The following is a 288,358-nucleotide window of genomic DNA, read 5'->3' as shown; positions in this document are numbered from 1 at the left end:
TAGTTATCTCTTTAGAGTCTTGATCCTGCTTAATTGCAAGGTATGAGGCTGCAGCCAGGACAGCTTAGTGTATATTTGAGTTATAGTCCCCATATATTCCGGTTCATGAGTAGGAAACCGTGCAAGCGTAAGAGACGCAATTAAGTTAAAAGTTCAGCAGTTTTCCATTTCAGTGAACTACCAGGCATCAAATGATTATAGTATTATTACATTTTCTTACACAAGAAAAACTGCACAGCCTCTTTTTCTTTCTAAAGCATGCCCAAGCGGCGGTACCATGCCTATCTGATCCGGGTGTGAAATCCTGGCACTCCCGAAGGCTGGAGCTCCCCAGCAGTCGCACAAACCGAAATCAGACATGCAGTGCCACGGCGGGGGGAAGTTTTACAGTGCAGGATCACAGATGGGATCAGCTTGCACGTAAATATGTTTCTGTTGCTAGAGAAAAGCGCAGAAAGCAACAAGGAATAAAGATGAAAAATAAGATGCTGACAGAAGGGCAGAAAAAAAGTGCCAAAGGGGTACAAAGAGAAGAGGATATGGTAGAAAGGACCAAAAAGCTGGATAGGTAGTTTGAGCAGCTGGCTTTTCACTAATGAGAATCCTTCCATCTTACATCAATAATACCATTATGTGGCATTTAACCTCTCAGTTGTGACTCCATAACTGGGCATTCAAGTATTTCATAGCAATTTTCACTATTCACTCACATACATAAAAGCTCTTCCCATGAAAGGCAAAGCCTTGTGTTCCTTTTGCAGTGCTCTGAATGCAGCCAGGCGCTCTGCCCGTGTAATGAATGCATGCAGGTCATACCTTTTACTTTTTCTTTCATAACATTAACTCAGTTTTAACATGAAAAGATGGTCATCTTCTTGGAGGAAGGCGACCAAGAGTTGGAGAGGTGATTATAGAGACAAAAATTTGTAAAAATCAGCCTGTACCTAAAAAATGACAATGAGGAAAATATCGTGGTTCATGATTCCAGCTTCTTAACAGTGTTCAGATTTTAATATTTGATTAAGACAAGTAAGAACGATGGTATTTTTAGATCTATTACTTTACTACTACAGCATAGCACAAATGCACACAATAGAAAATGTTACTGTCTAAATGCTTCATAGATCTGCAAGCTTGAGGTAGAGGACAAGATTCAGCACACGTTTTAAACTGTTACAGTCCTGATAACAGATCAAATATCTGAATAATTATAACAGTCACCTGAACATGGTGTAAGCATGTCAGGTGGTGGCAGAGCAAAGTACTACTATCCATAACTGGCAAAAATGAGTTAGAAATTCTCTGACTATGAAAGTCTTGATACTAAAATGCAGATATTTCTATAATAGAAAGCAAGCTTTTGATCATATTCAACTTCTTTTTAAGTATTTAGACCATTTTTGTGTAACAAGTCCTTACCTACAAATCATGCCATCCTAAGATTAAAATTTCTTAATTCAGCTCTGTTGTGGATATGCATAAGGGGCGTTTTCAATTATCTTTTTATATACACATCTTCTGGAAACCACTGAACTCAATTCCATGCAGAGGAAAGCAGTAATATTAATTGCCTCAATGTTTTTTGTATGGGGCTTTCACTGTAGTTTTAATGCTCAATAAACATCAAAGATTTATCTTTACTATCCAACTGTGACAGAAGATGCTCTTACATTCACTTGGTAGATGGAGAACAGGCCATAAAACTTAGAGCTGAAATCATTAAGCATGCAATTATTTTAGATGTACAACATGAGTGCTCCAATTCCTCATTTTTCAGAGCACCTGTCATTTTAGGAACATCTCATTTTCAGAGCAGTGATCCCACCAAACTCAATCGCCACAGAAGCTCTCTCGCAGTCCAGATCCCTGTCTCTCCACCTGGATATTGAAACCGTAGACCATAATTAAGCTCTGCCCTCCTATTTGGAGTCCCTCTTCTCCTTCTAGTTACTCCCTTCTTTCCCCCCAACATCTTCCCTGCTTTGCCATAACTCTGCTCCCCTCCCCTGCTTCAAGCTGTGGAGGATGGACTTGTCTTTTACTACAAAGAATTTAGAAATCAAACAAGCCTCTACTGTACAACCGTATACAGATATTTCAAAAGAGCATAGCTTCACCAAATTTGGCAGTTTAAACAAAGCAAAAAGTACCATAGCTCAGCCACAAAGGCAAGTGTCTACCACAAGTTTCACATCCCTTTGTCAGTGCACGGAGGCAACAGGACCTCAAACCAGCTGTAAGTGCAGGTAAGATGAGGCAAGAAGCGCTCCCCAGGTCCTCCCAGGCACGGTCGCCAGCTTCTGCCTTGGATACGTGCATGGAGAGGGGAGATGATGGGTGCTAAGACTGTTTAAACTACTTACAGCAAATATTTCTGGCTCTGGGTGTAATGTCAGAAAGGTTGTATGACATTCACCTTCCTTTTGTGGGACAAGTGGTTGTGTGTCGCAAGCAAGGTCTGGCCCAACCGAAGCCTTCATGCCACAGCACAAAATGGTATTTTTGTTTTAGGGCTTATGAATGCTCAGAGTATGGTAAATTTAACATCGTATTTTAAAAAGTGACTAATTTCTTCTCTAATCTGATTAACAGCAGTACCATCACAAACTCAGGACAACTGCACTCCATGCAACACAGCAGCTCCTGAGCCGTATGGAAACTCTCATGAGCAGGTAAAAGATAAATGGGAAGGGCTCTCTTTTGATTGATGAATCTGTGACCTTGAGCAACAAGAGCACTTGCACGAAGTATATCTGCCATACGAGACAGACAAAATGATACAGGCTCATATTACACTCTCAGATCTCATTAGGCACCCAGACCAGAAACACCCATACTGGCACTGGCCATCTGCTGCAGAGTTTGCCTGGTTACAGGTCTGATAACACTTGCAGGGAGCAAAAGTTAATCATACGTGCAGATGAGCAACAGCACTCCTGCACAGGAAATTCAGTGAAGCATAACAGTTTCTAAAAAAAAACCCCACATACCTGTTTTTCCTTCATTCTGTTGTTTCAAACCACACAGGCAAGCTAGCAGTTCAAAGAAAAATTGTTGACATGAAAGGCCATAACTTTATATTCTTCAAATATATCTATGTAGGTTGTTTTTTTTTTTTTTTATAAATAACCTCTAAAATTATCAGAAAGTTAACTTGAAATCTGCCAAATGCTGTGATCTCCTGTTAGTCTCTATATTGGGCAATAATAGAGAATTGTTTTTTAATTGCTTTTAAATTATTTCCTCTAATGCTTTTTTTTGCTTATCTCAGTTATTTGAGAATTATTAGTATTTTCTGCCATTTGGTCTCCACCTGCAGCAATGAAGGCCCTCGCCAATAAACCTTTCCAGCTCTGCTGTAATAGTATCCCAGCATCCATCCCCCAGGAATGAAGATTCCCTGCAAACATTTTTCAAGAGACTTATGATCAGCTGAATTTTATTCGCTGAGCAGCAATTCCTGGAAAATCCTGCAACGTATTCAAAGAGTTTCCTACTGCTTTTGGAGAATTATCTCCGGGCAAAATGATACAGTCTATTGAGGCCATATCTGACCTAGAAAGTATTAACTGAAGAATGTGCGGGACAGCTGGTTATCGGAAAGAAAAGACACGGAGAGCAGGAGACTGACATGTATTGCTACTCGAGTCAGGTCTGAGTGACTGTCAGCTCTCCGGAGCCAGCCAAGCCAGGGAAGCAGATACGGCGCTTGTGCCAGAGCCTGTGCTGCATCCCGTAACAGAGCTAGCTCAGATATCTCCAGCGCAGGACTGCGCCATGCGGCGAGGAGATAGTTTATCATCCGAGAGCATTTCAGATACGTGATATGATAAGGCTGAACAGAAATCTTAAGTATAGCAGGATTATTTCCAACAAAGTGCTAAAGGGCTCGGCCTTTCAACGGAGGGTGTTCTGTGATGGGGTTTGGCATGCAGTGTGCCAGGGTCATCTTTTTCTAAGTGCTGCTCTCCATGGTTGGTGGTGTTGTTCAGAAGCACAACCAGGTACCATCCTCCTTTTAAATTATGTTAAAAGAGAATGCCTTATTGCACAATAGTGTGAGTACCATTTATTTCCAGCTACATATCCAGTTACATCTAAACAGATGAAGCTTCAATTCCTTTTTAGCTTTCCCAGTTCAGACATAGGGATGCGTATCTGGGGTAATGTTTTTCTTCTTTACTATTCTTGTCGATGAGGTAGTGCATACCAAGCGCACGTTTCCTGCCACATCACCAATGCCTGAACGTTTTAAATCTGAAAAGGAAATTCTTCATTTGGAAATCATTATTTATGAGTTTGGCCAGTACCACACCATGGATGGCACTTCCCCACCATCACTTAACCTTAGCATCTCTCATCTTACTGCAAAGTCTTGTTGCACAGGAGCAGTAATAACAACACTTAACAACATCCTTTATTTTTCTAAATACCTTTGTACACATCCATTAATCGGTTCAAAGGAGAAAACTACGTGAGCCATAACCCGAGTTTCACAAAGGTGCTGACGCCAGTTCTGGTGGCCATAAATGTCACAGGGAAGGAGCTGGGGGGCCAGTTCGCTGTTAAGGACACACGAGTGAGATCCCGCTTCCCACGCAGCGCTCGCTGCACCGTCCACGTTCTACCTGAGCACATCCACCGCAACTTTGAGTTCCTGACTTTTGCAGGAGGATCTAAAGTTCTCTTTCAAATAAATTACTATTTTAATTAGGCTTCCTGGACTCCTGCTAGAGACCGTTTCCCTGCGATATTCCATTTATACCGGTTCTGTGTTTTACCATACAGCTGACACCTTACTTTCACCCGCTTTTCTGCCCCCCCCCCCATTCCTCCGGCGGTGCCCTGAACACCCCTCCGAACGCCTTCATCACCCCGCGTTCCCCTCCACCCCTTCCCCGCAGCCCCCCGGCCCCCCTGTCCCCGCACCCCCGGGTACTCCCGGGCCACCCCGCCCTGCGCTCCCCTCCGCGACCGCGGAGCGTGCGCGGCCTGGACAGGCGGGGCGGAGGGAGAGGAGGAGGAGGAGGAGCAGGGACGACGGAGGAGGAGGGCCGGCCCGCCCGCAGCCGCCGCCGCCAGCGCCGCCATGATGCTTGTTTGCTTTCAATGAGTGTGAGGAGGAGGAGGAGGGGGGGAGCTGCTCTCCCGTCCGGCCCGCGGCAGGAAACAAAGAGCCAGGCAGGCGGCGGAGCGAGGGCGGCGGGGGGACGGGGATGCTGCAGCCACAGGTAGGGGCGCTCCCGCCGCGGGGGGCAGCGGCGGTGCCTCGCCTGGAGGGGGGGCTGTGGCTCCGGGGGGGCCGTGCTTGGAGGGCGGGGGGTGCCGTGGGGGAGGGGAGCGGCGTTGTTACGGCGAAAGGGGGAGCGACTCCTTCAGAGTTTGACGGGGGGGGCGCCCCCCGCGCGGTTCGTTTTGGGGGTGTCATGGGGGGCGAGGCCCCTCTGGGCGTGAGGGGGCTCCGGGGAGGAGCGGGGGGGTGGGGGCGGCGCTGGAGGAAGCGCTGGGCCCCGGGCGGTTGTTGCTGCGGGGACGCCCGGGGGAGGCCCCGTGCTCCGGGGGCGCGGGTGGGAAATGGCCGGTGTCGGAGCGGGGAGCGGCGGAGAAGGGGGCTCGGCCGCCGGGAACTTGCCCGGCCACGCACCGCGGGCCGGAGGCCGGTGAACACCCACCGGCGTGCGGGAGGGAGCCGGGCCGGGCGGCGCCTCGCAGGGAGCCCGGCTTTATTTGCATCGAGAAGGCGATTAGGAGAAATTAGTATAATGGCATCTGCAAGCCGTATGGGTTTTTTTGTTTGTTTGGGGTTTTTTTTTCCTCTTTTTTATTTTTTTTTCTCACTGTGCAATTGAGTTTAAAATAATTAAACAAAGGCAGAGGGGAATGACATCAATCTGGTAATTGCCCGTCCGCCTTCAGCGCACGGCTTCCCCGTCTCTCTGCCTCCCCGGAGGCTGATCCGCCAGCCCGAGGGCCGGCCGCGCTGCCTGTCAGCCGAGCGCCTCTCCTGCTCCGGAAGGAGCCGCTGGCAGCCGCCCGCCCCGCCGGCAGCGGGAGCCGAGGCCTCGCTGGCGCCGGGGCCCGGAGCGGCCCTCGCTCGTTCCGGCGGAGGGAAACGGCGAGGCTGGCGTGGGGTGTGATTGGCAGCCTCGGCGGCCAATGGGGGAGCGCGGGAGGCGGGCCGGGCGCGGGCACGTGAGGCGGCGGGGCAGACGCATGCAGGGATAAACAGAGGGGAGCGGGGCCGGGGGAGCAGCCCCGGCGGGGTCCGGCGGATGAGCGGCGGCTGCTGCTCTTACACTGCGCTAATTGGGGGGATATTTATTGCGTTTATTCGACGCTGGGACAGGTGTACGGGACTGAGAACCTGAACGGGGCGCAGAGCTCCTGTATCGGAGAGTAGGGGTCGCGGCTCCGGAGCTGCCGTCGCAGGCAGCTTTGCTCATCTAGAGTTTTTGTAGAGAATTTTAAGCCGAGGATCAGTCAGGGCTTTGGAAGAGTATGTATCTATGCACCTGTCTCTGTCTCGAAATGCGTGTATGTTGCAAACATGTATTTTATCATCAGTTTTTCCACAAACATTAAAAATTCTTATGAAACCTACTTTATATAAGATAAGAAATACATTCAAAACAAATACAGTAAAAAGAGGGAGTTTTTGTTTTATTTGTGGGTTTTTATTTTTGGGTTTTTTTTTAATACAGATACTGGTATTTCCACAAATGCATAGAAAATTTTATTACAGAAAATACAACTTCGCAGACAGGTATTTGCTTTGTAACTAGAGTTACAGATCATCTGGGTTTTCATTTGATTTCTGGGGCTTATTTTCTTAATCTAGATTTCACCACAATGGGTAAAAAATTGAAAATTCAAGGGATTAAGAAATACCTGTCGTATTTGTCTGGATTAAATACAAAGATATGCAAGTGTTGACTGGTAATTGTATTGTATCTCGCTTTTTTTTTTTTCATTCTAGAGCAGGTCTCGTAATTGGGAATTTATCAGCATTTCCAGTGGGGTAATTTTACAGGATTATCCGCCCTCTGTTCTTCCTCCTGGTTCATCTGGACTCTGGAGTTTTGCTGCTAGCAATGAAGCTTTCCGTGGGGGTTTATTCATGCTATTACTGAAATGGAGCTCTTTGCATTTGGATTAACTCTATTCAATTTTCACCCGAATCACTTGGATCAGTCCATTTATGAAAAGGATACTACATGCATCTATTTTCTGTTTGCATTTTGAAGCTGAACTCTGAATACAGTCTTGATGTGTTCAGGCTCTTTGCTTGAATTTTAGAGGAAGAACTGAAATATAAAGATAGATGAGACTGTAATATTGCATGGGCAGGTAAATACTTTTAACATTTTACGTATGAAGACTTGAATATGTGTTACAAAGGGTCACAAATTGAATGAGGTAAAATTAAAGTAAAAATCATTGGAATCAGGCTGTACTAGATATTAGGAAGACATCCTTGTAAGCAAGTGCAATATTTATGATGGAAACCACTGTCTTTAAAATGGGATCAAATGTTCCCAAGTTTGAGCAAACTAAAAATCATTTCCCAGGTGATGAACGAAAGCATCTAATTAAAAGAAAACCAAAACATGGTGGTGTAAGTAAAAATGGTCCTGTTAATCGATCACCAAAAAGCTAAGTATTTTTGCTTGCAGTGCAGTGTATCTTATTATTTGCATTATCACCATGGCCAAGAGGCTGGGTGGTGAACCACAATTCCTCCTTCACTTGTGCAGCACATGCTACAACAGGCAGTCCCTGTTGCAGAGGCCCTGGCTCTGTTTGCTAACAGAATATTGGTGTTTAGAATTACTCTTTGTTTTTGTCGTGTAGTTTTGGCCATACACATGTATACGTGCAGGTTGTAACATTCCATCCCAGGCCCAAATGGGGCCGGATTAAGTGGAGGCTGTGCACAGACCGTATCTTTGTGAATGCAGATGCCGTTCAGTCTTCAGGACTGAAAGAATATGCAAGAGTTGTCACTTATTTGCATAGGTTTTTTTTTTCTAGGATAAATGTGTAGTACTCAAAGCTTACAATTGCATACAGTGAGCTTGAAAAACAACCACTGACCTTAAAACCCCACAAGAATATTCTCAGCAGATTTGTAGATTTTAGTCCTAGTTTCATGTAACAGGTTGACCCCTTCCCCTGTTGCATACAATATATCTGTTATTGATTTTTCCATCTGTATATTGAGATTTTGCACTGCTTTCGGTGTCAAAATACTTCACTGACGTTACTGAACCCGGTCTAAATTTAGATTTCTTCACGGTGTAATTTTGAAAGCTTTATACATGAATTGCTCAAACTGAGTCACTGCAGGGTTTCATCTGTTTTGTATTCCTCTTCAGTGTTGGTGCTTCATACTTGGATTATTGTACAATATCCTGCAAGATTATTAGTATTGTATTAAGAGACATAAATTATGCTCCTACATTGAAATTGGGTTGTACAACTCCACTCAACAGGGAAGCTTGGCATAAGTTTGGGGACTGCACTCACGATTTCTGCAGTTGGAGTCTTAAAGAGTTTACAAATGCTTCTGCAGGTCCCGTAGAAAAAACTGTTTAAATGCTTAACATGTACTTTTGAGCTACTAATTACACTTCCAAGATGGTGCTTATTTAAAAAAAAAATTGGCAACAGCTCCATTTTCGCTTTTGTAAAACTGCGACGTTAATCCTTTTGTTAATGCCTCAGAGGGCTTTTTTAAGTGAAGGAATCAAGGAGGGACCAGGAGCAGAAAAGATATACATAGGTGTTTGCTTTAGAGCTAAACCACTTGCTGTTAGTATTCCAATTTATGCTAAGATGCAGCATTGCAGGAAGATTTTTGTTGTCGTTGATTTTTGTGGGTTTGGTTTTGTTTGTGTGTTTTTTGTTTCGTTTTTTTGATGTATTTGGGGGGAGGGGTGTGGTTTTTTGTTGTTTTGGGGTTTTTTTTTACTGGGAAAGCCGTTGGGTGTGTTGTGGAGGCTGCCATCTAGATGTTGTGATCGCAGCCTGGATATTGTGATGGCTCTTTTGTGTGTCTTCATTCATGTTCCTGACATGCAAACTCTATTTTGCAAGTCAAGCAATGTCCTACCTTAAGCCTCTCCTAAAGATGTTGTACCATTTTATAAGACCAGTATCTCCAAGGCCTCCTTCAGCTCTTTGAGCTTCGCCCATTTCCTTTGCAAGGCAGCAGTTTGTCTGAAGACTTGGGGGTTTCTAGAACATAGTTCACATCACTAGGTTAACCATCTTGCCATAGTTAGGAGAACATGAAGTATACCATAATGTAGTATACTGCGTATTACAGATAATCTGCAGCTTTACTGCTTGAGCTGTTTTGAAGTCTGTTGATGAGTGAGGTGTGGATCCTGCAAGTTGATCTGACTTAGATGGTGCTTCACAGAAGTGTCTCTCTGCATAGATCTCTCTGTAGATCAGGAAAAAGAACTTAAGCACAGGGTGTGCTTCAAAGACAGATCCTTTCATGTGCTTTTTGGAACAAAAACAACACATTGCACCAACACCTACAAAGACAGGAAGGCTTGAAACTAAACTAAAACACAGCTAGGTTTGAGTGTGCGCCGTCTGATCTGTATCACCTGTCAGCACAAGGAGACAGCGTTGTGATGGCTAAATAATTAAAAGTGTTAAGATATTTTATGCAAATGGCTGACCATTAACACTTTTAGATATTCTTTTAAAGAAGTTTTAACAGTTGTGCACCCAGCAGCAGAGCTTTGTTTGACAAAGCAAGGGTTCTGTGGCCTCAGATGGAGTTTTCAGTGCCGCCTTAATCCCAGTTCATCTGTAAGTAGACAAGTGCTTGCAGGGACCAGCGTTTTTTAGGAACAAGTGATCTGTGGTGAAGAGTAACTAGAACTAGGAAGGAGTCTTTGCTTTGCTGAGGAATATTGTGAAAGATCCACCTCTGGAGGCTTGAGAACTGATTTTACAATAGTTGTTCATGTTGTAGGTACTTTCTGTGCCTACATCACCCCGGGGTGTATGTCAGGACCTTTCTCTGGTGGCAGAGCTTGGAAAGCTGCTACATTGGTTGTTCATTAACTCCACATTATCTACATCGGTACAACCATCATTGGAGTAATACTGAAAACCAACCAGTGACATGGCTGGAATGGTGATACTTTTTTAAAAAAAACCAACAACAACCGCCATGTTCTTACCTGGGTTTGTTGTTGGTTTTCAGCGTTGTCTCACAACAGCTGCACCAGCACAACGGAAGAGGGTGATGACGTGGGACAGGAAAGAAATCTCGAGGTGGCTTTGCTGCGCAAGAGCGTGGTTGTGGAGCAACGTTCTCAGGCTTGTTAGTTGGATTTGAAATAACAACAATCTATGAATAGTCTGGTTGCTTTTATGAGGCTGTGGCTAGATGGGGAGAGCATGAACTGCGTGAATGAGTTCTGTAATATCCTGAACTTAGTTTAACAACTCTAATATTAACAAGCATTTAAATATCTATAAATTGGTTTTTAAGAAGGCAAAGATTTTTGGATCTGGATACTGAAATCTCTTGTCAAGCTCTTTTTCAGATCTATAGCAGGAATGCTGAAAATGAGCTCATGTCCAAATTCATTTGAAATAGCTAGGTTGTCTCTTATTCATAAGTTCTATTGGAAGGCTAAGAGAATAATGTTTTGTGCAATGACTTTGTTTTTACCCACAGAATAACAGAAATGTAATTTTTCTGCAGATGCATAGAGGAAAATGTGGTAAGGAATGTTGTGGTATTCATGCCAGTACTTAAAATAGTTTACTGAGTTGGACAAAGATAAGGAATTGTGCAGTAGTTACTCTAAACAAGGATTAATATTCCATGTATCATGAAGAGTCATAATTAATTGTCAAATATGGTTGTCTGGACACAGCCACTGGAGTAAGAGTTGTTATTGGGTTAATGTTTTGGGGTGTAAGACCGTTCTCGTTAGCTTTCTGGAGACATTTGTGGGTGAAACCTCTAAGCCTTGGCCTTACTGTGTATTTGCATTTTTAAAACTTGAAGCTAAGTGTTTTAAGACAGAACTCTCTTAAAGTTGATGTTTTAGGTTTCACCTTATTTGTACAATGTATAATTATGTAATGCAAGTAAATTATCGAAGTGATTAGTGGATCTGCCTGATCTTTTACTGTATTGGCATTTCAGAATACACTAACGTAGAAAATGCAAAAAACTGTTGTATAGTTCTCATTAAGTAGCCAAAGTGTTTCTAGGGATACCAGTTAAAAGTCAACCTTGGCTTTGCAATTTGGTTTTGCATTAATGTTTGTTTTGTATACAGTGGCCTTTTCCTAGAGGCATAATTACATACAATTGCTGATAATTAAGAACTATTCTAGTCATCTGGACTATGTCTGTGCTGCACTGAGAACATTTGGATATAGTATTTCTAATCTTTAGATGTTGTGCAGGTTAAGAGGTGTGAATTTGAGTTCTTCATGAGTTAGTTAAAGTGTTATCTCATAGTCCTGTCTAGAAGATGGAGCAGTGAAGGATCAGAGTGCTGAAATGTGCCTTTTGCACTCTGAGCGTTTCAAAGCGTTCTTTTGGAGTCCAACTGGTCTTATAGCAACTGAATATAGGAGTTAAAACAAACAAACAAACAAACCCAAAATGTGAACAGCCATTTTTAAATAAAATGCCAAGAGTGTTGGTGCCAGTCAACAAATAGATGTTTACACAACAGACTTGATATTTACCTAAAAGTAGCATACTAGCAGAAAAAAAAAGAATCTGTGTTTTCTTGCAACACTGATGTTTTCTTTGTGTATATTTTGATAGTGCAATCTTGTTCACTCCTACAAAGTTAAATGTAGGGTTGCATTTCGATAGATAGGCAAGTTCTCCAATTTCTGTTTATGCAGCATCAAAATATTTGTAATGTTAGTTCTAATATGCTTTAGCATGGATTTATCTAATTTGAGGAAGCTTTAGTTCTTTCATTTTTTATTTTCTTTTAGGTGGTGGCTTACATCTGCATTTCTGAACTTGTGTTTATCTACTTGCACACTTGTGTATTGTAGCAAAATATAATCAGAAGCTATATTTCATAGCAGGATGCAGATGTTCTTCCATATTATGGTGTATACCTGCTAGTAGTTGGGAAATCACAAACTGTAGGTGTATGTTGAAATCTGTTTTAAAAAAAAAGTAGTTCTTTTTGGTATGTTTTAAATAAGACATTGATAGAAATAAGACTGACAGGAAATTTAGACGACTTTGTAGGAGCAGTGTCAGGCATACCGCAAAACACTGAATTCTCTAGTTGAAGTTGTATGCCTGGGGGAGGGTGGTCCAAATAATTTTATATAAGAGTTTATCTGAAGTACGTTAAATTTACTTCACATGACACTTGAGGTTTAGCTGGGATGTGTTGGATATTCGCTTGCTCCCCTTCCTCATTGTGGTTTCCTGCCTATGAATATTTTTTCCATCATTTTTCACTGTTAAGATCACTTTCTAGTTTGCTGGCCATGCATGGTGTAGACTGGGGATAAATAGAGTCATTGACTCAGCTCATGAATTCAAGTGTGTAAATTCTGTAGGGACTTGACCATTATCATAAACCTGTTGAAGCTTCTGTTTTCAGGTGTGCACCTTGTCATCCTGGCCTGGGTCTTTATGCAGGGTTGTTGCCTCCTTTGCTCATACTTCAGGTGAAAGGTAATTAAGTTCCCATAGAAATTCCTAATTTGCTGGGTGAAGTGCCGCCAGTGACAGGAACGTGAAACCAGTAAGCTTGATTCATTTGGAAAAGCAGTGTTTAAAAAACAGGTAGTGGTCTTTGAGTGGGAATGAGCAAATCTTAAATTTTATGGTAAAAACTGGAATCCAACACTATGAAATTACCTTAGAGGTGGGTTTTTTTTTGTTCCAAAGCACGGTAGTTATTTTTTAGATGTACTCCTTTTGAAGAGAGTCACTGTTTGGGATTAAAAGCAGTGATTTCTGTTCATTCTAATGAAACTCAACAGTAGAGATTAACCCTTTAAATACAGGTTAACATTTCTGCCTAGCCTATACATTGCTAGAACTCCTGCAGCTTTACGTTATCTAAAAAGCAGTGTACTTTGCCTTCAGGTAGGATTTCAGACTTTGTTCAGTGTTACTATTTAACTGATGCATAAGTGAGGGTTGTTGGAAACCAGATTTTCTTCCTGCTGTGTGAGAAGATTTTGGGTAGGTGTGGCCAGAAGAACAATTATGTCATTGTTCTGATTTCAGTCCCATAAACAGCTGTGCTGCAAATCCACACATACATTACACATACAGGAATAATAATACAGGAAGCTAGGCTCCCTCAAATGTTTTTTTTTCCTCTTCCACCTTAGCTTTTGGGGCAGTTTAATTATCTTAACCAGCTCCTTTTGTTGTCAGACAAAAGTCAGTGTTGATGCAAGAGCCAAATGAAAATACACAGTCTTGGGGAGGAACCGCAGCAGGACCAGCTTAGTTCTGCTTCATGTGTTGTAAAACCTCAGTGCAAGCGGCTGGAGAGGGGGTTGAGGAGGTTCTAAATTAGCTTTGTATTCAAGACATATCAGTCAGTTTAAGAAATGCTTATGGGGAAAGTCATTGGAAACCATTTTCAAATGAAACTTTGGATTGCACGGAAGAGAGTTTGAAGGCTAAAGGCACAAGGTTACAAATGAGTGGTCTGGGATGAGCTTCCAATGTTAGGGTTTGGAGAAAGGACGGACTGCCATATGTGCTATCATTTTATTACAAGATCTTTGAGCAACTTAATAGTTTAATAGAAAGAACTGTAGGTTGCATTCTATCCTGCTATTTTTCTGCAGTGCAAAAATCATTCATTTGGTAAGTAATGCTGTACTGCATCGATAAATGGAAAATTACTTAATTTATCCTGTTACTTCTAATTTTGTTGGGTGTAGATTTGTATGGTTTATTCACTGTTTTTAATTAAAGTAGCAGGAAGTTTGAGTAATTCTGCTCTTGATCAGGTGTGGTGCTGCTTTGTTTACTTCTCCTGGTTGCCTTCTAATCTACATCAGCTTATTAATGATAAATAAATTAAATAAAGGGTGGGGTGGAGTCAAAAGAAGTCATCAGGTGTCAAGAAGCTTCAGAAGCAGGGTTGAAATGCTTCAGCATAGGGATCTTGAGGCATTTCTAAAGTGGCTCACATTTATTAATGGGATTTGTAGATGTTACTTAGTAAGTATTGAAATAGTTATTTCAAAATAGTTGATTAAATCAGATAAAGTTGTATCTGGCGTTAACTGTCCTGCTCTCTCTTGTTCCTTGTTTTCTATGAAGTTTTAGAATTCAAGGTTTTTTTTCTTATTTTAAATTTCAATATGAAAGAAGCTGCTGTTTTTTCAGAGAGTTTTTGTAGCAAACCTGAAATCTGCCTTTATAGTAAAGCTAATACTATAAAGGATTGATGGTAGTTGGCCTGCAGGAGTTGTCTAATAGATTTAGTTTTGAAATAGAAGTAGTTTATCCGTGGTGTTATAGAAAGCATTTCAGGAAATGAAGAACTGCTGTAGTATTTTCTGTTGGTGTGGGGGGTTTGTGTTGTTGGTTTGTTGGGTGGATTTTGTTGTTGTTGTTTTTGTTGGGTTTTGGTTTTTTTTCTTTTTCTTAAACCCTTAATGCCTGCTCATGTACCTATTTTGACTAAACGCTTTACTGAACCTTTTTGCAATTTCATTAAAATGGCAGAAGGGAAGGACAGGAAAAATGTCACCGTCTTTCCTACCTTGTCATTCAATGCAGTTTCCCTAGACTATCAAATCTCCATTTTAGAGGCATTATTTATTGGCAGTTTATGGGGTCATCTGGAGCATTAACTATTTCCTAGTCCACCTGCTGCCTTACACACGCCTATAGCCTGGGAGACTTAACGTTTCCAAAGTCCTGTTGGACACCGCTCTGACGTCGCTGCCCAGCCAGCAGTGTCTCCGAAAGGCTTGGCCTTGTTTTCCAGGCCACCAGCTCCTCGTGGCCCGCCCCGCGGTGGCACCGGCGCTGCGGCGGGCAGAGGTCCTCGGGACGTCCGCTCGCGGTGCTGCTGGTGATCTCGCCGTCTCTTGTCCAGGACAGTTCTCTGAAACAACACTGAGGCTGAGTGTTCATCACTCGTAGTTTCGTTGGAGAGACGGGCAGCCAGCAGCACAGGGGCACTTCAACCCGTAGTGTTTGTCTTGTCTTGGGTGGTCTGGTCCTGAGTGAAGGCAGAGCCGGTGCTCTGTCATCTACCAGCTGCATTAGCCAACTTTGTCAGCTCTTCTTCCAACAGGTTACCCTCTCTTGGCTTTACAATCTTCAGGCTTTTTCTTCTTTCTGATCTCATCACCCTCACCCTGCACCTTTCCCTGATGGGCAGTGTTTCCACTGCTCTCCCTTGCCCTGTTCTTTTCTCTCTGTACTGTCTGTGCAAGCAAGGACTTAAAACTGTGTCTGTTCTGAAGACTCGAGATCTAATTCTCTACATCAGACCATTCGCCCCATTGATGACATGAGCTTGGCTTAGCTTGGTTTCTTTGGGGTAAGGAGTGTTAATTATGTGTTGGAACTAAGTGACCTGGGGTAGGAATGGTCAGCCACGCTCCTTGAACTCTCAATCTCTTTTTGCATCTATTTAAATAGTAGTTCTAATAACCTGGTACAAGATAGTAAACAATTTAATTTGCATTCAAACATATTTAAATGTCATCTTCATTAAATTTATATAGTCTGCGGTAGTGTTCTGGGCATCCATGTCATATCTTTGTTTATAAAGCTTTTATTCTTTATGCACTAACTTGCATGTGATAACAGCCTAATACTCAGTGGTGCTTTCCACCATCTGCGTTGGTGCAACTGAAAACTACAGGTGGTGTATGCTTTTTTCTAAATGATCGCCATCGTAGTTGAAAGCTGCTGTTATCAGTGGCTTTCAGGTTGTTCAACACTATTTTATGGCTCTTAATTAAAATTGCTTTCGTCTGACAAAACTGTATCACTTAATCTGAGGGTTACCTCAGCTTTTACGGGGAACTGTAGCAGCTCAGCGGGTTCTAAATTTGGATTTGGGGGGGTGGAGAGACAATGATTTGCAAGAGAGACTGATTTTTTTCTTGAACTACTCCGTGCTGTGAAACTTTGAAATGCAATTCAAGGTATTGCACTTGTGGTTTTTTTATGTCCTGTGAAATATAACCCAAATTTAGCCTTGCTGTCAGATCCTGAGAAATCTTGAGCTCCGTGTGATGGATAATGATGCTTTAATGCTTGGTGTGACAAGATCCTTGGTGTTCTGGGGTGGCTGATGTCAATGATGCTATTGGTCATCAGCAGCTGCTTCAGCCAGGAGACTCTTAAGTATTTGCTGCATTTTTGCTCCTGAAAATCCTAAACAGGGTGGAATCATCGCTGTGAAATGCAGCACTGAGACAGGGAGAACCATCAAGAACAGGAGCTTTACTGAGAGGGAGAATAGTACCGTGGATAGACCAGGAGTGCAAGGTCAGCAAGGTCCACTGTTAAAACTTTTCGAATTCTTAAATCTCTAGTTGTTTTAGCACACATTAACAAAACCCACTGGAAAAGTGTGTCATCCTGTCCTGGTAGCAGGGAGCGATACTCTGCTGGTACCAGCAAGGCTGTTAATTAGTGCATGTGATGGAGTGTGCTCTGGGGATCCTTCGTTTCTGTACTGAATGAAATTTCTGTCTCCAGTATACCTGCTTCATTTCTTGAAAAATTGGAACATATTTATTAATTCAGGGAGATGCAGGAAGAGAAAGCATCAAATGACTGACGAAGGTAAATGTTTCCTGACAAACTGGAGCATTCCTATGTGACATCAGTCTTTGTGAATTATAGATATTTCTATATAGCAATTTCAGAAGAGGTGCTCTATACGTTATTTTGCTAATAATTATTGCACTAGTTGCATAGTTATTGCAGGGAGAAGTTTTGCCTTCACCTTTCTGGTGGTTATAATCCAGTCTTATCTCCTTTAATTAGCTTGGTTTGAAGAAGAAAGTGTTACACTTGGTGGCTCCAGTACCCTGGGTACTCAAGTGCCTTCATTAATTAAGGTGCTCCACCCAGCTGCTATTTATAATCTCATCCTTTTACCCACAATTCACTTTTTAAAGGGGAATTTCTTTTCACTGCAGAAATCTCTTTTTGACCAGTGGTGGGAGTGGGGAAGGGAAGGAGGAGTGTGAATTAGTGAAAGAGCTGTTGTGTTAAAGTAAGCGTGTGGTGCCTAAAAGCTTTATTTTAATTAAAATGCATAATTAGCTGAAAGTTTGGGAAGGGGTTCTGTTAATTGTTTGGGTTTTTTTTTTTAACATGCAGAGTAAACATTTTCCAGTAAATTCAATAAACAGATAATAAGTCTGGTTGGTAGGCTAATTTACCAATAGTTATTCCCCGTTTATTCTCTATAATTACAACACTTTTCTGATGTATTTGCTTTGTTCAAGGATGTGAAAAAAAATAGAAAGCCTTGAAAATTTTGGTAGGTAGGTGTGCTCATAATTTTGGCCAGGATAGCTTCTTCTTTGAGTGTTTTGGGGTAGTATTATAATATTAATGTGATGTATTTTGCTTCATAACTGCATAATATTGCTTGTAGTCTATTTGTAAATGTGATTTGAGCAAGTATCGTTTAATTTCTGTGTTTCATAAACGTAATTTTATAGCTTGTTGCTTACGCCTTTCAGTATGTACTTTGGATGTGGCGGCTTAAGATGGTAAAATCTTTGCTGTAAAAGCCGTTAAATATATGTAGGGCCATGCAGAAACATTATTCTTATTTGTGAATAATGTGATTTTTATTGAAAGTCCTATGTAACTTGAAAACACGGAGCTAATTTGTAAATTAATATAATATTGATTGATTTATTTAGAATATTTGTAAGCTGTTTTTCCTCTTAAACTGACTAAAGCCTGGATGTTTTTTTCCTGGAACAGAGAATACAGCCTGTGGTGCTGGGAGGGCTGTGGCACAGGCTTTGTTATGGAGCCAGAAATGTCTTTTTTGGTGTTTTTCCTTCCTATCTGTAGTGAAACAGTACAACTATGTTGATGTACAGGAAAGAGGCTTTTTTTTGGAGAAGAGTTTTTTTTCTACTTCTCTCTCACAGTCCATGATTGAGCATGATAAAAAGAGATAAGAAATTAAACAATGTTTCTTGTAGAGTTATCAGGAATGCCATGAAAGAGAGCGAGAAGAATGGAGTTAAATGTCAGTGTTAAACACCTGGCTGAAGAAAGTGATAGAAATGTCTAAATCAAGTACAATATTTTCGGATTGAAAAGAGCAGGATGAGGGTTGGATTAAAAGCTGTCATTTTACAGCCTTGAGAATCTTTTTGAGACCTTAATTGTTTCCTTGGTGTGCTGAATTGTGCGAAAAGTTAAGATTTGCAGTAAACTTGGAACTGATAGATAGTCAAGGTTATAAGCAGATGTTTTCTTTATAGTTTTTATGAGGGACAGTCCGTCGATGGTGATCATTCTCTTTTGGAAGTTCATTGCAGTAGGATGGATTGATCCTGAAGGACACAGTGACATCCCACAAGAGGTGGCAGGACACAGTGTTTATGTCGGTTTACCAGTTTTGTTAAATTATTGACTGGGGGGTTAGGCTGCATCTGCCATTGCAGGAGTATCAGAAATCCGTGGTCTTCTGTTTCTTAGCAGTCTTTTCCACTCAGTGATGTTTGTAAATGGGCACAGGTTATCCTTATCTGGAGTTTTGAGAAGTGTTTGGATCAAATGTCTGGTACGAAGTTTAACTGAAATGGAAATCGCCTTTTAATAATTCTCAATATATAGTATCTTAATTAATTGTCTTTTTGGCTCAACAGGAATGCCCAAGGAAAAGTACGATCCACCTGATCCACGGAGGATGTACACAATTATGTCCTCAGAGGAAGCAGCCAACGGAAAGAAATCACACTGGGCAGAGTTGGAAATAAGTGGTAGGAAACTGAGGAACGGTCCTGAGTTATGAATTAATTGCAAGTTAAGAGTAACCTACATAGTACAGCTTGAATAAAAAGTCTAGAGTGGAGTTACCTACCCTAAAGTGAGTGGGGGCACCAACACAGCCGCTGCTGGGCTTTGAGTGTGTGAGGGGAAGTGTTGGGTTGGGATCACATAGGGAGCTGTAGGAGGGGTGAGTTGAGGCAGGTGGGGAATCCCAACATGTAGGAGAGTTGGGAAGATGAGGATGTGGATGTGAACTCTTCGTGTCTTAAGATGATGAGGTGGGTGAGAGCCTGGATTTAAGATCTCATTTGTCAAAGAAAGGATGGTGAAGTTGGGGATGATATATAGACATATGCTGTTACTCTAAGTAATGTGACAACAAATGAAAATAAAATAAAATAATGCTCACAGCTCATAAACATGAAATCCAGCTAGTGTGGGATGTCAGTCTCTTGATTTGCAGAGTAAATTCTGATTTTGCTACATAAAGTGTGTTTACAAGGAAATTCAAGCAAATATTTTAAGAATTTTAAAACTGTGATGTTGGAAATTAAAGCTGAAATTTTTCTTAAATATAGAGGTTCTTTAAGAGATGGCAAAAATTGCTATGTGGTGTTTCTAAATGACTGTGCAACAGAGAAATTTAAGGAAGGAAGAATACAAATAGAGTTCTTTGAATTGTGAAGAGTCTTTCCATGCAGATCACTGAATCTGTGTCTTGCTTCAAGTGCCATGTGCCTCAACATGTGAATAGCATTCTTTGCTTGAAGGTTACAGATGCAGAAACCTAGTTAAATGCTGCTTCAGGAATCAGCATTATATATCAGCATTAGGCTTGGATATCCACTTGGACATCTGCTGCCTCTGCACAGGGAGTGCATTAAGTGATGGCTTTTCCCTTTCCTGCCTGGTAATCTCAGTACAGGCTGATTCCAGCTGGAGAGATGCAGGTAGCGAGGAGGATGGATGGGTGATGTCGATTGGAAATCCTTTCAGCTACAAGGGTTTCTTTGACCACAGTCACCTGTTTGCATTGGGGTTGGAAAGAGGTGTTAATTCCATTTAAAAAATGCAAAGAACTGTTGATTTGTATTTAAAACCTCTTGAAAGATTTCTCTAATGAGCATTACAGTGCCATGAATCCTTTAAGAACTCTGTGCATTTGCCTTGCAAAAGAACATGTGAATATGTTTTTGTTTTATTAATGTTCACGCTGTCTTTTCCTTGCCAAATGCTTGGTCATCTAATACAGAAGGCCACAAATGTTTTAACAGTGTTCATTTAAATACCGAGTTTTTTCACTACTGTCTTTTTTGTGCCGCTCATTTTGTTATAGCTCACTGGAAATCATACCTGTGTTAAACCTTCTGTTACCAGGGACTGAGTCCCAGGTACACGCATATTAGTGTAGCTTTCCCCAGGTACTAAATATGAATTCTTTTATTTCAAGAAAATCATTTAAGGAAAATAATTATAATGTGTGTATGTTGGTATAATATTAACCACATCGTTCTTAATGTTGTTGAGTAATGGTGGGGTTGGAAGTAACGTTTTGCCTTGGAGAAACTGGTGTTGCTACTCTTTTTAATGCTTTTGGTACAGTGACATGACTTCTGTAAATGAAAAAGGATCCAATCCTGAGAGAACAAAATGCTTTGAGACCTCCTGATGATATCTCACATTCCTTGCATGTGGCAACGTAAAAACCTGATTCTGTCACACAAATCCGTGTTTCAGTTTATACAAAAATCATACAGTTTTTTAAAATATCTGGCAATAGTTTATGCCTCTTTCAGTTGAGTGCCAGATGGAAATCCATGTTCTCAACTAAGCATTTTAGTCACCCTAAATATAGTGCTTCTATCTGCTCTTGGCTGGATTAACGCCATAGAATAAAGAGTTTTGGTTTGAAAGATGTTGCGCAGAAATAAGGGGCAAAACAAAGCAGCGTCTTTCATCCCAAACATAAACTATAATAGAAAAAACATCTGTTTCTTACACTCTGTTCATCATTGCATTCATGGTCAGTTAGTAAATGTGTCTTGTTTTGTGTGGAACTTGAGAAATATTTTTAAACCTTAAATATGGATTGGAAAAAAACAGCATATGCATCCCTGGCAGCACTTTACATTCTCTTACGTGTTGGCAAAATTTTTGATCTATAGAATTGATAATAAATAGGATTCTAATGGAATAAAAAAATAATAAAACCCAAACAAAACTCCTCCTCAAGCCTCCACTCTCCGTACGTACTTACAAAATTTGTAATTATTGCTAAACCGATATATTTGAAATGTATTCTTTTGTACCTTCCTTCCACAGGGAAAGTGAGAAGCTTGAGTTCATCATTGTGGACACTGACCCATTTGACAGCTTTGTATCTCAGTGACAATTCCTTATCCCGTATTCCTTCAGACATTGCCAAGCTTCACAATCTGGTATATCTGGACCTGTCCTCTAATAAAATTCGCAGTTTACCAGCAGAGCTCGGAAACATGGTGTCACTCAGGTATGTCAATTTTAACAAGAGTTTGAACTCTTCTCTGATTATCTTTGTAGCAACAGTTTCAATTTCAGCATAATTTTTACGTTATAGTGAAGGAAAAGCATAAATAAATTCCCTGTTCCTCACTTCTTTTTCTCTGTTTCCCTGAATACTTGGTATGGTCTGTGCAGCTGTAGCAATGCTGGTTTTCGGGGATCTCCTGTTCCACGTATGACAGTGTGGAATGAGCTTCAGAAGCGCTCGGTTTGGCAGGCACTGATTTTGTTTTTCCAAGTCGGGTTTCCTGTCACACGCGTCTCTTTCCAGACTCTGCTACAAATCTTTATGTGGTGTTTTTCTCTAAGAAATACTGATGCACAGGAAAAGTTGCTTTTAACTGGTAAAGCAGGAAAAAGGTCAGATTAAATGTTCATACTCATGCTAACTACAATTTTTTCCTCTTAGTTTATCTTTAGTAATTATTCTTAACAATAGTTCTTCTTCTGTTTATTTTATAACAAGTGCTACTTGACTAATATCATCTCCTTGTCTCATTTGCTATCATGTAACTCCATTCCTGTGCAAACTGGGAATTAGAAAAATAATGTTCTAAATACACCTTTTTTTTCCTCAATTTTACAATGTCAAGTTGTGTGAAGTTTGCATGGAATGAATACCCCCTTTTGGAAGTGAAATGTCAATAGTGATGCCTATTAGGTTATAGTTAAGGCTGTAGCATTTCACTTTGTAAAAACACTATTATGATAGTATATAAATGATTTATATAAGAAGAAGTATTTACAGACAACATTCTTTGGCCCTTGACCCAAAGGAATATCCCTATTTTCGGTATATTACCAGTAATTGCTGTCATTGCTTTTGATCTTGAAGACATTTACAGACAGCTTTCTGAAAGCCAGAAAACACTGAGTCTAAAAGTAATGAGAATGTTATTAAAAGTGAAGAAGAAGACAAGAGACAAATGGACTGCCAGCACAGCTTCGGTGAAACTGGAAGCAAAGCAAGTTTGCTTGTAGAAATATCAGTCATTGCATTGCTTTAGAAAAGCCCACTCTGTTGGGAGGATTAAACTAGCTGATTAAATTAGTGCTAAAAGCTCAAATTCCACAGCAGTTGAAGTCTCAACCTTGGAGGCTGAGCAAAGGAACCTTTAAAGCATCGCGGGCAGCTCTGTTTCATAGTGGTGTTTTCAGCTGTGAAGTAGTCTGTTCGAAAGAAAGCTTTGTGTTACTATTTCAATTAAAAGCAGTTATTAGTAACAGGTTTCTTCCCTTCTTTATCCATTTCTCAGGTATTTTGAGTTAGCAATCGTAAATTTACAGGAACATTCTCAAGTTTATCTTTGTACTTCATTAGCATCCTTTTATTCTCATCACTCTTTTTTGTTTTAGAATATTGCTGTGAACTTAATACTCATTATATGCAGTTAGCTGAGCGCTGTGCAGTTATCAGTAGTGCCTAAAGATGATATGCCTTCTTCCCAACACTTTTCCCAATTTACTTTGGCTAATTCTATGAAGCTTCAGCTCTTCCAAGTCCTAAGTCTCTTCTGAGTAGAGAAGGCTAAATCTTGTGAATGTGAAATGTGTGGCTAAGGTCCGGCATCCCACTAGTTTTCTATTTGTGACCTAAACCTAACCCTTGAACCCAGATCTCTAGACATGAAAAGCCCATGCATTAACCCACTGCGCTCCCTGTCCTCAGGGATTGTGGCTGACCCGCGATTTCTTTTCATGGGGGTGAAAGTGGAGACAGACACAAGCGCATCCTGCGTGGCAGCGCTCTGCAGGTGCTGGAGTTCGGTGTTTCAGGCTGGCTCTTAACTGCAGACGCTTCCCATTGCTTCTGGGAAGTTGTTCAAACTGACAGTAACTCAACACTGGGCATTGCTGATGCCCCGAGCCGTGGAAATTGTTTGTGCGCTCGCACTTGAGAACTTGTGTCCCAGCTCCCACGCCTGGAGCTCTGGGTTTGGTCCATATGGCAAAGGTCGCCTGAGGCTCTTCGCTGCTCGTTTTCTGCTGTAGGTACTCGAATAAAGAGATATTGGAGAGAGCAGTAAGATTCCTGATTTTTATGGCAAGAGTAGGAAAAATAAACACTGTAACATGTTATCTGGAAAGGCTCAGCTGTAAAACAGATTCTGTCGATATCCTTGGAAGAACCAGCGGGATTTGCTGTAATCCCCTTTGCTGTGTAGAGAGGGCAGGTTCTGCAGAGGCAAAGATCATTAGAGAAAATAATTCTTTCATCCAAGAGAGGAACTGTAATGATAACCTACTACTGTGCCGTTCTTCCAGCTATGTGGTTTTCCTCTAGAACAGCTAAGTATATATATTTTTTTTAATTCACACATAACTTTTTTTAGACTTCAGCTGTGCTTTGAAAAACTCTTAGAGGGAAAAGTAGCTTCTTAAAGATTAAACTAGTAGCTTTATAATGTCATATAGAATAGCATCCCTAAAAATAATAGGCATTTAGATTTCAAATGTCTATGGAAGTTGCTGAGAACTGGTAGAAATGTTCATGTATTTATTTATTTATTTTAACTCCCCCATCCTCTTTTCTACCTGCCATGTGCCCCATTCGTGCTTAGAAACCCTAGAATGTCACAGTGAGTTTCTGAGTTTCTCTCTGAAATATATGCTTTTGTCTATGAGATTTGGTTTTGTTTTGGTCTGTGGGATTTGGAAAAAAACGAAACAACAACAACAAAAACCCACAGACAAAACAGACATGAACCAATCGGCTAGGTGTACTGCAGTCCTGCGATCAGCTGAGCAATGACTTGACATTTCTAGATCACAGAATGTCAGGGATTGGAAGGGACCTCAAAAGCTCATCCAGTGCAATCCCCCCATGGAGCAGGAACACCCAGATGAGGTTACACAGGAAGGTGTCCAGGCGGGTTGGAATGTCTGCAGAGAAGGCGACTCCACAACCCCCCTGGGCAGCCTGGGCCAGGCTCTGCCACCCTCACTGAGAAGTTTCTTCTCAAATTTAAGTGGAACCTTTTGTGTTCCAGTTTGAACCCATTACCCCTTGTCCTATCATTGGTTGTCACTGAGAAGAGCCTGGCTCCATCCTCCTGACACTCACCCTTTAGGTATGTCTAAACATTAATGAGGTCACCCCTCAGTCTCCTCCTCCAAGCTAAAGAGCCCAAGCTCCCTCAGCCTTTCCTCATATGACCCAGTGAAATAAAAATGAAGTCCTCTCCTGTATCTTCTTCCACTATTCCACACAGCGGTGTCTCTAAAACAAGCCAGTTCTACCAAGGTTTCTAAATACACAGTGAAACAGAGAATTTCTCAGGAAGACCCTCTTAGGGAAGAACAGGCAGAGTTTACTTCTGAAATGCAAGGCTAGAAGAAGAGATGGGTCTTTTTGCTTCAAATGTGGTCTTGTAGAAATCTAAAAGAGCTCAGGTAACTCTCAGCATCCAGGTTTCCTTTCCTTTATTTTATTTTATTTTTGTCCCAAAATACTCTTCAAGTCTCTAGGCACCAAGTTGTAAACACTCCGGAGTAGCAACTTTATACTGAATACGATCAGGAAAGTCATCGCTATTTTGATCAGAATGTGTTTAAGAGAGTGAAAAATTCCTACAAAGTCCATTTTTTTCTAACCAGTTCATTGGGATGTCAGAATTCAGGACATAAGTTCTGTTCCTTTCTGCATGTTGTTTTTTGTGAGTTTAAAAGTGTGCATTTTGTCTTAACACTGAAATTATGAAAACAACAGAAAATTACTGTTGTAAAATTACTATTATATGGTAATGTCATACTTCTAACTGTACTGTCCTGATCCTGGATTTTTTGCTTGTTTTCCTGGATATTTCTCTTTATTTGGCCTTTAATTATAGCCAAACTGGTTTATGATCTGGTTTGCCAGAGCTGTTGTTGCTTCATCACTTGTAGTTATCGAAGTATTTAATTGTCGCTAATGTTAACAAAATCTGTGACTATTTAAGATGAACTCATCAAACATCTGCTTTGCTCGGTCCTTCAACCTGATATGTATTTTGTCTGTGCGTGTGTTTGCGTACAGCAGGATTTCCCTAACTATTGCTGTTTTGTCTTTGAGGTTTTTCAATATTCTGGTTTGCTGGTATATTGTTTGTCTTTTAGTTAGACTTGTACTCTGCTGCTGAAGACAAAAGGTTGATCTGTTTTCAGCCCTGTGTGATTCTTGCTCTGTCTACAGGGAACTACATTTAAATAACAACCTGTTACGAGTTTTACCTTTTGAGCTGGGAAAACTGTTCCAGTTACAGACTTTGGGTCTGAAAGGTATTACTACTTTTTCTTGGTATCCTTGCTTGTTTAATGATATTGCTCCTGCAATATGATGGCTGTAGACGGCTAGTTCATAAAATGTTACTGAATAGTGATCCCATATGTAGTTACTTATTCCACGTTCATAAGTATCATTATTCAGCGATTATTTTATAAAAAGAGAAAGAAGTTTGGTGAAGGGCTTCACGTACAAAGGGCTTTGCTTCTCTTCATGCAGTGAGGGGCAGCTTTCTGTTGCTTGCATAGTCCTGCTTTAACTAAGGAATAGGCTGTATGTATTCAACCAAAAAGGGAATATGCTTTGCACTGCTGTGGGATGCTGTGCTGCTTATGCAAGCAGCAGTTTAAAGATTTTTAATTTTTTTTTTTTTTGTTTCTCTGAACTGAATGGATTCTAGCTATAAAATTGCCAACCTTGGGGTAACACGTATCACAAAATCAGGAGCGCTGGAGTGATGTGTTACCTCTGAACACTGTTAAGTCTCAAAAGTCTGGTTTTCTCCCCCTTAAAACTGGATAACTGCACTGTGCATTGTCCATGAAAACATCTACAATCTGCTTATGCGTTTGGCAGATGGTGGGTGTTTCACTCGTGTTGAGCAAATTGACCGCCCTTGGTTCTGTCTGTCAGAAGATGAGAGAGGATGGAATGTCGTTAACATCACTAGATCTATTCATACATCTTGTGGCATTGAAGACCCGAGATTTGAAACCTCTAAGTAGTCCATAGTTGATGCGGTATCTTTTCTCAGAGATGCCAGCTTTAAACGCTAATATGTAAGTTCCTAATGTTTATTTTATTCAATGTTTCTGTAAATGCGTTTGCAGGAAATCCACTTACGCAGGATATTCTGAACCTTTATCAGGAACCAGACGGGACACGAAGGCTACTGAACTATTTGCTTGATAATTTGGCAGGTACTGCAAAAAGAAGTAAGTGATCATTCTCAAAACATTTATTTCTGCTGTGTAAAATAAATGTGATGATCACTTGGTGTATCTCTACTTTACAATGTTCCCATAGTTTCAACAGAACAACCGCCTCCAAGATCTTGGATCATGTTGCAAGAACCAGACCGTACAAGACCAACAGGTACTGTAACACTTCTTTTTTAATCTGCTGTAAAGGTGTGGATCTGTACTATCTGTTGAAAATTTTGATGCTTAGATTAACCAATCTCCTGTTCAGTGTTGAAGTAGTTCTGTCTCAATTGGAACACCTGTTTCGATTTACCTATCTTTTACTATAAAGTCATTTATTTTTAATGGACATCCTTATCACAGGAATTGAAAATGTTGTCCACAGTTAGTTAAATAGTTGAAATATAGCAGGCTTAACTGGACATTTATTGAAGAATAAAAAAATGGAAGAACATGTGCATGATATCCCAAAAATGTGGAGCTTTTTCTTCTAAGTAAGCAATGTATCATCTTGGACTCAGCACTTTTCTTGTTGTTGGGATTCAGGTCATGTTTAATTGTTTGTTAATTTTTCTGCATGAATTCTCTGAAATACAACCTTTTTTATTTACTCGCACATCAAAAATCATAGTGTATTTCTCCGTTATTGCAGCGTCCTCTCTTTCAGGACCGAGGCACATTACTTTCCCCTATGCTTCAAAGAACGTGATGTTAATCCAGTTTGTCTTTTGCTGTCATCTATTTGTTTTCAGAACGCTGGGCTTTGTCCCCTCCATCAGCCCAAGATTGTAGTCCTAATTTGCTCATTCTTCAAACAACTGTCTTGTTTCTTTTTCTCATGTTGTGCTGCGTGTTTGAGTTGAGCTCTCAATAAGCTTCCAAGCGTCTCATTATTGTACTGCAAATTCCTTTGTGCTTTTTAAAAACAAGCACAATAACCCAGCAAAACAAAACCAGAAATCTGTGCTGCTGGATTACCTGTCAGGGTGCCCCACACTGTCTCATTATCACTCCTCTTCCAGATGAATACGGAGAGTAGATGTTTCTTGTCTTTACACCCGAATTGTAAGGTTTTTGAGCTGCAAACAGTCGAGGGTTAATTTTGCCTATACGTTTTGGTTGTGTGATCCCACCTGTGGTTTTGTTATAGTTTGTGGTCATAATAATTAAGGTAGATCTTAATCAGTTTGAAGAGTTTGCAAACCTTTGTATAGGTAGCAAATATAAGTATTCAAATACACTTACCTTGTTTTAGGCTTTTTGCAGTAGAGCACCGCTTGGCATGAAGCGCATTTGTCTGCTATTTACTACATTAACCATATGAAGAGGGAGTTTGGATTTTGTTTTCTAACGAAATGCTAGAAGACAGTTGCCATCAGTCCAAACTTGGAATATATCTTCTTAAGGCTAACAGGGGTTTTTTTAGTATAGATAAATAACCTGTGTTTTTATTGAATGAAATGAAGCGTGAATTGATAAATTTGCAGAAGACAAAAGTGAGCAACATGATTGTGTATTTATATATAGTTAAATATATCAATATGTAAATAAAATTATTGTTCTGCAGCCTTGTTTTCTGTCATGTGTTACAACGTACTCTGTGATAAATACGCTACCCGGCAGCTGTATGGCTATTGTCCGTCTTGGGCATTGAACTGGGAATACAGAAAAAAAGCCATTATGCAGGAAATCCTGAGCTGCAATGCTGACATCATAAGTCTTCAGGTAAGAGATATACTATTATTTCTTTTCCTTTTCTATTCCTGTGTACTGGTTTCCCTGTATTAAATATATGTAGGGTAAACAGTCTGTTTTCAAAACCATTTGAAAACAAAAGAAAAAAGTGGTGTTCAGAACATTGTTTGTTGCTTGACATCAAAAGAATGCTTTTTAGCCCACACAGTTGGAATGTGAACCAGCAGCTGCTGATCAAAGAGATGTGTGTGGGGGTGTCTTTGGGCCTGTGTGTGTATGTGGGGCTATAATTGACACGCTTTCAAATAAAAGGCTTGAGATAATCATAACTCTGGGGATTACAGAAATTCATTTATATTTTCTTAAAATAGGGACACTGCTCTCAAATTTGCATTCTCCGAGGTACTTGATTCTTACAGTTTTTTTTCCCTTTAATTTGAAAGTGATTTACACTTCTGAAAAGTCTAAATAATATCATCAGTCTTCTGTATTTCGCTAATAGTGCTTTTGTGCTGTGCTGTCCTGTAACTTTATAGGAGGTTGAAACAGAGCAGTACTACAGTTTTTTCCTGGTAGAACTGAAAGAACGTGGCTACAATGGATTCTTCAGTCCAAAATCTAGAGCTAGGACAATGTCAGAACAGGAAAGAAAACACGTTGATGGTTGTGCAATATTTTTCAAAACAGAAAAGTAAGTGATGTGTTTTGCAAAACCTTCTCTTGTGTCTTACTCTCTTTCACATGATTTCCCTGGTCCATCTGTAGCTCTAACAGTTCAGCATTAATTGCCCTTTTTGTACTCGTTCAGTGTTTCCTATAGACTATTCCTGTCTTTAGAAAGAGTGTTCTGTACAAGAAAAAACACTCTCTGTATAACCAACAATAGAAAATTTTGCGTTGAATGTTTCTTTGAGTTGATACTGTGTTCTGATGGAGCAATGCAGGTTAGGAGTCCACAGAATCACACAGGGTCACACAATGTTAGGGATTGGAAGGGACATCAAAAGCTCATCCAGTGCAATCCCCCCGTGGAGCAGGAACACCCAGATGAGGTTACACAGGAAGGTGTCCAGGCGGGTTGGAATGTCTGCACAGAAGGAGACTCCACAACCCCCCTGGGCAGCCTGGGCCAGGCTCTGCCACCCTCACTGAGAAGAAGTTTCTTCTCAAATATAAGTGGAACCTTTTGTGTTCCAGTTTGAACCCATTGCCCCTTGTCCTATCATTGGTTGTCACTGAGAAGAGCCTGGCTCCGTCCTCCTGACACTCACCCTTCCTGTAAACATTAATGAGGTCACCCTTCAGTCTCCTCTTCTCCAATTTAAAGAGCCCCAGCTCCCTCAGCCTTTCCTCACCCAGGAGATGCTCCACTCCCTTAATCATCTTTGTTGCCCTGCGCTGGACTCTCTCCAGCAGTTCCCTGTCCTTCTGGAACTGAGGGGCCCAGAACTGGACACAATATTCCAGATGTGGTCTCACCAGGGCAGAGTAGAGGGGAAGGAGAACGTCTCTCGATCTACTAACCACCCCTCTTCTAATACACCCCAGGTACCATTGGCCTTCCTGGCCACAAGGGCCCAGTGCTGGCTCATGGTCATCCTGCTGTCTCCAGAACCCCCAGGTCCCTTTCCCCTACACTGCTCTCTAATAGGTCATTCCCCAACTTACACTGAACCTGGGGTTGTTCCTACCCAGATACAAGACTCTACACTTTCCCTTGTTATATTTTGTTAAATTTTTTCCCTGCCCAGCTCTCCAGCCTGTCCAGGTCTCTGGATGGCAGCACAGCCTCCAATGTCAGCCACTCCTCCAGCTTGGTGTCATCAGCAAACCTGCTGATAGTACACTCTATTCCCTCATCCAAATCGCTGATGAATATATTGAATAATACCGGTCCCAGCACTGCCCCTGAGGCACTGCACTGGATCCAGGCCTCCGACTGGACTCTGCCCCATTGACCACGACTCTCTGGCTTCTTCCCTTCAGCCAGTTCGCAGTCCACCTCACTACCCGATCATTAAATTCTACTTCAAGTCTTGTGTGTGCGTCCCAACCATTAGGTGTTCATAATGAAAAATAAAGCAAACGTCTCTTTTCTTGCTTTTTCTGAGTAAAGGAATCAATAACCTCCAAAGCTGCTGAAATGAGACTTCAGATGACATTGACTTTTTGATACATTAGCCTTCTGATAAAGCAGAAGACAAGGCACTTAGTACTGCTGCTCACTTCTGAAAGAAGCAGTTATTTAAGAGCTACAGCACTTAACTCATTGTGTCCTATTGTACTTGTATAACTGCTTAGATACGAGGGAAATAATTGCCTTTGTGTCCACAAGTAAATGTATAGGCTACATTTGATACCTTTCGGCTTAGAGAAATGATTTACTCCTGCTCTATTAAACCTGCATCTTTGAACTTGCCGCTGGTGCCAAATTAGAAACAAGCACTCTTTTTCTGTAGTTTCTCAATCTCTCTCTTTCTCTCTCTGGAAATAAAGTATTTTAATTGAAACTAAATATAAAATAGCTAAAAATTGCTGGGAAAAATGTATCCTTTGATTTCAGTTTAGGATTTTATGAAATTACATGAATGGCTGAGATCTTTACATAATAAATGTTTGAACTTTAATTGAAAGGAGAATTATCTATACCATTTCTGTATATCTGACTGATGAAAAAAACTGTATATGATGTTTGTATTTCAGATTTACTTTGGTTCAAAAACATACTGTTGAGTTCAATCAACTGGCTATGGCGAACTCGGAAGGTTCGGAAGCCATGCTGAACAGAGTTATGACAAAAGATAACATTGGAGTGGCTGTATTGTTGGAACTGCGAAAGGAATTGATAGAAATGTCATGTAAGTCCTATTTAGTTTGTATTTTTTCAACAGATTGTAATTTGTAAATGAAAAAATTGACTTTTGCTATAGTAAACCTGAGAAACTAGGTTCTGCAGATGAGCGTGACTTTGCACATTATGTGTTCAAACTTATTTTCAAAGACGATTTGGGGAAAAGTCGTAGTTCTTGAATGATGAAGATTTTTTTTCTGCTTATACCTTTTTGTTTAAAAAATACAAATACTCAAGTTGGAGTGATTTTGGGTATCAAAGAGTCAGTGTTAGTCGCGTGTTTCTGGGTCATGTATTTGCATCATTTTAGTTTCTTGTCTTCACTGTCATGTTTATACAACCTGCTTGTTCTGCCCTGTCATTCTTAATTTAGGAAATGTAAATTGGCTTTCTAAGTATCACAGTGGGTGATACCCCACCTGTGTGTGTTTATCCAAATGATATTTTATTAATTCAGATTCTAACAAACAAGACTTTTAAGAAGCACTTATAGCAAGAGAGAACTTATAATATAGATAACTTCAAATTCAGAGATCATTGCATAATAAGATATGAACAATGCATGTTTACCATCACAACCTGAGGAAAGCTGTTCTGATTTTTTTAGAACTACACTATTTGCCTGTCATTAGAATTATCTGTTATTTATGGTAATTTACAGTATTCTTAAATATGTAAATGTTACCCATCACAGGATAGTCTGTCTGTTAATGGTCTTGAATGTGAAACACATTTATTCCCAAAGCTTTATGTTGACTAAAACACTTAGTAGATGTAAGAGGAGTTGTGTGACCCTCTTAAACTAAACGATATTAACCGTCTTCAGGTTATACTGGTATTTTATTTAATTTTTTGCTCCCCCTCAAACATCTTGTTTAAAATTCAATAATAGTGATTGTTGTTGCTGACCATGTAAGGTAAATAATTGATTTTAAATTTTAGCTGGAAAGCCACATCTTGGGATGGAAAAGCAGCTAGTTCTTGTAGCTAATGCACATATGCATTGGGACCCAGAGTATTCTGATGTGAAGCTGGTTCAGACTATGATGTTCCTGTCCGAGGTAAAGAACATTATTGATAAAGCTTCTCGTAGTCTCAAACCTGGTGTTTCGGGAGAACTTGGAACCATTCCACTTGTACTGTGTGCAGATCTCAATTCTCTACCAGACTCTGGTAAGAGTTCTATTTCTTACTTTATTTTAGATTGTTTCAAGTGTGTAACAATTTAAATTTTCAGGTCTCACTTTTTTAAAGGAGTTTTTAGCTTAGGGAAGACGTCGTTTGCTATTACAAGCTTTAAAGGTTCTAAGCAAATAGATGGAAGAGTGACAAGATAGAACTGTTTCTTTTGTGAGTGACCTTATTGCCTGTGCAGTAGTAGAGCTACGTCTGGTCTTTCAAAAGCATTTTCAGTGTTCCCTTAGAATATGGGAATGGAAAGGAAGAAAATAACTTCCAAAAATAACATGTCGATTTGGCTTTGCAGCCTCTTTAAAGTGAACTTTATCTGAAAGAGTGTTTCAAAAGCTGGGTTTTTTGCAGTGTTTTAGCTGAAGAACGTTGAAAGCCAAGACTTGAGCACAGAGAGACAAGGAGAGGAGGAAGCTGCCTACCTGGCACCTATAGAATTTTATTTCTGCTTTTTTCATCTTCCCCCAGTCAGCCTGTTCCTAATTAGCCTGTTAATTTTTTCTAATCAAAACATGTCTCTTTGGGGGTTTTTTGTGTGACATTTGCTCTTGACCAACATACACATTGCCTTGAAGTATTTTACAGGAACCACCGCTGACTGTATTTTATATGTGTTAAAGTTTTGCTTTTATAATGCATGTGGTTGCACGTATGACTCAAAGTAACCTACACGTGCTAATTTGGTGAATGCTCCTTAATACCTTCTTGTGTGTATGTGTCCCTGCTAATAGGTGTTGTTGAGTACTTGAGCACTGGTGGAGTGGAAACAAACCACAAAGATTTTAAGGAACTGAGATACAACGAAAGTCTTACTAACTTCAGCTGTAATGGGAAAAACGGAACAACAAATGGAAGAATTACACACGGTTTCAAGTTGAAGAGTGCCTATGAGAACGGTCTAATGCCTTATACGAATTACACATTTGACTTCAAGGTAAGGACTTAGCTGATATTTTGGAAGGGTTTTCATTTCAAAGTTTAACTAATGCGATTTGCTGTATGAAATTGTTTAACAAAGAAATTTGGGTAGCTAAGAGTAAATTCACCCAGTTTATATTGGAAACATAGTGAGATAGAGTGCCCAACACTTCAGTGTCCTAGAAACTAAGTTTTATCTTTTCTTGTTAGTCACTTGTCACAGATTTACAAGAGCTGAGTGCGATTAACCTTCCATGTAAATGGGAAGGTTTTGTATTTTAATACTCCAAGCTAAATGAAATAGAACAACAGGGGCACTTCAGATGTCAACTGCAAGGAGATAATCCATGTTGCTACTGGAAAACTCTGAGTGCTCCGTGGCCCAGGTAAAGCAAAGGTGGTTCTTTTCAAAATCAGAGGAACATGATTTGAAGCTTTGTTGGAAGCTGGAAAATTGCAATCCACAAAAGCAGAGCAGAAGTGATACTCTTTCTTTTGTTTTCCTAATCCAAATTGTGCAACCTGTGGGATATAGGAAGCAGAAATCTGTCCATGATGTGCTGTGGAGAGGGAATGGTGACATCTCAGTTACTCATAATGCTGAGCTCACCTTTTGTTTGGAACAATACCTTGAGTCAAGAATATATGCTAATAATCGATTTTATTTCTTGTTTTAGGGTATTATTGACTACATCTTCTACTCTAAACCTCAGCTAAACATCCTTGGCATTCTTGGACCTTTGGATCATCATTGGTTAATAGAGAACAATATAAGTGGTTGTCCACATCCACTCATCCCTTCTGACCACTTCTCACTTTTTGCACAACTGGAGCTTTTGCTGCCTTTCCTGCCTCCTGTAAATGGAATGCATCTCCCTGGCAGGAGGTAGTCAAGTACATTGGAGAGGGCAACCTCAATCTAATTTGTACAATTGTAAAATCTGAATATAGAGGAGTGAGGTATGGCCAACAGGGATTTTTTTTTTTTCTTAATAATCTTAATCTTAAATCTAATTATTCGCTAAAGACATAGTAAAAGCCAGGTGCTATCAACAGACACAATTCTGAGCCCAATATACTTTGTATACTGTTCAGCAGCGATTGGTGTGTTTGCACCTTTCTTTAATATGTTACAGTTAACCTTCCTGTTTCTTTTATCCAACGTGACATTTTCATGCCTTGAAATAGGGAATTGTTATACAGTATATTCTCTTTGCACAGTTATCTGTAGCACTAGTTTTTGAGGCCAGTAGGAACATCCACAGAACATTCTTCCGTACTTCACTCCCTCCTTTTTCAGACTTGTTTGTAAAATATAGAATTTGAATTTAGCCTTTATTGATTGTATATGAACAACAGAAAACCTGATTTATGAGATTTTGTACTTTAAAAAAAAAAAAAAAGAAAAATCAGATTTGGAAAATGATTGTATTGTAAACTAAGGCTAAATTTGTATCTGTTTTCATGTGTTATAAAGGCCAGCTTGTAAAAGAGGTTGTCACAGGTTTTCTCTGCTAATGATTTGCACTGTTAGGGTTTCGTTAGCCCTTTTGTACTACTTTTTATGTTCAATTGAGAACGTTGCTTTTGAAATCCAAACCTATAAAATCTCAATATCTTACAGAGGGAACTAAATACGTTCTATTTCTGGTGTAATAAAACCTAAAAACTTGCAGAAAAGCATAGAGTTCTCACAGAACAGATAAGCTAAGCAGTGAGTATAAGTAGACCTGTATGGATTGAAAGTGAATTGCTGATGTGTATACACTCAGATATTTTTCTCATCTCTATTTAGGGATACTTGTGTACAGCTTCTTCATTTCTGTTTTAAATACTTGTCCTATCTCCACTGTGCCTGCTTCAATTCTCAACTAGCACTGCCTGTGCATGCAGAGAGATCCTGTGCATCCTCTTTTATTTTTTTAAATAATGTTAACACTTGTGAAAATTTTATGAAGATACTTTTGTATAAGCTGTGGCATCTTTTTTTCCTTTATGAAGCATTGAATATCACACTTTTGGAACATGTTCAGGTTAAGGGTACACAGTTTCTAGCTTCTAATACCCGTGCACTGCTTCTTTCAGTGTCATTGCACAGTGCCGTTTTCCCACTAAGAATTACTATCATGTGAATTCTCTTTTAAGTGTGTTCCTCGGTTTCAGAAGGTATAATTCCTTAAATCCCGACGCTACATTTTCTATTGATGAAGCAGTGTAAAATAAATGCATTTTCAGTACAGGTCCCAAAGACAATTCTTCAGATCAGTTTTTTTAAAGTGACCAAGTCTTCTTTTAAAGTGTCAAGCAAGTCTAAAGTCGTGGTGTACCCTCAGTGCCATTTGTGTCATGGAGCCAAGTATGTAACAGCTTACAAATTTAACTTGTCTATTTGTATCCTAAAAGGGAGAATTGATCATCTCCTTCAACTAATACAACTTGAATAATCAATGTAAAAAATAAAATTGAGATAGAGAGCTTGGTCTTAAACAGCTTTTGTTTCAGCTGCGGGCAGGGAAGCAAAAGGACACTGAGCATTAAGAGAAAACTTTCTAAATATTGTAATTTTTATATATAAGAGAGTGGATTGGTAATAATGATACAAAATTTTATTGCAAAGTAGTCAGCACAGACGTGCTCCAAACCGTTCTGTTTTAAGCCGAAAGTAAAAATTACAAACAGCTCGGTTATGTAAAATGTACATTTTAAAATTTCAGTAGCAGAAACTTTGATCTTGAATCCTTGTCTGGGACCTGATCTCTTGGGGTTAGTTTGGTTTTGGTTTAGTTGTGAAAACACCAAACATGTCCAGTTTATAATCAGTACATTGAAATGCTGGTAGTATTGCCGTAGTAGACTTAATGCGTAGTGTTCTTTTTTTTCTGTTTGTTTGGTTTGGTTTTATGGGTTTTTTTTGTAAAGTGTGAATAAAAGGTGTTTTACTCATGTTTCCTTAATGATGTCTTGGTAATGTACATCATGACAATTTCCAGTGGTGATGAGCCAAGTTAGCTTGTCAAACTGAGCAAACTGTTTTTCTTTTCTGATTATCTGGATTGTGTAAAGAGTCCAGAAAGCTTTACAGAGGGGAAGGGAAGCACTTACTCATTTTGTATTTCTTAGAGGGGGATAATTTACTTTAATAGATGCTGGAGCTTGAGTGCACTTGTTAGATTCTAAAGGTTTGAGCTTTATCCAATATGTGTTCTCCTGTATTGCTTAGTCTTAAAAAAAGCATTTGAATTGGTGACAGCACGTTAGAATGCGGCCCCATGTGCTTTTGGAGACACAACTGTTCCTGCTTAGTCACCTTATGGTCTAAGGGTCCATTTAACTGTTTCCTCCAGCTCTTATATGAGTCCATCAGGTCGCAACTGAAAACCCACTGAATACATTGAAGACCCTCCTTTGACTTCACTGGGTTTTAACTGCAGCTATAATGTGGGGGCTGAAGGAGGGAGAGGTATCTATAATAATAGGGAAAGACCAGATGGCACCAAGACAGAGCTGAGATAAACTTTGTCAAACAATCTTTCAGAGAAAATAGAGTCCCGTGTTAAATCTAACTCAAAGGTCTCAGTTTCCAGCTATAAGGTAGAATAAGGCAATAAACCATGTCTTCACAAAATCAAAATGTTTGCTTCATAGTTTTTGACATCGAAATGGTTATTTGCAATATTTTTGTTTGAGGTGGTTTTGGGTGTTGCCATAATGTACCTTCAGTGTTCTAGTTGTACAAGCACATATAGCAAAAGTCACAGAACATCCTTGCAGTTGAAAGGATTTATTTAGGTTAGACCAGGCTCTTTTCCGCAGTCAGCCACATCTTGTCTAGTTTTAGTTACATTTACCAAGAATTCTGGGTGTCAAAGTGTAAATTGAAATATACCTTTAACTAAAAGAATTGATTAGAGTACAAGACTAATACCACAAGTTACTGCTTTTAACATAATACAAGTTGGGGAGGGGGGGAGCTTATAATTCAGTGTGTGTTGTAATTACTTTGTCCTTTCAGCAGCTTTAAAAAAACAAAAGGAAAATTTGGCTAGTATTTCACAAATTGGCTGTAAGAACATTGTCTGGATCTTTGATGTAACTTCAGCAAATCTCTCAAGGTCTTATTTTAGAGCAGACTTAGAAAATAGCTTATGGTTTGCTTTTTCAACCACATAAAACCTGCTTGAAAGACAAAATAACTACAATACTATTGGGGGGGGGAAACTAATTACACTGTAAAACTTAAAAAAAAAAATCAGTTAACCGCTTTAGTAGCAAGCCTTTCTCATCCAGCCAGACACAGTATTTTTTAGTATGTTAACTGCTATTCTTTTCTTTTGGTTGCATAAATTTGTAATACTTAAGTGTCTTGGTATGTTTAAGTAGTGTCTAAAATAGAGTATCTTAGTCTTTATTCACAGTACTTCTGTATAATGTGTAATGCACTGGACTAACTCTTGTTTACCATTCATGTAACAAAAACCAGCACATTATCTGCACTAAGCTCAAAGAATGTTGCATTTGTCTATAGGCAGCTCTTCAATAAGATAAATGGGAAAGTGAATATGGTCTGATGGTAAACAAGGGCTTTTACTGTTCTCTTCAGTGGAACTTCCTTCTTGGTCAAATTTTAACTAGTTAGTATTATATTTATATACAGGGTCTTCTTTTTCTTTACCAATGTATTTTCCTACTCATAGCTGACCAATAAATCCAATATCTGTTTCAAACCTTCTTGAAGTCTAATTCATATTTTAACTTAATTCCTAAAGCTTTTCCTGGAGAGTTGCACGTACAGCCAGACTGAGCAAAGTGTATTGAGGGTAAAATGGAAACATGTCAGAAACTCTGTAATCCCAGGGAGACTTTCTTGTACTTTCTGTAAGTTTGTAGGTCTGCAGACCAGAAAGCTCCTTGAAGCAGTTGGGTCTGGATTGCAAAGTGAAGACTTGGTTAGTAATGCAGAGTTTGTGGAAAACCTGTGTGCAGTCCTGCTCGGATCTCAAGCCCTTGTCTTCATACCTGGCCATCTTCTGACCTGCCCAGGTCGGGAAGGCCAGCTGTGCAGGGTCCGTAGGTTTTGTCTGCATCCTGCACACCCTGCTTCTTCCTCCTCCTCCTTTTTGCACCCCAGAAAGCCCAAAGTAGACTTGGGGTCTGGCAGTGGGAAGGGATTAAAAAAGTCAATTTATCATAGAATGGGAATGAATCTTTTTTCAGTAATGAAGTTCAGCTAACTCTTGTCCTTAGTTAATTTTAATATAATGTTCTTTCTGGTTTGTTTTGCCTTCTTTTTTCCCTTCTGCGTCAGAGCGTACGTGTAACGGTGCGCACACTTGCTGTGTGAAGCACTGCAGTGCACAACACATCTCACTGGCACACCTGCACCGCTTCACAACTCACGTTTAGTGCGTTCCACTGCTTTGCTGTGAAATAAATGATGTATTTCAGGGTTTCTGCTTGTTTGCAGTTTTAAAATGTGCTGTCTGGAAGCAGCTGTGAGGCCCCAGCGGAGGGACGAGTCCATTCCAGGCTTCTGCAATGATTTCAGTTCTGTCTCGGGTGAGATTTCGGTTCCTACCATCACCTTTGCAGTGTTGCCACTAGATGGTGCGGGTAGCGCAGGCTTCGTGTGCTCGGACTGAGCAGATCCGAGCGCGCCTGCCGGAAAGAGTGGCTGTGGAATTATTTTTTAGAGTATTTGTGGGAATTCAGGCACAGGAATGAACCTTCCACAGTGGCAGCAGTTGGTTTGGTGACATCCATGTCAGTTAAATATTGGCTTTATCAATCCAGCTGTCATGAGGGGAATAAAAACTACCTACTTGCTTCTCAGTGGTAAAATCATTCTAGGGCCCTTGCTTGCTGTATTTAATCTACTTAATGTTATGTTTTCAGTACAGTTGTTACACAGTTCCAAGTTGGAGTTTATGAGCTAAATAATATCTGCTAATCTGACTTTAAGTATTGGGAGATCTGTCTGTGGGGAAACTCTGTGCCCAAATTTGCGGAGGGCCTGGAGTCCTGTCCAGAGACAGTATATGGGGAACAGCATCTCTCAGAGACAAAGGATTGAATTGAGCTTGTGTTCTGTGGGCCTAAGCCACGTAGGAGAAAATTTGTCTTTCTTACTTAGGGTAAAATAGCTACAGCTATTTTAATATATATAAATATATAAATATATATATATTTTAATAATAGCTACAGCTATTTTAATCTAATTGAATACAAAATGACTCTGGCAAGACTCCTGCTAGTTACTGTTCCCTCACCCCCCGTGTCCGCTGGCTCTTCAGTGATAGCACGAAGTTGAGTTTGTGCCTTATAGGGTGGGAATGTCCCAAACGGACTGTGTGGCATTTCTGTTCTACTGACACGGGTAGAACAGAGGAGCCTTAAAACATCTGGAATTGAGCCTGGAGAGAGAGAGGGAAGGAGAAAAAACTGAGAAGGTGGTAAGTGAAAAGGACAAGAAGATGCCAGGTACACGAGCTGACCTTTGGGAAGAAGCTGTGTCTCGTTACAGGTGAGTGTTCTGGTGCCTTTCGTGCTTTTCATCTTCCCCTCCTAACCCAGAGGCACTAATTGTTCACTCTCTAAATGCTCACTTGGTTTGCGTGGAAAGCAGTAAAGCTAATGAAGCTATGGGGAACTTTGATGCATTTGAATATTTTCTTACTTCAGTCTAAGGCTAGAGTTCTCACAGTTTGTTAGTTTTTAGAAGATGGTAATATATGTTCTGGTTAAAGCTTCCCAGTGTGTCAGTGGACAGAACTAATTTCTTTTAAAACGTTAGATGTTTATTGTAAAGAAACCAAACCAAACCCCATAGCTATGCTCTTGCTGGGTTTTAGTGAGCACAAAGATTTAAACTTCAGTTCAGTGTGTATAGCATGCGTGTTTTTGTTTTTTTTTTTCTAGTAAGTTTATTCTAATATTTTCTAGTTCAAGGTACAGGTTGTTCCCTTTGGGTACCAATGGTGAACTGACAGTGGTGTCTCCGCTGTGGCTAACAGCAGTGGTAACTTTAGACAGGCTGGGTTTATTGATTATTTCACTTCTAGCTTTTCCAAAGTTAGCATACCAGTTGAGTCTGCTTTTTGGCCAAGAGAGCTAAGACCTGTTTGATGTCAAGCCCTGAACTAAGCGATGTGCTGGTGTTGCTGGCCCTGGCAGCAAGACCCCACCAAGATGCAGATCTTGGGAAAGCCTGGAGATGCACAAGGGTTTCTGTTACCCACATCCTCCCACCTCTCCCACATCAAGCAGTGGGAGAGCGTGAGGAGTTACGTCCCAGTTGCTCTCGTGAGCAGCACGGGCTGAACTGGAACATGGTCTCTGGCAATGTGGATCCCCATGGCAGGGCTGCTGCTTCTAATGCATCAGTCAGTTGATGAGGCAACGCATTTTCTATTCTTGTTTCACAGTTCATTGCAGTTTTCTGGGCTCTGGGGGGATGTGAGAGTGGAGATATTTAACGTTTGTCTTGGTTAACACCTCTGAACTCCCTTTGTCTTGGCATGGTCATAAGCTTTTCAGTAAATGGCAACTATATTCAGTAAAAAGTCCATGTGCACGGCCCAGTGATAGAAGAGCACGTCAAACGTGCTTTGCATTTTTATTTTCAGTTTCTCGGTTCATGAGTTTCTGTAGTTTCATTTCCTTTGCAGTGTTTTAAGACAGCATGTGGAACAGCTTGATGTTTGCGCTGCCTTAGCTGCTCTCTGAGAGGCTGTACCTCTGCACTAGTGTGGACTGTTCCCACAAACACCTGCACGTGTTCAACTGGAAATGTTTCTGATGTAAGCTTAGGTAACAGAGTACAGGAAGGGCTGGGATTATGCTGTGTCACATTTTTCTCGCTTAGGTGGAATCCTTCACCCAGGGACTAGTGAGGGAGGAAGATGAACAGAAGGTAGAAGTTGGGCTCTTGGCCCAAGACAGCCAACAGGAAATTTTCCATTAACTCCACTGGCCTTTCACTGGGAAAACAAATACTCCAGGAGTACAAACAGTGAAGTTACCATGTGTGTGCACAGAACAGGCTGTCTTCCCTGAGATCTGTCACAACCCATTGGATCACTGCAGCGGGGAGGGCAAGTGTCTGACCTGCAGCGCCGAACACAGGAATTCACATTCCACTGAGCCGGCTCTACATTGCTGCGTCCAGTCCTGAGTCTTTGGTATGGCTGTACAGTTTAATTAAGCTTTCATATTTGATGGTGTGAAAGCTGCAGTTTCATCTGGTTACATGATCTTCGGAAGACAGCCAGCCTTGTCGTTACATTATCTCTGCATTACTCGTGTCCCATAGGAACTATTGATGTGAACAAAGAGAATGAACCCACCCAGCGCTGCAGCCCGTGCTTGTCTTTACCACTGTGATTCTTTGCTGACTGTGAAAATTCTGGTTCTATATAATTATTTTGTTCTTATAGGTTTGGCTGGTCTTACCAATCCTTTTTCTTCCCCTAAGTAAGAATTATTTCCGTTCTACAGAAAGCAAAACTAACTGCTGAAGGTCCCGGGTGCCAGGAGTGCGGAGCAGATCACTCCTGCGCTCCCCAGCTCCAGCTCCTGGCTGTTCCTGCTCTCTAGTGTTCCGGAGCGCAGAACGAGCATGGTGAGGGTGCAATTGCTCTGCATTCAGGTAGATCAAATGGTGTGAGAAGGGAACAGAGCTGTGGCCGCATCCTGCCCGGAGGATTTCTCCAGAGTAGGCAGAGGAATTGTCAGGTGGGTTCGTTCCCTCCTCTGTCCCCAGTAAAAGAAGTGCGTGCAGTGCAGTACTTTGTTTTCATACTAATTTTATAAATACTCTATTGCTGGTGTGGAATACGCTTTGTACAAGGTTCTGAAAGCAGTGGCTGCTTAAATATGTCTGCAAAGGCCATGGTCCATAAAGACACCTAAGTCTGTGTTGTCTGCTGAAGTACAGCTTGGGAGTACCAGCTTGGGAGCTGGTGCGGATGCGGATGTATGTGCTTGTGCCCAGAGGAGGAAAATCTTATAGTCCCACTGTTTCATCATGATCCAAGCAAGAAATGCTTCTCTAGAAAAAAAAATATACATGTGACAAACTGCTGTGTAAATGTAGCCCTTGATACTGTTAATGAGAAAGGAAAGAAGTCTAATAGAGCCCAATTAGTGTTCTGTCTGATAGCTGGGTCCTGGTGCCCCGCCGGCCTCGGAGTCTGACAGAGTTGTGGCAGACTGGGTCGGGGCTGCTGTTCTGAGCAGCCGGCAGTGAGGAAAATGGAAAGCACAATACAATTTTGCAAAACCGTTTGAACTTCATTTTGAAATGGAATCACTTGAATTGACCAAACAGTATTGGATGCAACAGAGTTTGGTGAGGAGGTTTGGGGAGGGTTTGTTTTCTTGGCAATTTTGGCAGCAGTTGTTTTCATTCTTATTTTCAAATACGAAAATTTCAAAGGCAAAAATTTTTGCCCAGCCTAGTGGGATGATATTTAAATGTTGATGTGTTTTCCTTTCTACCTCATATTGTTTGCAACAGACTGTAGGAAGAAGGTTTTGTCTTTGGGCAGAGAATCCAAAGATTTCCACTGCTGGACTGAGATCAGCAGGTAATTCTGGTTGCCAGCATTAGGCTTAGGGAGACATTTCTCTCAGAAGCCCTTTTTTGAAGACAGTGAAATGTAATGAAATGAACTGATGAGCCTGGAGCAGGTTGTACTACCCTTGCTGTCACATGCACTGTACCGTGCCTTTGGGCATATTGCGCCACAGACATTTTTATGGTGTCAGAAAAATGTGCAAAAGACTATAGATTGTTTTGTCTGCATTAAAACTTGGGAAAAGATTATATTGGGTACCCCAGCTGCCAGCTACTGCCTCCATGGAGCAGCTCGTGCGTATCAGCCCACCCGAAGAGCGACGTCTGCGTTCCACTGGACATTTGGCTTCTTTGCTGATTTGCAGCAAGACCCAATTTATTCTCTCTCTAATGATAGAAACCACCGCTCCCATTAGCCTTCCAGCACTCCCTATGATGCCCCTAGTGTTGACTTTTGGGTTAGGCTTCTACCCCTGCATGTGTTTCTGGTTGATGCTATCATGTAGTTAAATAATTAATTTGGTTAATTATGCTCAGAAAAAAGTTTCAGGGTGGAGACCCAACCGGCTCATCTGCAGCCAGCTTGTTACACAGCTTGTTGTCTCCTTGAGAAATGATTTGATCTGAAGCGTAGAGGCAGCAGAGAAGATAAAACTTCCATTTCGTCTTTAAAATTGTGAGGGGAGGGTTTTACCACATGCTGTATCATGGACAAGACTGTAGGCTTTGGACTTCCTAGAGCAGGTGATGCTTTGTTATTCTAAGGAGAGAGAAGAGACTTTGCAAGAGATGCTGCTCCTTGCTTGTTGCTGTAAAAGGGTTGGGAAGGGGAGGTGGGGAGGAATCTGTTTTAAATCCAGCTCGTACTGGCTCAGCCCTTCAGGGAAGCACAACGCTTAATTTCTCTCGTATTTCTTTGACCCAGTTAGCATTGCACAAATGTTCCTGATCACAGGACTGTCTAATCCTCTCTTGACTCCTGCTAAATTTTATCTTGTTGACATCCTGCAGCAATTAATTCCAGGAGCTGACCCTGCACAGCCAGAAGGCCTGATGCTTTCTCTCTGAATTGTCTCCTTTTCATTTTCCATCCCTCTATCCCTGTTCCAACAGACGGGTTTGGGGCAGAGGCAGCGCTGTGTGTACACAGCAACCAGCATGCGAGCCCGGAGGGGCAGGTTGTGCTGCTGTCCCCAAGGGTCCCCCTTGTACCCAGGGGAAGAAAGCTGCACATCTCCCGGGCAGCTGGAACGTGGCGGTGCCTTGGCCACGCTGTGTGTCATCTCGTGGCACCTTGCTGAGGCAGCGCTGCAGATGTTCTGGGGAGTGCTGGGGTGGGAACAGCAGCAGAGCCCCTGCTGCGGCTTCTCCAGCTCATCTGCACCTGCTCTTCCTGAGCAGGACTGGGAACTTGTTTGGCCATCGCTACCAAATTGCTGCAAGCTGCAGTGTCAGCTGCTCAGACATCCAGCTGTGCTTAAATTCGGGTCCTGAGTAGACCTGGATGTTTCTGGATTCAAAACTGGGCATGATCACGCCTTACTTTTGCTTCCCCTAAAGACCAGGGATGTTTTTCACTAACAGCGCTGAGCAAGGACCATGCGCAGGTTCTTCTGCTCTTTGTGCAGATCAACCTGGACCTGCAGCACACAGCTCATCTCACCGATGGGTTTGGGTGTCTTGTAGGCTCAGCAAGTCAGGGACAGCTGCTCTCCCTGCATTTGTACAGCACCCGGCTGAACAGGGCCCGGTGGGCAGCTGGCATCGCTCACCCACGAAGGGCGTCTGTGTCAGAGTTCTTTCTGTGCGGTTTGGTGCTTCTGTAGCACAAGCCGAGGGGAACATGAAGAGCATCTTGAGGTAAGTTGGTATTTCTTGTTTAATTCCTTTGGAGCCTGGACACTTGAAATATGACATCTCCCTTTTTGTGAAGCTGAGCCACAAGTCACGTTAGCTCTACTTGATGCTCCATCAAGTGAACTGGAAATACATAAAACCTGCAGCCCAGCATCTCTGGGATAAAACAGAAGCTATTTTCTCTACTATATACTTCTGCTTCCACCCTGTGTGACCACCGCTCTGCGGAGCAGAGACTGGCTCATCGCATACGGGAAAAGCCACGGCAAGCTGGGTGAAGGGCGGGCACATAAAATGTGGTTAACACACAGTTCTGGCTGCTCTCGCAGCAGGCTGATGGGCTTTCAGCTAGTTTCATTGGAAAGCAAAGACAAGAAATGGTTGACAAAAAAATAAATGAATAAATTAATAATTGGATTTCCTTCATCAGCTGCTATTAGAAATCTGTACTTTAAATGCCACAGAAACTTATTCCCATTACAAACCCATGGCACTTACAGGCTCCCTTTGATCTTAAATGGCATTTGGTCAAACATTATGTAGCAACTAGATGGTATTCCAAAAATGCCCAGCTTTTCTACAGCTCCTCACAACAATCCTCGGAAGTGTTGCCTCCAGGAGCATTAATTCTAGGAAGGCTGCAATTGCCAGGAACATTATATCTGTATTTACACAACATGTACTTTGCATCAGCTTGAGCTCACGCTAGGCAAACTGAATTATAATTGAGAATCCAGAGCATGGGAAAAGGCCATGAGCCCAAGATGTGGTGCTTCAGGGGGCATCACTGCTGTCAACTGTGGCCCATATAAGTGGTGCCAGCCACAAAAACACAGCGAGCAGGGCAGACAGTTGTGCTTCAGTGATGTGACTCTTCAAACACAACCAGAAAAGCTTTCAGCCATCATTTTGGATCTCTCTTCTGTCCATGGTTACAGCTGCAAATGCAAACCACTTAGCCATTAATCGTGTTGCTGATGGGACATAGGAGGTTTTCATTCAAAGCTAAGGGGTTTCTGCTTAGTCACTAAATGCAGTTTAACTTCATTATGCACCATTTATCATTGCATTCCACTTAGGAAAGCTCCAAAGTTAATTAAAATATGACCACAACAAGCAATTAGACCCAATTGCAGGCACTCCATGGCACGGGGAAAGCCCCATGCACCATCCGCAATGCCCCTGCTTTATGCACAGGGACCCTGTGTTCTGCTTCGGCCTTGGGCCTGATCCCCTTAAATCAGCCCCTGTGTTTTGTCTTGGAGCTTTAAGATTTGGATTTATTTTTTTACTTAAAACAAAAATAGCTGCTTTTGTCCCAGCTTCACAGTTCAAGTCCTTTTTAGAAACCGGTTTTGCTGACCTCACTCACACACCTCCTGCTTCTCCCTGCTTGTGTGCAGCCCTTAAACCTGCTCCAGCTTGTCTCTGGTCATTATGGTCCCTTGCTGAGAGAAACCCGTTAGTGACTCGTCCCTGTCTGTAATCACATTGCACTGTCTTGTATTTCAGTTTCTGACCAACGTCTGTCCTCCTGGCTGTCTGTCTTGGCAGACCCCAGTAGGGCTTGCAGAGCCATTGCTTTGTCGTCTTTGGTTCAAGCTGATCAGTATCTTTGTAATTTAAAAGACAAGCATTTGAGGAAAGAGTGGGACAGTTTTGTTTCTGCCTCTCTGTCTCTGGTTTGTAAATTCTGGTTGTGATTTTCTGTGTCCAAAGGCATTTACTGTTTGCAGCAGTAAAAGGCACAATTGCACATTAGACCATAGATTGCAGAGACTGAAAACTGCTGGTGGGATTTGGATACCAATTCCCCATTCAAATTAATCTAAACCCCTTTGGCAGTTTTGATGATCTTAATAAATGAGGTTTTTCTACCAGTGACTTCAAATGCAGAGACTGCCATGAGATTGATTTGCCGTGGAAGCAGCATGACTTTTATCTCTACTCCATGACCTAAATTCCTAGATAAGGTTTTCTCTCTTGTCTGGGAGCGCTTGTGAACAGGCTTTGACTTTTGCAGGTTAATTCCAACTGGTGATGCCTCAATAATTCTTTTCTATAGAGGAGCAGAGGGGGAGCATTGCCCAATGGCCCCAGATGTACATCCATGGGGCAGTACAGTCACCAAATGGGGTAACAGGCAGCAAAGTGGTGTAGAATACAGGCCATGTCACCCCATCCAAATGCACCCCCATTTATTTCCCGCTGGTAGGACTGCAGGCTCCCTCGGCAGCTCTTGGTCACCTGGAGAGCCCTCGGTGGCAGAGGAGCAGCAGGGCTGTGCCAGCAGCGGGGCAAAGGGGCTGCCCCACACTCCGACCCCTCGCTGAGCCAGCCCAGCACGTTCCCCTCCTCTCCCCTTGCTGCCTTGTCCCCCCTGTGACATTAGCGTGTCTCTGCCTTTGCTTGCCCCCCTCTTTGCTGCACCCCAGCCGCTTCAGCTCCAAACAAAACCTGGTTGCTTGAGGAGAACCTCAGTTTTCACTAAAGCAAATGTATGCTGCAGAAAAAGCCAGCCTCTAAAGCTTAATTCCTCCAGGCCTTGCTGCACCGAACCCCGCACACCTCGTGCTCCACAGGCACGTAGCAGCTGCTGCTGAGCGAACTGGAACCGCTGCCGTGTTCACCAATGACCCCCGGCACCCAGCCCAGCCCTGCTGTTCGCTCCAGCCCACAGACCACGGTGCTGCTCCCTCTTGGAGGCTTTTCCCAGGGTGTCTTGAGCTGCAGCTCTAACGCTGCTCCTGCGCCTCTTTGCTCTGGGTATTACAGTGTTTGCAGGGCCAGGAGCAGTGGGAATGGCTGAGCTGTGGGCCCTATGACTGGGCTCTCCAGACACAGCACATGGGTGCTCCGGTCTCTGCTCGCAGGTTTTGGATCTCCAGGGAGCTCTGCTGGAAAAGCTGCTGGGTTTCGGGGTTTTAGAGACTCATGAGGTTACGTGGCAGCTGAAAAGGAATCACAGTGTCAGGCATCAGCTGCCAAAGGGCTGAGGTGTGAAGGTCCCTCTGTGTCTCTGCCATGAGGATGAATAGTTCAACCACACCAGTTGTCCAGGGGGACCAGCTGATGCACAGCTTGGCTGGCCTTGAGGGGAAGAATTGCCTGGGCCCTGGGCACAGAGGGACTGACCCTGGCAAGGCAGAAAAGCTTTGCAAGGCACTGGATGTGTGGAGAAAAAGCCCCAGAGGTGGCTCTGTAGGTGGCCTGGTGTGGAGTGAGAAGGTGTTGGGGTGGCAAGTCAGAAGCCAATGTGCTGTGGACCAGCCCTGCACTGAAAATAGTCACCTGTGGTTCTGCAGTGACGGAAACAACAGCTCCATGTAACGGTTTTATTTGTTTTCTCTGTCAAAAGCAGTGATACAGGCAATTGGCACGAGACTTGCTAAGCATTAGTGTCACAAATATTCACACAGAGAGAAAATGTCAGCAGAGCAATGAGGAAAAACATCACTGAAACCCCAGTGTTAACCTGAGAAGGAAGGCAAAGACATGGAGGAGGTGGAGCAGACTGGCACCTCCAGATTCAGCTCTCTCCATCGGCTCTAATAAATGCTGGAGCCACCTTCAGTTTTGTTCTTGCTGTGTGGTTAGTTCAGAACTGAAGATGAGACACAGTTCGGCTCCATAGCGCTAATGAGATTTAACAGGAGAAAAAATATTTGAGATAAGAGATGTGATGAGAAGCTCAAATATGCATACCTTTTGATCCTTGAGAGCGTTTACGCTCAGGTTGGTACAGAGCAGAAGTTACCTTCTGATTCAATGTGCTTGAGGGCAGTTTAGAAATCGCTTGTGAGTATTTTTATAATTGCAGCTTTCTAATGGTATTTCCCACCTTAACTGCAGTTGAACGAGCAGCCCGGTCCCTCTGCTCTCCTCTGTGCCAAAAGATTTATTCCTAGTAGTAGTAATAATGATAGTATTGCTTTGCAGTGTTCTCACCTGCTTCTCTCGGCTGGCTACGGTGGGCACGGTACCAAGCGCAGGTGTGTGAGGTTGCTCTGCCCGCAGCAGAAAGCGTCGGTGAGACGCTTGTGCGGTAGCAAGGGGTGGCCTGGCCATGTGCTCCCCACGCCACGCCATCATCTCACAGCAGTGCAGCAACGCTCTGCCCACCGACACCCTATACAGCACTAACATCAGCTGGGTGGTTCTATGCACATTACACGCTGGGTGGTTGTACCATGTGCGCACACTGTGGGTTTTTTCCATGTTTCAGTCTCACAGCACCAGGCAAAGCACAGTCAGCATCATTAGTATGGTCAGGTAGGTGAGAATGCAGAAGCACAGATACGAAGGGAAGTCCAGAAATGGCTCTTTCACATCTGGGTCCTGTGAATGCCAGCCCAGCATCCCACCAGCCCAGCGTACCCGGGCTGCCCCTTGGCCAAAACTTCTGCTCCTGTTGTGCCGCCAAGCTGGCTGCTCCCCAGCAGCGAACTCTGTGTGAGGATGCAGAGACCAGTGTGATAGTTGTTGTTTCTTACAGCTGGCGACTGTTACAGCTCCCAGATAACTGCAGCATTGGCACAGCAATGCCCACCCAGGGCTCCCAGCCCTCCTCCTGCCAAGGGAAAACCAAGGAGTAAAGGTAACAGCGTCATGCCAGGGTAAGCAACGGAAAAACCCCACCTCGAGGAGCTGCAATGTTTTCCACATTGCTGTCTAGCAAATTGTCATAAAAGACTTCTTATGTTTTCAAAATAATATTTCTTTATGCTACTGCACTAACAGGTGACCTATCCAGCGTTATCCTGGTGTTGGCGCAGTGATCTATACTGGGTCTCCTAGTAAATGTGTATGTCACAGAGAGCACGTTTAGTGCTGTTCAAAGGTCAGTCAAAATGTTCCTTTCAGAATAACTGTACCCAAGTGTGAGCAACTTCTGGCTATCTGGCATTTGCTGGAAAACCCCAGTATTTTGGTGTTCCCGCAGATCACTTCTTCTCCAGAACAGGAGGGGTTTGTATTCTCTCCAGCTTTTCTTCGTGCTCAGGGCAGTTCTAGGAAAATGGTGGGGGGAGATGCTTTATGAACTGTTGCCTTTCCAAAATGAGAACTAATCACTGTTTCTTTAGTGGATGAGACTCCGAATTGTCCCTTTGCCCACCAAAGAGGGATACGATGGGTCACAAAGGTCTGCCTGACTTGCATGCACATTCAAGCCATGTTTTCTGTGTAAGGACTCCAGGGAGAGCTTCTAGAGCACAGGGTGGTTATATCTTGTGAATAAAATCATTCTGAGCAGCTACTTCCTCACACTTCAGCAATGGCAGGGAGCAAACAAGCTTTTATTTTTGCTTCTTTCCAGATGCATCTGTGCTCTGAAATCCAGTTATGGATCATGGCTTTTTTAGGTACCTGGGAACACTCAGAGTATCTCTGCTTAGTGAGGACATCACCCATTACCTTTCTGTCACCATGAGAAGTTTCTCTCCCTTCTTTTCCATCGGTGCCTGCTGTATTGAACAAACAGCTCTGCCTTCTTACAGAGCAGCGCAGAGCTGGGTTTCCCACCGGCTTCCCCCTGGCTGAGCATGGCAATAGCTCTTCACCATTAATGAACACGGGGCTGTTCTCTTTCTGACTGTGACTGCTCCCTAAAACTGCTCTTTCATCTCTTCTGAGACACCTCAGCTCTGAGTAGATTGTTTCTTTCTGTGCTGGCCTTGGGGAGGGAAGCCTTGGAAAACTGAACACTTGTGGAAAATTTGGTTTCCCTGTGGCTTTTTCTTTCATGGTTGAGGGATGGAGTTCACCATTTAGAGTAGAAGAGTTGCACTGTGAGTAACAAGTGCTGGAGCTTTTACCATATGAAGCAGCCTTGGAGGAGCAGAGCTTTCCTGCATGGGTGTAAATCTGTGCCAGGGGGTCCTCTCTGGACCAGAAGTTGGCTTCTGCAGGTGTAACTTTCCCCAGTGGCACCATGTTTGAAATTAAATCGGTCAATTTACATTTTGCTGTTTCCTGCTGTGTCCCACCAAGGGCTGGAGGCCATGACATGTCTTCAAGGGTCTTCAGGGTCTTCCTGTCCTGAACCTTACAACTGCTTTCAGGAAGGCCCGGGAAGGTGGGTCTGGCAAGGTGGCAGATAGATTGAATATAATCGTCGCTGGAGTACAATTCTGGGCTGACTGCGGTGCTCCCACTGCGCTTCGGGTTGCTGGTTGAATCCTCCACCGCTTCCTCGTGGGTTTCGCATATGGTTGGGAGAGGCTTTGAAAGGCTCAATCTTATCCGGGGTGCCATGGCTGCAAAGAACAGACCAGACATGACCAGCACGTGAAAACCAGCTGCAGTAAAGAAATTCTGGGCTCGTTTCTGTAAAGTTGGTGCTACCTGAGCCACCCCATGTTTTCTTGTGGCCAACAGTGGTGTTTACAGAAACTGCCTTTTAAAAGGTTGCTGGTGGTACTTTTATACCCATGGCTTCATAAAGAACCCATATATGCAAAATAAGCCAATTAAGTGCTGTGGAAAATAAAAGGTTCGTTAAAGAGATCAGCAATGGTGCTCCCTTCTGAAGCGACGCGAGGGCTCGGCAGCTGGAGCGGTGTGGTGCTGGTGCACTTGCTCGTCCCACCGTCCAGGTTGTAGCAGCAAGGGACAAACTGCTCTCCCTATTGAACAGTCCACTGGTCTGTTCACTGTTACAGGGCTGTGACTCCACGTTGTGCCTGAACAGGCAAGAGCTGATCTCAGCAGGAGAGGAGCTGATCCAGCCCCACAAGCAGCATCGCACAGACACAGTGACACCACAGCTGATCTCTTCGAGAAACTGTAGGTGCTAAGGTACAAACATGTTTGTTTTTGTCTCTGCCAGTGGTTCATAAATGGCATCATGAAGTGGCAGCTCCTTCTTTGGATGCTTACATAGAGTCTAAGGGATTTAATTAATGTCCTTGATATTCAATAGTTATTCTCAACTCTTTAGGATGGATTTTCATCAAACAGCTCCCACAAGTCAGGTAAACCTTTTTACAAATGTTTCGTGTTGCAGTTTGCTAACTGTAATGTTATATTATATACTCTCCCCTGTGCTTTGCTTATTTCCCCTTTTGGCAGAAATGACCACATAGCCTGGATCGTTTTTTTTAATATCCCCACCCTCAGTGGAATTTGTGTGGGAATAATCTATCGACACAATACAGCTTTGTTGTGTGACTAAACACAAAAGTGCTTCGCTAGCTATTTTAATGCCTTGCTTATCATTGTTGGAAACAAATCTGGCTTTGTTGAACCTCTCTGCAAAGCAGCAGATCATACACAGAGTGCAAGTGAGCAGCTCACACCGAGCCCAGGGCATCCATCACGCAGGGTGTCCATCCTGCTGGCTTTTACTGGTTTTTGTCTTAGGTGCTACTGGTAAAGTCAACCAAGGTGGGATTTGCTGCACTGAGAGCAGGAGATGATTGTTTTAAACCTTATTGCCTTTTAATTTCCCTTTATTCTATCTGCTCCTTTCTTCTGGTGTCTTCAAGCAGGCAGAAGGCGGCTCGCTGCTCCGCCTTCCCTCCCACCCCAGCTCGGCAGTGCGGGATCAGGCCTGCTCTGACCCTGGGGTCCAGGAGGGCAGGTGGATGCTGCAGGTAACGGGCGCGGGGATGGCGTGTTAGCTTATGGCCAGGCTAATCACTAACCTAGTCCTGCTAGCGTGCCCTTCCCGGCAAGAAATAAAATCACCTATTTACAGTAAAACTCTCCTGATGAGATGGATCGGTTCCAGCCTGGATAGGATCCCCTTCGCCCTGGACACTGCGCTGGCTCGTCCCTGCTCCATGGCGAGGTCACCTTCCCACTGGCACCAGCACCCGGAGACACGAACCCGTTCTGCACCTCCCCTCCCCGCCACGCCTGGAGCATCCCCAGCGCGGCCGTCCTGGGTCCTTTCGGCAACGTTCAGGGCATCCGGACCCCAGCTTTGTGACCCCCTCCCCTTACCTGTGCGGCTGTCGGCTCCCCCGGCTCGCGCGTCTCTCCCCTCCCTGTTTTCAGTGCAGGATCTGTGCTAAACCCAAGCGGCGCACCAGGCTCCCTGCCTCCAGTCAGCTGATTCCGCTGCCTGTTTGGTTGCTGTTGCTAAATATAGCCCTGGCTGCCTGCCCTGCCGAGCCCGCGGCTCACAAACTGTGAGCATGGAGACGGGCATCAGGGAGGCAGGGCCATCCCGTCCCAAAGGGACAGGCCATGGCAAACCCTGCTGCTCCGCTGCCTTACCCGGTTTCCCCCTGTGAAACGCGGGTGCGGTGCCCTGGTCGTGCCGCAGGAGGGGCTGCCTGTGCTCGGGGTTGGGGAATGTGAAAAGAGGAGCCATAGTAACATCATATTTCATTGCTGAAAGGTAGGTCCTTAGATGGTGAGCTGCTTTTGCTCCTTCTCTGCCTTATTTCATGAACAAATTCATGCCACTTTGCCAGCTTTGCCCAAGAGAGCCGGGGGTGCTTGCAGCATCCTGATGGCTGCTCTCCTCCCTCCTGCTCCCAGTGCTCAGCTCTCCTTTGGGCATATTTGAACAAACAAACCAATTAATCTTTGAGAGCCTTAAACAGATACCAAAGTCAATTCCCATTTTGGATATCTTCAGGAAAAATACTCTTAATGCTAACCAGGGGCTCTGGGATGGAGCCAGCACCACTGGCTAAAGCTACCTGATGTGACACCTGCGCTGCCAAGCTTGCTTCATAAATAACTTTTGCTTTGGAATATTGCAAGGAATATTTATTTGGGGTGAAAAAAATCACCGTATGCTTTCTGAAGTAACGAATCTGTACAGCAAAGGTAAGAGCTCCTCCAGCCTGGTTTGGCAAACCGGTACCTCCGCGGGTGCCGGGGGAGCCGGGCAGCTGGGTTGTGCTCACTGGCTGGATGCAGGTCAGACCCGGTGGCACCGATGTGACAGCTCAGTGGTGCCACATTGCCGCCCTGCTTGTGCCTTTGGTGACATAGCTGGGCCCTGGGGATCACTGCCCTGGGCTGCAGTAGCAAAATCCCAGTTTGAAAGAAATCCCAGTTGTCGAGCTCCTGCACTGGGAGGCTGTGCCTGCTGCCAAAATTGGGTCAAAAAGGCATTAAACTGAAGGTCCGTTCCCTTCACTTTCTAATTACAAGGTCTCCAAGGACATTTAGGGTGCCAGTTTCAAGCTTTCCCAGTAAGTGGTAGGACTGTAAATTCACTTTTTTTTAAAAAAAAAGTAACTGTGTGGTCGCTTGGTTGGTTTTACTTTTTACTAAGCAGTTTTCACCCTGCTGGCACCTCTCTGCTCACCTCTGCCCTCTCCTCCTCCTGGAGCAGCTGCAGCACCCAAAGGCACCGGCATCGCAAAGGGACATCCATTGGTCCTGCTTTACTCCTGCAGAAACGAGGATTTTCGGTAAACTAGAAAATATTGTGGCTGATGCATGACTGGGCAACGCTGCCGCCCCACTCCCATGCTGCGATCCGGTATCCAAAAACATGTCAGAGGGTGTTGGGAAGGGAGCAGCATCAGCACTGGGCCTGGCTGTAGCTTTAGCTCTTGCCAGGGACAAGGGACGAGGTCAGTGTGACCCCGAGCATCTCCAATCCCTGGTGCAGTGAGTTGCTTCTCTTTTGCATGTTTGTCATTAAAAGCTCAGAAAAGGAAAACAGTTTGACCCAGTTTGTGCCAGATTCCAGATGATTTGTGTTCTCTAATTATATCCCCCAGCCCATTAACCCTCTGTGCGTTACACCAAGCAGTAGCTACGTTACACAGTGAAAATATTCCCCTGAAACATTAATGAGCTGTTTTCATATTAACTAGATGGAGCTGGGTTAGAAATGTCGCACCCACAGCTGTTGCCTTGACTGCAGCTCACGTGGTAACTGGTTTTTTGCAAGCAAGGAGCCGGTTGCAGTGCAGACCAGGTCACTGCAGCCCGACGTCACTTCGCACCAGGCTGGTTTGTGGGAGCCGAGCTCCCCATCCAGCTGCAAACGCGGTGGATTCCAGTGGAGAGGTTTTTAAAAAGGCTCAGAGTGATAAAAGCACTCGGAATTCTTGGGATTTCAATTAAGCTCGCAAAATGATTCCAGGCAGCCTGTGCTGGGAGTTTGTAGGAGATGCTGGAGGTGGGTTTGCTGGCTCTCCCCCGCGCTGGCTGTCCGCGGCCAGCAGAGAGCTCGGCGCCGCTGAGGACTCTTTCTAAAGTGCTCAGAAGCCTCGGAAGGTGCAAACCATTGTGGTTGTTTGCTGGTGACCTCCCCTGGGAGTCCAGCCCAGGATATTTATTTAAAATAACATAAATTTTTTAACGCTTATGTTACTGTTCTGCATAAAGTTACATCATGACTTTGTATGCATGCATTTTTCCATATGTCATTTTGGATTATAGGAATGCACATCCAACAAAACACCTGACCATCCCAACGCACCTGAATGTTGATGCAGATTCACCCCTTTTGGACATGGGCCATGAGGAGACTGGAGGTCTGAGCAATGTGAGCGCTGAGGGGCTCGCTGAGGACACCGTGCTGCCATCGCTTGGCAGCCACCTTCTCCTTGCGGTCCCATGAAAACCCCCGGCAGCCTGGGGTGCTAAGTCACTGAGAAACGTGTACCGAGGGCAGCAGCGAGCCGTGCAGATGCCGTTACGTTTTACAACCACCAAGCAGCTTCCTTGCCCGTCAGGCCTTGCAGGAGAATTGCATTTCAGTCTTGTTCCTCCCTTCCAAACCGCCTCTGGCAGTGCTGGCAGGGGAAAGGGCTTGAAACGTGCCCTGCTACTCACCCACCTCTCCTTGAGCTGAAAGTAAACCCAGGCAGACCATGCCGGAGTACAAACATGCCGTGCAGAAGAGTAGGTGGCCACTCAGCTCCCAGGAAAGCCACGATTGCTTCCCTCTGCTCTGAAAACCTCAACTGCACAGAAGCTCAGCTTTCATTTTTCAGGCCCTGGAATCACCATTCTTTTAATACAAGATCAATTTGATTTTGCAAGCTGCACTGGTCAGCCCTGCAGATCCCCAGCACAGCTCACAAAGGTTCCCAACAATCTGAGTAAACCTGCCTTAAATTACTTTTGTGGCCTGAGAGGTTCTTCCATCACAAACAGCGGCAGGAACATCCCAGTCACTTGCAAACAGAAAATGGACCCCTTTTCGCTGCAGAACTGATTTGTTACAAACTGCTCAGCATTTGGCTGTTAATCCCAGCTGCTAGTTCATCCAAGACAAGTTCGTCTTCCCATAGCTGTTGCATTTCTGTAATAAAAGAGATCTGCCTTCTTAAAGAAATTGTAAGGCCAGTCACTGACAATCATCAGTGGCAAACACTGCAGTGCTACTGTCCTCTAAATTTCTCTTGTCAGCTGGAGCTGGGCTGTGTTTAGATGCCCTAAGAAATACCATTCCCAGAAAATAACTTAATTATTGAACTATTTTCTGTGGTTTGGGTGGTGGGGCTGCTCATGGCTGTATTTCTCTGCTGCTGCTGTCTGTTCACGCTTGCTCTCCAGCCCCCAGCTGCTGGTACAGCATGGACAGCACTACAACAGCATCTTCAGGTACATCCACACTGCGGTGGGGACTGAGCGCAACAGGTTTTACTCCATCTGGTCTGTACTGCAACACTGGGGTGCAGTGAGCCCTTCTCACCTCATCTAGGGATTTTTCATCCCGGTACCCAAGGCCAGCAGCTGTTTCATAACTGTACTTCTTGTGCCGTGCCACCATCTAGTGGTAACTCAACTAGAAACTCTGCATCCACAGAGTCAAAGCAGCATCAGTGGATCCTCCAGCGTCCGTTGGCCAGGACACCAAGCTCTGCTCGGGGTAACGCGGGTGCAAAATGCTATTTAATCGTGTAAGGCTGGTGGGAACGTGCTGCAGCTGAAGCATAAAACCCAGCAGATTAACCATGGTGAGGTTTCTCCCATGTGTCATCCTGCTCTGCTTCTCACTGTAAGGAGTTTTCAGAAGCGTGCTTGCGCTTGATGTGGTGATGTGGCTCCTTCGCTTTGGAAAGCTGCTGCTGAGGGAGGGGCTGTGGAAAGGTGATGGGGGGAGAGCAATGAACACACACCCACACGTACATCTGCAACTTCAGTAGGGTTTTCAGCCACTCAGCCCCCCAGAAGGGCTCTGCAGCACTTTTTAAGCCCCTAAAAGCAAAGCCAGGTGTGGAGCCAGCAGCCCCTGGGTGAGTGTCTGGAAATCACAGTGTGTCCCCCCTGCGTGGTGTGATGGGGCAGTCAAATCTGCACAGTGCTTTGAAGGGGCCATGTTCTGCCTGGTGTAATTGAGAATAACCTGAGTAACTGCTTTCCTGGCCTAGAATTACTCCTTGAACTGCTTTTTTTCTTTTTTAATTTTTGTTCTTTTTTTTTATTTTCAGAGGCTGCTCAGAGCCAGCGGTGGGATCCCCTGACTCTGCTCCTTTCTGCACACCACGTGCGACCACATCTGTCAGGCTCCAGATGGGCACCAGTTATAGCCCAGGTCTGAAGAACAGATGCAAAGAGGCTGAAAAGCTGCTGTAGGCCAGGAGAGGATGAGATGGGCTCCTGTAAGTGCCATTTTTAGGCATTTCAGACATAGACAGGAAGACCTGGGGGAAGGGAGGGGTGTTGGATGTGTTTAACCCCACCATGGGTGTTTCTCATGTTTGGGTTATGGACTTGAGACACTTCCCCATGACCATTTTAAAACAACAAAATCTCAAAATCTTTGGGTTGGGAAAGCAAAAGCCAATTAAATATAACCCTTATCGCAGCTGTAAATTAGATACTATACGAATTGTCACAGTAAGTGAAAGCCAGGTTTTGGCTTGTCCACTGTTTTATCAGGGCACTCAAGTAAGGAGATGTCTTTTCCACACTGAAAATGCTGAGGTAGCTCATTACCTGATGAAAGAACATATTGGACTTGAATGCACTGCATAGTGATAACTATATAATCAAGGTAGGCAGGGATCTTTCAAATCCTCAAGCAACAAAATTCAATTAGACAGGAGAGATTCAATTATGCCTTAAAGGGGACACGGCTATGAGCAGGCAGGATGTGGCAGGGAAATGTATGCAAAAGAATTTCATGGAAAGGAGCAATTATTTTATCAATAGGACATGCAAAGTGAAATTTGCTCATCAGTCCTGACTAGAAGCCCATAAAACTGAGCCTTTTATGGAGATGGACCAGGATGGGTTTCAGATGAATGTAAAGGGTGAGAGCCTCGAGCAGGTTTAAGTGAGTTAGATTAAATATCCACAGAGTTATTAACTGAGGTTTTGGTCCAGTGACTTCATGATATTTGGTCTTGAATAATGGATATGTAGCAAGGATGTCAAGACTTTGGCATAAAGTGTATCCCAATTCATTAAGTTTTAGAAACTGAATTGGTTTTTGAGTTTGAAGATGCTGGTTCTTCCTCCCCCACAATGTTACTCCAATGAAAAAAAGCACAGGGAAAAGTCAAACACTTTGCAAAAGAACACAGACATCTGAATTTAATAAATTATAAAATTAAAGATTCTAATTTGTATATACATTTTTAATATACAAGAAATGGCTATTTATTGCAATTTCTGTTAAGGCATATGTAAGTGAATGGAAGTTGCATATAGATATTCAGATGAACATAGCTAATACTGTGCATTGTAGGTGAGTAAATAAGACACTAAATGCATTACATAATAAAATAAAACATAAACCCCTTTGAGTACTGGTAAAGCACCATTTCTAGAATTCCCAAAATATGTGAAAGCATTCTATGGAGATGTTGTGAGACTCTAAATATTGAATGGATATATGAATATAAAAAGTGATGCATTCATTACTGAAATTTTGAAAGGACTATTGGTGAAAAAAGTGGCAGTAGATTGGAGCCAAAGGAGCCAAAATTGGGTTGGGATCTTCTTTTTTGTTTTTCATGAGGGGCTGTCATTCGGATTTTACTTTTAGACCAACAGAAAAAAGACAATTTAGAAAGCTGTGTAATTGCATGGTTAGATCACAAAATGCATTGCTTAATGGGAGCACATTGCTTTAGCTCTCAAGTATCTGAGATGGTCTCTGCAGGACTTATTTACTTACAAATCTGCTTTAGTTTCTGAGGATTAGGTTACACTGAAATTCCACTCTCTGCTCGTTATGTCTCAAAATGCAGTGCCTGGGCAACAATAAAGTGTTTACTGGAGACCCACTATGATGATGCTCTGGCCCAATTACAGAATTGTAGAAAAGAGGAAACAGTTGTCAAAGTTCAACCAACCAGAAAATGAACAAAATTTCCACTAGGTGACATGGAACGAGGATCAACCGAGAGCAGAACCCCACCGATTGCCTTGGGCTGCTTCTCTATCCATAGAGCTCTGCTCTGTGTTTTCTGGTAGAAGGGAGGTCCGTGGTCTCAGGAAGCCACCATCATGGGGAACTGCTGAAAAACAAACCTTCTGAAAAATTCACGCCAGCTTGACAAGAAGGCATCTTGCCTGAAGAGACTTTGGTTTTTCTCCCTTCGTAACAGCAAGACTGTAAAGAGAGGGCAGGTGGTGGCTCTGCTCCATAGGAGATGGACCAGTCTGTGGCCACCAGCATCTCACTGTCTTGAGCAGTCTAGACTGAAGCTCCTCTTGCAAATATTATTTCAGTGTTCCCCAAATAACAGCTAGAGAAATATTCAGTAGAATTAAAATCAGCGAGAAATGAATCAAATCTCCCAAAAGGTGAGACTGAGAAGGGAGCAAGCCCTTCCTAAATGCAGATGCCACCAGACATTGCATCAGGCCCCTGATGAACACCAGACCTAGTGTAGCACCACACCAGCCTTCCAGGAGGTGGGTCCTGCTTCAAGATGCAGCAGAAGTTTCCACCCTATCTGGAAAAATGCTTTTGGTTTGTTTGATTGTGAACCAACTCGCTCTGGAGAAAGAGCAAAGCAGTCGAGTTGCTGAACTTTGAAACAGCTTTGCAAGTTGAGCTGTGTCCACACTGTGCGTGAGCGAGCAAACCCCCATGAACTGAGCTTGCCCAGCCTACAGCAGCCCTGGCCACTGGAGACACGGCTGGAACCACTCAGCACCGGGCCACTTGGGCCTTTTTAAATGTTGGATCTCCTCACTGGAACAGGCCTTTCCTTGTGCTCTTTGCAGAAAGGTCACTTGAAGTTGCAGCAAATAAATTCCTGCCCCACTTGCTATTAGGGCACAGCTTAGAAGTCCTTTGGACAGAAGAGGCTTTTGTAAGACAGCGTGTGAGCTGTGGGCACTTCCTCCTGTAGCGTTTCTTCCCCTTGCCTGATTGACTAAGCCTGTTCCTGATGCTAAGGAAGAACAGAAGCTATTCCATGCATTATCTCAGCCTCTGGAGGTCAGAGGAATTGGTGTCCACAAAGTCCCAGAGAGCAAGACTGGTACCATCCAGGCAGCAACCTTCTACTTCCCCACCTGCGTAACATCAAGCCCCAACCCCTTTCTACTCTGGGGTTTGTGGGGGTTTTTCCTAAGTTTATCATAAGTTTGGCTATGAAAAAGCTGGTGATTGCGGTTTATTTTTTATTGTCCACCAAACTAAAAGCAGGCTAATAACTTGAAGGGGAAAAGATGAGTTTCACACTAACCACATCTTTGTAAAGGAAATGTGGAAGGCAAGAAATACTCACTATGTCTACAGGCTGGAAGCCCAGCTGCAGCTTGTGTCTCCTGTGGCACAGCAGCTGGAATGATGTTGATTTAGACACGTCTTCCTTGCTTATAAATAGCATGGTGGGTTTTTTTTCCTTCAGTGCTCATTACTACACTGCTGTTTTGCAGACATGACTTGACCCTATGCTGTTACCAAAACTTGTCTTGTCTACAGGGAACCACAAATCCCTTGGCACGAGGCTCCTGGGGCCAGTGCTGGGCTTGCCCATGCATCAGGGTCTGTAAGGGCAGGTGGGCCATGGAGATGGGCCGGGGCAAGCAAAGGCTTCTGCACGGCTACTACAGATAAGCAATCTTCGACTGCAGGGAAATTATTAATGTCTCAGGAGTTCAAGTCTGGGGGGAGAATCCTGCCCCTGCCAATCACTGCTCAAGGCTGCCAAACTGTGGAGCTTTACTTTTACTTTTCCAAACCAGAACAGATGATTTTGTTGCTTGCGCTGGCTGCTGCTTTCACATCTGCAGCCATGTCTGCTTGGCCCAGGAGATGTTTCTTGTGTCCTGGCCTTTTACCAGGCCCATTGTGCTTCTTGGTCTTCGTGGTCTTCAGTGTAATTCCCATCTCTCTACTAGCTGAGCTGCTCCTAAGCACACACCCAAGCGCATCACCCTGGTCCTCTGTAAGATGAGACGCCTGATGCCATCACACCAGCTGAAAACATTCCTTCTCCGCGTTGGCTAGTATCTCCATGAAGTATTTTTCTTAAACCAGATCTTGTCCTTCAAAGACTTTTGGCCTGAGTTCAGGCCAGGCCAGTTCAACGCCTCAGTGCTGCAAGGACAGCTGCTCCTGCAGGCCCTCACCTCTGTTCTGGCAGGACTGGCTTGCTTTGAGGAGGACACTTGGCATCTTGTTCAGCCGTGGCGGTGGAGGGCAGAAGGCAGGGTGGCAGGAAGCCACATGTGGTTCACCCTGCAATGCCTCTGAAGGTCTCTGTCAGCAGCCAGGCCACAGAAGAGCTCACATGTTGCTGGAAACTCAGCACTTTTCCAATAATTATGACTGTATATAGAGGTTTATTACTGGCACTGCTTGAAACTAAGACCAGCTCAGGCTGGAGGATGAGACCTAACTCTTAGACTGGAAAATCTGAACTAGGAGCCATCAGATCAACCAGTGGTAAAAGGAGGATTTCAGGGAAGCCCTGGGCTCTGCGGGAGGTTTACCAGCAAAGAGGAAACAAATAGAAGAGTCCAAGCCAGGAGACAGGAGAAAAGCTGCTCAGATGCAACCCACAGCAGGAACCAGTACATGCTCCCCCTCTCTGCGGTTTTAGAGCCAAGCTGAATTCATTTTCTGATCTCCAACAAGGAATTTAAAATGATGATGAAAACCATGATGACCCTGAGGGGAAAGGGAGTACTCAAAGGGTTGTCAGGTTACACATCTTAAACGTTTCTAGCAGACCTGGTACTGTGAGTACATGTGTATGTGTGGATGTACATGTACGGGAACAGCAAACAATTGTTCACTTCTGCACCAATAAAGCTGTCCTAAGAAAAGGAAGATAATACAAAATTATTTCCTCCAAAATAACCTCATCCTATGGGAGAAAAAAAAAATGTTTTCTTAACAAAGCACCAAAGATAACGCAACAAGAATCCAGTCATCTTTAAGTTAAACAGTATCTGGGTAGAAAAAGAAATCAGACCAATAAAAAAAAAGCACCAACCAACAAAGATCACTGAGGCTGTTGCATTACAGGGACTTAAAGACTATCAAAAATACGGCTAATTGTAAACAGAAAGAACAGGATGTTGTCAATCCAAGTTGGTCAGATCTACCCTACTAAATGTCTTGCATGTATTCAAAAATTTAGGAGAATCCTTTGAAATTGTTTATGGAAAAATGTAAACTACTGTTTGCCAGTTTTTAATTTACATATAAATACATGGCTACAGAATTTTCTCTCTATTTTGTTATGCAGTCCCAGTTAAGAAAGCTATGTAAGCACATGCCTAACCGTGCCTAAAGGAGCAGCTCTACCGAAGTCAGATAAACTTAGTCTGGTGTGTCCTTAAGCACCTTCCTGAACGGGGGCTGAGCTAGTGCCCGGGTTTATGCAATGCACAGAGCGTCACAGGACTGCTGACCACCTGCTTGTCAGTGTTAACGGGATTTGTTATGTCTTGGGAATGTTTTCCCCATCCTACCTGTAACTCCCATTACTATTCCCAAGCAGTTTTACACAGGCATAGAAGACTTAAAAGAGCCTATAAACAAGAAACCTGCTAACCTGGCCTAGGTGTTACGGATCATTTGGATTCAGTGAAACGCTGTAATGATATTGCACTAATACTCTACCGTACCCTGTAAACCTAGCCGTCAAAGTGTTCAGATTAACACTTATGAAACAATCTCTCATTTCCATTTATAGTAGGCTTGAGAATTTGGCATCTCTGCCATAGCACCACTTTGATTTTTCCCATTTTTAGTCTCTACGACGTGGGCAATACTATGAAGCCGGTAACATCTCTGTAAGAGAAAAATGTTTGTGCCATATTTCCATTTTAGTTTATTTTCCTAAGAGTCTCTTTTTTCATTTTCTCGGCAATCAGCTGTTGAATTCTTTGATTCCTTGTCTTTTCATAAGGTATCCTCCTCCGTGTAATGATGTTGTGCTGTGATACTTCATTATCCAGCCCATCAATTTTATAGGGAACATCCACCGCATTGATTTCTGGGTGCTCCTCCGTCGCATTGGAAGGAGGCGCCCGCGTTTCGGAAACAAGAGGGGGGCTGGTGGCAGACTGTGTGGTGGACACTCCCACGGGAGGGCTGAGGGTGGTCAGGAGCTCCTCCTCAATGACATTATTCTTATTTACGTTAGAATCGGTTACATTGCCGTCCTCTGTTATGTTGCTGTACATGTTACAGGACTTGCAACACAGCTTATTGTAACCAGGAATCGAGCAGTAACGAGATAGAACCTCCATGCGACAAAACATTGACTTGTCTCCTTGACAATGATCTTCTGAAAGAGAAAAAGGAAACAGGTAAATAAAGACCATCTTCACATGAATCAGAAAAAGAAACACAGCTGAAGCTTTGGCAGTGGGCAGAGGGTTTGGTATTTAAAGTAGGATGGAAAACTGGCAAATGAGCAGGCTTAATGTTAAACCTAAAACTCAATTCACTTTAAGGGATACAAAAGCTGACCTGAAGTCTGTGTACCAGCCCCTTCCACACTATAGGCCAGGTTTTAAGCTGTCGATAGCTGTTATGACAGTCTGCATCACCATACAGGCATTAACGGCAAATCCTCATCTTGCTGACCTGCAGGTGGCAAAATGCAGGCTCAGGTGTCAAAAGGGAGCTGCTCACACTGTTCTACTGTCTGAGGAACATTAACAGGCACCTACTCAGAGGTTACTCAAGCCCTTGTGATTTTTGCTCAGAGGAGGCAGAGGACCATACGAATTGATGGATGGGGAGGTGTTAACAGGCTCCTTGGAGAAAAAGCTACCTGTCCTCCGTCCTTCATGCAGCTCTAGAGCTCCCGTGCCTCCAGGCTGACGTGATGGAGCCAGGAACTACTGGGAACTGCAGTGAAGAAAAAATCCCAACACGTAGCCCATGGTGAAAGACAGAGGAGTCAGAGGGCTTGTGGAGAGGAGAGGGCTGAGGAGAAGGGGGAGCTGACCAACATTTGCCATTATCAGTAACAAAATATTTTTTCTGTGATCACAGTGCTGAGACAGAGATGAAATCACTCCTGCCTCTCTCTTACTACATCTCTACCTATTCTTACAGTAAAGGATGAGTAACTCCAATTACTCGCCTTTCTCTGGAGCGCACCCGATGGCAGACAGTGAGCCCGGGTGTCACCGTCCTGCTCCGAACCCCGACTTGCCCTGCCAGCAACTCCCAGCAAAGCAGAGAACCAGAGCGGGCTCAGAGGTACCACGTGAACCCAGAAAGTGTAGGTGTCACCTCTTCACTCACCCTCGCTTAACAGAACAGGGCATTATAGGTGTTTAATTGGCAAACATATCAGTCTAAAGTAAACTATCAACTACTGCTGCTGCTTCAGAACACTAGTGCTGGCCAAGGAAGGTGGAAATCCCTTCCTGACATTGTATTTATGCCCCGATTGTTTCATTTGTAGCAGAAAAGCAAAATTCTGGTTCCTATTTTCAAACCTGTCAATTCATTTTCATATTTTTCAAATGCTAAACTGAGATCCTGCCAGGAAAAAAGAACAACTCCCTTCCTTAGGAACCAAAAATAGTACCTTGGTTTTGGAGACATTTTCAAAGCAGTCTTGAAGAGCTGGGAATGTTCATATCTACATGTACAACTCTACACAAAGGACTGCATGTGTCTATACAGGTTTATATATTTTTCCCATACCAGATCGAGTCCTGTTTAAACACTTTGCCTTGTGTTGCATAACCTTAACACAAGCTTCTCCAAATGGCTTGCAAAATAAAAGCCAGCAGATGCAACCTTTAAACGTGGTTCCAACATGGCAGATCTGTTCTTGGCTTTGTAAGAATCACTAAAAGCACCTTTAGAAAAATGCCTTTTTCCCTATCAAAAATACATAATGTCAAGCTTAAATCAAACTAAAACTGCATTATGTAAAATGTTTAGGGACATCTGATAAATTACATAAATACATTCTGTAACTTAGGAATATCAGAATGAAATTTTTATCCTGTATCCAAACCAAAAGTTTCAGATTTGCTGAACTTTTCTTTATTTTAGTTGCAGTGTGCATGACAGACTGAAGTATATCTTCAAAACATCGGTAAGAAAAAAATAAATCAGTTTCACAGTCACTTTGGTACACATTAGTCTCATAAAAAAATATTGAAAAGCAAACTGAATTGGCACATCTTTAATATTATGTTAAATACATACAAAACACTAATAAAATATCCCTGATAAACCAAAGTGCATATAGACATAGTGCACAATGCCCAGATACCTTATTGCACCATTCTCTATAGCCACCCATCTCTTGAAACATCACTAAACATCGTCTATTTAAAGGTAACAGTCATGAATATATTTATACAGTTAAACACCAATTATTTTACATAACAGTATTCAGTGCCAGATATGTGTCTTTGCTTTTTCACCTTGTCATGTAAATTGTTAACATGTCTCAGGAAATTATCATATTAACAGCAAAATTTAAATATGTGATCACATGATAATGACAAGTTTGAAGTGCTACACTGTTGAAGACCCAAAAATTCAAAAATGCCACTTTTCCAAAGAATACGATCAATGCAATAAGGTAGCAATTTGCTCCAAGACTGCGCTTTTAAAGTCGATACGCTTCCACTATTGGTACTGACTGTCACAAACAGGTTTATGACTTGTGAATTCCAAATCTTCAACACAAACACTGAAGGTGAAGCAAGAATGCCAGTTAAATTTCAGTAAGTAAGGTCACAATCCTGTCTTGATGAAGATATGGATATGCACTGTGCAAAGTAACCTTGGATTAAATTTACTGCCTTCTAGTAGTCGTCATTCAAGTAAAAACACTCCATATGAATATTAACTCAAGGTATGAGTGTAGTCTTTATATTTAAAGCTGGATCTGGTAAATTAATGCCATTGACATTTCAACATTAAGGCATTTTTCTAAAATTCTTCTTCTAAGCAAAAAAAAAAAAAAAGCAATAAAAATTGAGGTAATTCTGTAGTAGTTCACACTGTTATGTTTGCCAGTTGACACATCTATAGAGCACACACACACACACACACACACACACAACCGTACCAGTCGAGTCGGACATGCACATGGTGAAAAAAGACCAAAGATGGAATGAGTATAAACAGCTCCATGCTGAGCAGCTGGAGACATCATAGTCAATGAAAACATCATATTGCCTTCGCCAGGTTCAGAAAAACATCACTACGCAACCTTCAACATGGACCAGGCCCGTTCTGCTTCGGTTTTGTTTCTCAAGCGGAAGTACGCAAAACCGGCAAAAACTGTGCGACAGGAAAAAATGAAGCTTTTCACAAGGAAAAAGATTTCAAACCACCACCAGGGGTTTGGCGAGAGCGGACGGCATCGTGGCAGCACAGAAAGTACTGACCAAAACTGAGCTTCTGCTCCCCGGTGAGCCCTCCATGGGTTACAAACACAAATGTGAGGGTCAGGAATAAAAAATGGGCAGCGAGGGTGAGTAAAGCAATGGCACCACAAAGGAAAATGGAATGAATCAATTCTTTCACTCATCAAACTACCCTGTCAGCAAACTGAAACTAGAGAGTTACGAGATTTAGGGTTTTAGATAAAGGAGAACTTTAGCACTACAAGGTGTCATTATTGTGATGTGATCACATTCACAATAAGTTCTCAGTTTTGCTATCAAACTGAACATCATGAACCAGTAAGAGCCTTTTTTCACCATCACCAAGCAACAAGCAAACCGATCCCAGCTCCCTTTCAGAGGACTGCAACATACTGTGGAGATCCAACTTCACACATCCAACACTTCAAGACCTCCACCACCAGTGCTACGCAAGCTCCAGAGAAGAAAGACACCGAGCACCAAGTGCCTGGTGTGAAAAAAAGATTCAGCCCAAGATTTAAACTCGGCAAAGTCAAGGGAACTTTCCGCATAGAGAGAAGAAGAGAGCAAAAGGCAAAGTCCACATTCGATGTGGCATGCATTTAAGGGCAAAGGCAGAGTTATAAATGGGTCTTTTACTTGAAGATATTTTCTGGATGGGGTAGTCTGGATCAGGTCTTGACAGCCATTGTATCATGTAGGTTTTCTTTGAAGGATCAGAAACATTTCCTTGAATAGAGGGGAAAAAAAAAATAAAGATGTAACACAAGATATATTAGTATGAAGTAGCTGACCTGTCAGAAGTGGATAAGCTAAGAGAGCGAGTGGGCTCCAGTGGTGACAGAACCCAGGGAAGCACCAAGGCCAGGCTGTGTAGTTTTGGGCAGAGAACTGGCTCTTTGGCCAGTTTGCTACAGCTTGTGCCCAGCACTTGACAGTCCACAAAGACAACAGCCTGAAGAGCAGCTCTCCAGCAGCATTCTCACAGCAGCAATAAGTATGTCCTAAGATATATCCAGTCTAGGCTAGTAATGATGCCTCTTTAAAATCTTTGTATTGGAGACCATAATTGACAGATCGTTTCTAACTAATTAGAAATCATAAGCTACTCTGAGAAATACATCAGGAATAAAAGAAAAATATTAATTACTTAATAAATATGTAAAAGGATCTCACAGGCATCATTTGCAAACAACTGAAAAGCTAACAAAGGCACTGGTGTCCTGCATTAGGCAGGAACAAATTTATTATAGCTTAAAAAAGAATGAGCTAGATAACCCCTGAAGACAACCTGTGCTTGACAGAATGGAAAAGAAACCTGGGGCTGTTGCTGGAGGTGGAGAAAGCAAACAGGCATCTTTATATGTGATGCTCTTGATTAGCTATGACCCAGCAGCCTCTTGCCAAGCGCAGCCGGTCTCATGGCGTGGGGCCAGACTTGGGCAGCACTGCTGACCCCGGGGAGCGCCGGATCCAGCCACCCCTGCTGTGCTGGGCTCTGCCCCGGCCTCTCATGCTGTCCTGGGGCAAGTGCTGCTCACCACTGTGACAGCAACATGTGCCCAAGAAGTCCATCAGCCACGCAACTCTACATTTAGACAGTCTGCTTGAAACCGGGGCTGTGGAGAACTGCCACCCAGGCAGGCGTAGCACACAAGTGTAAAGTCAATGACAGTATTTCAAATAAATGGAATCATTATAATTTATTTCAGTAAGTAATATATGCTAGAGAAGAGAAGCACTTACTTGAACATGGAGGTAGTCTGCAAATCCTTACGGTCTCAGGTTTACTTTCTTTACAGAGGCCGACAGCATTGTCCCTGGTCCGGCACAGGACCGGGCGATCCTGTGTGCCATTGCCACAGGTGACCGAGCACTGCAAGGAGATGCACCAGTTAGCACCCCAGCCACCCTTTGCAAACAACAGATTAGAAATTAGTTTTTAAATTTTAAACCACTGCCCTTGATTTGAGCTGACGTGGTGCACTATTTGAACCACTACAGCACCTAATTTAACTAAGCAAGAGGGAGAACCGCTGCTTTTTGTGGTACACAAGTAATTGTGAAACAGTCCAAGAAAGAGTTTATAGTCTGAGCAATAAAGAAACTGTACATGTGGGGCATCTATTCACAGTGTGCACCAGAGATGGCATTGCTTGTTACACTGTTCAACCCAGTGAGGATAAAACTGTTTGTGCTTATTTGTATGGCACAGTTCCAAAACAAGATGTTGTATCTCCAAATGCACCCACATTTTTTAAACAATTTAATGGAGCGATGCTCACGAGAACTGTAAGGATCTCATGGTCAAAGTTGCAAGAACAATTTAATGTTGCAATATTCTACTCGCATTTATTGCCTTTTGATGACTGCAAAGGTTTGCAACTATGACTGGATGGAACTTCGTATTGCTCCCGTAAATACTTCAGCAAGAAACAGTCTGTGCATGGTGGCATTACATTTCTCGCTCGCACAGTGTGTCAGCCAAAAAGCCAGGGATGGAAAGCACAAAATACAATACCACCCAGCTTCTCACACTTGTTCTGGGTGTGACTGAACCCTGTTTTACGCATGGCAATGGCAACAAAAATGTTTCGTGAATAGGTGCCCTATATTTCCATAGTAAATTACATGAAAAACTCTGTCCTTTGACTTATGAACAGAACCTTTTGAGACTGAGCAACTGAATCTGCTGAAGGCCTTTACATCAAAGATACTCACACCTTTGAGTCTCCATGAGTGTTGGTGCCTAACTTCCTTAAGTGCCATTAATCACAGTGCCTGAAGACTTTAAAGTCTTCTGTACTTGAAAGAAAATAAAACAGTGATAAAATAATTAACTGCCCTTTCCCCAGCTTAAGCCAACAGGTAAATGATTGTGAGCAGATGGTAGGAGACAGTTTGCCTGACGCTGCTGTCTTATACAAGTGGCTCATAGGGTCTGGATCATCTAGTACTGCCTCAGGACAGCTTTACTGGCTGTTTGACCACCACTACATCTTCATCTAACTCACTTTCTGTGGCATTAGTAGCAGTGGAAGCAATACATCATCTGCATAAGTATTAGTTTACTGCGTTAACACATTTGAATATATTCAAATATTTTCTCCCCTGCACTGGAAGAAATCAGTAGCTTGACACCTCCAGAGAGAGACTGACCTGTGACCAGGGTCCTATTCTCCACTGCGCTGGGCAAAGCTCCCGGTTGCAAGGCCTCCTGCCTTCTGGACGGTCGTTGTTGCAGTACTTGGTATGAACAGACCGATTTGTATTATCGTGGAGGGGCTGGATACATCGGACAGATCGTACTTGATATCCTGTTTTCCCACAACTTTTGCTGCAAGGTTCCCATTCTCCTGTAACCCATCTGGGGTGATGAAAAGAGAAAAAAGTTGAGTAAAATTCTCTCTCTCCTAAATTAGGTGAGTTCAAACTGTTGAACTGTAGCTCTTAAACACAGGTTTAACAGGACATTAACACTGGTTCTGATATGGAAAAAGAAGATACGAAAAACCATAAGCAGTTATAGGTAGTTTTATTTGATGGTGTCCCTGAGAAATCAGTAATAAGACCCAGATCTTTAAAATTACTCTCTCATTATCTCCGAGATAAGCAAGCATTACTCTTCCTTTGCTTCCTTGGCTTTGATTTTAAGCTGGCCTTTCTAAGACTGCACATAAAAATGCAGCAGGGTGTTTTTGGTCAAACGCAGCCACCCAAGGGTGCTGTTGAGCTTCCCGGGTCTTGGCGCATGAGCTGTGCCTTGTCTACAGGGAGACCTGAGCACGGCCCAGCCATTCCCACAGCCCATTCTCACAGGACTGAATCCCAAACATCTGGGCTAGAGATGCAGCTCCAGCCTGACCTACATCTGGATACACCTGGACCACATCCCTGGCCATGCCAGACACCAGCTGCTGAAGCGAATCCAGCTACACCATCAATGCTGTGTGTGCTGAGCTCAGGCAACCAGGGTCCTCAGTATCATACATGGTTCATTTTGGGGAAGGCAACACTTCGCTCACTCAGAAAGCCTGAGTTGATATGTGTAAATCAATCTGGTCACTGAAAAATGTCACCCATGTTTTGTAACGTGACATAGTCAAAACCTCTGCTGATCATCCAAACTGCCTCAAGAATTACACCTACAAATTGTAAGGAACTTAGAGAAGAGCAAAAAGGACAGACAGGACCAGAGGGAATTTATGTAGACTACTGGAAACTTGCTTTTAATCAAGCAAGTGAAGACATACAGCAGTCTATAAATATTTAGAGAATGCAGAGATTCGCAAGAAGGAAATATTGTTCAATGAAAACAGTATTCACATGGGACAAACTTAACCAAAAAATATACATAGTCTGAAGAAATATCCTGAGTTTGAAGGAATTGTCCTACGCCCTCATAAAATCCTGGTTTTAGAAATAGTCAAGACATAGCATGGGCACAAGGCAATGGCACTAAATGCCCCAGTTAAACAAAAAGTGGCAATTTCACCCAACTTTCTCTTTGTAGCCCATTAAAATTACACAGCTGTGGAGGAAGGCGAGCACTGTGGAACACAAAACCATGAATCCCAAGGTGATTTCTGAGACAAACATGATTTTTTCCCAGCAGCCAAGAAGCAGCGCATTAGTGCAGTGAGTGTCACAGAGCTTCATAAAATCTCTTAAATAATTGCCTCTCCTATGTACAAGTGGAGAAAGCTCCAATGCCATTCTATGGAAACAGAAACAAGTGAGACATTCAGGAATCCAAGTACAATTTAGGATCCTATTGAGTCTTTGTGGTACCTGTGTCCAATTATATTTGCAGCTGAAAGAAGAACACAGTCCTTTCCGGAGAGGCTGAGATATAGTTAGGTCATTATATCAATTCCAATAAATAAATGTTAAACCCTGATACATGCTGAGTTTATGGGACACAGCTTCTTGACTTTTCTGAGTTTCAAATGTTTTTTGAAAAAAAGTTAGGAAATATTGTGTGGCATGTTCTACTTATTTGCTGTACTTCCTGGAATCTAGACTTGGTCCCCAGAGATAAAAGCTGGGATCAACATACTCCTTTCTTGTTGTGGTAGCAACGTGAGGAGTACATGAGTCCTACATGTGGCAAGAGTGGCCTGCTGCCAGTCAAAAAAAGCATCTGTAAAATGTGAATTAAAATATTTGTAACAATTGACCATGTATAGCAAAGGTGAGGGTACAACAGGCATACCATGCTGTACAAGGGCAGCCACAGAAATCTAACAGGCCAAGTATTTTTCCCTGTGTATAAATGTCCAAAAATATGTCATCAAATTTAGGAAGATTTGGATTTTAGACTCTGTATGACATTGTTTTTCTTATGTAGCACCCTGTAAATTTGTTCTTACATGGTTAATTCACACTCTGTAAAATCAACTGGCATAAATTGAATTTATGTCTATTTTTTATTACCTCAAGCTGGCCTGAATACAGATGTCTGGATCAAGACCACTTCTAATACAACTTATTTCAGAAGTAATAGGAACCAGCAGCCCCAGAAATATTATTTCTAGAAGCAGAATACAGCACCACATCCTCACAGTCCTGTGTCTCTGTAATGATGCACAGAGGTACTTAAGGGCCCCCATGTTCAAGCAGCCACGTATCGAGTTGGAAAAGCAGAGATCAAGCTTAAGTCACCTTCTTTCAGGTGACAAGTGCCAGCTGGGTACAATGCCTGCGGCAGCAGTGCTGGTGGCAGCGATGCTTACATGGGCTGGGAGCACTCCTGGAGGTTGCACACCCTGCGAATGGGCTTTGGCTTTTGGATCAGCTCACAGTAACTCCGATGAACCATCTTGTGGTCTGTCTTCCTCCGGCAGCCGTATTTTGTGAATTGGTAGCCTGAAGAAAGACACTGCTCTTTATTTTCAGTACTGGTAGATCTTACACAGGACTCAGTTTCAAACAAACTGCACATTGACTGTTGAAAGTTGCAGGTGGAGCTACAGGTGAACATGCTACAACAGAAACTGTGAATTGTACCAGATAAACACTTATTCATGGAGGTTTAGCACCCAGAATTGCTCATCCCCTTTATTTTTCACTACAGGCTAGAATGAGAAAAACAACATAATTAGCATTTCAAAACCGTTCTGCAAACCCACACAGCTACACTCAGCGGCTCTGAGCTGCCCATCGGTCTGGTGAACAGCACCAGGGTCCACATCTGGCCCCCAAGGCAGGGTGTGCACATTGCAAGGGCCACACCACAGGATGCAGATTCACTAAGAGCTGCCCCGTGGCACCTGGAGGTTTGGCATCTGCTTGTCTCAGAAACCCTCATCCAAATCTTGCACATTTGTACTATTTTTCAATTTGCTAATCATAAATCAGAAATGAGCCACCCCAGATCTATGAAACCATTTTAGTCAGATTTTTAACTCCATTATCTATTTATTTATCTATTTCTTAATTTAAAGAAAGCCCTCCAATACTCATGGTCTCCCTGGTGTCTTGTGGCAATGAATTCCACACGTGGTGTTCATTCTTTCAGTTTTCTCTTAATCAATTTTGAATGCTTTGGGGTTTTGTTTTTTACCTCCTCCACAAGGTTTTGAACACTGAGACCATTTCTTCAGAGCCCATTCATATGACACCGAATCCTCTTCCAAAACATTATTGTTATCTACATTCAGGGAATCTTCATGGATCATGTACTTGTAAGTCAAAGATATCTTGGCACTACCATGAGGAATCACCTAGTAAAACAGATACAGGGGAAAAAAAGATGTGAAAGGCTGATATGAGAAGCTATGTGAGATGATGTGAAATAGCACTCATATGGCTTGGATATAAAAACATCCCCGAAGGGATTTAAACCCTTTAGCTGCACTCAACACTTTTTTTTTTCGTGATGAAAAAATATCTCTATCCTTATGACACAGATTTTCTAAACTGCATATTAAGAAAGACTGTTGTTCATTTAGCCTGATTTTTCTTGCCAGCATTGGACTGACTTTCCAATACTAAATTTTTTCCATATCCCATCATAAAGGAAGGAAATGTACTAAAATGATAACGGATAGCTCCACTGAAAGACAAGGGAAATCCGAATGCACTGAAAGTGGTGAAGAAAATTGCTTATACTTCTAATAAAACAAATATTCTTATGATAATCCTGGGAATTCTGTGAAGACTGTTACTTAATCCTGACAGAAATATAAACTAAGACAAATGCAAGAAAACAGAACTCAGTGTGAATAAAGTGCAAAATATTGGTCCTTTGAAAGCATAATATTTACTCCTTCTCTGACCTGCAGCTGGTATAGATCAACACACTACAGCTGCTTTCAGAGGGATTTTGGATCGACCTGCCTGTTCGTTGCAGTCCATTGTCTGCTGGTTTGCAATGAAAAATGAATATAGTTGGGTGGGCTTGGGAACTGCAGAACTGGCTGTGCCCTGACAAAGTGAGCCTGGAAGGACAAGGATCCTGCATCTGCCTTTGCAGGATACATTTTCAGAACATGGATGGGAGGAGGAGCTATTACATCTATCTGATAGGAACAATTTTGACCTTTTTAAACTAATGCTCAGTGTCAGAGTCTTTACACAGTGGTCATTTGCTGGGCCATCCACAGGAAATAATCAGGAGAGCTGGTTGCTCAACACGTAACCCTGAGTTACTACAACTCTTGTGCAGAGCAATGAATTCGGAGAAACAAATTAAAATACATCTTCTATTGTCTTATAATTGAAGCAGATGTCTCCTCATAAGTCACAAGAGCAATCTAAAATATATTATAGCACATTATGGCTCTGTAACTCTGACATTGTGTTCCGTGGAAGATAATTTTCCTTTGACTTACCAGAATAACTATGCCATTACGCAGCGGCCCCATGGTCTGCACGGTTTCTCTATCATCATCATTCCGATATTCCCACTCCACACCCATGTCAATAAACACTTTAGAATCCGGCACATAGTTGTCTTCACTTAGGATGAATTTTCCTGTTTCACGATTTTTAATTGCTAGGAACAACATAAGAAAAGTGAATACAAGAGGTTCTCTTCTGAGTTTTGTTCTGCTCTTGTCCCAGTGTAAGAAGCAGAAAAGGCCAGCGTGCATTTTCCCTCTGTTGCCTCCCAAGTCTGGAAAGCCTTTTTCAGGTGTTTTACTGAACTGCCCATGCTTTCCTGCTCAGCTCCAGAAACATCAGTCATTCTTTTCTTTCTTTTTCATAGCCTGCCTTGCAGAGAAATGAGGCCAGCGCAACTGCACTGCGTGTGTCCGTCCGTCTGCCTGCTCCCAACTAACAACTTCTGAATCCACTGGCCAAATCCGAGCCAATTTGACAGCCGGTGGGGGTCCCATGGCTCCTCAACGATTTGACATGTTGTAAGGCAGCTCAGAGGCTGTTACTGCTCCATGAGAGAAACGCTACTGAGCTGATCCCCAGCAGGTCCCCACAGCAAGAGAGAGACACCAGAAACTGTATTAATTCTCCTGCTCAGACTCAGCCCCAACATAGCCCTGCTTAAGCTCTTGTTGCTTTGCAGGCACCTGTCACTGCACACAGCGCCCGATTCCTCTGCTTCGGCTGCCATCAATGCCCCATCCTTCACCCAGAGAGACTTCAGCCACCTTTGTACAAGGACTCTTGGTTTTCTCCTGAGATGGAGAATTTGCTCTCCTCCTTAGAAAAAGCAAGGGCTGTTTGTTATTTACCACTGGATTTTAGCTCCCTTTTCTCTCTAGCAGCTACCTGAGCATCCCACTCCCTCAGCGCTGGCCTCAACAGAGAGCAAGCTGGTTGTGTCCCCTGCGTATCGCTCACCCCACACCGAAAGAACTGTGTTTGAATCGGCGAGCAATCGCTCTCCTCATGCACAGGGCACTGAGCAGCAAGGGAAGCATTCGCTGGTGAGAAGTTGGAATGACTCACAATATAATTAGCAAGCCATTCGCTGTGAATCTACTTCCAATTAATAACAGCCTACTGGACGCTGCTCTGCATTGATTACAGGGCACCACGAGGAGCGGATTTCAATTACTTTCTAAGCTGTGTGATTGATCGGGCAGCCTTGCGTCAATACTGTTAGCAAGGGGGCAGAACCTGAAACGGACTTGGATGTAGCTGGGAAATGACTGAGAATAGGAAGTACATTATGAGAGATACACACAAAGATATTGCATTGCACCCCGTAATGTAATTCAGCTCCTCTTTCAGCAGCTTTTGCATATGCACATGCCAATGCAGGGATATTCTGTCTAGGACACCAGGGAATACAGCACAGGGAAATCAAATTGCCAAACAAGTTTCCTAATTTAACTTACTTAAAGGAGGTATGTGGTGCAGGAGGATAATGGGTAAATAAATGCATGAACACATTGTGAGGCTCCAGAGACAAAAACAAACAGCAGAAAAAATATTCTGACTGAAAGTTTTGCTACTTGTTACTTACCGAGATTATGACTGGTGGCATCTGTTTCCTGTATAAGTAAATGTCTCGCACCAACAGGAATTTCAAACATCTTTATGTGCCCTTTATTGTAGTATATGAAAAGAGAGTAACTGGTTAGTATGCCACAAACAGGAAGAGTCTGTCTTAGGTTTTAAAATAAATCTTATTTTCTACAAGCAGGGTGCATTACAGAAAGCTGAACCTAATCCAGCATCATTCCCATCCCTATTTCTGTGCCAGCTGACAGAACATAACAGGAGCAAAGGGCTTTGGGTCAGAAGAAAAATGCCTTAAGTAACATCAACAAATTGACTTTGCTTCAGACTAGAAGGGGTTTTGAGTGCCATAAGCACCATGCAAGCTCCTGTCTGACAGCGAGTGATGACGACATTCCTGAAGCACTCCAGTGACTTGGACGGAGTAGCTGAGTGACAGCAGCAGCACAAATAGGTCCATAGCTCTCCAACATGGAGCACTGAAGCCTTCCTGTGTGCATGAACAGGTGCTGGTGATGCAGACTTAACTGATCACTGGACAAAGTCTTACTTTCTACTGTGTCTACTGTGTCTACTTTCTAGACACATCTCAAAGTAGAGTCCAGAGAGGTTATTGGAATTAGTGATGCTGTAAAATGATTTGTGGTTGCTCTGGTACTTTCCATGAAACAGAAGGGATCATACAAAAATACCCTGAATTCGCCAGGACAAAGCACGTGGGATGCACTGACCTTGTTTCTTTGGTACTCTTGAAAATGTTCCTTTCACCACCTTGCAGTGGGAATTATCTCCTCCACAAACACCACATTTATCTTCCTGCTTTGTGGAACCTATGACCCTGTCACACCCAACTTTCTGCGTGCAAGAGAGAAAATCGGTCATTCTTATGTATCCATGCTTCAATTCAAATGAGTCTTCAGATATCAAAACCCAGACTTCTGCTTCAGCAAAAAAAGTACAAATCATAGAATTCTCCTGGAAGATCAACATCTAAACAGATTTTAATGGTTCCCTTCCTAAAATAGCTGCCAATCAAGTGAATACATTTTTATATTATGCTTCACACTGGTCCTCTTACTGGAGGAAAGCTATACAGTTAAGGAAAAGCTCTTAAGCCTCAGTTCATCATAAAGCAGATGCTTAAATTCCAGGAGAATCAAAGTGTCTGTGTGAGGATAAGCACCTCCCCAGTGCTTTGCTAAGTCAGAGCCTCTAATTCTGCTGAAAGATGACCTGTGACAGATCCCAACTTAGAGGAACTGTCATTGATTTTTTTTTTAATAGCATGATCAAATACAGAGAGAATGCACATCAGCCGTATCTTAACACCACTTTCCTTGAAAGCTGCTGCGTGTTCCTGTTTCATTGTACATTCCACCCCCACTAAACCTCAGCAGGAAAAACTCTCGTTGAAAGCTAATTGTAATAGTTCATCTTCAAATACTGCATTAAATATTACTTGTGTAGGTAGGCACTGTTGGAATTGAGTCACATGCAATGTGATGGCAACTGTGAATATCACACATAATATTGTGACAATAATCCTAATGAAATCTCCTTATTGCCCAAAGCGTTATTATACTTAGTTAAATAGTCATGCTAGGAGAGAAACACTCAAGCTACCACTTAATTGTTTTCACAGTAGTAAGTTCTGAAAGAAGCCAGCAGAACCTTACCAGGCAGTCTCCCCGCACGCAGATGCTGTAAGCGTCTTTGTAGGAGCAGCGGGTCCCGTCGTGTACCATTCTTTTCATATACACCACATCCCCCGTTTCCTTTGATTCGCAATACAGGTGGCATCTTTCCTTAGCTGGAAAATAAATTGACCCAAATTGTGCATATTCAGCTCTAACAGTTCAGTTGCTGACTTCATGAACAGCACTTTTCAATAGTGTTAGCTCTCTCTTCTTGCTTGCATACATCACAGAACACAATATGGTACCCCATAAATCATCGATGCTTGTCCCCTTTCAAAGACTACGCGATCATTTGGAAACTGCTGAATCATAAAGCACCCATGTGTCATCATTACGAGTCAGTCTTAAAAATAACAGATCATTTACTTTGATGGGGGGCTCTAGTTAATCCTTTGTCAATGATGGAATCTGGCAGAGGCTTCCCCTCTTGGTACATGATCACCTGTGAGAGATGCAGGTTTCTGCATCAGTTTCTCCCACATTGTACTTACATCTGAAAAAAAGCAAAAGTGATTTTGCCATGAAAAGCAGCTGTTTGACACTGAGTGAATCTGGCAAGCAAAATGTCTTCAGAGACAGCTGGGCCATGCCATGACTCCTAAACATGAAGTTAATTCTCCCTCATTCTTGTACTTGTATTTATGATAGTTTAAAGCATTAAACAAGATGAGATGTCAAACAGGTTCAGAAAGAAACCCAAACCAAAACATTTTTTTTACTGCTAACACGGGCACAAACAGCCAGTCAGGCACACCTCCTTCTGCTAATCTGTTCCAAAGAGCTAAGAACAAAAATAAAGCTGAATTGACTAGTCAGTGGCTGAATAAAGTTGTATGATACCATTGTATTTCATTTTACCCATACCTCTTGCTACCCCCTGCCCCTTAATAGGATTCACTATGCTTTCCTTGAAGAACAGAGGGCCTTTCTGTTAGATTTAAATAAATAAATATGCTGCTATTTTAACATGATTAAAAGTTGGGACACCTTCTCCACCATTTAAAACAATAATGACCTTTCCATTATAGCAGTTTAATAAAAATAAATCTTCAGAGGCCCTTTGCATTCTTCGCCTGTATAGTTCCATGGCCTCTGCTCTCTTTTAATAAAGTCCTTGTTATCGCTGTTGATGTCCTCATGGCCGCTGGGTATTGGTACATCAGAGACCTTTGTTACTGCTCCCGAACAATGCAGAAATGTAATGCTAAAAATGTAGAGTCTGGACTATCAAAACAGCTACTTCATTTTTTTTTGGTGTAGATTCTTAATATGAGACTATTGAGATCATAACAGTCACAGACCTAATGTATTTACACATATCAGAAACATTAAACTATGCACGAGACATAGGCATGTACAAAGGCACACTCTACGTAGGTACTCACACCCACCCCACATATACCATACATCCACCATGTGCAATTAAATTAAAGTATCAGAAGGTCTGACTGCGTGCCAACAACTCTGTACAAGGGCTTTATTTTAGATAGGGTTCTCTTCCCACTTCTCCATGGGAACAGTAAATGTGCCAACAGTAAATGCCATTAAATTGGACCCTGTTAATTGTATAGAATTATTTTATTTCTGTTCACTGGAGTTGGGCATAGTAGATGTGCAGGAGCATGGACATGACCTTGTGTCTGTCCGTTCCCTGCTCCCCATGCACTCCCTTCTTGTCTAATCGAGGCTGGGAGTTAAATAGCCGATGTCACTCCACCCTGCCCTGGCAGACACATGCACAAGGGTACAGGAGCCCCGTGGGGCTGGGGGCTTGGAGCAGGATAGAGGCCATGGCACGGGGTTCTCAAGCACACACCATGGTGTACCCCGGTTCGGCAGCTTTTCTCTGGCCACAGGATGAGATGCTCCTCTCTGTCCCCATCACACACAATGTGTCAGACATGTCCAGCTGAGCTGCGTGTGAAGTGTCTGGAATTGTGTCGCTTTTGAGCCATGACCGCAATATCTGTACAAAGTCTGTCACTGATATGCCTTATCTCTACAAAAGGGAGTTTTAAATGCGTTGGAGTTCAAGCACACACCATCCCCTGGCCTTGTTTTTGCACAAAAGCTGTTCCCTCTAACAACCCTGTACCGGTAAATGTAACTCTAAAGGTGGCAGCAGTTATACCACAGTAATATGGGAAACCAGCGGTGCCCAGTGATTAGTGTTCAGACATCAGTGAGCTGGTTTTTGGCCCAGAAGCTATTGAATTTCATAGGAAAACATCTGATTAGTTGCAGTGATCTTTGCAGCAGACTGCTCCAAGGGCTAAAGCAGAAGCAAAGGTCTGCAGGCCACAGCGTTCATCCCCTCTCCCTGTGCCAGCAAAACTATTTCATGAAATTAAGCCGTGAGACTGCGTCTATGCCTCTGAAAATCCCAGATTGCACAAGATGGCATGAAAAGAATAAGGGAACCCTGAGAAATATTTGGGAAGAAACTCAGGCAAATTAGTTACAAGGAATTTGTTAGTAACTTCTGGCAGAACATCCTCTCACTGGAACACAAAATGATTCACCCCAAGTGACCTTTTCCCTCCCAGAGATGGGTGCCTGGCTGAGGACAGCTTGGATGCCCCTTATCATGCCAGCCTTGCCCTGGAGCACCTGTCATTCAAATGAAGTGATCAGGTTTAACAATAGTGAGCAGCCCACACTCCTCATCAAACAAGTCTAGAATCACTGCCACCTGCCTTTTTGTTTGGTAAAACCCCTTCTCGGCATGTTTTCAACACAATGTGGCAATAGCATGGCAACTGCCTCCGTGGCCCAGATCATCCAGCTGCACTTTCACTGACAGTTAAGCAGAGGCGTTAACAGGAAAATTAACATTTTATTCTAAGAGGTGATCTCCGCTGAGATGCCAGAACATCAAACTGACCCAGCACCCATCCAACCCGACACCTGCCAGCGGTGTTTGCAGGAAGATCTAAGAACAAACCTGATATTTTTCTTGGAATACTCTCCAGGTTCCTTGTAAACTGCAGCCTGAGGATTTCCTAAGTCATGGCTGGAGCTTGGTGTTTAATAGGTCTTAATGGATTATAGAACTTTCAAGAATTTCTCTAAATCACTTTTAAACCTTTCTGGCATCTGCAGCTTCCCGTGGCAATGAATTCCTGTTTAATTGTATGCTCTGTGGAAAAGTACTCCCTCTTATTTGTTTTAAATCTACCATCTCATAATTTTATTTTATGTTCTCAGTTTTGTGTTATGATAAACTGCAAATAATCCATGTACAGTCTCTTTATGCCCTTCACAATTCTGTAACTATCTGTTTAACTAAATCATCACTTTTTCTGGGTGAAAAGTCTTAGTTTGTGTAAATTCTCCTTATTCAGAAGTCACTGCTTATGTTTGCTTTATTTGGGCCTGAGTTCAATTGTGTGTTTTTTAGCAATGGGGGCAGCAGTGAGACGGGCACAACCTGAGCTACACTGGTGGAGTATTTAAAATGCAGATATACCACGTCGATGTACAGAGGTGGATGGGTGCTCTCCATCCCTCTCTAAATGGTCACTGAACTGATGTTTCCTAAAGGTATTCCCAGTTCCCACCCCTTTCTCTTCAGAGCCCACCATGTGTACAGACACACATGTACACACTTATTTTTTATCCCCGTATCCATTGTTGGCATTTATCGATGCTAAACTTCATTTGCCACCTTCAGTCACTCAGTGTCACAAGGTCCTTCTGCAGTTCTCACTGTGGGCCTTCTTATTTTAATTAGCCTGAGAAATTTTGTATCCTGAGTAGGTTTTGTCACCTCGTTCTCTCCCTTTCCCAGCTCACTGGTGGGACACACACCCTTGTGCAAGACCATTCCCTTTTATCTCATGATAACTCACTTTTTGGGGAAAAGGGTCCAAAGATTTTTGAAAATCCAGGTACATTATATGAATTGGATCATTCATACACTGATACCCGCTCATCCCTCCAAACAACTTGTAACAGATTTGTGAGGCATGGTTTCCCCAGAAACAGTTTTACCCCTCCTTATATAATTTTAACTCGTGTTTGCACCTGATTTTACTTTTCATAGGAAAAGCTCCTCTCACCATCAACGTGTTCATAGGGGAGCCAGTGGTGTTTCGTGTTCTGGTACTCGAAGTAAGGATCCCACTGCCGGCACTGCTCCTCTCTGAAATCTTCGAAGTCCTTAGGACAGTCCTGAGTGTTGCACAGCTGGAACTCGTAGCTCGGCCCCACGCATGTGCGGCCGCCATTGGCGGGACTGCAAGGAGAGAAAGCCATGGTTACTTCTGCCATTAATGCTTGGATCAAGCATCTACCAGATCCTTTGAGGAGCAATTTAATTGCAAGTCACATCAGTATCACAGTATCACAGTATGTTTGGGATTGGAAGGGATCTCAAAAGATCATCTAGTCCAATCCCCCTGCTGGAGCAGGAATGCCTGGGTGAGGTCGCACAGGAACATGTCCAGGTGGGTCTTGAATGTCTCCAGAGAAGGAGACTCAACAACCTCCCTGGGAAGCCTGTGATGTATTTCTGATATGGAAAATATGTATATCCTTTAAAAACTCACTGTCACTATTGAGCTGTTAAAAGTAATATCTGCGAGAAAAGGCTCAAACCACTTGATAAAGGCAAGAAAAGCCATTGTCTTGGTGCAGTCCAGGAAAGGCAAGCATAAGCAGATGAAATGAATCATTCACATTCACCCTTAAACCAGCAGCAAACCCAGAAACAGAGCCCAGCTCAGTGCCACAGAGTCCGGCTCAGTGCTGCACCCCTGGGCAGACGGGCACCAGGTCACTGTCACAGCTGGCAACAGGAGCTCAGCAGCCATAGCTGGGTTTGCACCTCTTCCAGAAACACTGAAAACATCTTAAATAGCACATCAGGCTCTTCCTACACCAAAATATATTTTACAACTAAAAGCGTGCCCACAATTAGAAAGGTCACTTTCACGTTGCCAGAGCCATAAAGGCTGAAATTTGAACTGGTAAATTTTTTCTTAACAGAACAATTTCCACTGGAAGATGCTGCTTCATAAGACTTGAGGTTTTTTCTTAATCAATGATAAGATCATTTTTAACACTAGTCATGTTCAATCACTTTATCAGCACAAACTATGAAAGTCAATATCAAAAATATTCTGTCTGGTAAAACAACTGTTTCAGTTCTTGCTGTTAGGATATTGACATCTTATGATACTGCAATAAGATAGCAATAATTACACATTTAGTATCATTTGTGCATACCACTCTATATTAAACATAGTATATTTCCAGTGCTGCTGAAATTAAGTCATTCTACATTATCTCGATAAGCCACATATAAGTTATCAAAACAAAACAATTCAATATTACTAAAATTAATTTTGGGGAAGGTTCTGATCCTGAAGCTTTGTTCCAACTTAGAATGAAACCAGCTTGAAAATATTTAAAGACCTTCTTGTTGAAATATCCCAAAAAGATGGATTAAACAAAATTTTTTAAAAGGTATATGAATTTTTAAAAAGCCAGGAAATCATTGCCATAATTTCTTACTCACATATTAAAAAAATATATAAATAGGGTCCTAAACTTTTATTTGTGCTTTATGCAATAGTGTAATAGCACTTTCAAGATCCTTGTAACTGCAGAACCACCTTAATGGATGGCTAAACTGAGAAATAAATATGATTCATGACTTGCTAAGGGCCAAAAGTAGAGTTTCTGACAATATAGACTATAGGTCAGGTTTAACACTTGCCACACAACATCCTTTCCTGCATTAGTGCACTAGGAATTTAGCCAGGATTCTCACCATTCATTCGCTCCACACCAGAAGACCGGATGGTGTACGTATACTCACTGCGGATTGTCACACTGGCGCGTCCTGTACTTCACCCCGGTGCCACAGGTGCGAGAACAAGAGCCAAACTTACTCCATGCCCCCCAGTGTCCATCCTGCTTCAGGATGTCTGGTGTTAGCCAGATGCAGTGACCTTTAAAGCAATGCTAAAAGAGAAAATCAGAGGTCAAAATGATTAGATGATTAAACTATATCCTGAGAAGGTGTGGTACAACAGATTTCATTTTAGGCACAAATTCTGTATTTTTTGCAGGAGGAGAAAGTAGCGAGACTCACTGACAGATCACGGAAATGATCCCAAACTCAGATTTTATGAACTTGCACACACACGCTTGCAGAATTCCAGCCCACCAAGTTTATTAAAGTACTCTCAGCATTACACGCCTCCATCACATGGCTGCAGCGGTGATTGCAATAGAGGTTTATTTAAGGGAAATGGCAGAGTCCCACATCTTAGAAGCTAAAGGTAAAACTCTCCCTTCGTGATTGCACTCAGCCACCTGGGACAGCCCCGGCGAGAGCTCCGGCTGCAGCACCGGCCTTCCCGGCCAGCTCACATTTGAGACATATCAAATAAAGAACTCTTGCAGTGTCCCTGGACACCTCATAGTAACACTGACCAACATACCAGAGAGCAGCCCTGGACAGTCCTACTTCTGCACAATAAATCATACCCAATTAGGACTGCTGTTTTCTTTTACCTGATTTGTAACACAGTCATTCCCAGGAGGCGGAATGCTGCGCAAATTTCTACATTCCCCAAAACGATGAGGTATTTACACATTTTTAAAGAGCCTGCATAGGTTCAGTACTGACACTCTACTGCCTCGTCTCATTAAAGAAACCCATCAATGCATTTCCACCAATTTCTGCAGTCCCTAACCAAGGAATTTTTTCTTAGCTGGAGTCAGGATGAATCCTTCTCAAGGATCACAGATTCTGTCCCTTCCTGGTACCATTTCTGCTTTCATAAAAGACTACTGATGAAGTCTGGGTCCTGGAAAATATTTCTAGCCCAACAAATGACTTTGCATTAGTGTCGCAGTTTGTCTGTGTTCACGGTTACTGTCGGGATAAGAGCCCTGGCCCAGGCACACAGATGGCTATAACAACAAGTGCAATCAGTCACTTACTTTCCTTAACATTCAAGTCAACAACAACATTTTACACAGCTTAACAAGCCCTGGAACGCAGGAATTTGGCAGGCGGCACAAGCCGAGCATATGGCTAAATGCATGCTGCCAGCAAAAACAAAATCAGGAGATACATAACAGGAGAGCGTTCTTAAGCACAGAGCAATTAGTGATCTGGAAGACAAATTTAAAAGTGATGGCTAATCATTAATAATGCTGAATTTAAAGAGAGAATCATTAGTAACATGGTGATAAGACACAGCTTACTGATTCGCTACGCTGCTCAATGACTAGTTCTTTATTCATGTAATTTAGTTTGGTGCTGATTTGGTTGGACATAGAGTATAAAAGAGAGTAGAAATTAGGTTTCAACTATTCATTCTTTCTCATGACTTCAAATATTCAAAGTCAAAACGTATGAAATAGATGAGTTACCACAAAGTCAATTATCCCAATCCTGCTCTGGAGCTGTAATGAGCAGATTTTTCTTAGCTGTTTGACAGAACAAGAGATAATTCAGCAAAGCATGAAAGAAATGCAAAATGCTAATATGTCCTTTGCTTTCTCCAGTTTTGAAGCTCAGCGCTGTATCCTTCAGGGACTGTTTACTTATGGCTTTAGAGAGGTTTGTCTGTACAAACAGTTGGAGTCGTCGGGCCCCATGTAGCAATGGGACCATTCGGAGATGCAGGGGAAGCTGGCAATGCATCAGCTTGTCAATACAGATTTCAGCCGGGCTTGGAAGCAGATGAGATGTGACAGCTCCTGATCTGTGCTTGCTCACACATCCTTTTATCAGGGTTCTGCATCCCTCAGGTATAAGTTCCACAGTAACCACCAGATCTGTTCCAAGAGCCATGTAGCATATTTTCATTACGCGATGATCCAGCAAAGAGGAGAGGCAGAGACAAATGATGTTGTGTTTTCCAGCATCTTTCCTCTGTTTTAGCCAGGGAAACAAGGGAATGTGGGTTTGCAACAACCACTAATAAACCACCTATTTGAAACTGTGAGTGGTCCCTGAACTGGAAGGCAAACATGGAAAAGTGTTATTGACTTTGCTATGTAAAGGAAAGAGCAGCACTGATTTTTTCTGGAGAAGCTGGTCATACGCCGAGTGTCGGGAAGCTGAGGCAGAGCTATTAGGAGACAAGCATTTGTGCAAAATGAGTCATCCCCAGCTCTGCCTTTTTGTTTGTGGGTTAAAAGAAAGAAGGCTAGTTAAACAAAATTATTCACAACCATCTTACCCAGTGCAGACCCAGGCAAGAAAACGCGTGAGAAGGTAAAACCAGAGCTGGAGCAATCTCCAGGGTAATAAAGGAAGCTAGAGCCAACCCTTCCTATTTCTATTACATTAGCTACATAATGAGGTGGAAAAGAGCCAGTTTCAACCACTATTCCCTTCATAAACAGAGGGTTTAATTTAAAGAATGAAGCATATTAAAGCAATATTTTTTTTTAACAAGAAAAAGAAAGGCTAAAGGCAAATTGTTTTCTAAATGGAAGACAAGATGAGTTCTTGCAGTCTCGCCTATTTTTCTGGCAAATAGGACAGTCCCAAACAAGTGCAATTTCCAGAAAAGGAAGCTTAAATCTCTTGCAGTAAAACATTCCACTGCTGTTTTCAGCAGTTCTTTGAAACAACTGACGCAGATGCCAAAAAAAAGAGCCAGTGTGTTCCTGTGGGCTTAACGCATCCACAATTTTTCTAGAAAAGACTTGCAGATCTTCCCTGGGTATCTCTACCTATTTTATGTCAGGCAGCAAATGGCAACTCTCCTATCTCCTCGCTTGGCACCCCAATATCTACCAGGTAACTCCTTGTCCTGCATCACGGCTGGTGGTGTTCAGCTGTCCCCGCTCTCCTGAGATCGGATCCGGAGAGGGTTACTTATTCATCTGTATTTCCTGTCACATGCAGGCTGGTCCGCTTGGCTTCATCTGTTTGGGAATAATTAGTTGCAAGGGATAAGCTGAAAGCTCTAATGCTAAATTCTACCCTAAGCCAGTAAAAGTTTCTTCAGTGGAGAATCAAGTATTCTCACTGTTTGTGTGGTGATTAACCCGGCACGCACTCCCCCATCTGTCCCCGTCTCGGAGAGAGCTGAGGTCAGCCTTCTCACTGCGAAATTATCTGGACTGCCTTGAGTACACATTAGTGTTTTCAGAAGCCTTTTTTCTTGGTCCATTTTTCTTCACAATAATATCTATTTATTTCAATATTTAATCATTCCCTTCCCTTCCTGACAGACTAAAAAAAATCGTTCCAAGTTTGGCTCAGATTGTCTCTTCAGCACGGTGCAAGTGAAGAGGATACCTGCTGGGTTTGTGCTGGCTCCTCGGCACAGGAGCCAAATCCAAGAGCAACAGCAGCTCGGCTGGCAGGGGCAGGTACCAGCCTCTTACCTCTCTCCAAGAAAAGGAAAAAGGAGGCTCAGGTGGTGCAAGCCTTTGTGTTAGTCATTGCAGCGAGCAGATGGACTGGAGCACGCGATCTCCTTGCATGAATGACTTTGGGCTTTGTTTCCATCCTGCGGAGAGCAGTTAGCTACTTCAGCTGATATAAATGTCTCCCCAGAAGAGTAATAGTTTAAAAAACCAGAACAACAAAAATTGATGATATATTTCTGAAGGTTGCCTGGCTTCAGAAGCCTGAGGTTAACAGTGGAGCTGACAGAATTGTGTACAAGCAAAGAAATTATTTGCTGGAAGCATATGTTTTTTTTAACCCACAGAATTGCAGGCAGAGTTAAGCTTTGCACAGTTATACCTCGGCTGCAGGGTTTACTATAGCAATTTATGGAGTGCCTTTGACTTCACATTCAGACTCTGACCCTCCATGTGTTTAACTCTACACACTGGAGTTATTTCATAGAAGTTAATGTGGCCATTCAGACACAGAAATAATTGCAAGTTGCTGCATCACTGAAGCTTCATAAAACTGACGGGATCTTCCCTCTTGTTACTGAAAACTTCATCTAGTTTAAAAAAAAAATCAGGCTAGGAGCAATATGAAATATTCTATTTCCTAAAGGAAAAGGATTCTGTAAAAATAGTAGTTTTCTTCTCTGGCTGGGGACCTCCAAGAGAATGTTTATTTTTCTATTCCTAAACCCAGCAAATTATCAGTTTGCTGCCAATTAACATAATGGTTGTTCACCGTCTCCATTTCCACAAGGAGACTTATTAAAAAGTTTTTTGAATGGCAGAACACCACTTTCTTGGCAACTCATTTCAAGTAGCCACATGCACAGAAGAGCTTACATACATTTACATATATTTACTTAAATATACATCTATATGTATGCATACATACACACATCTAGCCAGCATTAGGAAGTCTCTTCCTTCCCTTTCTAAGGGGCGGCGCCTCGGTCCAAGGCACAGCCCGGGCATGCAGAGACACAGCCCCTAGCAGCGGGTTTGCCCAAAATCTTCTACAGATCTCATGTCTCCCGTGGGCGATCTCGCCCCTGGACTGTCAGCCAGGAAGGAGGCAGCTGGTCTGGGTTCTCCTCTATAGCATCTGCTAAGTTGGGAAAGCGAAGAGAGCAGTTATCAGTTATCCGAACACCAGGCTGAGGTGAGAACATCTACACACCATACGCCGCGTTAGCTTCCGGAACATCACTTTCATTTCTGGCATTCGGTCTCCTCAGCTGCTGCAAAGCCAGGATGTTTCTTTGACACATCAGCAGTGTTGTGATTGGTCTGAGCTTAAAATAGGCCCTGGGAATTAGTGGTATGAAATCATGAAAACTGCGGGTCTCTGAAGTGGGAAACAAATGGGTGTTTTTGAATCAACATCTTTATTTGCTTATGTTTCTGTTCTTTCCTTTTCTGGCATTATTCCAAAGAAAACACTGGATCAAGTTTGAAGTTATTTTCCTCTTCCTCGTGTGCTGATGAGGTATCATGGGATATTTATCTTCAAGAGAGCTGCCATAATGCAATTAAGTCCCAGCTTTGGGCGATATGTGCAGTTTACATCCTTGCAGGTAGGAGTCTCTGGTGTTGTCCCAATCAAAGAAGAGAGTGAACAGGGGAAGGCCAAATCAAAGGCAGGGACGAAAAGGAAATGAACAGATGGAAAAGGACTGATCTGATGTGCCTGTATTAAAACCAGCAACAACTACTATGTACACTGGTCAAATGCTGAGCTCAGATATACAAAGTTAGTTGTATAACCTTCATAGGTCACTCTATTTAAAAAAAAAGTTAGATTGCTGAGCCTTATCTAATAAAATGGTTTTCATTTTATACCATTTTCTCAGGTTCTCCTGGAAGGCTGCAATAAATTTATTTATCAAAAAACTGGGACAGCTCCTCTGGGAATACAACAGTCATAGTCCTATCATCTATTGGAACTTCAGAATGCGCACGCACTGCCTCGCATCTACACTGCACTAAAAGCCTGGCTGTCTGCAGGCTGCTGAAGCCTTGGATCCCAGGTTCCAGGCCAGAGAAAATTCTTACAGTTGAGTTGCATAATATCCTGACAAACTGTTTATAATGGAAGCACTGACCGATCCTTAACTGTATGGTTACAAGGTCTTTTTTTCTTCTCATTTCTGTTCAAATAACTAATATGAATGAATGCCTTGGGGAAGAGGGTGATGCAACAAAATGGAATATAACTGCATTTTTCTGGGGTTTTCATTAATATTTTTAACACAAAGATCAAGATATAGAAAAGCAAATCCAAAGGAATTGTCTAAGATTTTGGATTGTAATTTTGAAAAAATATATATTTTTCAACAAGAAACAAAGCTGTTTTAAGAGGAAAAATCTAACTAAGAGAAAACCAGAAGGGAGTGGTTTATAGAGAGCATGACTTGCTAAGGAATTAATTTAGCATTACATTATGTTTTGATAAAAAAGACATCTCCAACCATAGCAGCAGCTGCTAATACGGTTCATTTATCACAAAAATCATGTCATTCATTGAGTTTTAAAAAAAAAATTGTTCTAAGTAGCGACATCTTCCTCTCCCCCCCAGTCACTGCATCCAAAGCCCAGGGAAGCCAGACTTTTTCAGCAGACTTCAAAGGACCTGCAGTTCAGATCCACTATGGGCACAGCGTGACCTCCACAGAAGGGCAACTGTGACCTGGAACAGGTCCAGCATGGTGGCTGAGGGCTCAGAGCTGTCTGAGTCCTTCCCTCCACAGCTCCTCGTGCGGCCCTTGGCTCCCATCAAGCCAGCAAATCCACCTCCACAAATCGGCCCTTCTCTCTTCACAGCCCCTCTCTGCCGTCATGTTGGCTCTTTCCAGCTGGCACTCAACACCCACATCCATCCACTCCCTCAGGGCAGCCACAGGCTTGGCTGTCATCTCCAGGACCTCAGTGCTCTCTGCACTCCCTGCACTACAACATCACTGAGACAAACACAACTCCTGACCTCACAAAAGTCATAGGCCAGTGGAAATTTCCCCATCTTTAGCACTATTGCAAAGACCCAAGAAGCACAGGGCAATCTGCAGGTTGTGCAGATCTGCCATGCAGGACACACCAGCCCTGGCTTCTGCCTCCTCCCCTCAAGCTGCTCAACATGACTTGCACTTGAGTCTAACCCACATCTTGGCAGACCTCAGACCCTTGAGAAAGGTTCTTCTCTTGTTTGCCTTGTTTTTAAGGGGAACAGCTCCAGCTGCACACAAGTGCACATGAACACACGTGAGCGTGCGGGTCCACGCAGCACCCGCTCTCACCTTTCCTGGTGCACACATGGTCCCGTCCAGCGGAGGCCCTTTCTTTGTTTTGCAGAAGTAGGGGTTCTCGGGGTGGCTACACCACAGCTGCTTGCAGGGATCAAACGTACGGAACTGAAACACAAAAAAGATCAGAGCGGACAATGCTTTGAGAGAACTCCCACTGGAAATTGCAACAGAAGCTGCAACGTGGTGGGATTTTTCCTTTCCTAGCTGTAAAATGCCAGCTGTTATCACTGATTCCTGCAGTGTCTACAGACTGAGCATATCTGCGCTTTCATGCAAAATCATCAGTGACTCTGAAATGAAATCTCACCTGCATTTGATGGAATAAAGTCAGGCAAAAATAGTTCTACACTAGTGATCAAAGGCAGAACAGGCAAGGGGAAAACAGTTCCCTGGACAGTAAGGCACACACAGCCTTTTCTTACAGATTCTCCAAATGGTGCTGCTTCATTTGGCAAACAAATGAACAAAATCCTTGAGTACTCATGGCAGAGGGAAACAAGCTGCTCAGACTGTGGCTCAGCTGTTGCAATCACCTTCTTAGGAGGATGGAAACTTGAGCTCAGGACACTGGATCCAATGACTAAATCATCATTTTACCTACAATGCAAGAGCTTCTATAGGAGAGGATGAGAACCACCCACCACACAATATACGGAAACATCATGTCTGGACATGCTTTTGGCTATTCTGAACAAAGAAGAATAGAAATCCTTTGTCTCCCAGGCTCTGGAGAACAGCTGTAAGAAAAGACCCTCTTTGGCAGGGACATTCTTCCAAGGCAGCATCAGTGGGAATTGTGTCAATACACAATACTACAGCTGATGCTTTAAAGGTTCTCATCCATTACCTAGAGACACTGGTCAGCACACATATTCCTGCAGATGGGAGTGAAAGCAGAAATGTTATGTGTTAGCAGCTGCCACGCCAGCTGAAAACATCTTTCCATGTAATATATTGTCCTCCTTGAGGAGCAGGAGGTGGGAGGCACAGCCCTGCTGCAGAGGGCTCTGCTTTCTGAGGCCAGCCCACTGAGAATTGCACTAATCTTGCTGTACTTTAAATTTAGCCTTTGCCTCTTGTTTTCCTGGTACAAGAGAGCCAACCACGTCATCAAGAGCCCCTGCAAGTTGGTCTACTCACTGTTACACTTATTTTCTCATGCTAGGCATCAAAATACATCACGCTTTCCATAAAACTGGATCATAAAAGCATACTGCCCTCTGTTAGCATACAAGATGTGCCACCAAATCCATCTCCTTCACATCTGGGTGGGAGTTTTGTAGCAAAATAATTAGCTGCCAGCAACAGGAGGCTTGATAATGCAGCAAGCTTGTTTGCTTGAAGCCTACAGCTATTTATGAAACTACAGAATAATTATTTCTGCAACTCTACTTTAAAATAAAAAGACAGAGATACTTTTAATGACATATTTGTCAACATTCAGTTATTCCTTGCTTACAGCTAAGTGGGCACAACATCTTTCCTTGTGGGCTTGACTACACTGTCCCTACTAAGGACATTTCAGAGACACTTGCATCCAACGCTCTTGGATGAGAAACAGCAGAAGCCAAACTTAAGTACTCACAGCTGTGCACATCATGTAGCCCAAACCAAAATCAAATCGGCACTGCTCATTCATGGAGTAGTGAATTCCTGGCAGCTGGGGAAGGGAAGGCCAGTCATGTTCGAAGGGATCGTCGCGCAGACAATCATAGGAACTGCAACAGGCAAAAATTACAGTAACAGATGGGGCTGTGAGACTTGCACAGTGTTTGTGGTTTCATTGCCTTTTTGTTCCAAACAAAACAGAGCCTATGATTTCTCAGACACTGGTTGTGAAGAGCAACTAATATTGCAATTACGTTCACCTTAACTTTATAATGGTGTATCCACCTTTAATGGATTCTCTCTATAATTTTTCTGAAGTCCTTCCATTGTAATTTCCATTTAGCTTGCAGGTAAATTCCTATCAGTCTCCAGGCTTCTTATGTGAAAGGAATCAAAGGAAGAAACCGCATGAGACCAAGAAGAAAAGACAGTTTAATTAATTTTCCATTTGTGGAATTTCTTGCTGCCTGCAACTGTCTTTCAAGTGAAGTTTTAGAAGCAGAGGCCAGGGGAACCATGTGAGATTACCACTAAGCTTACGGTTTTCCTGTGTCCTTGCTGAGAAGCAGCAACTCATGTACAACTGTGTGTTCTTTCCTGACTACACTAAACTCTCCAGTTTGTTCCCTCTCTCTGTTTCTCCTGATACCTCTCAGCTCCATCCACAGTTCGTACAGTTTCCTTTCTGTGTGATGAATATTTCTCCTCTCCTAAATAGTGAGGACAGACCGTAACGTACCACAATCACATCTGGAGGACAGAGGACTGATGCTAACATCACTCAATAGTTAACATGGGATGAATATAGGTTAATTCACAAGACCAACATGGTTGACAGTATCTCTGAAGTGTCTCTGAGTTATTTGACAGACACGAGGACACCATACATGAGTCTATTCTGGCAATCATTCAGGCTGCCTTGAAGATATCAATAGCTAAAAGCAGAATTTTGAGGTTAGATTTACTTCAAAGGAAACCACCATTCTACTTTAAGATATTTAAAAATAGCTGTATTTAAAAGAATGTAAAGCAGCCCACTAGGCCAGATGATTTTTATTTAATGGCTAAAGCTCTAAAGGATCTTGTTCACTGAAACAATCACACTTCCCTCACAATATTTTTATTCCTTATTGCCATATCTAAGATAAATAAAAATATTGACAAAAAGACTGAATCAAGTTTACTTCATGTATTTTGCTGCATTTTTTCCTACTTATTTTCAGCTTTTTCTAGGTGTCCTAGTAGTTTCTCCATATTTTTCCATACAACTTGCATATAATAGCAAGGGGAAGATTTTTTTTTTCTATAAGGAGCAAAAATATGATCATAAACATCACAGTTTGTCAGGAAAATCCAGAGCAGTTTTAATGTCCAAAGTGTCAGGTTCAAAGGGACGGCAAGGAGCATGGATGAAGCTGTTTAAATAGCTTTGGCATTTAGGGTACTTAAAAGAAAAGTAACAACTGAAGGATTAATCCTAGAACCACATTCTTTCTTTACATATCTGTTAAAGTCAAGAAAAGCCCTGAGCACTTAAAGGGCAGCATTTCCTCTTAAGGCAGGACGATCTTATCATGGACAGATATCATAAGCAACAAATGACCCTTGAAGCCAAATTTGCTATCTGTAAGACAGACACCATGCCGCTGGGTAGCACAGGCATCCCTCCATTACATTAGGTTACATTAGGGAGGTTACATTAGGGAGGGAGGAAAGTTAGCAATGAGATTAGTAATAGTGTCATCTCATAAGCCCTGAGAGGACAGCAGATATATATTATCAACATTCAAAAAATAAAATGACAACAATTTAAAATGGACTGAAATCATATTAATTGAGAACTTGCATTACTATTTGCAATTGATAGGGAAGCATCTTGTTGCCAATAGGATGGGGGGGTGTAATTCTTTGTTTGCAACTTCATTTGAATAACTAACAAAAGGATAAAGCACAAATGCTAGATGTAGAATTGTTCCTACATGCTTCCTAATCAAATGAGAGAGGTTGTTTAACAGCTACTCACTGGAGATATCGATTCAGCTCTTGCTGGCTGCAACGAGACCAGTGGAAGCGATGAAACGCAGCTTGCACAAGTGGGGCCATGATGCTTCCTAGGCGGACTTCGTCCCCACATCTGTTCCCTTGGCCATCGTGCTCCATGCCTAAACTGCCCCGGACAGGAGAGAGCCAGCACAGTTACATCGCAGGTGAACTCTGAGTGCCCAAGTGCTTCCACATCCCAAATGTCACCAGTGGTTCATTGCAACAAGGTTCTTAAGTCCCAAGACTCTTGTCCACGTGAGCAAAGTCATGAGAAATAAGACAGGGTGAGACTGAAGCTGAAGAGCTGGTCTGTAGTAACTCCCACATGGAAGTATTGACCCTTGAGAATACTTTCATGTGATTAGTTTAATCCCCTTTCAAAATAGACTAAAAATGCCTATTTTAGACTTGCGTGCACACCTACATTTGTGAATTACTATGGCTAATGGACTCCATTTCTGGACTAAGGATCTAGTCCATTCTCCAGGAGTATTAACAGAAATTTATTCATACCACAACCTGGAGCTATTTTTTAAAATCACAATTTAGCTTAATTTGAAGTAATTTGCAACTGCAGACAAGTCCTTCTCATGGCAGGGGGAAAGAAAAAGACACCACACTGAAAGCTAGTTTAGCCTACCTGCTGCTATTGCCCAGTAGCAATCCCACATTGTATAACTGTGAAACAGCCTGGAAAGTGTTGGGAGCATTCCAGAAAATTACCCCAAGTTACACATATTTTAACTCTTCTTTTTCACTTTATTATGAATATGTTTTCTCCCTTCCTTTTTTAGGATCTTATGGAGCATTTTTTATGAGCACTGTTAGATTATCATGGGTGATATCTGTCCATAATTCAAACCAAATTAACAGATTGGGGTTGAATGTGATGTGAGGTATTGCAAACATTGTTCAGGAGTATTTCTTTTAAAGCTCACTGTGCATTCTTTTTAATCCTAATTCAAAAATTCTGGAATCAAATACCATCTGGGTATCAATTCTATGTCTCTGTCTAATTAAGATATGTTTACAGTGATTTCAATAAATTTTGGCAACTTTTTGTTTAAAGCCCTTAACAATTCTGATACAACAAAGAGAAAAGGGCCTGCGGGATTTCCTAGGGAAAGCAGGATACATTGAAACTGTTCAGAAAAAGCCCTCTGGGAACTGTTGTTCTACCAAAGAGAAAATGGGAAATCACTGAGTGTGCTCTGCAAACACAGAAACTGAAACACTCTGGGAGAAGCCAAACTCTGACAACTGCTGCCTGGTCACTGGTTCTAATCACATCTATGAGTAAAATGACTGCATTTTAACATCAAATATATAGAACAGTTGTAACCTCAGTGCTTGGCACCTTCTTTCTATACAGTATTGCATCCCTTACCAGCAGTAACATGTACAGATAATGTGCTTATTTAATATGGATTGTTTTCAAGAATCATGTATTCCACTGACTCAATGCATTCATATTTCATCACGATGTGTACTTTACATTTCCAGCAGAAGACTACAGTACACCATTCAATCTACTCTCACAGCAGCCCTGGAAGATACTTTGGCATTAGTTCCTCTTTCCATTTGAAAATACCTAAAACATAAAGCTTACTTAAGATCATAAAGAAAGCTTTGAGACAGCTGAGATCTGAATCCAGAGCTAACTTTGAATATCGTTTCTTAACATAAATTTCATCTTTCCAATGCCAATAGTATTTGTCAGTACCAAAGACATTTTAAAGTAGGACACAGATGTCCACACTTCTACTCACACATGTCCAGTTTCATGAGCCACCACAAACGCAGATGAAAAACCATCTTCATGGTTGAGAGTGCAGCTTCGAACAGGATGACACATTCCAGTGACAGGAGCATAGCCTGTGAGAAATACCAAGTGTTCCAGAAGATGAACAAGTTATGCAAAAGGCAATGTGGTGAGAAGCTCTAGGACAAACATCTGTCTTCTGTTGTGACACAAATATAGTTGAAGCAGTCCTCTCAAGAGACCTCTGCCTCCAAACACTTAATAACGTGTTCCCTCATCTACAAAACAGATGAAACCAGTCTGTTGAGCAAATTAAAGCTGTATTGCTGGCTCACCAAGAAAACTGTTGTTACCTCCAGGACCATCCTGCATTTGCCTTCCCCATGTGCATTGAGGCAACAGGGCAAAAGGACACCGCACGCTGTTGTGTCACAGCTCAACAGGGGCTCGGTGCGGTTCTGGCCCTCAGGGAACACATAAGCAAAGCCCCAGCCCCGTGCAGAGAGCAGATCTGGCCAACAGGACAGGAAAGCTCTGAGATTTATTCCCTCCAGTGAACAAACCTGATATCACGGAAGGCAGAGCCCCGAAAAAAGGAAAACGTGGACCGCACTTGACCCTGCTGTTCCAGATCTCTTTGTAACAATACTTCTTGGCAATCCTGCTAGAACATGGCAACAGCTTTGGAGATTTTAAACACAAAATCTATTCTTTAATCTTTGGGCATTTTCAGGACCGTTTACATACGACTTTCATTTGCTTGGCTTCAGCAAGAGCAAATAAATGATCCGATAAATAATCCCATCAGTAAGGAAGGATAAAACAATAAGTGAAACTGTTACAACTGAAAATGGCCCCATGCAGAGCTCTTAGAGAAAATGTGCACTAAAACTGAGCAAGAGATACACTATTAAACTTCGCATAACTAGCCTTGTTAAATGATAAACAAATGCTGCTTAGAAGTTTTGACATTTATAGAACAAAACCTGATGAACATCTTACCTTGCATGCCAGATGGACCAAAATCCTGCCTGGTGAGAAAGATAGCATGGTCGTGATATTCTGCATGCCCAGTGTCTGGTTTCTGTTGCAAGTAGGCCCAGCGACACACATTTTCCAGACTTTGTGAAGGATTCCCAATCTCTATCAGACTCATGGACTGCATATGCACAGGAAAAAAAGATACCAATAGTTATTTAGTAAAAGCATTGCAATTTTTTTCCCCCAGCTTGTTTAGGCACTTGAATAAACATTCCATGTCCATTGAAAGTCTGTTGTTAATAAAGAGACTATTACACTTCAGAAACAAATTTTACTGGATCAAGAAAGTAAGAAAATAGTTAATGTTCAGGGTTAGATTAAATGCAATCTCCATGGCGTATTAGTGAGGTCTAAGATAGGCTGGGGAAATCCCAAGCACAATTACACCCTGGGTGGACAACGGATTGAGAGCAGCCCTGAGAAGGACTGGGAGGTGTTGGTTGATAAGAACCTCAACATGACCCATCACTATGCACTTGCAGCCCAGAAAGCCAACCATATTTTAATGACAAAACAGATATTGTATCGTGCACTCTGTGTTATTATTTCTATGCCACCCTGACCCAGCTTACAGCATCACTTCCTGTTTGGATACAGATTTTCCAATGGAGCCCATGCCTCTGTTGGAACTGTCGCAGCTGTTGGCCAACAGAGACTAACCCGGCATGGGGATGGGAAATGGCTCATGGCCAAGGGAAGGAAATGGCAGCAATGGCAGATGGCCAGCACCCAGCTCATCCACCACTTTTGCCATACAACCGAGCTGTTAGGGCTGTTTCGTCCGACCCTTGAACGCTACTGGATGTTGTAAGTGCAAAAATCAAGGGTACTTTTTCAGCTGTGTACTTTCAGAAATGGACTTTCCCACTGGCTGTCTTTTAAAGTGCATTTTCTTTATCCCATTCCATATCTGAAGATCATTCAGAAGGTGGCACAAGCAAATTCCCACTGTGGTACACCATTCTCCCTCTAAACCACGCATTACACGGGTGGCGCGCCAACACCGCTTAGCCAACTCAAATGAGCTAAGACGTGTTAGGTGCGCTGCAAAAGACAATCCTCTTGAACAAGAAAGAGAAAGGTATTTTAAAATCCAACCACTACATTTGCTTTTTTTACAAAATAGCACTGTTTAAAGAGTTCCCTCCAAATTCTACTTAATTCTGTGCATTGCAAAGACTTAGGAAAGCTTATTGTATGTGGGATGCTATGAAGAGTATGACTAACTGACCCACCCCAGGCCTTCCAGGATTTGTAAGAACTACATATGTGAACCCTGGCTTTTCCTTTGCAAAAATCATATTACCATGACAACACTGTAATCATAACACAAACCGCTACAATTTAGATGCTATACTGTACTGTAAGCATTTGTCATTCCAAAACACTTAATGTAGAGCAAAACCTAGCCTGGGCCAAAAATAAGAGAGAAGTAATATAGTTCATATTTAAATACAGATGTATTTGACGTGTCCTGTAATTGAGTGCATGATGGAGTACACAGAGTATTGACTACATGAAAAAGAAAATCCTCAAAGGGTTGTGGAAGAACAACTGGAATTGATAAAATAAAAGTCTGCCAAACTGAGGTCTGATTTTGGCAAAACTGGGATATTACAATTCTGCAAATATTCAGAAAAACAAATTAATAAACCAAATAGAGGCACAGTTTGGATTCTGATATCACTGTGGTAATAAAAGTTGTAATATAATCCCACACTGGATCATACTGCTTCCAGCTATAATTCCCTTGGAAAACTGAACTAATAACTGTATTTAAATGGTGGGACAGTTGTGGTGCCTTTATTGCATCTTCATATACTTAGAAGAACAGACTTAAACAAACTTTGAGTGATGATTACAGGGTAAACTCCTGGTACTTCAAGCAAAAATCCTATTCAGTTAAACAAGGTTTGACCATTGTTGAGGTCTTTAATAACATCCACCAATGGTAAAACAAAAACAAGCAAGCAAACAAACAAGAAACCTCTCTACATCATCTCTACCTTGTTCTCATTTCTCCAAAGCTTCACAAAAGAAATCAACCCCGTCTGGAAGCTCAGTGAGAAATCTTACTGCAACATTCCAAAAGTAAAGAATGCTGTAAAATGCAGTTGAGAAATCTCAAGTTATGTGTGTCGTTTGCTAGTAGTTCTTTGTCTCATAATCATCTCCTTCTCTACATTCTACTGAATGAAAATCATCACAACTTACAAGATGCATCGATCAGAAACAAACAAAAAATACACATTACCAATTTGTGCTTTTTTAATGGTATCTGAATATTTGCAGAGAAATCTCTGCGTGATCAGAAAACAAGGACAGAATTTTAAAAGTCAATAATTTCCAAAGAAACTGTTCTGTAGCTTTCCTCTGTCATATGTCACCTCTTCCCTGCCTGCTAAACTGAAACCCAGCCTGTGGACTCCAGCACAAAAGCAAAAGCTTAGTCTCTGAACGAACTAACAGAGCAGCGTGCAGCACTTTTCTGATGAACGTTGAGTCTGTCAGAGACCAGACTAGGCTGTCCCAGTGCACCCAGCAGCTCTCATGGTTTGGGCTCTGCGTCAGCATCTGGCATGAGCCAGCAACTGGTTTCACTGTATACTTAGGTCCACTCTCAGAGCAAACGCACTGATTCAGTCCAAGAGCATCTCCATGTTTATTTATCGAAGAAGTGATTTTACAGTTTGTCTTCATGAAAATGAAAAGGGAGCCCAACTGGTTAATGTGGAGCATTGTGGGGTTTTTGCATCCAACACAATGTGGAAAATAAAGAAAAATCCCTTTAACATAAGCAGAGAAAACAAGAACACACAAGTGTGTAAAACACGTTTCAGCTGACGGCCCAGCTTCTTCGAGAATGACAGTTTTAACATCAGAAATGTGGCACATGTAAAATTGAGTCTTACTGCTCTTTTAAGTCAGGAAATGAGGCATCCAGCAGACAGTCAATTACTTTAAATGTCCATGTGCTACAGGTATAAATAGCAAGTCAAGGTCCTGTGTCAGTGAGGAGGACTTCCAAAGACTAAGAGGAAGAACTCAGTCTACCTGCTGAGTACTCAAAGTCCACTGATCACACCAATCATCCGGCCATTAATCCCTTGTCTTTCTTCACTGTAATGTAGCAGCCAGAAGAGACAAATACTCTTGATTCCTAGCAAATTTTCACCTGAATTCCCACTTTCTGCAATTTGTCAAGGACTTCCAAATCAGAAAGGCTCCAACAGTACTAACAGCGAATGCTGCATGGCCAGAGAACTGTCAAACTGTGGTCCAAGTCAACCTCACCTTGCTGTACAACCACACTGGTTCAGACCAAAGAGCCATGGCAGCCACAGTCCTCTCCCGATAGTAGGCAATGGGATGCCCAGAGAAGGGAACTAGAGGAGCTCAAGTATAATATCGTATTTGCCTCCAAATAATCTCCAAAGCTCCAGTGCTCTTTGGATCAGGCATTTCCTGACCCAGACATGTCTTTATATTGATTTTTTACTCACTTTTTCAGCTGCTTTGCCTTTAAAGATAAATGCTGCTGTCCTGCAAGAAAGTAGCTTAGGAAATCATGAGACCAGGGACAGCTTGTTACTAGACAGGGCAGATGTAATATGTTTTGGAAGGATGTTGTCCAAAACTTTACTCTTGTAGAGATATCAGATAACACTTGGTAATATTTTCTGTTGGAAGTCAATGGGGAGCTCTCATCTAACTCAGAAAAGCCCACCCCCTTATTAAATGGACAAAGTGAAAGCAGAAGAGGAAAAGAGATGAACTGTGCACAGTAATAAGGATTATAAGTAAATCTCTTTCAGAGTGCAAACAAAGAAAGTTTGGGGGCTAGCAGGCTGCATGTGGAGAAGAGGTGTAGGTGTTACTGTTGGCCGGCAAAGGGCTCACGCTGCCAGGAACATGCAGGTCCTGCAGCTGGCCGGCAGCTCAGACCTGGCTGGGAAGGACCTCTTTCCAAACAGGACAGCAGGCCTGTGGAGAGCATTACTCAGCTGATCAGCGGGAAAGCTGCCAATGGAAAGAGAAACTTTCCTTCTCACAGCAAGAAAAGCAAAAAAATCTGTGGGCATTTCAGAGAACCGCTGATGGAAACAGATGGAGATGTTGGCCAAGAAGTGGAAAGACCTCGGCTGGGAGAACGTCTCCCATGCGAGGGGACACCACAGAGGGTTACAAGGACAATCTGCCCTAGAGAACCAGCCGAGATCCTTGCTCTGGGGAACTCAACATCTACTAATACATTCAGTTTTCCCTCTTTTTTGATTCTGCCCTCATTTCTACTCTACTTCCTTCCTCCGATAGAAGCAGCAGAAAAAAACAAACAACAATAGAATTCAACTGAGGCAAACCAGGGCAGCAATAAACAGTTGAAAGTCATCACTACATAGATCCAGAGGCCTTCAAGCCTTCTTTGCTACATGTCTTTTGGGAAATCATCAGCGTGATGTTCGATTCTCTGTTATGAATACACTGAAGAAAAAGTCATTTATGAAGCTGACTGGACGGTCCTTCAAATACTTCTGGAGCTTGTTTGGAAAGTAAGAAATATGCTGACTTTTTTTCTATAACTTTTTCAAATACAAAGTTATCTTAGAAGAAAACTGTAAATTTAGTCTACATTCTATCCAAACTTTTCAAGAATGTTCATCTTGCTGGTAAATGCGAAAGAGACACTGGTATCACACTAGAATGGCAGCTTTCCTTAACCAACTGTTTTATTTATCTGCTATTGGGCATAACTGGGTACAACGTCGCAATGGTGTTGATGAGCAGGTACTTGATGATAAGAACATGGGAAATTTAGGCTGCTGAGAAGCTTGCTGGAAAGGGACCTTTCCTAACTCATCCATTAGGTGGTGCTCCAAGAGAACCAACAGAGAAGGCTTTGCTGCTCCAGAAATATGCTTAACTTGATAGGCTTCAAACTATGGCAGCAAAAGTTGAACCATAGCAGTGCACACATTCGGGAAACAACTTAACACATGACTTTCCCATCTTGAATGTGCAAAGTCTCTGCAAAACATAGTTTACATTGCCTCTACTTGGCACTTCTGTTGTTCATTGTATATTGGATTAGGTTGTGCATATTCTTCTCTCATCCTGAACAAGACAAGCAAAAAATAAATACAATTATTAGTGTCCATGGTAACTGAAATAACAAAAATAGCTCATTCAGCAAACTGTCATTTTGTATTCAAAGAATTTGTAAAGCTTTCTTATGGTAGCAGTTTGTAAACAAGTTTCAGTCTCTAATTCTGTATAAATGTAAGCAGATCAGGAATACAAAGAGCTGTTTATGCTGTCAGCCAGTTCAGCACTCTTCAAGGCCCCAACAAAACACACTGGGAAATTACATGCTATGCGTCTAATATAAAAATAAGGCAATTCAACTATTTACTCAGATAAAAAACAAGAGGGACAGTATCTCTTCTCATCTTTATCTCCACCTTAAACATATGGAAACAGTGCCAAACTATGAACAGTAGCCAAAACACTATATCATATGTAGGTTCTGGCCTTGCAACTCAGCCTGTGCAGAACTGGTTACTGGAGATGGCCAAAGGCTGCAGTCGAGAACTCCATCTTCAGACACGTCTGTAAAGCATACTGCAAGATCAAGGCTTGATTCCTGTGATCCTTTCAGGTCGTCTGCATCTACCAATGTCAGTGAAAAACTTAGATGCTCAATTCACATTAGAGACCTAATGCAAGGAGAGGCTGGAAAAGAAGAGACTCAGGGGCATCTCACTGATGTATATAAATACCTATGGAGAAGGGAGTAAAGATAACTGAGCAAGACCCTTCTCAGTGATGTCAAGAGTAAGGACTAGAGGCAATGGGCACCAACTAAAATATAAGAAATTCCATTTAAATACAAGAAAGACAAGCAAACAATCACATAAGAGTGTTACTACTGTTCTACTGTAAGAGTGGCCAAGTATTGGGAAAGGATGCCCAGAGAGGTTGTGGAGTCTATGTTTGGAGATGTTGAAAACCCAACTGATCCAGGCTCTGAGCAACCTGCTCTAGGTGACCTTGCTTTGAGCAGGGGAGTTGGACTAGGTGATGCCAGAGGCCCCTTCCAAGCACAGCTATTCTGTGACTCTAATGAACAGCTCACAACCTCCTTCCATTGCCAGGTACAACTGCTCTCAGCCAGAGCCTTCGCATCTTCCTAGGACAAAGAGAGATAAGGGGAGTGCTCATCCCTTTCCCTCCAACCATGGTCAACAGCAAAACGGTAAGGATGAACACCAGATTTGAAGAATAAACCTGGCTTGTCCTTCCATCTCAGCTGTGTCACCTGTGCCATCCTCTGGGAAACAGAGAGAAGAACCTGTCTCTGACCGAACCACCGCTTTCCATCCTGGCTGAACTGAGAACATCTTCCCTGTTTGCACCAAGCTTAGACATGAAAAGGTCAGATGGCAGAGAGCACTATTTTATGAAAAGATCAAAGGTGAAATCTTGTACCAAATGAAGGCAGCAGGAGCTCTGCTAACATCTCAGACATACACAATTGAAAAACCCTTCCCAGCTGAACAGTCCCGTCCTGTGAGACCATAGGCATCCACCTCATACAGCTTTCATCCTGAACTGCCACCTTAAAGCCTTAAACCCTTAAAGGGTTTTCTTCCCTCCCCATATCTTTTTGAAAGGTTCTCTGCCTTGCTGGTCAGATTCCTCTTTCAATGTGACCCAGTTAACACATGGCCAGAGTACAGCCAGTTGTTCTGGGGTCAGCACTGGTTTGCAGCTAACATGGGTTTGCTCTCCCTACTGGTTGCCATCCCAGATGTGTACAGAGCAGACACAGCATCCCTCAGCTGTCCCACACTGCTCCAATCTGAATATGGGTGACTCGAGCTGTGCACGTTGCTTCAAGGGAGAGTTCAGGGGTGTCCTGCACTGCCACGTTCACATTTCCCAAGAAATAATCCTCCTAAATTTCAGGTGGCTGCATTTTCTGAAACCCCTGCAGTTCTTGTAAAAATCTTTCTGACTCTTTTTTCATTAATGAATGTCTTAATTACACCTATCCCAGCTAACGTGGGCTTTTCTCTGCTGCTGTGCAAGGGCAGCTCATCTGCAGACAAAGTCACCATTGTCCACGGACAGAGCATGGGGTTGGAGCCAGGAACTTATGAGGTCTTCTCCCCAGCCTGCCAGTGGCCTTCCGTGTGGCCTTGGAAAATAACACTTAACGTCTTTGGTTTTTAGCTGTAAAATGGGAATAATAATCTTTATTCATCCACCTCAAAGAGGCGATGAGAGAATTTTATGCAGTGCTCAGGATTTAAATGTTTCCAAACAAATTTTGTAATAACCAGTCAGGGTTTTCAAAGCCATTTTCAGCTCATCTCTTGCCACCTCCTCTGCTCTTGGTGATAGTGGTTGCTTTGCTTATGCCCCTGAGTATTCTAGAGCTAGCTGGATTACGGAGCTGTTACAATTGGAATAGGACTAAATGGAATAATTTGCCCAAACACTGAAATATACTCATCTCAAGTGTATCAGCTGTTTCCAAAATTTGGAACCTATCTTCCTACTACTAAAATCAAAAAGGCAGAAGCAAGGCAGCTCATCTTTTTCCCTTTTGAAAAAAAATGCACCGTACATACCCTGCTTGCATATTTGCAGTACTTGATCACATCAAAAAAAGCCTGTGACTTTGGGAGTCAACGCAAAGAAAACGCAGAGAAATGCATGGTAACTTCCAAAGCCACGGCAGATACAGAGCAACCTTTGCAGAACACATTTTTCGATGCTATTGCTGGAGGTCATACATGAGTGGGCAGCAGCCAGACACAGTTAAAGCCTTCACATCAGCCCCTATGGTACGTCAGACAGCGTCATTCATTTGTTTGAAGTAGTAAGACGAAAGTGGGGAGTCAGGAAAGGGCTGGGAGCTCCAGCACAGCCACCTCAGACTGCACAGCCCCACGTTGTCCCTGCTCCAACAAAACACCCTGCGGCGCCCGAGCCCCGAGCTCCTTGGCAGGTCTCAACCCTCCACACCCCCGGTCCGAGTTCAGAGGTAATTGCACAAAGCCTTAATTCAGGAAAGCCATGTCAGATCTTCTGAATGTACCCACGAAGTAATTTCAACTTGTGATCACAAAGGAACATCTTACATTTTTCTCATCTTAACAGGGCAATTAATGCAATTACTGAAATTATTGAAACTTCTGAATGTACAGCTGACTGTGTTTGAAAACATTAAAAAATAAGTTCATTTCAAGGAACGGAGCACCTTCAAGCAACAACCACTGAAACGCTGGTTGCTATGCAACTCAAGTATTGTCCATATTTTTTTAATCAACAGATGACATATTGCATAAAATAATATAATCCTCTTTTAAAAAAAAAACCCAAACACAATACAGTAAAAGGCTGTTCAGGGGTGGAGAATTGGCAATCGCTCAGAATACTGTCATAAACCTGACATTGACGGTACATACTTCATCAGTTACAGAACCATAATGTAATTATTATGATTATTTAAATGGCACCCTTGATAATATATATAAATTGCCTACAATGAAGCAAACTAATCTTAAGATCTCAGCTACATGTTTTCAAAAGAAATGGTTACTCAAACAAGACTGGGATAATATTTTCACACTGTGAAGTCAACCAGGCTGTTTCATTCATGCCCTGCCTTAACTTGCACACGCGCCCTTCCTTTTACTATGTACTTCAAATGTATGTTCCTAAAAATATTCGTGTTTTAGTGGGATGGTAAAATATTGAAAGCTTTGTTCTAATTCCTCAGAACAGGTTCACAAAGTAAGAACAATACACTTTTTCTCTCTGCTTTTCCACTGCTAAATAATCCCAGCCCTCTGAAGAGAAACCTCCTCACCTCCTCCCTGCTACTAAACCCCTGATCAGGAGCTTTTAAAATATGAATATAAATAATTCATTCTTATATGAGCAGGGCATGCAGGCCACCACACCACCAGGTGGAGGAGCTCTGAAATGCTACCTTTTACATTCATTTTACTTTTTTTTTCCAAAAGCCATAATTTGCCTTTCATGTAAATAAGAATCAGATACAGAAATGCAAGAAAAATTATTTTCATGGTTCTCTAGGACAAGCTTGTGATACTAGAATGATTCCATTGCATGCCCTGCTGAAGGCAGCAGATAACTCAGGAACTAAAGCGTCGTCCACTGCAGATTACGGATCCAGAATCCAGCAGCAGACTACGCACGAGCAGATACACAGTGCTCCTGCAACAGCTCTTTTTGCGATGTGGCCAATGACCCCCCAAGTGAAGGTTTCCATGCTCCATCCCATTCTCCTCTCTGAAGAAGATTAATATGAAATCGATAACTTTCAAATTATCAATGGACAACGCTTTACTCTTCACAAGAAAATAAAGATTGTGAAGGTGGAATGAGGTCTACCATAGCTATTGTCTGCTGTCAGAAAAGGGGCAGAAGTTATCAGAGTTCAGGATACTGCTGGTAAAGATCTACAGAGCCAAATATGGAGATGCATAACAATTACGAAATACTTGTGAAATCGGGACAGCAAAGAAGTGACTAGTCCATGTGCTAATTCTGCTGACTTCTACCACTACTGCAATATCAGATTTTTTTCAGAATTATTAGTCAATCTGCAATACCTCAAATTTCTGTTATTACAACAACCACAAGGATATTTCATTTATTTCATAATTTAATGGAACTTCATACACCATGAACTTCTGATCACAAAATGGCAAGTATGACCTCTTTTACCTTTTATTTTAGGACACGCATCTGATTAAGCTTATTCAAAACACTTAAGTACATCATTATCCACATCACTGCAGGAAGAGCAGAGACGGATCAGTGTGTTTGGTTCTCCAGTGGGGAAGCTCAGACAGAACAATTTATATCAAATCCAAGTAACTGGTCTCCAGCAGAGTCCACACTAAAACTCAGAGCTCCTTCATTTGCACAGGGGAGGAAATTTCTAAGCTGCTGTTGAGCAGAGCAAACTGATGAATGTCAGTGGAGCTTCACCCTGACACCGTCTGCATTGGCTCTTCACCGACGGTGTTTCAGCAGCTTGCAGGAACATACACGGAGTGTTCCAGACCAGGTTTATTCCATGAACAAGCAAATGCCAGCAGCTCCAGTCACAGAGAGGGACATTAGATTTTAACACTCTGCTTTGAGCACCTGGCCATGCTGCTGTGCTAGGGAGCACTAAAATTGTTATGTCCTTAACCAAGGCATTTATCAACATACTTGAAACACCATGCTGCTGTTTTCATGGAATTTGGTGCTTATTTGGCAAAAACAGGACACTGGCACTGAGCAGGTCAACACTTCTGAAAATCATTTAGCATTTCATTCCTCTTCCCTGAGTTTTGTCTGTGGAGTAACGTCTTCCATTGAAAGAGCAAGAGAACACACTATATTCCTAATTACAGATTGGATCTGCAGTGCTCTTGCCTTCTGGCCTCTCTCCCACAGAACTCACACTTAACTTTACGCACATGTGTAGTCCCGCTGATGTTAAGCACAAGTTTAAGTGAGTTCATGGACTGAGGCTGTAGCCCTCAGCATCTTGCAGAACTGATCTTGTGTTTATTGTTACTCACATACAGTTCTACCACAACATCTCGTGTGTTTTTTCAGGAACCAAAATGTTCACTATGTTTCATGGATTATTCCAAACAAATCTGAAAAGGTAGACTGCTGGAGCTAAGCATCAACTTCAAATGACACAGGGAAAACCCAGAAGAAACTGAAATTATTTTAAATGAGAAGTTCAAATGATAAATAAATAAATATAAACATAAAAGTTCTTTATATTCATAAACTAGTACGGTCAACATATGAATTAAAATACAAAATCAATACATGTCAGCAATAGCTACATTGTTCATAAAAGAATAAAGTTCAGAGATATCGATATGCTCCATTTAAATTAAGCTTTACTTACCTTGCCGTAGCTCAGCAGGATTATCCTCACCAAGACAACGTTAATGTGAGCACCCAGGGACTCATCATGATAAATTTCATTAACCTGCAAAAGAGTTCAGCACTTCAGGCACGGCACTGGCAACGAGTAACTAGGAAAGCAGTGATACAGCAGTAACTTTTCTGCACTGTCATGAAGCCAGAGATCACTTTGTGATCACATATAAAACAGGGAAAATTCCAGCAATACAAGAGGGAATCTTTTCTTTTCTAAACTCTGCTGTAGCCTCCCAACAGGCCGTTAACTCAGGAAATCCTTTCAAATCAGTGCTTCAACAGAGACCTCATATTAACAGGTATTTAAGTGCCAGCCAAAACAGCCTCACAGGTATCATAGTTCACCTACTCGACGCAGCTGAGCTGCTCCAACAGCCAGTGCGGCTCAGAGGAAGGTCCCCAGCGCCCCCGCCCCGTCCCAGCTGGGTGTGCTGCGATCCCAGGAAAATCCCCAATAGCTCTGCTGGGCAAGACCACACGTAGGGAAGGAGACAAGTCAGCAGAGGGACAGGACCTCTCTCCTGAGAGCCATTTGCCAGACCGCTTCAGCCGCACCCTGTAACTCTTCCATCTGCGTCCCATCAGTACGCTGACAAGAGGATATACCTCCCTGAAACAGCGTGGTCGGCCACATGGGCTGGCTTTATTGTGTGTCAGAACTAATCAATGTTAAACGTCATGAGCAGAACAAAAGCTACAAAATGCCAGCGAATTAAAAAACTGTCTTCTTTTTTTTCCCCTTTTTTTAATACTAGAGCTACAAAACTGAACATGCACACAGGGAAATCACCCTGGGAACACTGAAAAGAGACCTGTAAATATTTAGAGTGGAGAATAAAATGTGGATGTATCAAGATTGCGTAGGAAACATTGCTACAAGCAAGCAAGACAAATATTAATTGTTAAAGAGGCTGATTTGGGTATTCTTTGATGAAGACTACATGAGACTCAGCCGAATGGCAAGGGTTTAGGCTTTACAAATTAGAAAAGACAGATGAGATTCCCTGCAAGGCAAGTATCTTTCCTACCACCTCTTTCCTTTGGTAAAGGTTGCACCAAACTGGACTGCTTTGCTGGCTACACCTAAATTTCCTTTATTTCTACAAAACAGATTCATTACTACAAGCTTATAAGTAACTTTCAGAAAACCTTTCGTTAGAAACATGGTAAGTGATGTCCTGTTTCTTCAAACAGCCCTAGTTTTAATGGTGCATCTTTTATTGCCATAAAAATCATTAAAACTAAATACAGCAGTGTAGGTTTTGCTAAGCAATCCCCAGTGACATTTTAAAGTGAATTTTAATTCATTTTATCAGTATTTCTGGATCTAAGAACACACCCATCAAGGATATGGGGCTGAAATAAACTGTAAATTACCTACACATGAAATGAGTACTGAACAATAACTCCTGTGTACAGAGAACAGTAAACATAGCATGTAAATAAGTATTTAATTAGTTCACAAAGCATAATCCAAATTGCTGCACATCGCTCTCTCATTAACTTCCAGAATTTAACCTAAGCCTCTTTTAACAATAGTTGAGTAACAGAACAACCGTATCGCTGTTGCGTGCCAAAATGAAACTTGGCTTGAAAACATTGATGGGACAGAATTGAAACACTGTTTGACTGTTCATGCAAATCACAGCTAACAAACAAACTGTGAATGAATAGGAAAGCACAAGCACTGTAAAAAGCTGCTTGGTTCTCTTGGGATACTGGATTTTCTGCAACACAGTGGGTCAATTCAAAGCTCCGGGTCTTGGTTTCATTAATGAGGATGAGTCCAACCTCCCTTCACACAGCAGCTGAATTGAACCCTCTGCGCCTTTCTCTAAGCTAAACCATGTCTTTACTAGTACTGTCTCACTGCACACAGATAATATGCTGAAGCAGATGCTTTTATTTTTTTCCTTCACCATGGCCTAAATTTCACCTATTTGTTTCAGGAAAAAATAAAAGATACAAGATCCAAATGACTGAACTTTGTGCTCTCAAACATCATGGAAAGTTCACACACTGTAGAGGCCTCCTGGATCCCTAGCTCGGGTTCTCCAAGTTCCCCCCTGTTATTTCAACAGGAGAGCAGAGTTAAGCTACTGCAGTTCATTGTACAGGGCTCAAAATGACCAACCAACCTGTGGAATCAGAAAGCTCCAGGCTCTCACCCACCACAACTGCTGAAATGTTTCAAAGCAGAGATAACCAGACATTGGATGTGATGTTCAGATGTCTGTGTAATAAATACACATGGATATGAAAATTATTACATAGTACATTAACAATACTGCATCTGCATGTATTTCCGTAGCGCATCCTGGTTCCTATCAACACAAGAAAAATCAGAGTCGATCTGTTGTTCTTAGTTCAGTTAAGTCTAACGTGACGCTGCATAGGAATAGAAAGTACACAGAGACCATTCCAAACTCACAGCTCCTGAACTGAAGGCAGCGAGTGCATTAAGTCTAGTTAGATATCCTGCAGTGATTCAGCATTTACAGAGGGTGATGGAGAAGGCCTGGTACATCTCAGGGAATTCAAAGCACGGTGGAATACTGTAAAGGGCCTTTCATCAAGCTGTTGTAGTTCACAAACTATTTTGGGATAACTTTGATTTATTTTTCTGGGATATTTCAATCAAAGCAAAACATGCATTTCTATTTAAAGTTTCTGTTTAGAAATCAGGTTGGCACAGATTGGTGCTACATAAGAAAAACAAAGACTACTTAGTTTTTCTTCTGTCCCTCTCTGCTTATTTTATAACTCTTCTGCTCTGAGCATGTTTCAAGTCAGCACTGTAAGCATGTAGAATGCATCAAAAACCCCCAATAAAGATAAGTTAAGCCTCTGTGAGACGCATCATGCTTTGCAAAAGAAACACTGCAAAGTTTTTATTATTGAGCAAATCAGGGGCCCATCCTAAAAGACGATTTTGAACACTGCCGTAACACAAATAGTAATAAACAACCTGTACTTTTGCTAATTTTGGTGCAGAGTGGGTTACCTGCTGATAGAGCTGGCAGGATTTATAGGGAAGGTCAGGTGGTTCCTTGAATTTCTAATTAAACCAACGTGGAATAGGAGAAAGAATAATCTGCATATTTTGGCAAGTCATCAGCAAACTCATTCATGCAGTTTGAAGGAGTTCCCAGCCTTGCACAGTTTGTCAGTATCTGCTATGCAAACAACAGCCGACTTCATCATAACAGGGCTCCATCCCGCTGAACCATAAATCATCGGGGCCGAGTTCATCCCGCGGCACACCCTCCGAGGCTCCCGCATTGCCCCGCATGCTTGGGCGAGCATCGCTTCCTCGGGCTCCCTGAGCACACACCCGGTGGACATCAAATAGTTTCAACCGCTGGCTACCATCAACTTAGAATGGATCTGAGCCAGCTGCAGCGGCATATCTAACCATTTGGAGAGGACGTGATACAAGATGCAGTTTTTATGCATCTGGATTTTCAGCCACCGCAAATTGCTGATCCATCCAACCCAATTAGACTGCTCTTCGATCGCCCAACGCCCTTATGTAACTACTGCTGCAGAAAGTCCCGATGGCTCCATGCTCTCGGGTGGAGCAGGGACCATGTGCGGATCTCTGCCGGAGCGACAGCAGAGGAGCTGGAGATCATCAGCACCTTCCCCATGGGATGGCAGAGCTCCTGGCAAGACATTGTTTGAGCCCAGCTCGAAACGCAGCTCATTCATCAGATCATAATTATCTGCAGCAAAGCCTCGGTGCCTGGTGGGCATCCAGTGATTCTCTATTTCTGTAAGAAACGGCTGGTTTGAATTACGGAATAGGAACCAGAAATGTCATGGTGGATACTAAGCACAAACTTTTGTAATCTGACCCTCCCAAAAATGTTCTCCTCTCACTTTATTTCTCTGTGTTCCCACTTCAAACGCTACTATACTCTTGGATTTTCATCACCTCCTTTATGCTTTTGAAGATCCCACACTAACATTTCTAGCATTCCCAAAGCTTCATCTTAATCCCACAGGAATAACATTACATCAGTTCCCCTGGTGAATAAACTACAGTCACACAGAAAGTCATCAGGCAAAATCCAGGGCTCCCAGTCTCCCCTTCTAGTCCTTACAAGGCATTTCCTTTTTTTCTGAAATCTTAGTTGAGCGTCACAAGGAGAAAAGAATAATGAAAGTACACAACACACATGAAACTTAAAGGTCAAACCATCATCTCAGATTTGGAAAACATCTATCATTCTGCTTAAAACCACAGGCAACAGGCAGTTTTAGAAGAGCTTGGCAATGGACATTGCAAAATGGAGATAAGAATCTGGCATTTTGCATGTAAATCTGAGCCTGCATCCTGATTTACCTTCCCTGGTGTGAGAATCAGTAGATGTTACCAAGTCCAAGTTAGCTGCTTCTGACCAAAATGAAAACCATTCCCCAGAGCAGATGTGTTGGCAAGGCACCAGGTAGCTTCGTGTTACGGGTCTCTATCTCGCCTTCAACTGTAACGTTGGCTTTAGAAAGGTCACAGACTTCGTTTTCTGACTTCATGACTAATTTATTTTTCTTAGTTCCTCCCTCAGGCTCTTGGAACTCCTCATTCTTGCCCACAAACACTGTAAATTACCTTTGCACCAAAAGACTCGGTATTTGTTTTAATTAGTCTCAAGTTCACCTTAATAAAATCAACCATAGTATCATAAAATAATTAAACAGATTGATTTATTATATTACTACATGGAGAGGAGTGTGGTGTCAATGCAATAAATATGGCGAACTCTTCAAATCGAAGTCATTTGGCTAAGAAAAGCATTCAAAACCTGAAAGCTGATCCTAATTACCCATTCCCCATCACATATACCACACTGTCACCACTCAGAAGTGCCTGACTGCAACCGTTGTGGCTGAAGTTCATGGTGGTATTTGGAGTAAAGGGGAAAAAAAATAAAAATAAAAAATCTATCTTTTAATACTAATTACCCTCTACTTCAAGGATGGTGCCAAACCCTATGCAGTGCTCTGTGCTGTGTACAAGGGGGCAACAAGGCATATTTCAGTTAATAATAATGAGTAATGCTTAGCTAATTGACACAGTATCTCCTCCTGAATGCCCCATCACACATACAACTTCCATTGTAGTATGGCAATCAAGATAATGAACAAAAATAATCTCCCGAGGCCTTGTCAGAAACTTCTTCTCCCTAGTCACAGCGACTACTTTACAGGGAACGCTTTGAACATGGACTTATCTCATATAAATATATTTAAATCTTCAAACAAGCTGTAATTCTAATATTGACCACTGAAGTCCCTCAGGTGAATAGAGCTGGACTTGAATTTGTTATTTGTGGAACTTCTTAGACTTAGTTCAGATCTGAATTGTACATGTTGAAATACGTTCATTTGAAATCATGAGTATTTGTGCTTATAAATTATTTAGTTTTCAAAAATCCAGTTGTTCTAGATTGCTGAAATATCCTTCCCATCTAAAAAACCTGTTTTTTCATTTAAAAAGCATGATTCTGAATACAGGGTGCACCATTATTTCAAAGCATTCAATCATCACTTTCTTTTTAACAGCTTGAGTTAGACATGCTTTCAAATTTTCATCCCGCTGGCAGTTAGGAACTGATGGCATTCCTGCCCTTTCCTCTCATTAGAGACTTGATGCTCTGTACCTGCAAATCTTGATCCCTCATCAGCCAGAGATACAAAAGCAGAAATCTCATCTATAATAGCAGTATCATGTACATCCTATTAAAGAGGGTGGATAACATATTCAAAAGTGCCACAGGGCCACAATTTCAAAGACGTGTGTAGTGTCGAAAGATGCAGGTGAAAGACTCCAGGGACTTTCCAAAGCCCCCAGCTGCGTAACTCCCATTGATTTCAGTTATTCAAATGAAAAATTGTTTAATGTATTTGTTCTGGAGCTGATGTTTCACTTAAAGTCTGGGAGAGACATAATCCCATGGGCTAATTTTTAAAACTGATTCTCACTCATTTCAAAGGCAGGTAAATGACTAAACACTCAGATAAATCTAGCCCAGAGTGAGGCATAAATCCTATTCAGGGTCCATCTGCCTTTGAAATCATGGCAGTTAGGCACCTATCTACTTTGAGGGGATGGATTTTAGCATTGCAAACATTTTGGCCATGTATCTATTACGTGGATGTAACAGACTAACCACTACATGTTGCAGTACCACATTTTTTACAGTAAAGGAACAGAAAGGAAACTAAAGAATTTTTTTCCCCATGGAAATTGTCCTAAAATTGGAAAATGTCTATCGTTTGTAGACAAATGCTTCCAAAAAATACAGACAGATGACAATTGCCAGTATTAGAAAATGAGGTAGCTGAGAAATTGAGGAATATTGTGAAGGAAGAAAGGAAGGATAGAAGAAAAAGCTACAACAGTGGCCTCACTGGGGCAGGGAGGGAAACAAACAACAAAATTTGAAGAGGGATATGAAGCTGGAAGACTTAAAGTCAAGACAGATGGAGCCAATACATTCAAAACCATTTGAAAATGAACTCACATCATGAGACACTGCTATTCAGAATGGCCAGAATACTGTAAGATCACATATTCTGCCTCTGCCCCTCTGTTACCAGGACATCCATCCTGGATGTGACCCTAAACACAGGAGCGTGGAGGCTGAAATATTCACCCTCACCAACGCTGCAGGCACAGCCAGGTGAATGTACCGGTGGATCTCAAGTCTGCTGCTCTCCCACAGCGGGCAGCAAATGTCCTGCTTCATCCTGAAAACTATTTCTGAGAGAGTTCTGAAATGATCAGAGAACTTCAGCCCTGGGACTGGCTACCACCAATACCCACTTCAGCTCAGTAATGTCCATTCAGCCCCTTGCTCCTCATCCCAAAGCGTCCTGCAGTACAATACATTTGTTCCCCAAGGAACAAGATCACTCTCCAACGCCGCTTCTAGACCTGTGCTTTTCTAATATTTCCACAACACCTGTATGAGCAGACAAAATCCCTGGATTTTTTAACCACATTCTTGCTGAAATTAAATTACTTTCCATGTTCTTGAGTAAGCTACAGAGCTGCAAGATACGGCCCAAATATCTCTCCTCTGCTGCAATGCTCCTGCATGCTATAAATACAAAGTTAATTTGTGCAATGTGTGGGCTCATGCTTGGAAATGCAGAGGGCTGTGCAAGCTAATATCCTTCCCAGGAAAAAACACAGCAGGACGTACGAAAGAAAATGGTGCAAGCAAGAGGCAGCCGAGGGTCTCTAAAGCGAAAACAATGGCATATTTTCCAAAGATGAACTCAATGTCCTGATGGTGCCGTGCAGAGAAAAGAGAGGATGTCAAGAGAAACCAGAGTTTTTGTATGAGGAAATGACTTGGGGGTGGAAAGGGGGTGGCGAGAGGCCGAGCTCACTGCGGTGGAAGGGCTGGCGCGCAGACAGGCGATACGTGGCTGCGGCCCAAAGTGTTAAAAATCCTCTGGCGTCTATCACCATTCGTTTGGGAGTGACTTCATTTCCAAACTTTGGGATAAATACTAGCACAGCTATTCAAGATAGCCAGGACACCCGGCCCCTGGTTTTTCTCATTTTATGGCTTTTAGGTGTGGGCTGTAACACATCACTTAAGCAGCACAAACCAGATTTACTAAGTTATTGCACTGGGCTTGAAAAACATATATTGTTTTGATTGGGTTGGTTGTAGGGTTCCACCCAAGATCCTCAAGAAAAGTTAATTAAGGACAACTGCTCACACCATCACACACAGTGAAATCAAGCAAAGTGGGGAAAAACAGCCACGCTAGGAGTTACTTCTGGGAAAGCGATTACATGCCTCCAGGAGCATAAGGGAGGATTCACCTGGGATTTATTTCATTTTTGGAACCACACAAATTCAGCTATTTGAATGCTATATGCATTCTTTGATTCTATGTTTACTGCCTTGTTACTGTAGGAAGCTAATTGATGACATCCATAAAACCACTAGGGTACACACAATCTGATGGTTATAGTGAGATCTTCCATCCGATTTAAAAATTCAGCTGGAATTTTTTGTAGCTGTCTCTTCTTTTTCAGACATGATTGGACCTACGCATTTCTTTAGAAACATACTGTCTATATGTGACTGCTAACAGCTGGACATCTCAAGGCTTTTTATACTTGGCCCACTTTCTAAAACGAACAAACAAACAAAACACCACCACAGCTACTTAGGGAGGTAGGAGAGAGGACAACGGGAGACTCACTGTGCAAATTTCAGCAAAGGACACCAAAGCAATGATCTACACAGAAATAACCCTTGCGTCCATCTAGCAATGAGGACAAGAGCTGGAGGGGCTGCCAGCTGGAGTTCCACTGCCAAGGGCAAGGAGAAGGAGAAGTTCTGTGTTGTGATGTCCCTCAACACATACGAGTCCCCAGCATCACCTGGTATCTGCAGTAACAAACCCCTCTATACTGGAGCAATGCTTGGACAGCTGGAAACAGAACTGGTTACCATCGCATACATCAAATACAGTCTCCAGCAACCAGCCAGGTTTTGAGGAAGGGAAGAACGGGACCACACTGATGAGTGCCAAAGTCTACCCTGAGCCTCCTTGAGAGGCCTTGTGGACTTCAAATAGCTCCTCATATCTTGGACATAAGGCAAAGGACAGTCCCCAAAAGACATGTTTCTACCTCAGATCTCCCAACAGAACAACTACTGCCTTTGCCAAGAGCTGCGACAGCCCTCTGGTTACACAGGCTGCACTTTCTAATTCACTTGCACAGACAGCATGCTGCAGAGTTGTTATTTCTTACAATTTGTGTGTTGGGTGGTTTACTAAAATTAGGAAAAAGTATCTTCCAGAGCTGGAACATTTATGGCTTCTTTACCATTACTGTATATTTTAATTCTTAAAAATAGCTTTAAGTGACATGCTAAGTAGAGAGTCCTGTTTAATCTATTTCAGCCTCTTTGCCACATTCCTGGTTTGGCCTGTTTGGCTTGTTAATTTAGAGATATATAAAACCATCTGTTTCACAGTAGACTTTGTTTTAAGCCTCAGAGGAAACAAACCACACAAATAAATGAAATTCACTATATCATTTTTGTTAGAATATATGTATTTACATCCATCAGAGCAGACACTAAGTACCCTGTAACTCTAATGTTAGTGCAGGTTTTTAACTATTTACAATACTGTTATAAAAAGTCAGTGCAACTGAATTCATGTCACACAAGGGATTTTCTTAAATTGTATTCCACAGTGACATTCTACACATTGTTAAAATAACGTAATAAAGAAAGAAAAAAAAACAAACTTCATAATTAAAAAAATACATCTTGGAAAAAAATGCATCCCAAGCAAATGTACCCAATAGCACAGATTTCTGTCCATACATCTGCCTCTATGGTTTGTGTTGCCAAGAGATCACCTGCAGACGTTCATGCTCTTGACATGACTCTAAACTTCAGCAGTCACACTCTATTTGTCAAAACGGAGCAGTTCTACAACTCTTTACTCAACAATATTTCACTAAGAACATACGTTCACTGAATTGAAAGTTTTTACAGAAGAGTGTTTTATTCAGACAAGACTCCTGTTACAAATGAGAATGAAGAAAGTCAACTCCAAAAGAGTTGCCTATGAATGGGGCTACACTCACTTCCAGTTTTTGAATAAAATGTGTTTTGATTTTGATCTATAACAGAGATGATTTTTCAAAACTTGATTCTTTTCCCACAAAATAGAATCCTTGCTTACTGACCAGGGTACTGCAGGGCTGCTGGGGCTGCTGCACTGATCTTTAGAAAGAAAATACGGTTCTTTCAAATATAATATTCTCCAGTGTCTCCTTTCATCATCATTACACTATATAGTCTGTTGCACAGACCATGTTTCTGAAGATTAAATATTTAACTAAGGAAACCTAAAGATGTCAATCATGGAGTAAATACTAAATCAATTTAAGAAAGTTCAGTGATATAGTGCATAACATTTTGCTGCAGGGTGAACAAGGAGTAGGTAGGCAGCCTGGGACCTAACGTAGTTGTTGAGGAATCAAAGAATTGAACTGAGTAGTTTTTAAAATGTATAAGCCAATTGAAGTTTCTAATAGAACCTTATTTGAAGACAGTTCCCCAAACCATGTTTTTCAGCAGGGAGCTCAGGTTAAGGGAATATCACCTGAAACATAATGACTACCAAGAACATGAGCCCCTGATCCTGTGCCCTCATCCACCAAAGCCCATAAGCAGAACTGTGAGCATTTTAAAAGGCGCACAGCCAGCTTCTTCCTTGGCCCTTTTTTATCTTCTTTTCTGTCTCCCCTTTTGGTTGTTTTTTTTTCTGGATGTGGCCTGGATGTTCCTCCTAGACTTATTTTATCTCCTGCCATGAGGCAAACCTGTTCTGCCTTATTCAGATAGCTAAACCAACCTCCATTCAGCTCCTTTCAGTGCCTTCCCCCAGTGCAGTTAGCAGGGTTGTACTCACAATATTCATCAGGGTCAGCAGGTACTTCTGAACGTGTTCTTTCCCATGGAATTGAACAACTGAGTCATCAACTCCCAGAAGGACTTCAATGTTGTAATCGTCGTCCGTCGCGTGCCTTCGATAGCGCTGCCTGGATCTGCGCACCCGGTCTTCAATAAAGCCCAACGCACTGTCGAGGCTGTCCAAATTAGTGAGGTTAGCCGCTGAAATCAAACAGACAAACGAGTCATCAACCAAGAGAGGTTCAGGCTCAGGTCTCAGCTAAACTGGTATAAATTGGAAGCAGCAGCATTTGCTACGTTCTGCGTTAGTTTCACTCAATGTCAATTAAAAATGACCTAAATGAGAAAGAAATCTGACCCAAGAGATTTTGACTTTGCAAAGTAAAAGCAACACTTTCTTCGAAGTCATATTGCGTAATAAATACAAGGCCAAAAGGACAGTAAGTCGTATCAATGTCTTGATGAGAAGAATGGAGCTGTTTGCAATAAAAGACTTGTTGTTTAAAAGGGGTCTTGTGCTACCCAAGGATACCCTCCACATCAGAACCACAATAAAAGACAGACACCACACTTTAAAATCTGATCTTGGTGCCCACAGAAACTTATTTCAAGTCAAGTGCAGCTGCCAATATAACTTCTTTATATCCAGCCAAGTAGTAACAAACTAACCCCTCCTGCTTCAATACATTATTTCCTGGATACACACATGTAATTCAACAATGATGACATGGATCCTCTTTATCGGTACAATTTAGGAACACATTTTAGATATGAAATGAATTCATTTATAACTACATTCACAATTCTTTTAACAGCCTTTCATCCTTCGTTCCCAATTTGTCATGTCACTTTGCATTATTGTATGTCAAAGACCAATCCATCAGGCACAATAGTAGCCAACTTTATTACTAACGATTTCTAATGGCCTCTGTGATATGAAAAGCACGTTCTCTGACAGGACGGGATGCAGTTAATGCGGCACCTATGTACTAAAAATTAACATGAAAACATGGAATCTTGACATTTCACTCTACAGAATAACAATTATTAGCATTAATATCATTATTATCATTTGCACTACAAGAGACCTGAAAATCCCAACTACAATCTCTTGATTTCAGAGAATGTCAGGAAAAGACTTGCTCAGAGGTGAAGAAAGGCAGTGAGAGCTCTGTGGATTGATAAAAGGCTCCCAGTTCAGTTCACAAAAACATAATAGAAAGCAAAGGGAGGAAGCTAAAGCCATCTCCTTCAAAGCAGAAATAAGAAACAAGTCTTGGAAATGCTACAAAAGTGGATTCTCCATCTTCATTTATTGAAGTTTTCACATCAAAACTGGCTGCTTGAGAAGGGATGAATGAGTCATCAGATCACTGGGCTCATTACGAGAACATCTGTGCTCTTGCCTTTAGACAGCAGCCTCGGGCTGCCATTTCAGCAGGTCCTGGGCAATGAACAGCCCGAGCAGAGCTGCCTGCAGCTCCCTGCCACGGTCACAGCAACATTCCAACCTCTACAGCCTCGGGCTGCCAGGAGGGATGCACAGCCAGCCCCACCGCAGCGCCCCTGACTGCCCCAGGCTTCAGGCTGTGCCTTGTGTGCTGAGACGCCTGTCTCTGAGCATCCCAGAAGAAACCTCCAGTCTAAGGACAGTCCCTAAAAGACTCATTTACCCCAGCAGCATTTTACTCCACCAAGCTCCAAGGCCATGTTTGTCACAAGACCCACAGCTGCAGGCCACCGCAGAGCTGCCCTTGCTCACCGGACAGACAGAAAGCCACATGCCGTGGTCCTACATTCCCATGGAGCCACAGCATCCTTCTCCTGGGAGGGCAGCATTTATTGCGGTTAATAAGCAGAAACACCACGTTCTCGCTGCCAGCCTTAAGGCTCCCAGCAGCTTCTGCTCCTGGTGTTGCAAGTATTTTAAATTAATCTGGTCAGAATCCATGATTCAGCATGAAAATTCACTCTTCACGCAGAGCCCAGCTGTCACTCCCAGGTTAACCGTGCAGGGAGAACGGGTCCGGCCTTGCAGCAATGGAGAGAGTTCTTTACAGGGCTCAAAATCTGCCAGGCAGCCAGCTCCAACAACACTCACGGCTCGCTCCACTGGGAAAGCTTCAGTGTTAGTTCTTGTTAGCACCCAGAATCAGTTACCTAGCTATCAGTGCAGTCTCAGGGGATTCACTAGAGGATCGTGGTGCAATCATGTATTCATGATCTATAAGGCAAATCACAGTTACTGTAAAATTTGACAATAAATCTTAAAAGCTCTCTAGAAAAGTGAGACTAGGCTGGCAGGGGCTGCAGGTTGTGTCGTGTCTCTGCTGCTCACACAATCCTACAGCAATGAGCAGCAAGGCCAAAGCTATCGGAGCTGCTGCTGCAGACCAGCAGTGCTGGGCAGGTGGGGAGAGCCCCAGTCCTGTGCTGCGGCTGCAGACTGGCAGCTCTGCTGTTGATTTGGGTGGATAGTCGGCTGTCAAGGTATCTAGAGCTTTTGTGCTTTCATTTCTTTCCTTTACGTGTCAAAGTCAAACTAACTCTTTGTGTGGTATCTTTATTCCTGCTGTGAGTAAATCAGCCAGAGGCAAAATGCGATCCTACCATCCTGCATTAATCACCCTGCAGTGCAAACTGCCTGTGCTCCCTCTTTGCTCCTCACTTCATCACTGTCACATTATAGCCCTCACAGTCCTGCCAGCTCCTGAGAAAAGTTATCAGGACATTCCCTGGGAGTGATCTCACTGCCAGCAGGTGCCAACCAACCACTTCAAATTGGTGGGCACCGGTACCTATGAGGCACTGACCCGCTGTGCTTTCCAGCAGAGACCAAGTCACACCAGCTCCAGCTGGTGTTGGAACCACTCCAAAACAGCAGCACAGCTCAAAACTTTTACAACAGTAGCTTCGAGATTTCTGGTTCATGTCCAGCTTCCCACCAAGTGTCCTTTCCCGGCGGCTCTGGCGGGACAGCCAGGGCTGCCTCCGCACACGGCCTGACCACGCACCGCACCGCCGCCTCCTCCGGCACCGCTCTGTCCCTTGGGTGATGAACTGTTGGATTTGTTGGCGCTGTGTTATACCCACATTGTATTTGCTCCTGAACAGTGGTTACATCCAAATCAAATTAATACCTGTATCTTTCTGCGAGGGAGCGAAACAAAGTTGCCTCTATAGTAAATGAGAAATCTGCCGTGTTTTGGCATCTCAATTGTCCTTACTTAACATCAGTAGCTCTGCTGTATCATTGTACTGGTAACAATATGCTAGAAAAGCTCAAGAGAAAAACTCAAAAAACTAAATAAGAGATCAAACTTCTCCTTCACATTTTCCATGTTATCTTCCTTCTGTCACTCCTGCATTTTGCACAACATCATTCCAAAAGTCATCTCAAACTGCACTGTGTTTCACTGAATCATCCCAAGACCTCTGCATCAGATGTTCATTTTCAACAACTTTTGCCAAATCAGTGCATCAGCCACTAATTATTGGTGCCAACTTTGTTCTCCATCTCCCAAGAGCAGACACTTGGCATTTGCAGGGACTAACAAGAGCCTGCAGCAGTGAAACCACCTCCTTGCTCCAGTTAGGAAAAATTCACATTTGTGGAAATTAACCACTGAGAAACAAGGTTGTGTATCGTTCTTGTGCTGCGCATCCAGAATAAATCAGAAGGACAGCAGCACTTTAACAATTCACCCAAAAATCCCGCCAAAAAATATCTTTTTTCTAAATCCACCTAAAAAATCATTGATACTTTAGTGGTTTTCTCCTACCACTGAAGACCTTCTTCCAGTGAAGGAATAAAAAGTGCCCAAGTTGTCGATAGAACGGAAACCTGTGCTTCTGGCTTAAGCATAAGATCAGAAGGCAGGCAGCCTGGCTGGTGCGCCTGCCTCCCACACAGCCTTCCCGGGGTGCCGGGGGATGCAGGAGGCAGCCGAGGGCTGGGCAGCAAAACTGCCGAGGAACAAGCATGTGCACAATCCTGCTCGATGCTGCAGCCTGGAGCTCTTCTGGGTTAACACAGACGAGTGATCTTAACCACTCCTAAGGCAGCAAAGTCCTAGTTGTTTGTTGACTCAAGAACCAATGTCCACAGCTGTGACAGCCCCAATGATGCATTAATATACGTAGAGCACATCAAAACCGAAAGAGGAAAGGTCTTTATACCACACAGGTGCAAATTGCTTACAGCATTATATGTCACACAAGATCACTCTGCACTGCTGCCTTCTCCGGAGCATTGTGCAATATCCCCTGTCTTACCTAAACCATTCCATTTTTCAGTCTCCTATTTTACTTATTGTATCTGGGCTCTACCTGAGCTCCCATGCCCACCGGGAGCAGAGGTGTGAACACCCAGCACCATGGTGTTCATAGCATCATGCAGCCTGGGTCCCGTCCCCAAAATTCACATTGACAAAAACATCAGGTTTGTCTCTGTAGGTCTCCAGAAGAATTCTGCATCTGTGACAGTTTGGGATATCTGGCACCACCTTATTTTCTTGGAATTTTTTTGCTTTGCTCATTAATCTTTGATATCATGTGCTTTACAGAAGCCTCATTACATGGCATCTTCTGATTTTGCCTTACCCATCGCGGCAGGCAAAGCACAAACAGATGCTGTGAGTTACTGAAGCATGAACACGCTGCCTGCCACGAACACTGCCTGTGTTTTCTGTCACTCCCTTCAGGACATCCACCAAAAGTACAGTTGCTGGCTTGTGATCCTGGTTTGTTTTTTCACGACCCCTTTCAAAAAGGCTCAGGGAAACATGGCTGCGCCTACAGTTCTCCAAAAGTCCCTTATGATCCTCCTGCACTTAAACAGTTCCAGCTTTAGGGCTCCCCAATCTCACAGCAGCAATATTGTCCTGAAAAAGCAGCTTCTGATTTTTTTAGCTCCTCTTTCTGGTAGGGGAAAGGGACTTCCCGGCCAGCCCAGAGCAGGGCCCAGGACAGGCAGCCGGGAGACTGAACTGCTGCCATGTTCACAGCCATCATCTGCGGTTCGGCAGCACAGCCGCTCGCTGGAATTTCTGTTCAAACACAAGCGTGCAGCATTCAGACTGCCCAGGCACCACTTCAAATGCAGCTGGTTTGCTTTTGCAGACACTACATCTGTCACGGCAGGAGCAGACAAACACCTGAGCCGACTGCTGAGCACCTTCTCTGCAGCCTCACCAGGATGAGCTCCTCTGACTCTCTGGTTTGCTGCTGAGCTCCATTCCTGGGACACAATCCTGAAGGGACTTCCCAGCTTCTCATTCCCTCATGTGGCTTGCTGCAAACCATCAGCTGTTTTGGCTTGGGTTTGGTTCTGTTTGTTTGGGATTTTTTTGTTGTTTGTTTGTTTGTGGTTTATTTGATTTCATTTTTGGTGCTGGTTTTGTGTGTGTGTGTTTGCTGGTTCGGTGTTTTCCCTCTCTCAGTCGGTGCTGCAGAGGCAGAGGAAGGGGCTGTGTGGCAGGGGTGCAGGGGCAGGCAGGGAGGACTTGCTCTCAGCTTCCCACTGCTTGGGTACATCTGCACCTCTGGAAAAGTACCCAGCTGCCTCGACAGCTTGACAAAGAGCTGTTCTTTTGGGAACTGCACTTTATATCACAAGTTATATTTCTGTAATGCTCCCTGCCACTCGGATGCTGTAGGCTTCTGTTGTGTCTGTCCTCTGTGATCAACTGACTTCTTAATTAGCCCCTAATTAGCGAGTTCATGTATTCTACCAAAATCCTCATTTGTCTTCCATGGCAAATTGAAGCCCAGCCCACGGAGGTCAGAAGCAACAATGAACAGTCAACAAATCTTGCTCTTTATCCCTTGGCAATGATTTCTCTCACATTTAAGTTCCTCAGTTTGGGGGTTTGTTATTCATTCCAGTTGCACACAATCATGATTGTATTTTCTCCATTGCTAATCAATAGTTTCTCTGGTTTTTAATTTTTTTAAAAACCTCAATTCTGCTTGTTTTACAGCCATGCTCACCTTCCTTTTTGCTGTTTTGTTTTCCAAATGTCCTCTATTTGCCTTTCTTCTCCTCCTTAACCATCCTACTCAGCTACATTCGTCTTTCATAATTTATAAATCCCTTCCCCGTACTACAATCTGCATTTGGACCCTTCCACCATAGATCATTCATAAAAAGCTGGGTAAATCCAGAAAGGTGAATTAAAACAGAAGAGAGGTTCTGTGAGGTGAAAACAAATTGAAAATGGTCTAAAGAAGAGAGGGAAATCACACAGAGAGCACTGGGCACACGATACAGAGTCATCCCTGTTTAAAAAGCAACCCCAGGAGGATGTTGTCACAACACAGTTTTAACTTGGAACTCAGGATTCTTGTGATTTCTTGAATCACAGGTTAACACGGCAGCTGCTACTTGGTGACTCTTTAACCAAGATTAATTATTGCAGCAGAACTCTTTTTGGGTGTGTTCCATGTTCCAACTCCTCCTCTTCCACTTTTTTATATAAACCAAAAGCAAGATCACACTAGTATTCTAAAGACCAGGCATGCGCCAGGCATCCTCACTGTGGTTACATATCCTTGTCCTGCCCTTATCTGTGAAGGAGCAGTAATTTAAAATGAAACTTTCGGGATGCATGCTTTGCTAACCATATCATCGCATTATGAGCTCCTTGCCTCTTAATTGAATGCTGTTTCTAGCCAAATCAAATTCTAACACAGAGCCTGCTCCACCTTTCATCTGTCCAGGGAAGTTTGCCACGGTGACAGGGTAAGCTGGGCTGGGCTCTCAAAGATAGGTCTCAAACTGCAGCTGCAAGAGGGCCAGTAGATATCACAGTATCACAGCTGAATTCTTGCTGGAATGCTCTGGTCATGGCATTTTAAATCAGGAGGAGCTCAAAGCAGTTAACTGTATTTCAAATAGTGTACATTTGGGCCTTTATGGAGCAAGTCTTGTAAACTTCTTGGGGCAGGACAATTGTCCCATATTTGCAGAACAAATGCACATTCCTGCAACCACAAGGCACAATCACCGTTCCCCGTCTTTCTTGTCACCCATGCAACAGCACAGTGACTTTAAATCTCAGAAACTGCTCGAGTCCCTGCCTGAATCAGAGTTATAAAGAATAACGAAGTTGAAAATGACCAAAGTAGCAAAATTGAGGGGAACTTTCAAAACAGAAAGAAAAAAGTTGTCTTTTCCAAAGGATAAACCAATTAGCGCAGTGACAATGGGCAGGTGGACACGGTGGCGCACGGCCAGGCGAGAGGCACTCAGAATAACCACGGCTAGATGTTGCCAAGGAGATATTTCCTGGCACATCACAACAAAGAGAAAGCGTATTACAATACTAAAAAGAAAAGTTGAAAACTAAATTGATCTCATCAGGGCCACAGTCACACAATGAATAACATAAAGACGAGACATAATTGCACTGTTAAAAGATTAACTGAGAATAAGGTAATAGAACATCCTGGGCTAAAACTTTCTCTTTTTTTTCTCAAAATGGTGAAACATATTGTGTTACAATTTTAACTTTTATACTACAACATAATAGTCAAAAAGGTGAAATGAAAGGAATGGCAAACCAGCCAGGCAAACCAATCTGTGTGACCTGCTTGAAATTGAGCTTTTGGAGAACTGAACATCAAGTTTTTCCAACAGGAAAACTTAAACTTTGGAAAATTTTCACCCATCAACCTTACTAATGCAAACACAGGTTTCACAATTTAGCACCAAATAATGAATGAGCAAGATGTTTTTAACTCAGTGCTTAAAAACAAGCTCAAAAAGAGACAAAAATAAAGGCGCTACAATTAATTTATGGGCCAACTTCTAAGTTTCACTGACTTAATTGATTGCATCTGGGAAATGCTTATCTTGCAAACATTTGGCAAGTCATTGTAAACTGGCCCGAACCGCAGAGCCTGTGACTTGCAAAACATGTTGCCTGATTCACCACGTCCCAGCAGTTTCCAGTCCCAGAGCCCAGCGCCGCCCCAGCAGCCCGTGCAAAGCGCACTCGGCTTTACGGGACTCGTGCAGAGCCGCCAAGGGAGCTCAGCGCTCCCCAGCTCATTTGCAGCTAATGCATAATTAATTAAACTGCGGAGTTCGGCCACGTCTCCATACAGGCGCTCGGCGCAGAGCCACAAGTCCACAAAGCTGTAGGAGCCCCGGAGGTGCCACCTGAGGTCCCAAATGCACATACCTTCTCCCTTCATTCTAAGCAGAGGATCAGGATCTGACCCACACTTACTGTTCCCCACTGGGCTTTAAGGAAGTGTTTATGGGCTATCCAAGTCCGAGTCTGCCACCAAGATGCTCGAACATCCTATCCGTATTCCAAGCATGATTAAATTACAGCAAATTAGCACATTAAGTGAGCTGCCTAGCTGACCCCCTGGCTTTCCAGGTGACACATCTAACAATCTCACTTGCATTTTTAACAGAATGAAATGCCAAACCATAGTACAGGACATGAATAACAACAGGTTACAGGGGGGGACGGCAGTTGCCCTTCCATAAGCCAACTATGCTGCAAAAAGGGAAAATTAAGTTTAATTACAGTTGAACAAACATTAGAAAACACACAAGTTGTTTGTTTTGGTTTTGCTGTTGTTCTGTTTTTGTTTTTCAAAAAGAGTCAAATTCCTCGCCAGGGCGGGGAGGGTGGGGAGAAGAAGAAAAGACAGAGGAATACATACAGTAATCACACACGATTGGAGATACTATTGAAAAGCAATGGCTGAAGCAAATCTGCATGTCTCCAATGCTTTTTAGCCCTGACTGCAGAACAACAAATCTTGCCTTTTGGTAACACTTAAAGCGGAATTATTCCTTCCTTTTAAAAGTGGAGCTGTTTTCTTAAGTATAAAGACTCATAAAGTTGTAAATGATCCAATTAAATGTTTTCAATGTCAAGTATAACAAACATAGTAAAAATCTCATCAGTGTAAATAATGTATCACATAAATGACAATGCAAACAGCTCCTGTCCTTCTATATAATCGTAATGATCTTTTAATTAGACAAAGTAAACAGTCTACTTGTTTCACCTTGTAAAGAAAAGCACAGAAGAAAGTTTTCCAAACTGTGAGGTGAGGATTATGTGAAACTTGAACTGCCTTGAAGTTCAACCAACTTCTTGCACATCTCAGAATATTATGCCAGAAATCAGCAGTCAGTCAGGAAAAGGAAAAAAAGGTTAATTTGAGTTTCACAAGAAGAAAACATCATCTGAGCAATGGCAGCGCGATGTACGGCACCTTGGCTACTTACACTTGCAGGATTCGAAGCAGAGAAAGAAGGACTTATAATTTTACCGATGTTTTGAAAATATCCTTGTTGCTAAATCTGCTTGGACTTTCTGCAATAACAAAACCAGCTGCAATTGATTAGAGACTGTAAGAAAGACAAAGCTAAGTTGGAGGACACAGGAATTTCTTAAACTTCAAAATGACAGGAAAAAACCCTGAAAGAGAGAAGCAGTCTCTGCTCCAGTGAAAGCGCATGAGGTTTATTCCCAAGGCGTTTCAAAATCAAGGGCAAAGGCTTCTTCTGTCATTTGTACAAGAGCTCTGAATCTGTCAGGGTCTACAATGGCAAACTGCTAAACACGGCCCTCCCTATTGCGTGTGTGGGTGGGAGACAGGATCCCAGAGACAACGGCCCAGAAGAGATGCTTCCAAATGCAGCATTTTTCCCAAGCATCTACCAGGGATGGAGAGAGCGGGGAGGAAGCTGGATGGATGCACAGACACCAAAACCCTCTGGGGAGGAGGCAAATCAAAAGGCAGAAGTTGGAACAACACAAATGCAAAAGAGGAAAATGAAAAGAAATTGTGGTCGGTGTTTCTGCTGCATTCCCCATCACCTCTACGAACACAAAGCCAGGACTTGCTCCCACCTCCCGCTGCCCAGCGCGGAGCTGCAGCCTGGGAACAGCCCGGCGCAGCCGAGCCGGGTGTGCGGGGCACCCAGCTCCCGCGGGCTGGGATTCAACCTTTCTTTTTCAAGTTAAATTTAGCACTAATATCTGTGGGCTTTAGAGGGATTAGAGGCAGGACATCATGCAGTTGTTTGGTTTTCCGGCAGGTCCGAGATATTTTTAGTTCTTTTTGTGTTGAACGTACTTGAATACTGATTTTTTTTTTTTAAGTGAAGAAACAAACAAATCATTTCGGTTCATCTGAAATCACGTTTTACTCATTGGATATGAAACCAAGCACTTCAAGCCCCAATTCAGAGACTCGTTTGAAAATACAAAATATCTCAAGGGAAAGAAGGGAAATGTTTTGGTTGGCTTTTTTTTTCAAACCCACTGGCATGAACTCAGTCAATATCTTCAGGGTTTTTCTTTATCTGGATGAAGGTCACTGAAAATTCAGTGTCTTTCATAACCAATAACAAATTTCACCCAACTCAACTCCAAGTACCAGGACTAGAAAGAATTTCCATTTGCCTCTTTCTACCACTTATACCCTTTCCTCCAAAGGAACGATCATTATTTCAGAACCTCTGTATTTTCGTCGGGTTATTCACATACTATTGATATGCAAGTTGTGCTCAGTGCTGTCTGACTTGTCCTTCAGATTGGCTTCCAGCCTAATCAAACTGAGGTCGTTTCTCCATTAAATGAGATGTAGCTGGCAGGATGTGATGCTCTTTGGCAGGCGACAGAGAACTCTCCTATAGGGATAAATCAGACCCACCACACCCCAAAAGCCTCGCGAGAACTATGTAGCAAGGGATTTATCTCCTGCATTAAAGATGGTATCATCTTTATCAGTGTAGATAAGGCATAAAGTGGTCATCAATTGCATTTATGTTCACTTTGCAGAGTGTTATAATATTGCTTTAGTATTAATGACGACTCTGCTCTTGCTACAGAGAATGAAATCAGACTTTGAAAAGTGAATGTACAAGGTCTAGTAAGAAGGGCTGGGAAGCCTTTTACATATATATGTACAAATACATACACATATGCATATATATGTACACATACACAGCTGTATACACACTCGCATATTAAGTAATAAATGTGTGTCTATATACACACATACACAATAACTGCTAAAATGAAAAAACTCTCATTTTAACAAGGTATAACTGTGGTTGGAGGATTGGCAGACAATTCACTTGGCTAACATATCTATTAGAAACGTTTTTAAAAGGAGTCCAATATATTGGAAAGCTATCAGAAACAACAGCAAATTGAGATATTCCATTTAAAAAAATTCAATTAAATTCTCACTAAATGGTGCTAACCCGAGCTGATGCTAAAAAGGCCAGACAAGTCAATGGTTCTTAGAGAAACAGGAGAAGCTATTAAGGGTAAAACCAGACAGTTGCTGCAAAGGTTCAAGTAGAAGCTCCAAGTAGTTTCTGCCTCCTGAACTGGAACAGTGTGTAAAAACTGTTTAGCCTCTAACCCGTCACTTTTGGAGAGTAAATGGGAAATGTCAAAGCTGACACCAAAATAACCTTTCAGCTTGCCTTAGAAAGCAGTTGCGAGAGTAATCAAGAAGTTAACTGAGAGCTCTGCTGAGTAAAGGGAACCAGTGATTAACACCTTCTGTCCAAAACCCGTAAAAACGAAGTCACTTGAGATCTGGGTTTCTGCAATGGGTTATGGGTTTTATCCAAATACTGGACTGTGATTAGTTGAATTCTGTCACCTGTTTCTAGCTAGTTAAAAATTTGCTACCTAGCTGCTCGTAGTTTACTTGATTCTAAAAAGAGCCTGTGATCAGTCAAACAATGAACACTGGAAGAAGTGGAACAAATACAAGAACCTTCCACAAATCATTGTCTGTAACACCACAGTTTAAATTTCATTCTAGTAACCAAACGGTACATCCATCTTCTTTATTATTCAAAGAAACCTAAATGTTTAGATAAAAATACTGGTCAAACAAAACCTGCAAATATTAATTATTAATGCATATTATGTTAATAGAAGTAGTAACATGGTCCCATTATTTGAAGTCAGAACACACTGTATCCTTTTTCACTTCTCGCCGAGCAAGAAGTTGTTCAAGAGATAAATTCTTCGTACCTTTCCATTACCCCACAGAGAAGTCTACACAACAAAACAGCAAAGCTAAACCCTACAGTTCTACTGAACCATGCAGAAAAAGACATGAAAGTACCCATAACGACTCTGCTTGGCTTTGGTGCCCTGGAAGGTCTCACAAGTCCCAAACAGTCATTTTGGACTTGTAGGACTCTGCATGATCTTCTGCAGGGTGGGAACTGGACATGTATTTATTGAACTGACACTAATCAATACCCACCACTTTCTCACTGGCTTCTGCTTTATTAGAAAAATGATATCAAGAGCTGCTCCTGTCCCACTGAGCTTCAAAAGGAAGCAGAGGGTTGGTGGCACCTGGTGCTCTCATTGCCCAGTTCTCCAGCTTTTCTTCATCTGAGCTCCAGGCTGCCATCAGTGCAAAGTTTTCCGTGTGACCTTTCCTTAGGATCAAAGAATTTTCATTTATTACTTTTTTCACTCCTTCCAACCTATTTCTGGCCAATCTTCTCTAAAATTTCTTAAGCATTCAGAAAGGTTTCTTACATTCTGGTTTCAGTCCAAGGTGCCTCAGTCTGAATCACTGCAGTGCAGCTGGGCAACTCTGGTGCTTTGCTGAATAACTGCTGCATCAAAACCAAGTTTGGATTGTTTTGAAATTATTTTCAAACTGAAGCTCAGGCTTTTTAAGGGGTAAAAAAAATAATGGAAGAAGGAGACGTGTTTCACTTCAGTGAACATACACTCTACAATGTGAAAGTGCCCGACCAACTCAGGCTACAGCAAAGAGGAGGAGAACATGCAACCAGGAAAGCAGCTGGGGGTGTTCATGTGCAAATGACAGGAGCCAGCTCTAGCTTGTACAGTCGCACATATTGCAAAGTCAGTCCCTGCCTTAGTTCTCTGAAGTATATTCTGCATTAGAGGGTTAGTTCAAGGAAGCAGTGGAACGGCAGGGTGAAAAGAAGGGCTGCACCTTTCCAAAGGGTTGGTGTCTGTGGGAGTTCAACACAACCAGGCAACATGAGGGAGAGCCCCTCTCCAGCCGGACAGCTTGTTTTTTGCAGAGACCCTCTGGCTTTAAGCAATTACCTACTTCTTGATCCAAAAGGCCATTGGAATGGGAGATTGTCATTCGAGTCTTTGGCAATATTTCTCAGCCTTGCGAAGAACTGAGGAATACTGATTCTGAGCAGCCTGTTGCACTGTCGGTGAACAAAATACCCTGTACAGTGGAAAACAAAACCAACCAAACAAACAAAAAATAAAAAGAGAAAATGAAAAAAACACCGCCACACAAAAGCATACCACGCAATAGGAAAAGAAGGGAAGCAAAGCAGCCAGCAAAGGGAAAAGCCTTTTAAAGGTGAAGCCACAAAGCAGGAGTGTCAAACTGTGGTATGAAATTAGTGCAGCAACCATTACACATCACATGAGTTTCAGTTACCTCTTCTGACTGAGCCATAGCTGTGGGCTCTGCACGGCGGTTTTTGTTTGGGGGGCTAAATATTTTCAGACAATTCCACTAAAATTATGTCTAAAAAAGTCATCTGGAAAGCCAAGTAATACTCTGGGAGACAAAGGAGAACATCGGTATTTGAATCACCTACAGAAAGAGGAAAGTCAGTAGAGGACAAAGTGTCTGAAGCATGAACCTGCCAGGATTATTTCTTAACGTCACAAATTTCAGGTCCATTTGAAGTCTCACAACAGAGAAACTAAGGCAACCGATTGAACTTCCTTGTGAAAAGATTAAACAAAAAAATCCTATAGAGTACAGCATGTGGTCTTGCAGATATGTCCTGAATTCACCCAGGGAGACTGATGCCTGTGGCACAAACCCTCTCTTGCCAATAGTCAAGGCAAAGAGATGGTAAAAAATGTACTTTCTCATCCAGCTGCAAACGCAGCTCATCTCTCTTCGTTTCCCAGTCTTCCAGGCCTGGATCTGGCTCAATCCAGATATTCCCTGCAACTATCAATCTCATCAAGGTCAGAAACAGACCCAGTGGCCTGTGAGGAATATCCTGCCCCATTGGTATCAGCAGCTGAACTTCAACAGAGCCGCATTCCCACCTTCTGCTCATGACTCAGAATAACCTCCAGAAAACCAACACCCTTCCCTAAAGACAAGTCATGGCAAAGCCCCAGCAGGTTCTGCAGATAACCACCTGGGCAAGGAAAGGGCTCACACCAAAAGGCATGTGTGAGGAGGCAGAAGGACTGTTTGGGAAGAAGAGTTGCTCTGTTTGGCAGATACATGTACAATATGACGACGGAGCCAGTGGGCTTTGGGAAGAGACACTTCGATGTGCTTTCAAGTGCTGGACCACTGATGGAAACACAGGTGAAGAGATGCAAGAAAAGAGGCAAAAAAGAGAGGCTGTTAGCACAAAAATGTAGGGGTCTGAAAACACATATTTGGGAGGAACAGGGGACTGAACAGAGAGAAAGAACCAAGTAACGAAGAAGTGACGGCCAGCTCCTGGAGCAGGGGCTGCTGACCACCGGTGGCTTCATGCTCTACTGCACAAGCAGCTTGTCTTTCACAGGCTCTGGGTAACGCAGGGTAGAGCTGACTGAACATCTGCTAGGGATGCACAATTTCCTCTAGGAAACCTAAACCTGACAACATTCAAGAAGCTATTGGACAAGGACCTCAGACACGTGGTGTAAATTTTAGGGTTGTCATATGCAGGGACAGGAGTTAGACTCAATGATCCTTGTAGATCTCTTCCAACTCAGGACATACTACGATTCTAAGCATCCTCCTAGCTCTTCCCCTTGGTAACTTGGGAGGAAAGGGAAAGAGGCCAGGAAGAGCCTGAATAAGCTTGCAGCAGGGCAGCCAAGGCAGAGCTGCAGCCATGCCCGTCTGGGGGCTGCGCCGCTGCGTCTCTGCACCAGGGCACGTGGTTAAAGCTCCTGCCAGATCTGTTTAGACTGTGAATTCTGCAGAGCAGGGAGTGAACCCCACTCGTGGTATCACGAGGCACTTCCAGTCCAGCCTGGGTGTGTAACCATCACGTAAGTAGCTGAGAGCAACAAGCCCTTTGTTTCCCTGGAGCCAACTGCTTCAGTAAATCTCTGCCTCCTAACATGAAGTTAGCACGGCTCCATAATTATGGATGTAGCATAAGGAGCAGACAAGCTGAATTAGGCTTCCGATTGCATGTCTAATTTATGTACAACTGCAGCAATTACAGATGCAAATTAAATAACTGTGCACAAAATGGGTTTTATTAGCCATAACTAAAACCCAATAAAACTCAGTAGCTCATGCACATCTCTGCACTGAATGTGCCTCTTTAGAATGTCAATTAGAAATGTGAGAAACGACCAGGATTTTCTACATCCTAATCTGAACCAAAATAAATAAATAAATAAAAAGCCATCAGACCACGTCTTTCTTCCACAACAAAACGAACAGGAACTCTAATTGGCAATTTCAGAGCAACACATTGTTTTACAGACAACAGTTCCATGCAGCTTTTAAACATATTATTTATACTCAGTCTTTCGTGCTTGTCATGGCTGAGAAAAGTTTCATCTAATAAAACCATATGCCAAATGCAATTCAGCTGCAGAAGAGGCCCACTCTGACTGCCTGGCAGGTTGGGATTTAATAGTTTAAACTCAAAGCTGAGGAACACTGTGCTTAACTTTGAAGCCTTTCTCAGATTTGGGAAGCGGGGGCTTCTTAGCATCATGTCAACTGGGTCCAGGGCTGTGAAAAACCTCTCTGGATGTTTTAGTGCTGAAACGACTCAAATCTTCTGTCATTCAGACTTAGCATGAGTGCTGCCATGTCTAAGGAGCCAGCACTAACCTGTCAATTTGTTTAAGAGCAATAAAAAAAATTGTTCCCATTAAATCAAGGTTAATCCTCCTGCATAGTTCTTATACAATTCCCTGCTATGTGTGATTAAACCTACTCCATATATATGTAGCACAACCACCTGGATAAAACGTTGATACATACCACAGTGTGTCTACACTGTCCGTTTGCCTCATTCCTTGTTTTGTGAGGGAGAGGGGATTTTCCCGGCTGGCTGCATTACACACACGTGTTAATCACTCTGGCTCTGACCGGGAGTGACCACTGGCTCTGAGCATGGGAACCCGCTGTGTTCCTGTATAGTCACCTATACACAGCCGGTCAGAGCACACCACAGCATAGATACAAGCCAGGATTTCCAGTCACAGTACAGATAATTCACGCTATACATCACTTATCCTTCCTTCCCCACCCGGCTGCAGGCAGAGGCTCAGGAAGGGCTTTGTTCTTCCCCGGCCACCTGGGTATGTCCCAGGAGGGGTAGGATGGTCCAGGTCCCTTCTCCTGGGTGCTTGGGCAGCCACTGAGTGGGACCAGGCCCTGGACACCAGGATGAGACAGAGACACCCAACCTCTGGCATGGGGTGGGCAGCAGACACCAGAAAGGGAACAGGGAGCATGCCACGGTTAGTGGGTTCCCTTGTCTCCAGGTTCCTTCGAACATGGCTTCCACCGGTACCTTCTTCTCCCACTGATGTCCATGGATACTCTCCACTTCCTCAGCTGTCCCACTTCATGATGCATTACTTCAAATACAGCATCTTCCCAAACACACACAGTGATACAGGTGGGACTTAGCGCATCAGATTAGCAGGAACATTGCTATCCCAACACTGCTTCCCAATGGACCTGGTCCTGCGTGTAGTGCCCTCCCTGCCACAGCCCTTAGCTTCCCCAGCCAGGCCACTGCACGGACACCCATTCTGGATGCAGAAACCTCCCTCAAAATTCAAATACACCACATCCACTGACTTCCTCTTATCTCTTGTGGCAGTTGTATCCTCAAACAACTCCAGCAAATTACTTAAGCATGACCTCCCTTGGCTGAATGTCTGCCAGGTAGTCTTCATTAAACTGTGCATTCCCATATATACTCTGCCCAACACCCTGAGGAGAGGTTTCCAAGATTTCCTCATTTTGTGTATTCCCTTGGATCATCGATAATTAAACAGCAATAACGATAAGCAAAATGAAAGAGACAAGAATAGTTTTGTACCTGCAGAAAGACAGCACACAAAAAATAACTAACTAGCAATCAGTTATTAGACTGGCCACCCTGCTCACCCCAAAGAGAGATCCTGAGATGCTGAGCACTTCACTACAGCTACTGAAGTAAAAGACTTGGTCAAACTTTGCCTCCATAAAATAGGTGAAAAAATCAGGGGATACTATTTTATGGAGCACTGGATCTAATAAGAGAGTAGTTATTCACAGTGATCTAGAGAACAGGAAAGTCTGTGTGAGATAAATGAATGACACCGCAGTAAATGCACAGCTCCATCCTTTTTGGATTTGGACCTTGTACATGCAACTGGTGTGAAAGCACAGCCAAGACTTGGTGTGGACACGGGCGGTTTGTGGGCAGCACTTCCACCACACAGGCAGGATGCAGAAGACATCATTTTCTTACATTACATACAGTGCATCTGTTTAAAAAATTAATGAGTGCCCTAGTACATCTATCAATAAAGATGAAGAAAAGTGAATAATATGTGCAAGAGGTTTTTGTGCACCTGAGTCACTTTCAGGCTTCCAAGCAAAATATCCTGCACGGTTACTTTACTAGTGCAGCATCCCCAAAAGTCAGTGCATCCCCAGCTGCCATCGATCCCTGCCAGGGTATGCAAGGTCTAGAGCACACTTGTACAGAAACCTGCCAAACCAGAAATCCTTTTAGTACTTAACTTGAGATTTTGTTAAGATTCACTTAATCTGCCTTCTTAAAGTACATTTACAAGAGCAAAAATGATCAATAACCCCACCATTAAATTGCATTACTTTGCATAAGTAATTTGGGATAATACATTAAGTAAATGAATGAATAATCCTTGAAATCTACATATAGCAGAACAACAGCTTTAATAGCAAATCTCTGCTGGAAGGAAAACCAACGATTCAGACAACTCACTCATTCTACAAAGGGACTTACGAAAACCAGAAAACAATCCATTTCATACTGGAAGCAAGTGGATTAACTTTAAAAGACACCGATGTAGCAATTTATAGCTATTTCAATGTTTTTGACAACATAAATTTCCAGCTTCAGCAGCCAGAGTAGGTGAAGCTTTAAGCACAAAGAGCTCATTGATTGAATATGTCTGTACAGTTTAATTCTGAAAAAATCGATCATTGTGCATTTCCTCCAACACTTGTTTTGTAGCTTCCTCCTATACAATTTACTGTTCTTACATATTGCTAGAATAGAAACGGTGATTCCACCACTCTCAGCCTTAGTAAATCATGATTTAATGTTGCACGGCTGCCCTCCTTATACAAAGCGACAGCTTGGTTTATTATGAAGAGCATTATTATTATTAAACATTTCTCAGTTGTGTTTATAGTTGGTGGCCATTATTTGAAGAATTCTCTGTTTTCTTTGAATAGATTTCCCTGGCCCACCTATGTTGCGTTGAACTCTTGGAATCACCTCTGAGGGAAAGGGTCACTTTTGGCTTATGAAGTATCCCCAGGCAAAAGCCAGAAGCCATAAACATGATTTTTTCATTATATTAATTGTCCTAGTTTAACTATGCAACATGACTCCTCAAGATAACTGATACAGAATTTTAATTGTGTGTGAAATATTCAGTCTTTATAAGTCCCCTCCTAACCTTTTTCATACTGGAGAGAGCTTCTGCCAACAAACACTGCCTCTTAGCTAATGTTCAACTTTCTTTGTAATTCACTTTCCTGACCTTTTATTTTGACATTTTCACCTCATATATTAATTTCTGCCTGCGCTGAATACTGCAGCATTGTAATTACTTACATATAAACCTTTCATCACATCTTTCTTTGGACTTCGTTAGAAGATGCTGTATATCAAATAGCAGCAAATTTCACATTAATCAGCTGGCCTTTGAGAAGAACAGGCTGCCAGTGGCCAGGAGATGATCACACCTAAAGCCTCTGTACTGCTGAGCATGGGGCAGAGGAGCCTTCTGCTTTGAGAGAGTAACACAGGGCACCCAAAAGAGAGAAACCAGCCTTCCCAGCCGTTCCACGGTGCCTGTCAACATGTCCCCAGCCCTCCCTTTGCCAGCTTTAGGGCAGCAATAAATGAAGCAGGACACCCAGCACCCTCCCTGCACACCCCAGGAGCCCAAGCACCCAACAAGCCTTCAGAGAGGCTCGAGAGTCACCTTTCCCAACCTGCTCTGCACATTAGTGGATATTACTGGTAACTTAAACTACAGTTTCCAGTGAGGCTATTACCCATGTCAAGAAAAAACCCACATAAATCCTGTTAAGTTCTATTGTATATTTTTTATCTAAGGCATATTCACACACCATCGACTACAAAGGGGTAAGATGCTGTGACACACTGAAGCAATCACTTTCAATAAATATTTTTCTCACCTGGTTTCCATTCTAGATGCAAGGAACAGAAACTGCACAATTCAAATGTTCAGCTCTAGCAATGTGGTGCCCATTGGACTTGACACCTCCCAAAACCAGCCCAGCAATCCACCCGAGGGTCTGCCACAGCAAAGAGAGCTTTGGGCATCCGTGGGTGCACCATCCACTGCGCCAGAGTCTGACCCGTCTCACTGGATGAGAGGAGACCTGTCCCATATGTAACAAGCAGAGGGTTCAGCAGCTGGTCTCCAGGGTCTCTGAACTGCCCAGGTGACTGCAGGATGCTGTGGTGACTTCCACACACCGGGGTGGGTTTCTGCCCTCCTCTGTCCTGCTGGCTCCTCCTCCCACAGCACAGCAGTGTTTGCAGGAGCACCTTTCCAGAGACAGGCAGGTGTTGGGATGACAACCCACAGCAAGAAAGAGAGAGATTTAATTCCACAAAGTCTCAGCCTAACTTCTTTCTAGTCGTGTTCCTTAAGATATCATAGAACTCATTGAAGTTTTTTTCCGTAACAGCTGCCTTCAGAAATTCTCTTGGATGCGACTGCTCTAAATACAATTCCAGCCCTTTGGGGGTTTTAATCTTTCAGTCGCACTGAAGGAATTGTGGGACCTTCGCCGCTGTCACAAATTTTTGATACCTAGACAGAAGCAGCACAGATGTTTTTGCATTGTTCTTCCACTCAGTCAAGGCCCTTAGTTCTGTTATTTACCATGGAGACCAGTGAAAAACGAATCCAAATATGTGGGTGAATTGAAGTCACCTTGTCAATAGTTCTGAGGAGTGGGTATGTGCTCAGTGGAGCAAGAGAGACAGAAAAACAACCAAAGCCATTTCAAACATCACACAGTGTCAGCTGCGGTCACACTGAAACTACGCACCAGTGGAAAATATCCACAGTTCTGTTACCCATCCCTTCATTTGACCGCCTAATACAGATATAACTCAACAGTTTGCAGGCAGATACAGCTGAGTATTCTTCATGTAGAGATCTTAGTCACCATGTAGTACCCTGAACATTAAACAGATAGAGATTCTGGAGGAAAAAGAGAAAAAGAAACACGCAACAATTGACTATGCACATGCTGCCATATATTAAATACATTTTCTGCAGTAGAAAAATATACAGGGACAACATCACAGAGATGTTCATGGGCTGCTCAGCCTTTCTGCTTCCCATGACACATTTCACATTTCTCTGCCCTCCTCTTGTCAAGGTCCTGTCTTGCACCCAATTCAGAGCTGGTCCTTAAACAAATTCTCTGCTCCAAAATTTACAAACATGTTTTCAACTCCTGACACTAATAAGAGATTTTCCCACTAACTTAGAGAGCCACAGTTTCATCCTAATCTTTGCAAAATAATCAAAACGCAACTAAGAACATAAGCATTACTAAGCAGACATCATCTGTGCCAGAGATAATCCTGTCGCTGAGAGGACTGTGAGGTATTTATCCCACATTTTTGCTTTCCAAGACCACCAGAACAGTATTTTGTTAGGACACTTGGAGATACCGTTAGCTGAACTGACACACTATTTTATTGGTCTCAAATTCAAAAGACAAGTCAGCTCAAAACTCCAGCCAGGATCTTTGCTTCTAACTTGCTAGGACAAAGCACAGAGCTCACAATCAGTGTCCCACTATTTTTTAAATACCATTTCAAATCTCTGAGTAGATTATTTCAAAGCCTGATTCCAGCTCACTGCAGAGTGATGCTCTTGTGGAACTGCTGGTAATGGGAAAAGAGCAAGCAACACAATGGCTATTTATTGAGCACATTGTAGGAGAGAACTTTGTGCCCATAAAAGCACAGCCAGGCCCCTTGGGTCTGTCCAGACACCAGCACAGCTATTTAATCGCTGGAAGCTGGAGGAACATTCAGAATCCTGGAATGCAAGTCAGTAAATTAAACTAGTGAAGCTTCTCTCTTCTTTAACCATTAAAAGGAACTTTCAGCAAAACTCTGAAACCCAGGCAATGTGGATGCTTTCTTCCCAGCACAAGGAAACAGTAACAAACCTTCCCAGGCTTGGCAAAGGGCAAACAAATGGATCATTTTGGGGGCTGCCATGTGCAGTCAGTGTGTACCTGCACCTGGGGGACGTTTCAGAAGTCACAGCTCTGATTTCACAGGTTAGGCTGAACTCAGTCTTAAAGCGAAGTTCCAGCCATTTTCATCCCAAGGATACAGAATTTCAAAGAATTACAGAGTTACAGAATTTCTCAGAATAGCATCCTGCCCTAAGAATGTAGAAACAAGTCTATTTTTTAACGTACAATTTTAAATTAATTAAAAAATAGGCCCTCCATGACCCTCGGTACTATGTGTTGCACCAGATATTTGTTCTTTCTGACTGAACAACTGAGCTGTTCTCTTCAGCCTTCCCACTCACACTGAAGTTGCATCTTATGCCATTTTTTATTATTTTGTAAACAAACGTGTGTGTTAAAACAAACACGAAGAATAACAGAAGAAAATGTCTCTCCAAAGACAGAAGTCTCCTCATAGAAGAACTAAAGCAAACACTTCTAATCGCAGCAAATTCCTTTACACAGCAGTTTAGCACAGGCTGACGAGCAGCACTGCGGATGCCATCCCTGCTGCTGCTGGGGGAATTCCAAGAGAAACCCACATCCTCAGGAAAGGTCGTGTTTCCCTACAGCACGGACATTTCTGACGTATCCCTAAGTGTGCAGGACAGCACATCAAGTGCCACAAACTACATCCTCTCAGCAGCCCAGCACTTCACCACCGTCCTGGACAAAGCCTCGGCACGACAGGCCACCTTGGCATCCCTGCAAGCAGCTGCTCAGCGGGACGTCAGGCCTGTTTGCACATCCCCTGCTCTCTCGTTGCTCGTGGTGAGCAGCAGAGCAGCAGCTCCATGGAAAAGGTCAGATGGCGCCTCCCAACCCAGATCTCTACTGTCTCTTCCCAGTACTGTTCCAAGGGAAAATGCACGTTTTATGCTTCCTTTATGTTTCTGTGTCTTCACTTGCTTGGATTTCTTTTAATTTAAACTCATTATCAGACGTACCTCAGCTTTGTTACTCCTAATTTAGGGATAATTGCATCACCCCTGAGATATAGTATCTTTTTATGTTACTCCCAATTGTAGTTTCAATATACATAGTCATTTTCAGCAATATATTATTACCAATAAAAAATTACTCCAATTCTTTTATACCAGAGTCAGGAGTAACTGAAGTTGGTTAAATTGATGCTAGGGAAAACCAAAGTTAAACTTATCTAACCTGAAATGCAGAAAGATGCTGTCTGCATGTCTAACAAGACACTATTTAAAACAAGGAATATATCCTGTGCTACCCAAATCCCCCAAATTAACTAAAAGTTGGCTCAGCAAGAGCATAAGCATTGTGTTTTGTTTAGTGTAGGAATGCCCTGCAGTTAAGTGCAGTAACAGAGATTATATTCTGCACAGAGAGTAACGAGCCCTGCGAGAGGCATTCGCACAGCCATCGCCATAAAGCAAAACTGTCTGCGCGAAAGTTTGTTAATCTCTGCTATGAGACATGTCCATTAAATCATGTTTCATAAAGCCACAGGCTCATTCTGCCAAAACCAGGCCGCTAGACTGACTCGCTGGCAAATAGAGTTGTGGAAGACCTCAGTCTGTGTTTAACAACAGTTTCAACAAAACTTGCCTTTACCCAAAGACCGACAGCACCTCACCATTTCCCAAGCCAGGTACCTGAATTCAAGCCTATGTGCCCACAGATTTTCTTTATTTTGCTACAGAAGCAGGGTATAAATTCTTCTAAGACTTGAATACTCATGTATGGGTGAGAAAGAGCACTCCAAAAGCAACTGATTTTTGTATTCATCATAATATTCAGCAAGATCCTTAACACTGACTTTACAGTAGGAGACAGTACAAATTCAAGAGATTGAATTAAGATAAGGAATAAACAAGACAGAGGAGAAGGCTAAAGCCATTTGTTACAAACACACAAAAGAAATACCACTACAACTTCTAGAAATGATAGATCATTTATTTTCCAACAGGCCCCGAAGGTCAGTCAATTTGAATGACTTTAGAAAAAGGGAACACGTTCAGTCTGAAGCTGAAAATCCACCACAGAGAACGTCTAGACAGTGAAGCCTTAAATCTCACTCCTAAATCAACTGAGCTGCAGCCCAGCCGTCTCTGCCATGTTGTCATGCCGGGTGAGAGACAACTCTCGGCAAGGAGAAGTCCCCAAACGCCACCACAGAGATGAGCCCTGAGCAAGTGACAGCCCATCCCACCCCGCAGCAGAGGTGCTCTCTACTATATCAGCATTTGGTTGTTTTGCTTTGTTTTTTGAGGATTCACTAATGTTCTGCCCCAGCTTCCAGGTGGATTTAACAAGCACATCTGCAGCAGCAGCAAAAGCAGAAGCAGCAGCCAACCTTTTAATCTACAGATCTCAAAATACTTAGAGAAGAGACTTGTATCATTACACCAAGGTTCAGAAACAGAAAATGCAGCCCTGGGAGGGGAGGGGAGCGAAGGGAGAGCAGATGACCCAGCCCACTGCGTGTTCTCTGAAGGTGCCCACTTGCTTTTCTCCTCCTTCAATAAGAGCGGATCTTCCAGCTGTTATTTGTTTCAGGTGTGTTCTGAACACAGGTATAAGGAAACTGAACATCATCCAAAGTTTCATGTCTCTGTTTCCCCACAGAAAGGAATATAAATCTCCCTTTACCAATTTCCAATTCCACTGGCTTCCCAGATCGCCTTCAAAGCCTCGGATACAAAGTTGTGTTGTATTTTGTACACCAGAGGGTAAAAGCTGTAAATTGTAGCACTTTGGGTGCTGTCTTCAAACATGATTTATCAGACGCAGCTCACCGTGAGGAATTATATGCAGGGGAAGAAGAGTGATTAATGCCATTAACGACTGGCCTGAGAACACGCAAGACGAAACAGCAGAATAATGAATTGGGGGGGACTCCTACCTCCTGGCCATGGCTTTAGACCATTAGACAAAGATATTGTTTTATGCGACAACAGGTTCAGACACACTCCATTCCTCTGTTTAATCCACGAAAAACAGGTTTAGCAGAGAAACAGACATGCAGTTACTAAAAAAAACCCACCAAACCTACAGATAAAGGTTTTCCTTTTTCCTCCTTTTTCTTATTCCTCTCTTTCATCCATCCATGTGCTTATTCTTCCTCCTCTCCACCCCCAAACATATCCTTTTTTGTGTGTGTTATTGGGTTTTTTACCCCCAGAAAAAGACAGAAGGAAGTCATACCATTGTTACTGAGCCTTAATCTTTGCCAGACCTTGGTTTGACTCTCTCTAATTTCAGTAAAGATCCCAAAGCTAATAAACAATTAAAGCACAGAGGAAAGCCACCTGGAAGATGTACTGCAGGACGAATTTAACTGCCTTCTTTTCTTTTTTGGCTAAGCAGCCAGAAAACGCAAAATATTCTGAGCAATCCGATGGCTTTGGGATTCGTGGGGTGAGACTCATGAATTTGGCAGCAATCGTATGCAAATATCAATAATTTCATAAAGCCGTTCCAACGAGGAGAAAAATATATAAATAAGAAAATAAAGTCTAAAGAATAAACGGGGAGAGAAAGAAACTAATGGGTGGTGCAGCAATCAGAATGTCAGAGAATGTCGCAGGCAGAGGGCAGGTTTGGGAATAACAGATCCAGAGCAAATCTGCTGGAGATGTTAAGAGCTGGCAAAAGATCAAAGCGATAAGAAGTGGGAATGGAAATAACCTTTAATTTTGTGCCTATAAGAGGACATGAAAAAAAAACCATTGCAAAGGCCAGCCAAGGTAACATGGAAAGGGGCCTAGTCATGCGCTGGGAGCTCTGCTCGGCTCCAGCCAAACCCAAGGCTTCTGTCCTACTTTAAAAGCACTCTGAGAAAAACATAGCACAGAAAAGCCTTGAAACACAGCTGAAACACTTCGTGTTGGGTTTTTTTTTTTTTCAATAAACCAAGGCTTTAATTGCAGTTTTCTAACTCTTCAGCTCTGCAAAGATGCATTTTCACTCCTCTTCCAGATATGGAGGCAAGGCTGTTCCACCATCCGTAAGGAGGCCTATTTATGGCATCGTGTTTAGTTAGGTGACACAGCAGAGTGACAAATGACCAAGCCCTGCCGCTCCTCCCAGCACCCGGCTCTGCCTCTGAAGACATTCAGAAAGCAGTTACTCAACCAGACACCAAATACTCCCTGTTACTGAGAAACTGTACACAGCCCTGCCGGACCACTGTGTGCTTACTGAGACGACAAGCAATGAGTAAATTGTCTTTTCATTTGAAATCTGGTTGTTATTGCTTCGCTACAGAGCAGGCACAAGCCTGCCCAGGTGCTCTGGCAGTGCGGGCCCTACAGTCTAAGTCCCTTCCTTGGAGGGCACACAAGTTCAGCCAAATCCTTATCTACTTCTCTTCAAAGGAGAAAAATGCAGCTTTGCTGGAGCACAGGCCAACGCTGATCTTCTCTAAACTTGAGCTCAGATTTTCCTGAATGCAGAAGAGTGTACGGAGCTGACACAGAATATAATCTCCGGTCCAAACACATTTCTATCTTTGAAACACCTGTTTCTACCTTCCTCATCCCCCATCCCAAAATGCTAAAACGCTGCCAGGAATGGCTGAGGATTTTACAAGCTGGTCCCGATCTAGAAATCCCAGAAAAATCTGAACTTTACTAGAGGAACAAGCCCAGGTTTGCAAAACTTGAGATGCTCAAAACAACGTGGCTAAAGCCTGGAGGATCGCTGGGCTTTTGAGCAGTATCTGAACTGAATGACAGGGAAAAACTGAGGTTTGTTCATCGCTAATTAAGGGCTTAATTGACATTACCAATGCTTAGCATATGTTCTTCCCTATTAGCTTCCAAGAACAACAGGCCCACAAGATTGTTTGGAGCATGAGTTGAAATAAGGTGAACCATACCTTAGGCCAACAAAGTTTTCCAGAAGGAACCAACACTTTGTTGACTCTGAAGTCAATTCTAAGACACAAAGTGTTTACCCAGCTCCAGCACACACAGCCACTGACCAGCTGCATTTCCAGCAAACCATATTCAGCTTTATCCTTACTTCTTCCCTTGAGAAATTTCAATTTGCTCACATAAATCTGCACCGTGATACAAGATATTAGAATAATGCCCAGTTCATTAAATGAGCACATTTTCTGAACTTGCAAAGTGCTTCCAAAGAGAGTTGTACAGTATTCTGCCAGTTATGTTAGGGATGATATCCTGTGTACCTGCACAATGTTTTCTCCAGTGCACACAGATGCAATATACAACATGCAATATAATACAAAATATACATCTGTGATGGGAACTACCTATGCTGAGCCCTATCAAAGACCTCAAAAAGGCTAAAATGAGGCTCTGTGGAGCACAGAACTTGCTCTACAGGAAAAAGTTCATCCTAAAGTGGATTTCTTGCCATATTATAGTCTAAAACTACACAGTGCTCACTAACATCCTTATCTGTAGGCACATATGGAGTTCCAGAGAACTTGCAATGATGCTTTATATTTAAAGCTTTATACGGTCAGAGGCTCAGATGTCATTATTCATGAGCAAATACAATTTCAGAACTGCAAGGCACTATGGAAAATGTCAAATGCAGTTCATCTCATTTTCACATAAGTTTTTATCAACATCGTTTCATCAACATCATTTAATATTATTGTTACACAGGAAAAAATATCACTCCTATTTTTAAAATGGAATGCTCAGTTAATAAAACAGCATATTTATTTATATTTATTTATATTTATTTATTAAGTTTTAAAAATCAGTCAGGTTCCTACTAAAGCCAGCAGAAAATTTCATTGATTCCATTGGGAAGTAGGTCAGGCCTTCAAATACAGGCCAATAAAGGAAGGTTTTCTAGGTATAACAGTTATATCGCTGAAAGGTCTAAAGCCATCAGGTCTCCTGCAGATACTGGACAGTGGGACGGTGGGACGGGAGGTCTCTCCCGCCTCGTTCAGCATCACCGGACCCCAGTGCAAGGCAAAGGGATCAGATGCCTTTGTGATGCAGCCCAGATTCAGTATGTGCAACTAAACTGAGAGCAGGCAAAAATCTTGTCATTTTTTTCAGGGATCAAAAACTTCATAATCGCAAGGTGCTACTGTTTATTTTGTAAGACCTTGCCACATACTAGTTTAATACTCTTACAGCTGAAATCCTGCCAGCCGTCCCTACCACCACTCTGGTATCTGCTGCTAGAAAACCAGCATCACTGGCATAAATACATAGTTGGCACCAGGCAGTTCTCCATCCACTGTGAAAAGGTCAGACACATCCCAGACCATTTCTAACACCTGTTTAGAGCTCATTCCACCTTGATTTATGCCTCTTTATAACTCAGAGAGTTAAGAATAGCATATAGTTGTAGTGCTTTAACATTCATTCAGAAAACATCTAAATGGAAAACCTAATGGACTTCCAGTGACCCAGGATGGATTTAAGCGAGATTAGTAACAGAAATGAAAATTCATTTTCTTGTGATAAAGGACAGTTGGCTTCATCATTATGACTTAATCTTAAATCAATGTATTTATGGCCTTGCTGGTGTCTTACGGCATGTCTGGTGAAACAGTTTTAGCTATCAAAACGCAAACACAACCTCAGAAGCCAGGATCTTCTCAGGCAGCAAGTGCTTTTTGGTGCCTGAAATGTCTTCAGTAAGCCTGACTGCATGGCTCAGCAGTTTTTGAAAACAAGGACTTTGTGGAACTATTTACAATTGTAACTGAGTTGCTACCTTCAAAACTGTAAGCCACCTGTTGCTTTCAGTGGAAAAATAATCAGGATGTTTTTCTCAAATCTTCAGGCAAGCCAAACTGGCTGCAAAACATGATTTCCCTTCCCAAGACTGCCAAAGACCACTGTCTGGTGTAAGAGATGCTCGGTTTTGAAGTTGCTTCTGTGAGGAAGGACTGTGTGCTGAGAACAGCTCAGGGAGACCCAGCCACAAGTACATCCCAGGACACAGGACTTCACAAGAAAGACACTGCAAAGCTGGATTGCCCAAATTCAGATTTAAAGAGGCATTCCCAATTATTTCAGGGGTTGAAGGGAGAGCGGGGTGGGGAAAAGAGTTTGTGAAGTGATGCAGCTCTGCATTTTGTGGCAGCAGATGAAACAGAAAACGCAGGGTCAGCGTATACACTGATAAAGCTTCGAGATACTGTAATGAAATCCTGCCCACGGAATCCAAAATCATGGTTGCCTACCCCGGTGTTTGCAATCTGAGGAAGACTTCAGCAGCCCTGTACTCTGGGGCCATCCCACAGCAGCACAGGAGAACACTGGTTATCCTTCTGGAGGCCTGTGTTTGCAACTTGGCTCACGTTTTATGCACAGGAGATGTAGGATGTGAAGCTGAAGAGCAGTGTACACAGCCAAACAAAGTCCCACAGCTCATCAGTGCCTGAAAGATCAACTAGGAAACCTTTTCCTCTTGAGGCATAAGAAACTTTGCATTCCCATAAAACATATTTCAAAGTGATTCTAACGTAGAACAGGGAAAAAGAAAATCTCAGTTTTTACATTCTGTAGTGGGGAAGGTGAGGAAAGATTAGAAGCATTCAGATTTAGTCCTTGAATGGCAACTATCATACTAAAAAGCTGGCAGTCACAAGTAGCCATAAACAGGGAGCCAAAGCAGTCATTTCTCTCTTCTCCTAGTAGTCAATTTGTGCATTTACCTCTCTGAAGAGGTTGTCTTTATTTTCTATAAATATATGTGTCCAGGAAAGAGTTTTTCACCAATCCCGAGCAACAAATGCCAACAACGTACCAAGTCTGTCACCGGAGACTTTACCTGTCTCCCAGAAACTGTAATTGCTTCCTTGGTATCACTAATGAACTGAAACTCTGTAACCTACATTCAAGCTGTCAAATCTTGCAGCCTGCTAATATTCAGGAAAACGAAGATAACTTTTCCTCTGCATACAACATATACTATTTTCACTAATTAAACTATAGAAAACAGAGGCATTTTAACTGTCTTTTCATTTCTTAGACACACATTGCTTCACTTTAAGAAAATATTTTTTATCTGGAAAAACTACATTAACTTAGAAAAATGACCACAAAAGCAGGTTGGTAAATTTATATAGAATATATATATATATATGAAAGATAGAGAAGACCTTTATTAAAAATTGCATTTCTACCCACAAACCAAAAAATATTTAATACTACATGTAGTTTTCCCATATCCACAGGAAACATAACTGTATTGCCCTCCCATATGGTCAAACATCCTCCTGCCACTTGCAACATGTGAGTCAAAATACTTCACTGACATTCATAGCAACACAAGTAAGCAAAACACTGTTGCTTACTTGGAGGCCTGAATGGACTTTGATTATTGTCTTGCTGAGTTTATGCACACACAAAGGATGCTGGTGATATAACAACATGCACTCCATTCCCAAACCAGTGGCCTGATGGGCTCAGAAAGCCACTGTATCTCCCAAGGTAAGTAGGGAGAAAAATGCAGCCGTGAAATGAATTTCTGGCAAAATTAACTCGTCAACTGTTTGTTTCGCTGGGATGCACACCAGAGAACAGCTCTGGAAAACGAACTGGGTGGCATCACAGGTGAGCTGTGCATGGTCTTCAAATGCAACCTGGTGCCAGGGTAAGGAGCCTCCTCGCTTCCATTCACCTTCAACTCGCGGTTGCACAGTGTGTAACTAGGTACACAAGAGATACTCACCAGTTAGCATTTTAATATAATAGCTCTTTACAGGCAAATATGACAAGCATTTAGGAAGCGATCTTCTTGGCTGTGTAAGCTTTCATAATTCAGCAATATTAGCAGTGTGGAATAAAAAAGAGAAGCTGAAGGCTTTTAACTCAGAAAATGAGATGAGGTCGCTTGTCTTTGTTACTTTCTGGAGAACAGTAATTTCTTCTCGACTTCTCTGGCTTTTTGGCAGCACTGCATCAGTGGTCTTTGCTCAGCAGTTTCAGGAAACTGGCCTTTGAAATCCTGCATAAACTTCATTTACCTGCCCCACTGAGGAACCCTTTAAATATCTCTGTGTGTGTGTATTTTTGTTGCACAACCCGTGCTGAAGGACTATCCACCCACGACATCCAGTAGGAAGGTCAAGTCAGTCATGCACAATTTATGAGACCTTAGCTTTCCTAAGCTACTTTCCATCCTGGAAACTGTTGTACAAAAGGTATATCCTATAAAAACACTACGTAGATACAGGAGGATTTCCCTGACGTACCCAGCTCCACTGCTGTTGTTATCCTTACAACACTTCTACATCTCTTGCACACCTTTCCCTGCAGACAACTCAAACTAGGTCACTATCTACGGAGTGAGTCATCACATCTAACTTTAGCATCTGCTGCAGCTAGCGGTTTGGGGACCTACTCACCTTAGACCCTATAAATAGTCAGCAAAGAGAAAAAAGGCAACTCCAGGCGGTGATTCAGAAACAGACACCAACCTAGATGCTCTGAGTCCTTTTCCAGAGGAATTTCTCTGTGTCTGCTGACTGTGCAAGGTGTAGGCCAAGGGGTGGGCAGCTGCATGTCAGAGCTGGCTACTATACGGGGTGCTGTAGTGTTACAGCGAAAGCAACACCTGATATTAACCTCCATTTTAAGCTCTTAAAAGCGGGCATAGACAGCCTGTTTCCCTGTGAAGTTCCTCCCAGGCCCTCCCCTACACCCAAAGGTTCACTAATGGCATTATTTTCTCAATGAACAACTAAGCCCAGTTCTGTGTGAGCACCAGACCACCTAATGGTTGCCCAGTTTTTACAACCAACAAAACAGGAGGTAGAAGGAAATAAAGCTGAACAGATGATCTCTATCCAGCCCACGTTTGCTTTCCCTAGATACACATTAGTACTTCACAATTGTTTTCATTCACAGGTGTGACTGAGGGGCCTTAACTGTTGTGTTTGGCTGTAGCAGGTCATATTATGAAAGCAAAATTTGCCCTTTTCAACAAGCTGAGACATTGAAGTATGTTTTTTAAAAAACCAAAATATTCAGAAAGATGCAACTGGCACTTCTTTTCAACCACTATCTGTATTTCTGCTCAGTGATGTTCCCATACTCCCAACTCCAGAAAATTTCAGCTGGTTAGTTAGTAACGTGCCATTTAGCTAACGAATGTACATTAACATGCTTCACTCTGTCCAGCATCACAGACATGATTTATTTTTTCAGTACATTTTCATCATACCACTCAAAATACAGTCTGTGGAGAGCAAGTTCTGTCTTACGGCAAATTCTAGTCTCTGCTAAAATCATGGAAATTTCATGTAAATTTGTATAACTCAAATCTCAGAAGAAAAACATCTGCCTCACCCGAGGACTGTAGGAGCCATTGTTATCAAATCTTCTAGAAACTTATCAGGGCAAAGAAAAATCTCAAAGACTAAATATTTTAGTGCATAGTCCCTTGATAGTGCCTTTTAAAGAACGACATTTCTTGAAATAAGGAAATTCAGTCTAGAAGCCTAAACTGGCATTTATTAAATAGCACTTATCTGTAGCATAGATATAGATTATTTAGGTAGGTTAGATATAGATTATCCTGCAGTCTGGTGCTAGAAAACACCCATTATTTCACTGAGCTTTGAATTAACTCCCACTGGAAGTATTTCAAGAATCAATCACTGCCCAAGTAGCCATCAGAAAACAGCTCAGATCACATCAAGTCCAGGAGGAAACAGCAATAGGTACAGATTGTCCTTCAACTCTCTAATACACAAAAAGAAGAAATCTCACATTTAATAGCATTTCTAGAGCAGCAGTGGCAAAGGCTGTTTCAGCTACAGAGGCTGTTTACTGGAAATGCCTTAATTAATGCTTGTGCAACCTTAACCCTGGTCCCCAGCGCTTATGTATTATGATACAGATTTTAATGAGATGCTCGTGTACTCTTTTTTCACCACTGAACCCCTGACCACACAATCTATAGGCACGTTCAGACATGAATCAGAAGAGGATAGTGAATAATCTTCTGTGGAATTTCTTTTATCACCTGTTGCAAAAGATGAGAACCGTGTTGGAAATGTCTAGGGAAGGGATACAAAGCGATGCACTGGAGAGCTGAACTCCGCTCTATCGCACGCACCACAAAGGTTCTTCTTGCAGGTACCACTAAGTACATGCTCTTCGTTTAGTAGCCATCTGGCTTGAAACATCAGCCTTTGATTTTCAAAAGCCTCAGGCGCTGTAACTGAGCATTACAGATGCTCAGTGTGTTCTGAATGAATGTTTAAATTACTTTAAAAAGGTGCCTCGAATGGGTCAGCCAGATTACAAGGGAAGTTTAAGCTCCAACCACAGGTTACGTGGTTCCCTCCTCTGTAAGATGTGGAAAAAACACTCTCTTCTCTCAGAGGGCAATGAAAACAGATGCATTAATGGCTGTTAAATGTTCAGTGATTAGTGCCTGGGAAAAAAACCTGTAGGAATTTCAGTCATCAAGAGCCAGTTCTGACAAGGGATCAGGAATTAAGGCATTGAGGGACAAGCTGGACAGCAATAAGAAAACAAAACCCTGAGCAGATGCTCCCCTTACTTACCTTATTCATCACGGAGGACCTGAATAGCATCGCCAAACACCGATCTGGCTGAAGTGGCCACTGTAAATTGACCCTGACAGACACCGGACACAAAAACCTTCAGCCCAAACCAGTAAAGTTTGGCAAATTTTTAGTAAGATGAAAGCAGAGTTCAATAATAGAAAGCATCATGTAAACTCAATGAGAGCTGATACTACCCGCTCTGCTTACAACTCTGCATCTCTCAAGATAAACTGCCAGCTTCAAACTGCCCACACAGATCCATTGAGATGCCCAGAGGAAAGTACTGTGTTGCTTTGTTCAGGAGAAAAGCGTGAAATCTATCATATGCCTTTTTTTCTTTCCGTTTTCCCCTCACCACTGAGTGACAAGTGCAAATTACAGTTTCACAGCCAGCCTCAAGCAGGGAGCATGAAATTCTGATCTGGGGGATTTAGATAGATTTCTCCAGGATTACAGAGAGAGCAGCTGCCCAAGTCAGCACCCCGAGCCTGCCCTGGCCAGCCTGCCCTGCCCTCGGCCAAAATCCGCCCCGTGCAAACCTGTAACGGGGAGAAAATGCAGATGTAGCACTAACAACATTATTGTACATTCATATTTTGGTTTTCATTATTGATGATAATAATGGTAAATATTGATACTGTAACAGTAGCCTCAGATGAATCAAATTGAGGCCGTAGATGCTACACAGATGGCTGGTTCTCAGTGTCAGTTCAATAAGGCCACTTATGGGGTACTCAGAGAAAAGCAGAAGGTATTTATTATACATTGAAACATATAAAACTTAATACATAGATAGTACTGTACAGAGATTTCTATTGGGCCGTTTCTAGAAACAAGGAAGGATTTGTTATTTTGGACCATTTTTTAGATACTCCCTGTCCTTAGAAGGCCACTGCTATTTTCTCTCTCTGAGGAGGTCTGGTGTTGCTAAAGATGAGCCATGGAAAAGAATAATATGAGAAGGAAGCAAAAATTTTTTAAAAATTTTTGGTATTTTGAGGTACCAAGCATCTTCAACTCCTTTGTTACTCTTTGTCCCTGTTCCCTTAGGCCTTGGTGACCTATAGAGATGTACAGTGAACACCATCTCCAATAGTGCCTTCTATTTCCTTCACAATTTTACTGGACAATTCACTGGTCCTTGAGAAGTGCCATCTCTTGTTGAGAACCAGTGTCATTTCAGTACCAAAAAAAAAGGCAGCAAGTGAGGGTAAAAGCATGTGTTTGGCACAGTGGCATTTCTGATAGTCTTTTTCTGATTTTCCAATTATATTATTAAGCAAACGAAAGTTATTTCCAAAGCAGTTGGGTGAATAACATTAGTGCTTTGAACTTCACTTAGATTCAGTCTTATCCTCATTGCTAAACTACTGCAACACGGCAGTGCTGGATGAAAGAACACGTGTGGATGTCAGCAAGTGCCACTTGCTTCTGGATTTGTCATTACTTTGAACACTGGAGCTCCATTTTTATAATGTTAAATTCCCACCAGTTCCTGCTGAAAGTCATGATTTAACTGGCAAGGACTGCAGCAAACTGCTGAGCAACTCATTTAAAGAAATAGGTTGGATATACTGGCTAGGAATTTTCTGGCATTGGTTCTTATGTTTTGGTTAGTATATACCGCAGCACAGACATGTAATGATCTATGTTCCTCTTTGCAGAGAACAACATTCTCCTCATTTTTTTAAACCATCTAGCACGTGGAAAATAAAGAGGTGGGACTAAAGTCAACTCTCGGCTGTGCTGGTAAATATATAGTGTAATCTCAACCATGACCAGTATAGCTGAGACAAGTTATTGACTCAGTAACTCTTGAAAAGCCTCTGTATGAAACAGATCTAGTAATTTAAGACCTGCATTGTTGAGGTTTTTATTTGTGATTGTCTCTTTTTTAATTAAAAGTTGGAGTACTATGCCATACCCACACCACACAGCCACAACACTTCTGGAAAAGCATCCCTTAAAGAAAACACACCCAATGTCAGGACAGCACTGCAGCATCACAGCGTCATCCGCATTTGAATATTGCTTTGTCCCCAGCCATCCTCTGCTTCTGTGAATTCTGAATCTATAAAAACTAGCCCTGCTCAGTAAGGATGTTTTAATCACTGAGACTTATTCAGGAATACAAACGTATGAATAAGAGTCATTCCTCCTTCCAAACACCACCAAACCACAGCAGAGTATGAACTCTGTTCAAGGACACACGTTTACTCAGCTGATGACTACACTGCCAAGCTGCCTACCCATTTGTTTTATTTTCCTTTTCTAAGGGTGTGGAAATCATTGTTCATTTAAAGGCATCCTTCTGGTTTATTGTCCTAGATCACTTACCTTCTGGGTGATGATTATCAGCAGAGGCAACAGTGTGGGTACTGGGATGAAGGTGTCTTATCCCGAGGAGAATCTGTCCTCCCACAGAACTAAGTTACACAACGACACAAGCGAGGTTGCATCATTTTAACTACAGGAGGTTACATTAGTACAATTTTTGTATTTACATAAAGATGGAGATGAAGAAAAAAAACCAATCATCTACAGGAACCAAAAAGTACATCTTGATTGAAAGATGGCTGAGACAACCTGATAACAGCTTATGTGGCTAGAAAACACTGGCACATGGAAGGGAAGGATTTTGTTTTAAGAAGAAGGTGGAGGAGGGTTAGCTACAAAGGATAGATTGTGAAAAATTATTAAACCTAGACCCAAGAAAACATTTTCAAGCAGTGAGATCATTTAGACTACAATGTAGGCTCCAAGGGAAAAACGTTGAATTGCTTTCTCTGGAATTCTTTGAAATAAGTCTGAACAATGCACAGGGAGCGGTGGTACGTGGGCTCGGGGTGCACTGAAGAACCGGAGTATTTCCATAGCAGACAGAGGATACTGGTACCACCATACAAGCGACCTCAAAGATTTGGAGTATTTGGCTTCTGAATTATAAAGGATGATAAACATCTCGCATTCTAACCACATTTCTAAGGTTTTGCTTACACTGAAAGAATCGTACATCAGATGGCACACAGAGCGGTGCGAGGCACAGACGCAAAGAGAGAGAAGTCATTTGTAACCATTGCAAAACATCGCTCCGCGGGGAATCCTGCATCCCTCTGGGTTACACGGATATTATTAAATACATTTCCTGCCCATTTGGTCAGAGGGAGTGAATATGCGGAATGGAAAGTAAGAGCCTCTCAAGACAAGTAAAATTTGAGAATACCAACAGTCAAGAAATAGATTAGAAATATCAAGTCAGAACGGGACTTTCATTTTAATTTAGCGAACCACTATCAAACACTCAAACCTAGGAGAAAAATACATTCAAAACCAATGAAAATGCCTTCAACCACATGATCTGACTGAACGCTTCTCCATGCTCACGCAGAGAAAGGCCAATATGTACAAGTCTGTTTGCTCAAGAACTTAGAGCCTTGATGCTAAATCATTAGCACCAAATTTTCCATTTCTTTTCTTTTTCAGCTAATTATACATTACTTGGAAAAGTCACAGTACATTTCACTCCTGTTTTGATAAGAACGGTTATAAAAATCAAAGTAGGCTCTGATTTTGGCCAAAATTTATTGTATTTTTCCAGAGTGAGGGAAGAAAACCTTTTGGGTTTTCAACAAACAAAACAAAACAAACAGGAAAAAAACCTACCTTAGTGGGTGGCCTCCTGCAAAACTGGCAAAAGAAACCCACTGCCTTCCAGTTTGACTTCTATATTCAGACACGTTTGCATCACTTTTGCATTTGGAAAGGATCTTTCAGATTTCAAGGGAAGACAGTTCTAGTAAGAAAAAATTCTTCCCCCAATAACAAGTTCCTTTTGTATTCTTTGTTTTTAGTTTAGCAGAGAAAGCTTCACCCTGTTCAACAACACAATCCAAAACCCACTGAAACTTGATTCTTATCAAACACAATCTTAGCAAAGCTCTTGAGAACAATATATCCTTGAAACTAAGGTTTTGACAGCAGTTTGTTCATCCAGGTTTCCTCCCACTTCTGCTTGATTGTCCCAGAAATTTTGCCCAGGTGGACACAGAGAACACTGGCTGTTTGTCTCACGTTTCTAGATGTCCCAACGTCTGACCAAGCTCCATGGAAGAGCACTGGTCATGAGGAAACCAACTCCGTAAGTGCAACAAAACCAGTGCAGCTGCAATGTATTGGAACAAGCGAACCATATTCATACCCAGCAGATTCGAGACATCCTTCAGTATTGTCCCACACATGCAGAGCACGCTCTAAAATTTCCTGAGCACATGCAGCAAGTGGGACTCAACTGGTACATACTGGGTTTACAGTGCACAGGTGGACCAGTGGTGTAGGACATGCCCAGAGTCCCACATATCTTGTATATCAAGTCCCACACAACTTGGCCCCTGTGGATTCACTCTGATTAAAGCCCACACAGATCCTTGTTTGGAAAATTCTGGACAGAATGATGACACCCAGGGCCTAACAGGTTTGCCCAAGTCCTGTTAACATAAGTCAAAAATCAAGTAACACCAAAATTCTTCATGAAACTCGATCATTTAGCCATAAAGATATATGCTTCTTGCAAGATGCAGTAAATCAGCAAAGAAAAACACTTCAGATTGGAAGGCAGATTGGAAGAATCGAGTTTTTTGACACTGCTTAATTAAGCTATGCTGCTTTTCACACCAGGACTGCCAGCAGAAGGAAAAACATATTGCAAGCATACAGTTCTCTTTACAAGCAGACACTAAATGGCACTCCTTCACTTCCTCGCTCTGCTACATGCTGTTCCACCTTGCCGACCAAGCATCCTGGCAGGGAGCCACGGTGCACCGAGCTGCTCTTCCCCAGCGATCGGGTGTTGTGCCACCGTCCTCACCCCATCTGCCCCAGAGCCGCGGGAGCCCCTCGGCCAGCACGGACACGGTGCTGTACTCTAAGCAGGACAGTTTTCTCCTGGCAAAGGGCAAGAGCACCAGGCAACAAAAGCACCCGCAGCAGTGCTGTGTGTCCTGAGACCCCTCTGCAAAGAGAGCAGAGCCCAGCCTGGATTTGCACAGCAGCCACCTCTTCCAGCCCGAGCTCAGCACTTCCAAGGGAAGTAAATTCACCCTGAGCTCTTGGCAGCGTTTCTGAAACATCCTGTTAATCACTTTGTGGTTTTTAAGAGCAAAAAAGTGAAACGAAGTTCAAGGTCTTACCCTGACTTTGTCATCAAGGCGATTGTGAGGGGGAGAAACAAGAGGAGAGCAACTAACGGGTATACAGAGGTCAGACCAGGAGCTTCAAATGTGTAGGTGCCTTATTGATTCTCTCTTCAGATTCTGAAACCAACAAAATTACCTTCTTGAGATCCTCACTATAGAGGCTGAAGACAGTAATTTCTCCAGGGCATCTGAAGAACTTGAAACTTTCTATCCTTTTTGCTGTAACAGAACTGAGAGGTGCTTTTCTTGGATTTAATGGATATTTTAGGATTTGGGGAGCAAGGATTGCTTTTTCGTTTTGTTTCAAGCCAAGTTTGCCCATCAATGAGAAATTCTCCAAACTGGTAACACAATGATAGCGAATTCTTCCAACAATTTCACTGGAAATTGGAAAAAAATAAAATGAGATCAGGAAAGGCCTCATGCAACATGACATCTTGGAATACAGTGGTCAAAATATTGAGGGGGTGAGACTGGTTCCTTCAAACATGTGGATGAGAAGCCTGAAAGATACCAGGATATGTGGGAAAGATGGTAATCACCAAGACATCACCCAGAGCCCTAAATTAGGCCAATTAGCTGTTGTTAAAAATAAAAATATAAATTTAAAAAAGAGTCACTCAACTGGGTGAGACAATGAGAGAGGAACTGGAAGAACAAACCAGTAACAACAGAGCTGAGGAGTAAAAACTGTAGACTTGTTACAGTTCCACTGTAGAGTTGAAATAGTTTTGGTGAACTGAAGAAACACACAGAAGAACATCCCAATGCTAATTCAATCAATCCCTGAAATCGGTTGGACAGTTTTCAGAAAACCGGAGCTATGAGAAGGCGGCACTGCTACACCAGCACAAAGCAGTGATTTTTGGAAGGTACTATGGGAAAGGAAGGCACTATGTGTGTCCTGTAAATTGTATTAAAAACAAAGTATGAGTGGAATAACGAGATTAAATGCAGTAAAGTGCATCTCCCAAAAGAGCGCTGCACAAAGAAAATTCAGAAAATTATCTAGTCAAAAAGCACCAGAAGGAATGGAGGCGCAATTATTACTGACACAGAGCTTAACAAAGCTACATCCCAGCCCTGAATGCATCTATAACAAACACTGGAGGAGGATGTACCTGACCGGGCGATAGGAAGAAAGACGGCGCTCATTAAAAAGGAAAAGGAGCAGCTTGCACTTAAATCCAAGACATAAACTTGGTCGCTTATGATCTGGAAGCTTCTTAACAGCTTTATTAACAACAAATTGGTTGAACTGGTTGAAACTAATGATGTGTTTCTTGACATGAGGGAAGGTATTGACAAAGCGTAAGTACGGAGAGAAAAAATAATCGTCTCCTTGCGGCCAAGCTGCTGAAGGCAGAAAATACCTCTGCCTGAATTCTGAGCAAATTATGTGAATGTGTATGACATTGTCACGAGCACGTGTGCTAAGTGGTGAAAGCATCTCTTGCAACTGTAAACCAGCACTTAGCACACAGTCAATGCAAGCAATACAGGGGACAAACGGTTAAGAAAAAAAGAACATTTTTCAATGGGTTCTGATAATTTTTCATGAGCAATGAAAGATGTTGCTATGGACAGACATAAAAGAGGTGTCAGAGAGTGAAGAACCATGTGGTACAGCTTCTTCAGGAATTCCTGGGTCCATTCCATCACGTCCACAGATGCACTTCATCATTAGGAATACACAGTTCATATTCTCAATGTTCAATTCTTAATGTAACTTCAAGTTACAGATTAGTTTAAATGCGTTCAAAGAAATCTCTAAAGTAAATCATGAAACCTGGAAGGTACAAAATTAATGAAAACTGAAGCAATTCAGGCAAATTCAGCCACCTAGTTTCCCACAGCCTTGCACTGGGTCTGTCCCCACTAAACTCACTGGGAACTCTTCCATTAAAATCAGTGTGAATGGGATGGAGTGCATGGCTTGGCTCAACCCTACCCACTTGCCAACCAGTAATTTATTATCATAAAGGCAGTTCCCAGAAAATGCATTCATACGAGGTCTGTGAGAATTAGCTATCACATACCATGTGTTGCCTACGGGGATTTTGAAAGAGACACTTGTAATTTATTTGGTGGCAGTACAGTTCCATCTCACATTGCAAATACTCCAAGCTCTCCTTTTAAAACTTAAAAAAATTGAAAAGAAAGAATCTTAAGGAAGAAATGTGGCCTTTTAGCTAAGGGATTCCTTCTCCCAGAGATTCTTGGAAATGCTCATGCCATCACTCAGAGACAACCAGGCTTTCCAGTTGTCTGACCGGAGGCCCATAGGACTGAAAATCCTACTGGTGCAATCAGTCTTGTCTGCTGCAAATCTTCAGAGCTTAAACACACCAGTTGTCTTGCAAGGAACACTCTGCCCTTTGCATGTACTTTCCACCAGGGTCTCGGCAGCACAAAGGGTCCCAAATGGAACAACAGGCAATTAGTTATTATGAAGAACTAAACATATCCATATAGAGCTAAGGCTTAACTAATTCAGGCTGTGAGCTCTTCCCACCTCCTTCTACCACCACCGCCAACAGCCAGTGGAACAGTAGCATGAAGGCAGCCAGGTGAGGCTTTCTTCAAGTCTCTTAGCACCTCTAATAAAGGATACTAGGAGCTGCTATAACATTTCTGCAATTACCCTACCTCTATTACACATCCAGCCACAAATATAAACCAGATCCATGCCAAAAACTGGCAGAAACCAACCCCTCCAGGCTATCAGTTGATGGTACTCACTGTCAGTAGAGTCTTCAACAAACCTTCCACTTTCAGCTTAGACTTTATTCCACAGCCTGTGTTTTCTCATCTGCATTTTGTTGCTATGCTGTTGTCTGTACATTTTGCAGAAGACTGATAGATCTTGCCAGTCTTCCAAAAATATTCTGCTTTAGTAATTTATAACCTGCAGGTCAATATCTGAAACGCTACAATGGGTTGCCACGGAAATGTCAATACCATCCATTTCTCTGCACACGTGTAATTGGAATATCCAAGAAAAATACCTGGAAATTTAGAAATTATATTCAAGTCATCTTATGGCGACTCAAAATCAGATACTCCTCCTTTGTTATATTTTACACTGGAGATTGAGCAACATTTTAGGGCTGCCTAGGACATTTAATAGTCCTAGCTAAAGCCTTTGGGCTGCCTTTTTCTCACCATTTCATAGTTTAACAAGTCTCCAGAGGCTCTGCTTAAAGAAAAACAAAGCAAAAAATACTTCAGCTTGCAAACAGAACAAAAAGTTAAAATGTCCAATTTTTAGCCACTCTGTAGTCAGCTCGTTCTTAAGAGGGACTGGGAAAAGGCTAAACTGAACTGGCAGGAAGAATGGCCAGCAAGCCTGTGAACGAGGATGCAGGCCCAGATTTAAGCTATGGCTTTAGACAATACATCATCTTAAGCTCAGATCCCTGAAAGAACTAATTCCCCAGTCCCCATGAAGTCTACTTGCGGATGTATTGAAAAAAAAATCTGCTTTAAAAGCCACTTCACAAATATATTCAACCCCCAAATATCTAGGGTTTGGCTTACCCAGCTTCAACATGAATAAATGTGTGCGAGAGCACTGAGACAGAGATCTCTGTAAAATGGGAACCAAACTTCCGCCGTTCTCCACAGGGAGAAAGACAAGCACGACTGCTATGCGTTCATTACTATATATAACAGCGTTGCTCTAAAAAAGGAAAACCCTAAAAAGAAAGAAACCACATAGGATGAATGAACCCTGAGCACTACGATATAGTGAAGCTCAATTAGACAAACAGGCTTGCTGCCCACTCAGCAACAACAAAACACAGTTCATAAAATGTAATTCTCAATGTCTGTTCATTTTGTGTATATTAACAGTCAGTCAAGGGCAATTTCTCATGTCACTATTTAGTTCTTGTTGCTACCAGTCACACCAAATGCTTCCTCATGAAGTGACAGGGGTTTGCTGACCTCTGGAAGAATGACGTTTCCAAAATGTCACCACTTCCCACATCCAAAGACCCATTCAAAACGCCACGTCACTTAAACCACACTGCTGACCTATTCTGAAGATACTTCATTTAAAAATATTTTAAAAATCGGGCAGAGAAAACAAAGAAACACGAACCATTGTTTTAAAAGTTAAATAAAATTCCCTACACCACTAAGGTAAATCTTCTCTGCCAACTTCCCTGCTAACGGTGGTTTTGAAGGGAGGCCCAGGATGGGCGGTTTAGAGGCAGCTGCTTCAGGCATAAACCCTCTCTCAGTGTCTCTCCCCATTCACAGTCAGCAAGCGCTTTCAACAACTGCAATATGCCTCCACTTGTACAACAGGAACAAAGATCTCCTTGACAGGCAAACAGACGTGGTCACAAAGTGCACTGATACCTGACAAGATTATCAATTCAAAAAGTTCCCAGAGGTGGCAGTTCACAGAAACCACTATTAAGGCTTTTCTTTTCAGGTTACTTTCAGGATTGAGCACGTCTCAGGTGCAACTCATTCTTTAGATAAAATAATCCTTCCTCAAATGCTCTGTAAATAATCACTCTAATTTTTCAAAAGCTACAATGGTCAAAGCAATGTTTAAACATTAGGGTTACCAGGAAAAATGTAAAAAAAACAAATCCACATCTCTTTTAAAATTGACAAGTCTGTAGTGGCCAAAGCCTGCAAAATGGAGCAAAGCCCAGGGAAATGAATGTTGTTCCAAGGACAACTGTCTGAAGGCCAGCAGCACTAACAAAATGATCCTGACCCTGCGAGGCTCCTGCGGCAGGACAGCCCCGCGCGGGCCGGCGGCGAGGGACGCGGCACCGAGCCCCGCGGCCACTGCTCCTCCTGACCTGCGATCCTTCGGGATTTCTGGCCGCCATCCCTTGCACACCCATCAGGCAACATTGCAAAGGCTGCTGAGAAACCCTCTCTGCAGAACTATCTGCCCGCGGAACTGTCAGCTCCGGCATTGGAATAAACCCAATCCCTAACCCCCATCGCCATCCAGATTGTTATTAATAATTTTTTTCCCTTGAAAGCGCTACACAATGCGAGGCAGGCGAGCCGTGCCAGATGGTCCGTGCGCACACAGAGAGCTGGAACAAGTCGGTGACTGCACAAAAAGCTCACAGATAAAAGGAAGACCAAAGCTGCACACCAGGCTTTTAATCAAAAAACTTGCTGAAAAATGAAACACACTGTATTTAACCCATTAACAAGAACTGCAGTTCCACGGGCTCTGCTACATCACACAGTAGCAGAGGAAACCTCTTGGTCTGCAAGAAGCTTCATCCTTTGGACAAGAATGGGACAAGTGGACAAGGTAACTGGGGGCCACTGTCCATGAGGGTCTCTTTTGAGACCCCCAGCCAGCAGATGCCAGGGTCTCCGCGGGCACTGGGAACACAGTGCAACGACTCAGGTGTCTATCTGGGCACTGTCTGACCAGCCAGCAGCCTCCAGCTCTTGCTGCAGCCCTTCCAGCAACGTGGCTCCAACAGCAACAGCCGGCAGAGGGACTGGTGGCCAGGGGGAGACAGGACTAGTCTGTCGTTAGCAGAGCTAGAGTGGTTTAAACTAATTACCAAACCATGCCCTTGCTCTTATCATGATAGTGGAGTTTCGGCAACAGCACAGGCAAGAGCATCACGCCGCAACTGGGATGTGCTGGTACATCAGGGAAACAGCCAGCGGTGACTGCTCGTGTGTGGAAATCTAACAGAAACAGTTCAAATGCAGGATGGCATTGCTGCATTAGCAAAATAATTACTGTTTGGCTTAAGAGTACATCACGGGCCAAATCAGTCCTGCAGACAGGACATTTTAAATCTAATAGGCAGATGTTAACACGACTCCTGAGGTTTATGTTCAAATGAGCGAAGAGTTAAATTCCATCTGTTATCAACAAACATGCATGTGAGACATTGTGGCACACACAGTTTGGCAGAAAATACTTTGAAAAATAATTATAAATCAATCATTTGTAACATGACCGTTTAGGAAAAACAACAACAACAACAAAACACCAAACAACCAAACCAAAAAGCACCACTAGAGTCTGAGCTCATAGTTTGCAGTAACATAGTTGAAGAAATTAATTTACTATGGTGCCAAAGTGCAGATTAAAAGAAACTGAAATCAGGAATTTTACTGGCTGTTTCCTGGGCCGAGATTCTCTTTTATAATTTCAGGAAAGCAGAGGGCAAAGGAGATCTGCACCAGCGGAAAGGCAGCACTGCTGTTGGTTGCTTTTCAAGTGAATGTTATTTTTACCTAAAAAGTCCAGACAGCCCCAAGCATTGCTTAGGGAGTTCAAAACAGAGAGAACAAATAAATAAGCAAAAGTTACAAAACAGCTACAGAAAGTTATTGCCCAATACAGGCTTTAGCTGTAAAACAAGGCTCTGTAGTCCAGACACCTAATTTAGACCAACCACTGGGTTACTACAGGTGTACTCCACAGCCTCCCACAGAGTGTAACACATGCTTTATTAAAACATAAGCATCGGAGAAGCGTGTGCTTCATCACCACTCCTACACACACCACGGGAAGAATTGGGCCCAAAGAACCACAAAGAACCACTCACCCTACCTGTGACTACAAAAAGCGGGTTAAATGCTCTGTATCTTCTCCGTCTGGCCAATTCACTCAGCAGGTAGTAGCAGCAATGGGCAGCTGGCTACCCTGCTACGCTCCCCCAGCCACATGGGACCTGTGATGGCAACAGAGAAGGGAGGCAGGACAAGCAGTGGTGGCTGCAGTGGGAGATGGGTTCAGGGCGGCAGGAAGAACAGCCTTTAAAGGGAACAGCGCAGAATACACTGATTAAAAGCATTACACCATGGACAGCCTACCGCATGCACAGTCTGCTAAAGAAAACTGTGCTTTAGCTCAGGCACCAGCTACCTGAGCTTTTGCTTCAAATGTGCTCAATGACGACTGTCTGTGCAGCACCAGCTCCAAGGCACTGGAATATTCTCCCTTTAACCAGCGCCGAGCTTATGAGCAACACAGCACTTGCCTGGAGGGACATGCTTGGTGTAGCCATCATTAATTAAATTAGTGCAGAGACAGATCAGGCGATTTGTTTCTCATTCTCCAGCTGAGTCTCACACTGCTCTAAATGCAGTGACCCCTCCAGTGCCCCTCCTGCAAGCACCGCCATACCAGCAGCACACAGCGTTTCTTCGGTGCCTGGCCACCGAGGAGCAGATTTCACACAGCTGAGAACAGTCAGGACCAGCTGGAATCCATTTTTAATCCTTGGACCACTTCACAAGGCCTCACATGTGGCTCTTCTGTTGCAAGGAATGACAGAAATTTAGACGTTTGAAGGATATCCATCTCACAGCTCTGGGCTTGCCCATTGCTTTCATTTGATGATGCCTGGAGCTTTTAGTCTGATCAAACCACTTTATCATCATTATCATGGACAGCAGACAGGATCTCTGCTGCTTTTAGTCAGAAACCATTTTAAACAGAAAATGTTTATCGGCATTTTCTACTAGAGCTTATTTTAGTGATGCATACCAGATGCTATTTTGCCTATTGTTACTAAACACAGAGTTTGAATCCCATGGTACAAAACAGCAAACAGTACATGCTACCCATATTTTTCAATTCTCAGTTCCAGAATCCATTTCCTAAATGGAGATACGGGTTGCAGAACACTTTCTGTTTGTCAGGGCAGAATATTAAGGTCTTTCTGTGAACAAGTTTCTCCTCCTTTGTGCCTGCCAGAGACATCAGAACCCGCTGGATCACTGCCATCCTCTGTCTTTCTCAGCAGGTTGGACAACATGAGCACAGCTTGTAAATAAACAAACCCCAATAGGATGACACTTCCCGGAAAAGCTCACCAGTAAATGTGAAACTGCAAGAACCGTGTGGGTGTGCACATACATTTTCATCAGCGAAAGCTCCTCGCAGGGTTGTGGGGGCCGCGCACACTCGCACACGCGAGCGCTCTCCCGGGGCGAGCTGCTGCTCCCATGAACTCTACACACCGGGCCTGACCGGCCAGGAACAGGATCGGCTTGCAGAGAAAACAAGGTTGATGTTACTCTTGTCCAAAAGGCAAATATTTTGTTCTCTCTTTCCTCCCAGGAGACTGAGAGGCTACATTCATTAAGGATTGCGAGATCAATGGATATTATAAGGAAGAATAAAAACGAACCTTAATGAAATCTGTTGTAGGATGTTTTGTCTCTCTAAGTGTATCTATAAACAAACAAGTGTTGACTAATGCAAGCATAAACAAATAAATGATTAATCAAGCTTAGTTTCATACACCTGTAGTGCTAAATTGATAGAAATACTTTCCACATGCTTTCATCAGAGATTCTCATAAAAAATTTGCAAGCATATTTGTACAAGAACTGGAAACTTGTTATATAGACCAATATCAGCTTTATTATCATTTTGCTATATTTAGCAACATTTGGTAATATTCAACTCCAGCTGTAAGCTGTTCATAACAATCACTTAGTAGGGCCTTATTATAGTGTTTGAATTGAGTAGAAGCTAAAATGAACTCATCTGTTGATAATGAAATTATTTTATTTTTACATTAGCCAACGACTCAAGCAAATCAGTGATATTTCAATAAGCACAAATAATTCACTTGTTCACCTTTAATTCATGCATATCTGAACGGAAGTAACTTGCTCCGGTAACTCACCTCAACCAAACCGGGACTCCAGCTCCATTCAGAATAAAAACCATTTAGCCTGAGGTACATATCTGAATCCCACTGATAGCAGTTTGACTTTAGTACCTGCTTAAAGTTAAGTACGCGCTGAAACGTTTCCTCAAAGTCTACGAGGATCTCAAACTACCTACTGAGAACAGTGAAACAAATAGAAACTGAGCTTCTTAACATGATACTATGATGTTCCTATATTCTATGTTTAGTAATAGGAACAACTGCAGCTTTGTGGTGTGTATGGGAGAGGAGAGCTCAGCACCAGGAGCCTGGAGCGGAGCTGCTCCACGTGGCATCTCTGCTCCATCCCGTCCCTGCACAGCGCTCTGCATCGCCCCACGCTGCCCCGGCAATTTCACCCGTTTACAGGAGGATTTCGGTCACCGGTGAAACAAAACAGCGCCGCAGCAACCGCAGCATTTGACACCATGAAAAAAATAATAAGAAAGTATTTAATGCACGTTCAACTGTTTCAAAAACAAATTTTGAGCATCTGGGAAGAGGAGATGGTTTTTAATTAAAAGGAAAAGCTCTTTGAAGATGAAACACACTTTCCAAAGCACTCAAAAATTCAAAAAAGCCCACTGTAAAAGTAGCCCACGCGGCTTTCCTGTGGTTCTGATACACATGCGCATCACCAGGCATCTTAGGTTACGTGAGCACTTCCCCGCTGAAAAAACACAGCAAAATTATTAGCATTTTTTTTAAAAAAAAGTTCAATTATCTTCATTATTATTTTATTTCTAGGCTAAAGAAAACTGGCTGTCCCAGAAGCACAGGCCAGGTGGACTTCTTCCTCGAGACCATTCTGTGGCCCAGCTGAGGCTGCCCGCTGAGGAGCTCTATGGTAGAAAATGCCATCAACTCCGGAAAAATGAGGCTATTCCTTGTATATCACACCAAGCCTATGCAGGAAAATTGTTCATTAGCATTCACCTAATCATCCTAAATGATTTATTGCACTGTTATAAAAATAGAAGCCTTAAGATTGATCCCAAAGTTTCATATTAAAATTGCTGCAAGAGTCTGTTTGCCTGTGCTAGCACAGAACTGCTTCAGCACTGCGCCCCTGGTGGGGAAGGGTGACAGCCCACCTGACACCACCCTCCGGAGGGTTGATTTGTCATGAGTGCATAACCTTGCTTCTTATTCAAAAGTTGAATTGCAACCGAAATCTCAATCTTTCTCTTCCCCGCCAAAAAAGCCCCATGAATCTGCAATGCGCAATTCAGAGAAAACCCAAGACAGAAGACAGATGTATTTATCATGCACAAATGATGTAGGAAGGAGACAAAAAATATTGTCATCAGAGTCTTACTGACTGCAAAATAAGGGAACAGTAATTAATCAGCAGAAGTACAGGCTGAGAGGAAATATTGATTGAATTTGGAGAAACTTCAGTTTCCTGAAGGAACTGTTCCCCTGCAAAGGTAACCAGGGAAGTTTCTGTAAATTAGAATGGCAACCAGCCAGCCTGCAGCCAATCTGAGCGTCATTTCAGGCAATCCAGAAAAATAGACACCAGATGCATGTTGGTTTCTAAAAAGTAATTTAAACACATTAGTAAATCAATGGCATTGGCAGTTTGATGGACTCTGATGGAGGAATCTTCCTCTGAAATATCATCTTGAAAACCTGCAACGCTCTGGCAACTGGGTTGTTACAATTTTAGCATATTTTAAACTTTTTTATTTTTCCCAACATAGTCTGGTATTTGGTTATTTGGCCCCCAAGGCCCCAGGGCTCCTTGACATCCCAGCAGCGTGAGGAGCAAAAGCTTTAGTGCTTTGGCATCGTGGAGGGGCAGGAGGTGTCAAGAACAGGCGCTGCTCAGACCAGGTTTGCTATCTATCAGGAGCTGGTTGCCTCTAATGAGTAAAAGCAGCAACTTATTTCTGTCCTTTTACCTGACTGGTATGCATTTATGGCCAGGGGATGTTAGCCACTCCCAACATGAGAAAGGAAACAGTGGTAGATCTTAAAAAATGTAAAGAAAAGGATATTTTTTGCCCAAAGAAGTACATCACAGGGTCACACAAAATGATCGCGTCTTTCAACACCAAGCCACCAGCCCTCTGAAGGTCCAACCACAAGCAAAGCCCAGTGTTGCTGTGGGAAGGGGTCAGGATTCTCCAGCAGAGGCTGTTAGTCCATCTCAGAAGCCCAGAGCGTATCCATCACAGAATCACAGCATGTTAGGGATTGAAAGGGACCTCAAAAGATCATCTAGTCCAGTCCCCCTGCCGGAATTCATGATGGGACTCAAGTCGGATTTGGCTTGGCCATTCCAAGGGATTTAATTAGCAGTTAAAGAAAAAACAACCTGCCCGGTTGAAGCATGTCTGGAGAGTTACCTTGCTGTCTCCCTCAGTGACAAAGTGTTCTTGGCTAAGGTCATCTTTCATCCGCACAGTAAATAAAACTGTCAACTGAACCTGAGTTTCTGTTTCTCATCAGTCAAGCAATACAATAAAACTCAGAGCAGTGTATTTAGACAATGATTTTGAGAGAGAAGGCAAACCTTAAGGAAGTTTTAGTATAATCATTTCCTCTCAGTTGATCAACGTAACAGACACAGTAATTTAGCTGGGGAAATGTGATATTAAAGCTTACAAGCCTGATAATCAGATTGTCTTCAGAGACCAAAATCAAGCTGGTTTTCCAGACCTCACCATAACCATTAATTAAAGACTCACCATCTCTTCACTTAACATCTGAAGAACATTTAACAAAAAACCCAGAAGTTTCAAGAGAGGGAAGAAAAAAACAACCAAAGAAAAAAACACCACACAAAAAGCCACCACACTCCTCCAGCTTGACCGTTTAATTCTAGTTCTATCTAGGAAGATTTACTGCTGTCAAGCAACGTTTCTCGTCTTTTTAATAAGGAATTCAACTGGAAACATTAAAATATTTTCAATATGCTTATTTTTATCTCAAGGAAGATAAATTATTATATGCACATAAGTAGTAAAACCAGCTGCCAACAAAAATAGAGTTTATTCCCACCATACCTACCATACATCAACCACTACATGAAAATATTTCTCTTTCCAAAACAATTAGCCTAATCGGTAGCGAGCTCGCACAGGCTTTCACAGTAATACTCTGCTATAGACTATTACTTGCCTAGAATATGATCCTTACATTTTTCCACTACATTAACAAATAGCATTTTTTGAGAGGGGAAAACCAGGTAGAAATATTACACCCTTTACTCTGTGATTCTCGCAAACACCAGATAATCCCCCACCAGTCAAAACACAATGAGTCAGGCTGCCAAAACAAGTATTTACTTTTCTCAGTATTCTGATAGTGTTTTAGGTAAACACAAAAGCGAGCCTGGTACAGCCTGAAATCAGACAGTGCTCTGCCGCTGGTTTCACACCCGCTCACATTCCACTTCTTAAAACCCAGCACGTCAGCAGAAGCTTCCTAAAAGAAGACGCATACCTAGATCTCCCCAGAGCCCAAGGGGTTGTAGGGTTTGTTTGTACTTATTTTTTAAACAGACAGAATTAAATCTTGTTTTCCTTACTATAATATAAAAGATAGACAAGAACCTATGCAAAAAGCTAGAAAAAACATGCGGTCATGTCCACATCACTGTACCTGTTGGCACAATCTAGAATCTACTTCCACTGTTGGGAAATGCATGTTTTCTCTTTATGCCTGACTCTACCCTCACAACCAGCCGGTGTGTATCCCACCAGGCCTAGTTGTCTGCTGGGGAAGATCAGCTGCCCATCAGCTTCAGAGAGGTCTCTCTGCTGTCCTGCAGCTTCACGTTGGAGCGCTCTCCCTGCGCAGCCATGGGGACACACGTCAGCTCGGGTTACCGAGATCCAACAAATCACCAGCCACAATAACTGCATTTAGGAGCCCACGTCCCCGTATAGATTCACTATAACTAAAGTTAGAGCAAGTTTGGCCCCAAGACCAAACAAGATCAAACAAGACCAAACAAGACCACCTGCTCAGACAGTATGTTGGGCACAAAGAGCTCTTCATTCTTGTGAGGAGATGGGAGGCAGAGCCCCAGCACTGCACAGCCCACGGGTTCCCCAACAGTGGCATCTGAATGGACCCACGACCGCAGGACTAAATCCCAAAGTTCTTGCACCACACAAGGGCTGGTGCGACCACTGCCCAGCGCAAGCCCAAAGTCCTTGAAACAACGACTGACCCACTGAGCTCCAAGTTCATGGAGCTTTCGGTTCCTTCACCTCCTGTTTCACTGCGGAGAGAACAGTTTGTCCTGTTTTTTGTGAAAAGAGTACTAGAGAGAGGAATGTTTAGAAGGAATTCGTATCTTTCTATCCAAAGACAAACATTCAAAAATTATGACTCACAATCCTCTCCCAAATCACGGGATTAAATTAACATATCATGGGATTTTGAAAGATGCTGTCTTCAAAGTTAGGGAATACTATTTACTTTGTGTTGCTCATTACTTGAAAATATTTACACAATCAAAAACCACTAAGTTTTTATCAACGATTAAAAAAGCCAAAAGCTCACCTAGAGGAAAAAAAAGTCATCACATATTCATAAGATTCCTGGAGGCCAGACCATTAAAAGCAGTCCAAGTGTTATAATTCATCACATGTAAATTTATGGGACTTGGAATCAACGCAGTTGTCTCCAGGGACAGTGGAAGACAGGGAGTGCTCTTGGTTAACCTTTTTGTTTTTAGTCACGCCACGCTGAAATTGCCCTATTAAGTATTTCCTAAATAAGGCCATTGATTAGTTTAGAGCACTATGGAAACATGCAGCACAGCATTCTTATCAGCTCCCAGTCACTAAATATTTTGACGTTTGTTAACCGAAACGGGGTGCATTCTGGAAAAAGACAAACTGGAAAATAAAATTACAGTTTTTAAAAACGTGTCCTTTCCCAGACTGCTGCCCAGAGCAAATCGGGAGTGAGAAGTCAGGTTCAACAAAAAGTAGAGGAGACCAGGTCAGTTTTGTAGTGGCTGTTCCAGTTTTTTTGTTGATGGTAAACTGAATTTTATGGGAAAAACAACCCGTATGGTATAGTGGGTTTTTTCCCCCAAATAAAAACTAACTTTCAATCAATTTTACGAACCAAAAGATGCTGGATGGAAGGCAAGATTTCTACTCAGCGCATTTGTTCCTTATTTTAAAATCTGCAACACGAAAAATCACAACTATTCCTACCTGTCCCCAACACCTGCTGTTGCAGACACGGCCAGCGCTGCCTCTCAGCCTGGCCTGCACGAGTTCAGCCTTTTGAATCTCCCAGTGCTGGCTCCTGGCTGTTACTGCTCTGTGCCTTTGTACCAGAGCCTGCAAACTTCAGTCCTTAGATGAGCAGAGATGAGGTGACAGACAGAGAACTGCGGTGGCATCACACTCCGCATGTCACTTTCCTGCTGGTCACGGCGGGCAGCCCACGAGCCGCTGCATCTCAGAGGTGTTTTCAGACAGAGCTTCCTCCAGCAGGTACCGCATGCCAATAACTGGAGCTGATCTACAATGTATGTTTTTCTGTATACCAGACTCCTACTCTTGAGAAATATTTACCATCCAAAACCAAAAATACTGCCATAAGGTGTGAATAAAAACAAGTCTCTTTTGTTTAAGAGCAAACACAGTGACTGGCTGATATTTTCCAACACTGTAATTATTTTATAAACATCTACTAACAGAGTAAACTCCATCCTACGATTTTAGGATTGTGGCACTCGGACTCCTGAGTCCTCCAGCTCTGCTCCAGAACAAGCACAGAGGCAACTGGCAGAGCCCAACACTGCACTGCATCAGTCACAAAATTCATGGGTCATTTTGATGGCCGAAGTGGAAAAGCAAGTTTAGTTGAATGTTAATGCTTGCTTTCTTTTTTCTCCCTGTTCCAACTGGAACATTGAGAAATTTATACTGTTCATTTGGCACTAACTTCAGTGCCTCCCCTCCGTGACTATCTGTTCCTTCAAGTGGTTTCTGGGATTGCTAGAGGCAGGAGTGATGGTAGAGGTTTTGCAACAGGTACCATACTCTTTGTCTTTTGAAAATGATTAAGATAGCACAGCAGAGGGATGGGGACCCCTGGGGAGACTTCTACAGAGGACAGTCTGACACACTGTATTATACTTGAAAATGTATTCTAATGCAATAAGATAATACTAGGGTATAAGTTGCAAATAACTCTGCAGTTTGGTACCCACATTTGGAAGAAAAAAGCAGCTATTCTGTTGTTTCCACTCAGATGACCCAGTTAATCTCAGTGTTAACATCAGCTGTCAAAACATCCACTTACCAGATTTGCATTTCTTAGTTATTCAGTAAAAAAGGTCCAACATCCAAGTAATTACCAGAGACAGAGAAAATACTACATAGAATGAGGGTTTATGTTTAGCTCCCGTTATTCCATCACTGTCTTTCACTTACTTGGTACATTAAATTCCACACTTAGAAACATAAATAAATCAAGGGAGTTTGTGTTCATATTTGAAGATACCATCATTGCCCTGTCAGGATTAAATGCAGCCCAATGAAGACACCATCAATGAGAAGCCTATGTACCACGTCAGCCTTGGTGTCCTTGCTGCAGCTTTGCAAAACGGCCCTTGCAAAGCTAGCACTGCTGCCTGTCCCCAGAGCACACAGACACCTCTGCTCCACTGCTCCACCCACCAGCCCCTTCTTCTGCTCAGCCCGGGGGCTCAGTGGGACACAAGGCCAAGGAAAGTCTTTAAAGCAAACACAGTTCCACCATCCTGGAGACGGTTTTGGCTGCTGCAATGCCTGCTTGCCCCAAAAAAAGAGTTCAACCCCTTCCCTACCTTTTCGTCCACAAAGGGGGAAGAAATTTCCATTTTCAAGGATAAAAAAGCCAGAGATAGCAGATCATGTTGGCTACATGCCTTTCCCTACACTTTATACATCAGCTGGCATTAACACCTCTGCCTTACCTTCATACAGGGTATCCACGTTCTCCATAGGCAGCTGCTTCTTGGCAGCTGCTCTGCGATAGACCACGTGCGTTCTGCCACCTCCCTCCTCCTCCTCCTGGGCCCCCTTCTCCAGAGGTTCAATGAAGAACTCGTCCTTGTCTGTGCGGATCATGCCAGCCTGCAGCGACAGGGCAGAGATCGAACGGTTTGCGTTACTGCACATACAGCAGACGTTGTGAGTAAACAGTTACAATATGCTTAAGCACACTTTAGTGCTCTCTGAAGAACAATTAGGATGCAGACAGGGAACCAGGTGAATTCTTTATTAGAGCAAAACGAAGCATCATTTCCCCAACTTGACAGGAAAGGACAAAAGGTACAATCCTGAACCAAAGACACTTCTCGAACCACATGTGTAAAGTACAGGTCTAAGAATCTGTCTAGGAAATACAGTCTCCATTAGAAACCAGCTACACTGAAAGGGACTATGGCCTCAGCTATCTGTCAGCCCCAGATCGCTCCAGTGTTTACTATCTCTGCTAAATAAAGGATCAATTTAGTGCCAAAAGCTGCTCCTGATGCGCAGTTCAACAGTCAAAAACACATAGTTGGCCTTTCTGTTCAGAAGCAAGATGGAAAAGTACTACATCTTACAGACAGGCAACTAAGCTTTGTGGTTATTTCCCCTTTGACATAAAGGAGTCCCCTGACAAAACACACTTTCAAGAACCAGCCACAGCTAGTCGAACAAAGGTGTCAGCAGTGCATCGCTAACACAGGAAAACTTATTCAGACTGGACTTCTACAGAGCACCTCAAAGGAACATCACTCAAGCAATTCTCACTGTGTTCAGGGGAAACCCTCACAAAGACTGAAAACTTTAAAAAGGATTTTCAGCATCTTCACGCAGGCGAAACAACTTGTGCCCCTGGGCCACCTGCATTTGTCTGCTGCAGCCCTGCCCTGCTGCGGGAGGTCACAGCAGGCAGAGCTGCCTCGCAGAGATGGTTGGCTTGAATACATTTTTCTGCCTATGTTTGCACATCTGTGTTTGACAGCTCTAATGAACTCGAAACTTGTAAACAGAAAGTCTTACTATCAACGGGAAAGAAATGGTTTATTATTGGGAGAAGCCCTGGATCCAACTTCAGGAACTCTTTCAACACACTCCTTCCCACTCTGCCCACTGATGATCCTGGAGCCACTGGACTGTCAAACTGGGCACATGAGAACATTTTCACACTGTGACACAGTTTGTCTTGGTACCTGAGCTTCTGGGGGCCTAAACTTTCTGCTGGGTGAAGCCTCACCTCAGGCTGCCAGGAGAACCGCTTCGGCTCCTTTGAACCCAGTATCTCCTAAACATTCCTCTCGTGTCCCAGCACTGAAGCTCTCATACAATGTATATTTTTCTTCTACAAGCAGCAAACTATATTCCTACTGCTATAAATACAGTATGTTCTTTGGTTCCCTCCTTGGAAAAATGTCAGGTTCATTTGTCATGTCTTAACTTACATTAGGCAAGATTTCCAGTCCCAGATTTCATACATATAATGTATACAAAAACAGATTGAAGGGGAAGGATTAAAGCAGCAAAATTATATCGAAGCAATTTAAACTGATGCCATCCTGCCTATATAGAGGAAACTGAATTTGAAATCCTGTCCTGTTTCTTCTTATCTAATTTAGATTCTACATCAGATACAGAAAAGGTGAGACAGGCTCAGCAGCTCAAGGAAGCTGAGACAACCACGAAAATAAGTGCTGAACCCAAAGGGACAGTAGCTGGTCTTTTACTGTAAAAAGGAATACATGAGAAATTCACAATTGATGTTATCCTCCTATTGATGCATATTTTAATTGTATATGCACACACTTATTCTGGATATTAAATATATCCAGAAATTTTAAAGTCTTTTATGAGAAATGCACAAGTAAAGATGAAGAAGGAACAAGCATTCGCATGCTCGACTGAACAGAGTATGATGCACACACCACACATACGCCCAGGAGAAATACACAGAGAGCTTGACTGGCAGGTGAATAAAATGTGATTCTGCTGTTTTCAAGTAACCTACATCTTTGTGCACATGTTCATATGTATTTCTGGATTTATTAAACTATTAACTAAGCAGCCGATGCCTGATCTTAGTTTAACACACAGCCCTTACATCAGGAGGTGGGGGAAATGCTGCTGTATGTGGCAGCTGGGAAATTTAGATCTTCTAAGAAAACTAGCAGATAGACAACTTTTGCAATCAGTAGTTGAACTGATTAGACAGAAGAACAACTTTTATAGGTGAACTTTAGCTTCCAGGGCATGGTGGCCTTTTGGAAAAGAAATCATCTGGTCAGAGTGAAGATTCGCCCCAAGAAGATGAAGGCGACACCCTGGGACAGACCGTAAAACTAAACACAACACATATTCGAATGCTGGTTCCCAAGACATAAAACCAGCGGTCAAACACTGACATTTCCTGCAGATCATTGTGCCTGGTGCTGGTTTGTGTGTGTGCAGGGGAATTCACGTGGCACTGAATGCTGCCGAAGAGCCGGCCACCCATCAGGTGCTGTTATTTCACACTCCGTTTCTCGGACAGACACACCACGCTGTCCATCGCCCATGGCAGCATCCTCCCGCATTCTGCTGGAGTGTGGAGAGGAAGGAATTTAACCTTCAAAACATGGCTGAGTATTTCTTGTCTTATTTTAATCTTGGACTAAAATAACTTGGTCTCTTACACTGGAAATTCTCTTTTCCTTTAGTAATGAGAAATGCATCAATTATTTTTGGTCAGAATTATTAGGAGTGTGTGTTTGAACTGTAAAAGAATTATGTACTTTTATATATTGTATATCCTACACAGTCTTTGATTCAGCCAACATACTCTCATGAAATAAAATAAGAAAAAATGGCTGTTTAAGACTTTAAGAAGAAAATTCATTTAGACAGCAAGGCAGAGTTCCTACAGCAATCCACAGTTCAGGCCATCTGCCTAATAATATACCCACAGTTATAAATGATTCACTAAGAAATATGTGGGGCTCCTGAAAGTCTCCACCACACATTTCCTTGCTCCTTTGAGCAAGACATTTAACCTCTTTACTTCCATTTCTCCACCTCTGAACTAGCATAACAACAGTCTCGCAGGATAATTACAAGGGCTGATTTGTTATTTTTTTGCCAAGTGCTTTGAACATGAAAAGCTCAAGATGAATTGCCTAATGTATTTTTTTTTCTGCTGCTACTCAGAACACCCTCAAAAAGCCACCATGAAAGAGAGATTGCTTTTAGTCATCAACTCAACACCAGCGTCGTGCGCAGCCAAGGAAGCAACACAAAGGCATCGTGCCAGCAGCACGGCTTTGCTCATGGCCTTCACTCAGTCCTGTTCTTACCCACAGGTGCCATCGCCCTTGGGCCAGCATGTCATGTCAAGACCCCTGCCAGGTAATGACCAGGTTCCTTATGACAACAGAGAGCATTAAAGTTGCTGCAGTTTCCTGGAGAATGCCTCTGGATGACTAAAACAGAAATGCTGGATTGTCTGAGCAAATCCGTGCCTTCCTGTCAATAGAGGTTAGACTAGAAGGACTTCAGAAAATTCTTGAGCCATCATGTGGATGTTTACTCCAGGGAGTGGAGAAGCAGAATGAAGCCTTTCAATTATCAGTTTCCTCAAGTTCTGAGCAGAAGAACAGTATTTGTTTTAATGAACTAAGAGCTTAAGAGTAACTGCTAGTAACAGCGTTTTTCTGTCCCCTGCTGCTCATCGCCCGCCCTGGGACAGCGGTGCCTCCAGGAGTCCCAGAGCAGCAGGGCCTCCCCTGCAGCCGCACACACGGGGTCATTCAGAAGCAGGTGAGGGACTGAGCGTCCAGAGTTCCAAATCTGGAAAAAACGTGGAGCTGTTACCTCTTGCCCTTCTCTTCTGGGACTTTTAACATGAAGCTATAGTGAATATGGGAATATTGCTAAATAACAATGGCAGCAGCAACTGTGTGCTGTGACTACTAAAAAATACATGAATTAATTGAAAAAGTGTTTGCCTTTGGAACACACCAAACTATAGCAAATAGCCTATAATATTCCACTGTTTCCCAAAGCGGGACATCACCAGCCCTTCCTTCCAAGGATTTTTAGATCCCAGCTGCAAATTACTCAAGTCAAGCACTGCTTAGCGCTCATTAAAGACCAGAGCAGAAGGCAATCAAAAGGAAACTGTACTTCAGAGAATCAAAACCTCTGCTAAAGCTAGCAAGGCAGTTATTTGGAAGTGAAAGCCACCCAGGAAAAACCTGACAAGGAAAGCAGAGTGACTGTCCTGCCTAATTAAGACAAGAATTACATTGATAAGCCACAAATGAGTCCATTGCAATACGCAGGGTTGGGGTTTGCTGCTCCACTAATCTCTTTTGGGGGTAACGGGGCTCCTGCGCATCCCTGAAGACCTGCTTCCACGGACAACATGATCTATAGGCAATGGCCGCATGGAACCTTCTCTACCACTTGAGCTTTACAAGGCAAGTCCACTGTGCCACCAGGTCACCAACTCCACATGGGGCTTTCTGCCTAGGGTCATTACACTAGTCCCATCCACCACAATGGAGACCTGCCCAGACTCTGCCACCACACCAAACAGCAGGTCTCCTCTCCAGTCTCCTCAACATCCCCAACCCATCTTGCATCTCTAAAGACATCCTTTAAAAGTCTAATTTGACAGAAAAACTGCCTGGCCTATTTAGATCTACAGAAAACTCCAGGTTTTAGAGCATTAGCTCCTGTGGATAATTAAATGTCTCGCTGGGTTTGCACTTCGTGAGCGACTTAATTGTCTCCTCATTCCCATTCCCATCACAGCTCCCTGTTCTAGGCTGTAATGAAGTAACCTATCTAGCTGCTGCTTCAGGACTCCAGAGTCTCAGCCCTTCCTATAACTGCAAGTTTAATTACTGTTCATTTTCTTCCTCATTAGTACAGCTTTACAAAGGTTCTCACTGCCATATAAAGGCAGATTTACTTTCCAATCTCCAAGCACAAAATACAGATAGGAAGCTAAAATTAAATGTGAACAAACCTGAAATTAATATTTAAAAAAAAAAAGTGTCTGCTTAGTTAATTAAATCAGTAACCTACAAAACCAGAGTGTTTCAGAAACTCTTAGATACGGTATTTCTGTATCTAGAGAGAGCTCTGCTTTTTTTTCTTAAAAGAGCAACCAGCCACATGACACACCTGTCTATCAACAAATCCTAAACGCAGTCCTGAATTTCAGGTGATTTTCTTGAGACCAAGGAGAGACTGAAACTGTCTGGTATTTAACCTCAGTGCATGGGTTGGGAGGCTGCACCCCCTGGGATGTCAATGAAGCATCCAGAGGGGAATTTGCAATATGGGATCCTCCCAACAATCCATTCACAGAGAAGCAGAGATTTGCATTTCACTGACAGTTGCCAAAAATACTCTGTAAATTATTTGAAAGAGAAAATATTTCTATTTGTAGGACAGCACATGGGACAAGGTCTTATTCTATTTTCATACCAATGTGCTTGTACCCTAAATACACAAATAAGCTTGACCAAAACTAGCACTAGTATAGCACTTTCAGCAGTGAATTTGAAAGCAAATTCCAATATTTACTGTGATTTATGATCTTCCTCTAGGTCTTAGAACCAGCGGAACATGCTGTTTCCAAACAGCAACAGATGTGTCCTCCCAGCACTGAGGTACGGAAATATTATTAGTTCAGTTACATTAGAATGGACCTGATCCACCAGGAGCTCCAGTGGCTGCAGCGAGATCACCCACAAGTCTGTGGCAGAACTAAGGACATAACATAGACCTTCCAAACTCATCCCTGCACACACGGGATCTCTCAACATTTTCAGTTCTGCAACATGTTCATTTCCAAACATGCAGTACCTTGATTCAGGAACAGAGATGCTTTGCATTTTATTTTCATATAGTTTCATTCTTAGAGATAATAATGCAAAAAAGTTTGCAGTTAAGTTGCTTTATTTTTACACATCCTCCAAAAATTAATGGGGGAAAATAATTATGTATACACATAGGAATTACATAGACTGACAGAGGCAGAGCCTGCTGGGTAACCCTATGAAAGCTGTGTGTTGCTTAGGGCCCCTATTTATCCTCTGCAGAATGGGGATAAGGTCCCATTTTTAACACACTTTGAGATCTAGTTACAAAAAGCATCATGCAAGAGCTATTTGTACTACGAGTGCTTTCATGATAGGCTGCTTTCATGCAGTCCTTGTGGCTCAAGGGAGGATGGATATTCAGCCATTCACACATCTATACACTTCCACTGCTACCAAAAATAAAAGTTTTGTCCCTGGAGCCCAGCTCCAGCACCACACAATTGCAGGTGTGATTAATAACAGCAGTGGGACAAATTTGCAGCCGATATAACCTGAAGAGGACTGCATTACTTTAGAGCAGATGGGAATGTGGACTGAAATCTTGCATTTGTATGGTATAACTCACTTGAGAAACTCAAAAGGGTTTTTTGTGGTTTTTAAGACACACAATAGTGAGACAGACTGTGTCTCATTCTCACCGAACCATCAAGAAAACAGACACCATTAAAGTGATTTCACAAAGCAATGCCAGCAGATTTCAAGACAAGCATCCTGGCCACACTGTCTGGCTTTTACCAGCAGACGACGCTGAAAATGTTGCTTCCAACTTCTCTGCCTTTACAAGAGAATCACCAAATTGTCAGTACTGTCACCTAGTGCCTGCCCAGGGCCAGCAGCAGCGCAGGAGCCCAGGGACTGACCCTGAGCAGCACCTCCCTTAGCGAACCCCCTGCTTCTGCCCCCACAACCTGCCCCATCCTACCAGCTGCTCACCTCTGAAGCCCAGTGCATCGCAAGAGGTAAATCTCATTTTCAAAAGGTGTAGGTAATACACAAAAACATGGCTTTCTGCAGAATGAATCTCTGCAGCAAATAAGGAGTACAGCCTGAAAAAGTAGAACAGAGAGTTCAGAGCAGGCCAATTCAGAGGAGGCTTCCCTGCAGCTGCTGCACGGGGACACAGCATCGCACCTTGGCCGGGTTGGCTTCCACCTTTTGGGTGCCACCAACAGCAGGAACCTCGTGTCCAAACGGTTCAGCTGCAAGAACTATTATGATTCTGTAGCTTTTTAAACAATGGTAAACAATGGAGGGCAGTGGTTATTTTAGCTAAAATAATGCTTAAGCAAGAACATTTTGGAAAGCGTCTAGGTTTGACGTCCACAGGTATGCGTAATTCCAAGTGGGACAGAGGTGAGTTATTAAATAGCTGTTAAGAATGAAAATGATAAATGCGATAGATCTTGCAGACTCAGGGGATTGTAAACTTGATTGCTGTTGTTGCAAGCAAGGAATAGTAATTGCAGTTCCCTGCAATAGAGTTTCTCAATTTTAATCTTTCAGGGGGAAAAGCATGAATATCAAGTCCACAAATTTGCTAACAGCAAGATCCAAAAGGATTAACTTTCCCAATTTTAACACAAGGAACCATTTGAAATAAAACATTTCTGAGGTCACTGACAAAATGCACAGTTGAGTCCTACCCCCAGTAATAAAAATGAATTGACATTCTGCAAGAAAACAGAACCAGTCCAACTGGAAAGCTCTTCAGCTCAAACTCCCACAAAATGGGATGGTTGCTACACAAGTTTCTTTTCAAAAATATATTTGCTTAAGGCACAAATCACCACCCACTGAAGTCAACGGGTGTCACATGCATAAATCTCAAGGCCAGGATTCATAAATGGATTCATAAATATTAAAGCAGTTTAGTCTGACCTTCTGTATAAGACAGGCCAAAGACTTTCACCACAGCATCGCCGCAGCCTCCCAAAAAGTCTTCATCCTGAATTCAGCAGAGCTGGATCAGATCCATTAATGGGTAGGAAACGGAGTCTCAGTCTTTGCTATGGTAAACAAGCCCAAAAGATCCAGACCACAAACTGGAGAAAACGGTTTACTATATTTTTAAAAGCTTAATATATTAAATTCATCCGAGTTGAAACTTGGCATTCAAAGTAATTTTAAATTATGTTACAGGAATCCAGAATCTTCCTTTTGGAAGATGTCACTGGAGGAATATTTCATACTCCCAAGGAGTGCAGGAGCTGCAGGGTGCGAGCTGCAGAGCAGCAGGGCCGGCTCTGGCTAGGGCTGCTCCCATCTCCCCTCCTCCCGCTCCACAGCCCCAGTGCCCACACAGCCGAACCAGGAGCAGGTTCAGGACGCTTACCCCAGAAATCACCGTCCTGGAAAGACACGCACTTCACAGGACCGGGTCTCCCTGGTCTGCAGCTCCTGACGTTAGCTACGCCACTGAAAGCAAGAACCTCAGCAGGTAAAAGTTCCCACCTGGGACAGAGCATCTCACACCCACTTCACGCTGTTCCATGCGAGAGCTCAAAACCCAAATCCAGCCACAGGGCCAGGGGCAACCAATGCAGTTACTAGGGCTTGGAAATCAGACAGGGTCTGTCTTCGCTAAATGCATGTTTTACTTAAACTGGGTGCCCATAACGGTGAGGAGAAACAAAGCACCAAGAGTTTGCTACTGCTGGGGCTTGTTTTCCGTTCTACATCCTATAGACAGGCTTATTTCAACCTTCTTTCTCTTATCCTATTATTGGAGGAAGGAACCTGGAAAGGGATTATCTAAATGAGAGCATGAAAACCTGATGAGAGATGAGCTTTCAATTTTATCGTGCACTCAGTTGTAGGCTCACAGTACAAGATGTCAACAAAGTGCAAGATTCAGTACAGAAACTAAAATAATTAATCCCTGGAGGAACAGGCTTATTAAGAAGGATTAAATCAAAGAATTAATGTGCACTATTTGTCTACATGACAAAGAGGAAGGGAGACATATGATAACACTCCAAGATTTGAAAATGTAGAGAGAATAAGAATTGTTGATGAGAAAAGCTTGGACATACTAGGAAACAACGAAAAAAAAAGAAACTCTGATATAAATTTTAGCCTGCAATGCTTTAGGCAGTCTTATGCAGCTTAAAAAATAAATATCTCAAAAGCTTGTCCCTAAACATCTTTAACATTCCTTATTCTTTACACCACAGTAGTACCTACGGTTCAAGGCACACGGTTTAGGCATCACACAACAACAAATACCTCTAGCAGATTTCTGCAGTGCAAGAAATAAAGAGCATCAGTGGAGCCCAAACCAGGCTCAGGGGGCTCAGCAGTAGCTGCTGATCTGCACCATTAGAAAAGCCCCTTGCTCAGCCTGTCCCAGGGCTCCACATTGTCCTCACCAAGCCAGCCATGCAAAGGGGAGTTCCATGGCACTGAGAGCTTGGCTGGAGCTGGGAAGAAGCTGGGGGCTCTCCATCCCAAACCTAATGGGCCAGCCACAAAAACAGAAGCCAGACAGACTGCCCAGAGACACCTGAACCAACCTCCTCACTGCAACAAGTGAAATAAAGTGCACTCACATAAATGAACACCATTCCTCAAAGGCAACGTGGATGCATCCATATGGCAATCTGACTGCTAGAGCAGATCCACTGCGGTGGATCTCACAGCATGAGGTCTCTTATGAAGCACTGGGGAAGAGATGGTGTTCATGGTCATCGTGGGCATGAGGACAGACTTTCTGGATGTCAAACTGCAAGTTGAAACCAGGAGTTTCATCACGGCATTGTTTTCATGTTCCCAGTCTGATGAAAGGACAAGTCAGAGAGACAGTGTGTGGCTGAGGAAACGAGCTGTGTATGCAGTGGATATGGAAACCAGAGTTTGGATTCACCAGGCTTTGGGAAAAACTCCATAATGGATTAAGTCTGTACAGGAGAGATCAGCTTTTCCTGGATCAGTTTCTCCTCACTGTATTGCATACTGTAAAGGCTGTAAAGAGCAGTTTGAATAAGAGGAGAGGAGGGTACAGAAAGGCAAGTTCAATGTGTACTGGTAACAACATATCAGACACTGAGGGAAAAGACAGTCTGGGGACACCATGACAGCAGGATAGGAAGCACACGGGAACTCACCAGCCTCCCAGTGGAGAAGAGGGCCTAGAACTACCTCAGATTGACCTTTACCCACGTCAAAGAAGAATCCAGGATCCCTCTAGATTAAATTTCTAGGTGTATATAGGAAAAGAATAGTACAAGGCAATACTGTCAATTGCTTGAACAGGACAGCAACTGAGATACACAGAGGGAGAACAAAAGTGCTACAAGGGCAGGAGGCACATGGTAATGGAAGGTGGCTACAACCTCTCTGGAGACTGAGCAAATCTTATCTTGGGGAGCAGTGCTGAGATGGATTTTCAGGTATCATTCATGATTGCTTCATGAACTGTTGCCATTGCAGAATACGCAGTAAGCACTGACCACATCGTGCTTGTGTTTGACGTCCTGGCAAGAGCAACAAAACCTGTCATATTCCAGCTGCAGTGTTCGCTTCCAGAAAGCATGGCTACATAAGAATAAAGAAACTCGTTAAAGAAGAATTAAAAGGGTACCTAAAAGAGAACCTCATTGCAGATAGCACTGTTCAAACAGTGTGTTGAAGGGCCAGAGCAAGTGTACACCATCCACCAAACCAACTCAGAAAGAGAAAATGAAAGTCAGCATCGCTAAACAGAAAGGCAAGGGAGGGCTATTGGAAGCATACAGGCATCCTACAAAAAGCTCACATTAGGAAAACTGAAAGGGTCATAAACTGGCAGACTAAAAGGTAAAATCACAATCAGGCAAGTTAAAACAGAATCTGAGGAATAGCTTACAAAAAGCATGAAAACTAATCATAAAAACCTTTCTGAAATACATCGGGAGCTGAAAACTCATCCAGGTATCTGTAAAGCCAACAGATTATCCAGGTATAATGGGGCACTCAGAGACAGTACTGTAACAGTAAAACAGCAAAATGAAATTAGGCTGGAGAACCTGGAGGAGGTCGCTATGCAGGAGCTCTCCCCATCTAAGGCTGAACTGAATGATCTGCCTCAAACTGAAAAATCAGAAGAGGAAGTTATACAATAAAATCTACAATAAAGAGGTTACAGAACTTCATCCTTACAAACCTAAGAAATTAAAGAGTCTGGCTACTGTACATGTCATGGTTTGATCAAAACTGCTTCAGAACCAGAGGGCAAGTGAAAAGGCAACGCCAGGTTCTAAGAAGAGCTCCTAAAGAGAACTGGGGTACAAAGACCAATAAGCCTGACAGACAATGTGGGTACGGCTTCATAGAACACACATCTCAGTTTTGGAACCCCTTGCCATGGGAAGTGGCTACTAAGAAAACAGAAGGCTCCTCCTGCTAAGACACCAAAGGCAACCACTCCCTACTGGCCAGTTTTGAAGACAAGATAAGGGCTTACATGGACATCTGGTCCAACGCAGTGTGGTATATGTGATTTTGTTCTTCCTTCATCTTGATCACCTCCAGATTTTTTTATGGGCTTTTTTGTTGTTTGTGCTTTGCTTGATATTTTGATCCCCTACTCCCTCCAAGGCTGCAGCTACTAATAAAACAATTTAATATTGTCTGAATTGAAGAACAAGAATGTTCCCTCTGCGTGTTCCTCAGACTATGGCTACAGCAACAATAAACTTTTCACCAAACTCCAGGCAGCACAAAAGAACATAAAATACTCCACGAATACACAAAACTCTAAAGGATGAAACCAAAGTTAGATAATAACTGTAGAAACACGAGAAGCAGAAGGTAGACTGTTAATGACATTTTCTTTTAGAAAACAAAAAGCACCTACACTCTTACGTAAAAGTTAAAAGTGTCTGTTTTCTCAAAAAAGAGCAATGAAGTTTCAACCTTCCAGCAGCAACTGGCAACAAGTCAGGGGTGTCAAACTCATTCTCACTGGGGGCCACATCAGCCTCACAGTTGCCTTCAAAGGGCTGAATGTAATTTTAGGACTGTATAAATGTAACTACTCCTACATTAAGAGAGTATGGAAAATAAATGCAAAGAAAGATGCATAAATCAGCCTGTAAATCTTTCAGAACTACCAGAAATCAAACTACAGACCATATGTCAGTGGGCTTGTATATTCACACCAGTCGAGCTGGGTTAGGGCCACCACACACTCTGGGAAGTTTACAAGTGGTAAGTGTTTATTTGAACAATACTATTAGCACAGAAGATCTTAATGAGATTCTTCAAGAGGTGGTTTCCATACTTCATGTGTCTTCTGTAAAATGATGTGGCTTTCTTATTAAAGTTGCCTGTAAATCTCATAAGATTGCTTTATAATTAAACAAACATTATTAATTTAGACTACTAGGCAGAGAGAAGAAAAAACATTTGTAGCTCTTGAGCCAACAACAATACTTGCAAACTTGTCAAAGTCAATTGTCCAAATATAGTTGCAAGAACTATAAGCCAGGAAGGAATCTGAATCAGAGGAAATATTATAGTAAGAAAGCCAGTTATCTCCCCTCATAAATGCAAATATTTTAGTTTTCAAAATCAATTATCAAATACTCCGTATCAGCGCCACCACCCAAACCAATGTCATTTACTGCAGCCATCTCTCTAAGTCCTGCCTAGAGAAGAAACCAATATCCAGGATGGGGCAAAACAGCTGCTCTGTGTTTCCTGAGGGCATCCCGAGTGCTACCGAGGAGACCCCTTGGTGACTGGGGCATGTAGGGCCTGACAGCCAAACATCCCTCATCCCGAAAACAGGTTCCAATCAGCTCATGTGCATCCCAGACCACAGAGGTGAACACGCTGGTGGTAAAGCAGGGCCATATGAGCAGTGAGCCACCGAGCTCCACAGTGAACTTCCCACATTTCTGAAAAATTACGAGGGAGGTCAACAAAATCCCCACTTTTTCACTTTATATTTGCTGCGAGCTGCACAACTGAGGCTAGAGATAGCACTATCGGGAGCCCGAGAGACAAGAGTCAGGATCAGGGAATGAACACATAGAAGACCATGACATGGAAGCTAACACTGGCAAAAAACTAAAATGCTTTGGCAGGAGCATTTAGCCAACCTACACATCTTCAGAAGTTCTAAATTAGTTGCTTACACCTCAGGTGAAGGATGGATAACTATTGTGTTGCAACAAGTTCAAGATTTCCTCTCGCTCTACAGTCAGAGTCAACCAGCACAAAAAAAAAAACAACGGAAGTGTAAATATGGGATTTAAAAAGCCAAGACAGATGGCATTATTATTGTGTTACACAAGTCAGTGGCAGAGCTACATTGAAAACACTACATTCGGGATGCCTGCAAATACAACCAAACTGAAACATTTCCAAAGAAGTTGAATGAGAATGATCAGGACCCCAAAAGCACTCTCATTTCTGCAGGGAGACTGAAGACATTTAATATTTGTTTTAATATGAATGAGAAAGATGAAAATATTTAATGGGGCAATACAGAATACCTGTAAGTCTTCTCTTCATTTCACAATAAAGAGTAAGAGATTTTAACTGAATTAAAACGATTTGCCCTGCCTCCCTCTGCCTAAAACAAACCACAGAGTAACTCCATGGTTTTCATTCTCCAGCTGACATCTTAGAGCAAATTAAAGACCTTTAATACAAACAGTAAGGAGCCTCAGAAGCTCCAGGGTGCCCCACGAAGAACAGAAGCAGGTCTGGATTTTTTGGTCTTGGACTCCTGCAAAACCAAAAGACTTTATCAAATGAAAAATGCCCAGTGGATCCTAAAGAGAAAAATCTCTTTTAGTTTATTTGTTCAACTAGTGATATTGCTTCATATTTACGGGTTGAGTTTGTACTGGTAGCTTTTTGTTTTTACAAGCCTATGTTCCAGCTGACCCTGGTTTCACAGCACTTACACCTACTGTGACAGTTTTACAACCTGTTGTAGCTGCCCCACGCAACATGGCCAAAGCCAAGCTGTTCTTTTGGTAACGCCGTCAGGTTTCATAACTCTCCTTCAACAGGTTTCAAGTTCTATTTAGGTACCTCATCTCCATGGTAACTGCCAACCCTACAGAGCCTCACAGCACTGTGCTGGAGAAAAAGCAATCCTCCATCCCTCACTGGGGAAACGGGATGCAGGAAAACTGGATGACTTGCCCAAGGACATGCAGGGACTCTGTGGCAGAGAAGGGAAACCACATGTCTTGAAGGCCAAGTGCAGAGCATGAAACACAAGATACCCTTTCCTTTCCTCTCCTACCAGCAAAACCTCACGCTCCAAGTGGCTCTCGGCATCAGAGTCACTTCCAACCATACCGCGGCTCTCGATTTCCAAAGCAGGAGCCTTAAGGGATACGTCATTGCACGCTTCGTCCCTTTGCTGCAAAGAGTCAAAGGCCAAGCCTCTCTTCAGCTGCTCAGCACCAGCACGGCCACCAGCCCCAGCCGGTCACCGCAGCACAGCGAGGAGCTCAACGCAATTAGACTTTCATGGCACTCATCTGAACTCTGGGGAAGCAGGAATTTCACAAAGCTATAAAGGCCGTTTCAAAGTTTTCCAGATTTTATCATTTTTCACACAGTCTGCAATTCTCCTTCCTGGTTTTTTGAAAAACGACACACAGCTGTGCTTTGGATCACAGCTGTGCCTTTTGGCAGCGGCGGAGGAGGCCTGATGCTGGGCTGGGGGAGCCAGCGGCACCCCGAGCCGCCCCGCATCCTGAGCAGCAAGGAGGCACTGGTGGCCCTCAGCGCCATGGCAGCGTGCAGCCCTGTGCCATTTCTGAACTATTAAATACCAATTTGAATCTGCTCTCCTGAGTAGAATCAGGGTAAAAAAAATGAACACACATGAAAGGCAGTGGGGAAGATACAGGAGAAAAATCTAATGAATGTTGGATTTCCTTCCATTTTAAGGCAGTTTTCTTTCTTGTATTTTCTACTTTCAGTTTTGTTTTGTTATTTTTGGTCTGTTCTGGTGTTATCCAGGCTTCCAACAACTCTCAGCACCTGATTTTCACATCCATCTTTCCCCTAGATTTTAAACATATTTTCTGCCTTTTCCAAAGAGCTCACTGGATTTCATGTAGTTGCAGAACAGATGGCACAACACTTAGATTTGCTTTAGCAAATGGACAAATGTGATCGCTTTATTCTTCACCCCTGGGTGAAGTCTGTCTCTGTGAGCCAAGGCCAGCGATGTGGCAACGCTGCAGCCATGAGCGGGGCAGGACCGGGCACCCGCCGAACCTCCCGCCACCAAACCAGCATCGCGGCAGCACAGGCGGGCGCAGCACAAGAACCAAGCACAGCCACCTTCACCGCAGCTCTACAGCAATAACAAACCTTTGGAAAGCATTAAAGTGCAAGGGCAGGTAGGGAGAGTGAGGAGCACAAAAGAACAAGATACATTGACTCCTCAAGAACAGCCTGAGGACAAATACTGTCATTTTTAGCCATATTTCAACCTCTTAAGCAGCCGTTCATCAGTCAGAATTACAGTATGTGGAAGGAACCTGTTCAGTCTTGGAAAGCCAGAGGCCGCTTAGTCTCATGACAACAGACTGTGATCAGACCCAGCTTCTTGCAGTGTCTGGAGCAGTGAGAATTAACCCCTGGCCTGCCAGGCACTCTCCTGCAGTGGTAGACACATGCAGCAAAGCATCTCTGAAAGTCTTTTCTTTGAAAATCCAGGTATGGCTAGGTCACATTATGCATATATTATATAGAAGACCCCAGTCATTCTTTGAGTAGGCTCTCATGGGCACACAAAGCACAATCATATAGGGCCCACTCCATGGGTGCCCCTGTTAGCTGCGCAGAAGAAATCTGGACCAAAGTGTGTCATGAGAAGACAATGATTACTTCATATTTCCAACTGATCACATCAGCAACCGAAAAGTGTTTGAAAGAGGTTTGGGCTACGAGAACATTTCAGGTCACCCCTGCTTTGTAACCCTAAAAAATGCTTAAAATCAAATGGCAATCCTTCCAGCCCTCAGATGTCACGATTGCCTCCCTCTTACTGCAGGCTCCCAGCCTTTCCTCCTTCTCCAGCCCATTTTGGAGGGATCAAAGGGGAATGCATCAGCCCACTTTAGTGCGTTAAGGAATTTTCAGACACCCATTTTTTGTTTCCTTTTGAGCTAATACCCATCTAGAAATATGGTAAATCGCCATGAGAAGGATATGTGATTTTCCTACCCACGGGGCTAATCTCAGAGGATAAGAAATATAAGGAAGGTTAATTAGCCCTAAGCTCTTGCTTTGGGAAAACACAGCATGTGAAGAGAAGGGTTGTTCAAATACCTGTGTGCTCCCAGAGCTCAGACTCCTGGTTTTACATTGGGCTTGTGACCCTTGATGTACCATGTTTGGGATGTCTTTGCTTTAGCAGCCAACACTCAGACTAACACTTTAAACTTACAAACATATCCTTGGTTATAAAAGCATCAGTAGGCTCATGGGCACCAAATTATTTTAGCACGAACCAAATTATCCATCCACTCACTGACTTCCACAGTCACAAGTGTGTTGTATTTGTAAAACCAGACACTATGGGCAGCAACACTTAACCAGAGCTCTGACAGAAACAACCTTTGGTAGCTGCTTCCTACTTGAGGCAAAGAGGGGAAAGAGGAGAGAGCAGAGTAGTCAAGGTCAATGTTTTTCTATCGATTTTATTTAGGGGCTTTCTTACAGAGTTTCCACTGAATTTTTACAGTTTATTGGAGGAAAAGAAAAAATAATTTTAGTTCAATCTCACAGGAATTGAAAATTACTTTTTTTTTTTTATTATTTGACCTCTCCAAGTTGCTTTCTGCATCTCTCAAGAATGAATAAACTTTTGGGTGTTTTCCACATCTTGCAGAGATTTTTAAAAATTAGCATCATACTTTAAAATTAATTGCATTTAAACAATAAGAATAACTTCAGCTTTCTTGCAGGCAGCTACTGAAGTGAGTCACATGATTATGCAAACCACAACCAATATTTTGGTGCCAAAAATACAACTCAGCAGAGAGAAGTACAAATACCAGCCAAACCTTGGAAAATAAGGGTTATAGAAGTAGATAACAGACCTCTCCTTTCAGCAGCTATTCAAATTTCTTTCCTTTTTAACTACCTTGGAAAGGAATCAATTGAGAAACAAACATTTCTTCAGGTTCTGCACCATCCTTTTTTATTGCTTCTGTCTCATGGGGGAAACTAAATCACGCCTTAAAAATCCTCCTAATGTTTCCTTTCAGAAAGCAAAGTCACTCGCTATGGGCAGAGCTCTGGGTGTGCAGCTCATGTGCCCAAACAGCCACAGGGCTGTGAATGCAAAACCTCAAGAACTACAAAACTCAGGTAGCAGCAACTGGTCTTTAGGATTCCGTTCTTCTCCGGGACTCGCGTGTGACTCTTCAGCAACCAAGCCGCCCGGCACAAGTGCAAGATGTGAGCGAACAGAGGGGTTTCCTATTTTACAAGTGATTCATAGGGGAAAAATTGCCGAAAGACCCATTTACTTTCAAATTCTTTTTTGTGCTCTGCCAAGGAAAACCTGGGCATTTGTACATTTCTGTTCAGTACTAGTACAAATGTTATAGAGGGCTAAAATGAACATGCAAGAACTCTTAACTACACTTCATTAAAAAAAATAGCTGAAATATAATTAAATATTTGTATGCATAAAAAAGTAAGTTTGTTCCTCAAAGCTGGACCTAATCTTTCCTCAATGAAGCATGGTCAGATATCTGGCATCACATGTAACTCTAAATATCAGGCCCTGGCTGTCGTTTTAGAGGCCCCTGTGAACTTAATGGGGAAAAAAAAAATCATTAAATTAGAATATCGGTACCACGGACCAACTTTGCCATGCAAATACACATACAGACCAGCACGGCCCGTGTGAACACACTATCTAATGTGACTACAATGGTTTTTAAAAGCACCTGATTCATATGGAAAACATGTGGACAGAGAAGCCTAGAAAGAGACTCCTCCGTCTTCCACCATTTCCTCCAGTAACTCCTGTCTCGCTCACTAGTCACGCTAAGCCTGCAACTGTTCTTAGCAAGGAAGGGATTAACTATACACTTAATTATTGCTGGAAATGCCTAAACCAGAATAGCCAACATCCTAGATATCAAGACACATGGCTGTAACAAAGACATGGGATATTGCTTAAAAAAAATCATGTGAGTGTCCAGCCTCATTCTACTACTGTACAGAAGAAGATGAGTAAGTTAATTGGCTAAATTTTTTCTGTTTGTTATCCCCTGATCCATTTTGCATCTTTTCAGTTGAGCAATACAGGTAAGCTCTAGGTCCTCCGGGGTCAGCTAAATCTCATTAATAATACACATCAGTTTATTGGAATGTGTTCTTCCTCTTTCCTTTGGCCCGAGTGGAAAGCACTGTACACCAGCCAAAAATACAGATTTTTGTCTTTTTGTGCATTTCAGACACCACAATATGCCTCCTCATGCACTCTCCATTTAAGGATGTATAATGTCACATCAAACTGGTTATGTTCTTCTCATCTGTTACTAACCAAGAATTATCTGTACAGATTTGAGTATATATTTACTCTGAAAACCTACATATTGGAATCTACAGTAAGAGCAATACTAGACACCTACATAAAGAGAGACAAAGCAGAAAGAATTCTGCAAATCAAATGAATAAATGCTCAATAGATCCTATTATATTGCTCTGACTCTGTTGCAGTGGAAATGGGAGAACAAACACTGAACAGGCAGTATTATCATTTATGTTTGTTGAAGCAGCTCAGGACTAAATAGTTCAGCATCACATAAATGTGGAACCCACAAAATGTTTATGATCAAACTACAGCCTTGCACAAAAGGACTGTCCTGTCCTGTATCAAAAACAGCATGGTCAGCAGGCCAAGGGCAGTGATCCTTCCCCTGTGCTCTGCATTGGGGAGGCCACACCTGGAGTATTGTGTTCAGTTCTGGGCCCCTCAGTTCAGGAAAGACATTGAAGTGCTGGAGCGGGTCCAGAGAAGAGCAACACGACTGGTGAAGGGACTTGAACATAAGACCTATGGGGAGAGGCTGAGGGAGCTGGGCTTGTTTAGTCTGGAGAAGAGGAGGCTTAGAGGTGAGCTCAGCACTCTCTAGAACTACCTGAAGGGAAGTTATAGCCAGGTGGGGATTGGTCTCTTCTCCCAGGCAGTCAGCAATAGGATAAGGGGCCATGGGCTTAAACTCAGTCGATTCTGTGATTCTGCGACTAGAAAAGAAAAAACAAAGCACCACACAACTGGGAGTGAGCTAAAAATCAGAAATCAGAAAGAATTACAATCTGCCAACACGCAGCAGCTGGAGAACTTGAGCTCGCCTAAGTGTGGTGCACATGGCACAGATGGCATCGTGCAGCTACGCAGCTCGGGATCTGCCTCTTGCCTGCTGCAGTTTGCATCGAAAAATTTTCAAAAGTCAGAGAATCATTTAGGTTGGAAAAGACCTTTAAGATCAAGGAGTTCAACTGTAGTATGCACAGCACAGGGCACAGAGCCCCGGGGGCTCACTCTGTGTGGGAGGCACATGTTGGGCTGAGGGCACAACCGTGCAAGAAATGACGAAAAAGCAGTTTTGGTTGGAACTGATTGCCAGTTACCAATTCAAATGTGACAAACGATCCCTGTGGGCAACGCTATTTCAAGAAGGGTCTACCCGGCAGGGCGGCAGCTCAGTTGGGAGCACAGATTGCCAGGCTGTTCTTTCCTGGAGTTGCACTCGCAGTGCTTGTCCAACAACGTAAAATGCAGTTGGGGTAAATTACACATATTTCTTGAAGTTCTTATGGGATTTTAAACTGCATTTATAATGACAACTTGATCACTGAGATAGACTAGAAAAAGAGGTATCTAAACAGGTTTTTTCCACAAGTTCAGCATCAGCGCCGTGCAATGCAGAGCGTGCAGCCAGCAAACCTGCTGTCAGCAATACATAGCGCCGCGTCAAACAGGCAGCAGCGTACATGTCTAATGCCTTTAATTTTGTATATTGCAGTCTGGTGCATTAATAAAGCAAAAGAAAGCAAAAGAAAGATGGCAGTAATTTCCACAGATCAGTGTGCTTGGCAGCATTACACGAGCTTCCAGTTTTGAGAAAGTGCAAAGATTCATGGTTCTCATTAGGTGACGACTTTTGTGAAAATTATGGAAAAGATATTTGAAGGTACCTAATTCTTGGTACTGTGCAACTGAGTCGATATTGTAAAAACAAACAAACAAAAAACAAAAACACAAAAAAAACCCACTCCAAATCAATCCACAAACCAGCAATATACTTCTACAAAATTTTATTACATCTGGGCCTGACATGGACTTATTCTGACCTATTATTAGGAATAGAGAAATCGGGAAAAATAAGTCAGACTTCCCCTTCATTCAGCCTGCAAACTTAGGCCTGAAAGCCGCCAACACTAACATATGGTAACATTGCCATGGTGGAGCCGGCCTCTGTACTGCTTACTATGAAAATCAGAAGTTAAGTTTCAGAGTAGGTAGAAGACAGGAAGAAATGTGACAGTTCATATTTGTTAATGAAATTGTTTCATCTGTTTCATCTGCCCTCTAATGAAATAATGTTTTGGCAGAACAACTGGCCAGAATGGGAAATTCTGGCAAATATTACAAGATTCTCATACGCTCATGAATCAGAATACTTCAGAGTGTTGCCCAGCTCTTCCAACAAATCAAAAATCAGCAAGTTATGATCATCTAATCACAAAATAGAAAAGTAAATCCTGGAATTTCTGTGCCCAGTGTAACAGCTGAGTTTCTGAACATCAGTTGCTCACAACACATCTTTTGTGAATGAGCTACAAAGTAAGGATTGCTGACAGAAATTATTTTGTGCATCATTTTTATTAACAACTAAATTCAAGCATATAATTTTTCATTCTCAGGCAACTGACAAATAGAAAAAGGTGACATTCATAAAATAAATTACTCTTTGTGAATTATTCACCCAGTTCTAATATCTTTTTCAGTATTTCCAATCTCTTCTCTAAACTCTATTGTGAAAAGTTCAATACCATATTAATTAAATTTAACGTAACTGAACCCTAAAGGAAAGCAAAGAAAGATCAGTCATTGCAACCAACTGTTCTGCATCTGAAATTCCCAATTTACACGAAATACCCGTGTTTTAAAAGACATACCAACACCTGGATTGCAAGCGCTATCTTTCAAATTAAACTCAAGATGTCTGGGCATGACCTACTGACCTACTTCAAGACAATCACCAGCAGCCATGAAAGACGCCACCTCCCTCCTGACAGTGGTTTGCTGCCATAAATCTCAGGATGAAGCCCTGATCAGAGACCTTTTCCCTCGCCATGTGAAAGAACATGCCTAAGGTCAGGTGAGTCAAGTGCTAAGGGAATGAATTTTCCACATCCTGACCTTCCCCATGCACTGAAGCACCAGCTGGTCTGTCCTCCAGCAGGAGCAGGGCAGAGCCGCACAGGCTCCCGAAACAGCAGCTCCCAAACTGCACTGCCAGGATGTGATCACAGACCCTCCAGTGATTCATCAACGTAAATCCTGCAACACAGGCAGGCAAACCAAATCCCTTCGCTGACCTTTGCTTGGGGAAAGGAGTATAGTGATGAATGAAGAGGAACTGGAGCCGCCACTATCTGTATTACTCACTATAGAGAGTTTACTTCTCCCCCATTAGTAAATACAAAAATATGTAGTTTTATTGGCAGCCAAAGAGCCAGGCTGTGGTCCTCAGAGGATAATCTGGCAGTCAGTGCTGCAAAGTTTCTCCATTTGGTTTGATATTAAGTTAAATAAGATGTCTCAGATCTCTCTCGTAACAGTCATCTGGTGTGTTATCTCCCATGTATATTAGGAGGGCTGTTTTCCTGAAATCTAATGTATCACTGTAACTAGCATATGTCAGGGAATTGCAAATCAGCACATTACAGAGCACTGCTGTAGTCCCAGCCCTGAGAATAAACACTCACAGTGCTGTACCAGAGGACAGGACTGTACAGCAGCACGGAAGCTCCTGCTCCGGGGGCAGCCGAGCTGGGCTGCTCCGGGCACACGGGGGTCCCGGCTGTCAGGGAGCACTGGAGGAAGGAAACACATCATGCAAAGCTGGGTTTTTGATTCTTTCCCAGAATCTTAGCCAGGTTGCCAGTGGTTTGTTGGCAGTTCTAAACCCATGGAAGTCTATACAAGCAGGCAAAGAATCACGATTCTGCACTACCTGAGAAGAAACAAGAGGGCCCAGGACAGGTAGTGAGGTACCACAAAGAGACTTCTGTCCCTCCAGGTGACCATGACAGAGGGGGACGTTCTGTGCTCACAGGGGATGGGGACGTTCTGTGCTCACAGGGGATGGGGACGTTGCTCTGCCCAGAGCTTCTACATGCACATGATGTGGAAACAGAGGAGGGGAGAGCAGAGAGGAAGGGTGGCTCTTTGAAAGGCTGGAAAGGGACTCCCCATCCACCTTCTGAGAAATACATCAGCATAAATAAACTCCATCCTCAGTTAAATAAAAACATTTTCAATACCTGAGTTCTCTACTAATCTCAAAAAAAAAAAAAAAAAAAGTTGCTGAGTTGCTGTTTCTTATTCTTTAAGGAAAATCTAAGTTAGAAATTCCTAAGCAAATTTAGGATTTTCTGGGGGGAAAAATAAGTGTTCCTTTCAGAGGGAAAATGGACCAAAACTTCCATCCAACACTATTGGATCTACAGCTGTGCTCCCTCTGCTACGTCACCACCCCAACCCTACGCAGCCCCAGCCTCCAGTTTGCATCCGAGAAACATGACTAACGTGCTGGGGGAGTAATCTGATGACTCAAAATTCTGGAGAGTGACCTCTGAGAGCAGCACTGTGTGGCCTGAACATGGCACATGCTCTGAGCTACCAGCAGCTTCTACTCTCGAGCAAGGACCGGCTGCAGGAGCAGCCCGGGGAGCAGAAGGAACCAGGCTCCATATGGTGCTGACCTGGTTCCTGCTGCTCTGTCCACTCCGTGCCAGCCTAACACCCCAGAAAACATTTTCCTTGGACTCTCAGCAGACCTGCAACTGAAAGATGCTTAAGATAAATCTTCTACTTGTTGTGAGCAGGAAGGAAGATAGAATGGGAAGGGAAGGAAAGAAAAGAGATGGGAAAGGCAGAATGGGAGAGAAAGCAGAACCTACAGGAAGGAGCAAAAAGGTCCAGCAGAAAAGGCTCGAGCAGCGAGGAGCAGAACAGAGTTTTAACTAAAATGTCATAAATGGTTTGCTATCCAGCTGCCACCAATGAATTTTTAGAAACAAGAAATCTATATCACAGGAAATATAACATGATGAAAAATGACCAAGCCAAGAATGTAATTCAAAGTTTCTTCCTCACCACATATATGCCTCTAACTATGCCTTACTAGTCCTACTTTCTTAAAGGAGAGGGAGAGAGAGCCAAGCCCATCACACTGTTCTCCAAGATCATTGCCTGGGTGCAGCAATACAACCCATCCAGCAAGGACGATCCGTGGCAAGTGAACACTCGTGTGCAGCTCAACAGCTGCACATTATTTTGAAGATGAACAGAAACAGACAAAATACATTTTGTGTTATTTTAATATCTACATATATAAATATATCTAGTAGGTAAAGGAAATCAAAATCCAAAGTGCTAGCAGACTGCCAAAAGCAAAGAAAAAAAAAAGTGGTATTGCTGTTGGCTCCAAAGGAAAAGGATTGTCTACCTTCTTCCAGGAATTTTAAAAGATAGTGGTAGAAAGCAAAAGGAGAGAAAAAATCCATATAAAAAGAAGAAAATTACCATGTAAATTGAAACCACATACAGGATCCCATATGTGTATCACAGATTCCAGCTCATGGGATGTGTCTTTCCTGTAATTCACAACTTCAGGTCAATATTCTCCACCATCACCATTCTTTCTCTAACACACACGGGCCTGGGCATTATTAAACCCTATAGCTTATTTGTTCACATAGAGACAGTGCAAAAGACCATTTGTAAGTAACGCTCGACTTACGATATTAACAACACAGAACGAGTGGAAAGCTTCACACATCAGAGATGAAGTTCTTATCTCTTCTCTGGCAATGAGTTCTGCACTACCCGAAGGAGCAGGTGGGGAAAGTTTGTAACCCAGAGCAGCCTCTCACTTGTGATCACAGGAGCAGAGAGGTGAGAGGCTGACATTTACAGCCATCAGCCACATCTGGGCCAGCAGTTCTTCTAAATTAGATTCATTAGAAAACAGTAAAATTGCATATTCTGACTTGTGATGTCTCCTTCCCCCAGGGTAACAAGCTCTGAGCCTCAACAGCCCAACAGAAGGTGGACAGTGGACACTGGACAGTGTGGAGATGTTGCAAGAGGAAATCTCCACTGTACCACGTAGATGTTGCTGCAACCGAATTAAAAACAGGCCTGTGGGCACCAGTCATGAAAGAAGATCTCAAAATAAGTGTAAGGGGAAAATCTATGTGAGAGATGTTTCAGGTGCTTGGAGTAGTTTGGAAAAAAGTCATAGATTAGCAGGCTTCCTACCACAAAAGGCATCACAATCCAAAGCTAGAAGGGTGAGCAGAATAAACAGAGGTAGAGGCATCAACTAGTGCCACAAAGCTGATGCACATAAATTAAAGCTCATTAAGCCCTGAAGCTCATCTGGAGCAGGCGTTTGTTCATCGTAACTTCATCCTACTCAGAAGATGAACATACAGCAACTACACTCACTTTACTGCCAGATAAGACCACGTTGGCAGAGGCTTGATATGCTCTACCTGAGCTCTGGTAACTTCACCATTTCCATGAGTTTTGACCAATTTTTTGGGCTCTTCAAACAAATAATTCTCAACAATTGTTGAAGAAATCTTAAGGTTACTATACCAAGTAAATAAATTATCATATTTCAGGGCAAAAAGCAACCACTCTCACCTTCAAAGTGAAATGACTTTATGCTTACTATTAATCTTCATGTATCTGCCACTGGGACATGAGGCTTTGGCCATTTTGGGGGTAGAAAAACTGACTAATGGGAAAACAGATGTTAAGTGATATGATAAAGCACTTACTCCTGACGCACAGAAATGACACAATCTCGTTGACATACAGCGCAACCCAACTCCCCCACCAGCCGCAGAGTCGCGGCACAGTCACGGCTGCTGCTCCACAGCTGTGTTTCCTCAAGGAAGAGGAGAAGGATCAAGAATGCGAACGCACAGAATTCCTGTTGGTAGAGAGGCAACAAAAACAAGATTGTGCAGTCTGTGAATTCAGATGGATAATCTAAATTTTTGCCATCACTTTTCCACTCATTGTACCACCAAAATTAAATGAACCTGGAGCTGGTTATAAACTAGCCTTTATAAAAACAGGATATGTTTTCTTTAAGTGCACAGAGCTCTACCACCCTGCGATACATGAAATCTGCAGCCTTGCACTTTAAGGGCCATTAATTCAAATGAATACAGTAGCATACCACTACCATATATTACATTTTGTTTTTACAGATGTACATAGTTTTCAAACTGGAAGATAAAATAATGCAGAATTAGGATGCAGGCAAAGCCAATGTACAGGTATGAAATACAAAGTAGGACTGGCGTGCTGTCAGGACTTTGCTATTCTCTAGGGAACACTAACGTTATAAGAGGGTAGACTGTGCAGCTTGAGAACAGCTGAATGGCTGAACGCCGTTTCCTGTTTACATAAATTAACAGATTAGTCTTTTCCAAGGTTTGAGTTCAGCAAGTGACGTATAAATTCCATGTGACTCACAAATCCTTCGCGTGTGACCCAAGAGCACAGGATTTTCCATTCCAGATCACAATTTGGGTCCAGCATTTTCCTGTAATGATGATTTCCGGGAAGGGAGATAGAAACTCTAAGACACTGCAAACGTTTTTCAGCTCACCCTTCTAAAGACACGTAGGACTGGTCTGCCTTGGTAACTTTGTTTTGCAGTAGCAAGCCTGGGAGAAATGCAGACTGGATAGAAATATACAGCTATTATGAACCATCTTAAATAACATGCAGTATCTGTTCAGTCTGAGGTCAATGCCCCTGCCATATAGTACTTTGTATTTCTCCTGCAGAATGGAGAATGATGTTATCTGCTCCATTTCCAATGTAGGGGTCAGAGTAAAAGTGAGAGGACAGTCCACGTTTCTTGCAACCGCAAGATGGCAAGAAAGATAGAAAGCAAACTCTTAACATGTTTGGAATTACACCGAGGGCCTGTATTCCTTTAGGAAAACATTCAGATCCAACTCCATGGAATTTTCAAGCCTTGTGAATGCCACAAAAATCAAGTAAGATTAGAAAAGCCTCATGGCTTCATATTCCACTGAGGCCAAGCGCTCTTTACTACAGACAGGGACTCTTTGATGATCGCCCCAGTGCCGGAGTGACAAAGGCACGTTCCCCGCGAGGACGGGCACCGCGCTTGCTAGACGCTAATTGGAAGAGCTGTCTGCTGCCTGTTTTAGCTGGCCTTGTAACCTCTTCACACACAGTCCAAACACTCCTCGCGGGAAAGCTGGCAAGAGCCCCAGAGAATTACAAAACGATGAATTTTGCTTGGATGAGAGAGATTGCCAGAGTTAATTATGAACCATTATTTAGACATATTGGTGAGGAAGACATAACAATCCTCAATACTCAGACTTATTATCAGGCCTGCCAAATTCATGCCTCTGGGTACAACACTGCACGTAGACCAAGAAATTTCTTCAGAAATTGGCACTGGTGAAATTTTATGAATAAGCAGAAAATCCCATTAGCAAGGTGTCTCTGAACATCCATTAGTCAGAGCAGCAGTAAAAGCAGGTGATGGAGCAGCCCACAGTCACTTCTTGTCCTGTCCCAATGACACGGATCATAAGAAACACATTTTCAGCCACAAAAAGACCCAAGAATCTCGATAGCTTGGGAATAAGCTGAAATTTTGTACTGTTAACTAGAGGGACTAGGGAAATGATTCTGCACATTACCAAGAAATTAAACCAGATTTAATTTCCGATCTTGGGCTTTTTTCTTTCATCTTGACTTCTTGCAAATCAGTCATTATGCCAGGAAAATATCTTAAAAATACCACAATGAGCACAAGCCTCGTACTGCTAAAGCAAATGGCTGGAAAAGAAAACATTTTCTCTAATGTCTGAAAAGCTTTAATGCCAACTAACAGAAGATGGGAGAAGTAGCATAGTGAAAAAGGTTAATACATGGAGAGCTATGAGATATTTGGACAATACAATACAGAAAAGCTACTGAGAACTGCATTTACAGCAAAGCTCCAGGCTGCTCCTAACAGCAAAAATGGGCTGTGTTGATGGGACTGTGGAGAAACACTATTTTTTTCATCCTATATGACAAGATGAAAGGTCTGTGCTTACTTGGCCAAAGACAGACACAGAGTTTGCAGATATGTCTATGTAGAGGGTGCTAGAGAAAGACATGACAGCAGCATCCACCTGCGAAGCCCCAAAGGTCCCCAGTTGTAATAACAGTGAATATTCTCGGTTCCCTGAGACTCCAAGATAAAAGCTCAATATCTGCTTCCAAAGGTGTCCTATATCTGCTTCTTAAGCAGCTATAATATATACAAATAAGGCAAGCAAGTACTGTTCTCCAGAATAAACCTCCTACTTCCAGCAAAGTGCTAGTCAGGGATTTCCCAACACAGTGCTGCTCACTGGACACTTCCCAGCCCTTCACTAACCTTTCTTCTGTAAAGCTCTGATGACTTTTTGAACTCACACAACACTTGAGCATCCACAGTATCACTGATGAAGTAGTTCCATGGATTTATTGCGCTCTGTGTCAGCTTCCTTGTGTTTGGCTGCATTTTTTCTCTAAGTTTTCTTCTATGTCCCTTAGTTGTTATATAGGAAGAGACACAGGACCTTCTCTTGACCACTTATGATTTTATGGACCTCAGTATCTCTTTGTACCTCCCCTCTCCTGGAACCGTGATGCCCTTTGCAGCATTTCTCATCTGCCCTAAAAGGAGACGGGTCCGTGGCAGCGCCCATCCCACTGTCGAGTCCTAGAACACATTTTCACAAGCAGTCCAACCTTCCAGATGCTCGGATGAGGAGAAGTACTGTGGAAATGCTACATATTATCACTGTGACTCACTAGCTGTTCCTCTCTGTGTGCAAAGTTCTGTAATAGTGCTGCATTTCATACTTTTGTTTTATATTATTTGGTATTACACATCCCACCCCTTACAAACTCACTCCAAGATCCAGTCTACTTGTTTAGTCTCAATTCAAGGTTAAGCTCCAATTTGAATACAAGATTTGCAAGTTATAATTCAAGGTGACAGAACACTACAGTTGATGAAAAGTGACAGACAGCAAAAATAGTGGTTTATCCTACACAACCACACTCTGTTCTATACCAGTAAAGTTTCTTTTCTATCACTATAAAGTTCAAGCAATTCATACTTAGAGGAAAGAACTAATTTCACAATTTTATCACTGTTATGATAGCAGCAGGGGTTTGTTTTAAAGCCTGCTCTGGCAGGAGTAGAACTCCCTGTGATTCTCTCTCTGCATTTAAAACAAAACAGCTCTAGCTGTTGCGGCTGCAAAGAAATGTTTGAAATTTAATGCAATCTCAGAAGCTCAGAGGAGGCAGCCGATATAAACCCAAACATGATGAGAAATTAAACAACAAATCTGAGGATTTTTAACCAAATCTCTTTTTCTGAGCAACTGGATTTAGCGCATGAACTTCTCTCTACACTCTACAAATTGCCTGTCTGCTTTGTAATGTGCCCATGGCTCCTGCAGGCTGAGACCGAGTCAGTTTAAAACAGGCTCCTTTGGTTTTCACTTCACCATGGAACAGCTCAGGTTTATCACCAAGTGACCGCAGGGTGTTGCGGGTACAGGTTGTTTTGTTTTGTACAAGCTCTTGCTGCCCCAGCAACACTATTACCGATACTCAGCTCCATTAATTTCAAGCTAGTGCACGTAGTCAGCATGAGCCACAATCGTACCTTTGACCGGGGGGCGATTCACCTAAAGTGGGACCGAGAGGAGTCCAGGTTGGATTTAGCAGCTCAGAGCTTCCCTTCCGCTGCTTTCTACAGTTCAGGACAACAACTGAAGCATCTTTTTCATTCAGTACATCAGTTACAAAATAAATTCATGCGTCCTCTGAAATTCATGTTGTAGTTTATAGCCAACTTCCATGTATTCAGGTGTGTTTATATGAAATTATTGCATATTTTAAGGCTTCACATAAGAACCTAGAAATGGTAGGAGATGCTCTAGAAAATTGGTGTTTGCTGACAGTTTGTTTACATGCAATTCAAAACTTCTTTTCAAAAGCATCTCTGAATTATTATTAACCACTTTTATACAATGAAGAAAATATACAGATCACTCAACAAATAATATGAAGAACATTCTCTGTCTTGGAAACTTAATCTCAGACCAAGATAAATTGGCGTCAGATTTCACAATTGTCATCTCAATTTGAGAATATGAACAGCAATATGTACTCATTTGAACAAAATGGCTTAGAAGTCAGATAAATACGTGTTTAGCTGAATCAAGCAGGCATTTATCTGACAATCTTGGCATGTACAAAAACTTACAGCAAATGAAAAAAGAAGGGAGTTTGAAGATAAAAGCCTTCAAACGTTTAGTCTTACAAAACCGATGTACAATTGTTCTCAGCAAAATCAGCGGCACATTGACCAGCTCGTTTCGCACCCAGCTCTGGGAACTGACCCTGCCCACCTCCCTTAATTTGTTTTTGGCTGATGCCATGGCAGCTCCTGCCCTGCCACAGACTGCACAGGCACCCGCACGCTGCCCCGCACCGCGGCCAGGACTCAGCGCTTCCCACCACATCTGAACACGTTCAAATGCACCTCTGGGAAATTCCCTCAGCTGTTTCAAGGCAGCTCTCTCTGAGGAGATATATTCATATAGCCATGAGACAGCAATTTTTTTCTCTCCTTTTTATGTACAGATCACATTACATTGCTCCCACATTGCTCATTTTAATTGTACCCCTTCTCTAGATACTGTGACTTGTCAGAAGAGAACTCTGCATGGCTCCTATTCTCACACCAGGCTTTTGTATTCTATATGTTCCACTAGAAACAAAGGCTTTTGGATTTTTTACTCATTTTAAACATAGTGTGTTTGAACACACATCAGTGCCCTCTTGCTGACCAGACAGCCTGGACCCAAGAAAGCCAGGATGGAAGCACAGGCTACAACCAGTTCTGTGAGCTGTGCAGAAAATTTTCATCCCACCTGCAGCTCACCAGGAAAAGCCACAAAATGTTCAACAGTTAAGTCTGCATTTAAAAATAAATCAAAAGAACCCACAAAAAAACTCTTTATGAAGCCTTTCCACTATTTGATGGAGACTGCTTTATTTTTTGTAATATAACCTAAAGTCTTTAGGTATACACACTTACAGGTAGGATGTTGAAATAAAATCTGGATTGGCAGCAGACCATAGTGTCTCCAGGAAGAATGAAACATTATTAAAGCAAATGAGCTGATGAGTGGATGCCACAGGTCAGAGATGCCATTAAATGCCATTTCCACAAACTGTTCCTATTTGGTTCTTCATAACATAAAGTCACAGACAGAACATCACCATCCTTAATCAGGTCCTGTGATGGCTGGACAATCACGCATGCTTCTAAATGTGCAGGAGAATGGGACCTCAGCTGAAGAGGCCACCTTCAAGGAAAGAGGACTACCAAAGCACTTGAACTGAATAGAAAAATGTCATTCTTCATCAAAGGAAATGATCCTCATTCCGACATAGTGTGCCCAAACTCACACCATCACAGAATCTTGGAAAGCAAAAGGCCATGTCGTACAACAGGTATTGGGGTTTCACTTGGACATTCCCCAGCAGACAAGGGTGACACTCAGCATTTAAGGACCTTTAAGGAGTTGTTGAACAGGACAGGATAAGGAAAGGAGCATCTTTTCCTGAAGACCTTCTGGTGTTCCCAGCTGGAGGTACCAGAGGAAGAGGAGTTATCCCATCCATCTTCCTCAGACATCAGCACTGCCATTCCTCCAGCTGACTGCATTGGTTTAAATGTTAGTGTGTCAGCACCTAGAAGCTCTTAGTCGCTGCACAAGCTGCAGGCAAAGCAATCTTGACATCTGAATGACCAGACTTATGATCCCTGGTAGTTTCTATTAATTTACGTCAAAGCCTGTAAGGAAAACCAACAAACAAACCAAAACCACACACACAACAAAAAAACTACACCAGACATACACACATATGCATTAGGAATCAGCCAAAAACATAAGACAGGCAGCACCCCATTTATCTAGGGAACCTGACAACAACTCCTGACATGTAAAGCTGGACCTTCTAATGTAGCCAATTTGTGTAACTACAGGAATTAATTCCAATGCTACACAGCAAGAAGGATCCAGCAGAAAATCAATTGCAACAAGCAAAGGACTGTGGAAAGCACAGAATACTTATTTTAGGGTTTGGTGAAGGCTGAGCTGGTTATTACTTTTTGGTTTACCATTATAATCAATATGTTCTATTTGCCAAGGCACACATTTAACAAATTTCCAGGCAAACAAGAGGTCAGATGACACAGAAATAACCCTCCTACTCATAGATTTGCTGGGCTTAGTACCTTTGTGAACCTCTTCCAAACATGTCACAGATCCCAATGAACTGGACTGCAGAGAGAGGACAGCGTTTGCAGCGCATTCACAAACCCCCACAATTCTACACACAGAGCCTAGCTCCGAATTATCATATAGCTCCTTTCTATCTACTCTAAATGGTTTTTATACTGGCATTATCTAAAAACAAAATGCTTTCTAGGTCTCATTTATGGGATAGATCCAAGAACGAACCCATTCCTTTCTCCCACCATTAAGTCAGGTTTTGCTGCTTAACACACCACTATCTCTGAGCAGTCCAGATTTCACATTGAAATATTAGGCTTAAAATAGGACAGATCAGAATCCCAGATCCACAAATCCCAGAGCTTGAATGCAATCAAAATCCTAAATCAGACTGGATTCTCACCTTGACCTCACAATCTGAATAGAAACTCTTCTGTTCAAAAGCAGATCATTTTCGCTACCTTATTAAATATTTAAACAACAAATTATGGTGGGAACTCTTCTATAACCCTTATTGATTATTCAAATTACAGCTGTATTTGAGTATCAGCCAGAGCACTTGCTCCTCCTGTTCCCAGTGGTACCAGGATATGGTACAGAAGAAATCTAATAGACTGCCAGACCTAAAATCAATTTCTAATTATTGAAGTATTTGAAATCTGTTGTCTTTTTAATTGTAAGAAACTGTACATTTACTCCTGTTTTTATTAAAAGCCTCAAAGGATCAAGTTTCAGTTCCTGACTTTAAACATATACAATCATATTCAAACAGTGGGCTTTTAAGAAAAATTTAATTAAAGAAGCCATCACAATATGTAAACAACAGCTTGAAAAGACAACAGAAGAGGTGAAAACAGAATGTGAATAACTAAAAAAACGTTTTTCTTTATTTTTTTAACATGATCCTGTAAGTGGGGAGTGGGGGAGCAGGACTGAGCCAGAATGCTTGAAGTTGGATTTACTGCGACAAGTCTCCGGGAGGATTTAAACACGGTGAATGAAGCAGAATCCTCGGGGTTCAGCTCAAGAGCTCTTTGGATCAAAGGTTACAGGAGATACCACAGGCCACACATACGTGCACATGCGGGACCTTTGCTACACAAGGTTCTGCCCAAACTCTCTGCAGCATAAGTGTTAACAGTAATGATAGCCATAAATGTGTTCACAATGCAATGATACGGCAGGTTTTTTGAGTTCTTCAAACGGATCAGTGAATTTCACGCTGAGACAGAAAAGCAGAGAAACCTTAATCTTTAAATTGGTTTTGCAATCAAATAATGACTGTTTAAGTGTATTTTCTTCCTTTATGCTTTGCTCAAGTACTGGAATATCTTATGCACATGAAATTCTCTCCTGTCTATGACCCCTGTTACCCTATGCAAACTGCATCCTTTAAAATAATATATAATTAAAGGCCAATAACACCTACATGCCACAATGAGCTTATTTCCCAACACCCATTTGTGTTGCAATTTTGATCAGTTATTTTTCGCACTCGCTTGGTGCCGAGGTTACGGCACAAAGAGCTCCATCAAATACACCTACTGCGGCACAACAAACTGCCACCAATGAGAACAACATCAAATATCCTGTTTATGGCATTAAGTATATACGTTTAATGGAGCCTAAATGGCAAAGTATCACATCTCCCACATCCTTCACCATAAAGTTAGGTACGCATTAGGAGCAGCTTGCTTGTCTGGAAGCGGAACATGCGTTTTTCTATGGCAGCTTATCTGAAATTCAAGCTTTCAACCTTAAGGGGTAAATAGTGTGAGGATTTCAGAATAAATCTCAGTGAATCATATGGAAGATTCACTACAGACCGTTTGAAAAAGTAAGAGGGAAGAAGCATTCTGACAGCAAATGTAGGTCACTGGGATAAATCATTGTATATGCCCTAGAATCTACTATACCACTCACTATACTATATATATACACACATTAACAGGTATATTATAATCCTACATCATAATTTGGACACATGTACTTGAGAAACACTTTTCTGTTCAATAAATATCTTTTTACTGACACAACCACATTTCCTTCTTACCCTTTCAGTGTGACTGCTTCTCAGGACGGCCGCCCCTAATTCTCATCCTAAATCTGAAATAAATTATCACACCCTTCATTTTATATATTGCTTTTGCTGAGCTGGAACAGTTGTGTGTGTTATACAGCCAACCTCTGGTGATTTTTTTAATGTTGTTCTGTTATCCCTGGAGAGTTTCTCAGCAGCATTTAACAGAAAATGGAAAGTCTATATACTATTTCATAAACCATTTTGATATCCTGAGAAATGCAAGCTTGGGCCACAGTTAAACAGTGGCGAGAAAACCACATCACAATGCTGCACCTCAAGAAGATTTTGTTTGAGATATACTGGAAATGCCTGATTGTGAGGGAGAGCAGGACAGGTCCTGATCAGATCTCAGCACACTTCTGATAGAAACACGTGTCTGATGGGTGTCATTCTAAGAGCAAAACAGCAGTAAATGATCCAAACTCTGAAATTTATAATATACAACAAAGATTTTCAACAGACTTACCGCCCCAGAGGGACATAACCCAAAAATCAATGGGCAACTGAAATCAAATTGTCTTTTGAACTCTTTTCCACATGGTTTCTGTGGCACACTGTGCTCAGTCTTGCAGCTGGTACAAAATGTACCTCAACATATACTGCAACAGGGCAGACAGGGATTTGATCTGGAGTTCACGTACGACCAGGCAGATGTCTCTTCACAGAGGCACGGCCAACGGGATCATCCTCACCAGTCACACCAAACCCAGCAGAATGCAAACACAGCCAAGAATTACCTGGAAAGCCTGTGCTGGCTATAAAAGCCAAGAGAGCCAACCATGGGCACAACTGCACTTCTAAAATTTTACAGCTGACTCAAAGTCACAGCCTGCCATTAATCTCCTTACTACATCCAAATCCCATCAGTCACACTAGTGACACCCTAGTAGTCTCAACATAGTAAAATCAGCCCAAGAGAAGACATTTTCCTGTGTTCTTAAGGGCCAGCAACCTTGTCTCTTTTTTCCCCACGTCATCTCCAGTACGGATGAATAAAACCACAACAGTTTCAAACCACTTTGTAAAATTAGCTGCATAACCCTTCCACAAAGGGTTTTCAGTTCTCCAGAGTTTTCAGTTCTCCCCATACCTCCTAGCTGCCGACCACACAAAACACTCTTATTCCTCAGTACCACTTCTATCTTATCCAAGTGAATTTTAAGATCAATGGTTTTCATCACACCTTTACCTTGATATCTGGCGAGCAAGAGGACCACATCACACTGTCACCTGAAAAAGGCATCTTATTGTTAACATGAGAATACTGGAGAACCAACATACTCCCCTTTGCCTCCCAGGCCCATTTCCAATCGGCTCCGCACAACTCCAGCAGAGAGAGACCATCTGCAGGAAGAGGAGAAATTTTGTTCCACATTTTTTCCATTTCCATGCATGGGATTTCAGAGTGCTTCACACTTCCTAAAATCAGGTCCAATGTCAACATTCATACCTTTGGAGACTAAGGAAATTCCTCTGGCCTGCCCCATGCTACTCAAGGGTTGTGCTGAGAGGTGAGCAACCCACTGGAAGTCACAAATCAGGGTGATAACGCTCCAGGAGCTCTACCAATAGTTTCAATTGCTGGTAAAAGATTGTATACGTGCTGGTAAACCAGCTGTAAAAAAGATCACAAAAAACTACTAAATGTTCTGCAAAAAAATATTACTATTTTCAGCTGTTTTCCAAAAGCTCTAGTAATGAAAAATGAACTACAAAAGATCCTTATCTTCCCTTCTTTTGCACTTAAATCTGCTAACTATTCCTAGCCCAAGAGGTACCCTTCTAATTAAGAAGTAAATCTCTTGGCTTGAAAGGACACCAGACAGTAACTATCACTGCATGTTCATTTTCATTTTCTGCAGCTTTCCATGCCGTTTGTCAACACTTCCTTTGCCTTGGGATATTTATTTTTTGCTATTTTCTCCAGGATGAGTTGCTTATAAGGAGAATGGATGCCGCTTTCATCTAATCTTCTCTTGCTGTTAAGAGTCTTGCAATGCACAAAGTCTGCAAAATCAACACAGTGTTGGAAGCAGCGGGTTTCAGTTACTGCAGCTTCTGAATGAGCAGGAAACTCATAATGACTTGTGGCTTCATGTGTATGAGACGGGGCCCTGTCCTCCAGCTCGCCACGCTTCCTAAACACACAGGAGATAGCAAAATGGGCACTTAGGCTCTTTATGGTCACGTAACAGTTTCTCTGACCACAGCAAAGTTCCTGCCTGTTTTCGTCAGCGCATGGCAAGGAGTTGCACCTTCTAATGTCTTCATCTTCAAATGCCGAAGGCTGTTTTCAGATTAAAATTGGTTAAGATAAATATATGTACCACAAAGTGAATTTAACTCTAATTAATCCATTTGCTTCAGAAATTTAAAGTAAGAAAAATTGTTGGCAAAATTGAATCCCATGCCATTTATAAACTCCATAGTCAGATCACACTTTTGATCTCAGAAACTGGCTGAACTACTATGGAGGCTCCTACACTTGGTGAATATTCTGTTTAGAGTGCAGCGTAGTGTAACTGCAACACAAAACCCCGTCTTTGTCCTAGCCCTGCCGCTGACCCTGCTACATAATTGCCACAGATTGCTGGTTTATGAAATAGAGGTGACAAAAGGGACAACCTCGCATGGGTGCTGCAAGGAAAGGGATCATGTAACAGCACTGCCCACCCCGGCAGCGGAACACACGCAGCAGCCCAAGAGGTTTCTTCCATTCCCCGCTATTAAAAAAGGATAATTTATGTAAAGTTCTTTGAGATTCTGAAATGAAAAACACTATTTAATTGAAGTTCTTTTAATAGGGCATTTTACATCTCATCCCTATGGGGCACAAGAGGGAAGGAAATAATTTTTTAAAACATTAATAAGAATATAAACTGAGTAAGGTTATTACTATTTTAAGTTTACCCAGATTTACCTTGTTCAAAGTAGACCAACAAAATATGTATTCTATTGCAGTGGAAAAGTGTAGGTATATAAAATCAACTGTAAGTACAAAGTTAAGTTCTAAAAAAGACCAAAAACCACATCGAACCCAAGTTGACTGTCTGCAGCCCATCATTACTGCAGACACCACGTCCAACCCATTCATCCACAAGCCGTTCCCAACATCAGTAGTTTCCAGTGAAGTCCCATCACCATAAGCTGAGCTACACAGAGAAGTTAAAATTTAGACCAAGTGGTAAACACTGTCCTTCAGCCGCTTTCCTAGAAAAGCCAGGGCCAGATTCAGTTCTGGCTCATCTCGTTTTAGAAGTTCTTGCAGTCCACAAGGGAACTTGGTTGCGCAGGGCGAAGCCGAGCTCCACGCTGGAGGACAACACCGAACGGAAGAGCACGTTGTGTGCAGTGCGAGTGATCTGCGCGGTCTGCATGTCAGCACTGAGATACGCAGTATTTGCCTGTTACAGCTGTTATTTCTAAATTCAGGAGTTCGGACAAATATCTTGACACGAAAACCTTAGCAGGTACAATAAAATACGTAATGCTGGAGGTTGTGAAATCTCTGTTTCTGATTCTTAGGGATACATTAAATTCTTACAAAAGGATTACAAATAAGCATTAAAAAAATGGCTTTTTAAAAAATTTATTTTCACACACAGAATCCCAGAATGTCAGGGATTGGAAGGGACCTGGAAAGCTCATCCAGTGCAATCCCCCCATGGAGCAGGAACACCCAGATGAGGTGACACAGGAAGGTGTCCAGGCGGGTTGGAATGTCTGCAGAGAAGGAGACTCCACAACCCCCCTGGGCAGCCTGGGCCATCCTCACTGGGAAGAAGTTTCTTCTCATATTTAAGTGGAACCTCCTGTGTTCCAGTTTGAACCCATTGCCCCTTGTCCTATCATTGGTTGTCACCCAGAAGAGCCTGGCTCCATCCTCCTGACACTCACCCTTTACATGTTTATAAACATTAATGAGGTTACCCCTCAGTCTCCTCTTGTCCAGCTCCAGAGCCCCAGCTCCCTCAGCCTCCCCTCACACGGGAGATGCTCCACTCCCTTCAGCATCTTCATGTCTCTGCGCTGGACTCTCTCCAGCAGTTCCCTGTCCTTGCTTGCTTTTGGAAACTCTTCCGTTTCAAGCACAATTTCTCTTAAATTGTAAGCTTGGAGCAGTGAAGAAAGAGATGGTGCATCTGTAATCACGATGGAAGCAACAGAATATATCAAATCAGCTCTAGGCACAAACACATTAGCTGGGACAGCAAGCCCACTGCCTAAGCCTGCTACCACAATTCTGCCTTAGCAATAAATTAGTCTTAACATAACAGGCTTTGAGTTCCCCTGCTCCTCCCACACTCCTGGGTCTCCTTTTATTTTTAATACATATCTACAGGGTATGCAAATACACCGAAGGAGGAAATGGCTCTCATCTGCTCATGGCTTTGACAGCAGCATTGTCACAGAAGAGGTGGACCTTGCCTCTGAGAGCCAAAAGCCAATTACACCAAAAGGAGAAGAAATTCCAGCATGGATGCCCAGCGATGCTCTGCTGCTGGTGCCTTCGGTGCCGGCCTCCGAGTTGGGGCTCTCCTGCTCCTTTTGCTAATGACACAGATGCTCCCACAGCCCCAGGCAATGGGCAGGACATGGATTTGGAAGTGCTACATTGTGATCTTTTAAATATCATTTATTTAAAGCCTTTCTGAATCTACTTTCACACTACAGCAGAGCAAGGGGAGAATAATTAAAAAGAAATTGAAGTTTTCATCTGTTTCATCATGATCAAAGGAGAAGGTAAAGGAACGCGTGAGTCCAAAGGGACCCGTGTTCCCCACTGCTGCACAGCCAGCTATTGTCATAAAACACTGATCTGTATTTTATTCAGGCAGTTTTGCTTAACAGAATATTCTAAGATGCAACATCTCATTTTCATGAGAGGCCTCAGGGGACAGTGAAAACACCCATCCTGACCAAGTAAAGGACATTTAAATATCAAAGAAAGAGGAGGAAAAAAAAGGTAGAGCAGAAAGCTCTGTCCAGCTATGGAGACTAACGAATGAAGACCCAGGTTCATTTACCATCAGCTAACTGAACTTCCTTAGCTTAAGCAGGGCTTGGGATAAATTGGGACATTTATTCCAGATGACAGGACTAGAGTAAACAAATAGATTCTTTTTAATTTCCCCTTTTTCTTAAGGGACCATAAAAATTCTATGGCAAAGAGTCTGCACAGTGGAAGACATAGAAGATTTAGATAAGCACGAGAATATAACATTGCCATATGAGCAAAGGTTTGCATGAAGAAACAGAAGGGAGCCTTTTAGGTCCAGAATGGCTCATCCTTAGAGATAAAGGACAAGGACTTTTACCCTGAACATTCCTTTCCCTTGCACACATCCCTGCTCACCTTTCTTCTCTGCCACCATGCCAGTGCCCCGAGCATCCCTTACTCCCCTCTTCACAAAAGTAGCAATGGTTTAAAATCCTCTCGCATCTTCTGAAGGAAACAGAACAAGCACCGTCACTCCTAGTCAAACTAAAACTGAAACACTCAGTTGTATATGTGCAAGTTTGGCTCTTCAAATCCCTATTTGAGCACTTGAAAATTACCTAATTTTAAAAGCTGCTTGAATACCCAAACATGTTTTCATGCCACTGATATTGCATACCTGAATTAGCCATTACATTGACTGCAGCCAGCTGTAGCATCAGCCCGAGGAGATGACACCCCTGATGACACAGTTGAAGTAGCACTTCTAATTCAGAGACAATATAAAGAAGGGACTGAGAATACCTTAGATACTTTATCCCCGAGTTAAACAACACCACCCTATCTCACACAGCAAAGCACAGACCAGTTATTGGGGTGCTATGCACAAGTATCTCTGCTGAGTGGGAGCACCAGGATATCACAGAAAGCTCTATCCCATCATCATTTAATAAAAAGAACATTAAGCAATGTGCTGACATGTTTGTAATAAGGACTTTTTCAAAGAGTATCAAGTTGTGCTACTATAGGAATTGTTTCTCTTACTAAGGATAAGATGGTTCTCTTGAGTTATAATCAATTTTTCAGAAAATTTTATCTTCTCTTTTACTGCTCTTATCTAAGCCTTAGAAATCAAAGTTTTTCCAAAACCTTTCCCTAACTCAGAAATAAGCCAAAAGCCTTAGGAATCTCCTGTATACGCTACTTCCCTTGCAGCTATCTCTTCTGAAGGTTTTTTTAATTACCAAAGGAAAATGCCTTTTGGAAGACACAGGAGTGGTTCTGCAAATTACTGCCTAGAGCACAGCATAAAACCCAATGCCGACAAGGGGACACGTTCAGAATTTTGGTCTTAAATGACAAAAATACCAACGGTACTGCAAGATGGCTCAATTTCAAAGTGCCAAGTGATGGCTGTGGTCCAGAGATTTCTGTCAGATGTGCAAGAAGACGGACTCCAAAAGAGGAGCAATTAGTGTGTGTACATCTGGTAGAACAGCATCCAGTAATTTACTACGGCCATAATAGGGCCTTAGCATTTAAGGCAACATAATTGGACGTGTTTGGCCATGGTTTTAAAAGGCAGCTTTCAGGATGTACAAAGAAGAGGTATCATACATCTGAAACCTCTGTGTAAGTAGTTAAGAACTGCACTGTCCGGTTTTGGGATCTGGTCCAAAGCCTTGAGGAGGCTGTGGAAGCCTCACTTGACATCGGTGACTGGGGACTGAAGAGTGACAGTGAAGTCAGAGAGAAGGGCAGGAGCTCTGCACAGATGTATCTTGCGGATACAGAGATTTACATTTCATTTTTCATATGGCAGGAGGGAAAAGAGCTCTATCACTCTGGAAGAACTTGAGCCAAAGATAAATACTATTATTAAGAGTAATGCTAACACACATGATTGATGCTGCAGAACTCCAGTCATCACAAAGATAAAAAAGAGACAGCTGAGAGTCTACAACTCTACAGTATAACTTCTGCTTTTCAGACTTCTTTTTCTGATCGTTTCTGATGATGACAAGATGTATGAAGCACCTTTGATAAATGCAAAGCAATTTTTTCAAATTAAAACTAATGTTTTTGTTCTATATCCAACTCAGCATACATTTTGTGTTAAGAAAAGCTGCCAAATTTCATAACTTAATTTGAAAAAATGATCTTTTTCCTCAGTGTACAAATTGCTACATTCCAAGCACATCCTACACAGCCTGGCCAAATTACCATAGCCTAATAAGGCTTAGAAGATACTGTTTCCACTGGCAAGTCAATATGAGAAGGATTAATGTTGCCTATGATGCTATTAGAAATATTTAGAAATAAAGGTATAAACATGGATATAGATTATTCAATGTAAGTAAACTCAACAGTATAGGACATGTCTATTTCTCTTCCCCAAAAGCCACCATTCTTTAACATCAGAGCCTACTGTCCGACAGATCACTTGGAATATTGAACTCTTAATTGCAAGCTCATCTCTTTGGCATGTTAAGTCCATAGTTTTTCAGGGAATTCTGCTCCAGTCTTCCCTCATCCTAGTTTACACACTTGCATAACACAACCTTATTAAAGCCTACAATCTGCTGTAAAAGGCTTTCTTCTGCCTGGAACCACAGAGAGAACTGAACTAAGGCTGGCATCATTTCAGCAGTAAGTCAGACTATTTCCAGCAAGGCAAACTAAATAATTTTCTGTCCTAATTACTCTGGATAATCTTGAATTTAGCCTTATGCCATCTCTCCATGTAATATTTAGCCATGAACTGGAGACTCGCTAACACACCCTGACCTGCTTAATTGGAATGTGAATCATAATTGATATCAAAACAGATATCAGAGGAAAACGTTAGCCAGTTCTCCAAATTTCCCATCCCTTCCCATGCCTGAAAAAGCTTTAACTGACTCATTAAGAAATTACTTGAAGGAATGAGATATGGAAGAGCAGAGACATTCTAATTAACAGAACAGGAAGCTCATAATCAGAGGGAGAACCATTTTGTGGAGCGGCTGCGCTGTCCGATATATCAAGTAAACCCAACAAAGGTTGTGTTCAGACTCACGTTTCCCTGCACTGATGGTGTAGTTTGCTCAGTTCTACATAATCCTGGGAGTTTAAACAAACCTGCCCAACAGTCAAGCTTTAGTAACCTGTCTCCAAAGGTAGATCTGCTTAAAAGATGTTCAGAATCATCTCTCAATCCCATCTCTTGAGATAACCTCCTCCTTTCTGTTTCAAGGTTTTGAAAAAAGAAAAAATATCAAAAATATTTTTGCTCCATTGCAGAAGAATGTATTTTAACCAGAAATAGGCCAAGACTAAAACATTTCTTCCAAGTCCTTAACAATTCAGGTGGGGCGCCCATCCAAATCTGCTTTGGATGCAAGTCAGATCCAAAGCTTGAGAAAAACTGTTTTCTTGTTCCAGTTCAAATATGGACAAAAATCTCAAAATCTCTCTTGAGACAATGAATATAAAGTTCAGATGAAACACGATTAAAAATACTGTTCTCCCTTCATCTCTTGCCTTAATTCTGAGGAGATGGTCCCACTTTGCCTTCTCCCATCACGCCCGGCTCTGCTGTTAGTCCACGTGACACCGAAGCAGAGCGATCTCCTCTTGCCAGCTACAGTCTTTCCACCACTTTCTCCTCTTCCAACCCAGATTTAACACTTTAATGAAATATGGTTTAGCCCCTTCCATTTCCAGAGTGGATTCCCACAGAATCGCACATGGGTTTATGAATCAACACAGCAGATTTAACTCCCTTTGCCCTCTCTCTGTGTAACTGCAAGGCGCATTATCAGCTACAGGAACGACATTAGAACAGAGCTACTTCCAAATTCATTAGTTAATGCCTTAATCCATCCCACAGGAAACTAGCAGAGGATTCTTTTTCTGCAAAATCCTGCTGGTAAGGAAGGCTGATCTACACTTACCACATGTTTAAAATCAGCAGCTTTTCCTCCTCCTTTACCCCTCATTCATTTTCACTTCCACCTCATAAATATAGATTTGAAATATATATATATATTCTTAAAAAGTGATTTGCAGGGGGTTTCTCCCAGGTGAGCACCTTTCTCCCACCAGCAGCTGTCTCAGAGTCGACCCAGAGCAGCTCACAGCGGAGTGGTGTCAGACACCTCCCTGTGCCCACAGCCAGCCAGGTTCTGGGAAAGAGACACACACCAACATTATTCTTCACCCAAATACATCTGCTGTACTCAGAGGCACCAGTAAGCAACTTATTTGGGTGGTAACTATCGTCTCCTTTAATCTTATAGGGAAAACGGGCTAGCCCAATTCCCTAGAAGCTTAAGAGTTCAGCATAACATACAAGAAACACTTTTTTTCCTACAACAATCTGCTCTTTGGCACAGCTTCAGAATACTTTACTGCCACGTCTTACTTTGAAATGGGAGGATGCCAAGAATGAGATAAGTGCAGACATCCATGACTGGGAAATACAAGTAAAGGGCCTTCTCCAGAGCCAGTTACAGCCTTCAGTGGACAAGCGCTTCAGAAAATAAAAAGCAAAAAAAGCCACACACTAAACAAACAAAACAAAGCATCAGTAAACCCATCTCTCTGCATTCAAGCAAAACCACAGATTTTATTTATTTAAAGGCTCTCCTTTTTCCTTTACATTAAAGCCTCCAAAATATCCAGCCAAATTGAAAGAAGACCTTTGTTTCTTCAGAACTTGAGTCTGAATTCTCAAGAAAATATGAATGTCTACATTATTACATTAGAGATCATTCTTTATCCACTATTACCCATTAAATGAATGGAAACCTAGATTACAGCAGAGACTTGCCATGAGATATAACTGCTTCAGTGGCCAGATTTGTCTCCCGCCAACTGCATTCAGCTTTTGTCTTCCTTAAAAGCCTGATAGTGTTTTATCATGTAGTTTTATCAGCAGTTTTTCCACTACTAAATGTTGCAATGAAGACAAGGTAAAAATGCCAACATGACTACAATCTTAATTTGAAACCTTATAGTCTGGCATATTTCCTTTGGAAAAGGAAGAGTTAACTTCAGTCAATTAGTCAAAACATGATATGAATACCTTATAAACCATCAGAAGAGAAAAAAATGAGTGAAATTAAAGAAGCCACAGCAAGTAATGGGCTATTTAGATTCAGCTTCATACACACTTAAGACTATCAAGGATCCCAGACTGACCCATTCTGTACCCATCATTCTTGCCTGGTGTAGAAAAATCTGGGTGTGTAATGCCAGGAGCTTCCCAAGAAAAGCCAAAAGGAAGGTAAAGGTCAAAAGGCAAACTGCAAAAGGGATGTATTTTGGTGATACTGCATCATTCGGAACCGCCAGGGAAGGCCTGAGAGAAGCAAGCAGAAGAACATCCATGTAACAGACAACACCAAGATACCAAGTCACCCAAATAAAGCTGCAGCTGAAAACAGCTCTGAAATCTCCATCTTCAAGGAAGTTCACAAGTGAATGTGTTTCAACCAAGTTAGTCCTAATGAAACTGAAAATTACCTTCAAACAGCACTAGAAATGTACTTTAGCTCCTCTTCAATTGCCTGACCAGTTCAGGTTGCCTCTTGCAGGAGTTCCAGCCGCCTCAAAGTCCTTGGCTCCACATTCCCTTCTTTGCTGGAATAGTGATGCCAATCACTGTTATTGCACATGGGAGATACAAATGTTTTTTCTAAAGCACTGAAACAACTTCAATGCATTTTGAAAGGGGTTGGTGAGAACAGTGACATCCAGAACACACACACACCCCCTGCCTCCTCAGGAGCCTACAACAGGGATCCAACACAAGCCAATAGCAGCTGGGAACTCAGCTGTGTGGGGTTCCTTATCCAAAGGCATTTACATACCAAAAGAAGCAGTTAGCAGTTACCCACCCCTATGACTCTTCAAACTCCTTGGAGGTCAGTTCAGTTAAGACCCTAACTCACTTGTTTGTGGATGCAGGTGGTGTCATACTTAACCTTCTAAAATTTGCACTTTGGACTGGATTCTGGAGAGTGCAGGTAGATATGGAGCAGTTCAGAAAACCCACCGGCAGCAGAGGAAGTTTCAAAATCTTATTTTTGTGAGCAGGTTGGTTTGGGTCTCAGATGCTATCAGGCTGGCTGCAGGCACGACTACAGTTTGTGTCATACAAGAGATCAATCATCAGTGTCAGAAACATCCTTGGTGACATTAAAAGAAAAATATTGCTATGCAATATTTTGGTGACCATGTGCAAAAACATTCATTGCTGACAATTTAAACTACTAACCTAACTTCAGCTGATCCCCATGAACAGCCCAGAAGAAGCCGATGATCACCAACCCCTCTGAGCTGCTACACCATTGGCATGGTGCTGGTGAAGGGGCAGGAGCAGCGATGAGAGGGGGAACGTCAAAAATGATTGAGTTGGTTTTGTTGAAAGTTTCCACATACAGGAGAATTTACATTTGGCTGAAGACGGGAATGAAAAACTCTCCATCCAAAAAGAATGCTTTGGCCACGGCTGCGTGCAGCCTGAAAAGGGGCTTCTCGTGAGAGCCTGACGACTGTGGTTACTCTGACAGCTGCTATCACATGGTTTACATTTTCCTTTCTTAATGATATTATACTCCCTGTAAGTACTGAAAGAAAGAAAGAAAGATTTACTTATTTTACCCATTTTTTTACCCATTTTTCCCAGAGGTGTATTAGCAGCATTTGCCAATTTGATCCTTTTTTAAAGTATTTTTGGGGGATTTTGAATGTGCAATAATTCAAACTATTCAGCCTAAATTTCATTTAATCAATACTTTATGTTCAGTTTCTGTGAGTTCCACAAAAAGGATCAACTGTCTTTTGCGAAAGGTGGTACTTGGACTATCTTGGAAATAGAATATAATGCTACAAGTATAGTGAAAGATAATGATATATACAGACTACTCCAGGAAACCTCTCTTTTCCAGTAGTTTCCATAAATTGTAATCCAGAAACTAAAAAGATTCCTATTGTCCAAAGAAAAGGGCAATATGTACTTGGTGAGGTAACTATGCAGAGGATTAAAATAACGGATGCATGCAAATACATTGCTGAATTGGAGCGTTTATGCTCTTTTAAGCCCTTCTTGGTCTCTCTTAATGTAAAATTATTCTGATAGCATTCTCTAAAAAACAGCTGAGTAGTAGTGACCCAAGGCAACCACAAATACAACAAGAAAGACATGAACCTGGCACGTGATAAAAATAAAATGATTGTTACATTCACTTTCATCTGTTAGTTTTTAATTGTACTGGAGCAAATAATTGAGCAATTCTCAATTTCAGAACTGATGCAACTGCTATTTTATGCCAGCAAAATAACGCTACACTCACTTATTGCTGAACTCAGCCAGGCTAACCTCTTTTGAGCCAGCACTGCATTGCCACTTCAAGTGATTTTCTACAAATGGGAAACAGACGCTTTACCCGTCTCTTCCCCAAACAGCTCGTATCTACTGTCTGGGGATGCTTCAAAAAGGGGGATAAAACACTGTCACTGAGCAAGGAGGGCGTAGATGCTGTATTTGGAGCCCTTTCCCTTTGCAACTCAGTAATTCTCTTTCCCACACTCGTAACCTTTTCCCTGCTTTGTGTGTGGAGGCTGAACCAACAGCTGGCCAGGAAGGGCCACGCAGAGCTGCACGTTGGGCCGAAGGAACCTGGGGAGCTGCAGTTCAGCAGCAGCTCAGAGGGTGACAGAGCCAGCAGGAGAGAAGGGTAAGAGACAGACAACAACGGACATAAGTGCTGGGACACGTCCTTTGGAAGAGGCGGTTTGACTCCCTTCCCTTGGAAGCAGTGAATGTCATGCTAGATTTAGTTCAGGACTCAAGATGCAGAAGAGGCATATATGAAATAAAGAGATGAATCAAAGGGGCAAATCACAGTATCACAGTATGTTTGGAACTGGAAGGGACCTCAAAAGATCATCTAGTCCAATCCCCTGCTGGAGCAGGAACGCCCAGGTGAGGTCACACAGGAACATGTCCAGGTGGGTTTTGAATGTCTGCAGAGAAGGAGACTCCACAACCCCCCTGGGCAGCCTGTTCCAGTGTCTGTCACCCTTACTGAGAAGAAGTTTTTTCTCAAATTTAAGTGGAACCTCTTGTGTTCCAGCTTGATCCCATTACCCCTTGTCCTATCATTGTTTGCCACCGAGAAGAGCCTGGCTCCATCCTCGTGGCACTCACCCTTTATATATTTATAAACATTAATAAGGTCACCCCTCAGTCTCCTCTTCTCCAAACTAAAGAGACCCAGCTCCCTCAGCCTTTCCTCATAAGGGAGATGCTCCACTCCCTTAATCATCTTTGTTGCCCTGCACTGGACCCTCTCCAGCAGTTCCCTGTCCTGCTGGAACTGAGGGGCCCAGAACTGGACACTGTAGAAGAGCTCATGGAAGGACAACTCTGGAGAACAGACAACATTTCTTACAAACCAGGGGCAAAAAAAGTAATACTGAAACTCAGCAATTCCCTCAGCAACAACAGAACAGAACTTTCCCAGTCCCCCAAAGAGGATTTGAAGGTGGTATTTATTTGATTATACCTCAGTGAGCAAAAGATGCAGAAAACTAAGAGAAAAGAGCAGTATGTGTATTTACAAACCTAGAATTTCAAGAGAACCTGTTGTATTTTGAAAGGAAGGAAAGGCCACTCTCTCGCCTAAAACTGGGTTTACAGAACACAGAAAACATGAAGTTTTATGTTATTTGTATTAAATGTTTGGTTAGTTCAGAAGCAAAACAGAAAATCTTTATCTGAAAATTAAGGTCTGCAAAGTGACCAGAAGGCTTTTATTTTTTTCAAAAAGAGACTTTTTATATGTATTATCTCATTTCCTGATTAGCAAATTAAAAGTATGAAATTATTCCCCCCCTGGCTGTATCCCAGCTGGATCAAAGCACTGGCCCAAGAACATAATGTACCAGTTGAGTTATTGAGAAAGTCGAGGAGAAATTGAAGCATCTACTTCTCCTCTCTCCTGATCAAGTTATCAACCCTGGAATGTAAACATAAGGCTGGATATGTAATATATGACACAGACTTGCCAGATAGGTTTATACTTGTTTTTTATTGCACTGTTACTTCTCAGCACAAACAATACCTGTTCTGCTTTTGGAGCAGAGTCCAGTCCTAGACAACAAATCACTGAAGTTCATTGCACCCTCACTTCTCTTCCCAGGTCTCATGGGGAGAGGTTTCTTCCATACCTAGAAACAGCATCACCTCAGGAATCGTGTGTGCGTGTGGGCCAGCTCATGGCACAGGGACACGCTGTGAAGAGCAGGGGACGGGCGGGACGCCCAAGCACAGTCCCTAATAGTTCAACATCCCTGCATCATCTATTTTCAGTAAACACAGAGTAAACACCCACATATTCTGAACGCACAGGGTCATCCATGAAAGGAGTCTCCTGCTCCAAGCCAGAAAGTCACAAATCAAGACAAAACAAGCAGTTAAACTGCTTTTATTTTAATGTGGAGATATACCAGTAATGTAAATGTTTAAGGCCATGACAAGTACTTCTGAGTAAATCGTCTCTGTCCTATGTAGTCATGCAAAAGATAAATCCAAATACACATAGCCAGCCAAAGAAGGAGAGCAGTATTCCTCTCTGTGTGGAACAAATAGAGCTATCCTTCAGGAAGGTGTCTGTATAAATACTACAATAAGTGAAAACTGATTACTATCTTCCAAAGAGCAATGTTAACATAGGCTTTAAAAAGAGATCAATAGGCATTTTATTATTAGTCACATTTTTGGCAGCTTGCCCATATCTGCAAATCTATATTTTAGAAGCTCAAACCAGCAGCCAAACCACGCTACATACAGAAAAAGGAAGCCAGTAAAAGCACATCTCATAGAATAGTGCTACCTCCTACCTACAAGAGAAAGTTTTTCAATTAAGTCTGACCAGTCAAACTAATTCCTCTTTACTGCTCACTGGAAAACTGTCCCTTCTATTCCCTCCTAGCTGACTAGGCCTTTTTATTCCCCTTCGTCATTCTTTTATTTCATAAATGTTTTGCAAATAAATTGTCAGCTGGATTAGACCACACTTAACCTGAAAAGGGTTCATGATTCACTGGATTTAAAATACAAAACAGCACAGCAGCAGAGGGAGATCTGGTGTGCATCACTGTTCAGAGCCTACATGTGTCCATGGTCAAGAACAACTCTGCTGAACACGGGATGGCTTGAGAAGCAGCTACACTGGAGAAAGTCGGGGAGACAGCCCAAAACACACAGTGCAGAGAATCAGACACACAACCCACAGACAAGCAGCCCTGGCAAAAAATGGACTGAGTTAGTTGTTGGGTGAATCAGACTTTGAGCCGGGAGCAGGAATCTGGGCCCTGTTGCTTGAGTTCAAACAGGACTTCTTATACTCTTTGTAAATAAGCAGGAGGTCTGAAGAATATCTGACTCCATTACCTTGCTCTGACTTCAACTGTCTGCAAGAACCCAGTTCTTAGCAAATCTCGTTCAGGTCCAATGGAGTAGCAGTACGGGTAAATGCTTTATGGTTTAAAATGTCATATGTTGATGCTGATGAGTTCAAGACATGAGAAGAGGTTGCTATGGAAACACACTGTATTGCCTGGAACATAAGGCAACATTTTACATTAAAAAAGGAAAAAAAAAAATACTTGGACCAACAGTTCCCAAATTAGGTTTTGGGTGCGGAAAAATAAGTTTGTCATTTGTTCTCAGAAATATTTTAATTTGAAAACTGTTTCTCACTTCTTTGGAATCTAGAAATTCTGTGTTCCTTAAAAACCTTACAAGAATATCCAAGCAAAGTAAGTGTAAATTATTAGTACCTGACTCCAATATTGTTTAAAGCCTATCTTTTTCTTCTTTCACACCTCGCTTCCCATTTTTTTTCTTATTTCTTCATTGAATAAATGTGTCTCCAGAAACACGTCAATAGGCAGGACAAATGTAAAGATCTTTATTAAATTCTCTTAAAAATCTACACTTGTACCTATTTCAAAAGGACTGAGGCAGAGAAATATGGGAAAGCTCATCTGGAAAGACATTGAGACTTTGGCTGCAGTTCATTCAACTTCATAGGGTTCATCACAACAGTTCTTGGCTCTCCTCTCTTCTGTTTTCTTCACTGCTAATGGATACTTTACTATTTAATTAGTGAAGCATGATCCAAATCCCATCAAAGTCAATAAAACTCTTTTCATTAACGTTAATGGCCTTTGGACCAATTCCTGAATTAGTACCATAATCAAATAAAACACCCTTAGGAAAAGAATAGATACAACAAGCTTACACTTTAAAATACAATGTTAAAACCTTCCTGAGGTTTTTACTTGCTTTCAAGTAAATCTCATTATTGAACATCTCACAAAAACAGCTGGACAGCCCTTTTTTGCCAGTCTGATTAAAGCATCGAGAGGAATGTAAATGTATGCAGTGCTTTGCTGTGAAAAACCTCCCCACAGTTAGGACGGCAAAAGGTGACACCTTCCTGAAGCTGTTCGTGCGGCTGCTGCGTTGTGCGAGTACGTGAGGGTTCACCTTGGGAAGGGAGATTGGGCAACAGAACTGTGTTTCAGGGGCCCTGCTCCTGACACCTGCTATTTCCCTGGCACCACCTCAGCTGTGCCAGCACAACGACCTGTTGGGCTGCTCTGACGAAAACGTCACCAACATGATTAACTCGTTAAGGGTGTTTGGCCAGACAAGGTCCAAACCCGACCAAGTGACATGAAGCCTGAAGGGAGCTCTGTTCAGTGTTACACATAACACAGCTGAACTTCCATAACCACCTCAATCAAATTAGCAGGAGAGCGCAGTGGCTATTTTTATCCTACGGAGAAGAGGCTTTCTGCTCTTAATACCCTAGTCACTACAGAAAGTAATGAACCACAAAGGAAGCAAAATGACACTATGTAAACAGGGATATTAAACCACCTTCTGATACTTTTGACCCATTTTGGCAATACCAACCAGGCTGCACAAAGCCGCTGCATCATTTCTTACATAGCAGCATGCTTTAATTGACCAGCACGCTACACAGCAAAGCTTTTTGCAAAGTTTGACCACAGAAATCACATTCAGAAATCCCATCCCACCAGTGCTGACTCAGTGGCAGAGCCACAGAATACTTTTTTAAATCCCCAAAAGCCCAAGCAAAAGAACCAAACCTGTGCTGTTGGTTTGGACGGTGTTCTGTGATTTCACACTAGCCCAGCCTGGCTGCACAGAAGGCTGTGAGACAACTTTCCTTGAAAACAGCTTTGGCAGAATGTTAAGAGAGAAGGAAGACAATTCAGGATGAGGATAAAAAGTGCTTCAGTCCCTTCTGGGCTGGAGCTGTGAACCCTTCCCATGGAATTGGTCACGACAGCTCTGGAGGGGACTGTCCTGCGGCGCACGGGACGCGTTGCTGACGTGCACATGTGGCTCCGGCTCTCTGCTCCCATCTGCCCCGCGCCTCCGGGCAGCCCTGACTCACCTTGTGCCGTCACGCGTACTGGCTGGTGAGACGCAAGAAGTTCGGTTTGCTTTCAGCTGGAGTGGGTGTTCCAGCCCTGCCCTGCTGAGCAGCTCTGAGGAGAAATGGGGACATCACTTCTTGCTTCATTCTTCCTTCTAGAGGTACTACTTGTTCAATGAGAATATTCACAGAACAAGGATTATGTTGCGAATAGCCGATAAATACAGTGTTTTCTGCTCATTCCCACCGCATGGGCCACTCATAACCTATTCTCATCACCTCAGCACTCTAGTGCCAGGGCTCAGCATCTCGCCCTGCTGACACTGACCAGATGTCTCTAACTGCTTGTGCCTTTGGCCTTTTTTCTGACCCATCCCTTCGTCTCCCCCAAATCACCCAGAGACAGTCACCTCGCTGCTCTGAACACGAAGCTCCTCCGCAGGAAGCACAGTGCATTTTTCTGCAGTGAAGGAAGGATTTCCAGCCCGTGAAAAGGAGAGCGCTCCTGCACACCAGCCCAGCAGCAGCCTGCGTGAAGACTTTCAAACAATCCGTGTAGCTCTGGAATTCAAACCCGTTAACTGTGGTAGAGCGCATTAACCACCTCTTGGCAGCAATTTCAAAGATGGCCATTTGCTCCACATTCCTCGGCAAAGAATCAATGCTGACAAGGTCCCTGGCTCTGTGAAGGCGAAGAGTGAGAACCTACAGGCTCGACTATCACCTAGAACCAGCTTCAGGGAGGACATTGAAACAAGGAGAAAGCTGCCTCCACGTAGACCAGAAAACACAAATATTTGGGCTAACCTAGGCAGTGCACCGTGCTGCCCTCTGGCACTGCCTAGTGCTTTCATGTTTTAAGAAGCACCAAAAATTATAAATAGTATGTTGGATTACCCCTGCAGTACTCTTCACAGAGTAAGCCTGTTCCCAGAATCAACTATATTGTTCTCTGTAGCTGTCCTCTGATGCTGTGGCCAAATGCAGCAGATCAAGTAGCCCAGGAAGAAAAAAATATATATAAAAAAGCTCTTTATTAGGAGCTAAGCCAAGTTCCGAGTGATGTTCGAGCTATAATCAATACCTGAATGGTGTGGAGCAAAGGTAGTTCCCTCCCCACTGCTGCCTCTGTTTTACCCCCACTGCCACCACTTTACAAGGCTGGGAAACATGGACAACGCCAACTCGCATGGATGCTAAAGAAGCTTGTGGAAACCAGATATTGAATTGCAACAGGACTCTCTATTTCAAACTTCACGCAATCTGCATTCCTCCTATGGCCAATGCCAGTGGTGATGGATATTTTTCTGATCAGTATGACAGAACAACTCCAGCAATATTCACTAGGTGGTTCACCAAATGATGAAGTTTAACACAACTTTGCTTAGAGCTTTTTTAAAAGAATGGACAAAAGGCTGGCAAGGTTGCATGGCGCCAAATGGGCAGCTTTATGACAAGATGCTCAGTGTGTGTCTGTGTCACTGTGTTCTGCTCCCTCATGACACAGCAGCATGACAGTGTGAAGCTGTAAGGTCACCTCCTAATAGTTAGAAGTAGTTGAAAGTGCAGCTCCACTGAAGTATCTCAATGCAATTTTAAAACTTGTCTCAGTTTCCAGTCTGATAAGTTGTTCAAGCGCTTTCTAATCCATGTTCAGCTGCCCTCTTTCAGTACTAACAACTCCATAAAGCAGCCCACAAAGACCAGAACTTCCTCAGTAGGGACAGTGGTCAGTCTATCTTCATTGTTCTTTCAAAGGATACTTTAAAGCATCGCACAACTTGTCACCAATAGCATATATGACACTAAGCAGCCTTATATATGAGGTTCAGCCTGTTATTCTGCCTTTTTCAGTTGAGAATGTGATGTCCTAACAACAAAACAAAATTAAACTTAAGGATTTAGTAGCCTTCTTGCAAATGTCGACATTGTATTAAGTCAAAGCAATGGACTCAGTGGTGCGAAAGAGATATATACAGGATTAAATTTGACCTGATGGGTCTATGACATCAGTGAAAAGCCGTCTTAATATAAATAAATATAAAATTTAAAAATAAAAAGCAAACAGTTTCCCACAGTGGGATAGCTAGAACATACTGTAGCACTTACAAGCAGTGATTCAATATTCCAAAATTCTATCCTTGGGTTAAAGACTGCAAGGAGCTCATTCTGGAAGTACGCTATAAAAAGGTTACCTGGGCACAAACACTTCTTAAATCCACAAGTCGAAGCAAACAACTCTTACAATCACCCCAGAGGAACTCAGCATTGCCAGAAGCAGCTAAACCCTTCAAAGACCTAAGTAGATCCATCATGGATTAATTTTGCACTATTAGCATCGTATTTATTCAATAGTTTTGCTCGTGGTGTCATGATTTCTACAGGCTTGCATGATAACATGAAAATGTCACAAAAATTATGTCTAAATGGTAATTGAGAGACAGGAAGCCATGAAGTCTCCAGTAAGCCTACACCTTGTGTCTTCAACCCATCTGCCCACTCGTGACCAAGGACTCTCAGAACCTTCAAATACACCAGGATCCCTGGTCTCTTCTTCCAATGCATTTCATTATTTACAAGCATGTAAACAAATCCTGAATATGTTAAAGAAATCTCATGTTAATAGCATATACACATTCAGGGATCTTGTGTGTCCTGCTGCCTCACAAGAATCAGTGTATCTCTGTGCAAATGATGGTGCCCTATAACCCAGACTGCTGGAGGAGGGCATGTCACCAGAAGAGTGTGAAAACATTTAATTACCTAAGGCTAGGTCCTCAGCTAATGCAAATTGACAAAGCTCCCAGAAATCCATGGAGACACGATGATGCAGATTAGCGGGGGTTTGGCTCATTATAATTGAATAGACCCAACTTCTAATTTTCCTGTTTAGTGACAGATTGTTGGAATCCTGACCACCAGAATCTCAGAGTGCAATGGGGAGTTGAAATGACATTGCATCAGAGAAAGTAAACTCCAGTTTGGCTGAAAGAGTATTCACAATCCAGGAGTTTCAAGTAGCTGTTGCTGAGTTATCACAAAAGTCTGTTGAACAGATGTGCAATTAGAGTTTTTCTCATGTTCCTCTCCCTTATGATTTGGGGTTTTTTGTTGGGGTGGGGGGAGGTGTATTTGGCATTTTGGGGTTTTTTTGCGAGTGATGCTATTTTTACTGAGGTCAGAGCTAGTAATCTCAGATAGGCAGAGAAAGCTCTTCCCACCCCTGTGTCCTCAGCAGTGCAGAAGCCAAGAGTGACAGTCTCAGAAAGCAGGAAAATCTTTCTCCTTTCTGGCTCCATCTTCATAGGAGGAAGGAGACAGCAGAGCTGTCAGAATGAGCCTGCAAATTCAAGGCAGCTGGAATTGCCTCATCCTCCTGGCATGGACAAGAGGAGGGTTTCTCCTGATCCCTCCCCCTGGCTTAATGCATCACCTCTTCTGTGGTGGGGATGTGGTGTGAGGCAGAAGGGGAAGAAGGTTTAGCAGAGCTATTTCAGTTTTAGAAGCATGCAGTTCTGTTCTGTTCTGTTCCATCCAGCATATGCACTTGAGCCGCTGTTCCTCACCTCCCTCCCCAGCACCAGGGGACAGAAAAACAAGGTGAAAGACAAGGCTATGATGTGGAACACTCCATGGCCTGCTTTTTGTCCCATTTTCTTTGCTAATCAGCCTGCCCATGCAGGGCCGAACAAAGCCAGTGAAACTAAACACACTTCAACAGCTTTGGAACAAACCCAAAGATCGGCTGCTTGCCATGGGACCTCCCAGGCCTGTATGCAAAATGACACTGGACCATGACACAAAAATTGACATAGGTCTATTTGTTCTGTGTGATACTCTGTTTAGATAAACGCATTATACTATATTTTCATAGGTTCAGCATTTTTGTTCTATTAACATGATGCATATGATTATGGTTAGCCTTAATTTGACTGCCGTGAACTAACAAGTTTATTTTCATAGTAAATTCATTACCCTTTCCTACTGAGGAGTTTAAGTTGATTCAAAACATCTTGTAAGTTGTCTTGTCTTTCTTTGCTTGTCTATTACTTATCCAGACTGAGCTTCATATTCCTCTTTCAGAGTGGTAAATCATCCTTTGATTAATCACATTTTTACACTTACTGCTTATGTCAGCCTTAATGTGCCGTAACTTTGCAAATAAATGCAATATTGACAGACAGCTCTAGCATTTATTTGGGGATTAAACATTTTGGTTTACTGATGAATGGTGGATCTGCCAGCTTCACAATGAAATCTAAAACCATTAGAAAATTCTGATTTCAAGCTTTGTTATAAATCTGAAATCAATCCAAATTAGTCTCTATAACTTCTTCATCTCTAAGCTCACATTGGTGTTGAACTGAGGTGATCTAAAATTTGTGCTTCTGGGTCTTGGGTTTTTTTTGTTCCCGTTGGGTAAAATATCGTGACCTTAGGTAGGTTCACGCTGTTCTACAGAGAGGTGTTTTGAAAAGTTTCAAAGCCATATTTTTATCTAGCTATTACTTACTTTAAGTATATGAAAATTTTTAGACATTTTCAGCCTTCCAAGTTTCACAGCCTGCCAGCTTCCAATATTACTACTGTCACGTGAGAGAATGTTGGCACATGAAAGACTCTTGGCCCGGCTCAGCTGTCTTCATCATCAGGTAGTGATTTATTTCTCAAAGACTGTTTTTTAAATACATTCTGTTTTGCAGAATGCTTTCCAAACAACATCTCTCACATTCCTTCCACAGCTCCTCTGCTTGGGGAAAGAAATAAGCCTAGCAATTTTAACACTCTAAAGAATCAAGAACTATACTCTTCTGCCTATGAGTTGGATGAACATGATTTACCCAAAAGCCATGATTTAAAACAAATAAAACCACTATTAAAACAGTAACCACAGCCTGTGCTGCCACCTATCCTTAGTTAATCTCTGCATTTTCTGCAGGCTCTTTTTCTGCTGCGGAACTACAGGCTCTGTCCTGCAGACAGGTCTGTCCTTCAACTGATACGATGGCCATGGGCACAGGGTACCAGCCTTGGGGGCCACACACTTGACCATGGGACAACATGCAAGATGCATCTGCTTAGGGCAGGTATTAGATGCCAGTTCTGACTTTTGCACATAATGCCAGCAAAATTAGCAAGTCTTTGAAGTAAAATCTGTGCTTTCACCCCTTCCCTTCTAGATTCTATCGTTTTACCTTATTTTTATTAAAATTTGAATGGTTTATTACTATGTTTAGCTCTTGAAATGTTTTTACTCCCAAGAACACAAGTCTTTTCTTTCCTGTTGGACTTGCCATATTATTTTGACTTACTGCACAATACTCATTATATCATGCCAAAAAGCACATGTTCAGAAGCATTTGAAAAAGAAACCCCACCTACAGACCAAATTATGCAAGAGTAGCACTGAATCCACAGTCCCCGTCCTTCTGGGTGCACAGTGCGAAGGCACCTCGAGGTGGGTTTGCCTAAGGGGACTAATCCATGCCCAGAGCTCGCCTGGATGTGCTGGAGGCTGCTGCTGCAGCCCAGCAGCCCCCACAGGACACAGGGAGAGCTGGGCACCAAACAGGGATGCCAAGGCACCACAGCAGGGTGAGAGATCTGCACTCGGGGCTCCTGCAGAAACTTGCTGTGTCGGATACAGAATCCAATCACTCCTGCCATTTCATAGACTGCTTCTTGTAAGTACTGCAAGCGTAGGGGGAAATTAAAAAGGTCAGGAAGGACTGCTGGCCAGCCCTCTAGTTAGCCACGCAGGTTCCTCTCCACACATGTCAACTTCATTATTCTTACAGCAGTAGTAAATCAGAAAACACATTAATAAAGGCTTAAGGGCTCAGGGTCTACATCAAAATGTGGCACTGCGCCATCCTAAAACCTCAGAAAGATATTTTGCTTTTATGTCTTTTATAGACCAATTTAAACGCTGACCATATGCCGGGTATTCCCTTCTATTTTTCTTGCTTCAAAAATCTTGTATAAATAGTTCACCTTCATAAAAGGGCAGTAAAAGCAGCAACCTATAGTCAATATACCTAGTAAAGAGAAATAACTTAAATGCATTAAATTACTTCTGTCCAGTTACAGGTAGAAGGAGCTCGTCTGATCCACAAAGACACCAATGATGTTTACCGACTCTTTCTCATTACAGGATTAGTAGGTTTCATGCTTAATTTCAGTAGAAAATAGATCATAATCTGTCCCCTGAGGTCCACAGGCCTAGAGGTTAAATGCTGGGAAAAAGTGGTCTGACCATATAATGAAATTCAAACTCAGAGGAGGCAACTACAGGAAAAGTTGAAAGGAATAACAGTAGGAAGGAAGTTAAAGTAGCTTTATTTATAGCTCACCACATCTATAGAAAAGTGATAATATGGTACTTTGCAGGTGTAAGAGTCAGAAAGCACCATGGAACCTGGGCAATTTCAGCCTCTGAATTCTCCATGGAGAGCTGTACGAGTGAAGAATTAATTGTATATATTTATTTGGAATATAAAGGTCACAAGAGCAGCAATAGAGAGGCAAAATATTAAATTTGACATAAACCAATACAAAGGCAATAAGAAACAATATAAACCTGAAGGGAATGCTGATAAACTATAACACACTTAAGATACCAAGACCAAAGAGTTGATAGCAAGTTGTACAAATGGGACTTCAACTTTAGCAAGGAAAAGTTTTGGAAAACAAACAGATGAGTAGAAAGAGTCCTACAGGAAACATGAAGGGGAAAAATTAAAAAAAGGCAGCAAGTATATAAATTAGTGGTCATGGCAAGTTCTCTCTGTGGGATCAGAGAGGTTAAAATGATACTGAGGTCACCGTGTTCAGTGACAGAACCTGCCCTCGAGAGGGGCAGCCAGCCCACGTAACACACCAGTGGACACAGGAGACAGGAGAGATCCCCATCTCTCACTTTGCTTTCACCATTCAGGAGCTTGCATGTCCCTCCCCCTGCTTCTCTCACCCTCCCTTCCACCATCAGAATGACTTTTCTCCTCCCCATGGCAGCAAACTTCACTCCTTTCTCTGATCCCATAACACTCCTCCAGTGCAGGTGGAATTTTATTGCAAAGTACAAAAACCAAAACAAAACAAAAAGCAAAAGCAAGCAGAGCTACTAAGTGGAAAGCTCATCATCCACAGAGCAAAACAACAAGCTGGTCCAAAGCTGCACTCTCAACTTCTGATGCTCAAAGGCACAAGTCAAGCTCCATTAAATAGACCTGTTTCAAAATCACAAGAATAAGGATATGGCTTTGCAATACAGCTGGAGACTATCTGATACCAAAGGAGCAATCTCACATTTCTCCTCAAACCCAGATGAGGGCATTCCCACTTTCACCCCTTCGCCTATAAAAATGTTCATCTGACCTCACAGAGAACCAGTTCAAGCAGCTAAACTGGGAGGCAGCAGCCCACTGGTTTGGTTGAACAGGTGGAGGCTGAGGAGTGCTGGAGCAGGGCAGAACAGGCGCACGGGACGAGGAGCGGCCAGGGGAACAGGATCACCCCTCTCAGCACCAATGAGGTGTTAAGAGAGACTTGTCTGTACAGTAAAATAACACCTTCAAAACAACATACTTGGGGTGATTATCACCAGTCTGCTGATTTTTGAGACCTCAAGAAACACAACTTGCACCTCTCTGTCTTTTCTTTGAGGGAAACTCTTACTTAAAAACACTTACTTTAAATAGAAAATAGTTACTGAGAAGAAAAAGTTTTAAAAAAATTAATGCTGAGAGTCACACTTATCGCTCCAGAAACTCCAGATTTGAGGAAAGTACCAGACATTCTGAGACCTGAGAATAACTCAGAAGATCTATAGCAGAGACTGTGATTTAGATATGAGGCAGCAACGTGCTCTTCAGCACTTGAAGAGGACACTCTTCTTTTCAGTGTTACAGTTTAATGGAATGGTGCTGAAAATAGCATGTGAAATGTGGGCCTTTCATTTTGCAGACTATTAAAACCGGGAACCCGCTGTGTCAAGACTCTACAAACAAAGATGAATTTAAAACACACACAGATAAAGGGGCTAAAGACACCAGATCTGATGTGTTAAAGAACTTACTGAAACTTCGGAAGAAGGAAAGCAATAAAGGGAGAAGGTGATCTGAAAAAGTGGGTGTGCACATCAGAGCTATTTCCAGGAAGCAAATGAAAGGTTGTGCAGCCCCCTACAACAGACTGAAGACCTGCTCCTTGAATGTCTTTTTTAATCAGACCCAGTGTGAGAAATGTCCTAGTGTGCAATTAATTGTACTTAAGTAATGGCATGACCTGCTTACAAAGCAACAACCACTATTAATAAAAAGTGCTCAGAAGTAGGTCAAATAAAATACTACTGTCATCTGTAGAGAAAAGGTCCTGCTCCACGCAACAGCTGGTATCCTGGTTAATCCAAAAAACAAATTCCAACCTTCTGTAGCAAAAGGTAAACGTGTAATGAACTCAAAATATAGGAATGACTTGCCATTTGCAGGAATCTGGACTATTAAATTCTCAGAGAATACTGGAACACCTTGCCACACCATGAGGAAGCTGTGAGCTGGTATCTAAGTCATCTAATAGCATTTTTCAAGGGACACACCTCTGGAAACTGAAGAGGGACAAACTTCTCAAAATAGGTGTTCTGCTTACCCCAGAAAGTAATTATGACCTTATCAAAATTAGTTACTATACTTAGATCTTTCAAGATGGAAAGTAGAAGGAGCCATTAGGCACATTTTCTTGGATGTATGTGTGTAATATTCTCATTGGAAAATTAGTTCTTGTGCGGTCAAAGAGAACAGTACAGCTGAGATACTACCACAATGAGGACAAGGCAACACAAGGTCAAACAGGACATAAGGAAATACCTATCTTTTTTTCCAAAGGCCTACAACATACCACAAGGATATCGGTTTTGATTGCCTGAGGATATTCTGTCCATATGGTGTCCACCTGTATGTTGTAGAAAATGACTTACTCTGCTCTCAGTTGAAATGCAGGTGAGATGATCCATGCACAGAAGACGCAGAGGGAAAAAGAAAAAAAGCAGTGCTTACTGATGACAGAGTGTCTTTTAAGGACAACAGAATGAGGTTAATTTACTCCACTCAGAGGCTGAATCATAGTGTTTACGCTCTGTGTTTCTGACTATAACTTTTAAAAGGCAAAGTCTCTACAATTCACGCAGCAGCAGGGGCTGTCCATCTGGGCTAGTGGTGGCCAGGGACATCAATAGTAGAAACCCAGGGAATGGGTTATGAACCAAAGTCTTTGTCCTGTGAATATCTATGGATATGCTTGAGTGTTAGGCATCAAAACAGCTCCATCGCTTTCTGTCAGGCAATGTAGGACTTTCCTACCATGTGTGGATGTGGATGTACAGTCAGGCTCTACCTGTGCTAGAACATACATACATGCTGGGCTTAAACATGCAGTGACCCAAGCTGATTTCAAAAGATGATGTGGATAGTGGAGATCCCACACTAACCATCTGCAGAGGAAGGGCCAATGTTTTCTTGAAGAGAATGGCTTTTAAACGTTGTTCTTTGCTGTCATAGGAATTATTTGCATTTCTCCTGCCACTGTATTATAGTTCTACTTGTCCAAAATGAAAAAAGCCCACTGTCGTTTTTGCCATTATACAACAAAAAACCCAGATGGCAATTTTGGTATGATTTTGTTTTAATTTAAAGAGAAAATGTTCCCAAATGAAGAGATTATATATGCCAAATTTTAATCCACTAAAAATGGATTCAACCTGATCATAACGTAAATGCTAAGAACCTAGCATACAAAGAAGAACTACTAGACTTATTGCAGCAGGCATCTGTTTTAACTGTCAGGCACTCGACCTGACCAGACTTTGAAGACAATATCGTGCTACCTCGAGTTCTGCTTTTTTGCTACATCACAAAGCAGTATAATCCAAAAAACAGATAAAACAGAAACAGAACTAAATTGTAAATCCATATGAAAGCAGATGGATGTCTAAAAGGAAAAATAACACAGTTATATAAGCACGTGTGTTTTCTCCTGGTGTATTCACTGTGAGCAGATCCTTCACCCTCTCTTTTGGGCAAATTACACGATCCACCTATGGTGAATTGGATTCAACCTCAGCTCACTTCCAGGACAGCACCACTGTCGGAGAAGTATTTAAGAATATAACTTTAAAACTCACTGACTTCAAAGAGCTCAAGCTCATGCTTAAATTCAAGCAAGATTATACTCAACAAGGACAGATTTCACAAGGTGTTTAAATGTCTTCAGGAATGCAGGGAACGTGGTAGGAGGGAGGAATATTCCCCCAGGAAGGAGAAGGGTGGGCATTTCACACGGGTGGTTTGAATTGCCCTCAGGAAACACCACTGACTGAATCTGGAACCTGGGTTCCTACATTTACAATTTACATGATGTGCTAAAAATTAGAGTATAATAATACTTCCTCATAAAATTAAGACTGCAGGAAAAAAAAAATCTATTAACTGATTTTAAAACAGTGAGGCAAATACGAACAATACAAATAATATATAACCAAGCTTTGAGACAACTGACAGACATGCACTGACACTGACAGTAGTCAAAGCACCAGTCAGTCCGTGAAGATTCACCCCTGGCGAGTAAAGTGAATGTATCGCCATAAACCCAACCAGGGCAGCCCAGTACTACAGTTACTATTAGTTCTGGGCATGAGTCTAAAAAGCATTGCTGGCTTCCCAAGCATTTCTAGAAGAAATAGCATCTGGGCAAGCAGCCAGGCACCAGGCTCCTCTCAAACAGCTTGTGAGGGTTGTTACAGCACACAGTAAAGACTGAAATGTTGTAGAGCAAACCCTGCCTATCTCATCACATAAAAAGAAACACTTCTGTCCATTATACTGATAAGGTGACTATGGCTTGGTACCCCGAGACAGGTAACACTTACGGTTCCATAAGGAAACATACAACCATAAATGTCCTGAATAGCTTACTTTCTATATGCCTGCTCCTAATAACTTCCCATTTTAATGACAATATAGTGAAATGTTTGGACAGCTGATATTGTAACTTTTTAAAAAAGAAGAGGATTATACTAATGAAGCAGAGCTAAAGCATCATGTCGTGTTATTGAAACTGATGTTCCTCTGTTTGCTTCAGCGGGTGCTACATCATACTGATTATTCAACCTGAAGCTGTGATCCTCAGCCTCTTAGGTTCCTGTCAGTGAGTCCAACTGCACTGCAGCCTAATTTAATCATGTGCTCATTATCCATATCAAAAGTGGTGTTTGTATTGTGTTCCTCCTGTATATGCTTGTGTTTAAGCACACATTCTAGCCCACAGATTATGAATGGTATGAGGAGACTGGCAGAGAGTTTATGTCTCTAAAGTTCCCACAACCAAATACTGTCACTCTGTCAACCTGAAGAAGACATTTTTGGCACATCTGCCTCAGTCATTGCACAAATATTTATTAAAATAAGACATTCAGATGCATGAAGAGTTCTACAACAGCAGGTTCATCTGCTGGGCGAAGAAAAGGAGTTCTCATAGTTAAGGCAATAATATAGAAGGGCTACCATGATTCTAACTCTTTACTGTTTTATGGCATTTTTACAGCCTCCAAGCTCTTCTCCTTCACAAGTAACCCTTGGAAAGGACAGCCAGCTCCCTCATCCTCCAACTGCGTCCACAAGTAAGGACCTGGCCAAGGACCAAGAACATACTCAAAGTGCAATATCCTCCACACCGGCCTGCAGGCCACTGACAGCTGAGCATGCTGGCTCTGCCGCTCACTGGAAAATTAGTTTGAATGCTGTCATGCCAGCCAAGATGATACCAACTTGTTCAGAGTGTTTTTATCTTAAGTGGGAAAGCTTTCACAAAATTTATTTGTATATGGTAAAAATCATATCCGTAATTCAGAGAGCTGTTTAAAAAGGCTATTGATTAGCTTTAACTTCCCAGTGATTTGCAAAGACTCATTTCAGCTCTGAAAACATACCTAGATTGCACACTTCAGAAGTTCTCTTCATCTGTCTCTGATTCGATTTTTAGGTCAATAAAACTAATGTCATTGACTTCTGCTACAGAAAACTGAGGGGATCAAAACTAACTGTGTATCTTTTCAATGAGGGCAGCAGATAATTCTGTATAAGCATTCACTGTACTTTTTTGTTTCTTAGAATTATTGTCAATTAAAAAACTTCATCATTTATAGTACAGTTCAAAAATCTGTTCACAGATCTCCTATTTTCATGCAAATGCCTTCCAACAACTTCTCATTTTGGCAATACCAACACCACCAGACAGACCCTTCTCAGATAATAATTGGAAAATAAGACAGAGCTGGCAGTAAAGTGCAAACCAAAGGGGATGTTCAGAGGAAATAACATCAGAAGTTGGCAAGGTGGCAGATGCATTCATGGACTTGAACCAGATTCAGTCAACAAAAGTTTGCCATGTAGAGATCAAACTATGAAACTTCGATTCAAATATGATTTCAACCCTAACGTCTGGATGCAAAAGCTGGAAGCCCACGAGATGTCAAACCACCTTCAAAAGCAAACCCTTCCAAAAAATGCTCTAGGACTTGTCAGATGACAACTCAGGTGTCACAGAGCTCCACCATCCCTATCTTCAGAGTCATCTAGAAAAGGAGGTGGAAATACTTGAGATACGATAGAAACACTGTCCATAGCATGTATGTTGTTAAGCAACTGAAAGGAAATCCATGATACTACTGAATTTCTCCACTGAACTAAACTAGGTGCAAAGAAAAAAATGGACATGGAAAACTAGTTGAGAATAGACTTGGCCATGTTTTCATTCACATCTGAGGCACCAATAACATACAGCCCAGCGGTCTCTAAGAATGCCCTGCAAGCAATACATTGCTCCAGAGACTCTTCAATACTCCTTGCAAACACAAGAAATAAAAAGGTAAATCAAGAGACAGTAAAGTGCAGGGTTAGTTACTTTTTAGCCCTTCCCATGGATCAGTGTCTTTTGGGGAACCACTAGTACAATTTTTTGGAGTTGGTGTAATTCTGTTGGTATCTGTCTTAAACTCTCCCCCCACAAGCAAGAAAGAAACAGCAATGGAGGGAATGGGTAGAGATGGAACATGGTACCCAAGGGACTGGAGTGCAATTTCTTGTTCCACAACAGATTTACTGAACAATCTCAGGGAAATCATTACAGCCAGATGCTTAAAGGTATTGAGGTAATGCTTCTTGCAGGAAGGCTTCAGTGACCTGGGCTGAAAACAAACATGGTCCCTGCCCTGCAACATTTACAACGTGGGTACACACTGGAGGAAACAGTAAATCATTTCCAAATGTATTAGCAGAGTAACAGAAGTCATAGTGACATGCAAAAACCAGCGTGACATCCAGATTAGAATATGGCAGCTCCCGCGCTTGACCAACTCTCCTACTTCTTCTAACGAAAAAACGAATGCTGGCAAGATGCAGGCACACGGGTTGTGGAGACAGGTTGAAAATTAAAATTATTTTTGTAGCTTTCTGGATTCTAGCCATTTCTGAGTGCCATGCCTGGCTTCAATCCTTTGCATTTGAGAAATTACAAATGCTTAAAGAGCAACATTGTATAAACACTGTCATTTACATATACAGCATGAAGCCTTGAACCTTTAGAGTCTTATCCATACTTTGCCTTTAACTCCTGTTATATTTTATCGTAATTCACTTCTCCAAATATAAAGAGTCCACATTCTGGCTAATGCTGGGAGGAAGAAGAACAAGCTCCGCCACTGCCCTTACAGTCAACACCTGTGCTGGCGAGCAGAGCAGGAGCCGAGCAACAGCCAGCAACAGGATCTTCCTCAACCTTCCCGCACAGCTGGACACAGAAGCTTTGGCTCCACCCCAGTTCTGTAGCACCCTGCACATGTAAATTTTGCCTTATTCAAAATGATCTGTGCTGGGCATGGGCAGAGCAAAGAACTAGTGTTTCCTCACCAGAGGCAGGCCTGCAGGCTCACGCTCTGCTTTCTGCGTCGCTCCTCTTGCTCAGTCCTGATGTTCCTCTTGCCCTCAGACAGCTGCCCACATCAAACAATTGCAACATGAAAACCTCCTTCTCAAAACAGGAATGCACATGGCTCAGAGAAACCACAGGAAAGGAAAGAGTAAGGGGAAAAGTATTTGACTCCTTTCCATTCACAGAGAGCCAACATACTATCTCCATACATGTTATCTTCCTGGCACGGCAAAACAACAACTTTCTATGATTAAATAAATAGAAATACAACTGACTCATACTGGCTTTCTATGCAGAGAACAGAATGCATTAAAATTAAGTAATCTCAAAATTACTAATTCTAAAGGGTATAGCAAGAAAATATGGGCTGGACAAACTGTTCATTATAAAAAATATAGCCCTTTACTCACTAAACAAATTGCTGCGTAGTATTACTGTTCAAATGATAGTATGGCAGTTTAAGACATCAGGGACAAACAGTTATAATTCCACAGCTGAACATGCACTCCAGAATGCAAAGCTGCAGCAACTTTTAAGACATACAGCCTTGCAAAATGTATCACAGGGAGCTGTTCTGCTTATAAAACTCAAACTCTTTTGCGACTTTCCATCAATCACTTGATTAGGCAATGAAACTCACCAAGTGAAAGATCCATGTAAACAGACTCTGAATAAATTAAAATTTTCCAGGGCAAAACCATATTTTACCTATCATACTTGTTTCCAGGGCAGTCTGGCCCATTATTCAACTCTTCTAAAATTTCCCTTTGCAGCCTGAAAGTGAAAAGTGGAAGAGGATGCCGAGAACATGCCATTTCATCCTGTCTTTCAAAGTCTGCAACACTTAAGCAACTTTACCACAAATCAACATCAATCCTGGTTTCAGCTGCTCTGTTCCAGAGTAGCTACCACAAGGCATGTGCTCAAAGTTCTAGTGCCACTGTCTGTAAAGAAGTGCTTGGTGCAGCGCTGCTGTTCCCACACAAGGGAACATTAGTTAATTTGCATTCACAGTTACCAGATGAGGTGTGAGTTTCTGACAGTCCACACATTTTATATTTAAAGACTCTAGGAAATTAATGTCATTATCTTCAATATAATAACAAAAGTAACTTACCAGCCCATCACAATTGCTGATAGCAACTGAAGCATTTGGCAAATCAGTGATATCCCCAACATAGAGGCAATTCCCATAGAGAGGTTCAATGTGAGTCTCATCAGAGTCCTCTTGCCATTCAACTGTTGCTCCGGGGGCCACAAGCCGGGAGTTTGGCCGCAACCTGAAGTGAAACTCTCTTCCAAAAACAGTGACATTGTAAAATATTTGCTCATTTGCTGCTTCATGTTGTAAGTCCTCCGCAGCTCTCCTGAAGCGTGCTTTTGGCGGTCCAGACACCAGGTGGGATAGGAACCTGCCCTCTGAATCGGTGCTGGTGGGGATGACAAGGCTGTATTCCTCTATATTCCTCAGAATCGGATCTTTACAGAGAGAAAGCAAGAGGGAGAGATACTAAAACTAAACATATCCTGGTGCCACAGGATTTTTATTCCATTATTCATTAGCACAGCAGACACTTACATAAGGCAGATGGACACTGCACTTTGTACAGGCACTTCATTCACCAGCATGAAGTGTGCAGAGTTCATTCAAACTTGCCTTTTGCTCCCCAAAACGCCAGACGGCAGCATGAGCCTCCCCACCCAGTCGGGATCCCACACTCCAGCCCATGCAGCGAGGTCCTGCCACCCTTTGCCCACCCAGACGGGACCCCGCATCCCTGCCCACACGGTCGGTGCCCGGGTCGCCCCGGGAGCTTTGGCGCTACCCGGGTGGCCAGCGAGGATAAGAAGGGCTGATCCACTCCGGGACTGCTCGGAGGGACACGGTTAAGGGCTTAGTGTGCAGGTAGGAAGCCTGCAAGGGGAAGGCACGTCCTTCAAACTACCCCCGGTGCCGCGGGGCTGAGTCGACCGGTGATGGGAACGCCACAGGCAGCGATCGGCAGCGGGAGCCCCGGAGTTTTGGACGGCGGCGGTGGCCGGGGCAAGAGGAGGAGAAGGCAAACGAGCTGCCATGTGCTTCATCCCGCACGGGGATCTCCAGGCATCGAGCCTTGCCCTCCAGCCCGCTGGGGCTCGGCCCCTCCGCGGGGCAGGCAGCAGGCGGCCGCGGGGCTGCGGGCAGCGGGGTAGCGCTGTCACTGCCGGCAGGGCTCCCGCGTCCCTTCCCCGCTGGCGGTGCGAGTGCCCCTGTTCTCGACCCCGTCCCTGCCTGCCGCTTGCAGGAAACAACTGGAAACCCGGCAAAAGTAGTCTCAGAAGAAGTTCAAGGGGAGCGGAAAGCCGCGGGTCGACGAGTAGCGACTTCAGACGGGCGGGCTGCAAAGACACCGGCGGCGGGGCAAGGCGAGCAGCCCAACGGCGGCGGGGCGGCCGCGGCGGCTCGGCGGAGACCTACCTCTGTCCCCGGGGCGCCGCAGGGCGCCGGCGGGCAGGGCGAGCGCGCAGCAGAGCAGGACGCAGGCGATGCCCGCCGGAGGGTCCATCGCGGCGGCCCCGGCCCGACGCGGGGGCCGGCGCCGGGGCTGCCCGCAGCCGGCCGAGCGCCGCGCCGCCCGCAGCCGGGGCGGGCCAGGAGGCAGCCCCGCTCCGCGCCTCTCCACGCCGCTCCGCGCCGCTCAGCGCTGCCCCGCGCCCCGCCGCCCGCGCATTCGCCCAGCTGCAGCCGCAGCGGCAGTGGCGGCCGCGCTCCCGGCTCGCAGCGAAGCAGAGACACCAGGAGGCGGCGGGGGTATAATACTGGAAACACAGGGCGTGCAGGAGTGAAGTCAGGCTGATTGACAGAGGCGCTGCCACACGGCGCAGCCGGGCCGAGGGGAGCGGGGACTGCCCGCCCCGCCGCCCCGCCGGGCAGCCCCGAGCACCGCACCGCCCCCGGGGGCCGCCCGGCTCCGCCGCCGGGATTCCCCGCCGGGACCTTCCCGCGCCCCGGGGCGCGGCGGAATGGGCTCCGGGACCGGGGGTGGGAGTTGGCCAAGAGCGTTTTGTAGCAAGAAAGAAACATACACGTCCCATACCGGCCCTGCCGCCGGCCTCGGAGCCCCCGAGCGCCTGGGCAGCGGCAGCTATCGAGGCGGTCCCGGCTCCGGTCTGTGGATCCACATGGAAACTGGTGGCCAAAAAAAACCAGAGCCACGCTAGGCAAACTGAAGGCACCTCGGCATGAGTTTTGTTGGAGTCTTGGGTTTGCCATTGAAAGCAAGTACCCGAATGGAAAAGGTGCCACCAACATGGGCAAACCATGACCAGAGATCTTTATCTGACCAAATAAATCACTCTAAGCAGCCATTTCAGGGGAAAAATTGCTTGGACTATTTGCTAATAAGACTGAAATTACTTGCTGAAAGGCCATCCTACATTAAAAATCTGCAAACGTAGAGATAGACCCTGAAAGCATTCAGGAATACTATAAATACAATATAGAGGAAGATTCTTAAAAATAATTAAATAATCGAGAGTGGCCTTTATGGAAAAAAACAAGTTATATTTGTTTCCATATGGCCAGGATAAATGCCATAACGCTTATTCCTTACAGATAATGTACATATTTACTCAGCTGTTACATTATTGGGATCATTTGCTGTTTTCACCACTTCACTCTCTAACCTTGCAGAACTCAGCAGCCCCTCCTGTGCTCTCCCTTGTCCTCACCAGCCACGGCCAGACCCTCCAACGCCTGACTCGCCCTGTGTCTTCATGTGTCCTACCCCTCTGCAAATTCCCATGCAATGGCTTCCTGCAGGAAGCTGGTCCTCTGCCAAGGAATATTCCTGGGTATCCTTAGCTATTCCTGCTCCTTTACGACTAAGGGTCCAATTACTGCTTTCCACCCCTATATTATGGACACAAGTGAAGGGTATAGAAGAAAAATAACAGCTAGCTAGTACTGCTTGGTGCCAGTGACGGGGTTTTACAGACCCCAGGCTCGATCAATAATGGCAGTATATGATTTTCTGCTTGCTTCATGTGTTGCTCTGGTTTGGTTTTCCCATTTTTTTAGGTTAAGGATAAAAAGGGAAAGATTATTTTGAATAACGGAGTAGATCAATTTGTACATTGCAGTCAAATATCCCTCTTCTTTCTAAATGACCTCTGCTTGGGATTGCTGTCTGCACCAGAATTCTCTCAGTTCTTCCTTTTGCTTTATTTTTCTGTTGGCTCATTTTTTGTTTTGTTTTGTTTGTGATTCCAAATTGAGCAGCTTCTCTTACTTAAAATCTCATGTACTTTCATCAGCACACAGCTGGTAAAGTTCCAATTTCATTTTTATTGGACTTGTATTTTAAGCTGATGATGTGGCTTTTTTATGTTCCATCCATCCCATCCTGCTCAAATTGAAATAACTTCTGCTCGTAACTTGAAAGGAAGAGGAGTTTGCCCTATATTTGAAATCAGAGTTCTTACTTGTATATGATGTATCCAGAAAAAATAAGGAGACAGGGTATATTATAGAAATACAAAACAATTCAGCCAATAGTTCTGCTAATTAAGATGGATTTTTATACTTGAAAAAAATTGGAGTTTAGAAAATATGCTTTAATATGGATAACAGCTGTACTGCAGAGTAACGATATAAACAAAAAGAATCAGTAACTGCCTTCATGTAGAAGTTTATTTCTATACAGAAACTAAGTTCTATGTGCATGTTATTATCTTATTACATGCGGTCAAGAACCAAAAGCTCCATGGGCTCCAGAGGTTGGTGGAACTCTTTTACAAAAGTGCAGTTGGTAAAAACTGTGCTTCCACTGAACTCACCAGAATAAATCCTGATCCTCACTGAAGTCAGTGAGAGTTTTGCCATTGACTTCCACCGAGCCAAGATTTTCTGCATTAGATTCACAATGCCAGTTTAGATCAAATGAGGATGCACCACATGGTGCAGCAATGGGCTTCCAGAGAAAAAATGGATCCGTGTTTGACCCCGCGGAGGTGAGCCAAAGCATACTAACCACCACAGAGCCTGAACGAGTGAAATTCAAGAAAAGAAGCTCTTACATCTCTGCTCTTATAGCACAATCACAGAGAAATTCAAGGGAGCACCCTCCTCAAAACTAGTTCTCCCTCATTTCCTAAACTATTTGCCCAGAATTCTTGACAGAGGCAGCCAAGGTCACCGCCTGGGTTTCCAGCAGGATGCTTCGATTTTTTTTTTTAGAACAAACTAGAAAAACTTAACATATGTATGTACTGTTGTGTTGCTCATAGTCCACAAACCTCTAAATGAATTGGTGTGAATGAAGTCACATCATGTTTATTTTACCAGAATGAAGGGGGGAGGACTAGATACTGCAACCGTACTGCAATAGCTTGATCTGAGGGGGATGCCTGTGCTGCTGCCAAATGTGCCTGCAATCACACAGGTGTTTGCCTTTGCTGAAGACAGGCATACAGAAAAGAGAAAATGATGCTTTGTGTCCTGAATGAATACCCAGTCTGAAGGAAACATGTTCTAGCAGCTTATGCTGAAACAAGCTTAGCTGAGCTACAAACAGCACTGTAACTGAATCACATGGAGCTCAGCACAGACTGCCTAAGCATTTACTTGGATTTTGGATCTTCTTGTGCAGACCAAGTTTGTGCTATCAGTTCCCATTCTAGCTAGCTTACATCTGTATAAACTGCAGTCAGACCTTTCCTGTGGAGACTGAGTTCTCTAACAAGATGTTCTCTCAACGTATAATTTTGCTTAGTAAAAGTGAAAGATCCTAAGCTTAAATCACCAGCTACTGCTATGAAAGCGTTCAAAACTCAAATAACTGCACATTGCAATGATAAAACCTTGTAACTGAGATTTCTAAGATCTCTTGCTGTTTTCAAGGGAAAATCAATCTTTCCCTGTGTTAGCTGGGCTGTGAGGGCAGATGCGGGACCGCAGCACTGTGCCTTCTCCAAAGTCACCCCCTCACCTGATCAGGTCACCCACGCTCTGCTCACAGCCCTTGGGATCCAAAGTGGTCCAAGCTCTTATGCGAGAGGCTCCCCAGAAAGGAGAGTTCTCAATTCTGACCTCCTCATTGGGAACACAATACATTCCTGCAAAAGGCCTGTACATTGCCTGCCTTGTGTTTCTTAGGCAAATCATTGTCTTTGCTCTCACCCTTAACTGGTATGTGTACTTTGTGGCTCTGCAACATTATAAACTATGTACATTATAAAAAAGAAGAAAAATTAAAATAGCATGCCAGTTAATTTCCTCCATACTTGACATTTCCAGGCTCTGTATTGTTTGAACCCTTTTGCCATTACATGGCAGTATTATATACTACCTCAAAAAATGCATGTACTCAATGCTGATTGTGAAGCAATGTGTGCTAAAGCAGTAACTGAAACTGGAACAGTCCTGTCTTTTTCCCCTCTAACTGAGTGCAGTAACAAAACAATCCATCACACAAAAAACCAGACAATTAATAAACTACCCAATTATCAGGCTCTTTTAAATAATTGTAGTTCCACTCTTTTTTTTAAGAAAGTGCCAAAAAAATATTCTAAGAAAAACAGAGTGACAAGAAACTAAATTAAAGCAGTAATACCCAGGCTAGTCACTTTGATTCCTGGAGTGAGAAATGAGGTAATATTATTACCAAAAAAATACATCTCTAATTAATAACTAATAAAATCCTGCCTACAACAGGAGAGCTACTGATTGCCTATTTAAAAGGGGAGCATCTGCTCCACCTGCTCATTCGGACGTTTCTGAGAACCAGCTGCTCAGTCCTTACCAGACACCCTCAGGCTGTCCAGGCAGGTCCTCAGGAGACTGGGGTGATCCTGCTGAGAGAGGAGCAGCATAGGACGTGCCCCAGAACTTCAGGGCCTTAAGGAGCTTTACTTAAAAAACCTTCAGCAGTTATTCGGTAGTTTTGAAGCCTGTCACTGTCAGACTACAGGACTTAAATCACTTCAGCTGCCTGAGATTCAAGTGGAGAGTCTTCCAAGGTGGAACGGAGCAGCAGAACTCTGTGTGTCAGGGCTGCCCAGGTAGGACACCTGCAGCCGGGGGGAGGAAAAAGGTTTGGCTGCCTGCAAATCACACAGGCCGAGAGCTTCATCTCCAGATGTTGGCCCCATAAGGACCAGCTGTGGACGCCTTCCTGGGTATATGCTCATTAACAGCATAGGTTCAAATTCCTTCTGCACGTGGCCCAAAGCTCCTACCTGACCGCAGGCTTGCAGCTGAACTGTGCACACATAGGTTTTGACTCAGGGAAGGAAGTAACACGATTAGGGGGCTGGATCCAAGTTTTTTTCACCTTCTCCTGTATTTGGTTCAGCCACTTTGTCCTGATTTTGCAACCCACAGCAAATGTTCCATTTTAATTACCCTTCACATTTTCTCAGGCAGCATAATACACCAAATTTCATTGTTACCACTTCTTTCACTAACCATCTGCATTTAACTCCTAGTATAATTGTCTTTTGATAAATAGTACAATCCATCCCCTACGTTTTCACCTTGATTCTTTCTGTGTAGGTTTATTGCCTTGCTATTAATATTCCAGCCACGTGATTCATTCCAGCATGTTCCCAGAATACTTGCCTTCCCTATATAAATATTTGAATTATCTTAATTTCAACTAATTAGTACTGGGACATTTGATTTCCCTCTTGAAGCACTCTCATTACTACCCAGTTCCTTCCAGTTTATAAGATATCTGTATTGAAGGGAGAATATAGAGTCACTGAGCAAACCAAACACTTTTTTCCATACTGTTGTGCCCTTCTTCATATTGTTCATGTCAATCTGGTGCCAAAATAACTCTGCTAGGCCTGAAATCTCAGAAACATCAAATGCACAGGCAGTGACAATAAAGCATTCCCATCCCTATCAACATGCTTCAGTCCTTGCAGAAAGACAGACCTTATTTAACATCTCATTATGCCGCAGATTTGGGTGAGCCACCAAGTTCAGATTTGTGCAAGATCTGGGAGGCAGAACCAAAGTTCCAGGATCTGTCACCCTCTGGGGCATCTGTTTCACTGTTGGCTTTACCTATAAAGGAAGTTTCAGGCAACCTGGTCCCACTCAAGGGTTTGGGGTTTTTTTCCCCAGTGCAAATCTAGCTATACATCATTTTCTCTGAAGAACATTTAGCAAGTTTGACCAAAATATTTTTGGCTTTGTGCACCATGACTTTCAAAAAAAGAATCATCAACATCTTCCAGAAGAAACATTTCTGAAGGAAAAACATGATTCTAGTCAACATACTAATTTATTGTTGAGAAATTTTGATGGAGCAGTTTCAACCAGCCATACTCCCAAATTGTTCTGCTAGAAAGAAATCGTCTCAGAAGCATTTCAGCCATGCAGATTTCTTCACCCTCCAGAAAAACCACGCCGCTCATTCTCACTGATTCACCCGCTGCTGACAACGTTAATCGGTTGTTCAGTCTCGGCATTGTTTTAGTGAGTAAGGATACACATAAAGAGTATATATTAAGAAACAAAGCAGAAGTATTCTTTACAGCTACTAGAAAATGCTTCTGAAATATTTGTTTATAAATCTAATTGACTACAGACGAAAAGGAGGATTTTCACAAGAACAGAGGAATTAAGAAATGAGAAATTTTTAAAATTAAGCCTTATCAAGATCTTCGGATTCAATTTTCTCTTCAAATATAAAAACCCTTTACTTTCCAGTTGCCTGCTTCACAGCTGCAACTCTGGTAATAGGACATCATAGTCATTTATATCTTCGCTAAAAACAAACACCCCTTTAAAACAGACCAGGAGATTTTCCAGCCTCAGAGTCATTACTTGTATATTTGTATGGAAGCAATGCCTAGAAGGCCGCATGGAACTGAGGTCTATTGAATTAGGAAGACAGTGAAGAAAGCAACCTGCCTAAGTACAGAGTTCAAGGCAGTAGTTCAGTGCGACAAGTGGAAAAATAATTCTTTCCATCCCAAAATCCTGACAGGTGGTATAATCTTTCAAAAAAGTCATCTCTGCAATTCTTACCCATTACTTGTAGACACAGTTTTCAGATAGTATTTATTCTTAACATTTACAAACAATTTATCTGAATAATTATTTCCTTTAACAACAGAAGTCTCAAGCTATTTCCCTTCTCCCTTCTCACCGCCCACACTCTAACTCGAGAGATGCATTTGCAACTTTGCTTTTTTTTCCTTAATCATGCTTTTGGGGAGCCATAAAGCTGAAAGGGAGAAAACCGTAAATAATTGCATCTTCAGAGAAGAGTTTAAGCTTTAAGCAGTGGCAGAAATAGTGAGTTCATATGCTAACACCATGCTTGATCAGAAAAGTCTTTACGAATCAGGTTAAGGAAAATTTACTACTATCTAGAAACCTGCCTATATTTTAAGAGGTTTTTCATCAGTCACAGAAATGATTGCTGGGATCCTGTCCAATATGGAATATCTGCAGCCTCAGGTCAAGCTCAGAAGGTTCATGTAATTTGACTCAGTGAGAATGGCCAACTCAGGGGAAAGGTCACAATCACAGTGCCTAAAAGATAAAGGAAAACAATTCTCAGGCAGTCAGGAGATAAAAAACTTCTGGGAATGTACATTTTCCACCTTATAAAAAGAGATTTTGTTGAACTTGTGAATTGTGCATTTGCTTTGGTTCCAGCCTCCACACCTGCCAAATTAAGCAATGTTGCCCATGGAAGCTCTACCTAATCCTTCATTCATTCAGATGAAGGAATGAGGGCAGGCATTCTTTAGGAATATTTGAAAGCAAGCCTCTTGCATCACTTGTCACTAGGAAAAATTCAAGACAAGGACTAGTACTGGAGTAATTCCTATTCACCTTTTAGCATAGAAATGGAATCCCATCCCTGCCTTCTTTTTAACTGCAGAACAGGACTTACCTGACGGTGAGGTGGCACTCAGAGTGCACTGCAAATTGTGCCATCCCAGCATCAAAAGAAAATAGCATGGAAAATCTCTAGTAAGCCCAGGGCTATTGCTGAAACACATGCAGTAAAACAACCAAATGTTTCTGGCTGTTCTTGAGCTTATTCTTCAAATGACATGTTAGGGTCTAGTCAATAATATGAATGGAATCATAGAATCATTTTGGTTGGAAAAGACCTTTAAGATCATGAACTCTCACTGTTAACCTAGCATGGCCAAGTCCACCTCTAACCCATGTCCCTAAGAACCTCATCTACACATCTTTTAGATACCTCCAGGGATGGTGACTCCACCACTGCTCTGGGCAGCCTGTTCCAATACCTGAAAACCCTTTCCATGAACAAATTTTTTCCCAATATCCAATCTGAACCTCCTCTGGTGCAACTTGAGGCCATTTCCTCTCATCCTATCACTTGTCACTTGGTAGAAGAGACCGACACCCTCCATGCTCCAAGCTCCTTTCAGGCAGTTCAGAGATCAGAAGGTCTCCCCTCAGCTCCTGTTCTCCAGCTGAACCCCCAGGTCCCTCAGCTGCTCCCATCACACTTGTGCTCCAGCCCCTCGCCAGCTGCGTTCCCTTCTCTGAACTTGCTCCAGCGCCTCAAGGTTTTTCTTGTCACGAGGGACCAAAACTGACCCCAGGATTTGAGGTGTGACCTCACCAATGCCCAGTCCAGGGGACAGGGACTGCCCTGGGCCTGCTGGCCACGCTGGTGCTGATACAAACCTGGACACTGCTAGCCTTCTTGGCCACCTGGGCAGACTAATAACTCTAACTTGGGTGGGAACATGGTATGTTTGCCCTATGTACTAATAAAATCAGTTATACAAAAAATTGTTGCGGCTTAATGAAGTCCAGTTTAGTGGAAATAATAAAGCAAGTTGACAGAAATGGAAATTTAAGGAAATACATGAAGAAAGCGTAATATTAAACAACTTTCACCTGAAAATTCAAAGCTGTGGAAAGCTGGCTTGGTGCAGCAAATGCAAATCACACATTAGGCATTTCAGTGCCCCAAGGGGACGAAGAGAAAATCTGGATGTTCCTAATGACCTTCTTCATTCCACAAATGTAATAAAATCGCTTTCTAACAGATAACCAGTGTTTAGCAAATTTATAGCTGGTTTTTGCTCCACTTTCAACCAATGGCTGACAAGTAGACTGCAGCACTCAGTCCATGACCTGAAAGCTTGTTAGCAGTCTTCCTTGTTCTTTGGTTCTTTGTATTGATTTCAGAGTATCACAGGGAGTATCTTATGATTGTTCCTGTCCTTTATAGACATATAAATCAAGAGTAAATTCACTGAACTCAGAGCTGTGACCCTCATGTGAAATGGATGTTAATACAATCAGAATCACCTACTGGCAACGTGTTTTTGAATTATTTCAGCCTGCTGTGCTAACAGTGTCCCAGCCTCCAACATATAGTTTTTGACAATTATTTTAAGTGCATTTCATAGTCAAACAGCAAAGAAACCCTAAACACAGAAGCAGGTGGAAAACATGAAGTATATCTACTAAATGTGATACCTTACAGTTTATTTCCTCAGCCATCATGTGGTAATTTGGGGGGTTTAGGGCTACTTGAGTTTCAAAATAGTTAACCAACTGCAGTGTGGTATTTTAGGGATCTGTTTTCGTGCTCTCAGTAATGATGTGATACTACATGAGCGATACTGTATCAATGATCAAAGTGCATGTGCTTTGCATTCCCTGACAACCTTTTCCACCTATAATAACTTCTGGGTTCTCTCTTCTTTAGGCAGTGCTACACATGAATTACTGAACTTCAAAAGCTGTCCATGTATCTTGTCTATGTCAAAGATGAATTCTTTAAAAGCAGGAACAACCCTCTAATTTCTGATCTGTGTTCCTGAGTGCAAGGCCCGCTCGCTTCTCCAAAGCGGTTCTGCAAACAGCACAGCAGCCACACAGGGGAATGACTTGGTTTATTCACAGGGCATCGGGACGATTTTATGCTTTAAAGAGACTTATATGCACAAGTTACTTTAGTTCCTTCATCCTAGATTGGTTTTATCTTTATTTGGTCCTCTTATGATCTCCCAACTGTGCGATGAATTGAAAGACAAAAGCAGAGATGGAGACTTGGATGATGGCAGTAGGATGGGTGCCCCGCTGCATTTTTCAATACATTTTGCAAGACACTGGAGGCATCAGCATGGTAGTTGTGCTCCATGTTTCAATACCGCTGCTCAGAGCCGGCGGGAACGTCGTACTTGAATGCTGGAATTATTTTGAACAGACGCTGTAGGTAGGTTTGCTTCCAGAAGGGCTTTTTTAAAACTTTCCCTGTAGTACAGAAGAATCCTCAGTGCCTGGTCTAGACCAGGTTGGCCAAACCCCACAGTCTGCGTGGTTTGCTTCACCTCTGTGCACCCTTTCCTTGCACCAAGCGGTGACTGAAGTGTGCCCACAGTCCCTACCGGGAAACTTTTGGGCCAGTACACTTTGATTTTGGAATGTTAAAAGGATCAGAAGGTGCTAAGCGGTATTATGCAACTTCTTAGAGGGAAAACTTGTCATATGGCTGTTCAAACATATCAGTCCAGCTGCAGCTTCCCACCAAAGTGCTCCCTAAAACCCCATGGACCAGAAGCTGAGAGGGTGGATCACAGGAGGAATAAGCATCTTTTCCCCATTACTTATTCTCTAGCTATGAAGTTTTAGTTATAGGTGCCACTGAATCAGACAACTTAGTTTCTCGGTTTTCAATAGTGACATCGGAGATGCAGAAGTTAGTTCGCATTAAGTATTACAAGTAATCCTAATTTTACGAGTAGTCCTGCTCAAAGCTGCTTGTCTGCCTTTCTCCCAGCTGCACGGCTGCGAACATGGATCGGAAATTATAGTGTTATTCTTAATGTACCAGCTTTCCCCAGGTAATCCTTAAACTGTAGGTGTGTTTATTCAGCATTTATTGGGGAAACCCTGAGCCAGGGGAGCAAAGGGCTCGCAGAGATCCTGATTCCTACCCTGAAGTTGGCACCAAAGGGCTTTGTGTGAGATACGTCAGGAGAAAATTCTCATATTTTGTTTGCCTCTGTCTACTATCCCAATGCCCAGTTACAAAAAAAAACCTCAACAAAACAAAATGGTAAGGAGTTAGCCTTTTCATTTTATTTCCCCATCTGCAAGACTGCAGGGAGCTGCACTGCTTGTGTTACGCCGTGGAACTGCGCAGTGTCCGCTCCTTTAATGTGGGGTAGGGGGAGAGCACCTTTAGACACCAACTCCAGACTTTTCTAAGCATACCTTCCACATACGAGGTTGATATGAGATACTTAGACCTATTTTTTTATCCTTTAATAAAAGATGCTAACTCATGGTCTGATAACATTTGAGATATTTGAAGGCAGTTGGTAGAAAAATACTGGTTTGTGCCCTCTGAGTGGAATTAGGAATACTATAGTAGAAGAAAGCGTCAGTGCTGCTTTTGAAACAGTACTGGCTGCCAATTTTTGTGTCCCTTGGGTGTTGCAAAACTTCTTTGCATTCTTCAAATACGGCAGAGATGACTATCTTGTCTCTTCAATGAAGAACACGTACTTCTCCAAATGAGTTTCCCCAACACGTGAAAAATTGAGAGGTTGATGTTTTGCATCGTGAGTAAACCCCAAAGTCTGTATCATCTGACAGTAAAAAGCTCCATCATTTTTTGCAAATATTTACCCCCAGCTTCGTGTTAGCATGGGAATTGGCCACAGCATGCCACGCCACAACACGCCTTGCCACAACATGCCACAGCATGCCACGCCAGAACACACCACACCTCAGCTTGAGTGGACAGAGTAATCAGCCACCAGAAACAGCTGCGCCTTTCCCTTGGCATATTTGCTTGTAGCATTTCTGCTCACAAATGCTGAAGTTCTGCTAGGGCAGTGCCTGGGTACCAAGAAGATCAAACTCTTACAATGAGACAGTAGGTAAAATGACATCTGCCTCCTAATTACAACTGATGCAATTCTTGATAGAACGTGCCTACTTAATGTTTTACAGTTTAATAAAACTGAGCATAACAGCCATCATCATTAGATGGCATATTACAAAAGGATTTAAACACGACTAAATTACAAATAATCTCTCTACACTGAGCTTCAGGCAAGTTCTGGAGAGACTGAGAGCACAACTTCTATTAACTAGAGTACAGAATAACCCACCTCCTGCCCAAGCATGGTGGGTTTCTTGTTGCTGGTCAGAGTGAAGAAATCAAAATAGGCCTAAACATCAGCCAGACTCTATCAGTTCTGTAGACTCTAGGTTTCTGGCCATCTCTGGAAACATTCCATTCACTGCAGAAGAGAATTAAGTTGTTTTTCTTTTTAAATCAAACCTACACAGGCTCATAATCCATGGGGCAACTTCACAGCATATACACATCTGCATAATCCTCCTGAAGTTGCATAACTCTCCAGCTGTCCTCGTAAGAGGGATTTCATTCTGTGCCTGGCAGGTTTTGCAAGAAGTACATGTTCTGTAGAATATGCATGTACCGATGTGCGTGATTCTTAAAATTAATCAGTTTTTAATCTCTGTACCTTCCTTTTGTAAAACCTGCCCTCACTGTGGTTGTGCACACACAAAAACAGATGCACAAACTACAGAACAGACACCAACTCCTTTAGTTCCAAAAGTGACGCCAGTTAAATATTTTAACAAGAGCCAAATATTCTTCTGAATTGTATCCTCTCTTAGACATACACTTGAAATATATTGGAATGTCGTATTTATCAGGTCAACTGTTCATAATTAAGTTAATCATTTGTATGATGGTAGTCATGGCACTATACACAGAGAGAGTGATAAAATGTGTATAGGATCTTTATTGTTTTCATTATTATGCCCATTTCCTAATAAAGGTAAAGCCCAAACTCTGTTGTGTTTTACAGAAGTTGATCAGAAGCACGCACTTTCAAAATCTTCTCCCTAGTTTATGGTAGTTCACAGACGTTACAGACCATTCAAGCACTACTGCCAGTAACTATTCTTAACACCACAGCCCTACTACAGGTAGTCCCTGAATAGTTTTTTAGATTCCTGACTCACCATCTTAAGAAGAAATAACTCTGGCTGTAAATTATAATGATTATGAAATATGTTACATCAAGAACAAAAGTAGAAATACAGCTGTTGCACAAACCATACACAAATCTACAAATCTGACTTCATCCACAAGGAAAAAGAATCTCTTCCTAGAGAGCTGCAAATGCCATCTCCGTGACTCTTTCATCTCTCCACTTCAAATTGTTACTCAAACATTATTTGCTACTGGATATTTATGTGTCAAAAAGATGAGCTATTCTGGTTTTGAAGGACAAGGGAAAAACAGTTGGGTTTTAGTGCATTTAAGAAATCTACAGTATTTCTTCCTCCAGTTGGCATTGTATCGGAGCTGGTAGCTGCCATGTTTCTTGGGAGAAAAAATAAATGTTCCTTATGACCAGGCTAAGTATTTCTAAAATGCTCTTTTCCAAGATTACTACACAGATTTGTTTCATTGTTTTCCCAGTTTGTTTAGAAATTTCCCTGTTCCAATGTTAAACCTGTATTGCTCACTGATGGTGTTCCACCTGGCCTTTAAATGCAATTCTAGCACAGATACGGCTATGATATCGTACAAACTTGAAGCTTCTTATGAAGTTCATATTATCCTGGTTTTGGTCGGACATTGCAGGCGGGAGGGGAAAAGGGGAATAATCTTCAAAACAAAGTGCAAATCTGGTAGAACCCAACGGGTGGGTAATATCTGGCAAGTTCTTAAAAATTCTGCCCTCAAACTGAAGGGAAGACTGAAGTACAGCCTGAGCTGCTGTTAACCAGTTACAGTTACTACACAACCAATATTCACATTCCTCTGACCTTTACTAAGGCCTAAACGAAATAGTTCTCAAAGCTCTCTGAGGCCTCTAAATAACTAGATTTGAATTTTTCAGTTCAACCTCTTATTAATTTAATTTTGACAATATCAGTATAAAAGAGGATTAATGTACAGATTCCCTGAAGAAAATGTGTCATTGGCCACTGCAATCAATTGAGAGACATGATTATAAATAATTATTTGAATCACTGCAATGTCAAAAAGATTCAAACAAGACCAGATCATACTGTGCTGAATCCTATTAAAAACAGCAAATGACTCACTCTTTTGTAAACATCTTGCAGTTTACATAAACAAGACACAATAAACATGGGAAGAAAATCACTGGTAGGGAGTAAGAGTATAACTTGCCTACATTCAGCCAGCAGGTCGGCTGAAAAATCAAGAGTAGATCATCTCAATCAACCATATAATCATTACCTCAGAACATAATCTAACATCGCCATAATGAATTTGCATTACACTTGGATAAACATTTGTTCAGTGTTACAAGGCTTGGTATTTTGGTACCTCAGAACAGTGAAACGACATGCAACTTCGATTCAACATCTGCATTCAATCCTTTCCTAGATATTACTTCATGTCAGATGTTGATCAAATAGTATTGCAAATGATGCAAGAAAGGAAAACTGGAAAACTAACACATTGTATGCTAAATACTTATACACTGAGAAAAGACAAAAAATATTGGTTCTTGTTTCAAGGTCAACGGTGTGCACGGTTTCATTCTAATAGGGCTCATTATGAAAGAAAAAAGCTGGTCCCTGCTGTTATAATCATTAAATGCTGCTTAGACAAACTGCCACATAATGAAAGTAAACTTGTTTGCTTAGTTTTATATCCAAGCTACCCCCAAACATCCAAATATTACCTTTCATATGCCAGTGCTCCTGCATGTTACATAGTGTTTCTCTTCAAAACAAAAGAGAAGTTGAGCTCCATGGACCTGCACTCAGAAACTATAAATCTCACATCGTGCTCACTGGACATGAGGTTTCAAGGCCAAGGTTCTCTCCGCAGCACCATCCCCACCTCATTCCACTGGCTTCTGAATCCACTATTTCAGTCATCTTCCTAGGAACTCTATTTAGCTGTACAGTGATTAATAGTTTTTCATTCCTGACATAACATGTTAAATTGTTTGAACTGAGGGGTCAGAGCAGTTGCTATTGTAACCAATCTGCAGATATTGAGACCTCTCCCATACACTCCACAGGGCTGCTTGGAACATCATGGCAACAGCGGCAATAGAGGGCTGGGTAATACTGATGAAAAAAAGCCTGCATGTTTATTTTAAAATATGGCATCAAGGGAAATCAGAATTGAGCTGAAAGTTCAGCAATCAATTTGGGTTTGAACACAAGATTTTTTGGAGGCTCATCCACTTTTTGCTCTGCAAGATGATCATGCATCTGCCTGTTGTCTCTCTGTGCGCACCGGTACAGCTATTGAGACAAAGATGTGGCTTACTGTGAGCAACAGCCTGTGATGGGCACTCCTCTCCAGAAGAACTGGAAGAAAATGTTGGATTTTTTAAAATTAAGACAGAGGAGCAGACATTTCCGACTGAGACACCGCAGATGGCTGCCAGAAAATGGTAAAGAATTCAGGAAGATGAAGGGCGAGGCAGCCTGTGGGCTTTGGAAAAGAGACAAGAACCCGAGAGCAAATAAAGTGCTGTGTGTATGTGGGGCAGAGAGGTTTTGAGTGGCAAAAGTGTGCAGAAATCTGCCTTCATGGGCTTTTGCTGGCATCCTTTTGGTCCTGCTGCAGTAAGCTTCCCCTTGCAAATTCAATTCTAAACACAAGAGCTGCACGTCAGCAATAATTTAGCATTCCACATATGACAAGGAAACGTGTCTATAAGTGCTCTACTCTAGCCTTTTTGGCCTTTTTTCAATACAAGTGTAACCGGAGCTGTATTTCCTGAGAAAGGTGGCCTTATTCTGGTACAGCAGTTCTGCAAATACTTTTCTTAATACTGAAAACAGTTAGCATTGGAAGGCTTTAGACAATTCCACAGGAAACCCATCTAGCTGTGGAGCTTAAGAAACATTTTATTAGCTGTACTAACAACCTTTATAATAATAATAGGCAAAGTCAGTGTTTCCGTTCATTTATGTTAGGAGGTGTTGATACAGATGCTTTCTTTTGCAATATATGTTATTGTAATGATCACATTTCAGGAGGGTGGGAGAGGAATTTCTTCCATAACTATCTAAAGAAATTTTTTGAGTTATCGTTAATACAAGCATTTTTAGCTTCTCATTCTGAACTGTTCTGCGATTCCTTATCCCTGTGGCAGACTCCCCGTGGCAGAGCCGTGTTTTCCCGAGCCCAGCACCCTGATGTCCTCAGCCTTCTCCGAGGCAATGGCAACCTGCTCTGGAACCCAGTTCCCCTTCATCAAAACACAACAAATCCAGGCACTGCTGACTGATTACAGCCCCCAAACAATCCCTGCTAGTAAAAATACCCATTCAAAGGATTTGATTGTATGAAAAGCAATTGTTTCCTCCCTAATCCATTTAAATATCTAAGGTGATTACCTCAAAATTAAGAAGAAATGCTATGAATGCAAAATACAAAATCCAACAGCTCTGTGAGCTGTTTATTACACAAGTCTCAGACTTACCACACACCAAATGCAAAAAATAGTTACTGCAGGGGGAATATTCACCATGTATAAAAAAAAAAAAAGACATGAGGTTTCACAGTGTTCTTCCTGGACCACAAGGTCTCATCAGTGTTTACTATTACATTTAAGGTAATTTTTTACACCTCTTTTGGCACACACACACAAACACTTTCTATACATTTTCTGAATGGAATTTAGTAGCTGAAAATATATTATATGGTCAGTCAGGTAACTTGTATGCACTGCATTGATCCTCTTTGAGACCCGTGGCCTTGCACAGGGCAGATTAAAGGCGCCTCAGTGCTGTGCCTGCTTGTGCATGGTAACCAGAGGAAGTTCTCCTTGAGCTCAAGGGAGACATGCACATGAATGCAGGATAAGAATAACCACTTTCACCATCCATTTTAGCAATGGCACTCAATCAAACAGTGATTCTTAAATCTGCGTATTCGCCATACTGCTGTATTTATAGAAACAATTTGGTCATGGAGTCTCTACTGTTTCTTGGAAGCTGTTGTTAAAATTATCCTAATGGGAGGGGTGCTAGATATCCTCTAGAATACAGAACTTTCCACATTACAACCCCAAATCCTATGTTCCTTATTGAAAACAAGCAGAATATATTTTCCCCATATTTTCTCACCTGCAAGTGGCTGCTCAAGGCCTTCAGGACATTATCATGAAGCAAATTTACATTTTTACATTAGAAGAAAGGGAGATCCAGGTGACAACTGGCTACAAAAGCGCACACACCCTTGAGATTGATTTCTCTTTCAGCTGCATTTCATTTCTGTACAGTTTTTTCCTTCTGCACTAAAATATTTCCTTGTATTTATCAGAAGTGCACTACTGTCAGGAAAGCTGGAGACAGGAGCTAAAACTCATGTAAAGGATGTTGGAAGAATCAGCTGTTCAGCAGGCCTGGGCTTCATTTGACCGGCTGCTGGTGGAGCACACAACTCTCACCAACTTCATAGAATAACATGGAGAAACCATCCACAAAACACTCCGGTCCTGCCTCCCACTGTTGTAGGAACACAGGCTGAATCTGGACTCTTGTTTTTATTGGCTTCTTGATTAATTCTATAGAACAATCAAAGTAATTTGTTCCAACTGTCTTCTTCCCAAACAACTCACATTCACAGCCACACCTCTGACAAAAAAACAAATTGTTCACAAGTGGCTGGGGCCTCAGTCACAATTAAAAAAACAATTGTGAAGCAGAAATAATAACACAACCACAGCCCCGTCCAGCTCTTGCTGGGGTAAGTTATTCCTGCAGAGACATGGAATTGTAACCCAAGGGTATGCAATGACTTTTTGTTATTTGGCTCTGATCTCTCTCACACTGCAATGTGGCGTTGCTGGTATTTATTAGGAGCAATGCCCTCGAATAGCTGGTGTACAGACAGTGTGAGGGGTGTAGCGATTTCCTGAGGAGTTCTGCCTAAAACACACAAGCTTGGCCTGTTCAATTTAAAGCCTATATGGTATACAGTTATTGCTTACCTTGACTGCAACATATGGTTACTGGTAAGCACTTCCCAACAGCTGGCACGATCAACTTGTGGCAAAAGATTTTAAGTCAGACATGTTTGTGTTTCAAAGACTTGTGTGCACTTCTCAAAAGATGCCATTTGCATCATCCACCCTGAGACAGCTCCAAGTATCAAACCAAAAGGTTGGGAATAAACTCACTGCCTTTCTGACAATATGAGATTCACTGCCATCCTGGTCACCTACAGAACAGATGTTCAGCTTCCTAGTCACCTAAAGTTATCCTCTGGGAATGCATAATCTATATCTAGCTGCCTGGATTTAAAACATTGGATACGGTCAGTGGAATCATTAACAGATTCAAATAGTTCACAACACACAAAATGGCAATTGTTACTTTTGTATCTATGTGCTTAGCAAAGAAATAGTTGAAAAGTATATTGAATTACTGATGGTTTTAATGACAAAGGACAAAAATAAATGTCAAGAGCAAAGTATATAAACATAGTGAAAAAATATATAATTCTGAAATATATGCACTTGATAGTGAAAACCACACTGAAAGCACCAGCTATAAATGAATTTTCAAAAAGAAATGCCTCACAAGGCTCAGGTGTCCTGGAAAATGGTATCTTTGAAGGCACCAAGTTTTTCTCTTGAATTACACAGTGACTATGGCTGCTAAACTTTTCTACTGTCCACATGCAATTTTAAAACATAGGGAACTACTCCATGTACAAGAATATAGAAATGTTTATAGTGCTCAATTTTGTTAAACATATAAAAATATAATCTAACTTTAATACGAGAAATTGAAATTCATTTCTGTACATTTTAATCTAAGATCAAATATAAAGTTAGTAATCTTTTTAGACCATTTCACATACAATCAATTCCTTACAATCAAACAGATGCCATTTTAATCACATGCACAAGAGAACCTTCCACCTTCTGTTTCAAAACCTCGCACTTCCCTCACATCCTTTTCCCTGAGCACTTTATCTCCTCCAGCCACTAGAAATAAAGTCACTTCCAGTAAACACACAAGCAGCCCAAACACCTATGGAATACAACACCAGAGGTAAAATGTTCTGGTTTTCTTTCAAGACTCTCCTGATGCCAATGTAGAGTTGTTCCGCAGGAAATACTGTGTTACCCCTGGCTTCCTGCACTTGGGTTTGGTTAGCACCATCTTTAAACCTTCTTTCCCTTTGCTCTGCCCTCATTACCTGTTCATCTGAACACTAATTATATTATTTATTTGGACTGCGAATAGAAATAGATTCTGGAACATCATGATCACCTAACATTAGCTGAGTAAGGGCTTCAGGACTGCCCACTTGGTGCTATTCACCTTCCTGCAGAAGCTACTCTGACTTGCCTCTTAATCATTTTTGTTGGTTGTCTCTAAATTCCTTTCACATTTCTGTTATTGAGCTGGCCACAACTGAATTTATTATTTCCTCCAGATATATTAGCTTGCACTTCTCCAGCTTGAATCTCATTTTGTTTCCTGCACATACTTCTGAGCTCTTTAGATCCCTTTTTATTATTTCTCCTTGCTCGCTTACGTTTGCAACACCTGTCAGTTTAGAGTACGCTTGCACCATTAGAAAGCAGGGCAGCTGCAGGGCAGGCAATGCCGCAATGCCCTGGGGACACTAAGCAATGCAGGGGCTGAAACTTCACGGAATTTACCCATGGCAGAGTGGGAGCATTGGGGACAGGTGTAGCTGAGCTGGTGCTTAAAATAACCTGCCTGCAGATGAACGGTGTGCCACGGTGCTGCTTCAGAGAGTCAGAGTGTTAGTTGCCATCATTTTGTCTGAAGTAGCTGCTGTTGCCCAAGAATGATTTTACCTGGGTGTGAGGGATCTGAAGCCCCTTCCTCACCCAGAGAACACTGCCAGGTGTTGGCACAGCCTGTAACATACCAGCACCTCTGTGTCCTCCCTGCCTCTGCTCTGGGGAGCACTGGTCTACAAGGCAGTTCTCTGAAGCCATGATTCAAGTACTTTTTTTTTCCTCAGAAGACGTTAAAACATTTTAGGACACTTAGGACTTAAGAAATCAGAACAGCCTGTAAGTTTGGTATTGATATTCCGAATGCCAGTGCTATTTAACTCTGAAATGGAAGCACAGGGATTAAAAGTTTGGGAGATTATGTTCACGCTGAGTACAGACATGCCTTCCACTTTGAATTTTTGACTTTTATCTGGAACCTGATGTTCAGTTTTTCTGTGACATTTTACATAGAATTAACTATTCACCTCATGTCTTATTATTTCCCATGGCAGATCCCAGGATGATTAAATGATAGTACTGACAGGTACCCCTGGGGACCACTGCGTTTCTGTACATGTGTCTACCGGGGTACTTGATGTCAGGGCTGGAGCCAGAGCCCACCAGGCAGGCAGCGATTCTGCTCACCTGAGGGAAGTCAGACAGTTTAACATGCACATTAGCTCTCTCTGAAGAGAGGTGGCTTTTCAGTGAATTCACGATGCTACCTTGAACAAATGTCTCCCCAAAAATGTACATTTGTCCATTTTATTCAGAATATGATCCATTGGGTTTATTATGCCACTCTTCTGTACCTTACAAATCCGAAGAGGAATATGATTACTGAACTGGTCTTCCAATCAAATGTAATTCCATCTGCCATCTCCTCTGTAACAAAACCTTAGATTTATAAAGAGCACATTTCAGTGTAGGTATTTGCTGTGTGTAATGCCTGCTAGGAGCTCTTTTTGGAAGCATGTAATTGTGACAGACAAGCCTGTGCCCTTCCCTTGCTCAGCTCGCAATAAGCAGTCAGGGCCCCGCCCTTGTTCTTTGCACTGGCTGCAATTATGGTCTGAGTAAATTAGTCAAAGATGTTGATCCATTGACAACAATAAGCTTAGAATCAGACTACTAAAGAACTGAGGACTATGTGTAAAATGTCCCCTTTAATGACAAAATAGAGGAAATTATACCATTCCCCGAACAGCAGAGTCCTCATTCAAAAACAGAGCATTTAAAGAATAGCTAAAAAAGCTCTAATTGTTCACGTCTTTCTTTTTTCAGTTTGGATAAGAGCTTTTAGAAATAAATTATCTGACTGATCACTTAACTGAATCACCTGACCTAATTAAAGTACAGTACATAGTACGGCATACCTATACATAAAGATGGAGAATAGAGCTCAGCTCCTAAAATGACCTATGTATAATAAATGTATTTATTTAAATGCTAGCATAAATGTCTTTGTAGTATTAAAAGGAGCTTCACGGAGTATTTTTTCACATGATTTGTGTTCAATAATTTGCTACGGTAATTATGTTTAGCTTGAAATTAATTGTTCTCTAATAAGTATTAAGCTAAAAGCATAGTTACTTAATAAAGAAGGATCTTACTCTTAATTGTTTTTTAGCCTGCCTTCACAAAGTGATCAATGATTTACTTTTCTTTTTAAAGAGTAAATGTGAAGGCAGCTCCTCCAAAACATGTTGAGTAAAAGCCTATTTCACTTCAGAGCTTCATCTCTTCTCTGTTCTGCCTCAGTTTTCTTCAGAGACCCAGATAACAACTCCCACATTTCCAATGACTCTTCATTTTCAGCAACTATCTAACATCAGGCAACTTCAGTAGTGTGGACACCCAACAGAGTCCATGGAGCCTGGAGATGGCAATTCAGAGCAACCTCAGTACTTAACTCTCTTCACAGCATAATTTTCTGATTATATACAGACTCAAAGGTCCTATTGCAGGCAACTGAAATAAATATCTAAATTTGGATAGTAGGGTAAACTTAACCCCTCATTTTTGCCACGTGGGAAGCTGAAGGAGACATGCATTTTACTGTAGAATTAGGGTGTTCATAAAACCAGAAAGGCTCAGCAATCTGTAGCTGAAAAAGTATGGCTGAATTCAGAGGAAATAAGATGTTGTTTAAGAGCGTCAGGAGAGCTGATTTAAATTCCTGCTCTGCCACAGACTTCCCCAGTGACCTTAGGCAAGTCACTCAGGGCAAAATTTTTATGGGCATCTGGACATCTGACTCCAGGGGAATCTTTCCTAAGTACCTTTGCAAATCTGTTCTTTAATTTTGCATTTGCAAAATGTAGGTGGTGTTATTTCCTCTCTCACATTTACCTACAAAAACTTCTAGGTGGAATTCTCTTTTAAAAGAACAATGTAAAGCTGAGAGACTGCATGCCATGGTAAAAAATTCCACTGCTTAAAAACATTCTCTAAACAGATTGTGACTTTCTCTAACCCCTTATTTGTAAGTTTTGGGGACAATTCTTCAGATTCCCTATAGCTGAATAATTCAAGTTTCCTCACAAGTATTTGCTGTCTTCACCTGAAAAGGACAACAGCCATCACTAAAGCAGTCACGTAGAGTTATATACTATTGTTTCAATTCCCAAAATAGAGTGCAAATATTTGCAATTTAAATATCTGCCCATTTAAATTTAAGATTTTGTTTCCAAGACCTGGCAGTGAGCCCAACTGGAGCGTGAGGCTCACACCAAGATCCTCCTCCAGCTGAGGCAGCTGCAGGCAGTGGTACTGCAGCCCTGTCTCCCCCGCACCCCACGGGTCCTGTTCTGCCAGCTGTGTTTGTGCCCAGGGCCACAGGGCATGGAAGCGGACACAGCACTGAACCTGGCACTGCAGCTTCTATTGGAACAGCTTCTTCAAAAGGTCTTGCTAGATGGCACAGAAAGGTTGTACTGCGGCATTACATCCACTCCCATGTCATGTGCAGTGACATTTCTGATATGCTTCCCTTGAAGTGGCTCAGAGCTGAGCTGTTTCAGAAGCCAAAGCAAAGGAAACTCAGAAGGTTTCCATTAATGCTTTGCCATGCCACTTCGATTCACTTTCTGCAGAAATTTTGCCAATAAAACACAAGGCAAGCCAGGTTTCTTCTTGCCATACTTTCTATCGAGCAGATGACTCGTGGACATGTTGTTCAGCTGGGTTTTCACCTGAAAGAAAGCAGCACACAGCCCACACTGAGAGACTTACTACTGGCTTTAATTGGCACAGTGTCCTTTTTTGCATCATTCTGTGCTCATAGGCATGTCTTGGCTGAATCTGATGGAATATATTTTACATGCATTAGCATTTCCAACATACTGAAAGTTTGCAATACATATGCTGGGCATCATTTCAAATATATAGATGACCTCGAAAGGTTTCTTGAATTTTGGACTTTGGCTTGTTTTGCAGTTATTCTCACTGTATAGAAATGGAAGGTTTGAATAAGAGTGCCTACGCTAGCTAAGCTATAGCTGTATTTGTAGTATGCCAAGATGATCACAGAAACTCTACATAATGAGTGAAGCTTGAAAACCAGAATGATTTCTAGTAAATGTATGTAAAATTACATTTTATTCACTAAGTTATTTGTCATCAACCCTTGCACAAGGTAAACAGGCCCCTAGAAACAGTTTCTAATGTATTTTAGCAAGCTACTGCATTATGGTGAGCAGTCCCTTGACCTTTGAATAGTCCTATTGATTTTAGTTCAGAGTACAGTTGGCAGAATGGGGACTTAGCAACTGCAGATGGACAGCAATTCCTTTCTTAATTTATATTCACCGGGTCATATTTGACTTTTTTTTTTAAAAGGAGGATCCGTCTTCTCTCAAACCAAATTTCAATGTCCTCAGTGCATCTAATCTGGATGTTTCTTCTGGTTATTCCTACTGGCTTCTGTTGGAAGATGTTGATCTCAGTCAATGGCAAAAGTTCACCGGATTCCATGAGCCAGGAGTTTTGCTCTTATTCTCTGGGTATTATTTCCTACTATAGTAATCTTTGGCATATTTCACCATTTCTCTGCCCTGAACTTCATTAATGAAATATTTCCTTCTAATAAAGCTCAGTGGTATAAAATACAGCATGTTTCCAGGTCACATTTCTTCTTTTCCAAGTTTAACTATTTGGCAGCACACTCCTCACTTTCAGTTTTGTTTTAATTCCAAATCCATTGCTACTCTGATTCTTGTTCTAATGATTCCCCTGTTATATATCCAATTGTACCTACAGTATCACTTAATACCAGATCTAGAAGTATACTCAGCTTTGCCATCTGATACACATACTAATTTGGGAAGCAATTTCAAATCAGTTTCAGTGTCACATCCTTGATTTCCCATATTAATTACATAGTTCAATGTATCAGTCTCACATACAACCATATTTTACATGTTGGCATAAATACTCTGTCAGATCACCTGGCCATAGCACTGAGCTGCAGCAGACAACTTACCCCATACTACTCCGTCATTCTCAAGAGAGAATGAACAACTGCCCACCTCTTAGCACATGAAGTCATGATATATTTAAATTGCTCTAATATACCCATGTGAAGGTTCTCAGCTCTTTTACTTTAATCTCCATCACTGAAAAAGGAACTTTTCATTCACTATTATGTAAGTACTAAAAAGAAAAAAAAACACAACCCAGGAGGAAAGTTTCTGTAACATCTTAGGTCATCTTGTCCCTGGGAAGATAGTAAAGCTTTTTATCTTTGGAATGGATATCTAAAATTAAAGTTCATCCTTCCTACAGTTCTCTGCTGGTTTTGTACCAAATGCAGCAACAAACATATTGACTTGTAAGTTTAACATACTCCTTGTAGATCCTACATTAGTTGGGGGCATGAGAGGAAAACTCAGCTGGTTCTAACCCAAAAATGTTATTTGCCATTTTATGTTTAGTTCTGCCATTGAGGAATATGTATTAAAGGTTTCCCTTGGTGTCCAGCCTGTAGAGAATATAAATCCTACAACCTCATGCAGGGCATTTTATTCTTTTAGGCAAATTTATCCATTTTTTTCACCCTGAAGGACCTTGAATTGGCCCATAGCAAGATGCCAGCTGCCATATACTACGAGAAAATGCATGTCTACTTTATCTCCTACTATCTTCTTTTTAGAATGTTTGCTCCATTATCACAAACTTGATGCACCACCACTGTGCCCTTCTCTTGGCAGCAAAAATAGCTTTCCATACATCTTTGTCCCTCTTTTTTATCTATCTTTCTGTTCTTTTTTATTTATGGACCAGTAGCATCTGCAGACCTCTGTCTGGGATCATGGTCATCATAGTTTCTTGACAAACTCCCAGTCCTGAGGTTCTCCAACACCCAACAGTTAATCTATTCTTTTGTTGTTGTTGTTCTGGTACATCACAGTCCACTAAAAGGGTACATCTTTACCCAAAGTTAGCAGAGAAAATACAAAATCACTACTTAGTTCTCTTGCTCTTAGAAAATGTTTTTCTTCCCTAATATTCTGGCAATAATAGAATATTTTATTTGAAATCTCACTTCGTTGTGCTTTGAGCACACTCAAACTTCCCAATGACAGCCAAGCACCTCCTTCCTCAAACAGCCTGTTGATAGACTGCTACAACAGGTACATATTCATAAAATAACAGGCAAATCTTGTTAAAAGGAAAGGGAACACCGACACTTCCACACGCTGCTTCCACCTGCCACGTTTTACTTTTGTGTCTCGCTCTCAGTTTCCCAGCAACAGCATGTTCGCTCAATCCCCCGGTCAACAAACAGCCCTGCGCCCAGCAAGGAATGACTTCAGATGCTTCAACTAAAAGTCTAGAAAACAGAAGAGCTATTGAAGTGCCAGCTATCACTTTTATAAAATAGCAACCCCTTTGCATAGGATTGCATGCTATAAGGCTTTGATACCACAAAAGACCTCCTGTTCTTTCTTGTGTGTGTGCTCAGCGTATTTGAGGGTTTATATCATGTCATTGTATCCAATATCAAGTTGATCCATTATTATTTTTACAGAAAGTATCACAGCAGAGATACACTCACACTCAGGTATAAGTGTATTTTGGCTAAATAAATGAGATAACTTTTAATCATATTTTTTAAGCACTTCTTAGAATAGATTTTTTACTGCCTGATTTTCAAAGCTGCGGTATAACACAGCCTAGTTATACATATTTTATGTTCTATTATATTCCTTCCCATCTAGGACACCTGGTTGTGCAGACACTTCTCAATGCTTCAGTTCTGGGCAAATCAACATCTATCAAACCTGGAGAAATGCTGCAAAATTTGACTTCCATGGGCCCATCTCCAGCTGTAGCGATCCAAAGCTATATGAATAGAAATAATTTTCCATAAGAAAAATCTAAGAATATAAGCAGATAGATCAGAACCTGCAATCCAGAAGACCTGATCTGAAATGCCCAGTGAAACGTTTCAGAAGAACATGTGAAAATGCTAAATCAGATATGGCAGGAGTAGGGTTTAGCACCTACAGATGAAAGAGCTTTAGAGACTGGAGCAGTAGCTCTCAAAGCCACTTGAACGCCATGGTCCAACAGCCACTGTAAGAAGAACCTTTAGAAATTCCCGCTATTATTCCTGCTTCAGAGCTCAACAGTTTCTGTTCTAGGTTGCAGCCACCAGGAACAGTTTTGCTCTGTTAATTGAGCAACCAAAGATTTCCGTGTAGGGTGGAACAGCAAGATTTCATGGAAATTTTACTAGAATATATTTGAAGAACTACTGATTTTGCCAGAGAATTCTACATTTGTAGTCAGCCTTTTAACTTCTCTATGCAATTTGATAGAGATATAATTCCTCACTAAAATTTATACGATGTTTCAAAAACCTTAGGGAGAGAAGCTTTTCATTTAAGGTTGTAAAACGGTTCCATAAGGAACAAGATGAGATACAGAAAATTTTTCATTTAAGCCAGCCATAATTCAGAGCGTGTATTTCTGTCAGTAGTGTATTTTAAGCAGTATAAACATCCTCCCAAAGACAGATCTACTTAAGTGTTTTGTGATACCCAGATGAAACACTATGTTTTTATAAGGCCAGACCCCAAATTTAATGCAAGTCAATGGAAAGACTCCTATTATTTGCTCAGTTTAGTCAGTAGTGACAGAATGACTATGGAATTAGTCTTATCCTTGGTTTTTTCCTTCTCAAACCCAATCAATTTCTCAGTGAAGTCTCTGGGAATCTTGGTGACCATGGCCAGTGACTTCTACCTCCAAAGTGTGATGGGATTGGCAGGAGGGGCTTCTTATTTCTGAGGCACCTCCTGTTCCAGGGAGGGCATGAATCACCCTGGCAAATGTATTCATATTGAATATTGAAAATGTTTCATTACAGTCCACTACGTTTTCCTTTTTTTTTACTACTAAAAAGGGGACCTGGATTCAGATGGATTCTTCTGATTTAAATGATCTCTTCAGAATGTTTTATAAATCCACTGAACATGAACATCACTCTCTTGTTCCTGGCTGGAGCAAGTCACAGCCCTACAGCAGCTTCGACCCATTTAAAAGAACCGTGTTTTGTCCCATGCCACTACAATTATCACTATTTTTATTTTAGTTACTACTCATTTTACTTCAGATTTTCATCTGGTATTAGTGAATCTCAGTCAAGGGGATATTTTCAGTGAGAGCGGCTATCTGACTGCAATATGAATTAAAATGTCTCTTTATTATGTCCATAAAAAGTCTTCAACTTTATTATATTTGTGTAGAGTGACTGTGACTTTTATCATCTGATGTAAAACCTTAATCAGGTCTGAGTGTAAAATGAGATCAAACAGAGTTTTACTCTATCCCTTTCTTCCTTTTTTTTCTTTTCTGACCAGAGTAGACCTGATATATACAGAACACTGATTTAGCTGTCACCTCTCTTTTTATTTTATTGAAAGATCTCTGCAGGGATAAACATACTCTACTGGAGCTTTTTTTTTAATTAAAAGTGAATAATAAAGTAGAATGATCTGATAATGATATAGACATAAATTCACACTCCTCTGAAATTTATATGAAGTTATATAACAGTACAGTTTTATGAAGTCCTGCATATTCTTCCATCTTTCTATTTTCAGTATATATGAATCCTGTATCACTATAGTCATTCCTTTTAACTACTTTTTTTCCCCCTCTTTCTTAATTCTCTGGAGTATTAGAACTTTTTTCATTACTATTGTGACAATACATATGATAGCAGCAGTTGGAGTGCAAGGAAAGATTACCCCTGTGCTATGCAGACACAGAATAAAAACCAGTCTTGCCTCAAAAGGTTTTAGTGTCAAGCAAGGTGTAAATAGAGAAGAAGGTACAAGGCCATAGCATGCAAGCAAATGAACAGCATGAAAAGTTACAGTATATGTGTAAGAAGTAGGCTTCTTGTTCTGTTAGATTTTGTTTCCTTAAGAGGGATGTATTACAAATCACTGGCACGGACAATTAGATGATAGCATGAGGTAACAGTAAAAGAAGGGGGAAGATGAACAGGACAGTCAAAGCTCACCAGCTTTGACCAGACACATCAAGGCTGAAAAGAATAGCTGAGAGATTAAGAGAGATAAGATGGAAGGTGGTGGCTTTGTTTTTTAGAGTAGAATTTCCCAAAAAATCTTTAGACATACAAGAGAATGGTATTTTTTTTAAAGAGCATTGCCTACTATACCACATATTCTAACATGAGGAGAAAATCTTTGTAAGTTTAAAACAGAGAAACCCACCTGTCTTTTCCACACAGTTTAAAATCTTGCCTGCGTGGTTATATTGACCAGGATAACTACAGAGGAACAAGCATCAGACCCTAAGTGTTATCATGTATCTCCTTGCTGCAGACATTCTATTTTAGAATAAAGGATTTAAAGGATTATTCTGGAACAGAGCATTCCCACAGGAAAGCAGAAGCTCACTGGCATCATTAGAGAGGAATCATAACATCCTGTAAACATGACCTGTGTTTTACTCCACCTTATGTCAAGGCATTCAAAACCTCTGTAGAGCCATTGAGGTGCTCAGCAGCCAAGTAATTATACCCTTGATCTCTGCAGTGCCCTGTTCTTTAGGAAAGTCTCCCTTGCTGCAGTGAAGCACTCTGCTCTCTGGAAGTTCAATGAAAAAAATTATGTTTATAGCAAGAATGCTTGACAGCTGACTGTGATTCTCAGATTGCAGAGAACAAGAGTGGACAATGAAACATATAACACAAACAAAAAAAAGAGAGAAGAGTCAACTGAAAACTGCTTCAAAGATGCTCAAACTAGCTTCAGCAAAATTTTTACAGTAAACATTAATTTAACAGTAACTGGATTTTGCACAGTCAGCTTAAATGCACCAAGGATCCCATCTTTCAAATGGAACAAGACATTTCTGGGCTGTACTTCTGTTTAAATTCAGTTTTTGAGATTACCCACTGCTGTTATATTGCAAGTCTTAAGCCTGACATATCACATATCATGGCCCATCAAACACAGCGTCATACTGGAAACAGTGAAAACCTGACACTGCCACATACTTATTTTTAAAATCTGAATTACTACACCACCACTGGAGTTATTCTGATTGACACCTATGTGAAGAATTAGGTGTTTACGCTTGTAGAAACCATTTTGAGTTCATTCATGGTTGTTCTGGTCTTTAAAGTCAGGTTCCTATTCGGCAATTTGCTACTTTTGTTTCACTTTTATCGTCTGTAATTCTACTACAGAAAAACACGTGCAATGGAGAAAACTATCACAGACAGGACAACCAGCCAAGTCATAAAACTAGAACTTTTATTCCTCCCTCTGTGCAAAAAGAACACTGTGTACAGACTGAGTCCCAAATTATAAAGCCCTAAATTCTATAAATCTTCCCAAACGGAATTAGAAGTGGCAAATTTCTTATGCAACTCAGATGATATATCTGCCACTGTGGCCAGGGACCGGCCTATCTGAATCCAAAGCAAAAATAACCACATACCACTCAGGGAACTGTCAGTGCCCACTCTCCCTTTTAGATTAATCTTCATATAGTATAATTTACAAAAAAGATCAGTCAACTAGATACCGATGTTGACTGCTGTCTGAAGCAAAAGTCTGACCGAACACTTGTAAATATACAATTCTTCAAAAGCATACAGAAATGGAACAATAATGAGGATGATTTGTGTGTGCTGAAAATGCAGACACCAAAATGAGTTTTCCACTGCAAACAAAAATGAAAGAAGGTTGTATCCAATGGAAAAATTTAGAAGTAATTAGGGATTCTGTGAGGGAATAAAATAATTTACTCATTGATATGACAGTGCAATAAATTGCTTTCTGTGTTGTTACTGTACTGTCATTGCTGAGTATGTGATTTCATAATCAATTTAAGCCAATCTAAAACTGCATTGTCACCGAGAAGGGCTGTTCCACCTTCTGCTCAGGGCTGGCTGAAGAGTAAGACAGATCAGTGGCAATTCATTGTAGATCACCTCAAACCGATCATGAAAATGCACCCCAAGTAAAACACTGTGATCTGTATTATGTGTTCGGACAGAAAATATGTGTTTGCCGGGCTATCCTCACAGACCAAGTTTCTGAACCATCTGTGGGCAGATCAGTCACAATTTATAACTCCACCAGCTCACTGTTTAACCTGTTTTTCTCTATGAATCAGAAGGTTTGACCTCTGGTGCTATAAATCTGATACTGTCACAGTTAATGCTTGTTAACACTCAACTAATTTTAGGTTCTTTGGTACAGAGGTGGTTTGGGAAAATGATGGTGCTGTCTCACTTTTAGAAAAAATACAAACATCATAGATTCATCAATATACACAGAGTAGAGAAGGAACATCTTTTCCCAGACTAACCGCCTGACTGTAGCTCGAGATGTTCCCAAGCTGCCATGTACTATTTTAATATGCCCACGGTGAGTTCTGAACAGCAATTTGCATACAGAAACCAAAAATAGTGGTTTGGGGATACAATACAGCTAATTTCTGTCAAACATGCTGTCCAGGGGTTTAGTTGTAAAATTTTCTGCATGGTTAGATGTTCTAATACTTCATTCCCTAGCCTGTGTTTATTACAGCAGGAATCAGCATAGCAAAAGAAGTGCTATTCTTTATCCTTTTTACTCACTCTCCTGTATGGGGTGCTTTTAAAGTACAGCTGTCTACCAGATGCCAAAAAATTAAGCCATTTAATTTCCTCTCACTGTGCATACCTCCTACTAATGTGAATGGCGGCTAGGCACGAACATAGGAAGAGAGCTACTGTGAGCAGACTGAATATAATAGCTCACTCATTTCTAATAAATCTGGTTGTTTCAAGAAGGCAGAAAAAGTCACATCCATCGCACCTACCCTTCAGCATGAGACCTACAAATTCACACTTGATTAACCTCACAGCTGCAGCAGACATTATGTGCTGAACAGCGACAACCCTTAAATACATCACCTCCAAATTCAATAAAATTTTAAAGTTAGGGTATATAAAAATGCAATTCTTGACTGCATGTATTTTAAACTGCAGCTCCTCTGATGGTTTCCTGGAAATTCTTAACGACAACAAAAAAATCTTTCCCCTGTTTTGTCAACGGTACTTCTAAATCTACTTGGATTACTAAGTGCTCTGTTGCCTTTGTTTGCTGGGGGCTTGCAGAGGCGCTCACAGAGGGGCAGCCGCTGCAGTAGGGTTTGCTGCACACTTCAGCTTCTTGCTAAAAGGTGTAATTTGCAAACCCTGGGTGTAACTCCACCCACTTAGCCAGGGGAGGGAAGTGGTAGAAAAGCTTTGCCATGCACAGAATACCATTAGATTTTACTCATGTTATGACACTACACTTCAGATTCCCTTATGGGAACTACACAGCTTGATTGCAGGAATGCACAGAAAGACTGTTTGGGACATCTTTATCAGCACCTTATTTCAGGCAAAATTGTATTAAATGCTTCTATTTTACTATTTTCCTTTGTTTTTTATGCTTAGTTCATGTTGGGTAGCATCTAGATGTCATCAATGAAAAAATGTAAAACTTAGTCCTGTAAATCTCATTATCCTCTGCACATTTATATCAAATGAACTTTTAAATCATGGAACGGCAACAATGAGAAAGACCTTTCCAATTGTCCCTGGTCATCATTCCTGAATTTCTGTTACTATGAGGAACAAAACAATTATTGACTCCTTTATGAATTGGCGTTGATTTCCTTAGTAATGGCAGAAGTGGGGACAATGCGGCAAGTGTAACTATTCCACACACAGCAAATCAAGTTCCTTTTTCAGTTCCAACTGAAAGTCTGAAGCATATACCAACCAAAAAAATAAAAATCTGGCTCCGAGTGCTTTTGACAAATTTAACAGTTCTTCCAACCCACCAGTGCCTCTGTGATAGTCAGCTAATATCACGTTTCCTTTTTGTTCCAGACAATATTTACAGTTAAGTAAAAAGTATTTCTAAATAATATATACTTGTCAAACAAGATATATCTGCCCATCTTATTCGATATGGGTTTTGATTAAGAATTTCATGGGGATCATTTACTATGCCCTAGAGATTCAAGCTTGTGACACAGAGGAATTACAGGATTAAAATTCCTGTTACAGATACACTAAGAATCCACCTCATTGCTACGTTGAAACCTCCTGTTCTTTTGTTCAATGCACTATATTGCTTGTTGATTGGGTGATTGAGATATGAGACCAATTAATCTGCAGTTCTACAGAAGCAGATTTTAAGGTTAATTGCAGAATTTCATTGTATCAAGACTGTTTAAGCCTCCAAGTCATGAGTGTCCTAAATCTGAACTCCGTTTCCTTTCACATAAGAAGCATATGCTGTCCTCAGAATCTGTGGTTCAAGGTATAAGCCACACAAAAGTTTTATCCCATCTTAATTTTCTCTGTCTTTTAACTAATATATATCCATGCTTGCAATATAGGAGACTTTTAAATTCAAGAACTTAGAAGCTGAAGTCATGTTGCCTAAATAATCTTGCGTGACTGATTTACGTCTTTGCGTGTTTTGTAAATCAATGGCTACAAACACACTTTTAAAGTCACAACACTTCTTAGTGATTTTTAAATCTTTCTTTTAGAAGATACTTTCAGTGAAAGTTCAAGTTCCACATTATAAAATCTTTAGAGGAGACCATAATCTATCACAAACTCAAGGATACATATATAAGTTCAAATGCAGGAAACTTTGCTTTCTCTGCTATGTTTGCTCATAGCAAAGATTTTACAAAATCAGATACCACTGTCTGCAACAAATGTTGCAGGACTTTGATTTTCAAAAAATACTCCAGCCACACTCATGCCAAGCTCCAAAGATCAGGCCACCATGAGACATAACAAACATTAATATCAAAGTGACTGCAAACCAACATCACTGTGGTGGGTGGCAACTCCTCAAAAGAGCTTTTGAAAAGTGTAGATACCTTCTGAAAATTCATAGCCCTTTAAGGCTCTCATTAATCGCATCTGTTGACTGGATAGGGTGTTTTGCTTCCCAGACTCTGAGCTTGCCCAGCACAAGGCAGCACCACAGAGACAGGAGACGAGCAGCCAACTATTTCTGTAGAGCTTTTCAAATATATACCGATGCACCGTATCTAGAGCTGTGATAATTCTTCCCTGTTTGCTCTTCCCATTGTCCACTTTTAAGATGGATCTATACACTCATACAGGAAATTCTAATAATCCACTCCAGTTAGTGTATCTCAGGTCACTTTAAATAGCTGTGATATTCTTGTATATTACTTTTACAGGCTAATACTTGCCAGTTTCTTCTCTCTTCATTGTGCAACTGCTGAGCACACGCATCAGCGTCCCCAGCAGTGATTGCAAAGAAGCCCATTGTCCTTTGTGTTTTATACCTAATTCCTGCTAAGTGGCATCTAGATGTCATTAAGGAAAAAGCGTAAAGCTTCATCCTGTTAGACTCATTATACTCTGCACATTTCTATCAAATGAACTTTACAAATCCCCAAATCATTATGAAGTTCCAAACACACTACACAGTTATTAGCTTCAGATTGTTCATTGATTGCCATTTCATAACATAGATGGAATGCGTTATTATTGTATTATTAGCTGTTTATGGCTTGATAAAACATAATCATTTCTAATTCGCAGAGATGTGAAAACACAAAACTGAAATATATATTTGTATATGTCACATCTAAAAAATCCTACGATGACTGTACAAGAGTACTCAGGGTAATTGCTCACCTTAATGTTGAAACTCCACTGAACTGTCTGACAACCGAACCTTTTGCAAGTATGTTACAGGAATATGAAACAGTAATTGGATTCTTCTAATATTGGAGAACCGTCACAAAGTGTTTGTTTGTTAAATTAAATCTTCCAGTAGTTTTCAGGAAAAATTGTATTTGTGAGACTTAATTACTATATCAAATAACTTTAATTCTATCCCAAAATGATCCAGTTAATGTAGATTAGAAATCTCAGAGATAACCACTCCGGTATAATTTGCTTATACCAAGGACAAGGAAGGCCCATATAGCACTGATGGTGATTCCTTAACTTAAATCTCAGTTTAAAATGTTAGCCTGAAGTGGGATGTAGTCTAATTGCAATTTTAACGAAAATAAATAGTCCAGCTACCAGGAAACAATTTTTTAAGAATACATTTTTCTTTATCTCTGTCACAGATAATTCAGCAATTGCTTTGAACTCAGCTGAAACAGTTTTAAAATGTGGTTTTACCCATCCGTTCTGGTCCAATGTCCAACACTCAGCACACATAATCTACTCCCTGCCACCATACGAATCTTCAAATATTTTACCTTCTGGCTCCACCAAGAAATACATTTAGGAAGTCATAAACTCTGCTACCTTCTCCTTTGGCTGCTGTTACTAAGTTCTGCAGAATACATCAGTTTAAAATGGTAGAAACTAATTCTTAAACAAACATTGCCTCCAAAAACACCATCCACCAAAAATTTATTTTTATATGGTTCATTTCCTTTACCTTTTCCAATAATATAAGATTTCTTTTATTTGCTAATTTTTTTATGCTATGTTCCTATCACAGAAAATGTTAATAACGTTATTAAACATGCAAGATAACTTAAAATGGTTCTTTTCATATTATTTTAAAACGTAAGAGGTGTAAGAAAGACTGTATAAATGCAGGAAGTTTAAATCATCAGCCCTTTGCAGAACGTTACGGCACCAGAAACCTTTACATCTATGAAAACCCCGAAGGTGTAATTATTCAAACAATCACAAAGCCTGTGGCAATGGAGGCACCATGAAAACATAGGAACACAAAACATAAACAATGAGGAAAATAGGGAGAAAAATCACATTTAACAGGTCAAACATATAATAAATTGTTTTACAGTAACTGTGTCTTTGTACCTTTAATCTCAGACAATTTCTGGAGGAAAAGGGGTGAGACTCAGAGTGCTTTGAAAGAAATCTAACAATACCAATCCAAAATCAGCAGTAAGAAGATACTGAAAGTCCATGGTCAGGACAGTTAGGAGAGGCTGGTTATGTGTCAGACTCCTCCACATGGGAACAGTTACACTGTTAGTACCAACTTCACCACATTTCAGCCCCGTCCTTCAGAATCTCACACCACACTTGTGCTTTCCTTCTAATCAAGCTAAACAGAATATTTCAAATCTGAAGTACCATAGATTGTTTCATAACATTTAGTCTCTCCCTTTTGGTAGGCCATCATCAACCTATGCCATTGCTTTTGTTACTGCAGAAAGATATATATATATATATATATATAAATCTAAGTATTTTGATGAGGATTTTCCAGTCAACGGATTATCAGTTCCTAATGCATCTAGATTCCTTACTCATATTTAAAATATCCGCCTTAAATATTACTGCAAGCATTTGACTCGTTCCAAATGGTTTATCTACCCAGTGGTATGTGCAGGAAACAGTCTGGTTTTTGAAATCCATTTTTAAATTAAGGCTCATGTGACAGATTTTTTCCTAAGATTTTGCCCCAGAATGTTAGAAATCTTCAAGATCAAGCATTGCAAAAGAATTTGGAGTAATGATATGCTCTGACTTCAGCACAGTATCAATTATGCAGGGACAGATTTGAGATTTTCTGACTGACTTTGAAAACCTCACTGATGAAATCAGAAGGTGACAACACTGATATTCTTGTCACAACTGCCCTCCTGGTATTAAATAAAAGCAAAACAGATGCTAATACTATGAAAATAATAAATAAGTAAATACTGACACACAAAACATTACCGTAATATTGGAAATAAGTGTGAAAAAACCCTGAGTTCCCAGGACCCTCCAAACTTTGCAGCCTATATCTGCATGATATACCAAGTAGCAGAGTAAAATCTCTACCAGCTGTAAGAATAATCAAGATGTGAATCGCAGCAAAAAATAAAAGAAGAAATTCCTGAGAGACATTTTAAGTTCCACCAAAGAAGCTGAAGAGCAGAGCAGTCCCGTTCAGGGTGTTCTGCAACATTTCCTGGCCAAGACATTTTCAGTTTCCCACACAGCTAAAAGTGAAAAATTCAAATTGTGTTGCCCAGAAAGGTAAGGATTACACTGGGGAAGTAACGTGCTGGTAGTTTACTTTGATCTGATCCCACCTTAACAAATGTTTTTCTTCTTGATCTGGTGATTATACCCCGCGAGTGCAAAGCAGACACCATGTTAGTGTTGGCGCTGTTGAATTCTCTCTGCACCAGGCTGCAATTGTGCTGAAAGATCCCTATGTAGTACATCTGTATGTGATCTGCCATAACAGCATCATCCCCATTCAAACAGCAATAAATAACTTTGCAATATTATCTAGAATTATGAAGACTAAAAGGAAGTATTATACATAAAGTTCAAAATTGTTATCAAGCTATTATTTCTATACATTGGATTCAGAGTTGAATTTGCATTAGTAAAGATTTTTACATAAAGAAGGGTAAAAGTCTTCTCATGTTTATCCAGAAAAAGGAGAAAAGCTATCAGAACTCTGCTTCCCAACTTGGCTCTCTGGCGTCGAGCAGCTCAGTGTCTGTCTCATATATCCCAGCTGTACTCCAGACAGCACCTGCTCCTGTAAAATACTTGTAGTGACTCTTTAGTAAAGGCAAAAGTGGCTAAAGGCTTCTCAACACAGCAATACAAGAACTACCAGCATCTGGAGGGAGAGAGACCGGGACACACCTTTTCTGGGAAGGAGAAGAAAGAAGGAAAAACTGCCCAGAGATCTGGAAAGGGAGCAAAACTTGGCTGCTTCTGACACTGTCCAAAGAGATAAGATGATATAACACGGGGTGACAGATTTTTCCAAGGGGTTTTCTGCACTCACACCTGAAGTGACCACGTTATTACATATACACTGGCTTCTCCTTAGGCAGCAGCAAGAGCCACCCTGGCAGTTCCCTGGTCGTGAGTCAGAGCTGGGTTTTGCTGCCCCTAATTGTCTTGCTGCCTTAGGTAATTACTGCTCTGCTTGTGCCTACTGTGAGCCCTGAAGAAAGGTACAGAAAATACAGTTCCATTACAATTATAATGAGAAAAGTCTTAGCAATTTATCATGTGAGTTGCATATTTACCATTAGAGGTCACTGTCCTGCTTATGACATAACCATTACCTACATTTCATTTTTCAAAGATGTTGTACACAAATGGGTAGGCACTGTAAAGTCTAATGAACAGTAAGGATACAAGCCATTATTTAAATCAACATTAGAAAGATCGTGGTGATATACAAGTCCTATAAAAAATTGAAAAATAATGAAGAAAAATAAAGGATATTATTAGAATACGACAAATATCTGTTCTTAAAGGTCCAGTAAGGTATTGAGTAGATGGCATTACAATGATAATCAAGAAAACTACTTAGCCAAAGAAGTACTGTCTTTAAAATGCTTATCTTTTTAACATTGATTTCTACTTCTTGAGTAATTATCAATTCTGTTTGATGAAATCCCTTTTTTCCCAATGACTGTATGATCCCGTAGCACAATCCACCTGAAACAGCAAAGCAAGTTTATATGAACTGGCTCCATACAGGAGAACTAAGAGGCAGTAATTAAGAAAAAAAATCAGTGATCTGGTGAGCGTTTTGTAGATTTGAAAGACAGACCTTACCATACTTTTCAGCAAAACATCTGAATTTCATAGTAAGGCCTTAAACAAGAACAGCGGATGCAACAAAAATGAAGATAGCGACTTCAAGATTTGTGTCCCGATCAAGTAAGAGCCAACATGAAACCGGCGATGTGAAAGCCAACTTCAAATCAAACAGGAGAGCAATGATCGCTGCATTCAGTCATCTGCACTGAAGACAGGGGGACAAGGACATTTCCTTTCTGTAAAGGCCTCAATATGGAATCTCCTGTAAGTAATTCCTTCTGGGGGAGTGAGGAGAGTTTGATCTGTTTAGGGTGATCGTACCGTCATATGGTGTCCTGTGCTTTCCTCTGGCCCCTTCAGTCTCTCTAAAAATTCCTGCTGTGGTGCTCAGTTCCACTGCACCTCTTTTCAAAACGTACCAGTCACTGAGAAATGTCGGATGATCATCCACTTTCTCCACTGCAGATCAAATGATGCAGCACTGCAAACACCAACCTCTGCTTCCCTTCACATCTGGCCGGTAAAATTGTGTCACCGTGCTGCTCCTGCAGTGTCATGGAACCAAATCTAAATGATGTATCTTGTGAGGCCATAAGAATCTAGAAACACACCAAGGGAGATGGCAATTTCCACATCTCTATATTTACTTCTCTTATGAACTGAGAGCAATCAGATTAGGAAAAACATACAGATTAAAATATGTGCTCACTAATTCTCTTTAGTTCGCTCTGATTCCTAGAGAAAAGGATTCGCTAGTTGCTGTGGTTTGTATGCAGTACCTCACATATACATCAACATGGAGAAAACTCAATATTTGTTAGTATAAAGAACCATTTAATGCATTATGATACTTTTTGGATTAAACTCGAAGTTACTGAATGGAGTTTTCTGAAATTCATTATAACTACTGTAAAATACTGTCATGGGTTTATAATTTAATGATTACCATTCCTGCCATTTACCTTTAAGTTATGTGGTCCTTAATGAACTTTATTGAAGCATAAATGCACATCATATAGGTTAAGAGCATGAGAACAGGAAGATGGCAAATATGGCATTCACTTGCTTCTCAGGTTTAATTAGATCACCTGGGAGTATTTTAGCACAACATATTTCAGCTGTAAAAAATGCCACCTTTAGAGATGCACAGCCCCAGCTAAGCATTTGCAATATTTTATCCTCATGCTCAGGACTGCTTCTCAGCAGTGATTGCTTCATCGCCAGAAAGAAACTCAATAACATTTTTTAAAGCAAAGTTCATGAGCCCTGCACAGTAAGTCCTTAGTAGGGGCTGATGATCTTTATAAAACTATTGTCTCATTCTAGTAGGGCGTAAAATCTAGAGGAGAAAGAGCCGCCTCCTGTGCGTGTAACAGCCCCCTCTCTGTTAACATTCACACACCATCACAGTGTGTGTGAATCACTATCTGAAGTACACATGTATCAGGTCTGCACAGATGCTGACCTGGTCACAATAAATGACATTTATGTTAAATAATGACACAACTTTTTCTATAACTTTTCAGAAAGTGATGTTAGCTCCTGGTACTTTTCTTGGGAAAAGAGAATCAGGAACTTCCATATAGGTCCTGATTAAGTGTTCTTGGAATATGGAAATGGCAGTCTAGGAAGATTATAAAGTTAACATTTTCATTACTCTTAAAGCCCTACTGCTGAATTCATCCTCATACACTTATTAAATAACACTTATATTTTATTACAATAATGAAAACAAATGAATGTAACTCCCACTACTTAATCCACTACTCTCCCTGAGAGGAATGGAGACTGAGCTATGAAGAGGTTGGGAAACTTGCTATAGAACTTAGAGAGATACCTTAATCACAGTTACAGACAGTGGAGTTTTTTTCCAGGACATTTTGGGTGGGCCTGGGTATTAATCACACACTTCCATTAAATCTCTCTATTTCTAACATCTGTTCAAGAGACTATCATAAATGAACACCAAGGTGTAGAGAATTCACTGCAGAGAATTCAAGAAGCCAAAAATAAATATTACTGTCACATTAACAAGTCTCTGAAAGCGAGGACAGAGGATAGATTCAACGTTTTCTTTTTTGGTGTTGTTCTTTGTATTAAATTACAGATTAATAAATTAAATTTCCGAAGAAAGAGAAAAAGAAAAAACTTTTGGAAGTTGCACTCTTTATTTATCTTTTTTGCAATGCAACAAATACTTGCCAGGCTTTAGCCTGATTACTCATACCAGGAGGAATTCAAAATGTCATTCCAGTTTAAAACAACTTTGAAAAATGAGAGCCTTTTGAGGATAGGCCAAAGCATTTAGATAAGGAAAGTATGTAAAGATCATACATTTTTTTCCAATCTCTAATGGATTGTTATGATGTTTTTTAAAAGTATTTAAGAATAATAAGTGATTAGGAGATCTGAGGCCAAATTCTACTATGGGAATTTTGCCACTGATGATAATGGGTAAAAAGTTAGGTCCAGGAAAAGTATCTTCTTCATGTACTTTTGATCCTCCACATGTTAAAACTCGTGCACATCCACGTGCTAGAAACTTCATTGTTCGTTTACTTCACCGGGAGTAAAGGACATGCAGTAACCAAAAGGATAATTTCATACTTTTCACACAGTTTAAACTCCCTCTGACTGTACGAGGGGAGCATGATGAACAGGCATGCTTTAAATGACAATTAGAAGGTCTAAAACAAACAAAGGTCTCACCGTTTCTAAAGATAAGCAGCAGAAAATAAATGACAGAATCTAGAAGCCTTCCTCAGAACTACATTTACTTTTCAGTTTCAACTGAATTGTTGTATCAGCGAGGACTCTTTTCCCAAATTAGAGTTTGAGGATTTGAGGCCTTGAAAATGAACCCCCAGCCTTTGACCATTCAGTGCACTGGTAAGTAATTCTGAGCTGCCTCACCTGCAAGAACTCGTGCTGTTAGTACAGGTTTACTGCTCTGCAGTTACTGATGCATATGGACAAACACACACCCGTCCCAGGCAGGGCGATGAAATGGGGATGTGTGAGGAAGTAACATGACTGACAAATTTCAACCTGCCTTTCTGTGATCTAGTGCCATTTTGAATTATATAAACCCCCAAAACCCTCCACATTAAGATGAAACTAATATAAGGAGCAGCTTTGTACTTTTTAAGCCTTTGTTGTTGTTTCTCATACTCCCTTCCAACTACTAATAATGTATATTTTTACAATGCGTTCAAGTCATGTCTTAAGAACACCAGGTAAGGTGTTGAAGGAAGTCCTTGGCAGATCACTAAAGCAAAAGCAGAAGGGGAGGCAGAAGACATTTGTCCTAATAGTTTTGTCTACAAAACTTGTACACTTTATTTTAAAAAATTCCTTGTTCAGTGTTAGCAGAAAGAAACTCTGTATGTGCTTCATTATTACGAAAGGAAATGTAGAAAAAGTACCTGAGCTTAATGAGATTTTGGAAAATAAATATACATCTTGAGTTGTCTGTGTGGTGGCACTTTTTAATGAGTTTAACTTTTGGTGTATAAATAAACTTTTAGATACCATCTGAATAATGTGCAAATTAAAAGAGGCATAGGGTAAGTGTTCCAGTGCAAAATTTCATTCTTTCTCCAGTACAATATTTGTTGTTTGTTATCTTCCGTAGGCAGCAACTGATCATTATTTCCAGGATGTGCTCAGGGAAATCATGAAGTGTTTGTTTTAGATAATGATGTGCAGCATTCATAGCTACTTCTGACTTTCAAAAACTGAAATTAAAGATTCTGAAATATCAAGCATATAATTAAAAAATCCTTCATCACTCCAGACTTTTGCTAGTTTCATTTTCATGTAATTGGGAAAAATATGTTTTCTTGAATGCTTTGCAATATGATTTAAGTTAAGCACAAATTCACTTAGCTAAGTGGATGTAATTTGATTTCATAAGAGTTGAAGTGCTTTAGACTAAAGCAGTGACCTCCTCTTCTGACCTGCTGAAGGTTGTGCATCAGAATGCCAGCAGCTTCGAATCCCTTTAATAACGGAGTAAAAAGCAACAGCCTCATTTATCAAAAAACCCTTTTTCCTCCACTCTTAGTTAACTCGTCCAGTTATTAAATTGTTAATTAACTGTCCATGGTCTTTCTTCACGATTTTGTATGCTGATAATGTGAAAATGCAAACAAATGACACCAAGGAAATTGTCAGCTTTTGAAAGGTGCTGATGGAGATTTTAGCCATGTGCAAGTACCTCCAATGCTCTGGTAAGAAGGAAATGAAATACAACTTACCTTGCAAATACATTTTAGCACCTAGTATACTAGTCTTTATCTTTCATTCCGAGGAACATGACCAGTGTGACTCCTCAGGTCCACGGCATGGATTTATGCTTTTTTTTTGTCTTTCATGCTGCTATGGCTCAGCCAAGCATGTAGCATTTTCTAATGTTTAATATCTTATAAAGAGATAGACTTTAAAAAATCTTGATTTTTTTTCAGTAATAAACATTGAATTATTTTCATTTGCTTTAATGGTTTTTGAGTCTTTATGGTTCACTTTTTAGTCTACTTCTCCAACAAGCTGTTCAACTTAATGGAATTACTGTCAGTCTGTTTGATAAATTGGCTCAATGAGGGTCAGGAGTCCAAAGCAGCCAAACTTAGCCCAGAAATGGTAGCAGAAATTCACCGTAATGGGCACAGGTCAGAGGTCAGGAGGCTCTGAAGCACTGCAAAGTTTAGTGGTATTTGAATGACATTATCCTTGTTGTGACACGAAGCAGGATTCTCAGCCACGGGCTCGGACCTGGCCATGTGATGTGTGTAGCAACATGGAATCAAAAAATCCTCTCTGTCCAGAGAGAGCTTCCCATCCATACAAAGAGACAGGAGACAGAAGAATAAAAGTTACCACAACCAGACCACAATGAAGCAAGCAAATGCAGATACTACCTGTTAGTGTTGTAAACCACAGTGTAAGTATACCAGCAACCTAATTGCAAGCCAGTATTTTTTACAAGCATCACTGGAAATGAGATTCTTAAAAATACAAAGTTGTATTTGAGGATATCCTTCTGAGACCTGATTAATAAAAATACCTCTCTCAGCTATATTAGAATTACAGAATTTAAAAATGCTCTTTTTTTCTCCATGGAGAGCTTTCAAAGTGCTATTCAAAAGCAGGCTCGTTTGACATAAATTCATAAAGGAACATCTGGACTTAAAATATCCTTTCATCCTTTGCACATCATTTTAACACTTTCCCCTGACACTATATTTGTCTCCTTCTTGGATTTATTAGCTCCTAAGTAATTACCTTTTGTTTCTCTTAGGTGTAATCATTGCTTGGGTCAACATTTTCAAGGAGCTCTCACAGCTTTAAAATGTGGTAATCAACATTTTTTGATCTTTATTTGCTGTGTTCTTCTTCCTTGCCTCCGCTGCAATGATTGCCGAAGCATTTCTTGTAGTTTTCTGTGTGCTGCAGGTGCCTCCTACCACTTCCTTCTTTTAATCTTCCAGGGGTTGAATATTCTCTCCTTTTAATTTAAAACTGATCTCTAATCGTTATATTGACTTGAGCACACAAGAGGAGAGTCAATAAGAAGGAAGCTGTGATGGAGAACAGGCAAGATTCTTCCACTTACACATTCAGCTGGTGGCTATGCTGTTGGTTTATGCAAAGATGTCTCTCTAGAACTCTCTCTTCTCTTAGCATACAAACAACGAAAAAGTCCCATAAACCTCCAGAAGTTCACACACAGCGTTCTTGCAGCACTATTCCTTTGCAAAGCAGGTATTTACAAGTTCTGCAGAAAAGCACAGAGAGCAACTGTAAAACCCTTTAGCTATCCTATGAGATCTGTGGCCATGGTTACACAGCTGCTTTAATCCAGCATAAATCCTGGCTGCCAGTGAAATGGGTACTTCTAAATTCCCCTCTCTGTGAAGCTGCTCCTTCTCATTGCCTCTCTAACACTGGCTTTAGCTGTCCCAAGGTTGCACAGTGAGTTTGATAAGGGAACTGATGCAACTGCAAACTAACGCTGCAAAAAACCCCCTAATATTCCTTTTCAGTCAAATTAGCTCCCTGATCCAACTCGTTGCACAGCTCTACAAGCATTAACACTGGAGAACAGCGGACATACGCAGCTGAGGGTGACATGCAGGGGCTGAAAATACTGCTCTGCTTAGTAAATAAGCTGAAAATCAATCGAAAGCAAGTATGAAGCTGCAGCCCAGCACCCTCCTTTCCGTGCCTGAAGATGCAGCTCCATTTCCAAGCTTATTGCCACTGGTTTGTTCTCCCAACCCATTGTACTAACAATTTGAACTCATGCTAATGCTACTTTTTGCTGAACAAAGAGAAGAACATACAACAGACCCAGCTCCTGGTAAACAGCTCTCTACCAATGTGCAGACATGGCAGACTGCTCAGGTCTCTTCTCTCTCCAAGAGTTCCCATGTGTTCAGTCATGCAACAAGAGGGGGAAGGCACTCACAGCCCCCCGCTGATGCTGAGGGTCCCAGTTCTCACTGGTGTTCTTAGGAGCCTGAGCTTCCACTGTGTAGGCAAGACTGCAGCCTCTCTGCTGCTTTGCGACCACACCAGCCAGCTGCAAGTCCTGAGTCAGGTCAGGCAGCTCCAGGCTGCCCTACAGAGCCATGAAGAGGCCTCAGTGTTGGTTCACATATAAAACCAGCTGTAAGGAGGCACAAGAAGAGAGCCAAGCCATGTGCCCCATGGTGCATGAGGTTCGATGGGTTTGGCACAGTCAACAGATGGCTGGTTAAGATGTTTGCATTAAATTCCCATTTTCACCAGTGTAAAGATTCCCAGCTACCTTCCCAACCAAACAATGACATTACCAACCACATGACCCAAGCTAGTCACAAAAAGCTGATCTGTAAGAAAATATAAAGACAGTATTATTCTATTCTGATGACATTATAACAGATACCTTGTTATCTTGATGTCCTAGGAAATGAACAGCACAGAAACCCTGAGTTTGGTTGCAACACTTACACCTCTTTCCCCAGTAAATAAGTGAGAAAATGCAAGTGGTCAACTGGATTTAACCCATCATCAAAAAGCTCGTCTACTGCAAACAACGGTGAACAACAGAAAAATCCTTCTAGCAGCCAGAAAGAGCCCACAAAAATCAACAGGATACTACATTCAACAGAATCAGAGCAAAGGATTCAGTAACAAAGGATAATCCATTATCACATATTTACTAAAAGTAATTTTTAAATTGACAGCAATAATTTCTTCTATCAAAATTAGCAAATAGAACCCTTAAAATGGCTTTGTTCCTGCTTCCATTACAGTCAATTAAAAAGCTTTCTTTAACTCTCTGTCACAGCGGCACACCACCAAGTCCACAATGCCAAATTCTATAAAAAATGATGTCCAGTTTCTTTTTTTTTTTTTTTTGCATGTGCTTCATTCTATAGAAATGTTCAAGTCCAGGAAAGTTAAAGATACATCCACATTGTGAGCTCAGAGTCTCAAAGCTCAAATACACTTTTACTGAATTAAAGGGTCAGTGGAGTCCATTGACCATCTGTGTAAATTGTCCACATGTTTGATCACCCCACTGGCTTATGACCATATTATTCACAAGATCAGTTCAATAAAGTGAGAACTACAAGTGCAAGTTTTTGCTGTTGTCATTAAAAATTGACACTGAAGAACAAAACATCTGGGATATACATGGTCCTACAGTCAATATTTTAAATTACGGCCCATGTTGAAATAGTTAATAGCACTTAATCCACAGGAAAATAATTCCTACAGCACTCAATTATAAGGTCAAAAGAAACATTTTGTGATATCTAGACAGTTGAGGGTTAGCAGGGTGAAGGAGAAGGGTGATTCATCTTAATGCTCCAACTATAAAGAATCCACATTCATACACCATTCAGAAAGCAGAAATATAAATGTTTTAGGGAAAAAAAAAATCTAATAAGAACTTTCCTAAATATACACTTTAATTTTTCTCTCTTCTTGCACCTATGTATAAGGAGTAAATGTATGTTATACAAGTTCAGTTACATAATTACAAAAATCCACATAGCAGAATTAAAAAATGTAGTGAAACTATATTCTTTTTAAATGTCGAGCCACAAACCCATGTATGATGGCCCAAATACAAGAATGCTAGTAAATAGTTTGAACAAAAAACACGTTTATTTTTAAAGCATTAAGACATATTACTGATTCCCTGCTGCACCAACTCACAAAGCTGGCTAAAGAAACCTGGATAATTTTAAAGAGCAAATCTGGTGTTGCTCAGCAACAGCACACCCTGATAGAAAGGATGCAGGATGTTGGAAGATTTAATAGTAGGGAACTGTGCTTGCAAGGGAAAGAAGAAGAACAAATACAATTTATTCATACAACATCCATAAAATTGGGACAGCTTAAAAAATAATAATCCCATGAAATGATCATGCTAATATTAATCTTTGTACAGTAGAGCTAAGCAAAAAGTTATTGCCTGGAACCAGTGAGCTGGCATCACAATTCATTAAATGGTATTGATGTTTGCACTGTCTATGATATGATATGATATGATATGATGAGAAATAAAAAAAAAAAGCACAGTGCATTTTATAAGAATTTGAGGGCAATTTTCTGGCTGAAGAGCTCAGTTCTGGTACTAGCTTGGATGAGTATTTGCCAAAGTGGGGACCGAGTAAGAACTGAGACCTCTGCACCTTCTCCTTAGTTGAAGAAAATCTGATGGTCTCAAGGGAGAAAATGTCTTAGACAACACATGCTTCACCTTTGCTTTGATCCCAGAGAAGCATCTCTTCCATTCCTTTATTCCTGATCAGAACAGCAGGTCTGGTTTTTGGTTAAAAGACAAGTACTATGATCTTTCATTTTGAAGTCACTCTGGCTAATGCTCTGTAGTGTTCTTCCTTACTGAACATTAAAAAATTCCACAGAAGAATATTTTTCTGTCTCTCTTTACTCAGCCATCCCTTCTGCTGTTGGATGTTATTGAGAATAACTGCAAGACAGAACGAGACTGCTTAGATGACAGAAGGCATGACAGGGCCTAAGAAACAGCCTAGATAGTTATACGGCAGAATCAGACTTAGTACTTTGAAAACTGAGCAGCTAACCTGTATAAAGGAGAGAGGGCCGCACACTAGAACTCACAGAAGTGCTTATAAAAAACATATTTTGGAAACAGTGCCATTTTATGGCAGCAGCTCTGAGGATACGTTACTACAAACACATACTGTAGTCCCCAAGTGCATCTCCATTGATTATACCAACTCAAAACATACAACTTGTAGTATACTATCATGTGGAGAGAAATTCTCTGCCTTGGTCAATTTTAACACTATTTTTCTTTTTTAATGGCAAAATACAGGGCAAACAGTGTAAAGGTACTTCTGCTCACAAACCCTGAGGATGAAACTCAAGATGTGGGGCTGGCTACAAGACCTCAGTCTTCTCATCAGCTGGCCTGAAAGAGACTATCTTTAACCATTTGTCTTATTGCATTCTGCATAAAAACCCTTATTGCTCCTCCCAGATGTATGATTAAGTGCATACTTAAAATGAGCTATAAAGTCATAACTGCCCAAAAATTTGTCAGCCTACTCAGAAAACAGAGAGACTTTCTCAGCAATAAGCTGCAGGATAAGAAGTACACCTGAACAGAAGGACATTGGCTTCTGCTCACCAATGTGATTTTGAAACAGAAGCAAAAAATCTGTTGCTATAATGTTTGATTCTTAGACATCTGATAGATAATACCAACATCGACACTGGGCAACTGCATTTCTCTTCTCTCTGTCCTAAAAGCAAATGTCAAATACCACAAGGTTCTTTGTTGCTTCTCTGATGTATTAAACAGGAGTGAGAGCATCTTGCCCATTAAACAACTGGCTGCATGGGAAACAAGCCTGACAGCACTTTGAGAAACTGTCCTCTGGGTGACTACCTCTGGTGTGACCCAGCTGCGCCCTTAGCCTGTCAGAAGCTATTTACGTCAAATAACATCAAACTTCCATTGAAAATACAACACAAAAGCTCTTCAAGCACCTGCTGTCCCAAAAAGACAAAGAAAAATGTAGACTAGAATGAAAAAGGATAAATATTTCATAAAAATAAGCATTTCATTAAAATTTCATACTTATAATTTCCCTTCCATTCTGGGAAAGGCGTTTTAATTAAAATCTACAAGGCACGAGTGTGAGGTGAAAGGCAGAACTAATATCCTCAGGAGAAAAAAAATAGAAGAAATAATTTCCTAGGAAAAACCTATGATCAAACTAATCCCATGAAGATTCAACCCCTCCAATTTCCCTATTGATGACACTGCCACTCTCAAAAGGCACAAAGATCTCAGCACATTCCTCTAAGTGAAATTAGAATTTTGTTGAATCTTTGTTTTCAAAATGCTGAGATGTGTTTGCTGCAATCTTCAAAGCAGCTTGAAGTCATTTTTCTATCAGAGCAATGCCAGGTCCATGATTGAACCCTTAGTTGTGTATGTCGAGAACAAATCACACTTTCCTGAATGGGCATCAGTGATGATAGTTATGGAAGGAATTGTGAGGATGTGGAGTTATAACTCAGAAGAAAATTGTCAAGAAGAAGTGAAAGAACTACAAAATAATGATGCCAGAAAATATTAGTCTCTACTGTAAGTAGAGCTCTCCTTTCTATTCTTTTCTTTCCCCTGACTTTGCAGTGTATATTTATCTAATAGAAGTGTATTTAAAAGAATATTTATTCTGCAAATTCTTGTTGTGCTTCTCGGCTATGCAGTTCTGGAAAGGTAATTGTGTGATGCCTTTATGATCGTGTTTTCCTGACCTGCATTTTCCCCAGTTCAGAGAAACAGTATCAGCTGAGATGAATGTACTGAAGAGGATTTGAGGCTGTTTCATGGCAGCTACCTTGTTAATTCCCAGTGCTTCAGAGCCTTGAACTGGCTCTTCTGTAAAACAAACAGTTTCTTTTTCGAAAAGAAAAAGACTTCCCTGAAAATGTAGGACAGAGTTGGCGCAGATTATATAAACCACAAGATAAATAAATGGTCTAATCCTATTCCATAACTGTATTTTTTTGCTAGAAAGCTTTTGAACAATTGTAATCTCTTTGAAAATATCACTAAACCAACGACTTGGAAGTCTGTCCATGACAAAGTATTTTAACCAGTAGAATGAGGATTAGAGTTTAGAAATTCATATCATAATAATCAGCTACAAAAACTACCTTGCAAATTCATTCTAGCCAAAAAGGTGGAATATATCTCATATTTTGTGAGCAATAAAAACAGACACCTCAGAAAAGTAGAAATCGTAAATCTAGAATCACCTCCTTGAAGAGAGAAAAGGGTTTGGGAGGAAAATGCACTAAAAAAAGGTGAAACAGATGTGGTAGATTTCCATAAAAA

At 42.0% G+C, this 288,358-nt stretch overlaps 2 protein-coding genes across 5 annotated transcripts; one reads left to right on the top strand and one right to left on the bottom strand.

Annotated features, from left to right (window-relative positions):
• Positions 1-3,898: 3,898 nt before the first annotated feature.
• CNOT6 (CCR4-NOT transcription complex subunit 6) lies at positions 3,899-36,320 on the top strand. 4 transcript variants are annotated; one of them, XM_080353161.1, is made up of 13 exons: positions 3,899-4,004; positions 6,977-7,347; positions 18,874-18,987; positions 21,320-21,506; positions 25,710-25,795; positions 26,630-26,734; positions 26,826-26,894; positions 28,290-28,447; positions 28,954-29,108; positions 31,121-31,275; positions 32,211-32,441; positions 33,191-33,393; positions 34,055-36,320. In XM_080353161.1, exons 3-13 carry the CDS (start codon positions 18,876-18,878, stop codon positions 34,265-34,267), a joined length of 1,674 nt encoding a protein of 557 aa, XP_080209287.1. In that variant the 5' UTR covers positions 3,899-4,004; positions 6,977-7,347; positions 18,874-18,875; the 3' UTR covers positions 34,268-36,320. The 4 variants fall into 4 exon arrangements, with proteins under 4 accessions (XP_080209287.1, XP_080209288.1, XP_080209285.1 ...); XM_080353160.1 differs by lacking the exon at positions 3,899-4,004 and adding an exon at positions 5,212-5,231; XM_080353162.1 differs by lacking the exons at positions 3,899-4,004; positions 6,977-7,347 and adding an exon at positions 5,071-5,231 and having other exon boundaries at positions 26,630-26,719.
• Positions 36,321-62,982: 26,662 nt separating this feature from the next.
• Positions 62,983-239,818, bottom strand: ADAMTS2 (ADAM metallopeptidase with thrombospondin type 1 motif 2; the record flags this gene model as incomplete). The annotated part of the gene is given in 23 exon segments (XM_080353550.1): positions 62,983-63,446; positions 67,153-67,242; positions 68,260-68,389; positions 69,673-69,880; positions 72,249-72,381; positions 73,079-73,238; positions 74,349-74,512; positions 75,947-76,027; positions 76,674-76,797; positions 77,619-77,752; positions 81,701-81,876; positions 83,464-83,609; positions 90,314-90,427; positions 91,908-92,040; positions 93,954-94,097; positions 95,743-95,848; positions 96,738-96,894; positions 107,734-107,817; positions 118,236-118,438; positions 172,073-172,232; positions 238,225-238,586; positions 239,566-239,785; positions 239,789-239,818. Coding segments are annotated over 23 exon segments (3,723 nt in total).
• Between the last annotated feature and the right edge of the window lie 48,540 nt (positions 239,819-288,358).

Source organism: Nesoenas mayeri (assembly GCF_963082525.1).
Source record: "Nesoenas mayeri genome assembly, chromosome: 14".
NCBI lineage: Eukaryota > Metazoa > Chordata > Aves > Columbiformes > Columbidae > Nesoenas > Nesoenas mayeri.
The sequence above is the reverse complement of the archived record's forward strand: the minus strand, read 5'-3'. Positions and strand labels throughout refer to the sequence as shown.

What these genes read in the sequence shown, in the direction of transcription:
- CNOT6 (XM_080353161.1), top strand. Translation starts at nt 18,876, where the DNA reads ATGCCCAAGGAAAAGTACGATCCACCTGATCCACGGAGGATGTACACA. An exon ending in ATATTTTTCAAAACAGAAAA is followed by an intron (nt 29,109 to 31,120) that starts GTAAGTGATGTG and finishes TTTGTATTTCAG; the next exon opens with ATTTACTTTGGTTCAAAAAC. An exon ending in GGAATTGATAGAAATGTCAT is followed by an intron (nt 31,276 to 32,210) that starts GTAAGTCCTATT and finishes TTTAAATTTTAG; the next exon opens with CTGGAAAGCCACATCTTGGG.